This window comes from Marmota monax, unplaced genomic scaffold, assembly GCF_021218885.2.
Source record: "Marmota monax isolate L192 unplaced genomic scaffold, Marmota_monax_Labrador192_F-V1.1 WCK01_AAM20220418_F8-fsc00017, whole genome shotgun sequence".
In the NCBI taxonomy this organism is placed as follows: Eukaryota; Metazoa; Chordata; class Mammalia; order Rodentia; family Sciuridae; genus Marmota; species Marmota monax.
Genome location: NW_026695241.1, coordinates 6560955 through 6849312, shown reverse-complemented (window position 1 = coordinate 6849312; position 288358 = coordinate 6560955). Strand labels below are relative to the sequence as shown.

Sequence of the window (288358 nt, the reverse complement as noted above, 5' to 3'; positions counted from 1 at the left end):
GGCACCAGCCAAAGCGTCCTTCCCCGTGGAACCCAATAGGGAGATGAGTATTTTTAGAGGAATTGAAGGAAAAGGATAATGGTAGCTTTAGCTTGAATCTTGAGGCTGTTGCAAGAGAAAATAACAGTGTGGGTAATTTCTCCTTCCTGTTTAAGCACTTCAGTGAAGTGCTTTCCCCTAAATTAAACTGGGAAGTAAGAAAAATCTAGTCCACATGCCAGACACAGACCCACAGGCCCACTTGGCCAGAGCTTTCTAGCACACGGGAGCGCTCTTAGAGGGGAACTGGGGAACTGGGCCAGATGGCAATGTAAGAATTTCCCTCTGATGTGGAAAAAGGGGGGGAAATGAACTTAATCACCGCAAAGACATGCTTAGATTTCCCTCCTCAAACCCCTTATTATTTCTTTTTCTCCTCCTCCTTCTTTTTTATTGTAGAAAAATAGAAATAATATAAAATTTGCCACTTGCAACCATTTTTCAGTATACAGCTCAGTGGTATGAAATAACTCCCCAGAGTCAACGGCCATTTTGTTCTGTTTCTGTGGATGTCACTATTCTAGGATGCGCAGAAGAGGAATCACACAGCACTCGCCCTTTTATGACTGGCTTATGTAACTTAGCCAGCCTTCAAGGTTCATATAGGTTGTAGTTTTGTCCAAATTTCCCTCTTTTTTAAGGCTGAACAATGCTCCATTGTATGTATTATATTTTGTCCATTTATCTGTGGATGGACACGTAGTTGAGCTACACTTTGAGTGTCCCCCAAGGGGTCATTGGGATTAAAAGTCTTGGGCACCAGGGTGGCACTGTTGGGAGGTGGGGCCTAGCGGGAGGTTCTCAGGTCCTTGGCTGTGTGAGGTAATCCCCTGCAACCCCTCTGGTGGTTCTCTGGGGAGGCTGCCATAAAAGGAGAGAGCCAGGTCCTGCCTGTCCTCTTTCCCTCTGTTCATTCCATCAAGTGCCACCAAACACCATCTCACTAGGGGCCAAACCAATGGGGCCCCCTGATCCTGAACTTAGAATCTCTAAAACTATGAGCTCAATAACTTTTCTAAGTAAGTAGGCTGTGGAAGGTATTTCATTAGAGTGACATTATAGTGACAAAAATCTAAAACACGTTGCCTTTACCTTTTTTGGCTCTGGTGAATCACCCTGCTGTGAACATGAAGGTTCAAATATCTGTTCAAGTCTCTGCCTTAAATTGTTTTGGTTAGATATCCACACATGGAATTGATGAAGAATGTGGTAATTCCAGGCTTAGTTATCTGAGGAATTGCCACGCCATTTTCCACAGCAATACCCCATTCTACATTCTCACAGGCAATGCACCATGGCTCAAATTTTTGTCTGTTCTCAGCAACACTTGTTATTTTCTGTTTTTGATAAGGGCCACTTGAATGGGTGTAAAGCAGCACCTCATTGTGGTTTTGATTTGCATTTCCCTGGGTTAGTGGTGTTGAATATCTTTTCATGTGGCTGTTAACCATTTGCAAACCTTCTCCAGGGAGATGTCTATTCAAGTCCTTTGGCTACTTTTAAATTTTCTTATTTTATTTTTAGTTGTAGATGGACACAATACCTTTATTTTGTTTATTTATTTTTTTTTAATGTGGTGCTGGGGATCAAACCCAGTGCCTCATGCATGCTAGGCAAGCGCTCGACCACTGAGCCACAATCCCAGCCCCCTTTGATGGTTTTTTAATTGAGTTGTTTGCTTTTTTTTTTTTTAATAGTTGAATTGTTTGGTATTAATTCCTTATCAGATATGTGATTTGCAAATATTTTCTCTTATTCCCTGAGTTACGCTTTCATTCTATGAATAGTGTCCTTTGATGCACAGAACTTTTAAATTTTGATGTAGTCCAAATTGTCTATTTTTTTCTTTTGTTGCTTATATTTCTGGTGTCATAGCCAAGAAAGTACTGTCAAATGTAATGTCATGAAGATTTCTTTCCATGCCTTCTTATAAGAAATTTATATTTTTAGCTCTTATATTTAGGTCTTTGATCCATTTTGAGTTAATTTTTGTGTAGAGTATAAGATAAGATGGTGGTCCAACTTATTTCTTTTTCATGTGAATATTCAGTTTTCCTAACACCACTTTCTGGAGGAAAATGGAAATCACTTATAACTGTGGATTTAAATTCTCAGCTCTTTTAGTGTTTGCTTCTTGGGACTGAACCCAGGGGTGATTTACCTCTGAGCTATATCCCCAGACCTTTTTATTTTTTGAGATAGGATCTCACTAAGTTTCTGAGGCTGGCCTCAAATTTGTGATCCTTCTGCCTCAGCCTCTCAAGTTGCTGAGATTGCAGACATGGGCCACTGAACCCAGAGCCTGCTTTGTGTTTTGAAGCTCAGTGAATAGTATGTACACATTTAGGACTGCGATGTTTTCTTTATGAATTGATTCTTTTATCATTGTGAATTGCCCCTCATTATGCACGGTTATATTCTTTCACCAGAAGTCCACCTTGTTTGATATTAATATAGCCACTTCAACTTTCTTATCGTTACTGTTTGTATAATATATCTTTTCCCATTCTTTTATTTTTAACCTATTTGTGTCTTTATATTGGATTTCTTGTAGACAAAACTTAATTGGATCTTGCTTTCTTATCCAGTCTGACAATCTCTGACTTTTAATTAAAGTGCCTTTATTTACTACAGTTACTGATATGGTTGGATTTAAGTCTACCATCTGACTATTCTATTTTCTATGTGGTCGCCTGTTATTACCTTTTTTTCCCACTTCTTTTGGATTGAAAATTTGCAGATTACATTTTCTGTGGACTTTCTTTTAACATGTAACCTAAGATCTTTTTTTTTTTTTTTAATACCAGGGATCGAAACCAGGAGCACTTAACTACTGAGCTGCATATCCCAGCTACTTTTATTTGTTATTTTGAGATAGGATCTTGCTAAGTTGTTTAGGGCCTCTCTAAGTTGCTGAGGCTGGCTTTGAACTTGCCATCCTCCTGCCTCAGCCTCTGGTGCTCCTGAGATTATAGGTGAGTGACACCATGCTGGAATACCCTAAGAATCTTACAATAGTATAATTTCTTTTCTCCCCTTGGGTTCTTTATGTAATCACTGTCAAACATTTTATTTCTATGTACATAATAAACTTCACAATACATTATTATTAATTTTTTTAATTGAAATCAAATTCTTATTAAATAAATTTTAAAATTAAAAATACAATTCACACCATATTTACCGCTTCTAGTGTTATACTTTCCTTTATGCAGATCCAAATTTCAATCTGGTATTATTTTCCAAACCCAAAATCTTCTCCTGGACTTTCTGATAGTGGAGGTCTCTTGGATGCAACTCTTATTTTGTTCTTCATTTTTGAAGATTATTTTTATAGGATATATCCATTAGTTTATTTTTAGTTACTATAATGAAATAGTTAAGGTAGGTTAACTCTACAAAGAAAAGAGGTTAGTTCAAAGTTTTGGAGGGAAGAATTCCAACATTATGTGGCCCCATGTGTTTGACCTCTGGTAGGGCCTAAAAGTGATCACATCATGGAAGGAGTGAATATGAGAGGGAGAGATCATATCGCCTAACGGGAAGCCAGAGAGTGATTCAGGGATCAGGACCCCTTTGTAACAACTCTTTTATGCAAGAACTAACTCAAGATCCCATGAGAACTACCTTAGTCCTTCTGAGAGCAGTGTCCCCAGTGACCTAAGGACCTCCTACTTCATCCCACCTCTTAATAGATTCATACTGCCTCCCACCATCACCACCCTAGGGACCGTGAACCCTTGAGTGATGCACCCAAACTCTATCCAGACCACAGCAATATGGATATAATTCAACACTGGTGTCTGTTTCTTTTTTATGTCCAGCACCGTGACAGGGCTTTTTCATTGTCTCTGTGCCTCCATTGGTCCTGATGGGAAGTCTGTGGATATTCTTGTCTTTGCTTCCTGTGTATAATACGTCCATCTTTCTCCACCTGCTTTTAAAAATTTCTTTCTTGTCATTGCTTTTCAGCAATTTGATGGTGATGTACTACGATATACATTGTTTATTTTTATTCTCTTTGGGGCTCATTGAGTCTCTTGGATGTCTATGTGTTTCATAGTTTTCATTAAATTTAGGCAAATGTTGGCCATTGTCTCTTTAAATAAAAGTTCTGTCCTTCCTTTCCTGGGACAATTTTATATAATTTAGAACACTTAATATTGTTCCCCAAGTCATGAAGTCTCTTTCACTCTTTTCCTCTGTGTACTGAAGTCTAGGTAGTTTCTTCCATAGATCACTGACATTTTCTTTCATAACGTCCAATCTTTTGTTAAAGTTATCCAGGAAATTTTTCATTTTGTTTGGTTCCATGGAAATTCCATTTATTTCTTTTTATAGTTCACATTTCTCTCCTTGTTCTAGTCACATTTTTCTTTAAATTCTTGAGTTATTTATAAAAACTATTTTTAAGTTTCTGTTGGGTCATTCTGTGATTGCTCTCATCCTGGGCTTCTTTCCATTGGTCAACTGTTCTCTTGGTCATGGCTCATATTTTCCTACTTCTTTGAATGTCTGGAAATTTGGGGTAGGAATCATAAACATAAATTTTTGTGTGTGTCTGGATTTTATTGTCTTTCTTTAACGAGCCTTGAGATTTATTTTGCAAGCATTAATTTACTTGCAGATCAGCTTAATCTTTTTGAGCCTGTTTTTAAACTTTGCTAGGTTGGATCTAGAGTAGTTGTCATTTCAGAATTCCTTTATCACTACTTTCCTGGCATGCCTGTTTGGAGGTCTCCAAGGAACACCTCAGTGGTTACAGTAAATGCAATTAAGATGGCCCAAAGTTGTCCACATCCTAATCGCCAGAACCTGGGGATATGTTAGGTTGCATGACAAAGGGGGATGGAAATAGTTACTGAAATTAATATTGCTGACAGCTCACCTGTCAAAATAGGGCTTGTGTCCCGGGTTGTCTGGGTGGACCTGGGGGGTCTTTAAGATCAGAAGAGGGAGGCAGAGAAAGCAATGTGAGCAGGATTTGACTGATGTTGCTGACTTTCAAGAAGAAGGAATGAGGCCACGAGTCAAGGAAAGTAGGGATCTAGAAGGTGGGAGAGGCAAAGAAATGGATTATTTTCTAAATCTCTGAAAAAGGAGTGTTGTACTCACGTGAACACCTTGATCTCAGCCCAGGGATGTCTTCTGATCCAGACTACCCTAAGATTTTTTTTTTTAAGCCACTGAGTTTATGGTAACTTATTATAGCAGCCTGAGGACTGATACGGTAGTCAGTGAGATTTCTCACGCTGACCGGGTGGACTTGATTGTCTTCCTGATTGTTGTGAATGCTGAGGAGGCGTTGGTTTGTAGCTCCCTCCTGCTTCCTCCACTTAGTTTTGCTCTCTTTCTCTCAGGGATACGTCCTGTCCGGTGTTTGAATACAACTATATCATATGTTTTTACCAATTGTCCAGTTATTTAAAGAGGAAAGAAAAAAGTAGTACTATTTATTACATTGCTGTTAGAAGAAGCAATGTGTCTAATTTTGCATATTGAGAAACAAATTTACAGAGTATGATTTTTAAAAAATTGTCCTTTAAGACAAAGCTGAAGACTCGTTTCTGCTTACACTGCCCAATTATAGCATTGCCCTCTTTTGGTCTTGGCAGCCACCACTGAAGATAAAAGGGATTCCCCATGTCCCCCCTGGCCTTCCCTTTATGTGTGTCTAAGTAGTCACATCTCTCTTCTTTTAAGGACACAAGCCATCTTGGTTTAGGGGCCACCCTACTGACCTCATTATAACTTTATTGCCTCTTTATAGACCCTATCTTTAAATATAGTTGCATTCTGAGGTAATGCAGGTCCTTTAACATATAAATTTTATAGTGACACAATTCAGCCCTTACGGTGCCCTTCCACAATTGAAGTTACTGTTTCAAAAAAATACTGGGATGCTGGGTGCGGTGGCTCATGCCTGTAATCCAAGCAGCTCAGGAGGCTGAGGCAGGAGGATCACATGTCAAGGCCAGACTCAGCAATTTAGTGAGACCTGTCTCAAAATAAAAAATAGAAAGGGTTGTGGCTGTGGCTTCATGGTTAAGCACCTCTGGGTTCAATCCCCAGTACCAAATAAAAAGAAAAAAGAATATTGGGAATCTTTTCTTCACTTTCTGCAATCTGTGGACTCATTTTTTAATAGCAACAGCAAATATCTAATGAGATAAACTTGATCTGCTGGGCAGAGTGTCAGGATATAATCAGGATACAGTTTTTGCCTTCCAGGGATTTATTTTTGTGGTAAGATTAAATTTTTTAAATATTAAAATCTTAATTGATTTTTTTTTGTCTTGGTGTTTTTCTACCCATTGACTCAGAGACAGATTCCAGTACACCCTGGATTCTCACCGCCTTCTTATCCTCACATGTCTGTCTAAAAGGGGTATGGACCTTGAAGGGAGGCCTCAGAGTCAAGACTGAGTGAAAATCCTATAGTTATCTGACAACAAAATATCAAAACCCATTGAGGATGTCTGTATCAGACAATAGCATTGAAGACCAGTTGCCCATTCCACAACCCAGAAATTAGGTTCAAATGCAAAAAAATCAGGAATCCCCCAAATGAACTAAAATTCCTTTTCTACGTTTTTGGCAGCATGGGAACGCAAGACAAAAATTCAATAGAGAAATATATTTTTGGCACTCTGAAATCCATACCCGTGGTATTGCACAACTGGGGAGTCAGGAAAGTTCTACAAAAAAGAAGCACTGACATTGGCTAGTAGATGCTGAGGGTAAATAAGTGGTGTAGCAGACATTTCCTACAGGAAGTCCAGGCCTCTGAAGCCTGCAGAGGGGGAGTGGCCGCTAACCTTCCTGCACTATTAACTGACCATGTTGGTCAAGGTGATACAAGGTAACTAACAAGGCAGCTGCTGGAATAAATAAACCCCAAATGTCAAGGCTAACCACAGGAGCGGTTTACTTCTTGCCTATTTAACTGTTTGATAGGGGCGATCCAGGCAACCTCCTCCATGAAGACGTTCAGGGACCCAGACGTCTAGGTCTCCCCTGAGCAAGAAGTAAAGGGAATTGTTAAGGGAGGAAGGGTCCTAGTTCATATTCACTGAGTGCTTTCCGAGTACCAGGCTCTGGACTGTGTCGAGCGCCCCCCCCCCCCCCCCCCCCCTTCAATCCTCAAAATACACTGGTGTGAAGAAGCCAGGTGTGGGGGGGCGAGGCTCACACCCAGTTCCAGCCAAACCCAACTAGATTGTTCCTACTCTACTCTGCATCCACCTCTTGATTTCTGCTGATGATTATATTCAGGAGAAGTGCCAGTTAATTCAAAACCACGTACAGCAAAACGAATTTTCTCCTAAGCAATGAAGAGAAAGCAAAGCAAGAGAAATGCTCTAGTGGGCTGCCCAAGATTCCAGTCATGTCAATGGTTTTGCCATATTGCATTAATAGGAGCAGTAAATAAAGAGTTTATGGGGAAAATGGAATATATTCAAATTTATTCATGAAATAACAACAAGGAAATATGGCCACTGACTGATGAAGCACTGGCCAGAGTAGCCTGCAAAACTAGTATGCAGAGTCTCCATTTGCGGCACGTCTAAGAATTCTAATGTTTGAAGCGTCTCATCAGATAAGGGGTGGTGTCAACCAAACACCTCTGTTATTCTTTGTGGTTCTGCTTGAACTTGTTCCGAGCATTTTCACAAGGGTGAAGCACACAGCCAAAGCCCGTGATAATAATCATCATCATCAAAAGCAGCCCGAGTGCTCCGTGCAGACACTGCCCCTAACACGTGCGCTGACTCGTTCGCTTTTGATGCTCACCCAGGAGGATGGTGCTGAGATCATCTGCATTTTTTTAGGTGAGGAATAAGGCCCAGAGAAATGGAGTAACCTCCTATGTGGTCACTTTTATGTGTCAACTTGACTGGCCCAGATGTCCACATATTTTTGGGTAATTCTGTGAGGGTGTTTTTGAATTTTATGCTGGATGCTTCTGTGAGGTCGTTTTTGGATAACAATTACACTTAAATTCATAGAATTTGAGTAAAGCAGATTGTGCCCCATAATGTGGGACAGTCTTATCTAATGAGCTAAATTCTAGAATAAAACAAAAGAACAAACTTCTCCGAAACAATAGGATGGTCTGCCAGTAGACTGCCTTTGTACCTCATTTGCCACAGTGGCTCCTTCTGGTTCCCTAGTAGAGTGCCCTTGAACTTGAATTGTGACTCTTTCTTGGATCTCAAGTCTGCCAACTTTCCAAATCAGACTTTGGACTTGTAAAGCATCTAGAGTTATCTGAGTTCTTCACACACATGCAAGCAAGTGTGTGCATGCACACACACACACACACACACACACACCATTGTCTTTTTTCTCTGGAGGACTCTGATTAATACAGAATGGTATGAGAGTTGGGGGCATGGCCAATGGTTTGGTCATGGAATTGGAAGGAACATAATTAGAAAATTGGTGACAAGAAAGTCTGGGGAAAAGGTATGTGGACAGGCCTCTCTGAACATGAGAAACATGAGCATATTTATGTCCCATATAAATGTCACCAAAGGGTGACCTCAGCAGAGGGGATTTTAACACTCAGGTAGATAGGCTGACCTCTTCTGTGGACACCAGTTAGCCACTTTGCCTAGTCATTGCTGTCATTGTACGATATACTCATAAACAAGGGTGGCCTGGGCTGACCTGATGACCAGCAGCAGAGACCAACACTGGACCCCACATGGCACCAATTCCCCAGGTGATGGGCCATTATTCAGTGGCAGGCTGATTGCAGTCATGTCTTCTCTCATGGAAGGAACAGTCCTATTGTTGCTCTATTAGACATTGGTCTTACCAACTGCCCCACCATCCTGAAGCAGCTGCCTTGAGAGAATAGTGGAATGGCCTTTGGAAGACTCAGTTATAGCACCAGCAGGTGCTTACAGGGTGGGCAGGGTCTCTAGCTGGTCGTCTGTGCCCTGAGTCAACATCCAATATAGAAGGCTATTTCTCCCGTAGCCAGGATTCATGAGTCCAGGAATGAAGAGGTGGACATTATCGCCAGTGTGACTCATTCACAAAATGTTTGCTTCCTGTCCCCAGAGCCTTGTGCACGGCTGGCCTAGGGGTCTTAGTCCCACAGGGAGGAACGCTTCCACCAGGAGGCAGCAGGGATTCCATGGGGCTGAAGGTTAAGGCTACCACCCGGGCACTTTGCACTTCTCAAGCCTCTAAATGAGCAAAGTTGTGCCAGCTGGGGTGATGGATCCTGACTACCAACGGGACACTGGACAGCTGTTCCACGACAGAGGCAAAGACGGTTATGTCTGGAAGTCCTCTGGATTAGACAAAGGAAGGGGAGGGAAGGGAAGAGGATGGGAAAAGGAAAAACAGTAGAATGAATTGGACATGACTTTCCTGTGTTCACATGAACACACAACCTGTGTAGCTCCACACCAGGTACAACCGCAAGAATGGGAAGTTATACTTTGTGTATGTATAATAGGTCAAAATACATTCTATTGTCATGTATAACTAAAAAGAACAAATAAAAAAATTTGTAAAAGGTAGGTATATATGGGATGTGGGAGATTCCTTGGGCGTCTCTTAGTATTCACATGTCCTGTGATTAAAGAAATGGAAAACCATAGCTACCAATCCAGACAGGACAATCAACGGCCTAGACCCTTCAGGAATGAAGCTTTGGGTCCCCCCACCAGATAAAGAACCACCATCAACTGAGTGCAGTGGCACACAAGTAATCCCAGCTGTTCAGGAGGCTGAGGCACGAGGATCACAAGTTCAGTGTCGTTCTGGGCAACCTAGGGAGACCGTCTGAAAAAAGGGCTGGGGATATAGCTCAGTGGTAGAACAGCCCTGGGTTCAATCCCCAGTACCACACAAAAAAGAAAAGAAAAGAGGAAAGAAAGGAGGAAGGAAGGAAGGAAGGAAGGAAGGAAGGAAGGAAGGAAGGAAACTGTAATCATCTGAGGAACTTTGCTGAAATTAAAGGGAATATGAGCTGGGGTGCAGTGGTGCATGCCTGAAATCGCAGCAGCTCTGAAGGCTGAGGCAGGAGGATCTCAAGTACAAAGCCAGCCTCGGCAACTTATCGAGGCTCTAAGCAACTCAGGGATACCTTGTCTCAAATTTTTTATTTATTTATTTTTTACCACATGATCTCATTTATTTATAGAATCTAAAAATATTGAACTCTCTTGAGAAGAGAATGGTGGTTACCAGGGGTTGGGGCCAGCAAGTGGGAGTGGTCAGGGAAATGATTGTCAAGAGACACAAAATTTCAGTTTGATAAGAGGAATAAACCGAAAAGAACTACCGTATAACACGATGACAACAGTTAATAACAGAGTATAATCTACAGTGCCTGAAAATCATGGAGCAGATTTTAAGTGCTCTCACCACAAAAGACTTCTAAGTATATGAGGTCATGCATATGTTAATTAGCTTGATTTAGCAATTCCATGAGGTATACATATGTCATAACAAATAAATATATATAATTTTATCAATTAAGAAGCTTTTAAAAACATTTGAAAATCCCTATTCAGACTAGAAGGGGGGAATTTAGGCACCTCAATTATTTCCCAGGTTTTCCTGAGAGCACTGAGGGTACCCTGTCAGGTAGAGAGAGATCACTGTCCAGAAAAAGGCACTGGATAGGCCCAGAGAGGATCTGGTCACCCACATACACACAATACCTCAGGGACCACAGTACCAGGAGACGGGTGAGCTGACCTCACCAACAGAGCACAAGGAAATGATGAAAGAAATAAATAAAAATTGTATCTTCCCTTGGAGAGCAGGTGTAGTAGACACTGGGTTATATAGAGAATAAAATGTTTCTTGATTTTTCTTTTTTTATCTTTTATTTATTTTTATTTTTTAATTGGTTTTATTTTTTTTACATACACTACAGTGGAATGCATTACAATTCTTATTATACATATAGAGCACAATTTTTTTATATTTTGGTATATAAAAACCAAGAATCAATAAATGGGATAGAATCAAACTAAAAAGTTGTCTTCTCAGCAAAAGAAACAATCTGTGAGGTGAATAGAGAGCCTACATCCTGGGAGCAAATTTTTACCCCTCACACATCAGATAGAGCACTAATCTCTAGGGTATATATAAAGAACTCAAAAAGCTAAGCACCAAAAAAAACAACCCAATCAACAAATGGGCCAAGGACCTGAACAGACACTTCTCAGAAGAGGATATATAATCAATCAACAAATATATGAAAAAATGCTTGTCATCTCAAGCAATTAGAGAAATGCAAATCAAAACTACTCTAAGATATCATCTCACTCCAGTCAGAATGGCAGCTATTATAAGGACAAACAACAATAAATGTTGGCGAGGATGTGGGGAAAAAGGCACACTCATATATTGCTGGTGGAACTGCAAAAGGCACACTCATACATTAGCTGGTGGGTCAGCCAATATGGAAAGCAGTATGGAGATTCCTTGGAAATCTGGGAATGGAACCACCATTTGACCCAGCTATCCCTCTCCTCAGACTATACCCAAAGGACAGCATACTACAGGGACACAGCCACATCAATGTTTATAGCAGCACAATTCACAATAGCTAAACTGTGGAGCCAACCTAGATGCCCTTCAGTGGATGAATGTATAAAAAAATGTGGCATAGGGCTGGGGATGTGGCTCAAGCGGTAGCGCGCTCGCCTGGCATGCGTGCGGCCCAGGTTCGATCCTCAGCACCACATACAAAGATGTTGTGTCCGCCGAGAACTAAAAGATAAATATTAAAAAAATTCTCTCTCTCTCTCTCTCTCTCTCTCTCCCTCCCACTCTTTCTTTAAAAAAAAATGTGGCATATATACACAATGGAATTTTACTCAGCATTAAAAGAGAATAAACTCATGGCATTTGTAGGTAAATGGATGGCGTTGGAGAAGATAATGCTAAGTGAAGTTAGCCAATCCCAAAAAAGCAAATGCTGAATGTTTTCTTTGATATAAGGAGGCTGACTCATAGTGGGGTAGGGAGGGGGGAGCATGGGAGGAATAGATGAATTCTAGATAGGGAAGAAGGGTGGGAGGGAAAGGGAGGGGGCAGAGGATTAGCAAGGATGGTGGAATGTGATGGACATCATTATCCAAAGTACATGTATGAAGACACAAATTAGGTGTCAACATACTTTATATACAGAGATATGAAAAATTGTGGTATATATGTGTAATAAGAATTGTAATGCAAAAAAAAAAAGTACATGTATAATGATATGAATTGCCTTGTCTCAAATTTAAAGATTAAAAGGACTGGGGATGTGGCTCAGTGGATAAGTGTCCCTGGGTTCAATCCCTGGTACCAAAAAAAAAAAAGGGTGGTGGTGGTTGTGGTGGTAGTGGTGGTGAGGAGGGGTATATGAAATGGTAGTATAAGAGGGTATAAGAGGTATAGTATAAGAGGGTAGTTATAAACACGAGTTATGACCATGTGACCAGATACAAAAAATGAGGACTCTAATTGTCATTTTTCCCCATATTTTATTACAAATGTGTGTGTGTATAACTCCTCATCTCCCTTATCATGTAACATAAGATATATTAACTTTATATCATAAAACCTCGGTATTAATAACTTTGCGTCATGGTATTTAAGTTATAGGATATCAAGGAGAAGAACAAAGGTCATTCAAGTACTTTGGCTTCTTTCCTGGGAAAAGGGCTAGTTTGTTTTCAGTTGTACAGTTAGTTGTATCAAGTCAGGTGGGAATTATAACTTCATTATTGTCTTTACTTGGAGATTAGATATGGTTTAAGGAGATGCATGTGGGTACCAGGTTGACCAGGGGTGGGCTTGTGATAGCTCATTTTACATGCCCAACATAACTGGGCCACAGAGCCCAGGTATTTGCTCAACAGATTTTGGATGTTTCTATGTTTCTACAAAGGTATTTTTAGATGAGATTTATGTTTAAATTAGTAGATTTTTTAGAAAAGCAGATTTACCCTCTACAATGTGTATGACTCAATCAATCAGTTAAAAGCCAAAGAGAGCAAAGAATGTCCCCTCCCCCATCCTGAGCAAGAGGAAATTTTGCCAGCCAAAGGCCTTCAGACCTCATCTGCAGCATCAGCTCTTCCTGATTCACCAAAAGACTGCCTTTGAACTTGAATTGCTACTCTTCCCTGGGCCTCCAGCCTGCCAGTCTATCCTATCAAATTTTGACTTGTCAAGCCTCCACAATTTTGTGAACCAATTGTTTAAAACAAATCTCCGCAAAACCTTCCCTAATATGCTTGCCTAAGGTTATCCAGCCACTAAATGGTGGAACTGCTCAAAACCCCTCCCGTTCAGCTTTGCTAGTACAACAGGTAATGTCCATCTGAGGCCAATAGTGATAGCTTTTCCCACTTCTTCCTATCAAGTGACCATACTAGTTAGGGTGAACTGCCTGTGGAGCTAGCTGCTATAATAAACAAACCCCAAAAGTCCAAGGCTAACCACATTGGAAGTTCTACTTCTTGCATATGGAACAGTTTGACAAGGACGGCCCTGGCTGCCAGGCAACTCCCTCCATGTTGTCATTCAGAGATCCAGGATGCTAGAGGCTCTGCCACCTTCAACACAACTGCTGAGATCACCCTGGGACTTGACTCTAGTCCAGCCAGCCAGAAGGGCAAAGAACATGCTAGATCATGCATGGGAAGCTTCCATACTCACTACCCTGGAAAATTTGTTTTTTTCTTTTTCTTTAAGGCAAGCAGCTTACATGGTTTTACTGTGAAATTATCTTGTGTGTATGTATAATGTTTCTAATCTCTCTTTCATTTATGTCAAATTCCTTAAATTAACAAGGTACAAATTGAGAGGCAGGTGTATTTCTTAATGAATTAACCTAATTGATCGGAAGGGTTATTTTACTTGGTATTAACAGAGAAGGTTGGAGAAAAAGTTGGGGCTGAATTGTGAAGGCCATGAATGCCAGGCTACAGCTTGGCCCCTATCCCCTGGAAGGTCTCAGTTCTTCTCTCTTTCGTCTCTGCAGTAACATCTGGGAGTGATGGGGGCACCTGAGCATCCACCCACCACGCAGTGAAATTAGGCTACATGTTTCAGGTCACAGACTCAGGAGCAGCACCAACAGGCCTTGACTGCCACGGTCTGACTTGTAAGTGAATACGCTCTTCTCTGTGTCCTCAGAAAGACACTGAGCTACTCTGCTGACATTGACAGAAACCCGATTCCAAATCTGCAGAGCTAAAGACCAGACCCTGGCACCTGTTGCCTCCAGACAGGTATTGCCACCCCCGTCAGCCCCACTTCCCTGGTGACACTTGCTCTGTGGTGTCTACACAGGTCATGATAATATATACACCTAGCAGACCTCTCTCTACAAGCCGAGAAAGAGATCTTGTCAGAAGACTAGAACTTTCCTTAGGACATCTTCTTTCTGGAAGCACATGGGAAGGGGAAGCAGGGATAAACGACTGGAAGAAAATCCTAGAGACGCTGAGATCTTCACCTTGGAAGGGACCCCAGCAGCAGCTGATTTTCTACAATATAATGGGCTGAAAAAATACATCTCTGTAAGAATAAAGAAAAGCCTAACTGAGTGCAGCTGCCACCCTCACGATAATTAGATTTGGAGGATTATTGCTGAGATGAATGGAAGATATCATATGGTCACTGCTAGAAATATTTGCCATCCCTGTCTAACTACACGACTAGACACTAGAGTTCTTCGCAGACCCACATATGTTTGTTTTTAATTAAAACGTGCTTGAATGAACCGTTAGCTGCACTGAAATAATGAAGAAAAGCAACACAAGACAAACTGGCTAATTGACAACTCCAAACACTCCATTTTATACCCTTCAGTTATGTTAATGGAGATTTCCAATATGTTCTAGCTGAAATAATAATTACACAAACACAGTTACATAATAATCTAAGAGGTAGATAAAAATATAAATAATGACAGCAGCAAAACCCACAAATGGGTCAAAGGATTACATATTTATTCTCTCAGTTCCATTCCAACGAGTATTTATTGAGGGCTTATTGCTTATTAAGAGCCAGGCTCAGCCAGGCACTGTGGCACACGCCTGTAATCCCAGTGACTCGGGAGGCTGAGGCAGGAGAATTGCATATTCAAGGGCAGGCTGAACCACTTAGCAAGACCCCCAGCAACTTAGGGAGACTCTGTCTCTAAATAAAAAGAACTGGGGATGTAGCTCAGGGGTAAAGTACCCCTAGGTTCAATCCCCAGTCAGTACCAAGAGCCAGGTTTTCCTGGGCCTATTATGAGATCATCTTGGTGTTTTCAAATATGTGATTCTGTGTGAGGTTGCATGTCCTAGAGCATGGAGGTGCTATGCAGAGTATGTCACCAACCATGTGATGGAACAAAACAGGAAGTTCTTCAAAGGGAGAGACCATGATTTTAAGTCATTTCAAAAGCGAGTTTATGTGAAGGCAGAGAATCTGGCCAAGACCTTGACAAATTACATTGTATTCATTGCACACAAAACTGGAACAGCTGCCCGAAGGAAGATGTGTCCTGGGATTGTGTACACAGAGCAAGGCCAAAGGGCAGCCATATTCCAAGTAGACTGTAAACAGGGGGGTTGTTGGAAGGCTCTCCAAAGATCATGGCAGAATTTCAGCTGTGAGATAATCAGAATTCTGGCCAAAATTGGGAGTGATGGCAACTGTCAAATGTCTTTGGCTATTTTGTGAAGATTAATCCCTTGGCTGCATAGTCTCCAATGAATGGAGGAGAATAATTCAGAGTCACTGAACATCCCTGCTCTTAACTGGAGGGGCAGGATATCAATGGAGTAAATTAACTCCAATGCATTTAGAGTTTATTTACAACTAAACTGCAAAGCCTCCATCTCATCCATATTCAATCAGAAAAAATTTGTGGCTCATCCAAGACAAGATGGGAGCCAAATTTGGGGCAAGGCAAAGGGTGACATCATCTGAAAGGGCTGGAAATGAAGTGTAAATTTGAATATCATCTGTATATAAGTGATAATTAAAACTGTGAGACTCAATACGTGCCAAGAGAGAAAGTCAATAAAAATGAAGAACAACAGTGTCCCAAGCCACGAGTCACTTCTGAAATGGAGATTTTTTTTTTTTAAGTTGGTGGGGGTGAGATTTCCTTTCCAGATGAATGATCTCAGAAACAGACACAGATCACTTACGTGCAAGATGCCTAGAACCCTCTGCAGACAGCCTCTGAGTCACATGAACGCTGAGCGGAGTAGAGGGCTTTTCTGTGAGATTTGTATTTTCCAAGGAAATAGGAAGTCATTCCATTAGTTTGGGGAAGACGCCTTCCAGCAAATAGATCACTTTAGTAAATAAGGTGTAGGAGTATCAGCAATTCAAATTGACATTTGACTGTCCTTTTCAAGTCTGGTGTTAAATTTGGGCAGAAAACCCAAGTTACATTTGTCGGGCGCTGGATGATTTCACTCCTGCTATGAAGAATCAGGCGGAGCTCTGTTCTGAGCTGCAGAGATGAAGGAAGACGCGGCCTGAATCCTAGCAAATGCAGACCAGCCCGAGCGGAGGTATTCACCAAAAAGCATTTCCCCTAATCACTCCTCTAGAGATCTATGACTTAGGGTTCTTGTTATTTTGGACTAACGGCTCCCTTTTCAGTTCGTAGAGGAGTCCTGAAAACATTAAGTTCCTCAGTAGCTTGGGCTGATCCGGATGTGATCCTAACCAAGCACCCCATGATGGGTTGCTTGAGGGGAATTGTGACTCCCCCTCACCCCCATGGTCATTAGGATGGGACCTGATCGGTTATGGCTGCTGTCTTCAGAAGAGAAAATTAGGACACAGATGCACACAAAGAAGATGGGAAGACATGGGGGAAGGGGTCATCTGCAAGCCAAGGAGAGAGGCCTCAGAAGAAGTCAGCCCTGCTGACACTTGACCATAGACTCCCAGCGACCACAATTGTGAGAAAATAGATTTCTGTTACTTAAGCCACCCAATCTGGTATTTGTTATGGAAGCCTCAGCAAACTCACTCAGTGGGCAAAAGTTAGGCCAGCGCATGTGTTTTCCATGGTTGCTCCTGGTCTGCAATGTCTCCCCTCATTCTAGAAATAGATGCGCCCAATAGAATCACCTCTTGTCATTTTGACCAAGTAAACACACACACACACACACACACACACACACACACACACTCAAGTTCTGGGTTTTTCTCTCCTTGTTTCTAAATTGGAACCCAAAACACTTGGTTCCTAGCATTATCACAGTGGAAGTTGATTCTCAATAAATTAACACACACTTTCTCCTTTCCCTCTTTAATTCCCTCTACAATCATAAAATACTATGGTTCACAAATACTCTTTTTTTTTCCCTCAAAATAGCCTATTATGGTTTGCAGTTAGGCTGGTTTAGTCCCATACTATGTGGCTTTGGGCCAGTTACTTGAACTCACGGTTCCTTATAACTTGCTTCTGTGGGCTGTGAAAATTAAAATGTAGATGACAGTTGTCTAAAGACCTTGGCAGAGGGCCTGGCACAGGGTAGGAGTTCAGTGCAAGTTGCTTTCATCCTGCTAAAGCATGAGCCACTTACACAGAAATGTTTATTGCATTGGATATTATACTCATTTATTTATTTATGTTCCTTCTCATTCTAAAAGGATTTTAGGCAGCTCATAAAAATATTTCTAGAATAAATTAGTCCTGGTAAGGAAGAAATAGTGTGAAGTAGTAGGAACAATCACCAACCACTTTCCCAGAGCAAATTCAAAAGGGAGTTCATTGGGCTTATTCCTCCAGTACCCTGTAGTTGCATGTCCCCAAAATGCAGGAGCCACATTTTTCTGGAGAGATCAAGATGAAGTGAATTTCCAGTGTGTAGCTCCTTCATGATTTAACTTCACCCAAAAGTATATTTAAAGTAACCCTGAGTATGGGTGATATTATGGTTTGGATGTGAGGTGTACCCCAAAAACTCATGTGTGAGACAATGCAAGAATGTTCAGAGGAGAAATGACTGGGTTGTGAGAGTCTAAACCCAATTAGTGAATTAATTCTCTGATGGGATTAACTGAGTAGTGACTGGAGGTGGGTAGGATGTGGCTGGAGAAGGCAGGCATTGGGGCCATGCCTTGAGGTATATGTATTTGTATCGGGTGAGTGGAGTCTCTCTCCACTTCCTGATCATCGTGTGAGCTGCTTCCCTCCACCACACTCTTCCATCATGATGTTCAAGTTCATCTCAAGCCCCGAGGAACGGAGGCTGCTGTCTATGGGACAGACCTCTGAAACCATGAGCCCTCAAATAAGCTTTCCTCCTCTACAATTGTTCTGGTTTTTAACAGCAAAAGAAAAAAAAAAAAAGCTGGCTAAAACAGATGAGCCAACCATCCTTGTTCTGCTTCTTCAACTTCTTTAAAAATGTAAGATGTGCAGAAAAATACAGACTGTGAAAATCAAACCCCCATATCTACCACCCAGAATTAGAAACCATTCACACTCCACTGCATCTTCTTCCAGTATTTTCTTAAAGAAATAAAACACTATAGCTAAGGTCCTGCTGAACCACTAACACAGAGGCACCTCTATTGAGCAGAATGGATCCTTCCAGAATCTTTAAAGGTTCACGTACATAGAGAAGGTAGTGCTGTAGGTTTGTGTGTTTCATGCCATACATGGTGGGTGGCGTCAGGGCAGATCCCATGGTGTGCCAAGCTCTTCGGAGATGGGGACTCACTGTTAACATGGATCTCACTGGTCCCCTGGAGGGCTTAGGATAAACTCTGTCCTCCTGCCAAATTAATACATTGAAGTTCAAATTTCCAGTACCTCAGAATGGGACAGCATTTGGAGACAGGGTCTTTAAAGAGGTAATTGGGTTAAAATGAGGCCACGAGGGTGGGTCCACATAATGGTGTCCTTATAAGAAGGGGAGATACAGGAAAGACAGTGGAATGAATCAGATAGACCTTTTCTATGTTCATATAATGAATATATGACCAGTGTAACTCTGCATCATGCACAACCACAAAAATGGGAAGTGATATTCCCCATATGTTTATATGTCAAAATACATTTTATTGTCGTATATAACTAAAAAGAACAAATTAAAAAATTTTAAAAAAAGAAAGAAGGGGAGATCAGATACTACACTTGATCTTAGCCAAAAGGCCGAGAAGCGATAGAAGGGGAGATCAGAACACAGACATACACAGAGGAAGACCATGTGAAGGAAGAAAGGCCTCAGAAGAAACCAACCCTGCTGACGACACCTCAGCCTTTTAAACTCCAGAGCTGTGAGAAAATAGATTTCAGTCGCACAAGCCACTTGATCTATGGGACTTCAGTATGGCTTCCCTAGCAAAGTAGGCCGGGCAACGAAGGACACGATTTTAGCCATTCTCCTCATGGTGGCCGTTTAGATGGAAACTAAGCACCACTGCATGTCCTTGCATGTAGCTCCTTGTGCCCACCGGTGGAAGCCTCTCTAAGGTAAGTACCTAGAATTGGAATTGTTGTCTTATGGGGGATGCACATTTTCAAATTCACGAGATGCTGCCAAATGGCTCTCTAAAGTGTCTGTATCAATTTACACTCTACTCTCAACGACGGTAAAGGAAAGTTCCAGTCGCCTCACCGCCTAGCCAATACTCGATATTCTCAGACTTGAAGATGTCTGCCAGTATAATTGGCAAAAGTCTTGTTGTTTCAACTGCATTTCCCTAATTATGTGTGAAGTTGAATACTTTTTAATACACACATTGCCCACTCTTATTTTCTGTTCTGTGAATTCTGTTTACATCCTTGTTTTTCCTTTGGGTTGCATATCTTTTTCTACCTGATTTGTGGGAATTCAATCCATTCTAGATAATAATCCTCATTCTGCTAGATAGTTTGTAAATACCTTCTCCCGGGCCACTGCTCATCTTTTAATCTTGTTCATGTGTTATTTTGACAAGAAGTTTTTAATTAGGTATGATCAGATGTACCTCTAATTAAAGTTTGCATTTTTTTGTGTTGTCATAAAGAAAACCTTTTCTTTCCAAATTCATGGAGATGTTTTCTTATCATTTCTTTGCATAGTCTTAGGGTATTTTCCCCCGTATTTAGGTCTTTAGTACATCTTTAATTTATTTCCATGATGGAGATAGGTAAGAATTTTCCTTCTTTTTGTTAAATGGTCCCAACACCATTTACTGAAATATCAAACACTCTAATCATTTTTTTTTTAAATCCAGTAAAGCACCCATAGACTCTCTCTTTTTAAGTAGTATAATTTCCCGATAAATCCTCTATAATGCATTAGGACAAAAAAAATGGTCCCCCTAGGTAAGTAAATAAGCTGACTGAAATGGGTACTTGGGTATGAGCCAAGCAAATGCTAGAGGTCGTCTGCCAAAAACTGGTTTTGATATTGGGAGAGTTGACATTAAGCTGTTCTTCCTGACAGTCACAGGGTAGCAGGGCCAGGTGTCTTTCAAGGCCACTCTGAGCTTGTAATGATCAAACTGTGTCAGTGGCACTTAGGAGAAGATTGGCCTCTTATTGTCCCCGTAAAGGGAACATGCTTCCTGCCCACCAGAGTAGTGGCCCCTGCACAGAAATCTCTGGAATCACACACTGAAGCCAGCTGCAGGGTTTGTCTCTGAGGAGGGGACAGGGATATTGTTGGGAGGCTAATTTTTTTTAGCAAATTCCTTCTTTTGCTGTTCCTCTTTGACTCTATGCCTATGTTACTGATTCAAAATAATAATTTGTGAGCTGGGGCTGTGGCTCAGTGGTACAGCACTTGCCTAGCATGTGTGAGGCACTGGGTTCCATTCTCAGCACCATATAAAAATAAAAAAAATGAATAAAATAAAGGTCCACCAACAACTAAAATATAAATAATAATAATAATTTGTTTTAAAGAAAAAATAAACAAACCCCAAACAATAAACTCCAAATTCCAATATGTCACTAAGATTCAAAAGAAGAATGGGGGTGTAGTGGGGGGAATCCCTATGGCTTTCTGCTTAAAAAAGAAATATAGAAAATGAGAACTTTTGCTGGGGTGTAGTGGTCATTCACAGAGAAATCACAATTCACCTTCATTATTTGAATAATTTAGTCACCAAATGCTTAGTTCAAATTAGGCCTTTCTCAGAAGACCAACATGGGAAACAGATGAAATAAAGTGTCCTGTTGAAAGTAGGGATTCCCAGGGGGCTGCTGTGGGGTCCTCCCAGGACTTTCCCTTGAAACCCTTCCTTTAAAATCAATGCATTTGAAAGTTCGAGATAAGTCATAATTATCTTTGGCACTTTTTCATGTAGTAATAGTAGATCCTCCACTCCAAAATTCACAACTTTATGGATTTGCTCATCCTGCAACCATTTCTCGAGCATCTGTTTTCCAGGCCTTGCAGTGGATACCAAGAAGGAGGAGGTGACTTGGAGATGGTGAGCTCTGGGCACAAGTTTGAAGTGTGGGTAGGAGATCATGGAAAGTCAGGCGGCATGCCAAGGCCAGCAGACTTCAGGAGGAGGCCAACATGGGAAACATGCAGGTGGCTTGGGGGTGCTCCATGTGGTGGGATTCCCAGGGCCCCTGTTGCCTGCAGCCCATGAGGAAGGGCGGGAAGGAGTTAGTTGTCCTTGCCTGGTGGGCCTTCCCGAGTCTGGACTTGGAAGTCCACGGGAAACTGATTGAAGGGTTTAAGCTGTAGATTGGCACAGTCACATTTGTGTTTGGAATGATCCTCGGGTTGGAGGATTGAAGTGGGATAGGATTAAGCAAAAAACACTGTGTAGGAGATCGCCACAGCCATCCAGGGAGGAGGTGATGAGGAACTGGGCTCCAAATTGGGTGGTGGAGATGAAGCAGAGCAGAAGAAGGCAGGATTAACAGGGTCCTGGTGGGAGGAGGAGAAGGGAAGTGTCTAGGGGATTCCTAGAGTTTGGGGTTGAAAATGGATGGGAGTGGATGGGTAGTGCCCTTCAGTCAAGCAAGGAAGAGGGGATTGAGGGTCTGGGGCAACAGAGGACGGCCTGCATCCGGGGAAGGCTTTGTTCCATGTACCCTTAAGACATCAAGGTGGAACTGCCCAGTGGGCAACTAGATATTCAGTCATGGAGCTCAGGAGGGAGGTCCAGGATGGAGGGCAGCTGTGGAGGCCATCCTCGGTAACAGGATAATGGTGGCCAAGAAGGAACTTGAGACCCCTGGGAAAACCTGAACAGTGAGAACAGAAGGGTGCCAAGCAGGCAGCAAAACGGCCCCATGAGGTGGTTTGGTGGAGAAGAAGGAAGAGAGTCATGGAAGCAGGAATCAAAGAAACTAAGGAAAAAGGATTGAGGATGCAAAGAATTCCCAGGATCAAACACTGTGCAGAGAAGGAACCGAAGGATCAGAAGACCTACTGGACATGGCAAGTAGCAGTTCTGTGGGAGACCAACCTTTCACATGACTGAGTCACACTCCCCGGCTGGGTGCTGAGGCGCTCAGTCACAGAAATGTGGCAGAGCTTTCCCCACCCTTCTTGGGTTTGAGGGTCGGTGTCTCGTGCATGGGTGTGTCTTGCTACAGCCCCATGGGTGAAGCTACGCTTACCTGTTCCTTTGTAATATAACCCCTTGCCCTGTTTAGGGTAGAATCTTCCATGGAAGTACCTTGTGTGTGTCCCCTTCTCTTACTGTGCCCTTGGGTGTGGCCCACCCAGGTGTCAGTCAACCTGCTGACAGTGGACATCATGAAGATAATAGACTCAGCCCCCCCTGAAACCTGACCCCTTGCCTCATTTGAATAGCTTCTCCTCAATAAAAGGGGTCAGCGTGTGCTCTCGCTCTCTCTCTTCCTGCGGACCCTCAAGGTCAGAGGAGCCGTCACAGCGACCCCAAAGAAAAAGGTATTTGTGTCTCTTGTGTAGTTATTTTGCGCAGCCCAGTCAGCCCAGTTCAACTGGAGTGACCCCTGAGCCTTTTAGTCGCAAGAACAGAAACCCGGCACAGTTCAGTGGGAATAACAATGAAAAGCATGTCCCTGAGACATGGGCTGGGGGTGACAGGCGAGTGAGCACCTCCATGTGAACCTGCCTTGGGATTCTGGTGGACACACATTGAGAAGTCAAATGACTTTCACACTGATCCATCTTTGGGGACATGAAGGACAACTTGGTAAAGGAAATGGAGTCTGCAAATTTAGCACATGTCTATGCAGACCCAGTTGTTTTTGGTAGAGACAGGCCCTGAAATTGAAGGAAGACCAAAAATGAGTTCTTTATTGATAGAGAGGGAAGTGTCACTGGGCTTTCCCAGAACATAGAACTGTCCCCCAAATAATTCTGAGTCTGTAGTCACCAGACATCCTTCGGCTTCATAATTAATCTTTGCCTGGTGATTATTTTAAAGTCATGCATATTTTTTGAAGTTTGAAAATATGTACAAGATAGAAAAAATAAAATAGTCCAGAGCCAACATTCTCCCCTCTAAACCTCCTCCACCTGAAACCACATCCCAAAGCCAACCGCTCGACCACAGCTGCTTTGGTTTCTACCAGTGGCTACCTCTCAAGTCTCAAATAGTGTGCTGAGACCCCTTTACAATGCTCTTCCTCTGATCTTTCTTCCTTCATTCTCTCACTCAAAACACTCCCTGGAAAACATCTGCCTCAGAGTCTATTTCCCAAGGAGCCATTCCTACAACCACACTTGATTTCATACCCAGAATGGTAACGTACACACACACACACACACACACACACACACACACAAAGGTCAAGTGTATACAGGAGATCCTGGATTTTTGTGGGAGGCTGCTGCTGTTGCATGGGCCGGGGATGGGATGAGGAATGGGGTACAGTTCCAGGGGAGGCAGGAAGGGCTGGAATTGAGGGGACCAAGGGATGGGAGCCCAAGCTGAGCTTAGTCAGGAGGCTGGAGAAGTAGGAATGACAGCCATGACTCTGTATTTGCTTGGGAAGAAGAGCATTCTATTTGTGAATCAGGCTTTTCTTTCTATTGTACAAGTTCCTGGAGACCCTGATGAAGGGGAGGGGAAAGGGAAGGGACCTGGATCTGAACCGAAACAAGGACCACAATGACAACACTTTATGAAATGATCTGATTGGTGAGTGTGTTTGCCACCAGTCACTTAATTTTAAATTCCTATTAGTTGAAACTAGAATCAGTTTATGCAGAACCTATGCTATAGAAAGGGGTTTAGGACGGGAGCTCAATATTTCCAAGGACAAGCCTGGCATTTCTGAGACCAGAATTATTGATATGTCAATTCTTGCCAAGTTAGTTAAATTTAGTTCGGCTTAATTTAGAATGAGAAAAAAGCCCCCAAACAGTAATAAATTAAACAAGATCGTGTGTCTACTGTACACCAAGCCTGGCAATGAGCAGAGGCTGCCTGGTCATTTTGTACTTATCAGGAATCCAGGGTCCATCTGTGTTGCTGGTCCACTAATCTCAATGAGGGACACTTTCATAGTCTTAAATGGCTGCTAGAGTTTCAGCCTTTGCATTCCCCAAAGAGGAAGGAAAACAGGAGAAGGGCACGGCCAGAGTGAGCTACAAGGAAAGTAGGTGGCCACGTGCCCAGCAACCTGGAAATTTCAGGGTTGCTTCCTGCTTGGAGCTTTGCTTCCTAGACATTTCCATTCAGGCAACTCCCCATCAAGTAGCTCAAACTACACGTGTCCGTATATGACCCACCACTGATAAAGGTGAGCAAAACTACATCTAGAGGGACCAATTCCAAAAGAACAAAATTGTAGGAGCTATATTTTGTTTTTCATTCAAAAATGAAACTTGAATCCCACAGGAAAATCTATGACCTTTTAGTTTAGATGACCAACTTGGAGGGGCATGTGACCCACCAACTCAGAGTGTGGGCTGCAGATTTGGTCCCGTCTTGCTGGCTATGTGACTTAGGCACACAACGTACGAGCTCTGACCCTTGGCCTCCACATCTGGAGCACTCCCCTCAGAACAGTCGATGGAAGATTACGGAAGATTAGACAAAACAATCATGTAAAGCCACTGGTACGGTGACCAACATGTGGCAGGCAAAAAGTAAATGTGACCTATCACAATAGTTCTTAACTGTTACTGTTATTTATTATTACGGTTTACGTATCATGATTTGGTGCTGTTTTCAGGTTGCTAAAACCTTACTGCGTGGGCCTTTGTGAGAAGTAGTTCCATGTTGTCAACTTTGGAATTTTTCACTCTGAAAGTATGTCTCACCCCTAGTTTCCTCTTTTCCTTGGCAGACCCAGTTGTGGAGGTCCCAGCAGGCCCAGGAGAGGTCGTGTGTGAATCAAAACCAAGCCACCGTCCTTTTGGTAAATATTTATCCCACACTAGGCAAAGGCCAGCCGTTCCAGTAGAGCAGATATGGTTTCCAGATCCAATCAGCTCAGAGGTCAGTGTAGCAGCCCACCCTACGACCGCTGCCTTGTAACAGTAGACCTGTCACAGTCTGTGGATATGACACTTACACCTTGGAGAGGTGACCAAGGAAAGAACTTGTCCTTTGGGAACTAAATTGTGTTCACCTCAATCTTCCCTTTCTTTCCCATGCCTGGATTTCTTTCTGTTGTCTCGTTTTATCTTTGCTTTCTTTTTCTACACAATTCTTCTTCTTTTTTTTTTAACATATTAAATAAGTAACATATGCTAACGTAGAAAACACAGGAAAGCAGAGAGATGGGAAACAAACAAATAGGTATCCCCTCCATCTTTGGGTGCCTCCTTCCAGAAACCTGCATGCATGACTTTTGTTTCACGGAGATAAGCTACACCAGTGGTTCTTCTCCACAGAGTGATCTTGCCCCAGCATAGGACATTGAGCGACTTCTGCAGACATTTTGGTTTGTCAAAACTGGGGCAGGTGGTGCTACTGGCACCTAGTGGCAGAGACAGTGGATGCTGCCAAGCATCCTACAGTGCACAGGACAGCCCCCATCCAGAAATTCTCTAGCCCCTACATGCATACCCATGTTAATAGCAGCACAATTCACAACAGCCAAACTATGGAGCCAGCCTAGGTGTCCTTCATGGGTGAATGGATAAAGAAAATGTGGTGTATATACACAAGGGAGTTTTACTCAGCCATAAAGAAAAATGAAATTATGGCTTTTGCAGGAAAATGGATGGAACTAGAGACCATTATGTTAAGCAAAATAAGTCAAACTCAGAAGGTCAAGGGTCATGTGTTTACTCTCCTATGTGGAAGCTAGAGAGGAAAAAGGAAAACAAAGGTGGGGGTGGATCTCCTAAAAATTAAAGGGAGTTCATCAGGGGAAAGGGTCTAAGGGATGGGAGGTAGAAAGGGAGGGGGGAAATGCTGGGGAGAGATATTGGCCAAATTATATTGTTATAGTGTGTGCATGTGTGAATATGTAACAACAAATCCCATCAATGTGTACAACTATAATGCACCAGTAAAAAAAAATGAGGGAGGAAAAAGAAAAAAAAAAAAAAGAAACTACTTATCCCCAAATGCTAAAAGAGCCAAAATTAGAAAATTCTGGTCTGAAATTCTGGTCTTCACTAGAGTTCAGCAAACTATACGTCCCATCCCCACGAGGTGTCTGTTTTTTTAAAAGTATAAATAAAGCTATATTGGAACACAGTGACATCCATTCATTTACCTATTGAAACATGGCTGCTCTTGCCATACCAGGCAGTTGAGTAGTGGTAGGAGAGACATTGACCACAAACTGAGTGAGTATTAGCCACATACTCAATTTTGATTTGTTAGTAGCTACATTTTTAAAAATGTTTGGTGAAGCAGGGGACATTAATTTGAATGTGTCCACTATCATAATTTCTACCTTTGCAATCAATATAAAAATTATTGAGCCATTTTATGTTCTCTTGTCTTCCCCATATTGAGTCTTCATTTTTAGCACTTTCAGTGTGGACTAGCCACATTTCAAGTTCTCACGTGCCTAGTGGCTAAGTATTAGACAAGGCAGGTCTACACTATGGTGAACTGCTTTTTTCACTTAATGTAAATAAAAGTCTTTTCACGTCCACTGATACATATTTGTGTATCACTTTTAAATGGCTCAATCTATTTGAAAGATCCCCATTTCCAGATACTTCTATCGTTTCTGAGCTTCATAATTATGAACTGTGCTGGCATAAATATTCTTATACTAAACTTTAGGTCCCACTTTAATGATTTCCTTAGGATAAATTTCCAGATGTGGACCAACAAGCACATAAACATTTTTAAGCCTTTAAACATATATTGTTTAATAAAAATATCTCATCTTCAAGATTATTATGAGGATTAAGTGAGCTAATATACATAAATTAGTACAGCTATATCAAGTAAGATTAATAAAACATCAAACAGCAGCGACTGGCATGTAAAGGCACTCTATAAATGCCATCTATTGTTATTATTAGTACCAATCCTGAATTTGTCTTCAGCAACGTTCTAATTTAGACTCCCATGAACACTGTTGAAGAATGCCTGTTTCTGTGTGTTTCTAATACTACTAGTCTCTCTAATACTCTCTCTAATACTATAGGTCTTATAACTTTTACAAATTTCCTATGAGAAATCGGCTTCTCAATACTGTCAGTTTATTCTGACTGTAGACTGTTAGTTTTCTTCTAGTTAGGATTATTTTTTCTTGGGCAGATGAGTCACAAGTTTGCTCTGTATCCACACATACATAGAGGGGGACCATTTTTCACTGAAATGTTCAGGACAGTTACATCAGTCACCTTTCACTAGGTTATGCCATTATAACAAATGACCCCAAAAGATCAGTGGCTTTCTACACTCAGAACATATTCCCAAGTCATGTTACATGTGAGAACTCAACTCAGGTTGAGTGCCTTTAGGGACATGTCATTCCCTTGGCAGTGGGACAGGAACAAATGAGCAAGAGTGAAGTCTGCAGTCTCTGCTCCTACCACCAGGTCTCTTCTGCTCACATATCATTGGCCAAGTCATGGTGCCAAGCCCAATGTCGATGGGGCAGGGAAGCTTATTCCTCCCAGAAGAGACACTGAAGTCACAGTCCTATGTGGCAAAGAGTAGGAATTGAAATAGGGAGGAAATTATTGGACTAATAATGTGATCTACTCCATCAGTCAAATCCAATTAAGCTAAATGGATTTTGTTCTCTTCCCACCTGAAGTCAGGGTTCCCCTTATATGATCCACTGTGGTACTTATAGGAGCATTATGTCCCCTGACCCCTGGAACAGACGACAGATGCTGGGCTGCTCTAAGGACAAACTGGTCCAGAGAGACTGAGCTTAAAGCAAATATGGATACACCTCACACTCCCTGCTGTGTGCAGATGCAAACTTGCCTGACAACGAGAAGAGCTTTGTGTCCAAAAAAAAAAAAATCATTTTCTTATCAAACAACTAGGTAACAACAAATCCGAGTGCTCTGACAGCCGTCAAACAAACTGGATTCATGAGGGGTGTAATGGCTCCCGTAGAACAAGGGAGAATGGGGTCTATATCTTAGCTACATCACTTGCAAGATCAGTAGATGCTATCACCATCATCATCATCAAAATCATCATCATCACCATCATCATCATCGATAGCAGCAGGAGTAAGTCGCCACTGTTGCCTCTAGATCTTTTAAGGTCTGGCCACCTACCATCCTCTTGAACCCAGCCAATAGCACTCCGGTTTGCCAAAAGGACATTTCGGACAAAAACATGGCACCCTGTACCAAAGAACTGAGCCACAGGCTCCAGTGACCTGAGCGGTGGGAAAATGATTCAATTATTTGAATACTCACACAAATGTACTCCTAAAATCCTAGCACGAGCCAGTTTGGGAATTAATAAATAGATATTTAAGTTACAAGCAATTCTGTCTCTAATCTGAAAGAAACCATTCCAGGAACATGAGCAATGAAAAGGAGCGACGCCGGCTTCCTGAGGTAAGTCACTTCCCATTTGAATCATTTATTTATATAACAAGCCTCTCTGCGCCGATTAAGGGAGCCGCCAGTCACACTCACCACCTGTCTCCGAGGTGGGGCAGCGCTGATCTTTCTCACTTCTTTACGTGGGAGTGCCCAGGCTGGAGTCTCCGTCCTCCTGTCCACATCTCCCCCTTCATGCAGTCTCTGGAAGGACCCCATGCTTGGAGGGAAACACGCCCATCCTGGGTGCACGGCCAAGGGAGGAAAGACAACACGATCCTTTCCATCCCACTGGGCTGCCCAGTCTGCTTGAGCCTTTGGGAACAGTCAGGAATGAAAGTAGAGTATTTTCTTCTTTTTTCCACTTTTAAACTTTCAAAGTCCAGATGAAAATCCCACCTCTGCTGCCAAGCTTTTCCTAACTGTCCCAGTCAAGGGTGGACTTCCTGGTTTTACCACTCACCCACTCCTGCCCTTCACTTCCTGTCTTCACTGCCCTGGACTGTGGTTCACTTCCGGTGGGAGCCAGAACGGCCACTGCTGGTCCAGGTTCTTTCTGATCTGTCTTCTTCTGGGGTTTGCAGTGGTTGGTTTGGGGGTGAGTCTGTGGCCGCAACAGGGCAATTCAACAGGACATTTGCTCTTCATGGTTAAATACACATGATGAGAGAGAAGCTGCTGTCTTCCTGGGGGTTAAGAGCTACAAGGAAACTGTAAGCCTGGAATTTCTCTGGGCCATTTTCAGTGGTCTCCTGCGCAAAGCTGATGCTGAGGGAGGGTGAGCCTTGGTGACGTACAGCAGTTTGAAACCCTAGATCCAGCTCTATCTGCAACTTCTCCTGGTCTTTCAAATTATGGGAACAAATTCATTCTCTTTTTCTGTTTAAGTGAATTCAGGTGTTATTTTTTTTTAATCACCTACAACCTAAAGGACTAATATGCTTACTCAGAACACCTTAAGAAAAAACATATGCTGATGGTAAGAATTCTTTGGATCATAAAACCTGTAGGATCTTTCCAGCTTGCTGCTCAGCTCTTGTCAGTGTATATTGAAGCTGGGTTGCCTCCATGTTTGGGTTCCAACTGGTAAGAAGGGGAAGAACCTGAGGAGGAGCGTGCAGCTTGGTCTGAGGGTGCAGCACTAGAGTTGGCACATCTGTTTGCCCTCATGTGCATGATAGGTGGTTAGTGGCACAGCCACATTAACACACAGAAGCCTGGGATGTGTACATTGTCTGGGCAGCTGTGTGTCCAGATGGTTGATGCACAAATGGTAGTTGAAGTCATACTACATGTTTGTGGATTCAAACAATTGCAATACTGTGTTAAGCAGCTTTCTATCATTGTGACGAAATAATGATGGAAATAATTATTTATTATTGAGATAATCAACTGTAAAGAGGACAGGTTTATTTTGGTTTATGGTTTCAGAGATTTCATTCCATGGTCCCTTGGTCCTGTTGCTTTTGGGCCTGTGATAAGGTAGCACATTGTGTTGGGAACATGTGGCAGAGAAGCTGTTTACTTCGTGGTAAAGTGATGGCCAGGAAGCAGAGAGAGAGAGAGAGAGGGAGGGAGGAGGGTCAGGGGACCCGGTATCTCCTTCAAGGGCACACCCCAAAGTCCTAACTTCTTCCACTAAGCCCTTCCTCCTAAGGGTTCCACCATCTCCCGATAGCACTACAGACTGGTGACCTTCAGCACGATGGTGTTTAGTGGACACTTATCCAAACTATAGCAAGTACCAAACCCAGGTGAAATGCTTTCGAGGGTGGGAGGGAAGTGGTTGGGAACCACCATCTTCATATCCAGCTTTTCTTCCCAACAGCAATTTTAGGCCCGTCTCCAGATAGAGAGGTCTAAGAACCCTTGCTGAGCCTCCACCAGCTCCCAGTTACTGAAGCTCTAAAGAATCACCCTCCACCCCACACCCTACCCTGCTACTCAAAGCAGTTCTGCTTGGGGTGAACCACTTCTGTGGGCCGAGACACTTGACCTCCATGGACCCCCTCTGCCATTAAAACATTTTTTTAAAAATTATATTTTATGACTAAGTTGACATAAACAAACATTATGTAAAGGTTTGTGTTAATTATTATATATTCATTAACTTATAATGAATTAATTATTATATATTCATAATACATAATATTAGGGGTTAATTATTATATACTCATTTTCACTCTTATTTAACTCCCACAGTCCCTTATGGTTAGTGGGCAGTCTGTGCCTAAGGGACAAGGCAGCTCTGCTCCTTTCTCTGAAACCTGAGTGACATGTGTGTTCACTTCATAGCGTCATCTTTGTTTGTTTGTTTGTTTTGTAATCAGAATAAAAACCCATGTAACAGTGATTGGCTTCTTGAAGACTAGCCTGAGTTTAAGGGGACAACTCCAAATACTTGATGCTCCCCTCGATGGCAGCAGAGCAAAATTGGGAGAAGGCCCCCGTGACTCTGCTGCTAGCTGACCAGCTGGGGCAGGAGGAATGGAAGTCACTGCTGTGGTATGAATGTCCCCTGAAAACCATGTGTTGAAGTTAAATTGCCATGTGACAGTGTTAGGAGGTGAGACTTTGAAGAGGTGACTAGGTCATGAGTGTCCTCCTCCATGAACAGATTGGTGCCATTATTGTGGGATTGGGTAAGTTATCACGGCCCTGGGCTCTTATCGAGGGGTAAGTTTGGCCCTCTTTCTCTCCACCCCTTGCCACGTGATGCTCCTGCCACACTACGCTGCAGCCATAAGTCCTCACCAGATGCCCAGATGCAGCCCCTCCACCTTGCACTTCCCCGTCTGCAGCACTGTGAGCTGAATCAAGTGCTATCGCTCCTCATGCGCCAGCCTGTGCTGTTCTGTCACAGCTGCAGAAACTGGACCGAGACAGTGGACTCAAATAGAATTCCAGGGAAAAGATGAGTGTGAAACGAAACTCCCTTTCCAAGATATCAAAGAGAAAGAGCGAGGCTCAAAATGAAATTGTAGACATGTGTTTTCTATGGATTTTCCATTAGATTGTTAATAATAGGATGTAAATCATCTGGTGGAGTCGAATGGACCAATCCCTGGCCCTGGTCCCCACCGGTGCCAGCTGTTTCTGATTAGCTTGGAGCCCACCACTCTGAGGAACAATGAGTGCTTCTCAGGGTCTGTGAGGGACAGGAAATTAGCCACCAGGCATCTTGCCTATTATTCCCACACCTTCCTCAAGCTACAAATCTATCAGATCTGAAAGGGACTCATATAAATTGGACAAAGCAGGAGGACTTCAGGGATGCAGTTTTATTCCACTCTCCCAAAAGATTTGACGACAAGTGTTCTATATCCATGTATTCATTTTAGAACTCAAACAGTCACCGTATGAAGATGTTTGATAGATGGGTGGAAAGTTTGTATCAAAACACCAAATTCTTCCTTTACCAAGGACCTTTTTTTTTTTTTTTAAACATGGGAACATCAGGAAACCATGTTGCAGTTGAACAACCAAACCAAAGGCAGTGGAGTTTGAGATAAATGTTATGAAAATTGCATAAAACATTATATCAAAACCCTTGGCAGTGTCAAAAAGCAAGATTTCTGAATCCAGTGAGTAGCTGAAGAAGAAAATTCAATTTCATTTTTTCACTTTGTCTGCCAATTTTTATAGCACTTCATTTAAAATGGAATCTCTGAAGAATCAATTCAAATTAGCTTTACAGTTTTCCCCAAAGAATCTGCTTTAAAATAAATTGAATTGGAGCATGTGACATAATAAGTGAGCATAAAATTCATGTTAACTAGTCTAAAGGAAAAACTTCTCATAATCAGGAAACAAATAATCTCACATGACTGAGCTAAAAATAGTCTTGAGATTGTCAGTTTCAAAATTGAACAAAAATAAGGGGACTTGTTATAATAATGATATGGCACATTTCCCCCTAATGAAATGGCCTTGAATTTTGTAATAAATTACAGAAAGAGAATCCTTTGGGCAAAAAGGAGATATCAGACATGAGTTGTTTTCATAAATACCTTCATCTGGGACCAAGTGGCTTTGGCTGTCCTTCCATTTGGCTCCTCTGTTGAAGAGCTGGCAAGGGATAAAGGTGATCCACAAGTCTGCTGCCTTGTTTAGAAAATAGTGTTTGTGCCTGTGTCTGTTTTATTTCGATCAGGTAGATCGATTGTAATTATTGGTTTAAGTTCTATTTGTAAAGTTGTTTATACTCTTAAGCTTCTTGAGGACAGTGTGATACTATCTTTAACTCTGTAGCCCTTCGGTGCCCATCCCAGTGCCTGACATACAGTGGGAATACCATAAATGTTTGCAGGAGGACACAAGAACGAATACATCAATGAATCAACTTATTGTTTAAATCAGATCAAACTTCCTTTTTATTCTATTCCCCTCCCAACAGCTAAGTTGGAAAGCATTCAATTTAATTAAGGAGAGGGATGGTTGGGCTGTGATTTTTTTTTTTTTTTGTCTGTCGAAGTCAAGAAACAAGTAACTTGGTTTATCATTAAAGAAGTCTTTTTTTTTTTTTTAAAGACATTTTTATTAAATATTTATTTATTTATTTTTGTTTTCGGCGGACACAACATCTTTGTTTGTATGTGGTGCTGAGGATCGAACCCGGGCCGCACGCATGCCAGGCGAGCGCGCTACCTCTTGAGCCACATCCCCAGCCCCATTAAAGAAGTCTTGATGGAGATTTCTTAAGACCCTGCCTGAAAGTCACTGTAAGTTTATTTTCAAGCTACTCAATGTCTTCAGATTTAGCTACGGTATGAATTATGGGTGATACCCATTTGGGCTTCTTGTGACCCACTATGCTCATCCGATACAGCTTGATAAGGACTGTTTTATTTCAGTCCATCTATTCACTGATCCATCCATCAATTCACCTACCCATCAAGCTGTTAAGGGGATACAGTGATGAAGAAGAATAATAGCTAAACTTTACTGAGCACATTCTATATGCTGAGCACTGTTATAAACTCTATAAAGAGTTTCTAATTTAATAGTCCCCCAAATCCTACAAAAGAAGTAGTATTATAATTCAAAATCTATATCCAAGGCACCTGACACACAGCAAGGCTACCTTGTCCAAGGTTACACCAGGAGGAGGCAGGGGAGTCAAGGTTGGAACCCACAGGGCCTGCTCCACAACCGCCCATCTGCTGTGCTAATTAGCACACAGCCCCAGCCTTCATAGCCCTGACACTCTAGTGGGGACAATGGAATTCAAACAACCAGGATGTGTTGTAATTATGTAATTTTAACCATATCAGTTGCTTTGAAGGAAAAGCATAGGGTGTTATAAGAGTCCTTGGAAGGGACACTGAGCCGAATCTCAGCAGACAGAATCTTCAGTGCTATCCTTGAGTCGGGATTATGGAGGGTGGGCGGGCAGCAAAGGATAAGCAGGAAAGAATGTTCCAAGCAGGACAGCAACATGTGTGGGGTGTAATCTGTGCTGAGGGACAAAAAGTAACCAAGTGGCAACTTTAGTCCCTCCTGTTGATGTGGTTCACACAGGAGCCTGCGCTGGCCTTCCTGATCCCGCCGACTAGCACTTCATTTGCCCAGTTGTGGAAGGTCAACAGTCCACGAGGCAACCTTGTCGGTCCTCCCTGACTCAGTGCCCAAGGTGGCTAACCCATCACCTACTCCTGTCTCCCAATGCCCACCACAAGGAATCAATTGCTCTAAAGATCTAGAAAGTTCACTCCTTTCTTTCCATTCCTTTCCGACCTCAGGGATCCAAACCTCTCCATTTCTGGCCTGGATGCCTGCAGCATGTTCCTATACCCACGCTCTCCCAGAACCTCCTCCAGATCCCCACCTGCCTGCCCTCCACCCTGCACCCAGGCTGGCATTTCTGAAAGGCAAGTCTAGCCACGCCACAGCGACCCCCAGATGGTCTTCCCTGGCTCTAGGGAAACACCAAGCTCCTTGCTGTGGTCTACAAGTCCTCGAGTGGCCTGGCCTCACCTGTAGAGTCAGTGTCTTCCTCCTCCACGGGCCGGGCCTCACTGCACCTCAGCACCAGGCCTGCCTCCCTCTGAGCTCTCCTAAGTGCCCCTCCCCTCCACAGGAGGGCTCAGCACTTTCTCTCCCCTCTCCCGGGAGTGCCTTTCCCTCCTCTTTGCTTAAATAGCTCCTCCTCATCCTGTAGATTCCCAGAGAACCTCAGGAAGTCCAACCTCTGTCCTGCTTGGGAACATGACATCCCCATCGCATTCTCTGTCCAGATTCCTCACTAGTGTGATCTGAAATATGTTCCTCTCAGATTTCTATGTTGAAATATTAACCCTGGGTTCCTCAGAATGTGACTCTATTTGGAGACAGGACCTCTAAAGAGATGATTAAAAAAAATGAGGCCAGCTGGAGGAGTGGGCTCTCAGCTAATCTGATTGGGTGTAACCCTAGTCATGGGTATACACAGAAGAAAGGCCATGTGAGGACACTACAGGAAGATGGCCATCTGCAAGACACAGAGAAAGGCCCTGGAAGAATTCAAAAACCCTGCTGATATCTCTAGTCTTTAGGATTGTGAGAAAAAAATAAATTTCTGTTGTGTAAGCTATATCCTGTCAGTGGCATGTTGTTATAGCAGCCTGGGATGACTCATACACTCCTTCATAGAACTTGTCACTGTTGTTCAATTATCTGATTGCTGTCTCCCTGGTAAGACTATGAGCTCTGGAAGGACAGGAACTGGGTGGGCCTGTGTTTACTCAGCCAGCTGTCCCTGGAGCCTGGCACAAGTGCCTGCATATAGTAGATGCTGAATAAATATGATGCTGAATGACTGCATGGACAGGGAAGACCATTTGATTAAATGAATGAACAAGTACATGAAAGAAGCAGCAATTACATAAGTAGGTTTTACCTCTGAGAAGACTTACTTTAGGCCCAGGTTGTTTCCAGAATAAGGGCACCTTGTATTGGCTAATATGGGTATTAGCATTCATGTATGTAACTTCACTAGATACTGCAAATTCCTGGAATTTCAAGTTTTTAGTCCCTCAGAGAAATACTATTCAATGAAATTTAATCTCATGGATTTTATTTTTAAAGAGGCAAATATATCTCTCTAGAGTTAAAAAAAAAAGATCATTCTTAGACACATAAATCCAACATCATTGCAGTTGGAAGAAAATACACAAGCAAGAGAAATGCCCTCATTTGATTAATGGCATGCTTGATTTCAGCCTGGAGAATGTCCTTGCTGGTTTCCACAGGGGCGATGACACAGTGAGCACTGTGGAAATGCCACACAGGAGGGAGGCTGCCACACACGTGAGGATTTCTGTTGAAGTCTTCAGAGGAATCCTCTTTTCTGAGAAACTCATTATTCACTTAATTATTCATTCTGTTTATTTACTGTATAGTTATTACATATAAATATGGTGCAAATCCCCAGAATCCTCAAACACCAGATGCCAGTTTCCCTTCACAGTCCCAAAAGACATAGCCAAGCCATCACTGTGAGAATTAAAACAACAACAACTAAAACCCAATTAAAATTGTGCCAGCATGTTCATTTTCAAAAGAAAACCTTGCAAATGAATAAGCTTTTAGTCACTCTCCTGACTGCTTCTGCAAAGGAACAAACACACAAACAAACAAAAATACCTTTAAAACAAAAACTAAAACAGCCTTCGTATTTACATCACAACTTCTTCGGACTTTGTGTCAGCACTGAACGGGCATTGCCTAAGTCAGTTTAGCGTCATTTGTCCCATTTTCTAAACCAAGTCATTGAAGAGAATGATGTTTTGCTTTTCAAACTTTGATGTGTCTGGATTAGCCCAAAGATGTGGGGAGGAGCCAGATGGGGACACATCAATGTTGTTGTTTTAGTCAACCTGATCACTGCTGAGATCAAAATACCTGACAAGGAAAATTATAAGAGGAAAAGTTTATTTTGGGGCTCACAGTTCCAGAGGTCTCAGTCCATTGATGGCCAAACCATTGTTCTGGTCCCAATATGAGACATAACATCACGGTAGAAGACTGTGGTGGAGGAAAATGGCGCAAGACATTGCACTAGGAAGCAGAGAGAACTCTACTCATCAAGAACAAAATACATATCTCAAGGCACACCCCCGCCCCAATGGCCCACATCCTCCAGCCACACCCTACCTGCCTACAGTTACCAATTAGTTAACTCTTATTAGGGGATTAAGGCCCTGGTTAGGTTAAAACTCTCCTAACTCAATCATGTCACCTCTAAACTTTCTTGCATTGTCTCTCACATGAGCTTTTGGGGGACACCTGATATCTAAACCATAACAGTTGGGTTCTTGGAGCCTTGGGGTCCAAGGACTCCTCCTCTGGATGAAGCCTGTGTATCTTGACCACTGGAGGATATGACTAGGATCCTGGGGAGGTGAACCTGCCCCCCAACTTTTTGAACAAGGCACTGGCTGAGGGAAAAGAAGGCCCTGACCTGTGGAGATGGTATGGGTGCAGAGAGGACCCCAATGACTGAGGGCAGTGCAGGACTGACCCCTGGGATGGAGAACGCATGTAGGTGAGTGGGAAGGAGGAGTGAGGCCAGGTGTGTGTTAACTGCTTACAGGTCCCCAGTGTGGCTGTGTGTGGCCAGTTCTTATAGAGTCACAGTGTGACTGGAGGTGCATCTAGACCATGATACCCATACCACAGGAGACCTCGGACCTCTGAGATATAGACGATTGATCCCATTACTGAAAATACTCAAAGTCCCTCTGGATGAGCCAGGGGCATTCAGTGCCTCACCAACTCTAGACCCGGAAGGCTGCGTGTTTTATTTCAGCTTCATCGCTGCTGGGATCAAAAGACCTGATAAGAACAATTATAAGAGGAAAAACTTATTTGGGGGCTCATGGCTTCAGAGCTCTCAGTCCATAGATGGCTGACTCCATTGCTCTGAGCCCAGAGTGAAGCAGAACACCATGGAGGGAAAGTGTGGAGGAGAAAAGCAGCCCAGCATGTGGTGTCAAGGAAATAGAGAGACATATTCCCAAGACATATTCCAAAAGCACATCCCCCCAGGGACAGACCCCCTCCAGCCGAACACTACCTGCCTACAGTTACAACCCAGTTAATCCTTAGTAGGGATTAAGGCCTGATTAGGTTAAAGCTCTCACAACCCAGTCATTTCACCCCTAAACTTTCTTGCATTATCTCAACATGAGCTTTTGGGGGACATCTCATATCTAAACCATAACAAGTCTATCCTCAGGGTTGAGGAAGGAAGATGTACCCAGGGCCAACTTTCTGGGTTCAAAATCCCAGGTCTGACACTGATTCCTATTGCCCTATTTCTCCTCCAGCAAATACAGTTTGTGCCTTCCTCTCACTGTCCCCACAGAATCAAATGCAATAATGCACACGAAATGCTGAGAAGGCTGTCAACCAGAGGCAGCCGGACAATAAACACTGGGTTTTATGTCAGTGTTAATAAGTTCCAGTGCATGTGGCCATTTAGAACAACAGCACAGACTAAGCTTTGAGATAACCCTGTTTTTTCTACTTTTTATTTCTAAAGCAACCAATAGAATTATTTGTTACTCTTTGGCAATGAGAATGTTGCTTTTCCTGGCAACCTTAGATTAAAATCCATGGATCACCTCCTATCCCAGAGTGCCTCGTGGCCATTTCTGTTACCTGTTACAAATATTTTCTAGACATGTAGCCTAATTTAGGGACTTTTTGCTGAGAAGGCAAAAACATTTCCTAATCTATTCAGCAACCACAGTGAAAAGCATCAGGCCCATCAAAACACGAAAGGTCTTCATCAATAATATATGGAATAAGAACGCTGTACACTATCACATTATTGCTTTCTTATTAACATAACATTAATAATCTGTTGCTGCCTTAAGAATTCATGGATATGAAAGCCTGGTATATTAAGTTATGGCTCAAACGAGATATGTGAGACAGTGACACCCAGGATGTCATGAAAGAAATGTGGTAGAATTGAAAAAAATCAATTTTAAATTAAAGTAAAATCATTCTGTCTTATGCTTCCATTTTCAAAGCGGCTGCTCTTTTAGATTAGCATTGACATTACTTCATTATCAGAGGTCAAAGTTAAATGTGCATACCCCCCCTTCCCTAATGACAGGCTTTTTAAGTAGAGTTGCTTCTGCGGTGGGCTGGGGAGTGGTAGGGTCAATGGAAAAGCAGGGACCAAGGGGGTGGAAGGTTAAGTGTGGGACTAGGCTCAGTTGCAGCACTACCTGAGCCAGGGAGACTGGACAGCATCTTCCTAAAAGCCACAAAAGCCTAGAACTGGAGGATCCTGTAGGGATTGGCTAATTGACCATTTCTCAAGGTCTGACTGAGGAACATCGGTTCTTTTAAGGATTCTTTCCCTACCCCACGTGCTGAACTATGTCCATCAAATAAGTCTGAGAAACTCTGCACATTCTACCCACATTTTGGAATGACCATAATTGACTTTAGCATTCTGAAGTTTCTGTGAATACCTATATATTTTTTTAAAAATACCATTTATCATCTTTGACCAAGTACCCCCCAGCTTCCCTGACCAAGGCACCCTTTGCTCCTACAACTCCAATTCAAGTGTGAAGGTGCAACAAGCCAAATGTTGGTGTCTCTGCCCCTCTGACTCATAGGCTGAAATCCTAATCCCTAGTGGGATGGTATCAGGAGGTGGAGCCATTGGAAGGTAACTAGGTCATGAGGATGGAGCCCTCAGGAAGTGAATTAGTGCCCTTATAAAAGAGACCACAGAGAGCTCTCTTTCTCTTCTACCATGTGAGGTGAGGACAGAGTAAAAGTTCATCTATGAACTAGGAACTGGGCCCTCCCAAACATGGAATCTGCAGGTGCCTTGATTTTGGATTCCCAAGCCTTCAGACTGTTTGTTTAAACTTTCCCCACCCTGCCACCCCCAGTCTATGGTATTTTTGTTATATAAACTTGAATGAACTAAGACTGACGGGAAATGAGTGATCTTATCTAAGTCGATATCTTCATTGAAATTAATGAGAAGGAAAAATTTGAGGCCCAAGAAATGTGGCTGCCTTGCTAATGTGCACAAGAGGCAGGAACTGAGTAGGAAGTAGGATTCAGGTCTTGTGATTTTTAGCTCCACACCACACCACCCCACAGAGAAATTTCCCTCTAATTTATCAGTGTGCCTGCTGTCCAGGCACTGACACAAAGACAGACCTGGCCTTCAGGAAGCTCATAGACAAGAGTTGGAGATAAACATGAAAGTATGTCAATCACAGCACAAGATGGAGAGAACTCTGAGGAGACTTTTGTGAGAATCCCAAAGACAGTGTGACTGACCTCTAAAGGAATCAGGAGTCGGAGAGGAGATGATATAGGCTTGGGGCTTTGAAGGGTGCTATGGTGTGAATATTCCACATAAATTCATGTGAAATTTAATTGCCCTTTGTAACATTATTAAGAGGTGGAAACTCTAAGATGTGATTAGGCCACGAAGGCTCTGCTCTTAGGAATGGATTAATGTCATTAAGTGGAAGTGGGTTCAATATAAAGGGATGAGTTTGACCCCATAGATTGAGGTATAGACGATTGATCCCATTACTGAAAATACTCAAAGTATTTTCTTCCCATCTCTCTGTCTCCTGTCCTCTTGCCCTCTGCAATGAGATAACTTAGCAGCAAGGTCCTCATCAGATGCCAGCCCTTGATCTTGGACTTCCCAGCTTCTAGATCTATAACAAATAAATTTCTTTTCTTAGGAGTTTTGTTGCAGTAGCACAAGTGGACTAAAATGAAGGGTGACTAAGCAGTATGCTATAGAATATTAGTCTCTGCCTCAATCCTCTTCTGAGGCATCCCCACAATGGCTCTCTTGTATGGAATATTATTTGCATAAATCACCATGCTAGTACTACAGGATTCTCTCAGATGATTAGACCAGGTTGAACATCTGACCCTATAACAGCCAATCTATAGGTTGGCCAGTGCCAACCTGTAGATTGAGGGGTGTCTGGAATGTACTGTTCAACAGAACTTGCTGCAGGGATGGGAATGTTCTGTTGTGCCCAGTTCATTATGGTAGCCAATAATCTCAAGTGGCTGTTGGACTCTTGGATGATGGCCACAGAATATGGCTATTCAGTGTATTTGTCAGCTTTCCATTACTGTGACAATGTACCTGAGAATAACAACTTAAAGGAGGAAAGGTTTATTCTGACTCATGGTTTCAGAGGTTTCCGTCTACAATGGACCAACCCCATTGCTCTGGGAGTGAGGTGATGGCAGGACATGATGGCAGAAGGCATGGTGGAGGAAAACTGCTCAGCTCATGGCATCTGGGAAGGAGAGAAAAAGAGAGAGAGAGGATCCAAGGACATTATATATCCTTCAAGGACACATGCTCTGTGGCCTTCCTCTAACTAGGCCCTCATTTCCTAAAGTTTCCACCACCTTCAAATAATGCCATCAAATTATGAACCCATTGATTCATTAATCACAGATGAGGTCATGATCCAATCACTCCCCAAAGGCCTCACCTCTGAACATTGCTGCACTGGGGACTGAGCCTTTAACATATGAACCTTTGGGGGACATTTCAGATATAAACTATAATAGTGACAAACTGAATTTTAAATTTTATTTTAACCTGTTGAAAATTAAATTTAATCTGGGTGTGGTGGTGCATGATTGTGATCAGCAATTTTGGAGGTTGGAGGGAGGAAGATCCCAAGTTTGAGGTCAGCCTTGGCAACTTGGCAAGACCCTGTCTCAAAAATAAAGTTAAATAAAGGGATGGGGATGTAGCTCAGAGGTAGAGTCCCCTGGATTCACATTAACTTCCTAAAATCAAATTAGTCCCTGGGTAATATCATAACGACCATGCTGGTTTTCCAAGGGTACAACTCAGTGTCAAGCTGAGGCTGAGCCGCCATGACAGCAGGGAGAGCAATGGTGAGTTGATCTTGGGACACAGGTGTGCTCCATTTATGAACAGGTCTTTTCTGACCTGCCACAGACAAACCTAGGAACTGCACCTTACGGCTGCTGTATTGCTCTTTACAGTTTTCTCAGTGCTGTGAGGAATTTCAAGTTCAAAAGAAATATAAAGGGTTTTCTTTTCAATAGATCCAAAGCTATGGGATTTCTTTCCTTGAAATGTATATTGAAAATGTACAATAGATACCTGGGATTTTTTTTTCCTTATTTTTTGAATGTTCTTAAAACGTAATTCAAAAGTGGTACTTTAAACTATATGAAGTCTCTTTTTTTTTGTCAGAAACCAATCCAAATCATATAATAGGTTGTGAATAAACTTCCCTAAACCAAAGGCCTGACCCCAGAAGGGCATCCTTCAATGCTCAGAGGGTCCTATAAAGGTACCATAAAGTGGTGATCTACAAAGTCTTTTTTTCCATTAGTTCAAGCCATAATATTATTTTGAGATGTTATGTACCCCCTTTACATATTTTTTCTTTTGCATATTTATCACTGATAACATTTATAAGTTTAAATAGTGGTGATTGATATAATTTCCACCATAAAGTGGAAATCTTTAAAAAATTTAATTTTAATTTTAGAACAGTTTTGGATTTACAGAAGATTTGTGAAGACAATACAGGGAATTTCTTTGTATCATATACTGAGCTTCCTTTTTTGTTAATATCTTATATTGCTACAGTTGATGAACTATTATCAGTTTATTACTATCAACCAAAGTCCACATTTTATTCAGATTTCCTGGGTTGTTACCTAATGTTCTTTTTTCCTGTTCCAGGATGTCATCCAGGCTATTAGATGACATTTAGTCACCAAGACTCCTTAGCCTCCTCTTGGAGTTTCTCAGGTTTGCTTTGTTTTTGGTGACCTTGACAATATTTCAACAGTACTGCTCAGGTATTTTATAGAATATCCAATCACTTCTTGAGGACATATCTTGGCTGCTTCCAGTTTTTGACAATTAAGAATAAAGCTATTATAAACATTCACATGCACGTTTTTGTGTGGACATAAGTTTTCAAATCAGTTGGGTAAAATATCTAGGTGTTTGATCACCGGATCATGTGGGAAGGCTATGTTTAGCTTTGTAAAAACTTGCCAAGCTGTCTTCCAAAGTGGCTGCACCATTTTGCATGCCCTTCCAGCAATGAATGAGAGCAAGAATCATCCAAATGACACAGAAAGGAGGAGGAGGAGGAGGAGGAATGAGAACAGAGAATGAGACATGATAGATTAATATCGTTGACAATTCAAGATATGTGCCATTGAAGTCTGATAAGGACAATCTCTTCAAGAATGTGGTAGAAGAAGAAGTTGAAAAGATAACGGCCAAAAAGTTTCATGTGTGGTGGAAGACATGAAGGGTCCTGGAAGTTTGGTTTCCATTTGTAGTAAGGGGGGAAATTCTGCTAATATGTTTAGATATAATCCAAGAGGAGGGTCAGATTGAATCCTAAATGACCCAATGATTGTGATTCTATTTATGGATGTGATAGGGAGACAAGGGAGGGAGGGAGGGAGGAAGGAAGGAAGGAAGGAAGGAAGGAAGGAAGGAAGGAAGGAAGGAAGGAAAGAAGGCAGGGAGGAGGGAAGCAGTGGGGGAAGGAGGGAGGGAAGAAGTAGGGAGGGAGGAAGGAAGGGCAGAGAGGGGAGAGGTGGAGGGAGGGGCAGCTTGGTTCCCAAGAACAGTCCAATACCAGCAGCAATAGGGAAAGCTTGGTAAAGAAATTGATTCAAGCACCATCTCTGACACATTTGACCTTAGAAAAGTCATTTAAAATCAAGCCTGCCTTCCTTATTTAAAATAAGAAAGATGTCCAAACCTGACTTCTCCCTTACAATGACTGTTGCTATGACAATACATGTAATATATTTCCAGCCTCTTGGTCAAATTTTTTTTTCTATAAATTCAATATTATTGGAATTGCTCTTTCTGGAGTCACATACTTTAGCCAATTTAGCCCATTTTTCTCTCCTTGGAGTCTCCCCCAACCCCAAGAAACAGTAAACACAAAATAGGGATTATATTTGAATTTCAGCTTGTGTTTTCATATAAATCAATCTGCATTTTCTCTGAGGTTAGAACAGTGTTCTTTATTATTCACATTCCTGAGTCTTTTATCAATGTAATCTAAGAGGAATTTAGATTGGGCACTCCATATTTCATGTGTTAAACTGTAAGGCTACTTTTCAATGCATATGACCAATCTGTTTTAAATTTGTTTTGTAAGAAAGGTCACTTTGTGAGGTGCTACCTCTAAGGCCACTGAATTCCAATCTCTCTGTGTGTGCACGTGTGGTTTTTATTTTTAACTGCCTAATACTGCAAGTTCCAAACAAATCTCTCAAAAGTTACAAGCAAAGAAAAAGGAAAGCAACAAATTGTTTTGATTAATCCTAAATCACAAGTCTGTGAGTACAGTGTGCATGTCAAGTAGAGCTACACCATACTGAATTTGTAGACCTGAGTGTTACCCAGTGAGATGCATACCTATTCAAAGATGCTGCCATTGTTCAGCGCTTTTCTGGAACTCATTCTCTTTGAATAGTGCTTTTAGAGCCTGCAGCACATGTCAATCTTTGTCTTTTGAAGTTCCATTAATCATCCAATGTAATTTTGGTTAGTTTTTGGTGATGCATAAGATGTGAATTAATTTTTAATATCTATACATGGACAAGAAGGAAAGGTCCGTTTTTAGCCAAGTTTGAGTCACCACCCTGACATTGTTTATGCATCCCCATCGCTTGCCCGGAGTCAAGTTCCTTAGACTGAGAGACTGCCTCCTCATTCATAAACAAGAATGGCTAATGTCTATCTCAACAGTTTCAAGATAAGCAGAATGCACAAAATACCCAGCATATTTAGTTCTTCTTGTCCACTGACAAAGTGGCAGCTGTGTAGGAAAGGAACGCTAAGATGAAGGTGCTTCAATATGCTTTTTCAAGTAAGTCTTTAATAGTTGCATTTTATTATTATCAGATATCCATTCTAAGAATGTTATTATTATTATTTTTTTATTTTGGGAAAAAAATCTGCTACCTTAGGGTGACTTGAGGTGAATGGACTGTGGGTATGTGCATTTTCCCTGTGCCACAAATGGTCATGGGATGGTACGGCAAAGGTAGCTGTGAACAGTGAAACTGAAAATATAAATTGATACCACATTACAGGCAGCTTTGAACAGCAGGCTGCAGGTTTAGACATTATCCAATAGAAGAGGTGGCTACTGAGAGCTTTTGAGCAGAGAAAAAGTGATTTTGTCTGTGCTTTGGGAACATCAGTGACACGCTAGACTAAGATTTCTTGACAGCAGGGTCTGCTTCTTACTTCTGTCCATCTTTTACTTGTCTTTCTGTGAATAAATAGAATGAATGACTGCGTGGAAGGGTAGGATGGGGAATAAGAACATGGGCAGAAAGACCAGGATGGAATGGAAAAAGGTTTCATGAAAGTTTTACTGAGACAAGCTCAGAAGGATTCAGTGACAGGAGGGATGTCAGGGCTAAGGAAGATGGGGGAGATCTGAAAAGACACTGAGACAGCTGGCTTCGGTGACAGTGGGGTGGGAATCGGCACAGGGAGGTTGCCATTAACAGAAATAGAAAACACGCAATAGGAAACCAATTTTGAAAATGAGGGGAACAACGCGTCTGATTTTAGTTCAGTGAGGTGGAAAGGTCCAATGGGCAAATGAGAACATGGGTCTGGAGCTGAGCAGGGGTAAAGATCAGAGATAGGATTTGCTGCGAGTCATACAACTGAAATCTCGGCAGTGGATGAAACCACCCTCGGAGGATGTATTGCTCAAGAAGATTGGCCAATCCCAGGACCTTGGGCCTGCTTATGAAATGGTTGTAGGGCAGGAAGCTAGAAAAGACGTTAGGAAAAACCTGGGTACAGTAGTACCACGAGAGACCCTGTCGGGGAGGCCAAAGTGGATTCCAGAGGTGCAGTTATCAGCTCAGGAAGGGATTGTGCAATGAGGTTCGAAAGGGCAGAAGGGTTTTGGCCATCAGTAGCTCACTGGTGACCTCCCTGAGGGCTGTTGTGACAGGGAAGACTGGGACCAGTTGCAGTGAGGTCAAGCAGAGGCACTGTTGGGAGAGGGAAGTCAGCTGTCTCTGCTCCTTCTGAGCCTCCTTAGAAGGTTCTTCTCTGCTACCCCTTAATGTTAATGTCACCTAGGACTCTGCCCTTGGCTCCATGCTCACCACACTGAGGGTTCTCTTGGTTTCAAATAACAGAAAGAAACTCCAGCTGGCTGAGCAGAAAAATTGATTGGAAGGATACAGGGTTACCTCAGAGGACCCCAAAAGTTACGACTCGACCTTGTACACAAGTTTAACCAGAAACCAGGCACCAAGGGCTGCTCTCTTTTCTTCCTTTGCTCCCATCTTGGTGTCTACTTTTTTTCCTTTGTTCTTGTTGCAAAACAGCCGCCTTTGTTTCCCAGGCCGCGTGGTAGAAACACTGCCACTCGCTCCTGAGCCACACTCCCCACTCAGCCTCCAGGGACCCCGCTGGCTCACTCACGCCCACTCTCCAGGTCCTCCAAGGGCACAGACTGAGTGACCAGCTAGAATAGATGCCCACCCTTGGGCCATCAACTGAGGTCAGACCAATAATGTCACATGGCACAGGCAGGATCATGTGAATCGAGGATACAGAGACTGGGATACTGGGAGAACAAGCTTACTGGATGATGATGTGATTTGGGCCTAGGACAAGCGATAAGGAGAGGAAGGGGACAGGAGCAGATTCTCATTCTCCCTCTTTCTTTGTGACTTTGCTCTGAGAGCCTGGATCCTCATAAGGAGCAAATCCAAGAGATGTTCTCCTTCCTGGATGAGGCCTCAGTTATATTGTTTTTCCCTGAGAAAGAAAACAGAATGGCTGCCCAGATATTACCAGCTGCCCCTCTCTTATGACCAGCCCTGGGTATACCTGCTGAATCCCCACTGGCCATGTCCATAACCTCTGTGTGAACCAGAACTGATGGATGCAGGGAGCCACCAGAGCTTCTTTCTGAGGTCTCTGGACTTAGAATTGGATGGATGGATCATGGGTTGATTCCTTTCTAGAATGGTGGGAGGCTGTCAGGAACTATGGCAGGGTCTGGAGGTGTGGGTGAAGTTGGGTCTGGTTATCCTGGAAACCCAGGTGTATCCTCTCATGTTCCTGTTAGATTCCATATGCTAGCCCAGCGTTCTCTAGTAAACTCCCTTATAGTCTAAGCTAGTTTGGGTAGTTTTCTGTCATTGAGACAAAAAGAGGAGTCTTGACTCCAGGGTCAAGGGAGTTGTCCAAGAGCGTTTCCCAACCTGTCTCTTGCCTCCCACAGCCACTGCAGGATGGATCCCTCCCTTTCTCTTGTCATGTGTTCAAAAAAAAAAAAAATGAGGTCCAAAGAGTGCCTACAGTACAAGGTTTTGGAATTCTGGCAATTAATGAAATAATGGCACTTTGCTAGTGTTTTTAACTTTTTCCTATTTTAGAAATCTAAAAGCTTTGTAATTCATGTTGTGAGGTCAGGATCGATTACTCAATTATTAAATTTATAATGAAAATACCTGAATAAAACTCTACCCGAAGTCAAAAAGAGTTTCTTATCAATTGGGACAATTTGTACAAAACATATATGCTACTCAGTGACACCATTGATCCATTTTATTTTTGAAATAACATTTCATTTGTACTGCTTAATGATTTTCAATGTTTCCTCATTTTAGGTAAAGTTTGGTTTATTAATTTTTGAATAAGTCTTTATTTTTTTAAACAAAATTCAGTTTTGGAATAGTTTTTGATTCATAGAAAAACCGAGAAAATGGTACAGAGATCTCATACACCCCTCACCCAGTTTCCCATTATTAATATTTTATATGAGTTTGATACATTTGTCACTACTAATGAACCAATGTCAATACATTAATAGTAGCTGAAGTCCACACTTGATTTGCTTTTACCTAATGTCCTTGTTTCCATTCCAGGACCCCATGCAGAATATCAAACGACCCTTAGCTGTAGGCTTCCTTAGGCATCTCGGGATTATCACAATTTTAAAACTTTATTAAAATTATCTGCAAATAATTGTATAAGAATGAAACTTGTTTAATGTTTTTGTTTTAAAAATCTACATTTTACTTTGCCTTTAATTATTTAATACTTTAAAAATATTAATTATTTTAAAAAATATGAATTGTTTTACAAATATTATTGTAGTGAATTCTAGGAACAAATAAAATATTAGTATTGATACCATTATTTTTGAATCATTTTAATAAATGCTGTATGTCCAGTGGTGCATTTTTTGCTCCAGGATGGCATCCCTGGAGCCCAGGGGGATGGGAGACCGTGGAGACTGTGAGCCCAGCTGGCCAAGGCTCTGGTGCAGGGCAGCATCACCGGAACCAGAAGTGTGTACCAGGGGCAACTGGGCAGCCCAGGTTTTGCTTCTGTGTATCAGGAAGCCCAGGCTCAGGCCACCCAAAGAGCTTCTACAAACACATCTGTGTCCCCAGGACCCCTAGTGCGTGCTGTTCTCCCATGTATGACGTGGACGGGGCCACCTTGTGGAAGCCCACCTGGTTTGTCTTGCACAGCCAGCACCAGTGCAGTGTGGATCTGGACTCTGGGTACGTGAACTTAGAGAAGCCTTACCTCTTTGTTTCTCAGTGCTTGGAACACAGTAGGCAAGTGGGACACTTCGATACTATTGTTCATTCAATCAAAGTGGAATGAATGGAGGCAACTGGCACCATTGGTGGGAAAAGCTGCCCCTTGCCAGACCTGGGGAGCTGATGGGAACCAGGGACCTGCGGTGGTGCATGGCCAAGGGAGTGGAGCATTGCAACCTGCAGTGTGGAGTGTCAAGAGAGGTGGGGGATGGCCGAGTGGCAGGGTCAGCAGCGGCACTTGACTCAGGGCTGCTAGCCACACGGAGGGAGATTGGTACACACCACCACCTCTGGGATTCCAAGCCCAAGTATATTATCAGCATCCAGAAACTATGATTAAGAGTTTAATCACAAGTATGCAGATCACAAAGTCACGAGGGCAAGGTCTGTTTGACCTTTAAATATATTACAATTTACAGCTCTCCCCGGAATTGCCAAAAGTAGATCTCGACGGTTGGGCTTCATTTTGTCCATTCTTCATAGCATATTCGAAGTCTCTAAAGCTGACGAGACCATCTGAGTCTTGATCTACTTCCCTGGAAAATGAAACGCAAAGATATTTACACAGTATTCGCCTCACACCTACGTATCAAGAGTACATTAGAACCTTCCTTTCTTTGTGTGCCTGTATGAGAAAGGAACCTATTTCATCTACATGAAGGCTAAGATTGATGTCTATGTGTTTTTTCTTACATTGATAATACCTAAGGTGGGGATGAAAGAAAAGGTATTTATTAAAACCTACAGAAATAATATATTCGAACTATTTAAAGGAACGAAGCCAAATGTACAGGTTATACAAGAAAAGGAGGAACAACTGCTTTTCTAGTTGTCCTGCACAGACTTTTCTATGATATACAGAAAAAAATACATGCATTATAATAGACAGTGGGACAAACAAATAAGAGATAAGGAAGACATTGGGCACCAACAGGACAGGAACAGAGACGGACATCCCGTAGAGCATGGCCTGCACCTCACGTGACTCAATCAATCTGCTCCAAAGCCGAGACGGGTCCATTAACAGAAGGACACACTGAGCCTTCAGGAGGCTCTCCAGCTTTCTCAGGATCACCCTCCCAGGAAGCAGCAGCACTGGAACTCAAACTTAAAGCCAGGCTCCATCTTCTACGCCCATGGCTTTCCTACATCATCCCGGGGAGAAGTTTCCAGCACAGCTGACCACACCTCCAGGGCTCCAGTCATGGCCAGGGAAACACTGTCAATCCCTGAACACCTCATAAGCGTCTCTGACTCCTATGAAGAGGGACGATGAAGGGCACCTCTGGTTGGTTGACTGAGGGTGTGTGTGGCCTCAGTGGGGTTGGGCCTGCTGACACAGGGGCCTGGCTCCCTGAACCACAGGTGGAGAACAATGCCCACTCCTCATGGTTAAGAACGCAGGTCAGAGGGACAAAATCACAGCATAAGTAACACAGCCAAACTGTTACCAACAGAAGAACTTCGTTACCAAGTGCGTTTGAAAGGATAATTGAGTGGTGGTCGTAGCCCCTTTTGGGGGGTGTTCTGAACTAATGCCTTACATGCCTTCTGTGGTTTAGGCAGATTATATTTTGTTGAAAAAACAAACAGTATCAACCATGACACAGGACATTTTAGAGGAAAGACTGGCCCAAGCCAGAGAGCCACTAATCACTGTAATAGTTTTAAAGCAGACTTTTAAAATATTGAATTCTAAAATAAACTTTCTGAATATTTCATGCCAAAGTCTCTGAAGTCTATAATGGTTCTGGATAGAGTGATGATAATTTTTCATTCTTTTGAAGTAGAGAAAAATCCCCACTTCCCTGCCCCAGGGCAAAACCATGTTGCAGTGTGTAAGTCGAAAATGACTGCAGACTGCAGAGGCCATTATTCTTGTTACTTCTTTGGTGAAATATACATGACGATTTCATGCTGTAAAGCACCAAAAGCACAATGTCAGATCTCTTCTAAGGGATTAGAAATAATCAGTATCACACGTTACTGACTACAGAATATAAATCATCTCTTTTATAAAATTAGATAATTGAAGATTCTTAATATTGCCTAAGCATTTCTTCCCAAGGAATTGGATTAGATAAATGGTCTTCTCTCTTCCCACTCTGACAGTCTGGGGGAACTAGAAATCTCAGAGGGTGAGTAAAGTGAATAACCTAGCAAAGTAACATTTATAATAAACTGCTTCTGATAATATTTTTGTGTATATTTTTATTCACCTATTGAGATGCTAAATGCTAACAGAGAAAGGAATCCTTTTGCTTAATTTTCACAGTAAATAACCTTTGCTGTCATTATATTAACTTCCCCCAATTTTTTTTCCCTGTCTTTGCGGAGACTTCCCATCATAAAATGTTTACAGTATAACCAAGAGGTGCTAAGAGGGGTGAGTCCACTCATTATATTATTCACATAATAAAAGGAGGGGCATCCTATCTATATGTACGAGACAGGGTAAAATAATCGATGCCTCCCGACTCTTCTTCAAATATGAGCAGATCTGGTCATTTTGTGAGAGTAAAGAGGAAATTCAAGATCCAGAGCTGTAATTTTTAAAGCTAAAATATACTTCTTCTTCTTCTTCCTTTTTTTTTTTTTAACAGGCAGAATTATTTGGAAGAAGGAAGATTTCACAGCACCCACACTCAAAGTGCTGTGTGACGAGGAACAGATGTGGCTGGTGGGTAGAGGTGGTGATGTGCTGAGGAGAGGAAGAAAACGCCTTTAGAGAAAAAGGAAAAAGTCTCACCGTTTCTGTCCACAGCATCTGACCCCAGTTCTGAAACCCAACGTACTTTCAGCACTAAAATATTTGACACCGTTCCCCACAACTCATAATGAGTCCTGGAGGGCAAGCACCTTCCTTCCCCACCTCTCAGCACAGAGCAGGCAATGAATGAAAGGATTTGTGGGACAACAAATTTGGGGAAACCCACCTCCCAGGAGGCACTGGGGATTAAAGGGACTACCATAATTACCATCTGGAGACAAAAAGTAGCCAGCAAAATAAAAACAGAAGCAGCCATCTCAGAGTCGCCTCTCCCGGAGTCCCGGAGATGTCAACTATGGCCTCTATGCTCAGGCACATTCTGCAAACGCGGGCTGGGTACAAGAGAGACCAGATGAGAGACTGGAAAATGAGGCTGCCGATGTGGGCGATGGATGGAAGGAAGCCCTCGAAGGCCAGGAACAATGGAGGGCTGCAAGGCCCAAGGACAAGGAACCAGGGCCGAAGGCTGCAGGCCAAACTGCCCTGAGTCCAGGACCGGGCTCTGCCATGGAGTCAAGCGGCTGCTCTTTGACTAGATATATGGATGTGGCCGAGAATACATCCAGGCTTGCACTCCAGGAATGGCTCCTCTAATTAAAACAGATGTACAACAGGAAAATAAACTGATGTTAACAATAACAACTACTTTCTAAAATTGTAGGTCCACTTAAATTAAAAAATTAAAAAAAAAAGACATAAAGGAGATCTGGAATTGATTTTAGGAGTAGAGACCCCAAAGAGCAGATGTACCTCTGTGTAATTTAGTATGAAATTTGGAGAGCCCTGGGAGGAAGGGGGCGGGAAGCGAGATGAGAGGCCAGGAATGAGGATGACCGCCATGCCATCCCCCAGGGCCGCGGTGGTCAAGAGCCTCTGAATAACTGCTGCACCGACTAGGAGCCTCCAGGTCATCTGTGTTGCCTTTATGCCCTCATTGCTCTTTTTATTTTTAAAATACGTTTTTTAGTTGTCAATGGTCCTTTATTTTATTTATTTATCTGTGGTGCAGAGAGTTGAACCCAGTGCCTCACACGTGCTAAGCGAGTGCTCTATGGACAAGGTGAGCCTGGGGGTGTCTGCGTTGAGTCAGGGGCTGAGGATTGAATTAGGAGGTGAGTTTTTTTTTCTGGGTAGGTATAGTATAGGGCAAAAAAATGCGGAGTGGTAGCATTTTCCATCAACTGAATTAATTCACAGAAATAAGGGCTCAGAGCCATAACTCTCAAGAAATTTGTAAGAATCTTAGAAAGTAGAATGGGGAGGGGGGGTCTAGGCAGTGGTACTCTCTGGACTTTGGAGGGCAGGAGGACCTCAGGTAACACTGGGATACGTTGAGCGTTTCAGGCAGGACTGGAGAGTCCATTCCAACGGTTCCCATATCTGTTAAAATATAAACATTTCCTCAGTCATCATTATTAAAAATGGCTATATTTATCTCCATCTGCATGAGCTTTGGTGTTTTTGTCTTTTACAGCCTGATCTGTTGAGCAAGACTACTCTCAGCTTTTGATGATGCTTGTAGGCTTCATCAGCCCAGACTAGGTAGGTTCCTCTCAGACCAGAGGCCACAGGCCTAGCCCTGAAGGAGCCTGGGTCCCATGCTGTGACTCTGCTGAAGCCAGGCCACAGAGTCACCCTTCTGCAGTCTGAGAAGAAATGTGGGTTTCTTTTTTTATATTACAAACATGTAAATAGTGTTTCTCTAAAGTAGTAACTGTTTCTTGGAGGAAATATTTACACTGGCACAGTTTCTAAAATGTTCTGCAAGTACTTATTTCTTGAAAAATAGTTTTTGTTGTAAAATCACTTGAGAGTAATCTATGGCCAAGTCTCCAAAGCCAGATTTCATACTGGAGAACTGGCTTTTACCCAAGTTCCTTTTTTAAAAAAGGAAAGAAAGAAAGAGAGGATGGTTTATAGATTTTATCACACTGGACTAGTCTCTATTAAAGTAAAACAAAGACTCAGAAAGTGACATCTTTAATTGTAAACAAGAATATAAACTTGTATTTACACCAGAATTCAATCTTATAAATCTATATTCATTGGGCAGAAGTTGAAGGCTAGATACTAAACAGAATGAAGAAAGTAAGGGTTATGGGTATTTCTGTCTTAAAATATTCTTTACAATTAAGCATTTTCTTTCATTTTAGTCTGACTTTTCCAAACAAGGGATCTTACTTCATACTGTATAAAGTATCGTTGGCTAAAGCTGGGCTTCTCAGTCTCAGCCCCATTGACATTTTTTAAAAATTTAACCTTTATTTTATTTACTTGTTTTTATGTGGTGCTAAGGATCAAACCCAGTGCCTCGCCCATGCCAGGCAAGTGCTCTACCACTGAGCTACAACCCCAGCCCCTCATTGACATTTTGGACCAAATAGTGTTACAGCAGAGAGGGGGCTGTCCTGGGCATCGGATGGACATGTAGAGCATCCCTGGCCTCTACCCACTAGAGGTCAGTAGCATCCTCTTCTATGCCCCACCCTCAGTTCTGACAGCCAAAAAGGTCTCCAGAATCACCAAATCATCAAATCACCTGAGCACAATCACCCCAGGTTGAGAACCATTGAGCTACAGGAACCATAGTTTGAGGCAATTCCTGGGACTATTCCAGCTAAATCTAGAATTACTAAAATAATTGCTTTCAAGACTTTTTTTAAACAAGTGATTTCAGGGCCAGCAGATGCGTACATTTTCCTCGGATGGATTATACAGATAATTGTCCTAATACTCTGTCTGGCCAAAACTAGGTTTTAAATTGAGCCCAGAGAAGACCCCACTCAAGAAGCAAGCTCTTGCTGGCGATAACAGGGCGAGTGCCAGGCACATCTGTGTCCCAGCAAACGCACTGACAGTCAGTAATTATTGTGAGTCACTGGGATAGTCACATGGGGTTTTTGTATTTGATTCACCTGAAACATGGATGAGCAATTTAATATGGAGGCAAAGATTTAAATGAGAAAAGTTTTTTAGTGGAATTTTTGGAGTGGGGAAAAGGGAGAGAGAATCTTTCTCTTGGTTCTATATGGAATAATTTAAACTAAAGTCAATCTGCCATTATATTAGGGACAAAGCTGTCATATTGACTGAGCAGGAAGAGTAAAAATTACCCTTCAAGCAAGGAGCCCCTGCTGGGGATGAGAGAACCCGCCAATTGAAGATGCAATAATGACAGCTTCCCCCACAGCAGCCTTCTCTTCCGAGGAACCCGCTGCTTCTCTCCACTGGTGAACTCGCCTCTTTGTTGATGAGAGTCCTGCAGGGCTCTACAGCAATTCAGTTGGTAATGTGTTTATTAATTTTACCTTTTTAAAGACATGTGTTAAAAAAAAGCCACTCAGACATACGGAAAGGATTAAAGAGGGATGCAGATGATTTCTGGTCTCTTCCAGGCTCCGCCATGACCGTGGCAGGTGCATTCCTGTTTTTGCACCCTGATCTCCCCTGTGCCCACCTCACACACACTGCACCCATCTTACTCCAGCTATTGATGGGAGCACCTGGCCTCAGCTGCACCTAAACCAAGTACCTTCTGCTCTTTGCCTGGGGCTGCTCTGACACCTGGGTGTGGCATGCACACTTGTGCACAGGTGCACAATCACACATGCAGGGGCACACGCCATCTAACAGTTTGGAAAACAGAGGAATTAAGGCCCCACAGAGCAACCCTTGACCAAGGAGACAATGGTGTTCAGTGGATAACGCCCTCTCCTTGTGTCCCTCAGGAAGGCAACCCTGAGTCTTTCTGGTGGGGCTGAGCTCCATGCTCACAGCAGTGATGAACTTGATAACAGACGCCTGCACTGGTTTCCCCTCATTCTCTGCTTCACAACAACCTGCAGAAGCCCTCATCACGGGTTCTGCTTTCAGGAAGAAGCTAGGCTAAGACACAGTGGAAGGTTTATTTTGAGAGATGAAGTTCACACGGAGCATTTAAATTGCCACCAGCAACAGCGAGTCACATCAGCTTCTCATTCAGGTAAAGGGGATCTCACTACTTGAAATAGATCAGAGTGTTCAACTATTTGCAAATGCTCTTTAGAGCAAATTAAATATTGTCTTAAAGAACAACATTCAAGTCTGATGTTCCAGGCAATTGAAATGCCAGAGTTAACCAGAGAAACACAGCAGCAGGCTTCTCTTTACTAATATACATGTTTTATTTAATAATATTTAGTTTGTCAACAGTAAAGTATTATTAGACTTTCAGTGTTCCTTCAGGGTGAAGACAATATATTCTGGACCATAAGGTCCTTTAGCATCCTTTTGGATGTAGACATAGTTAAGAGCTGGCTGTGAGCAGGTAGCTGACTTTTCTGTTTAGGATGAACCGTTTATTATGAAAGCATGTCCAGACAGGCCAGGAATATGGGATGACAAGAGCCAGGCAAAACTTCAGCCCCATTAGCACCAGGCTGTAACTATCGGGTAATGATGAGTAGACACTATGGTTACTTCCTCAACAGCCACCTTACCTTACCTGCCTTGTGCTGTGTAGCAACCGTGTGATCTGGGTGGGATGGATTCCCATGCCAAGCTCCAGAAATGAGACCAGAGTTAAGTTAATCACTCCCACCCTCCTTACCACAGTGACTGGATCAAGGATTGACTGGCTCATGCCATTAGTACTCGGCGTTCCTCCTCTGGTCACTACTGAGTGATAAAGAGTTGATCCAAGGAGCTGGGTTGTGGCTCAATAGAGCACTTGCCTCGCATGTATGAGGTATTAGGTTCAATTCTCAGCACCACATATAAGTAAATGAATAAAATAAAGGTCATCAACAACTAAAAATAAATATTAAAAAAAGAATTGACCCAAACATAATGAAGTCTAGGGATTCTGTTTGCAAGTTGATAAAGAAGCTATTTCAATATGGTCATCTGGGAAACAAAGGGGAGGGTTGGTCTTTCATCAGCCTTGTCTTACATCAGGCTGAGAGCTCCACCACAGTCCCATATCCAGTGTATAGCGATCCAATAACTGATGAGTATCTTTCAAGTATTAATAACCAGCCTGAAATGGTGCTGTCCACACAGAAGGGAAGAGTCAAAATAGCTGACTGAGCTGAAGTCTAATCAAACCATGCCTGAAGCCTGTTCTGTGTCAAGGCTCTCAGTTACTGACTTGATAAATTCCCTGTGCTATTTAAAAGGCCATATGAAATAGATGGCCTGCTACTTGCTGGTGAAACCATCCTAAAACATTCCTTTCTGAAATCTTCTCTAAACCTTGCAATACCTGGAACTTGGTCAACCGAGAACAGACAACAAATATACAGTAGTCCTACCTTGTTCTTGGGTGGTATGTTCCCAGACTTCCAATACATGCCTAAAAGTATGGATAGTACTGAACAGTACTTTGGGGCAATTAATAAGTAAAATAAGTCACTTTAACACAAGCATTGCAACACTACAAAAAATAGATCTGATAACCTAGAGGGTTACTTAGGGTTACTAAGAGACTAATATGAAAGTAGCATATAGTGTGGATACAGTGAACAACAGAATGATTCACGTGCCATGCAGGTCAGAGCATGGCACGCTACTTAGGGTGCTGTATAATTTATGAAATGAATTCTTTATTTCTGGAATTTCCATTTAATATTTTTGGACTGAGTTTGACTATTGGTAAAAATCGAGGAAAGTGAAACAATGGGTAAGGAGGGCTACTGTAATTCTTCTGAAATGATTCCATTTTGGAAGAAACCTTAAAATTGGATTTCTCTTTAGATGTTATCCCAAGATTCTGGAGTATTCTCCTCAGTTCTGTATTCTAAAGAAGTAACTTGCTTATTGTATCCATTAAACATTTCTGCTTATGGTGCCTTCACCGTGACCCTTAATGTGCTAAAGAGACTAATATGTTTTTTTCCTCCTAGAGACTGACAGAACAGATTCTCCAGTTCAAAAAAAAAAAAGAAAAAAATGGAGTAAAATACAGTCACAGCTGGTAAAAATGGTTAGCCATAAATAATGACTCACTTTTTCCTGTGTGCTAGGTTTTAAGAATGAGAAATCTTATTTAAAGTTGGATGCGTTTTAAAAGGAGGAAAGAGTGTAATTTGAGCGTGCCTAATTATTGACTACTGGTGGACATGTGGGTAAGTGCCATCAACATAAAGCCCAAAGTCTCATTTCCAGCAAACAGTCTGGTATTTTTTCTCTGTCAAGTGTTTTAGCAAAGCTGCTAATAAACAGTGATATGATCTTGTTTCTGTTTGGTTTTCTGGAAGAGGAATCGCAATATAAGAAAATAGCACAGATCAGACAGTTTTAGGGATAAGGAGTAAAAGTCAATGTGAACATCTTTGAACTAGCCATAAAAATCTGTTTCCTGAACTCTAGGGTCACTAGCGCTTACATTCTCCCTCCTTGCCAATCTGTGCAACTACCAGGGGCCTACTCTGAGTACGGCTGGGGGTTGTTGGGGAGAGTGGTCCAGCCAAAACTGCCCAGGAGGGAGCTCCTGTCTCTGTCAGCTCTGGCTGGGCCTTGTGACCTTGGGCAAGTCTCTTAGTTGCTATGAATTTCTAGGTCCTCCCTTGTGAAGCTGAATGGCTGGCCTAGATTGCTAAGATCTGACCTACCTCTAAATTGTGACGACTCTTAAGCTGCCGCTTAATTGTACAACTAGTATCTTTGTATACAGAAAATTTAAAAATGCAACCCAACTTCTGTTAGCCATTTTTAGCCTTTTTAAAAAAGTAATTTGAGTCTTTGACCCTGTGGACAGTTCCAAGGAACCATAAACATATATAAATGCAAATTGGAAGAAAAAAAAGATCCTGCCTTCCACAGTGTGAAATATGAACAAAGATAAAACCATTTCTATTTCAAATAATCACTTTGGCTGAGATATCCAGTATCATCTTGAACTTGATTATGAGATAAAAGAAATGGGACAGAGATGGCAATCATTTAATCTCTTAAGAACAGCTATTCTGAAGAGCTTTTCACTCTATGCTCAATAGATTTCTAGCAGGTTATGATCTGGCTAGAAAGAAAGCATAATGATGAGGAAAATTATGTTTTCAATAACACACGCTTTTACAGTACAAGTCCATCCACAAAGGAGGCAATAAAATGAACTCTGACCACTTTAACAGATGGCGTAATGGCTCAGTGCACAGATGTGGCCTCTCTGAAAGCAACAAGTTCATATCCTTGACTGAAGGTTTAGGAATGAGCTGAACTTTCAAGTGTAATGTAGGGAAGATTACATACTTCCCGACAAGAAGGCTGAGTGTCAGTGGGTTCAGAGGCTTGGAGAGATGGGCTGAGAGAATAAGGCTTAATGAGCTTCATTTTGCTAATGCAACAAATAGAGTTGAAGTTGAAATGCGAACTATAAACATCAAGCCATTTGTAAATGCCCTGCTAATAACACTGTTAGCCACTGTTTGGTAGGAAGCTTGCTTTTTTAAAAGCATCCTGCCTCAGAGTCAGAAAACACCAATTGTCAAATAATGCTTATTTTCTCTGAGATGCATAATGTTTTTGAGTAGAATATATTTTAAGTAATGTGTGATAGAGGAATTTTAGAGTTTTTTGCTTGTTTACTTGTTCTTTTTAAAGGAAATTTGATCAATTAAATTTAAGGTTTATCTGGAAAAATAAATAAACCCCATGATTCAGAATGTTTTTTAAAAATAATAACGATGACAAACAAAATATAAATCCTCAGGAGTTAAAACAGTGTGATTATGACTTAGGAATCAAAGAACAAGAACAGTGTCCAGAAATATGTATACAGGAATTCAGCAAAGATCAAATGAGGCATTTCAAACCAGTGGGGACAAACAGAAGCTGGGATCGATGGCTCTCTGCTTCAGGTGGAGGAGGTTCGGCCCATGGCAGAGGCTGCTCTGTGTTCAACTAAACTCTACTTTCCTCTCTTCCCAGGAATGCAGCTATAGCTCCCAGCATCTCTTACAATTTGTGTAACTGGGGGTTCTGGCAATGGAATGTTTATAGTGATATACAAAGAATACCCATGATTCTATCTAATTAAAAGCATGACATTTTAAAGGAGGGCACAGGACCTAATCGTCATCCTAGCGACGGTGACATGACCAATTTCTGAAAGAGACTCTTATCTGGGGCTAGCAATGACTCACCAGAAATCCAAGTGACTTACTCCATACATCTTCATTATAAAGATTATTTTAAAATTCTGTTAAGTCAGGTTTTCTTTTCATTAAGTGAGAATGCAGGAATTTATAAAAATTAGGATTTTTAATGGTTTGTACTTTAGTTTTAAATAATCCATTTGGGAAAATAGATTTTACATCTTAGGCCATTTCTCACTGATGTGCATCACTGAGCCAATAGAAAATTTGGCTTTAGTTCAGCATAATTATAATAAATTATTTATGTTTCATTTACAACATTGCCCCTAGCATTTAAAACTTCTGGGCCTGTGGACAATAAGCAGCAGCATAAAAAGTGAATAACATTTCATAATGCAACAATTCCCTCAAATTACAAGCAGCACCCTATTAATAAAGTCCACCTATAATCACAACTCCACACCAAATGGGATGACCATTAGGCTTTTAACAAGAGAATTTCAGTCTAAAGAGATGGAGGTTCAGAAGGCTTATACAAGCGTTCAGAAAGTTATTCAGTGAATGTGGACACGGCTGAATTGATCACACCCCAGGAGGATAAAACCAACAGACTCCAAGTGAAATTGCAGAGGGGACATTTGAAGATTAAAATCTGAAAGTGCATCTTTATTTACTGGCTAGAGACAGGACTTGCTTTCTATCTGTGCAATGGTTTTCAAAGCTGGTATGGAGACAGGGCGGGACACAGGAACATTTCTGCGGGAGGTCTCACAGACTGTCTATGACATCTGGGGACCCTAATCTGGACAGGCCTCTCTCCTGCTGGCCGGCACAAAGCCTTTCACCCAAGGAGGGTGACCATGTGCTGAAGCTGGCCCTTTCTGCCACAGCAAGTGGGGAGAGGAGATGAATCCTCAATGTTTCAGGCTGAGAACAGACACTGGCTCACTAGGGGTTTCGATAAACGCGTAAATCGCTGAGGGACATTAGAGATGTTGTGTGTGTGGGGGGGAATTCTCCCTTGCCTTGAGAAGAAACTGCTCTCCCATAAATTGCCACACTAATACTGATTTCAGGGATTCAAATTACTAGCCCGATCCAGCGTGACATTTTCTGCCCATTATCTAGTTTCCCCTGCCTCCAGGCAGGGCCACATCATTGATTACAGAGCATTTCAGCCACTAAAAAAGATCATGCTCATCATTAAAGACATTAAGTGTTGATCTGTGCTGGCTAAGTGACTTAAAAGGTTCTTGCCCTTCTAGTAACAACTCAAAGAGGCTATTTCAGGATATTTATTAAACAAATTAAGTATTTACATTATGCTCAAGCACAGAGGCACAGTCACTGAGTGCCAAAGTGTAAGACAACAAAACCAAGAGAATTTCTGTGGTGGAAACTGCTTTTTCAGTTTCTTGGAAGTGGGAGCAGAGGTACTGTTGGTGAGATGTAAATTAGCACAACCACTATGGAAATCAGTATGGCGGGTCCTCAAAAGACTAGGCTTGGAACCACCAGATGACCCAGCTGTACCACGCCTCAGTATTTCTCCTGAAGAATTAAAGTCGTCTTACTGCAGTGGTTCATGCATGCCCATGTTTATAGCAGCACCATTCACATTAGCCAAACTATGGAACCAGCCTAGGTGTCCACCAACAGATGAATGGATAAAGAAAATGTGGTATATATAACACAATGGAGTTTTGTTCAGTCATAAAGAAAATGAAATCATGGCATTTGTAGAAAAATGGATGGAATTTGAGAACATTAGGTTAAGTGAAATAAGCCAAACTCAGAGATGGGAGAAAAGATACACTCACCATCCCACAATCTTAATATGTTCATATGGCCATATGTTTCCTCTCATATGTGGAAACTAGAGAGCAAAAGGAAAAGAAAGGTAAAGGGATTCCATAAAAATCGAAGGGAGATCAGTAGAATAGAGGAAAGGGACCAGGGGGAGGCAGGAGGGAAAAGAAAGAGGGAACCACTGGGGAATGATGCTGGCCACGTTATATTGTCTTATTGTGTGCATGTATGAATATGTAACAAGTCCCACCATTAGGTACAACTATACCGCACCAATGAAAATATGGAAAAAACCCTTATAAATTAAAAAAAAGTAGGGGCAGAGGCACCTCTAAATGTCTGGGAAAGAGTCTGATTTGGCAAGGCAAGTGTTTTGCCCTCCACACCCATCATGGCATCCTAATGGCCACCTGCCTAATAAAAGTCCCCCTCCTGTCCCAAGACATTTTCCTTCTAGAGTACAGTCTCCTTCTTGTTAAGTGGTGATCAATGACTGAGATACAACTTAGGAAACCTCTTTCAAAGACTGAAGACTAAAGGAAATAGGTACATATTCCCTAGGAATCCCGGAGGGGCCTGATGCACAAAATATTTTCATTGGCCAATGGGACACACCATGGTAAAGGAAACCTGTTTCTTTAACACTGTGACCGTTCATAAAGGTTGGACTATGATTGTTATTTGTGTTCCCCTCATCTGCTTACAAACTTGCAGCGGGCAGGGGCCACCTACTCTGGTCCACTGTGCTCCTCCTAGCACTCGGCCCAGTGTCTGGCACACGGTAATGTTTAGTACTCGCGTGCTGAACAACTAAACAGGTGAAGCGTCTGGAGATGGGAGAAAAGATAGAACTCACCATCCCACAGTCTTAAGCCAACTGCTATGATCGTTTTGGCACTTTTCCTTCAGCATAGAAACATTTGGATCATGCTATTTCTCCCTATTGTTATAGTCTTCATAATTTTCACTTAGTTTCTGTATATAATTTTATCAAATAATTTTATAGTAATTTACTTATGGTTGGGTTTGTTACTGTTCCAATATTATTTACTTGTATAAGTGTGTCAATGAGAATATGAATTAATGATGCTTTTTCTTAGAAATGAATCCTGAATTTATTTATTTATTAATGAGACAATTAAGAGCCCACTGTGGACCAAGCACATGAGATTCTGGAGACGTGGGGTGCACAGAAAAGACAGAGTCCCTTTGAACTTTCAGTACAGCCAAGGAAAGACTTAAATAATTCTACAAGCAAAGCAAAATTACCAGTGTGCTAGGGACCTCGAAGGAATGAGAGAAGGTGCTAAGAGTGGGTGGGATAAAGGGATAAAGGGATGTGAAATGGGTAGAAAATCAGGGAAGTGATCCGCGAGGAGGTGGCACTGAGCTGAAATCTGAAGGCTGAGCAGCAAGCTGGTTAGGGAGGTGCAGGGAGGGGACGAGCTTTCCAGGCAGAAGGAACAGCATGTTGCAAGGGCCTCCTGGCAGGGGGAGCAAGGGACATTCAGGGAGCTCAAAGAAGGCCGATAGATGTGGCCAGAGCCCAGAGTGAGGAAGAGTGTGAGCCAATGAGACGGAGGGTGCGTGTCATGAAACCATTCAGGAATGGAAGTCCATCCTGGAAGTAATCCACAGAAGGATGGGGAAGCCATCAGAGTGCTCTGAGGAGGAGGAGGAGTTACTTAGAAATACATTTTGAAAGTTCGTGCTTGTTGGGGGAGGCAGAATAATGCCCCCTCACTGCCAAAGACATCCATGTGCCAGTTCCCAGGACTTGGGAACATGTTATATTACATACAAAAGAGGAATTAAGATTTCAGATGAGGTTGAGGTTGCTTACCTTAAAAATGATGACCCTGACTATCTGGGTGGTTATCTTCAGGGTTTTTAAAGTGGGAGAAGAAAATGGGGGGTGGGGAGGCGGGGAAGGAAGGGAGAGGTGGGAGCAGGGGAGGGAGAGATCCATCCTCCACTGCTGGCTTTGAAGATGCAGGAAGGGGCCTTGGGCCAGGGAATGCAAGGGGCCTTCCAGAAGCTGGGAAAGGGAAAGCAGAGGATTCTCCCTGGAGCCTCTGAAAGGAACACAGCTCTGCTGACACCTCGATGTCTGCTCAGTGCGTCCTCTTTTGGATTTCTGGCCCCAGAACTATAAGATGAAAAACTTATGTTGTTTTGAGTTACCAAGTTTGTGGTGATTTATTATAGCATCATAGTAAATTAATTCAAGGGGAAAGATCATGAATTTGGTTTCAGCTATTTTAAGTTTTACAAGTCATTGACACAAAAATATGGACATTTGGAAGTGACCACTTACAGTCATTCTCCTCACAAGTTACAGAATCTTTATTTTACTTTTCATGACCGCAGTTTTATCATACATAAAAAGTCAATACATTTAAGGTTGGTTCCAGTTCTAAATCTCAGGGTTTATATGTTTAAATAGGAACAAATACACTTTTTATTTAGATTCCTGTTAGTACTTGGCAATCATTGGGGAAAAAGGGATATTAAAAATAGTAATCCAAATGAAAGGCGCAAAGGGTTTTATTTTTTAAAAAGTGCCTAAAATGTAAAATAATCTGGAAATGCCTTAATAAGAAATGCGTTGAATTTATTTAAAGAAAACTACAAAATTCCACTGAGAAATATAAAAGGATATTTGGAAATGTGGAAGGATGTGCCATATGTGTGTTCCTGGATGGGAAGACGGAATGCTGTAAAGATGCCAAATTCTTCCCAATTAATTTATAGGTTGAATGCAATTTTCATCAAAACCCCAAAGGGAGTTTTTGGAACTTCACAAAAAATGATTCTACCATTCATCTGGAAAATAAACAACCAAGAAGAGCAGAGAGCAATTTGAAAACAAGAAATATCAGGTTTTAGACTATCATAAAATAAGGAGGAAATCGCGAAGGCAAAGATCACAGATGTGAACACATGAAAACTTAAAATCTCTGAATATCATAAAGTTGTAAAAATAAAAGGAAAATAATAAATTAGAAACAGTTGTAATAAAAGAGAAACAGCTAAGTGTTCTACAAAGGAAAAGAAAATGGGCAAATGACATGAATAGATAACTTATGGAAAAGGGACTAGAGGTTAATAAATGTGAAACTATTCAATGTTAGTAGTAATCAGTGAAATAAAACACAAAAACAAGGGACTGTCTTCTTCCCCATTAGATTAGCAAAGATTTGAAAATAAGTACCATTCAGTGATGAGAACATGGTCCAGGGGCATACGCTGCAAGGGGAAGGGTAATTTGTCCATTAGGCAATTGGGAAAGAAGACTCAGGAAGCAAAAAATAATAAAATAAGCTCATCTTCACCAAGATGGTATCCCAACATCCAGGAGCCTCAGTGCAGACAGATATGTTTATTGTAGGGTTATTTATAAAGCAAAAATGACTTTTTTCAATAAAAGTGTGGGAAATAAAACTCTCACTTATTTTAACAATACTAAAAAAAAATTAGAGAGAAGCAAAAGAATAAATACCAAAATATTAATAATGATTATGTTTGGTAGAAATATAGTTAGTTTTTATTTTCATCAGACCTTTCTCAATTTCTGGAACATTCCACAAGGAGCACTTGTTACTTTAGCCAGATCTCCACCCCTGTGCCGCCCCCCCCCCCATGCCTCTTCCCTATCTTGTCAGCTTCCTAGTACAAGTGGTTGGTAGCTGAGGGAAAATTCATATTTGATAGAATCATCCTGGGAGTGATGGCCAACAGAGGAAAAACATTTTGCACTTAGAGGACTTACATAATATGAGTCTATAAGAAAGGAATGAAAGGAAAGACGTTATGGATAGAACTTTTAAAGAAACCACTATATCGCAGAGAAGGAATGTCACCTTGGGCTGTGTGTGCGTGGATTCCTTCAGTGACTGCACGGTCTGACTCTGTGACTGGCTTGACACTCTTTAGTAATTCATACAACCCCATATGGAAGTTCTACTGGAAACAGATCCTGGGGGTAGGGGAAAACACTTTTTCTCCCCACGTGGAATAAAACCACAGGTATAGAACAACTCTGGATTGTGTCTGGTGCTACGGTCTCTGGAGTACTGTTCAGAACAAACACCCCAGACGAGACCTTCTCCTGTCTTTCTTTCCTCTCCCTCATGGTTCTTGGCTCCCACCCTCCCGACCCCTGAAGGGAGCCATGTCTAGGGCTTCAGACCTGCCATCTGCCAGCCCGTGTGGTCTGGTACACTGGGAGACTGCCACTGCTCACCTGCCCTCCATACCTCCAAATTCCATCCCTCTCCCCAAAACCACTGCACATGGTCATTTTCTCCTCTCAAGGTATTTTAGAATTCACCAAGCCCATTGTTTCCATTTTACAAGGAAACAGAGGCTCAGAAGCCTCAGCCTATTTAAAATAGAAAACCAGCTATCTGGGTTCTTGGTACAGTCCTATACCCAACTAATAATAATTATGGACTTTCTGATACCTTGAGGATCTTTGTAAAAAATCCATGTTGGTCCCACTGCACGCAGAAAGAAGAACGGAGCTGTTGAATAGTGCCACCTCAAAGCTGCATATGGTACTAGGAACAAGGCCTTAGGACTCCCTGTTTCTAACTAACTGGTCAATCTTTGGCTTATGTTGGGGTATGGGATAAACTCTGGGGTGAGGGTCACTTTGTTGTGCAGCCAGTCCCAAACTTTTCATAACCATGAAGAATTCCAGGCGGAAGGAGACATGAAGACCTGGACCTGGGATGTAGCAATAATGACATCACACCACAGCTCCACAGAATAGCACAAGAGAACATTCCAGTAATTCAGGAGTGGGAAAAGAAAGAACAAAAACATTTAAAAATATTAGTGCTTCAAATTATGCAGTAAGTGTACATTTGAAAATTTTCCATTACAGTTCTTAATTATGTTTTTCCCCCACAGACATTGGGTTGTGCTTAAGAAAAGAGCTCTTAGCAAAACCTGAATTTGACAGAAGTGCCAATATCATAATTAGAAGAATTTCATTATGAAATCCTTTTTAATTAATACTACACAGCTGTAAATTTGCGTTTTGAGCAATAGTGAGGAGATAAATATTAAAGGATAGTAAATGCTCTTGGAACTTCCTGAAGATTAGAGTTTTGACTGATTTGATGATTTAATTAGAAAAACAAAAATCAAGAAAGAGAGTATAAAGGGGAAAGTAGAACGAGCACATTAGAGACAGAGCTGAGATAATGTGAGAACATAAAGTCTAGAAGAGTTTTAGGAATATAACAATGAGCACTAAAGTGTCCTTAAAAAGAAATCTTTGAAACCTCAGAGCAAAAGATGAAAATTTGTGAAACAAAATAGAAATAACAAAAAATTCTTCTCATGACATAGTTAACACATCATACACATTTTTGACACTCAGAATTATTTATATATTAAAAAAATTTAAAGGGAGCTTTGCAAAATAATTATACATTCTAGATCTTTAATTTCTGAAAACAAAACAAAATCTTTAGAATAAAAAGCCAATAGGAGATCCAAATAATACTGGCCATGTTTCTTTCATATATATATGAAAGAAATATATATATATAGTTGTAGATGGACACAATACCTTTATTTTGCTTATTTAGTTTTTTTATATGGTGCTGGGGATCAAACCCAGTCCTCATGCATGCTAGGGTAAGTGTTCTACCACTGAGCCATAACTCCAGCCCCTGGCATGCTTCTTAAAAGCAAAGTCAAAACAAAAAGGCTTTTTATCTTATATTTTATTTAATAAACTATTAGAGGATCTTGCCATTGTGATAAGGCAGGAAAAATAATTAAGAAAAATTAATACAAAAGGAACATCACTAATTGCTGCAATCCGAGATGTTATAACCCAGAAAACTCAAAGAAATTTACACAGAATTTTAGAAAATAAAAAAATTCAGGAATATTTATCACATAAAATATATTCTAAAAATAACAATTAGCATTTCCTTTGAACAATAACAACCATCAAATTTTTTGTTTCAAAACTAGATTTCAAAATTTATTGAGTATCTATTTGGTGATAAACCTAAGGTAATAAACATGGCAATATCTCAAGTTTCTTTTAAATTTAATACATTTAAAATATTATAGAAGTATACTGTATTATATAGACAATTCTAAAATTCATATCAAAGATTAATTTGGAATAAATAGAATTTGCCTTAGAATATATCAAAATATGTCATAAAGCAACCTGTGTTAAAAGTATGTAGCTGATTTCAGAGCTCTGGGTTCATGGAAGAAAGCAGAAAATTTAGAAGTAGAACATAGGTTATATGAGAATTAAATATATGACAATCTCAGTGTAACAGAAGAATTGCTGAGTGCATTTTCTAACATTATTAAAAATCAGAAACCTAGATCTTACTTGATACAAAAGAAAGATTGTAATAAAGAAAAATTTAATATATGATTTCCCAAATTTAGAAGAGAATGATATATTTACATGGATATTTAGATATAAAATATAGAAGACATTGCAAGTAAATTGCAGATAGGGGAACTAAGGTAAAGTTAAAAAGTGATATACAAATGTTTGTGATAAACATTGTATGTAACTTTTGACATCTAAAATATAGGGAAAGATCTTACAAATATTTAAGTTAAAATTTCCAATGACAGATGGTTGAAAGTTACATAAGAAATATTTTAAAAATACATCCAATTTAAGCAAATGTTGTTTGCCAGGTGAGTGGAGTGAAATAAAACTGCATCATAACACTCTTCACTCACCAAAGGGCCAGTAAAGATGAAGTGAGAAGGACCAGAGTGGGCCAGTCTCCAGGAAACATACTATGATTCAATGACAGTGCTTCAAACTCTTTTGAAGACAGGTAACTAGAAACACACACACACACACACACACACACACACACACACACGAGGCACAGACACACGGAGCAGAAGGAAAGGGAAAACGAGAAGCAAAGAGAGGTGAAACAGGGAAGTAGGCAGTGAGTTTAGGAAGGAAGGAAGGGAGAGATTATATATTTGGCCCATTAGTTCTATTTCTAAAATATATATCTAAAAACTCATTTTAAAAACTTCTGCTCTTCAGGGCTGGGGTTGTGGCTCTGAGGTAGAGCACCCACCTAGCATGTGTGAGGCACTGGGTTTGATTCTCAGCATCACATAAAAATAAAGATATTGTTCACCTCTAGCTAAAAATAAATATTAAAAAAAACCCTTTTGCTCTTCAAAAGACACTGTTAAGATGATGAGGCAAGACCAGAGGAAAATCTCTGCAAGCATAGCATAGACATGATAAAGCAATACTTCAAGAACTGTCCAACTATAATAAAGAAAAGAACATGGTAAAAAATAAGCAAAAGTTCTGAACAAAGTTCTCATTAAAGAAGATATATGGACTAATCAGAACAAATTAAAAAATACATTAAAAAAGGAAGAAGATATATGGGTGAAAAGCACATGAAAAGATAGTGAGCATTATTAGTCAACAGGAAAATACTGACTAAAAACACAATGAGCAACCCTTGCACGTGCGTAAGAATGCTAAATTCACAGAGACACAGTGCTGGGAGGACAGACACATTCAGAATTCTCATTCACTGTGGGTAGAAATAAAAACCGGTATAGGCACTTTGGAAAAGTTTGTTAATTTCTTAAAAAATTAAGCGCACATTTTCCTCTGGTCTTTGCCTTGTCTTTTCATCATCTTAACAGTGTCTTTTGAAGAGCAGAAGTTTTGTTTTTTTTTAGTATTTAGTTTTAGTTATAGGTGGACGTAACATCTTTATTTTATTTTCATGTGATGCTGAGAATCAAACCCAGTGCCTCACGTATGCTCTACCTCTGAGCCACAACCCCAGCCCTGAAGAGCAGAAGTTGTTTTTTTTTTTTTTTTTAAAGAGAGAGAGAATTTTTAAATATTTATTTTCTAGTTTTCGGCGGACACAACATCTTTGTTTGTATGTGGTGCTGAGGATCGAACCCGGGCCGCACGCATGCCAGGCGAGCGCGCTACCGCTTGAGCCACATCCCCAGCCCCAAGAGCAGAAGTTTTTAAAATGAGATTTTAGATATATTAAACCATATGGTGCAATCTATTCTATTCCCAGGTATTTATCCATGGGAAAGAAAATACCCATGCGTTCAGGCTTCACTTAGGTATTCACAGCTACTTCATCTGCAGGACCCAAACTGGAAACAACCCAAATGGCCATCGACATGGAATAGTGAACAAACCATGAGAGTCGATACAATGGAATTCCACTCGGCAATTTAAAAGGAATGAATTGCTGATCCATGTTCTCACATGGATAAGTAATTATGCCGAGTCATGGAAGTCAGAAAAGAGAGAGAGCCCACGTCATGTGATTCCACTTACATAACATCCTAGAAAACGGAAAGGGATTTGTAGTGCCAGGAAGCAGTTTGATGGCACAGGGAGCTGGGCGGGGGCAGGCAGGTGGGAGCAGTTGCAAATCGACACAAAGAAACACTGGGTGGTGATGGATGCGTATGGCTGGTCTCCTAAAGGTCAAGTGCTGGACACTTAGTCCCCAGTGTCCGTATTAAGGTGACAAAACCTTTAAGAAGTGAGCCAAGGGGGAGATAATTAGATCATGACAGCATCATCCTCAAAAGGAATGAGTGCCCATCTCCAGAGAAATGGTTAGGGCATGAGACTGGATCAGTTGTGGAGACAGAGGGCTGTTAGGAAGTGAGGCTTAGCCTCTTCTGCAGTTGGCCAGTTCCTGTTCCCCTTCTCTGCCAAGTTGTGACACAGCCAAGGGGACCTCACCAGATGCCAGCATCATGTTGTTTGGACTTTCCAGTCCCAGACTCATAAGCCAAATACATGACCTTTGTATATGATCCATCATCAGGTATTCTGTTATAGCAGCACAACATGGACCGGGACAGACATCTTCAATATTCTGACTATAGCAATATTTCATGGGTCTATCCATGCAAAAAGTATTAAACTGTATTCTTTAAGGATGTGCATTTACTATACATCATTACATTACAATAAAGATATTAAAAATGTTTAAGTGGAAATTATTTAGACTATCATCTTTTACACTGGCAAAAATGTAGTAGGAAATCCCAATGTCCAACAAAAGAAATATATTTCAGTAAATTACAACTCATCAATTTACTAAAAAGATTTTCCAGACAGGCACAGTGGCACATGCCTGTAATCTCAGTGACTCAAGAGGCTGAGGCAGGAGGATCACAAGTTAGAAGCCAGCCTCAGCAACTTAGCAAGGTCTTAAACAACTTAGTAAGACCCTGTCTATAAATAAAACATAAAAAGGGCTGAGGATGTGGCTCAGTGGTTAAGCACCATCTAGGTTCAATCCCTGGTACAAAAAAATCAAAAAAGATTTTCTGTTAATAAACATACTGTCTGTGAAGACCATGTAGTATAAACTTCCTGCTAGTAAGATATGAACTACACATTCAGGATTATTACAGTTACACAAAAAAACTCTGACTGCACGTAGCTAAAGACTGCCAGAGGCCAGCAGAGACACTCAACAGTTGTCACAGTGAAGTCAGGGACTATGAATGGCCTAAGAATAGAGCTGTTGAAATACATTTTTTTTTTTTAAAGAGAGAGAGAGAGAGAGAGAGAGAGAGAGAGAGAGAGAATTTTTTTAATATTTATTTTTTTTAGTATTTGGCAGACACAACATCTTTGTTTGTATGTGGTGCTGAGGATCGAACCCGGGCCGCACGCATGCCAGGCGAGCATGCTACCGCTTGAGCCACATCCCCAGCCCAACATTTCTTTTTTCAAAAGAAATAGCATGCTCATTTTTTAGCATTTTATTAACATCTTTCTAAAGCTCTTTCCAAAGTATTTGGGAAGTCTTGACACTAAATAGACAAAGAAACTTAAAGAAACTTAAATGCTGAATTCTCCTGCAAAATATTATTTGCCTCCATCTACTCTTCTTTGCTCCCAGCCCCCCTGCTGGCCTTTCCAGCACAGGACACTACCTTATTCGGGTCCTGTTATTCCTCTCATTAAATTTGAGTCTCTACACTGCCATTGAGACAGACTGTATCATATGTTTCCCTCATAAAAATTGTCAGCAGAATCCCACTCTGCCCAAATAATTCAGTTATCTTAACATAATCAGTCTCTTGTAAACTACAGCAATCTCCACTTCCAGCCGTATTTCCTTATTGCAAAACCTAGTCTCTTATTTGCTAGTCTTTAATTCCTATGTATTATATTCCTGGAGTGTAAAAATGTGTGATGGTTAATTTTCTCTGTTAACTGGGCTAGGCTGTGGTGCCTGGTTGTTTGAGCCAATGTGATTTAACACTTAAACCAGTAGACTTTGAGTAAAGCAGATTGACTGCCCTCCATAATGTGGGTGGGCCTCAACCAATCAGTTGAAAGCCTTAAGAACAAAGACTGATGTCACTAGTTAAAAATCAATCTCTCTCTCTTCCTACTGTCTCTACTCCTATTGTCTCTATATCTCTGGAGATACCACAGCATCAAAGAGCCTCAACACTTTTGGACTTATAGGCAAAACCAGGAAACAGGAATATAAACAAATAGTTAAACCCAACTTGGAGGGTATTGTATTAGCTCTTCTGCCATCAATAATGAAAAATTCTATCTAAAAAATAATTTTCAGAGATTGGACATCGGAAAGCAAGGCCTATGGTGTCCAAAAAGAAAACCAAAGGAAGGATGCCCAGATCAAGGAATCGATGCTCAGATCACCTGGCCGTGTGCCACAAGGTGCTGTTTGGATGGAGGCGCAACGAAGGGTAATTTAAGGAGATCGTGGTGGGTGGCCTTGCTGAGCTCAGACAGACGGGAGCTCGGGGCATCGAAGACCTAACTTATTCCATTCCAGGGGTGTTCCCCCTCCCCTTTTAAAAAAAGACTCCCTCCTCTAGCTAATAACATTATTTTTCAGAAATAATCATGTCATAATCAGTAATAGTCCTTATTTTCCTGATTTGCTCTCTGGTTCTAAAGCAAATCAGTGATAATGTAAAAGTGAATATCACTTCATAAAATAGCAACTCACATTTAGTGGAAGAGTTTGGGTGTAAACTAAAATTCACACTTAACAACGAACACCGCGCCTCCCCTTCCCCACTCGGGTTGGCTATTGTGTATTTTAAACATACATCAAGTGGTCACACAGGTGACTAAAACGATTGCCTCCTTGTCTTTACAACCCCTGCACAATCACTGTCCACACTGAACCCACCGTCTGGCTGCATCATGCTGCCGCCCCGCTGGGGGCCATCCACAGTTGACTCCTACCCTTATTTCCTTATTCCAACACCGGCCTGTTGTTTCTTAGTCCTTTCTCCCCAGGCACCACTCTAGGTTCTTATGTATTATTAAAGCTCAAAGTAACCTCAGCAATTATTTAGAGCATAGGCCAATGAAAGTTGTTTTTCTTTCTGCCCCGGGGCAGGAATAGTTTACCATTGATTAATCAGAACTGCAGAGATGTGGTGAAAATGGAAAGAACACAGACCTTTTGTCATTTTTATAATTCTTTAAAACATTGCTTTAGATGATACCCCCTAGTTTTCAGCACCTCTGGTGCACTGCTGCTCACCTGGGCTGGGGACGGCTGGGGGCTGGAATTTCTGGCAGAGCACTGGAGGAAGGGAGCTGTGCAGAAAGGGGCCCAGAACTCCTCTGGCTTCACCTGAGTCTGGCTAAATATGCTACAGACAGGTGGGTGAGAACCCCAAGGCTTGGGGAAAGAACATATAGGCACAGGTCAGCTATTTCAGGACCTCCCACAGGACTTGCACACATGAGGTGCCCCGGTGACACTGGGGAGACATGGTTGAACACCTGCGTATAACAGACACCAGGAAGACCCTCCATCAGAAATAGGGCTGAGTCAGTCACAGAGCAAAGGCTACTCTAGATCATCCCAACACAGTTTAAAAACAAGCCTTGAAAATAACAAGCTAATTTGCAGGCAAAGTAAAAAGCTGAAATCTCAGAACTAGATAAAAGAAGAAATCTCAGAACTACATAAAAGAAGACATCAAAATCCTGATACTTACCAAGCATGGTGGCACATGCCTGTAATTGCAGCTATTTGGGAGGCTGAGGCCAGGAGGATCACAAGATGGAGGCCAGCTTCAGCAACTTAGCAAGACCTTATCTCAAAATTTAAAGAGAAAACCTTTACAGGGCAAGGGGTATAGCTCAGTGGTATAGAGCACTTGCCTAATATGAGTAAGGTCCTGGGTTCAATCCCTAGTATTACCCCCCCCCCCAAAAAAAAAAATCCAAAATCCCGATAGACAACATCCTAACATTTGTAATTGTGGCAAGCACAATTTCTAGGAATGACCCTCGAGATTACATACACCATCGCTAGAATATAGGAAACTGATGAGATATCCTTCCCTGAATGTTATATTTATCCAGGAGGATAATCCAGGGTGTGAGCCTAATAAAACTGCATGAGCAGAGAAGTTTCTTCAGCTTGTAACAAAAGAGGAGGTAAAAGGGATTCAAAGGATAAGGTGGATTTGACACAGTACTGTTGATGTGAAGCTAGAGAAGACTGCAAGAAAGGAAAGGGCATCCAGGAGGACCTGAGGGCAGAACCAGCTGACAGCCAGCAAGAAAATGAAGACCTAAGGCCTACAGCTGCAAGTGAGTGGATTCTGCTAACAACCGGAGCGCCTTGGAAGCAGACTCTTCCCAGGAGTTTCCAAACAAGAGCCCCACCCAGCCAAGCCCTTGATTTTGACCTCCTGAGATCTCATGCAGAAACAAGAAGAAGTCCAGACTTCTGACCTTCAGAGCTGTAAGACAAGACTGGAGGTTGTTTTAAACTGTTAGGTTTGTGGTAATTTGCCATGCAGCAGTAGGAAACTAATCTAGGAATACCCAGAATCCAATTAATAAGATATTACTAAACATGCCAAGAAGTAGGAAAATGTGACCCAGAAGCAGAAAGAAAACCAGTCAATAGAAAGAGAATCATAAATAATTAAGATGATAGAATTAGTAGATAAGGCCTTTTAATTATAAGAATACTCCAAAATTTAAAGAAAAGCATGAACATAAGGGAGAAATAAATAATCTAAAAATAAACCTAGTAGAACTTCTGGGGGTCAGAAGCATAATATGTGAAGTAAGCAGTTCAGGGGACAGTTCAATGTCATACAGAGGATAGCCCAATGTCATATTACACAGTGCAGAGGAAAGCTGGTGAATATAAAGACACAGAAATAGAAACTTTTTTCTCTGAGAAAGACTGTCAGAGAAACAGAGCATAGGTGAACATCAACATTGTGGGGAACATCAAGCAATCTAACCTGCGTGTGATGGGAAGACCAGAGACAGAGAGGAAGGAAAAACATCTGAAGGAATAATGGTCGAAGCCTGTCCAAATTTGAAGAAAACTAAAATCATGAGATCCAAGAAGCTCAAACATTCTAAGTAGATAAACAAAGAATACCACAAAAAGCAACACCATAATCAAATTGCTGAAACCAAGCAATAAAAACAAAATCTCAAAAGCAGCAAGGGAAAAAGACACATGATCCCAGGGGGGGGAAAAAAAAAAATATATATATATATATATATATATATATATATAAATTCCCATTGACTTGTTATCAAAAACAAGAGCCAGTTAGGATCAAAACTTTAAGGTGCTAAAAAAATATCCTTCAAGAAAAAAATAAAATAAAAACATTTCCAGACAAATAGAAACTGAGGAATTTGTCATCAGCAGACATGAATTTTAAGGAAGTTCTTTATTTAGGTTTATGGAAAATAATATGAAATCGGAACTTAGATCTACGCCAAGGAAAGAAAGGTGCTGAGGGAAAGTGTAGGAAATGAGGTCAAAGGAAAGAAAATGACAAACAGGGCAAGAAAGACCAATGAGAGGATGGTAGACTCAACCATGTCAATGTTGCGTTAAGAGTTAAGATGTCACACGCTAATAAAAATGGGGAATGGTTGGAAAGGATAAAGAAGTAGGCCCAATTATATGTTATCAGGAAACCCACTGTAAACATAAAGACACTGTATGTGTGTGTGTGTGTGTATAAATATATAAATTTATGAATATATAACACATAAATGTATATAAATATATTAATTTATAAATATGTAAGTTTATAAATATGTAAATATAAAGACACTGTAAATATAAAGGTAGGTTAATAGTAAAAGAAAACATCACCACCAAGCAGGGATGGCTGTATCAACACTGTCAGGGATATAAAGAAGGATAGAAAGAAGACCCATCAAGAAGACATAATAATCCTAAATGAATATATACTTAAAAAACACAATTTCAAAACATACAAAACAAAAAACTATGGGAGCCCAAAGGAGAAACTGACAAATTCATTATAATCACTGGTTAACACTCCTGTCAGAAGATCAGCAAGAATCAGATGACTAAATTACACCATCCCACTCCTGACACCAAAAGGATATTCATTATCTATTTAAGCACCTGTGGAATACTCACCAAGGTTAATGCTGGAACATTAGAAAAAAAAAAGCACAATAAACTTAAAAGGAATAAAACAACATAATTAAGTTGGAAACTAATAACAACAACAACAACAAGCTAAAGAACTTTCAATGTGGAAATTGAACAACACATTTTTAAATAACCTGTGGGTCAGAGAAGAAAACACAAGAATTAGAAAGTATTTTGAAATGAATGACAATTAACACACAACACAGCAAAATAGGTGGCAAGTGATTAAAGCCGTGCTTAGATTGAAATATGTAGTTTTATTTTTTTTAAAAAAGAGAGAGAGAGAATTTTTTTTAATATTTATTTTTTAGTTTTCGGCGGACACAACATCTTTGTATGTGGTGCTGAGGATCGAACCCAGGCTGCATGCATGCCAGGCAAGCGCGATACCGCTTGAGCCACATCCCCAGCCCCGAAATATTTAGTTTTAAATGCTTGCATTAGAAAAGAAGAAATGAAGAAAAAAGAAAATAAGAGAACACTAAAATCAGTGGTTAAAACATCCACTTTAAGAAGACAGAAAACTAAGTTTACTTTAGTAAGTAAACTAAAATAAGTACAAAGAACAAATATAATGGGAAAATCAATGGAACAGAAAATGGAAAAATAATAGAAAAAATAAATGGAATAAAATATGGTTCTTTAAAAAGATCAATAAAAGCCAGGTGCGGTGAAGCATGCCAGTAGCTGGGGAGGCTGAGACAGGAGGATTGCGAGCTCAAAGCCAGCTTCAGCTACTTTGAGGCTGCTAAGCAACTCAGTGAGACGGTCTCCAAATAAAATACAAAATAGGGCTGGGGATGTGGCTCAGTGGTAATGTGCCCCTGAGTTTAATCCCCAGTACCTTCACCAAAATAAATAAATAAAAAGATTGATATAATCGATAAACCTCAAAACCCAGGCTCAGTAGTGCACACTTGTCATCCCAGCAACTCAGGAGGCTGAAGCAGGAGGAGCACAAATTCAAGGCCAGCCTCAGTGACTTAGAGACCCTGTCTCAAATAAAAACTAAAATGAACTGGGCTGTAGCTCAGTTGTAAAAATGCCCCTGGGTTCAATCTCTGGTGCCAAAACAAGAAAAAAATTGATAAACCTCTACTTAGACTGATTTGGGTAAAAAAACTCACCAATTACCGGGGCCAAGAGTGAAATTAAGGCAGACCCTACAGTCATCACAAATATCATAAGGGAATGTTATACAAAATTTATGCTAATTTTGTGTGGATTCTTTTTCCTTTTGAGGAAGGGTCTCATTATGTTGCTCAGGCTGGTTTCACACTTGTGAGCCTCCTGGCTCAGGCTTCGCAGTAGCTGAGTTTACTGGTGGGTACCACTGCACCCAGTGTATGATGATATTTTTGAACCTAAAGGAAATAAAGACTTTTCTTTTGCATTTCATTTCTTGAAAAATTAGAGACAGAAAATGTGCAATGTGATATAACTAGGACAAAATGCCAAGCTCGCTGAATGGGGCTGGCAGGTACCTGTGGGTTTGCTGTTTTTTCTGTGTGCCTGAAATGTTTTCTAACTAAAATTGAAAATTAATTGAGGAAAAATTATTTCTTAGGATTATTCAATCAGCAACTATTTGATTGGCCATCTACTATGTGATAGGTACTGGTTCAGGGTCCTGGGAACCCAGAAGCTAATAAGATAGACAAGTCTGTCTCAGGAGTACAGTTTGATGGAGTAGATAAATAAGTACACAAATAAACAAGATAATATATATCTATGTATGAATATGTGTGTCTATGTTGTGGCAAGTACTGTGAAAGAAATTCATGAGAACATATTTACTGGGGGAAGGGTTGTAGGTTTGCTTTAGATAGAGAAGCTTGGGAAACGATGCAATGAGCCAGGAATAAAGAGAAGCAGTCACACATGCAAGGGGCAGTGAGTTCTAAGAAAAGGAAACGACACGTGTGGGAGCCCTAACCAACATACAGAGGAGGAGAATGGCTTGAGAAGGGTCAGGTTTAATTTAAATGCAATAGGATGTTCCTGGAGGTCTTCAGCAAGAGAAGACGTCAGGTACTTGGGGCCCTGGGTAGAAGACGGATTGGAAATGGGAAGACGGGGAGCCGGGAAGCTGTCGCAGCTTCAGGTTAGAGGAGGACGGCTTAGAGTGGGACGGTAGCAGCGGAGAGGAAGGGAAGAGGGACAATCTGAGATTTGTCATGTGTGTTACCAGCTGTCATTTTCCTTCTACAAGGACGCCATAGAGGTGGAACGAGCCACCCCCTTCCCCGTGTTCCTGGGCATCCTGATTACTACCTAAAGAGTTAAGTGTGGCAGCCACTTTGTCCCTTGAGTTACTTGCCTCAGGCACTTCATCACAATCAACCACAGAGGAGAGTTTGATTAATCATGATGTCACCACATGACGCAGATTACTAACATTCCATTTTGCATTGGCAAGTGACTCAGCATGGCATTTGGGACACACGATACAGCCGAACCATTCCCAGACTACCGGGGATTGCTGCTGGTACCATCTGTTATATCAGTCAGGATCTAGTCAGGAAATCAGAAACCATAGTAATCATCACACAAGAAATAATTCCACGTAAGCAATGGGCTGGACAGGTACTGGAGGACTAAAAAGGTCAAAGGGGAGTTCAATAGAAAAAAGGAAGTAACTGTTAATACATGAAGCCTCTACCATCCTGAGGCCTGGAGAAAGAAAGGAAAGAGGCAGAGGTCACGAGGACCTAAAAGGCTGCGGGAGAGTCCCCTGAAGCTGGGACCCACACCTCCAGGCGGGGGCTGGAAGCCAAAGCTGGCATCTTCAATGGGAAGCTACAACCAGCCATGGATAACCGAAGAACAGTGACCGGGTGAGCCTCACAGGAACTACAGTGGACAGGAAGGATCAATTGCTCTCCTTCCTGGTTGCCCTGAGAAGCTGCTGGTGAAGGAGAAATATGTTCTCAGAGCCAAGGTCCCAGCCTCACCACCATTACTGTAGCTACTTTCCGAGACATTAACTCTGCCTTGCAGAGCATACCATCTTCAGATGTGTTAAAGAAGTCCAGAATTCAAATAGAGTCACTACTGTGGTTTGGAAGTGGCTTTTCCCTGAAGAGTCACATGCTGGAAGTTGTCACCAAAAGTGATGGTACTGAGAGGTGATGGAAGCTTAGAAGAGATGGGGCCCGGTGGGAAATGATTTGGTCAGAAAGCACCACCCTCAGAGGGGATTAATGCCCACCTTGAAGGAGTGACTGAACTAATTCTCACAAGAGCAGGTGTTATAAAGTGAGGGCATCTCACACACCTGGGCTTTTCTGCAAGTGCTACTTGAGGTTCTCACATGCCATCCCATCATGTGATGCCACCCCACCATGTTATGATACAGGAAGAGGCCCTTGACAGATACGGCCCCTGAGCTTGGACTTTTCAGGCCAAAACAAACACTTTTCCTCACATAGTACCCAGTGTTGGGTACTCTGTTATAGCAATACAAAAAGGATCAAGACAGTTATATAGTAGCTATTTGCATAACAGTATAACAGAGTTTTTAAAATTCAACTTGAGACTTTTATTTGTGATCTCCAGAATGTAATGGGTTTTACTGTATTGCTTTCCACAGTGATTTTTAAAGGCTTGTTTACAATCTTAGCAAATATTTACAATAATGAGTTTATAACAGTAGCCATAAGAGCTAGATCTGTGTTGAATTTCTTTCCTCCATTTTCTTTTCCAATTTCTTCAGGTGACCTCTGTTAGCATCAAACCTGGCATTGATTGAGGTTGTTTCAGGTTCAACTACTATTATCTTGTTCAAAATAAAGTAATTGAAAGTGTTTCTGGTACTAGGAGACATGTTGTAAGATAACTACTCTTTTCAGAGGGATATCTTTGAAGAAAAGCTTCACTTTATATTAAGCCCTATAAGGGAATGCTCCTTAAACACTATGTGGGAAAAAAACCACATTTTATAAATTTTCATTCCATTTAAAATGGATACCTTGTAAAAATTAGTAAAAGTGAATGATTGGAAAAATAAAGTAAAAAAAGATAAAATAAAAGCTGTAGTTTTGTATTATTAGTTCAACAAACAGAAAATTACATTGCAATAAATGTTCCTAGGGTAGGCATGATGTAGAGAAGAACCATCAGTATGAAAATGTACATGTTGTTTGTTCATTGAAAGTATGCATATGGTGGTTAATATAGAGGCTCATAGTATACTTCTTTTTTTTCATTTTGAGGGAAAATGATTCCCCATATTAAACATCTATATTCATACTTCAAAAGAAAACAGTATAGATAAACATTAAGTTTTTAATGTGACAAATTGATTTGTACCTGCTTAACAATTTATCCGACTTAGGTAAGACCGCCAGTAAGATTACTTGTAGAGGATAATGAATATCTAAGCTGTTGTATGCTTTGTTTTAATAATAACATAAATGAAACCAGTCTCACAGAATGAACAGAAGAAGATATTTTAGATCAGAAAGATCAGTTTCTAAAAATTTTTACCAAAAATGAGCATGTGCTACTGTTTTCAAAGTCCTTCAATCTTTCAATAGAAGTAAGTTCCAGCCATGTATCCTGTAAGTTACAGTTAAATTATCTTTTTGATGAAAGAAGTGGATTCTGAATCCATGAATTTTTTTTAAAGAATAGATCCTCTTTTGATGGAAAATAAAATTCAAAATGCTTGATCAAACTTTACAATGTTTGGTGATAGCTCTTCACAGATGTGCAAGAAAAAGATCATCACCTATGTCATTGATGATTGTTAAGTTTTGGAACATGTGTCATAACAATCTGTAGAAACTGTTCTTCCAAGCTTCAACTTTTGCTTTTGCCCTTTGACCTTACCTGCCATTGAAAAACATGTTGTATTTCTTCCTTGCATGGAAGCATAAAGATCATTAAAAACACTGAGGGTATCGGATGAATAAGCAATCCTGCTTGTCCACTTCAGAACATCAACAAGTTGAGAGCAAACTATCTAATTTGCAGAAACATTAAGAGCTGTTCTGTGGTTTAATCATTCTTGAACACTTTGCCTCTTGATTATCATCATACCTCAGCATGCAACAACAGCTGTTTATGATCTGCTTCTATAGGATCATATGACACAAGAGAATAATCTAGAATTTAACACATGAGCCTTTACCTAATTCACAATTTTCAGTACAACACTAAGTCACTGCTTATTTCCACCAACATTTCTTTTCATAGCAGGACTTTCTCCTGAGAGACACAGTACATTGGTTTACATTCTGGTATAAGCTCCTTAATCAGGGTTAACTGTTCCAGAATGTTTTCTGTACCATCGGAACACACTCTCGCACAGCATTTAAACGCCAAACCACATTTGTTGACAACATCATCCTTCATAGTTCAGACTTGGTTATGTTTGTCAGTAACAAAGTTGAAAAAACGAACTCTCCCTTCATAACATCAGCATGTTCAAATTGCACATAAACAGGAATATGATGGAAATGAAAAAGTATGTTACTAGCTTTACCTATCCCATAAGTTAGTTTTCCGTTTCATTAACGTCCTGGAATGTGCCAAGTTACGATGGCACTGGGAAGTGGTATTGGAGATTTTGCTGCAGATTCACCCAACCTTTCCAAGCAAATAGCTCTAATACAATCTTTCATTAATATCTCAGTGACTATTTATGGATTTTAGTTTTGGCAAGCTAAAATACTACTTATTAAGAAGTCTATAAAGTCCTAATGTTTATATGTGAACTATTGAACATCTGCTTCAATCAGTTTTTTAATCCAATATTCTTTCTTTCAAAAAAAAATTATTGTGGTTTTTAACTTAATTTTTCTAAGTAAACAGCCTGTAAGTTTTGATGGTCTCATTGCTTCACAGCCAGTATATCTCCACAAATTACTGAACACTGTTTTCAGCACATCAACATCAACTACAGCTAACAAATGGACTCAGTATGTATGTCAGGGCTCCTCGGTTTTGAGGACACCAGTATGAACTCTTTATTTCTCCAGGATTACTTCTGTCATCACCATTTGGTTCATACACCTGTCATGCTCAGAAAAGATAAATATTTTCCCATTAAAAAAGGCCAAAGAACCTTGTTTTACCTTCAGTAAACTGAAGGTGAAAATTTAAAAAACATTGTATTGCTTTAATTAGCTAATAACATTAAACCATATAATGAAAAATTCTGATTAAAAATTAAAAAATATAAGTGATTACATTTTCACATATTTTTATATACTTTTAGGGTACAGTTGACAAACCTATCATATAATATCATATGTTGCAATAGGGTCCCGTGGAACGTGATTATTTATCACACAGCTTTCGTTACCTATGAGTCACCACTTGAGTTCACCAACACTGAAGAGTATGTATATCCTGTTCAAAGAGATGAGTCTATCTGTGTGAACCTGGTCATCATGCCAATGTCAAATTGCTATAAACATTCCTAATACTCCCAATTTTGATACCTAACTTGTTATGCACCAGTAATAAACAGTTTATGGTCCAACACCCATCTGTGGACTATTTATACTTTGAGGAGCACTGTCATGAGGCATTATAGATACAGAACTAAGGATGTGGGATGAAGGAGGCTGTGTTAATCAGCTTTCCATTACGGTAATAAAATACATGAGATAATCCACTTAAAAAGAGGCAAGGTTTACTCTCACTCATGGATTCAGAGGTTTCAGTCCTTGATCAGTTGACACCACAACACACAGGGCAGGTAGCACATGGTGGAGCAAAGCTGCTGCCTCATGAATGGGGTATGAAGGAGAGAAAGGAAGAGACCAGTGTCTCACCAACCCTTTCACAAAGCCTTCCAAGGGCACACCTTTAATGACCTCAAACCTCCCATTAGGCCCCACCTCTTAAGTTCCACCACCTTCCTCAATAGCACCCGGTTGGGGACTAATAACCTCCAACACATGGGCCTTTGGGAGACGTTGAAGAATCAAACTGAAAAAGGGGTAAGTACAGAAAGGATTCAAGGAAGACCCTTGGGCAATTTTTAGCTTTAGTCAACAAGTAGATGGTGACACCAAGCCATTTAGTAGAAACAGTAGACAGAAATACATTTGGATGTGTTAAATTTGGGGTGCTTATGAGTCAACAAGTAGAGATGATAAGTATGAATGCTTCTGGAACTAAGAGAGTGATCTCATCTGAAGATGTCACTGGAAATTACCAGTATTTAGATATTATTTGTTAGAACTTTAAACAATGAGAACATTTTACATGTGCAATGCAAAAACTTTCAAAGATTGAAAAGTTCAAAACATGTTTGAAATGATGCATGACTCACATGCAAATTCTCTCAGGCACATTTTATTAAAGTTATTCTTTAAAAGGTAGCAATTTTTATTGCAGCTGTTGTTGAAGGCAGCAAGCAACCTAAGAGACGGGGCTGATTGGTAGTGGGGAGTGGAAGGGGCATGTGGAAAGGAAATGGAGGAAATAGGCGGGGGGCAGGCATGATTCAGAGATCTCAAACTTAAGATAGTGTGGTACTGGATCTCTAGTCATGTTTTGTTTAGCTAGCATAGCTAAACAAAGATGCTTTTAGGCTACTTGGGTACTTTCCCATTTGTCCCAAGCCTCACCCTAAATGGGATGAGTCCCTATTCTGGACTAGGCATCATATTAGATTCTCCCTTGTATTGTCTTGGGTACCTAGGCAACACCAGAAGACTAAGAGCAATGATATAATTTTCCTTATGAAATATGCCCACATTTATTTCCCTTTTAGCCATACCCATTTTCTTGGGCATCAGTAAAAATTAAAGTGGTTATAACATCTCTTTTAAAGTTCCTATTTCTGTTGTAAGAAATGTGAACTATACAAATCACCGGGCATTGGGGCCCTGACTTTTGATATGATTTTGACAATTCTTTCTGCTTCTGAACCAATAAGAGGTATCTGTTTAAGTATAGAGCAGCACATAAAGTAACATGATGAAGACTGATATTACTTGATATACTTTCGGGGCAGATGGAGTCTTAACAACATGATTCTTGAACTCTGTGACTATGCAGGCTGACAGAGCCTCAGTATGTAAAGACCAGATGAAGACGACACTTCAGCCTCTCTCTTGGTAGGTATCTTTCCACGTGTCACATAATATCTACCCTAAAATTACATTCTGTGGCTATTAACATAATTATTTCTTGGATGAATGATGGATGAGTAAACAGCTGAACACACTACATGTGGCTTCTCTTTTATCTCAATGAAAAGGGAGCTTTAAATAATACTCCTCTGAATTCATTTTTGAAAATGAGCTTCATGATCTAATATGGCTAGGGTTAGGTGCTGAAGTTCTGAGTACAGAACACGGAGCTAAGAGAAATTTTACTATAAGATATGGAAGGAGAAAGGCCATGTTTAATCAAATACCTCCAAGGAAAAAAAGGAAACTTTTGAAACAGTCTATTTTCAATAATCATGGAGCACACATTGCCTTTTAAGATTTGTTTCTCAGAACAGCAGATATCATTAGGTCTAAAAGAACATGATGTGGCTTAATTATTTTTTTTCCTCTTCTACATTCTCTGCCAAGAACTGTGGAGCAAAATGAAATGACAGTGCAGGAGACAGCTGCTAAGTAATCTCTTTATTGTATTTCAAATAAGATAGCTGCCTCATGTCTGTTGCTAATATACAGCCATAAGAGTTCTGAGCAAAGCGCTTAGGTCTCCCCTCCCCCAGTGGACTCCAATTGTAATAAGACATCATCTGTAATTGGAAATGTGTACCCCTCAAAAAAGTTTGCTGCTTCTTGCTTAAACTTTTAAAGACTTTTTGAGTCTATTGCTTGATTTGGAAACCAGCAGCTGGATGTTCGTACATAATTTGATATTGATGGAGCACCTTCTCCAGGCAAGGCACTGAGAGTAAGAAGAGAAGCAGCCTGGGGCAGAACTCTGAGGGAGAAAACATTTCAGGGAAGGAGTCTTGGAAGGTTGGTTAAGAAAGTAAGAAGGGCAGGGATGTCAAGGGCAAAGAGCATGCTCAGAAAGATGTAGAGGGCTCAACGACAGATACTGCAAAGAAGGACTGAAGTACCCACTGTCTTAGGTGTAAAGAGGTCATTGTTGAGCCGGTCGGAGCAGGTTCTGCAGTTACAGGAGCAGAAGAAATCAGATCACAGTGGATTGAAAGGGATTTGGATATAAGTAGAGAAGTGACTAGAGCTTAGGTGCAGAGCTTTCAACAGAGAAGATAATTGATGCAGTTAGAATCGGCGGAAGCAGAAAGGGGAAGGATTTGTGTGAGACTGGGGGGCAGGGGAGACAGCACATTTGCCACTGTGACAGGAGGGAAGAAGTTAGCTGTCAACCATCGCCTGCATCCTCACCAACACAGTACATCAAACTGCACATCAGCCCCGGAAAACTGTAGAGGGAAGAAGGAAGTGAATGACATTTGTTACGATGGCTTCGATTTTCTTAGAGAAACAGGATGCAAGGTTATTAGTGGAGAGGAACAGGAACGATGGTAGAGCAGGAACATGAAAAAGTGGCGAAGGCTTGGAAGCGTTTCTGAGGGAGAAACTGCCTGAGAGAACACAGTTACCCCTGGTGGCACAGAGGTCCTGCCGGGAACACGTCTGATACGGCTGCAGGCACTCGGCAACCCAAGTGTAAAGCAAAAAGATGGACAGGCTGAGGTGACGGAAATGTCCCAGGCTAGGAAGTTGAGGGCATGGCTAAGAGCATGATGGACTGGACTCCACGCGAGGTGGGAAAAGAAGAGGGAGCACAGAGTCTGGGAACAGCAGAGAGGGGTCAGGGTTCTAGGATCAGCATCAGGCACAGGTGAGGGGACCCAGACCTGGCCCTGGGTGTTTGGGGGATCCTTTGTTTGCACCCTTCTCCACAGAGCAAGGAACCTACAGCACCAGGAGACATGCCCACCCACAGCCTATCCTCCCCACCTTCTAGGTGACATTCCAGGTAACTGGGACCCCAGATTCACCTTCCCATACAGCTCTGTGCCCATTTTTAGTGCCTGTGTAATCTCTCCCAAAGGGCGACTGACTAAAGGGAAGTGTTTAAGCTTGGAGGTGAAGGCTGGGGGGTCTTCATGGCAAGCATGAGCCTCCTCGCTGTGTCAAGCAGGCTGGGGACCAGAGGTCAGCACTCCCCCATGCCACGATGTTCCCCGTGGACCTCCAAGGAATTGACGGATAAATTCTGAAGCAGTTCTGTGTCTTTTAGCTGCTGTTAATGTACATTTGTCATGGTAGGAAGATAAAATTGGTTTTGCTTAATATTAATAGTTTACCTTGATTTATAACTTTTTAGCATATGGACATGTAATGTGAGAGTTTCTATTTTTATTCTTGCCCTAAGCCCTGAAAATGCTGGCATGTGCCCGAGTCAGGTGTCAGCTGGGTAAGAGGACAGAGTAGGGATTATTAGACTTATAATCGGTAGGGCACAGTAAGAATTTCCTGGAAATTCTCAGCCCTAAGCAACACATAGAAATAACAGATAAAAAAGATTTCCTTCCTTCCTTCCTCCCTCCCTCCCTCTCTTTTTCTTTCTATCTGGATAGATAGACAGACAGACAGACAGAAGCCTTGTTCCATTTATCCTCTTCCTGTATATCCATCCAGTCTCTTCTCTGCCTTGTTCTATGTCCATCTAAACCATATCTCCTTTTGGGTTTGGCCAACAGAAGGCATAAGCAAGAGGCAGAAGGGTGGGAGGAGGGAGAAAGCACATTTCTTTCCTGCTCCCTCCCCTGCTCAGTCTTCCTTCTGGTAGTAGATATATTTCCTTTCAGAGCTCAGCCTCTACTAGGTAGCCTCTTCCCCACACTCTAGCTCTCCCTAGACTCCAATAATGTTTTCTCCTTCCTTTCGGGACTGGGAGTGGTGACAGCTTTCTATAGTTCTTCATTTCTGGATTCCTCAAATGATCTTGCTGGATTCTTTATTCCTGCCCAGACTTCTGTAAATAGTCCCTTCGTTACAAATCTTGAATTTAAGTATGAATACTACGTTTTCTGCTGGGGCCCTGAATAATAAAACCAATTTTAAAAACAAGAAAGAAAAGTCTCTGTGAGTAGAAAAGAATATTAAGCCAAGGTTAATAGTGATGCTAAAAAACTCTGTGGTCATTGTGAATTTGGAGTGGGGGGGGACAGGTGAGAAGAGACTTGGGGTCTCAAGCTTCTATATCTAAAGGCAAAAAATACAAATACTGAAAACACCTCAAAAACATCAGGGTTGGGATGGGGTAGGGAGGATATTAGTTCCAATTTTTTTTTTCAGTTGGGTTCAAGGTCCCCAAATACCTGTAATTAGAAATGAAGACACAATGTCTATGTATAATGAATCTGCATTACACATTTCTGGGCATAGAAATTACTTTTCTGCAAGAGGATTCCCAACCTATGCTTAACTTATGGCTTGTTTCAAAGCTAAATAACGGATAGGCCTGGGTTAAGGCAACCCCAAACTCCTCAAAGAGAATCCTTATAGGGCAAATCCATAGAGTAGTTAAGCTCTCAATAAAACAAAATGTACAAGAATATGCAGCATGATTAAAAAGAGTGCAATAAATGGGGCCACTCATAACTGAAGAAATATGTATAATAGAATATGTCTGAAAAAATACTCTAAAATCCTCAGAACCATAATGGAGGGATCACTAGTTATCAAGCAAGATTATAAAGTTGGGAGATTGTGAAATGTGAAAAGGTAGAAATGAAAAGAAACCAACTGAAAATCTTGAAATGAAAAAACAGATGTAATTTTACAGGCTTGACAGAGCTGAAAAGAGATTTAATGAATTAGAAGGCAAAACTGAGAAAATCTCCTAGGATGATGATAGAGAAGGGAGAAGAGGGGGGAAGGAGGAGGGGGACACTGAAGATGTTTTTAAAAAAGCACCAACATTAAACTAAAAGAAGTTTCAGAAGAAAAGAACAGAATAGACTAAGTTGAAAGCAGCACCTATTAATAATAGAAAAATTCAGCAGTTTGGGAATATAAGGTATTTTTACGCATATTTCTTTATAGTTCACCAAAACCCCATAGCAACATGCTACAGAAACATATTAGGGCGTGCAACATCATCCCTACTACCCAATATTGTATCAGAGATCCTGACTCATTAAAAAGAGCTATTTGAACATGAGATTTTTGAGAGCGTGCACTTCCTGGTAATGGTTCAGGGTTTTGCTAAGCGAGCAGCCAGTTAAAGTAATAGAGATGAAAGTCACTAGAATTGAAAAAGTTAAATAACTGAAGATCTAAAGTACTGGGTGGCTTTGATGATGGCAGGGCTTTAAGGGAGGCAATCAGGTATTAGGTGACCAGGAGGTTGGAGAATGGCAGTGCTATCGATGCAGAGGGCAAATCAGTCAGATAGTAGAATGATCAAATATTAGGGTTTCAACAGAGCAAGCAATGATAGTGTCCAAACAGCACTGTGCTAGTGGACAGGGTTCTCTTAAAGGCCTACTGGGAAAAGCCCTCAGGGAAGAGGCAAACTTCAGTTAAAGCAAGAAGGCAGACTCGATGTTCAGCCATCCAGGTATGGATGTAGGAAAGTTTGTTTAATATGGAAAAATGATTCTAGGGATGTCCTCAGAAGGTCTGAAAGAGTGCAGGTTGAGTCACAGCAACTGAGCACAAAGGGAGATAGGATGAGACATCGGGAGAATGGAAGGGGCTTCTGTTTTTAACAGAGATAATGCTGTGAGCCTGGTGGGATTTGCTGGTGTTGAGGACAAATGCCTTTTCGTTATGTCTGTCACAGTCTAGATACTTCCAGGAAAACCCATTATATGTGCTAAGAAATGAAATGCAAGACCTCTCTGGGATTATGACAGGAAGAATGAAAACAAGATATGAGATACTGAGGGAAAAAAGATGCTAGTGGTTCAGCAAACAGTTCAAACGGCCTGGTTCAGTCAAAAGGCAGCAAAGTCTGACCTCCAGATCAGACCCTCTGCAGATTTTCCATGTAACAGTGTCCCTGTACTGTATTGTAGCCCAAACTTACACAAACATAGAAATATTAAAATTTATCAGTATTAGGAATCTAGAGAAATTATGACATGGCATGAAAGCATGTATCTGAAACAAACACCAAGACTTAACTGCAATATTTAGTAGAGGCTGAAAATTTGGAATCCAAAAGTATTTAACGATTATCTTATATTAAAGCTACTTGAAATACTTTATTTTACAATTGCAATGAAGAAACTGTAATGGAGTTAAGTATACTTTGCATAGTTAACCCCAGAGAAAGAGATTTTGGAGATCATTCAACTGCCCTAAAAGCAACAGTCTCCATTGCATCTGCCTTATCATTTCCCCTGGTGCAGCATGTGGAATGTTCAAGAATTAGGAGGCATCCCTTTCAGTAATGACCATTCAGGAACAAATATATGAACAAGCAAGGACTGGCATCTGTTAGCCTATGAATGTGGACTGTTAATCATGTAAGACAAACACAATGTATTCAAGGAAACAGTACTCATTCATCCACATTTTCAAAATGGAAAAGCACTACATTTAATTTGTGGTTCTCTGCATTTTAAATAGGCAATTCAATGAAGCAATAAATGTGATCATAATGAATAGATTTTTCTACACAGGGAACTCTTAATGGCAGTGGCATAACTGAAGACAACCTGGTGAACATAAAAGTAAACAACAAAATTATATAAGGATAATTTGAGTCGGCCAGAAAAATCACATTTTCATTAAAAAAAGAATCACTATTGTTGAGGATACATTTTAGGGGTCCTGATATAAATGCATCATAGTGTAGGCAATAAGACTGCTGTAATTAAATCACCAATATCTAAAATAAGATATAGTCCCCTGTACAGCCCCCAGTCTCCCCGTGAACCAGCCAAGCTTGGTCCTCTGGGCCACGCAGGACCACGGGCCCTCCAGACTCTCACACCTTCTTCCTCACAAAACTGCTCTGTGCTTTTCTCCTTTGATCCAAACTCCCATAACTCTCCTTCCACACCTTTCTGCTGAGGCCATGGGACTTCCCTTTCTGTTCAAACTGTCTCACGTCCTCAGCTTCTCCAGCGAATGCTCTGTTCACCTCATGCCTTGACTGCAGCTTGGTTCTCTGTTGAAAGCATGGCCTCCTCGACATCTTCCCCCAACCCCCTCCCCTCTTCTGGAACATCTCATCCTAATGAGTTTCCCTTCTCTCATGGACTCCCACCTTCTCTCTACTGGCTGCTTCCCATAGAATGACAGTATTCTCAAGTCAGTCTCTCTCTGTAGACAGCCATTCGCATCATGGGCAAGCTCCTGTCGTCTGTCCAGCACGGCTTCCTATTCCTGCCAGAGACCAGGCCCAGTGCACCCTGGGACCTCTGTGTGTTCTGCAGCAGTGGTTCTCAGACTTTTTGACTATTTTTTTCCTTTGCACTCTTAAAAATGGAGAACCTTAATAAGTTTCTGTTAATGTGAGTTGCATCTGTTAATATTTACCATACTAGAAATGAGTTTTAAAACTGAGAAATGTAAAGGCATTAAATCCATTGCATTTTAACATATTTTATGAAATTAAACAAAAAAGGGAGACTGTGATGATTTTTAATTTTTGCATGTCTTTTATAATATATTGCTTAATAAGCTAAAGCCAGATTTACATCTCTGCTTCTGAATTCCCTTTGTAGAGATATGGCTACAGTATTTAAAAAAATAAGGTTTCCCACAGATATGTAAATGAAGAGGGGAGGAAAATTTTAATAGTCTTTTCAGATAATTGTAGATATTCTTTATTAATATTCCTGTACACTATAACTCAAAAAGTGGCATTTTCTTAAAGGCTAGCTGCAATGTAGAATTTGAAGTAATATCAATTAACCTTTCATACTTTATTAAATTAAAATAAATTGATGTACCTTGCACTTTCAATGGATCTTTCACCCAAGCATGATGCATGGTTTTTGTAACATCATACATTGGTCATTGAAAAATATTAACTCACTGACTTAGATCTTCTAAATGTTAACACATTTCATTATATAAAATTTAAAAAATCATATTTGTTAATATCACCATGGAAATTATCACAAAAGTCTTTATTGAGAAACTATCAAGCTCATAGGAGTGGATATGAGCTTCCCAAATTGTAATTTTCACTGGGAAGTTCAAATTTTTTCATTGGCAACAAATACCATCAGTTGTTTTTCTGAAAATGACAGGCTCACTTCATTCATTTTTGAGAAAATGTCAACCAAATACCACAGTCTGAATAATGGTAGTTTGTCTGTCAGTCATTCTTTCCAATAATAAATGGTGTCCCATTAAAACAGTGGCCAGTTCAGGTCTTACTTCATCATGCAGATGCTTTTTCTGGCTTTGGCATGTTAACAGGGATGGTATATGGTACTTTCCAGAATATTAAAATGATGTGCATTTGATGATTGAGACTTAATAAAATTAATAATTGTGTTGCTTCATCAAGCATATTCTTATGTGAAACTGATCTATTTTTTTTTTAACTGTGCAGGCAAGATGGTGAAGAATATGATGATTACTACTACAGCTCGGTGCTACTGTCTTGATTCAGGTAAACTCAGGTGAAATAATTCATGCAACTTGATCTGTCACTTCTTTTACACCATCATTGCAAATGTCAACAGTGGAAAACAAGACAAATAGTGCCCGGGTATTGTAAAAAAAATTTTTCTCAGTACTGAGGACTGAATTCAGGGACACTTTTCCACTGATCTGCATCACAAAGCCCTTTAACATTATTTTTAAAAATAATTTTGCAACAAGATCTCACTAAGTTGCCCAGGCTAACCTCAAATTTGTGATCCTCTTGCCTCGGCCTCCTGAGTAACACTGCACTCAGCATGAAAATACTTTTGATGTCACAGATCCCTCTGATGCCATAGATCACATCTAGAGAAATTCTGGGGAGATGAATGAAACGAGGAAGACCATCACAACCCAGCTTGGGTGCTGTGACAACGCTGCCTAGGACACTGACACTCCCAATCTGAAATCCATCCTGAGCATCTTCTGCATGGCTAACACCCACCTCCCCTCATCCCCCGCCATTCTTCACTTTCAGCTGCCCAGTTGCTTCCTCCCACAACATCCAACACTGGGTTTTGGATGTTGGCTTAAGTTGGCTTAACTTCTGGGTGTTAACACGTGGGCCATAAGGAAGACCTGGTTGAAACTCTATTTTCTGGCTTCATTTTGTTATTCCTTCTGGGACCTGCCTTTGGATATCAGTCCTCTGGCCTCAAGCCCCATGACCAGGAGCAAGGTAAACCCTCCTTGGTGATTTTTCTGGACCACATCTAGGTGAGCCTTTCTCTAGCTCTGAGTCTTGCATTGTGGTTGGACTGCAGGAGGCAGTGAGGTAGTAGGGCCTGCTGGTTTGGTACCAATTGATATTGTTTAGGAACATTCCTAACTTTGAAAGTAAATCAAAATTGTTTTGTCATTTTACATCTTCCAAGATAAGGTGAAAGAGTCTTTTACTCTTGTAGGAAAGCATGAAAACAACTTTTCCTCTGGTCTGTGAGCATAAGATGAAAGAAATACTCAACATATTGAAGTTTTAGAATGTGTGCTCATCCATTTCACCTTCTGAATATGTATCAGGAGTTCATTCAAGTTTGAGACCTTGGTAAATGCATTAATTAGTTGGAGTTAGGCATGCACAGGATAAGTGAAAGTATCATTTTCTGAAAGTAACTTTTAGCAAATAAATTAATTTAGCATCAAATTAATAGGATTCTCAAGTTACCTATTAAGTAACTCATTTTCTCATTACAAAAGAATTGCTTTCGTCTCCTTACATACCCCTTATATTGCTTTTCTGAGCATCTAGAACTGAAGTTTCCACATCAGAACTACAAACTCCTGATACTCTGACCAGCCCAGCTCCAGCTCAGGACTGTTGTGGGAAACATCCTTTGATATGTCCAGATCCAGGGACAGAGTGAGATGTCTTTGTGTCTCTCCTCAGCTCTCTTGCAAGGAAAGCCCCTGGGTGTAACTTCTGAGGGGCTCTGGCAATATGTCTCATGCTGCCCCTGGCAGTGAGGGGAACCGTCCTGGGAAAGCTGGGACTGCACAGGAGGGAATGTGCAGGAGGCACCACAAGTCTGGGCTCTGCTGAAGCTGGGCAAGGGAAGAGGGAAGAGGGAAGAGTCAGGAGCCCCACTTCCAGGGGTGCGTCCCTGGACAAGGAATCTTGAGGGATCCTCTTCCTTCACAAACAGGAATATGCTCGCTTCAGACATGAAGTCCTCCCAGCCATCAAGAGGCAGTTTTTCCTAGTCAGGATCTGGAGTTCTGGAGGCAAACTGCCCAGATTTGAATATTGGTTCCATTACTTACAAGCTGAGTGACCTTGAGCAAAGAATTTAACCTCTCTAATCTTCAGAGTTCTCATCTATAAAACAGAGACAGAAAGCAGACCCATCTCACAGAGTTATTATAAGGCTGTAAAGAAATAATCTAGATTAAGTGCTTAGCACAGTGGCTGGGATGTAGTAAGTCTTAACAAATGACCGCTGTTATTATTATTAGCATGATACTTCTGTAAGTGCAATCTGCACATCTCCTAGGAGAGGAAATGAACCTAGGACTTTTCTACCTTCCCCTACCAATCCTGGGAAGAGGATCATGAGAAAAACTGAAGATTCTCAGACTTCTGGGACACTAATTAAAGAACCTGTCACTAAATATCAGGGATATTTCTGCTTAATTGGGAGGGACCTCTTTAGATATAAACATTTTGATCATTAACCAACTATTACAAAAAGATGCAGTCTTGTTAAGGTGCAAACTCACAAGGATGCCAATGAATGGTCTCCACCACAATTCTGTGCTGGGAGTCCCTTGACAGCCTTAATTCATGACCTTCACCTTCACTCTGCTTAAAAAATTGATCTTTGATGGCTAGACCAAGGACTTTGTCAACTACCCAGGATTGCTCTGCATACAAGCTGTTTAAAATGAAGATCCCAAGGTCAGACAATTAGGCATAACTCGTATTGTTACCACTCTATTGCTCTTTTATTCCTAACTTTTCTTTCAATATCCTTGAGACTCCCAGGACTTTGGCCACAGTGACAGTTTGTGGTGTTATAACAGGATTTTCCACCTAAAGCTAAGCAAAGCAACTCAAAATTCATCCTCTTGGAGTATGAATGGCCTCCTGGTTTTACCTGCTTTCTACCTAGGCTACAGCCCACACTACCACGTGTTCAGGCACTCTGACCCTACTCCTTACTCCTCTGCCTCCTTGTTCCTCTACCACACCCAACCTATGGAACCCAAACCCGAGATCAATCTAGTCATAATTTTTCTACCAGGCTTTGGATTCCATTCCTTCTGTCTCCTTAGGGATTTGGTTCCTTTGATCACATGCCAATATCTTTACTTATACTATTACTTTTCAGAGTCCATGTTCTTTTTATTCTTCAAAATAGTAGTTACACTAGTTCTACTTTCTCACAATCAATTCACTCAACTCAAAGCAATCTGGCTTCTGCCTCCATTATTTTATCCAAAGTGCTTCTGTTAATATCATTAATGGTTTTCACACTGCCAAATCCAAAGAATCTTTTCTAATTCTCACCTTATGTGACCTCCCACTGGCATCTGAATTGCTGACCATTCCTTCCTTTTCTAAACTCTTATCTTGCTTTTGAAATACTAGTGATACCCAGGTTTGCATCCTTGCCTTCTACTCTTCTCACCCTATGGCCCTTTCTGCTGTGACCTCAACAAACCCAAGATGTCAACAACTCATAGGATTCACAAATGATTCCATCAGCTCACCTCATCTGCACACAAGTTAAGAATGGCAGACACTGAATTCAGACAAACTTGCATCCCAGATCCTGTCTCCATACTTAATAGCTGCCTGGCTGTGAGAAAGTTACTAGACTTGAACTTTATCTCTCAGCTATAGGAGAGGGACAATCATATCACTGGTGCCTACCTGTGTTATGGTTTGGATGTGAGGTGTCCCCCAAAGCTCACAAGTGAGACAATGTAAGAAGGTTCAAAGGAGAAATGATTGGGTTACAAGAGCCCTAACCCAATTGGTGAATTAATCCCTTGATAGGGACTAACTGAGTGGTAATTGAAGTGGTAGGGTGTGGCTGGAGAGGTGGAAATTGGGGCGTGGCTTTGGGGTATATATTTGTATCTGGCGAGTGGAGTCAGTCTCTCTCCTCTCTCTCTCTCTGCTTCCTGATCACATGTCAAATGCTTCCCTCCACCACACTCTTCTGCCATGATATTCTGCCTCACCTGGAGCCTGAGGAATGGAGCTGACCTTCTATGGACTAAGACCTCTGAAACCATGAGCCCTCAAATAAACTTTTCCTCCTTTAAAATTGTCATGGTCAGATCCTCTTAGTCACAGCCGCAAAAAACTGACTGAAACAACCTGTACAGTCCTTCTGAGGACTAAATGAAATAAGGCCCATAGAAGCATGTTGTTAGCACCCAATAGTGACAGTTCTTGGTGTTATTACAGGATTCTCCACCTACTGCTAAGCAAAGCAACTCAAAATTATATTAATAAAATCAACTCAATGCCCTTCTGTTCTTCTTTCATTGCTATAATAATCACCATAGCTTCTATCTCTCAAAGATTAATATCTGTTACTATGCTTTACATTAAATATTAGTGAGTCCATCTCACATATGAGGACACTGAGTTAATAACTCTGCCAAAAATGGCAGTTGGGATTCAAACCCTGGTCCTTCCAAAGTTCATGCTGTCTACCACAACATATGATTTCCGTGTCCAATTCCAAGCCCAAACCCAGAACTTTTATTCTTGACTTCTTTCCTCTCTCTCAGCTACATCTAATAATATGCTGAACAACTGACTCTCATGGAAAAAGAAATCCCTGACCTGTAGCATTTGCTGATTCTAAGCTATCAAGGTAATATCCTTGAAATGATGGGCAGAACTGGCTTGAGAGCCTGCACGGACTGTGTCCAGGACACCACTGGATCCAATAAGCACCCGCTCCCCAATCCTATTAACTTGGATCTTGATCATCTGATGGAAAGTCACTTGCCAAAACAACTTAGTCCAAATCAAGCTGTGAAAAAAACAATGTGTTAAAATAATTTGGCTAAAAAGGAATACTGTTCAATGCTAGGCTTCAGGATTTTTCTTTTATTTTCCTACTTTTTTTCCTGGCTAACTTAATTTGGCCAGTTATTCCCTTGGATGTCCAACTACAGGTTATTCATTGCAAGGTTTTAATCTCACCATCCTCCATCACCTTGTCTTATGACCCAGTCTTATCAGGCATCTCTCCTTAAGAGGGCTGGGGTCTCCCCAATCTAGGACTCTACAGGTGGCTCCCTTGGCCTAGATGTCCATCCTTCCACCTAACCATCTCTGTCTGGCTGACTACTCCTGTTCCTCAAGTTTCAGTCTGGGCCACAGGGAATCCTTAAAATAGAGTAAATGGCAAACAGTGGGAGTTAAGTTGGGTAGTGGCAACGTCCACCAATTGGCAAACTGCTTAAATAAATAGTGCCAGTCTTCAAAACATATCTGGCGTGTGATCCTGTATGAAAGAACGCACACGTGCACAGAGAAGGGTCTAAGACGTTCCAATAATGATTTTCTAAATGTGAGGGGATTGTGTGAGGTTTGTTTTGCTTTTGCTTTTCTATAGATTCTATAAGGACTGCCTCTGTAATAAGAAAAACTAATTTTTTTGTAAAATATTTCTATTGTTAATATCTTGATATTCCAGTTATTAAAATCACTTTTAGATAAGGCTGACTGTTTGCTCATTGAGTAGAAAAAGAACATGGAAGATGATGAAAAATTAATATTTAAGAAGATGGAAATCTTCATATGGTACACAAAAATTACCAGAACTGAAGAAAACAAACACTCAAAAGATAAACTTTCAACTAAAATGTTATTTCAGCAAGACTACAGGATTGGTTAAATTGTATTTGGCCAAATTCTATGCTATTGTTAACTACCCCCTTGCGATCTCTTGGGAATCTTTGATTTTTTTTTCTGTCCCTTATCTTAACATATTAGGAAAAGGATCAAGTTCCCTAGAGCACACAGCCCTCCCTTATAGTCAGAGCTCTGCCTAGTTCTTGGATCCCTCCTGCCACAGGTCCCCCTTCTTTGCACCCTCACTGTTTCCCCCACCAGCCATGTGCAATTTGTTCCAATCATGCAAACTCCTCACTCATCAGGGTGTCACATGCTTTCAGTTCTCTGTGCATTTGAACATGGTGCGTTCTCTGAAATGCCCTTAACACACACACATGTGCACTCAGTGTGCACACAGATGCAGTGTGATCAATATAACAGTATTATTGATAAATCACACTGTACAGAATTAATATTGATCCTGTTTACTTTATGGAAGGGACTGTGTTTTCTTTGCCTTAGCTTTATGAGTGCCTCAGACTGTGCTACCCAAAGTGTGCTCTGTACATCAGTAATATCATTCCTTGGAAGTTTGTTAGATGCAAATATTTCAGGCCCCACAACAATATCTACTGAATTAGAAACTCTGAGGATGGGGCCCAGGAAGGATGTGTGAAAAACCCTCCAGGTGATTCTAATGCATCTACAGTTTGACAAACATTGCTGTAGGCATTTGTTAATATTGATAAATGATCTGACAAATGATTAAAAACTTTGGAGACCCCTTAATATTTTCTTAAAAAAATTTAGATCCATTCTAAGCTTTTGCTTTTGCATGGTAAATCTGCACATGTACATTATAAAATAACCAATCTTGTCAAAATGTCCAGTAAATTTTTACTTAAGGAAATATAATTTTACTTAATATGATTTTTTTTCTTCTAAAAAGAGGAAACACAGAATTTCACTCAACCGGGCTTCATTTATTGTTAGTGAGTAGTTCAGTAGCTTCTTAGGACTCCTTAAACTAAATTTGTATTTTAACTCCTAATTTGGGTCAGAGAAACTGGGCCCCAGGAAGTTCAACGTCCCACCTCTTTCCTAGGCCCACAGAACAGTTTATGAGAGGCCTAGGTTCAGCCCAAATTGACTCCAAATTTCAATCTGTGGTTTAGTGACAATGCTTCTCCAACTTTAGTTATATTATGGGAGTTAACTTGGTGTAGAGTGCCGCAGTCTGGCTGGGCACACAATCACGAGCCACCACACAGCTTGTAGATTCAAACAGCAACTCTTTATTCCCGAACTCACACCAGCCGTCTACAATCACGTTCTGGGGAAATCCACGTTCTCTGCCCAAATCCACATCCACTGGGCTTCTGTCTCCCAAAAATACTGTCTGAATCCCGTGAGAACTCAAGGGGAACTCAGGCAGCAGGATACGCCCTATTCCCAGCAGGAATAATCTTAAACCTTAAACCTGGAACCTAAACTGGGAACGCCCTAAACCCGATTATCCTAAACCGGGAACACCCTAATCCGCCCTGGTCCTTGAGCAAGGTCACCTACATTCAATGTCACTGCAAAATGTCCTATTTCCACGAGTCCTTCCACTAAGCAACATGGGGTATGCTGGCAAGGAAATTGTCATACCTACTTGGCTAATGGCTCCCAGCAGTAGAGACCTTGGAAATTTACAGTAAATACTTTATTTTGTGGTCAGACAATTAAACATCCGATCCTTACCTGGAAGACATTCCTGTTGGGCCCGAAGTGAGAAGTCATTCCCTGGCCTTGTAATATACGCAACCTTTCTACATCTCCCTCTGTAGCTGCTGAAATCTTGGCTCACACCCAAGTGCCCCACTTGGGTTTTGTTCAGGAAAGATTTCTTCCAGCTGCTTTATTTGTTCCGTGATTACATGTATGAGCTTCCAGAATGTGCAAGATCACAAGTCAAATGAAAGGCTTCAGTTCCCAGTTCTCATAAAGAAATAAAATTTGAAGCCAAGGAAACAACAAAACTTGGCTAAATGAAGGGCTACATATAAATGAGACAATGGTATTACTACTAAAAGGTCAGCGCATGCTAAATGCTATGGGGAAACAGACACTGGGGCGTAATCATGGCATCTTTGTTCTATATTTATGGTTACACTAGCAAAGGGATTCAGGCTTCCCCTGTTTGAGGCAAAGCAAGCTGATATGAATGAAAAGCACATTCATATTTAATAATAAAAAACCCCAAATCAACAGGGCTCCTTTTTTAAGAATTGGAAGAGTATATCTTAAACTGAGACTTGAGCATCCTGGAGATCAGCCATGGCTCAGGTGGAGATCCCAGGGATCATGATTAAGAAATGCAGACTAAAGGGAGGAGGCCTCGTGGTGGGCAGTATCTTGTGGCAGATGGAAGACTGAAGAACACACAGAGAGCTACAGATCAGAGGGTGCTGTGGTTTGAATGTGAAGTGTCCCCTCTCAAAGCTCCTATGGTAATACAGAAATAGAGACAAAATGATTGGACTGTGACAGATAAAATGATTGGACTATGAGAGATAAAATGTGAAAAACCATCTTCCCCGTAGCCCTTTCCCCTCTCTGCTTCACAGCTACCATGAGCTGAGTGGCTTTCCTCCACTGAGCCTTTCCACCATGATGTTTTGCCTCCCTGTGGGCCCAGACCAATTGACTTGGCTGACCATGAACTACACCTCTGAAACTGTGAGCTCAAGATAGAAGTTTTCCTCCTCTCAGTTGTTCTGGTCACAGCGATGAAAGCTGACTAACACATAGGGCATGAGAGGAAGGTGACCTTTAGTACAAAAATGGAGAGTTTGCCAAAGTATATCATCAAATTCCAAAGGATCTTTGAAAATCTAAGAAGCAAAAATCTGAAGTTAGTCCCATGCACCTTGAAATACATACTGGAACATATTCAATGTGGACAGGAGCCTTTCAACTAAGCTGCAAGATGTAATACACATCTCTCTGTTGTGATACTTTGTAGGATGGGGAACACATTTTGGTGCATCACAAATGGGCCAGCTGTTGCATATAAAGATCAAACATCAGGGACCTTCAGAAGGTCATGCACAAGGAGTGAAGATGTTATATCAGAAGCAACCTGGACCAAGAGCTAATTGATAATTTTAAAAAATCTGTTTAAAAGGGAGACATACACAAAAATTGGGTATTATTGCGGATGCTGTGCTGTGTACTATTCAGATCCCCTGTGGCTGAAAATGTCATCTTCTGGTGCTTTACAGCTGAGACCCTCCTGAAATGTGCTTTCAGCCAAAGGCAGTGACCTTGCTCCTGTCCAAGGTTATGCCTCCTCCTCTGGGGGACAGTCCACATCCAGTGTCTGATCAACACAGGAGAACAAGTATAAACTGTTTTGATCTCCATCTCAGAGTCTGTGTCCCAGGAGCCCACAATAAATTAAATGCTTAATTTAAAACTTAAAATGTAAACCTATTTATTCTCTGATAATTTGTTCCATGCCAAAGCCTTCATATTTGAGAACTGGACTACTGGTCAGTTATGCCTTGTTCTCTGTTTTGCGTCTGCTACACCTAAAGTTCCTATTTTGGTTCCTGAAGTTCCCTAAAGGTATGAAAACATGGTGCATCTCTGGATTTTTTTAATTCCCCTCCCTAGTCTCCTCCCCCCTCCCCCGTACCAGGGATTGAACTCAGGGGCACTCAGCCACTGAGCCACATCCCAGCGCTATTTTGTATTTTATTTAGAGACAGGGTCTCACTGAGTTGCTTAGCACCTTGCCATTGCTGAGGCTGACTTTGAACTCATGAGCCTCCTGCCTCAGCCTCCCTAGCCACTGGGATTATAGGCGTGAGCCACTGCACCCGGCTTCTCTCCCTAGTCTTTAACAATCACCTTACCCATGCTAATGTGACAGATTTTTAAATAGAAATTTTAATTGTAGTGAAATTCTTCATCTAACCCCATAAGTTATATTAGGTACATTCATAGTCCCATGCAGCCACCACTGCCCACCCCCAGCTCTTTTCATCTTGCATAACTGAAATTCTACAATTAAACCATCACTCCTCATTCCCCTCCTCCCTGAGCCCCTGGCAACCACCATTCTATTGTCTGTCTCTATGAATCTGGCTATTCGAGGTACCTTACAGAGTAATCTTTATTAAGCTTTCCCAGAGACTTAAAACTTAATTTTTATAGAAAAAGCAGCTGTCTTTTGGTACTTACATTGCATCTGTGAGCCTAATATTTAATTAAGTTTTATAATTACAATATCAAGTTCATCTGACATAAATAGGGTTGGGAACAAACATAAACAACAAGCAACATAAACACTTTTGGGAGAAAATACAACTCAACTAGTTGGAGCAGAAATGGCATGAATGTACTAAAAAGAAGCCAGTTACAAGTATTCAAGAAGCTGTGGCTGTCCTCCAGACTACATAGCATAGAAACTGGAACTTCCTTGGATCTGGTTAAGCAAGCTTCTTCTATTGTAAAAAAACTTCTGTTACCATTTGGTGATCACTTACTGTGTACCAAGCACTGTGCTAAGCACATAACATGCATAATGTCCATAATTCCATGAGGCAAATATTATCATCATCCTCTTTTTCTTTAAAGGATGAGGTATCACTATGTTGCCTAGCTTGACCCCAAACTTCCAGGCTCACCGGATGTTCCAGCCTCAGCCTCATCAGTAGCTGGACTACAGATGTGAGCCATTGTGCCCAGCCTAGTATCTTCATTTACAAACAGGAAACCTAAGCACAGATAGGTACTTAAGCAAATTATCCAAAGTCACACCACTAAGAAGGACAAGGTTGAGATTTTTAAGTCATTCTAGGGTCACAAAGACTCCAAAGCTTGCTGTTACTTCACCTACCACACTGACTCCTCAAATGAATATTAAATCAAAGGCATAATGAGAATAAAAACACAGAAGTGAATCTTTGTTTTCTATTGGCAACATACAAGATGACAAAATATGTCACAGCTAGGTTTTTACAAAAGACTAATTTAACAAACAAAGGGTGTACTTATATTCTCACAAGAAAAGAGTATTGGTAATATTGTTATTATTTGTTTACACAGAATTATTTAAGCTAATTAAAGACAGAAGAATTAGGCAATATTTGTAAGGAAAGAACTGAAGTCAGACATCTTAATTATGCTCTTGGATTAGTACAAAAAAAGAGAATAAGCTACAAATGAAAAATGGGAACTTTATAGACTTTAATGAAAGCTAAATGTGTTACATCTTGAGATAACTCTTTGAATTGGGGCAGAGAGAAAGAGAGAGAGAGAGAAGCAAATGTAAGTGAGCCAACACATTTAAAATAGAGTCAGACAGCAAGTGACTAAGAGGCTGGGGATGGAGCTCGGTGACACAGCATTTGCCTAGCACGCTTGAATCCCGAGGTTCAATTCCTAGTACCATACATACACACACAAACACACACACACACACACACAATAAATATACATATGTGTGTGTGTGTGTATGACATATATATATGTATGTGTATATATATATATGATATGTCATATATATATGATATATATCTATCATATATATCATGTGACTAATCAAGGGGGTCTCATTACCACAATCTGTAGCAATGACCATATGGAAAAATCAAGGTATAGTTTTATTAGAAATATTCTCCAAAAAAATAAAGCATGAATCTGTGGTTGCCTACTAAAAAGAAATATGAATGACATTTCAAAACAGATAAAACCATTTTTTAAAAGCAGACATTAGGATTGCCAAATCATGAGTAGAATTGAGTTCTGTGGAAAGGCCCAGGGAGCCGCGGGCAGAGAGAAGGCCCTCGTCCCGCAGGCCAGCGTGGTAACTTTCTTCCATGTCCACGACCAAGAGCGCTCATTGCTCCCTCCTTAGCCAGGATGTGGAGAGGTAAAGCTGGCAGCCAAGATTCCCGACAGAGCAGTGTGTGACCAGGAAAGGCTGCCTGCACTGTCCAGCTCTTTCCTGGACCAACAATCCAAGAACCGACATCATCAAACACATGCCTGAGACCCAGGCTCTCTCCAGATATCCCAGGCAGCTCTTCTTTCAAGGAACACTCTGATTCTAGATGCCCACTGCTAGACAGAACGCCTGCCTTGTCTGTCCCACAGACACCTGAGACTTAAATACATGCCCCCAAATTGACATGGTTACAAACCCCACACTGGCTGTCCTCTAGGGCACCATGTCATACTGAATGGAGCCACCACTAGCTCAGACACACAGACCAGAGCCAGAGGAGCCATCCTGAACGCCTCCATGTCACTCCACTGTGCTTCCTGTCACCACAGTCCTGTGGAACAGGTATGAAACTTCATTTGAATGCACCTGCTCTTTCACTACTACCTTCTTTTGGGGCCTAGACTTTTGAAAAATAAGGCCTCTTAAAAGTGACCAGGGGTCTCAGTAGTTTGGGCAGGGGGTCTGACACACAATCTCATTTGCTGAATTCCAACTTCCTATTTAAACACCATGTTCAATTCCTACATCAATCAGGGTAGAATCCCTGGAAAAATCGGGAAGAAAAGGAGGTCTTTCTCTTAATATTTTAGGTGTGAGGAATTTTTCACATAAAGTTTCGAGAAAGAAAAACATAAGGTAGCACCAAGGCGCTGGGGATGTGGCTCAAGCGGTAGCGCGCTCGCCTGGCATGCATGCGGCCCGGGTTCGATCCTCAGCGCACCACATACAAACAAAGATGTTGTGTCCGCCGAAAACTAAAAAATAAATATTAAAAATTCTCTCTCTCTCTCTCTCTCTCTAAAAAAAAAAAAGTAGCACCAAAAATTCTTTTGTAGTTTTTAAAAAATAAATTCTATTCTATATACTCAAGGTGTATAACATAATGTCATGGAATTCACATGCACAGTAAAATGGCTTTACCACAATGAAGCAAATTAACATATCCATCATCTCACTTACCCATTTTTAAATTTTCTAACAAGAACACCTAACAATCTACTCATTTAGCAGACATCCCAAACACGGCACGATTTCACTGCCTGCAGTCCTCGGGTGTTCTTTAGACTTCTAGGCCTGCTCATCCTTCACATCTGCTGCTTTCTACCCTTTGAATACATCTCCCACTTCCCCACATCCTCACCCAATCCCATGAAATTTCTGGTAACCACTGTTTTATTCTCTCTGCATATCTGACATTTTGGATTTTAAAAAGTTTCGGTGTAAATGAAATCAGGTGACTGGCTCACTTCACCTGGTGCCGTGTCCTCCAGGCTCATCCACGTTGTGGCACAGGCTGGGTCTCCCTAGGTCTCAAGGCTGACTCGTGCTCCACAGTGAGCACACACACCACAGCTCACTCACTCATTTGCCCATCAGTGGACATGGAGGCTGTTTCCAGAGGGGAATGGGAGTGTGAGCAATGCTGCAGTGGACACGAGGGTGCTTTATCTTCATGAGGAATGGTCTTGACCTCTGGGTATGTGCCACATTTTTAATTTCTTTAGAAACTGCCACAGTGTTTTCCACAGCAGCACCAACCTACATTCCCACCCACAGTGCACAGCAGTTCCCTTTCCTCCACATTCTCACAACACTTGCTCTTTTGATTTTTTTGCCTAACAGCCATCCTAGTAGGGTGAGGTGGTAACTCACAGTGGTTTTGATTTGTGTTTCCCTGGTAATTAATGATGTCAGGCATATTTTCTTATACCTGTTGGCCATTTTCATGTCCTTTTTGGAGAAATATCTATTCAGGTCCTTTGCCCATTTTAAAATTGGGTGTTTTTCTACTATTGAGTTGTCAGATTTTTATGAGTTTTGGATATTAATCTCTCAGATATCTGGTTTATGAAGGACAGCCAACTTTCAAGACCCTTTTATCAAACCGACAGACTTCCTTCCAGTGGTCTCTCAAACATCAGTGATTCATTCTGGGTAAAAAAATCCTCCTAAATAATTTCTCCCAGCTGAGGTCTGCAAGGATGCCACTTGGACATCCAACATTTCCCTCCTCATCTTCCTGACAGCATCTGAGTTGAAGCAGCAAATACAGGCCTGGCTTTGGAGCTAAAACCTGCCACTTACTAATTGCAGGGTTACAGCCAAGATACCCCATCCTCTGAGTGTTAGTAAAAGAAAAAGATGATGTGGTATTTACCTATGGACTCCTTAAAGTCATCAACAATGGAGATCAACTAAGGGCAAGGTGTTAGTTATCTTGGGCACCTGGAATTCAAAGATACAGGTCATAGCTCTGCTTGTGGGGCTCTGCCAGTCTCGTGGGGCTCACAGACCCAGGCCAAAGACTATAACAACATGGCAAAGTGCGTGCTATAGCTAAGATGCTTGAAGCAGTAAAGGCTGATTAGATGAGAGAGGAAAAAATTGAAACCGGAATGAGATATTATGTAAAAACACAAATCCCTGATGCCTTGCTCACTTAATACATTTTGGTTGTTTTTTAAACTGTCCCACCCCCATTTGGGCTGATAGCAGTTAGTGAGCTGTTCTTTTTCTTGTCTTTCTGAAAGTTCATATTTTATATTGACAACAAAACACCCGATGGTCACCAGTTCTGTTTTTGGAGAAGCTCTTCCTCCGAAGTTGGTCACCTCTGGCCCCTGCTCCTGCTCTTCTCATCATACACGCTAGCTATGCCACTGACGCTCATGGGCTTATCTGGAAACTGGGCAGGTTTCTTAAGTTTTTTAACATCTTCATTAAGAAGATTTCTCAGAGAGGATAAGTTCTGAATTGTGGTCTAAACAGGAAAAGTTGGTAGTCTGGAAGGCAGAGAGAAAATGACATCTTTTGATTCTAACACTTCATGTTTTTTACCACTGTCCCTCATTATCTGATACAAGAGAATAAAGAGGAAGTAGACACTAGAAATAGTAAAGTGGAAACCAGAATTCTGATACCAGACTTCTATTCATGAATACGACGCTAAACGAACGACTCGGATCACAGATGCTTTCAGATCCTGGACAAAACATCTGAGGTGGCGAACAGTGTTTTACACTAGAGACTGTGGAAGTTTTTAAATATGTCTGTAAATTCTTTGATGTCCCTTCAAGAGGAAGCCAAATGGCCATCACCTTAAATCTGGGCCTGGGGCTTCCTCTAGGCCCCCTTCCTCCTGGACCACCTGCTTTGGGAGAAGCCACCTGGCATGTCATGAAGACACTCAGCATTCCTCACAGGAGCGCCAGGTGATTGATAAACAACAAGCACAACTTGCCAGGCCTCTGGGTAAGCCACCTTGGGAACGAATCCGCTAGTCCTGGCCAAGCCTTCCAGTGACCAATGCCCGAGTGCAACCTCATGAGAGGACAGCAACCAGGATCACCCGCTCACCACTCCCAGATCCCCGAGCCCCAATACAGTGAGATACTAAATGCTTATTGTTTTAATCAGCTAAGTGTCAGGGTCATTTTTCCCCAGTAATAGATTACTAAGACACAGGCTGTTTTAGCTTTTTCGCTGCTATGACTAAAGGACCAAACCAGAACAACTGTAATGAAGGGAAAGTTTACTTAGGGGCTCCCGGTTTCAGAGGTCTCAGTCCATAGATAGTTGGCTCCAGTCCTCGGTGCTCCAGATGAGGTAGAACTTCATGGCAAAATAGTGTAGCAGACGGAAGCAGCTCACACGATGATCAGGAAGCACAGAGAAAGAGGTCTCCACTTGCCAAATACAAATATATACCCCAAAGCCGTGCCCCAATGCCCACCTTCTCCAGCCACACCCTACCTGCCTTCAGTTACCACTTAGTGAATCCCTAAGGAGTTTAATTCACTGATCAGGTTAAGGCTCTCATAACCCAATCATTTCTCCTCTAAACCTTTTCTTGTTTCACACATGAGCTTCCAGGGGACACCTCACATCCAAACCACAACAGGCCAACAGGGCATCAATGACAAGGGTTTTGTATTCTAGAGAGCATAATTTTCTTAAAAAAAAAAAACAAAACAAAAAAACAGTTCTCTTAATTTCTTCCTCTGGAGCATAGAAATACAATATGCACAACTGTGGGCTAGACACTACACAGAGAGCCAATGTTTGTTCTACTTTATTCTACCACTTTGCATACCACCTCAAAGAAAGAAACCAGAGCTTTAAATACTAGAATTATATGAGTGAAAATGAGAGATGGGCTGTGACTTTATTTTTAAAGTTTTTTAAATCAGTGCATTATAGTTGTACATAATGGTGGGATCTGTTGTTACATATTAGCATATGCAGATAAGATAACAATATAATATATCCCTCTCCAGCACTGTGACTTCTTGAGAAACAACATGAAACAAGGTCAATGGTAAGGTGATATAATGAAAACAAGCAACTTCCCACAAAATTGTAAAACTTGAACAAAAAAGCAAAGTAGTTCTAGCCCTAATTGTTAGATTAAAAAAGAGTCTTGAATTTTATCAGAACTGGTGGTTTGGGCACTTAAGTATTTTATTGGTTGGGAAACATAATTTCCTATAATCCGCTTGGATTAGTCTTTAAAGGACCACAGTGTTATATCTGCTAACAGAAGAAAGGGACTTTTATTCTCAGTTATAATTTATTACTTTTCTCAAAAGTTAAAAGTCACTTACTCTCATTTTCTATATATCTAATATCTGCCAGAAATCACCATAGGGCCAGAAACCAAAATGACAGAAACATTATTCTATGACCTTAAGGAACTCACAGAGAGTAAACCAGTGCTTTTCATATGAGTATGACTTGTAGGTATATTTTAAAATATGGATACATAGGCCCATTTCTAGGAACTCAAATACCAACTGTTGCTAAACTCATAACTGATTCTGATGCTCAGTCAGTGTGGAGAACCACCAAGGTGGACAATAATAACAATACAACCCATTTACTCTATCCTCAAATATTTCCTAAGCACCTGATCTGTAGTGGAGTGGTAGGTGCTGAGGATACCAGCTGTGCCAAAATATAGGTAAGGTTAGAAAGACCATCAGCCAGTGAGGGGAGAGGCAAGGATGTCCCATCATAGGCAGTGGACGGAGCACCTCCAGGGAGCAGGCAGAGACAGGGCCTGAGGAACAGCCTGGTCATATCTTTTCATGTGGAACTGGACCACGTGGTAGATTTGATTAATAAATGAAAGAATAACAGTACAGACATGGATTCTGGACATTTTAAAAATTATTATTTGAAAGCGACCTAATGACCCTTTAATATACTCCTTTCACTTCACAGCTGAGAAATTCTAGAAATTGACCTCCCCAAAGTCACATAGGAGAAGAGAACAGAACCCAGGTCTTACGAATCCAGTTCTAATGGACTTTTTCCTTGTTTGGCACAAGGTTTGACATCAGGGCTGAAAGATGTCTTCAGGAACCAGGACAAGGCCAAAGTATATTTCTTAATCAATTCTTAAAAGCTAGTGTTGTCAACTACAGGCTGCTATCTCAGGTACCATCAATCTGGGACTTTTTGAAAAGATATAATCAACCAAGAAAAAGTAAGGTAGATGTGAAAAACAGAAAATGTCTCTGAAGCTATTTCAGTTGCTACTGTTGGAAAATGTTTGAATTGAAACTCTGGTAGCATTAAAATAAGCTAGAGAAAATACTAGTTTGGGAATCAATGACCTAGAAATAAATCTCAGAGAGGGATAAGTGAAATTTCAAGAGAGTAGAATCAAAGAACATCAAAATGTTATTTCCAAATGGTTTGTAAAAATAATGTTTTTGGACTACAATGGAGAAATAAGTACATTTTAAATCTACAGGTATTAATGATATCCTGGCATGTTGTTACATAACACTAGTCAGTTGAGGAGTGGATTTCCTTCAAAGGGGTTTATTACTTGAAGTGACTGAGCACCTGGGATACAGTTCCAGCAATGGCATAAACTCTTCTCCCTTTTCAGGGTCTTGGTCATCTGGTGACGACTTCTACCACTGTTCTGAATTCCTCAGAGGTCAACATTTTATATTTCTCTTTCACAAAACTACTCAGACTTCTATTTCTTGACTTCTCTATTCTGCCGGCCACCTCAAAACCTTGATTTTTCCAATGTTTCCATGAAACTGTAGGTTCCTGGCTCTCCTTTGATCATTCTGTGTCTGGGCTCCCTCCTACCCGCAGCCATTGCCCTTCTCTTTCTAACCACCCCTTTACACTAACAGGGCACCATGATTCTCCAACTCACCTAAACATCCCATCCCTGGGACTAACCCGGACAGTTCTCTTAACGTTCCTTCCCAATATTTAATCAGCTCTACAGGACGCCTGAGTCTTTCCGTGTTATCATGCCTAGGATGAGTCCATCTCCATTACCCTAGAAACAAGACCTTACCGTTAGAACTTGGTCAGTTACAATGGCTTCCTGGGGATCAGCTCTTGCCTGGGATGACTCTTCCTTTCACAAACCAAGTGTAACACCTTCCCCAAGAGCTGACGTGAAATTCTTTCTTGAATGATGCCTTCCCCCACCTAATCCCCTTCCACAGTGAATTTTAACTTCCTTGGCTGTCACATCTGGTCCAGTCTCTAGGGAGACCAGAGTAATAAGAGGTCAGCAAAAAGATCTCAGTAAATGTTTGCTAAATGGAAATGAATTATACTGCAGCTCTGCCAGAGTTTAATTTTAATTATATAAAGACTGAGGGAAAACAGAAAGCACATTTTATTTCAACTGTAACAGTTATTACTTTGATTTCTTAAATAGTAATAATAGAAACAGATACGAAAAGCATTGTTGTTTAAAATAGAAAAATCACTGGAACAAAATCCTTTAAACATTCTCGTCAGTTTTCTCTCCTCTAATACTCTAGATAGATCTTATCACTCTGATAAGGGGTCTTTTGGCATTTGAGAAACTAAGGATTGATGACAACAGGAAGACTCAAATATGTGAAGGATGAATTGTGTCCAGAAAACTGTGGGTCAGAGAGATATTTTCCAAATGGGAAATGAATTCTGACAGGAAGCTGCCTGCTGGGAAATGAAGGAAGGCTTTGAAAAGCTAGTAATCATGACCAGATTTTAGCTGTGTTTGACTAATGGAAACACACACTCAGAATCTATAATATGAAAGTGGTTCTGAAAAGAACTTAATTATGCAGAAGAGGAACCCAAAGATCTTTTAAAATTTGAACACCCACATCATAGAATGTGTTAATGTGTCACATATAACAGGTCTGTCTTATTAAATAATGGATACTCAAGAATACCTTGCTGGGCTGAAAATCTCCCCTCTTTTGCACCAAGGTTGGCTCCTGGCTAGGGAAAACCTGCAGGAAGTTGCTATGAGATCACTTCCTTGCCCCAGAATCAGTGCCTACTTGCTGAATCTAGTCCCAGTGCCCCTCACCTGGCATGACTTTTCCCTTCACAAGCAAAGTCTAATACCTGTGAAATGACATGTGCAAATTAATCATTCTTACGTACTTCTATCTAATTTCCTCTGAATTATTTCTTTCTATGTATGTATGAAACATTTTCATTCATTTGCTGAGCATTTACTGAGCATCTTCCATGTGCTAGGCACTGTCTGAAGCTCCAGAGATTCATGATCCCTGTCCAAAAGGAATTCAGAGCCAAACATGGGGGGGCTCACAGACCTGGTGGGGAAAAAAAATGAAAAGTAAAGGACAAGAAATAACCAAAAAGGAAGAAAAAACATAGAATGAAAAAATTTAAGTTTAATCCTAAATTGATCAAACTAATAATCCAAAAATTTATTTAATATTAAATAAAGCCAGCTAAGAAGTTTACCATCTAGGGCTGGGGTTGTGGCTCAGTGGTAGAGCACTTGCCTAGCACATGTAAGACACTGGGTTCGATCCTCAGCACCACATAAAAACAAACAAACAAACAAACAAATAAATAAATAAATAAATAAAAATAAAAGTATTAGAAAAAAAAGTCTGCCAGTCATCTTGATCATAGTCATATTTGGTTTTGTGACATTCTCATGTCAGAGTAAGCAAGCCAACACAGTGGGAAGCAACAGCCCTGGATCTATTAAGGTTCTACGAAAGAGGAACTGTGTGAATGAGACAACTGTCAGCACCTATAGATAAACTGTCCCGACATTTACTTCATAAGAAATGCAACAGCTCATACTTTTATTTCCTAATTTGTTTTGGCAATACTTTTTTCAACGTTAGAAAAGAAATTTGTAATTGTACTTATCATCATAAAACATTTCAGAGAGAATAACAGGGAACCATTACAGAAATGTGGAAAACACACAAGTGGTCAGAAGTGATCTATATGGTCATTTTCCTACAGGAAATATTGTACAATAATGACGATCTTGGAATCAAGCAATATGCTTTAGTAATAAGTTTGTGGGAAACAGAAAAAAAGCGACTGCAGAAGCAAACTTGCTGGACGGCCTGGCTGCTCTCCTCTGGCTAACACCAGAGCCTCCCTGGCCTCCGTGGGCCTCACCCTCGCCCCAGCACCTGCTCCCTTTTCATCGTCTCGCCTACCAGCACGAGGCAGTGAATAACCCGCTACTATTTATTTTCCATGTGTTTGCTTTTCTTCCCAAACAGATCACACACTGTTCCCTGAGGAAAGGAAGTATGCCTTCTATTCCTCCGTATCCCCAGCAACTGGAAAGCACCCTGGCACGTGATAAGTGTTTGTTGATGAGGACGCATATGCTCATGTTTATGTGAGTATTTCTGTGAATATTAATGAATATGGCTGGTTGAAAAGAAAGGACCTAGGATTAAAATTTCTAAATGCTATATATTTTGCCTGATTGGTAAATAATTCTAAAGAACTCAATACAGCCTTGTATTATTTAGACAAGTAAAAACTGAGAAATAAAACTACCCCATTTTAAAAACTGTAAAATTCATTTTTCTATTTTAAGATGTCTTTAAACTTAGATACATAGAGAACAAAAGATCATCAAACCTTTTATTAACCAATAATCTTTATTTGCACCTTCTTCTCCCTTCTGCTAAATTCCAGTTTCTAAAAATTACTCTAATACATCTAATGGAAAATAGCTTAATTTTTTTTAATAACTAATTCTAAATAATGCAAAATTGTCCTAACAAAGAGGATCTACATCTTTATTGAATTCCACTGTATACCCTAACCACCTAGCCTCTTCTAAATGTCCCAGACTCACAGGTCTAAATGTCCTCCTTTTGACACAAGAGTGTGTCAGAGATGGAATAACTGGATAACAAAATCAGACTGGCAAATAAGCAACTATCAGAATGAATGTCGAGGGCAAGGCTGGTGCAGGGAGGGCATGTTTTGATGACTCTTGAACAGCCCCACTATCCATCTGATTTTCTTTAACATTATACAAACAGACACAAGGCTTAAACTACAAATCCTCTGTATTAGTTTCCTAGGACCCACTGGGCCCTGCCCCCATCCGGGGCCTCCAGGATCCCTGTGATGCAGGCAGGAAGGTTCCCACCTGAAGCTCCAGAGATGTGCTCTGCCCGTCAGCAAGATGCCACCCACCCTGTCCTTAGTGACCCCTCTCAGATTGTCAGGCCCTGATCATTGGCTCAGAGGTGTCCACACACAGCATCAGAGACCAGTCCAGGACTTCTGAGCCTGCTGAACAGAGCACACTCTCAGCTCAGGTTGTGAGGGTGTGGGTGTGAGGCCTGTGGTGGTCAGTGTGACAGCCCTGAGGGGAGTCAGCCCCCGATCACAGCTGACACAGCGCAAGGGCAAGGCTCAAAGAAAACCAGAGACGTGGAGTCAGAGGCCACTGGAATTATATTCAAAGCCAGTCCCCACTTTGGATGATTCAATTTTGAGAGTCAACAAATTCCTTTTATCACTTAAGGCAACTGGAGTTACATTCTGTGAGAAAGCAACCGAGTAGTTCAAAATTGATTCATGAAGTTCACCTAAGTCATATCCGGCAGAGTCTTTCTTAAAATCAGGTGTTATTTAGAGACTGACATATGAGCCCTAGGCATCTGAGGGGGAAAATGCCATGAAGAAAAGGAAAATGAACTTTATTTGAATAGAAAGGCTTTCAAAAATGTTCCTCATGCTGTGTTTTTTTCCTAAGTTAGCCTGGCTGTTAGGACACCTGAGTTGTAAAAGAGATGAAGCTTTCAATCATAGGATTTTAGACATATTATCAGAGATAATCAGAAAGCTATTTGGGACAGGGACCTTGCCAGGCACCCTCAAGTGTCACTGTGTGACAACAGTCTCTTCTGCTTTCCCCATCAGACCTTAATTGCTCTCACTAATGGGTTTCCCTTTTCTAAACCCTCCATGTGGCCACGAGGCCTGCAGGATGAAGCTGTCTCTGGGCCTGCTCTGAGCTTCCCTCCCACACCCACAGCGCTGCTGTTCAGGCCTCCTCAGCAATTCCTCAAAGGCACCAAGAAGGTTCCTTCCCTGGGGCCACACACACTATCTTCCATGCCCCCCAGCTCTGGCCTTCCCACCCTGGTCACTTGTTTGTCCCTGACTCGGTCTCCAGGTCTCTGCTGAAATATGGCTTCCTCAGAGAAGTCCCCTTCTTCAGCTCCATCAGGGCCTCTGGTTGTGATTAGTCATGACAACTTTGCTCTTCTAGGACGGCAGGTGGAGAAATTTAAAATGACCTAGTTCTGAGTATAATTCTCTACTTCAGGTCTATTTTCCTAACCAGACTCTAAACCTCTGATGAAGCCAGAAACCAGGTCTACCTTCATCACCAGATCTGGGGTCTGACATTCTGAACAATTCCACGATTCCCAGGCTCTCTCCCCTTGTCTCCTTTTTAAGGTCAGCATCCAGGCCTCACAACAGCAGCTTCTAACCAAATTATTACCTGGCATATATGGAACTCAACCTAAAATTGGGCCTTGATGACAGCCGACACCCTAGCCCTTCCCCAAACTCGCCTCCATCAAGAAAGCTTCCATCACTGCTACCACCATGTTAACAGGTGGCCTTTTCCAAAACCCGTAAGTGTATGAACAGTAAAAGGAAAAAAGTGATTAAAAAAAAAAAAAAAAAAAAAAGCAGGCCTGGCTTGGGGAGCTATCCCAAGGGAACAAAGTCCACCCAGTGCTGTGGCGCCTGCAGGGTGGCTCCACAGCCCAACATCTCTTGCCTGGCCTGGCCTTATTCTTTGATTTCTCCTTAATCTGCAGGCTGAATAATCTATACTTGCTTGACTTAATAAACATTTAATAAGCATTTTTAAAATAATGCACATGTCTCTGAGAGGATTAAGGAACTATCAGTTATGCACATTATTATGAATTACGTAAATCAAGATATTTCCCTACTAACACCTAAGACCAGCTAAACCAAGGAAAGAGTTTTGACAGGCTGGGGAAGAAGAGAAGCTGCTGGTGATTTTGGAGTGGTGCTTCACAAGGACACTTAAGAAAGGGTGAGCTTGGAGCTTAGGAAGGCAGAGGAAAGGCTCCCTGACCCCTTTCCTTCTCTACTTTAACACTAACAGGGGCCACACACAGGCAGTCGGTTATGAGTAAACCACACTAGAGCTTAACCTGGAACCTACATGTCACTTATGACATTCTTGGACATTACATCCCAGATTCTAGAGTCAATCTCCCAAAACACATGGAAACCAATCTACTCCTAACTGGGGACCATGCTTCCTTTGTTTCTGCTGAAGGGAAAGACCTGAGTGAGTTCCTAATAAATGTGCGATAAAGACATGTTTTTTCCACATTTTTATCGGTGCACTGTAGTTGTGCATAATGCTGGGATTTGTTGCTACCTATTCACGCAGGCACACAATACAACGATATCATTTGGTCAACATCACTCCCCAGCACTTCCCCTTTTCCTCCCCTCCTCCCTCCCCAATCCCTTTCCTCTACTTTACTGATCTCCCCTCAATTTTCATGAGACCCCCATGCCCATCAGCCCCTGTGCCTTTCTTTTTCTTTTTCCCCTCTAGCGAGTGTCCACATATGAGAGAAAACATGACCCTTGACCTTCTGAGTTTGGCTTATTTCATTTAACATAATGTTTTCAAGTTCCACCCATTTTCTTGTAAATGACATAATTCCATTTTGCTTATGATGAATAAAACTCCACTGTGTATATAACACATCAAGAAACACCTCTTTCAAGAACTATGTAATGTTTTGAACAGACAACAATAAAAAATTAAAAAAAAAATAAAAAAAAAAAGAATTGTAATACAGGGCTGGGGATGTGGCTCAGGTGGTAGTGCACTCTCCCAGCATGCACAAGGCACTGGGTTCAATCCTCAGAACCACATGAAAATAAAAATAAAGATATTTAATAAAAAAAAAAAAAGAAACACCTCTTTAGCTGACAGATCAACAGTGTGCAATCTGATCAACAAAGCAAAAAATGTGGTCCCTGAAGGGAAATCCTAGCAAGAGTAGAAGGACTAAAAGAAAGGTCTCTTATGATCATCCGCACAGACCCTGACACAGTATGCAAACTAGAGTGACCAAGATTTCAAATTATGCACTATATTTCAACTTTTATTATATACAGGACAGTGTGATTCCTAGAAAAAGTTTGTAAGGTTACAAAAACATTGCTACTAAAAGGAAAGGCATTTTGACTTGCTATCAAACCCCACCAAAGTAAGGCATTTATAAATACACATCAAGATAAAAAAAAAAAAAAACTCCTGTAGTTAATCAGCAATTTTTTTTTTTTTCTGTAAAAGACTCCCCTGTAAACATTGTAACTGGGGTCCCAGGTCTCTAAGCCCGAATGAGATGATACTCATGCGGCTTGTGGTGTCCTGGGGGAGGGTCACCCTGCTATTAAACACTGCGGTTTTGTTCTAAGTGCTCTGAAAGTCACATTAAAACATTTGTTTGTGGGCTGGGGATGTGGCTCAAGCGGTATCGTGCTCGCCTGGCATGCGTGCGGCCCGGGTTCAATCCTCAGCACCACATACAAAGATGTTGTATCTGCCAAGAACTAAAAAAAATAAATATTAAAAATTCTCTCTCTCTTTTTAAAAAAAATTTAAAAAAACACATTTGTTTGTTTATTTTGGTAGCTGAATAAAGACAAATTTGAAAGCTAGGGATAAATACACTTCATAAATACCTTTGAAGGCCATTTCACATTAAGTAACTGATTTCCTTCACAGGGACCAATTATCAATCAGGAGAAAAATGACATTCATACCTTTCCTGAGCATACCAGACACCAACACCATGTGCAAACCCTGCCTGTCTGCTTACAGATACAACTATGTGCATACTAGGTCTCCCTCCACTGTGTGTTAAAGGAACATGACTATGGCTGACAAAATAAAAGCCTCTCTAACATGCTTGTTCCTTCTCCATCATATGTTAGGTTACATCCAGCTTATCCAAAATACTAACCATCAGATAGTGACAATACAATTTGGAAGAAAAAGTTTGGAATATATTTTTAAAGGCCGGGAGTGGGGTGGTGGTGGTGGTAAACAGAAAGATCTCAACAACCACAAACGCAGTCTTCCCTCCTGCCTGGAGGTCAGAGCTTACCCGACCTGTCTGTACTATGTAACTTGTGATCACAACTGTGAGCATTCTGATTTTCACAAGGCTAAGAAATAAAGAAAAAGAAAATTCTACACATTCATATTACACTACTAGAATTAAATGTCTAGAACTGTTTAGAATCCACAGATTCAGCCAGGTACAGTGGCACATGCCTGTAATCCCAGCAGCTCAGAAGGCTGAGGCAGGAGGATTACAAGTTTAAAGCCAGCCTCAGAAACTTAGTGAGGCCCTGAGCAACTTAGTGAGACCATGTCTTAAAATAAAAAATAAAGGCTGGGATGTGGCTTAGTGGTTAAATGCCCCTGGGTTCAATCTCTGGTAGCAAGAAAAAATAAATAAAATCCAAAGTACAAGTTTGTGTTCTGGTTAAGAGACTATGAGAAGCGACTTCATCTCCCTCTGAGTCACTGCTTCCCCAACAGAAATGGGAACACTGATAGCAGCCACCCCAGGGTTATTGTAAAGAATAAATAAAACAAAGCATGGAAAGTGTTGGGTCTTCAGTAGGTGATACAAATATTAGCTAGTATTATTTATGATGAGAGCAAGATAAAAGACATCATGAAGAATCCAGTGTCTTAACTCCCAATGTCAGCTAAACCAAAGCAGCAAGCTACCCTCCTGCAATCTGATTAGGGTTGGAGAGACACCAGAGGCCTTCTTTTGAGATAAGCTGTCATCAAAGAGCTGCAGTCATTCTCAGGAGCCATAAAAAGCACAAAACTCTCTTTGGTTTTACCACCTGAGAAAGGTTTGAAGAAACATTCTCTCTTGACTAGATAAAAATGTGTATTAGTTAGCTTTCTGTCACTGTGACAAAATACCTGAGAAAATCAACTTAAAAAGACGAAAGGTTTATTATGGCTCACGGTTTCATAAGTTTCAGTCCATGGTTGCTTGATCCTGTTATTTTGGGCCTGTGGCAGCAAGAACATTATAGTGAGAGCACATGATGGAGGAGGCTGCTCATCTCATGGCAGTCAGAAAGCAGAGAGGCAGAGAGAGACAGAGGCAGAGGCAGAGGCAGAGGCAGAGAGATAGAGAGAGAGAGAGAGAGAGAGAGAGAGAGAGAGAGAGAAGTAAGTCCAGGGTACCAGGATTCCCTTCAAGGGCTGTCAACCAAGCCTTTAAGACATAGGCCTTTAGGGAACATTTAAGATCCAAACTATAATAAACTAGAAAAGGAAATAAGATAGACTTCATTCTCCATGGACAGTGAAGCTGGTAGAAGACTACAGATAATATTATTCCAATTTCTTAAATTCCTGGGTAACAACCCCTCCACATCATAAATGTAGGTGTCTACAGTCTTTCAGAAATGATGAAAATCCCCTGCATGTAGAATTAGACATCCAGCTAAAATAATTTTTAATTAATCTTAGCTTAGGCAAATACCAGAGAATTTATTTGCAATGATTTCATGATATATCTACTATTCAAATAGATAAAACACTGACCATCTCCAGTATTTCTCCTGTGATAGTATATAAATATACCATTTTTCTGTTTGGGACATTCTTGTTGAATATTGTAGGGTTTTTAAAGGACGATACCATGGGCTCTCTACTAAAATCCACGTAAGAATCTAACAGTTGTTATATGTTTCTTTCATAGCAATTCAGTAATTTTAATTATAAAATTATAAAGAAAGATGACTGCAAAAAATTTATTATCTAATAGTTGATACATACAAAGAAACAGGTGTAACAAACAGGCACATTATGAAGTATGAAAATAAAAACAAGACTTATGAGCCCATTCCCAACTTAAAGACTAGAAAATTACCAATACTACCTGTGTGTTTCCTCCTGACCTTAGTCCTGTAGCTCATCTTCAGAAGTAATTGTTCTCTGTAATTTTGATTTTATTATTCTCTTGCTTTTCAAAGCAGTCTTCTTCCAGCTTTAAATGTATATTGCTTAGTTTAACTAAACACTGAAAAAAATTTTGAGATCTTTTTCTCCAAATAAGATTGTCATGACAGAGTGCAGGTGGGGCTGAGCTAAGAAGGCGCAGCTGTCACTATTCTTCCCTGGTGTATCACATGCCCCAGCCTCATCCTGAGGACCACCAAAGTTCTAAGGCTCCTCCAGCTTCTGCTCTAGAAATCACCAGTTTCTTTTCATTCCCACTCAGTATGAGCACCTAAGTGACTGTTATCTGAAAGGGAGAACATTCTATCTACCCAGGGTGAATCTTGTACACTATTTCAATGGGATGAACCTGAGGCTGATCGCCCATATCGGTGAAGAAGTCCTCCTGCCTGGTGGAGAGTTGGCAATGACCCAGACACTGTCTGAGAATCTACTGCAACCACCTCCCCATTTCCTCTTCATCATCAAGAAATAAAGCAGAGGATCATGACTGCCTGGTTGGCCATATAGTTTGTTTAACATATTTGGTACTAATTCCCATGGACTTCCCTCAAATCCTGTTAAGGACCATGATTTCTTCATCCTTCTTCCAGAAAGTTATGGGGGTCAGCATCCCATATTTATTGAAGAAACTTAAAAAATGTGAAGGATTTCTTGTAAGATGCCAAAGGCCACAGGCTCCCATGTGCAGGCAGAAGGCCCACGACTACTGGATCAGAGATGAAGGGCTTTATTATGGCACAGTAAGCAGCAAGAGCATAAGCATAGTGTGTCAGTCTTATGGGATGATGCAGATGGGCCTGAATAAATGCTCTACACAAAAAGGGGTGCATCACAGAAGAGGAAACCTGAGTTTAGAATACCTGGGTCCTTTTTTAAACATTTTTTTTTAGTTGTAGATGGACACATTATCTTTATTTTTATTTATTTATTTTTTGTGGTGTTGAAGATAGAACCCAGTTTCTCCCACACGCCAGGCGAGTGCTCTACCGCTGAGCCACGACTCCAGCCTGAGTATCTGGATCCTTTTAAGTGCTCAGTGTATCAGTCTGTTTTCTGTCACTATAACATAGTTTCAGAGGCTGAGAGTACAAATAATATGGCACTCTTTCTGGCAAGAGGGCCCAGTTGGCTGTGTCACACCATGGCAGATGGCATAATGGTGAGAGCATATATGAGGGAAGAGATTAAATAGTGAGACAGGAAACTAGAGTGGAGGGGAGGGGCCGGCAATGATCTCACACTAGGTACCCACTCTTAAAAGATCCTGCTACCTTTTAACATCACCACACCGGGGACCAAACTTAACACATGAACCCTTGGGGGACAAATCACATCCAAACTGTAGTGTCGGTAACTAAGCCTATCCACCCAGGACAAATCTTTGTACATTATTTCAATGGGTGGGCCTGAGGCTGATCGTCACATTGGTGAGCAAGTCCTCCTGCCCAGAGGAGGGTTAGCAACAACCCAGACACGGTTGGAGCAGTTGTCTGTGAACCTCCTGCTCTGGAAGGAGCTACCATCTGTCTTCCCAAGGCTGTTTGCTATATAAATGGCCTGGAAGGAAGGCTAGAGGCTGGAAGAAAGGAGAGTCAGTGCTTCACCCACAAGCATGTAGAATCAATAGGGGGTGGAGGAGCATAGTTCTCATTATATTCAAAACTTAAGTAATTTCTAAAAATTATATGACTATTTTAAATTCTAGTTTAAACTTGTAAACAAGAGTCATACACACATACACACACACACAGACACACACTTACATAACCTTTTGGAGGAATGTGTGTCTGCAGACAGCAAGGGTTCCCCAAAATTTGTGCGCTTATTAGTTAACACACGTGACATTTACAGTTCGGGCCTTCAGAGGTTTTGAGAGAATCTTCTGACTCAGTTTTTTCCTCTATTAAGCAAGAACAATATTTTGCTCTGTAATATTAGTTTGAAATTGTTTTAATGATTATAAAATACAAAGATCTGCTGTGAGACAGAACTGGAAAAATCCTGAAAGCTGAAGCCAGTGAGTCTGGCGGGCGGGGCTTCCTGGTGTGAGCAGCGCTCGTCTTCACAGCGGCCCGCTTTACATTATCCTACAATTTGCACCTTTTTCTCCCAAATGGTCAGTTTTCCCATGTTACTAATGTACTGACCTCCCCTGTATATTACCCTGCAATTTATACCTTTTCTTGAAGTCCATCATGTCCCCTACGTCACTAACATGCTGGCCTTTCCTTGATATTATCCTGCAATTTACACCTCTTCCCCCGACTCTGTCAGATTCCCCATGTCACTACTAATGTACAGACAGTTCACAATTTGTACTGCATTTCTTACAATTTGTACTCTTTTTTTTTTCTTTTTTTAAAGCTGCATTGCTGCTATGTGTCTATGGTGAAATACAGAGACTGCAGAAGGGGGGCTCTGGCTTCCATGCAGTCCTATGGACAAGGCTCCTGATTTAGGAAGGTGATAGGAAGTGATTTAATGCCAGGAGATGGGCCCTGAGCTGATGGTTAAGGATGATGAAAAGGGTATTTATTTATTTATTTATTTATTTTTGTGATTCTGAGGATGGAACTCAGGGCCTTGTGCATGCTAGTCAAGCACTCTCCCATTGAACTACACCTCCAGCCCTAAAATCCGTCCCTTTAAAGAAAAGTTTCAAGGGCTTCACAGAATGAGAAAAAGTCCCTAACAAAAGCTTAATTTACATTACCCAAATCTTAAACTGAATTGTGTCATGGAAAAGGTGTTTTTTGTGTATTAATTTAGCATTTTTCTCTTCATTTGTACTGTTGCTATTTGCTGCATTACCTGCTGGTCACCGAGCAGGAAGACTTCCTGCAGAATGCACTCCCTGAGTCGAGTCTTAAATGAGCTCCAGTTGGTGAGACAGAGGGAGGCAGGGTTAAGAGAAATTCCAGGCACAGAGAGCCACAACTGCAAGTACAGAGGTGCAGGCCTAAAACTTAAGTGACTCAGAATGGTTGGGTCACAGTGTGAACAGGAAGGTGGCCACGTACACCCTGAAGGAGTGCCAGGGGCAGGAAGCTGGATGCCGTACTCCATCTGATGTCAAGCCTTTAAGAATTTTAAGGGAGACTAATGTGCTCATATTGAAGTCAGAATAATCTCCTTGATGGTGGTATGAAGGATATATTGGAGTGCCTACATACTATGATCCTGGATGCAGAAAATAAGTTAGGAGAGTAAGCCATAAACTAGTAAGGAGATGAGACTGTCTCCCCAGAGTCCCATGTGGAAGTTTGAACCCTCAGTTCCTCAGAATGTGACTGTACTTGGAGACAAGGTTTTTAACGAGGTAACTAAGCAGAAGTCACTAGGGTGATTCCCCAGTCTAGTATGACTGTGTCCTTACAGGAAGAGGAGAAGATCTCACAGGCACACCCAGAGGGAAGACCCTGTGGAGACACAGGGAGAAGGCAGTTATCAGTAAGCCCATGAGAGAGGCCAACCTTGCCACACCTTGTTCTCAGATTTCCACTCTCCAGGATCAATCTGTTGTTTAAGCCACCCAGTCTGTGGTGCTTTGGGATAGCATCTAATAACAGCATGGATCAATGATGGCGAGGTGGAAAAAACGGAGACAAATGGTGGCGGATTGGACAGAATTGAGATCAAGAAAAGAAGTTGACTTGAAGCTTCTGAAGCTTCTTGATGGGGGTAACTGGTATGTGGGATATCATGAACAAAATAATGTAAGCAAAGAGAAGGAGAGCAGGTCTGAGGTGAAGATAACATAAGACATTTAGAGCACATGGAGTTTCAGGGTTCAGCGGGGGACACCTAGAGAGAGATTCAGAAGGAACTCAAGATGGGGATCTGAAGCTGGGGAACAAGACTGAAGGAAAGGAACAGAACCAGGAGGCCTCCCTGTGGGGACAGCGGCTGAGGATGAAGTCTCCCCGATAGGAGTGCTGGTGAAGGAGAAGAGTAAAGTCGCCGAGGGCCACCACGACAGTGGGACGGAAAGGAAGGGCTAAGGCAGGCCCAGGCCCAGGCCAGCACCGTCACAGAACCAATGGAAAAGAGTGTTCTGAGGAAGGAACGGTCACCAGTGCTGAACCCCAAGGAGAGGTCAAGGACTGAAGAGCTCCGTTGAATCAGACAGGCACAGGTGGGAGTCTCTTGGTGAACTCAGCAGGATGATTCAGTAGAGCTGCTGGAGGGGAAAGCTGCGCTGTGCTGCCTTGGGAAGTGAAGAGACGGGAAGTGAAAACAACATGCAGACTTCTTTTTGAAGAAGCCTGGCTGGATTAGAGGTGCTCCAGGGCTCACGATGGGACTAATCATTGACAGTAGTAGTGGTGCTGGCGCTGGTGGAGGAGCAGGAAATGGTACCACGCAGACTGTGTCGTGGTGGTCACATCCTATGTCACAGGGTACTGGGCCTCTTTGACATGTTACTTCCAACATGGAGCCTAACACCATCCTTACCATAAGTTGTTCCTGCTCCTATTTGGAGTAGCTCGTTAGGAGTAGAGCAATTCCTGCTCAAAGTATTCACATGGGTGGAGGCAGCCCTTGGGGAGAATTCCTGGTGGCCTTCTATGTAGTGTAGAGGCAGTAGGTTCTATTCATTTGCTAGTACAAAGGGCCAACTCTGGATCAGAAAATAAAAGAGTCAAGGTGAAGAGGAACTTCAGCTCCTGGCAGTGCTGCCTCGCCTGGCTAAATGTAGGTAAATTCTGGTCCCTGCTTACACAGCCTCTCTCCCAGCAGGCTCCCTGCCTACGGGAACATGTCTTGTTCAGTGCTGTAACTTAGAACACCCTCACAATGCCAGGCATCTAGCAGGAGCCCAACCAATACTGAATGGCTGTGTAGAGATCAGGTCTTCCTGTCCTGATGCCCAGATCATGCTTACAGGGCAAGAATGAGCCCACTGAGTATCCACAGCTCTCCCTGCATCCTCTCACAAGGCCAGTAGAGGTCAGAGAGGGATGTTTAACTAAGGTGGTCAAAGATAAATTCTAGTGGTAGACGGTTCAAAATATTCTTGAGCAAAGTCAAGGTTACATGTAGAGAAATAGGATAATAGGGCAAGAATATTTTAAAGGGCAGAACGAAATACGGGATTAGTAATTGGTATATGATACTGAAGATAATTCAGAATGAGGTGGCTAAGTGCACATCATCTTACTTCACTAATTCTCAGATACTTTTTCCCTCAATAGTGATGCATTTTATAAGCAGTGTGTCAGTTTAACAAGTAGAATATTTTCTGTCACTAGTGGTACACGGATGGTGCCCCTAGAATCAGAGGTATCTCGAACTCAATGAAATATGGTATTTTAAGTCCATGGAAAAGTGGGGCAGTTGTTCTGATCTTTTGCTTTAATTAAAAGCATTGGGCTTTAGCAATGGGTAAATTAAAACACAAAGCAGAGTAGTGGAAGGCACCTTTCGTGTGCAGTCACTGGCTAACTGCTTTGGAGGCAACCAGCACTGTAACTGATCTCTCTCAGCCTTGAAAACCTGAGCTACAGGAACCCTAAGAAAGCAGAAAGCACTGTTAAACTCTATCATGAGGAATGACACTCAAGTCCCAGAATTCAGTAATGAAAGGCTGGTTATGACCACTTTCGTTGAACTGTTTCTACGTTTGTTGTTCAGTCTGTTCTCCTCTTCTCCAACACCAGGGAATGCTGCTTACTTACTTAAATGGGATGAAAAGAATCAAGGCTCTACTATTTTGAAAGACAGATGCGGGGGGGAGCGGGGGGAGACTCTAGCTTGTGGATGGGACAGACCAAAAGATGGCTCTGAGCAAAGTCTGAGATAGAGATAGGGTTCCCTTTATTAAATGAGGCCTGGAGAAATAGTGGTGTGGGGAGTTTGGGTGGTATGAGGTATATTGCTTTCAGTTTTTACAAGGTCAAATCTAAATCCATGTATTGGAAATAGATTCTATTTTAACTGCTGGATATGGGATGAATTAATTTACTTATTTTTAAATGTATCTACTGGCCTTTAGAAGCTGTTATTTATATAAAGGTACTTTTGAACTTTACAAACAGTTTGGATACTAACCACTATCTAAATATTTAAAATAAGGTATTAGATATGTACAGAGCAACAATTCATACCCAAAATAAAAATGAAATCATCACCAAGTGCCTTCCTAAATGATATTTTTCACCATTTCACAGATTTGTTCTTATATTGTATTAAAATATTTATCTTTAAAATATTAAATCACTTGAATATTTGAATATTTTCTTACTACTTTATATAAAGAGTATGCAACCAATGTCAATAACTTTCAGCAATTACTTCAATTATTATTATAATTCAGTGTCTAAATCTTTTAAAAATTGAGCTAGGAGACAATCATAAATGTGAACATTTATCTTAAACTTCTTTGAGGTCTAAATTTACTTTCCATCTTGGCTTTGCTCATTTTCACCTTGTATCTGATTACTTTACAAGGCATATGTCTCTTTCTTCCTTTAATTGCTTTTTATACTTCCTTTTTCATTTTTAATTGCTTGTTGCTAAGCAATGTGCATAACATTAGAATATACTTTCACTATCTTTGAACATCATCTATTTGGAATTTTTTTCCTCTATTACTTTAACCCTTATTTGAATTGACCTAAACTATATTTTCTGCCTCCTTTTGACCCTTTTACCAAAACATTCCCTATTCTCCTACTCTTTGATCATTATTAAGTACCTATTATATTCAATATTTAGCCCAGAATTTTCTGCTCTCCACTGTTTTTGTTAAAATCTGGTGGGCAAATTCTTACATCATTTAACTATTTTTCTTTTTAGCCTATTTGTCTTCCTTCATTTGTATCTTAAGATATCAGACACCTCTTCTTTTCTGAAATTTAGGTTATTTCCTGTTATTTTTCTTTTATCACTTCTGTTGGTCCAGATGTTGGTTCCTTCCAGTACCATAGCCATGCATTACTCTCTTCCTGACACCTTTTATTATGAATGTATAATATTAACTATGATATAATCCTATAAAAAACACATCCTTTATTTAACTTAAATTTGTTTCAATGAATTACACTTTAACTATTTTTCAAGAAGTTGCAATGCATCTAATTTATTTAGCTATGGTAAGCTACCCCCCCCCCCAAAAAAAAAAAATCCAAGTAATAAGACAAAAAACAAACACCTCCATTACTTACAAACATACACCATCATTTTCTTTTACTTGTCTGAATAAATATTTTTAAGAGCACACTTTGATTTTGCCAAAATTAACTTGAAGGCTAACTCGCACAGCTAAACTCTTGTTCCTGTTTTTATAACTGGAAACAAAAACTTCTAAGAAGTAGGGTGGAAAGGTTGAGGACTCAAGCTTACCTGAGATTCAGCTTGACTCATCCACAAGTGACCTTATAAGGTCCTGTTTTTTCTAATTACAAAAAGGGAACAGTCATGCTGCTTCTCCCGTTACAACATGGGGATGGCACAGAGATACAGAAAAATTTAAGTAAAATTCATTATGTTTAAACTCTCTGGAACAAAGTTTTTCTACCTGAAATGTCAGATATATACATGGGTGCCCTTGATAATATTTTAGACTATCACACATTTTTCGATTTCCATTTATTCTAAATGTTGTGAGTATACCTTTCTTAATATTTGTTGTATGACTCTACTATGGTCCAAACGTCTGTGTGCTCTCCCCTCAATCCACATGTTGACCTAATCTGCCAATGTGATGGTATTAGGAGGAGGGCCTCCAGGAGATGAGATCACAGGGTCAGAGTTCTCATAATGGGATTGGTGTCAACCTAAGAGGCCCAGAGAGCCACCTTGCACTGAGAGGACACAGGAGAAAGGCACCATCTATGAACCAAAAGGTGGGCCCTTACCAGATTCCAGATCCGCTGGCACCTTGAGCCTGGACTCACCAGCATCCAGAACTTTGAGAAATAATTTTCTATTGTTTATGAGATATAGACAATAAAGTCTAATGATGTTTTGTTATAGCAGCATGAATGGGCCACAACAGATTTCTTTCTCTTAAATATTAGACCGTATAGCTAGATGAAAGGGCTTAAATTAATTGAGTATCACATTAATGTGGTATCATATTAAAAAAATTCTATCACTTTCCAAATTGATCCTGAACTGAGAATCTCCTACGAATTTTCTTTCCCCCCCCAAGGTGGTTCATAATTAATTAAAAATAAGAATCAAATAATAAAATGGGGAAAATGTTAATTACGTAATAGAAAATGAATGATAAAAACATACCAGGTATCTTTATGCTTAACTCTGACTTAATGAAAGACATTTAATGTCGCTGACAAGAGTATAAGCTTTGGGGTTAGTCTGCTTGATTCTTTTCTTGGCTCTTTCACTAAAATGAAAACTAGTATTACTTGTGGGGAAAGTAATATTAGACCACAGTGGCTAAGAATGTAAGCTCTGAACCAGCACAGGTAGGTCTGAACTCTCACTCAACGATTTACACAGTTAACTAAACATATCTGAAAAGTTACTGAATTTCTGTATCTCACTCTACCCATCTATAAACTGGGAAAAGAACAGAAGTGACTCACAGGGTAAAGGAGGGACCATTTCAGAACTTCTCTTGCCCTTTCCCCTAGGTATATCCTCTTCTGAGAGCATAACTTCTTAGGGTTCAACTCATGGGTCAGACCCATGGTCCATAAGGTCCACTGCTGGGTGATACCACTCAAAATACAAACATGCATGCCCCCCACTTGGTCTCCACAAGCACCCTATCTACAGTGACTACCTGATTACTTGCTTTAATCAACCTATTTCTTTACTTCTTAGCACTTAGAATAATTGAGGGCATTGTTATTGTTGTTATAATTTACTTGCTTGTTGTGTTTTGCCATTTCACATCATATGTTAAAACAATCTAGTTCACATCACATCATGTCCACTGCCTCGCCTAAGCAAGTTAACAAGTGCCTCAATAAATACTTGTTAAAAAATAATAAAAAGGTGAATATACTTGTGCTCTTTACCAACATCAACATAAAAAAAATCTTAGTCTCTCCAAAATTCACTATCCATTTTTTTTTTAAGTTTTATCTACACTATTTTTAGAGCTGTTTACAATTTTGGTTTACTTCATGACTTGAAACTAACATATTTTGGAAATTCTACTATAAACACTGTCCAAAATTTTAACTTTTCTATTTTACTTTTCTTAAATTTACCTTTATCATGAGTTGAGGTATAAAGTTGGAGATGGGCATTCCCTTGAATATAACAGCTTCAAACCTGAGCTCATATCCAGATCATATCTAGTACTAAATGCAGGCACACATATGCCTAGGGTACACAGCATGGTGGCATTAAGGGATTCAACCACTAGAGCGTCCACCTCTACTTATAATCTTTCCCTAAACTGGTTTGCTCAAGAACATACTTGTGTGGACTGACACTGGTTTTCTGATCCCAGTTTCTCTTCAAGCACCTCTCTTCTACTTTACAACATAAAGACACATTTCTTTCCCAAAATGCATCTTATACTTGTGTTTCTTGGGTGTTTGAAGACTTTCACATGCCAGAGAGACAATGTCAGTGAAGCCTTCACTCAGTGCATAACAAACTCTGCAATGAGAAGCTCAGGCACTCCTGTCTGACTATTTGTTTCTATTAAAGGTGACACATGATGTGAAGGGTATGTAGGGTGTGTGTTGAAATGCCCCGAATTCAAGTGTGTTACAGAATGGTGATGATTTTTTTATGTCGTCATCTTGACTTTACTTCCCCAACCATTGCCGAAGAGTACACTGCCCAGAGAAAGTCTTTCAAGGGCAAGCCAAAGAGACCATCTGTAAGAAACAGCTGTGATGGTTTATTTATCCAGGGAAAAAATCAAGGCAGGTTTCATCTCTCTGTCTATCCATCCAACACCCATCCAACTTAAGATTTACACCCGAGATGATGAAAGATAACAATGTGCTACACAGTGGGCATTCTGGAAATGTTCACTGTTCTCAGGAGTGAGGAAAGGCTGAATATTCTGATTCACCAGCCTTTCAATCCATGGCTCAATTACATATAATGCATGATTTGATGGAGATGGAGGTTACCTTAACAAAATAATAGTCTGTATATCCCAGAATAAAAAGAGCTGATGTTATAACAGAGGAACATTTTATGGTTTCTTGAAAATTTGTTCAGAATCATAAAAGAAACATTTTCATTAACCTTCATCAAAAGATGACTGGGCATATAAATATGTTTACTTTTTATTTAGTCATAAATCCCAAGTCACCTGTCACTTCTAAACCACATCTCTTATTCATTTATTTCTTCCTACCAAGTACTTGTTAGATACAGATAAATTTAATAGGATTATATTGCACATTTTACTATAAATAATGCCATTAACAAAAAATCATTATATAATTATTATTTTTTGAACCTTATATTCATTAATGGTACAATATTTCTCTAATTTTACTGTTAATGTCTACTTGTTATGGTTTGGATGTGAGTGTCCCCCCAAAATTTACATGTGAGACAATGCAAGAAGGTTCAGAGGGATAGTGATTGGGTTGTGAGAGTCTTAACCCATCAGAGAATTAATCCCCTGATGGGATTAAGCCTATTATCTGTGAACTGATTAACTAAGTGGTAACTAAAGGCAGGTGAATGGCTGGAGGAGGGGGGAACTGGGGGCATGACTTTGGGATATATATTTCTATCTGGCAAGTGGAGTCTCTCTCTCTAAGCTTTCTGATCATAATGTGAGCTGCTTTCCTCCTCCATATTCTGCCATGACTTGTAGCCTCACCAGGAGCCCCCGAGGAATGGAGCCAGCTGCCTATGGAGTGAGACCTCTGAAATCATGTGCCCCCAAATAAACTTTTCATCCTCCACAATTGTTCTGGTGGGGTCTTGTATTCAAAGCGGTGAAGAAAGATGACTAAAACAGATTTGGTACCAGGAGCGGAGTTGCTGCTATGACTAACCTGACCACGTGGTTTAGAAGCATTTGGAGCTTTTTGGAATTGGTTGGAGGAATACTGAGATGTGTAGAATTGTAAGCTGGAAATGCTTTAGACTGTTGTAAGAGGAGCATAATGGCCAATTCTGGCAGGAGCTCAGAAGACCAGATGCCAATAGGACCATGGACAGTGAAGACAGGGCTCAAAAGGGTTTAAAGGAAAAGGAGGACACTATTGGTAATTGAACTAGAGCCCATTCCTGTTATGTCCTGGCTGAGAAGTTGCCACCCTTTTGCTTGTGTCCTGAGAATTTCTGTAGCAATGGACTTCTTAATCTGGCAGAAAAAATTTCTAAGCAGCATAGCATTCAAGAAGTGACATGGGTATTGCTGGTGGCTTTTAGCCAAATTTATTGTGATATTCAGGAGCACAAAGCAGAACAGAAAGATCTGAAAAACTTGGACTTGAAAGGCAGGAGTAAAACTGGGGCTATGGAAGTTGAAGTTGTTAAAGCTTTTATGGCCGCTAAAGTAATGCTAAAGACATTGCCCAGAGAGTATAAGAAAGATGGCCTGAGGCCTCTCAGGAATTGGCAAGACCATATCCATTTCAGACTCAAAAAAGTAAAAGTAAAAAATATCTTGAGAAGAGACCAGTGGGGTACCCTTCTTGTACAAGGGGACCTAGAAAGTTTTGTCAACATGCTCAGCTACCCAGGCACTCAGAGGCTGTTGCAGCCATGGTCCATGGAGGCTTGGCTACTGTTCAAGATGGCAGAAGACCTTGGTGTAAACGACATGGTGCTAGTTCTGCAAGATTGAAGAATGCTAAAGTTAGGGGGTCATGGAGACTTCCACCAAGATTTCAAAGGAAGGCATTCGGAGGCCTGGCAAAGTGCAGCAGGGTTGGAGTCCCTGCAGGCAGCCCTACAGAGGGCAACATGTGGAGATGTGAGGAGGAAACCAAGGTTGCAGTGGAGATCCCTGATATTAAGAAATGCCAGTAATGTAGGACATGGTCCTAGGAAAGCTTCGGGAATCAAGCAGAGACAAGCCAACAGAAAGCCTAATCGGACTACAAACAACAAGACCACAGGGGCAGAGCTACACAAGTCCTTTGGACAGAATATCACCATGCCATGTGCCCCAGATGTCGAACATTTGGAGCTACAGGACTTGTTTGCCCAGCTGGATTTCAGTCTTGCTTTGATCCTATCCCTTCCTTCTATGCCCCTATTTTTCTGAATGGAAATGTTTACTTTGTACCATTATATATTGGATACTTTTAAATTGCTTTTGATTTTACAGGAGCTCACAATGTGAGATTGCCTTGCACCTCAGAGAATACTCTGGACTTGAACTTTGAGCAATCTCGGAACTGTTGAGACTATGGGACTCTTGGGAACAGACTAAATGTATTTTGCATTGTCAGATGAGTGTGAGCTTTTGGGGTCAGGGGCAGAATGTTATGGTTTGGATGTGAAGTGTCCCCAGAAAACTCACGTGAGAGAGAGACAATGCAAGAAGGTTCAGAGGAAAAGTGAATGGGTCGTGAGAATCTTAACCCAATCAGTGAATTAATCTCCTGATGGGATTAACTGAGTGGTAACTAAAGGCAGGCGGCGTGTGGCTGGAGGAAGTGGGGAACTGAGGGCACAGTTTTGGAGTACATATTTGTACCTGGCAAGTGGAATATCCCTCTCTCCCTCTTTCCTTCTCTTCCCCCTCCCTCTCTCCTGCCCTGCTTTCTGATCATGATGTGAGCTGGTTCCGTCTGCCACACTCTTCCACCATGACGTCCTGCCTCACCTTGAGGCCTGAGGAATGAAGCCTACTATCTATGAACTGAGACCTCTAAACCGTGAGGCCCCAAATAAACTTTTCCTACTCTATAACTGTGCCAATCAGGTCTTTTAGTTGTAGTGATGATAAAGCTTTAAAATACTACTGCACTCATCACATTCATAAAAGGGGAAAACATGACCATAATAAGTAGAAAGTACTTGATAAAAGTCAACATCTATTTATGATAAAAAGTTTTCTAGCAAAATAGGAGCTCCTTTAATCTAATGAAGGTTATATATCTACCCCCAAATCACAACAAAATGCAGGAGCTGGGGTTGTGGCTGAGCGGTAGAGCAGTCACCTAGCATGTATGAGGAGGCTCTGGGTTTGATCCTAGCACCACATAAAAATAAATAAATAAGATAAAGGTATTGTGTCCAACTACAACCCCCCCCCCCAAAAAAAAAACTATTTAAAAAAATGCAAAACACTACTACAAACATCACACCTGATGTGAGACAGGAAACGAGTCAGGAAAGAAACAGTATGTCTACTAACATAACTTTTATTCAGCACAGTACAGGAAGCCCCAGCCAATGCAATTAGAAAAGAAAATCAATAACAGAAAAGTTGAAAGAGAAGAAATAAAATTATCATTTGAAGATGACATGATTGTATGTCTAGAAAGTTTTTAAAAGAACACCAACTGTCAAAATTAGTAAGATAAACTATTAGAATTAATAAATTGATGTTATGTATTAAATGTGTCCTCTTCCCAAGTTCTATGTTGAAGCCCTACCTACAATAGAATAGTATTTGGAGGGGGACACTTGGGAGGTGATTAGGTTCTGAGGGAGGAGCCCTCATAATGGATTAACGCCCTTGTAAGAAGAGGAAAAGCTCTCTCCCCCACACTCTGTCTCTATCCAGGTGCACACTCCCTACAGCAAGAAGGCAGCCATATGAAGCTAGGAGAAGGGCTCTCATCAGAGCCCGACTGGTATGTCCTCTGATCTTAGACTTCCCGCCCCCAAGAACTGTTATTTAAACCACCTAGTCTACAGTATTTTGTTAGAGCAGCCAGAGCAGACTACAACATTTAGCAGTGCTGCTGTCACCGCATTAAAAACTAAATGTTTGTCTAATTAATTAAGTTGAATGTAAATCATATAACAACATAGAAATGAAATATCTAGGAGTCACCTGACAAAATATGTACAAATATAACAAAGTATGTTCTTGTTTTATAGTAAAGGAAAAAAACAATAAGAAAATTAAAAAAGATGTTAAAAATGATACCTCATTCATGTATGAAAGACTCAGAATATTTGACACTTTCAGTTCTCCTCAACTTAATCTACACTAGAGATTCAATATAAATTTTTCAAACTACCTAGCAAACCTTTTTTTGACAGAAACGGAAAATGCATAAGAAATTCTAATGAACTAAAAATAGCCAAGCTGATTCTGAAGAAATTACACTGAATCCCTTTCTCTCGCCATGCACAAAAGTGAATTCAAAATGGATCAAGGAGCTTGATATCAAATCAGAGACACGCCGTCTGATAGAAGAAAAAGTTGGCTACGATCTACATTCGGTGGGGTCGGGCTCCAAATTCCTCAATAGGACACCCATAGCACAAAAGTTAATAACTAGAATCAACAAATGGGACTTACTCAAACTAAAAAGTTTTTTCTCAGCAAAAGAAACAATAAGAGAGGTAAATAGGGAGCCTACACCCTGGGAACAAATCTTTACTCCTCACACTTCAGATAGAACCCTAATATCCAGAGTATACAAAGAACTCAAAAAATTAGACAATAAGAGAACAAACAACCCAATCAACAAATGGGCCAAGGACCTGAACAGACACTTCTCAGAGGAGGACATACAGTCAATCAACAAGTACATGAAAAAATGCTCACCATCTCTAGCTGTCAGAGAAATGCAAATCAAAACCACCCTAAGATACCATCTCACTCCAGTAAGATTGGCAGCCATTAAGAAGTCAAACAACAACAAGTGCTGGCGAGGATGTGGGGAAAAGGGTACTCTTGTACATTGCTGGTGGGACTGCAAATTGGTGCAGCCAATTTGGAAAGCAGTATGGAGATTTCTTGGAAAGCTGGGAATGGAACCACCATTTGACCCAGCTATTCCCCTTCTTGGTCTATTCCCTAAAGACCTAAAAAGAGCATGCTACAGGGACACTGCTACATCGATGTTCATAGCAGCACAATTCACAATAGCAAGACTGTGGAACCAACCTAGATGCCCTTCAATAGATGAATGGATAAAAAAAAATGTGGCATTTATACACAATGGAGTATTACTCTGCATTAAAAAATGACAAAATCATAGAATTTGCAGGGAAATGGATGGCACTGGAGCAGATTATGCTAAGTGAAGCTAGCCAATCCCTAAAAAACAAATGCCAAATGTCTTCTTTGATATAAGGAGAGTAACTAAGATCAGAGTAGGGACGAAGAGCAGGAGAAGAAGATTAACATTTAACAGGGATGAGAGGTGGGAGGGAAAGGGAGAGAGAAGGGGAATTGCATGGAAATGGAAGGAGACCCTCAGGGTTATACAGTGGAGGGGGTAGAGAGAGAGGAGGGGAGGGGAGGGGAGGGGAGAGGTGGGGAGGGGGGAGGGTGGAGGATGGGAAAGGCAGCGGAGCACAACAGACACTAGTATGGCAATATGTAAATCAATGGATGTGTAACTGATGTGATTCTGCAATCTGTGTATGGGGTGAAGGTGGGAGTTCATAACCCACTTGAATCAAAGTGTGGAATATGATATGTCAAGAAATTTGTAATGTTTTGAACAACCAACAATAAAAAATTAAAAAAAAAAAAGAAATTACAAAGCTCTAGAATTTATACTACTTGCTATCAAGGTCTATTTATTTATTTATTTATTTATTTTTGATATCAAGGGTTATTATAAAGCCATATAATTAAGTGTGACACTGGCACAAGGACAAACAGGCCAACGCAATATAACAGTCCAGGAAAGAGCTGCTGCTGCCGTCTCTGACCTGAAGGCCGTCTGCAGGCAGAGTCCCTCCTCAGGAGTCCTTTAGGGCATTCAGCTGACAAGATGAGGCACTGTGGACAGCAGTCTGCTCTACCAAAATCCATGGATGCAGGTGCTACTCGTATCTTTAAAGCACCTTCACAGCATATCTAGACCAGTTCTTGGTCAGTGTGGCCTGGCCAAGTTGACATAAAATTAACCGTCGTAAGACAAGAAAAGTATGAATGATTACAAAAACCAACAAATTGGATTTCATTAAAATAAGAACTTCTGAAAGAAGTGTTAAGGAAGTGAACAAAAAGCATAGTCTAGAACTTGTACATGAAAATATAAAATCTCTTACAACTCAGGGCTTTAAAACCAATTAAAACACTGGGCAAAAGACTTAACACACTTCATTAAAGAAATATGGCTGGCAAGTTAAGATCAAGAAATAATAGCTGAAGTCACTAGTCATCAGAGAAGTGTGAATTAAAACTGAGATAGCCACCGCACACCTACTAGAGATGACTGGAAACGAAACAAAACAAAAAGACTAAGAGACCACGGACCAGCAATGACGTGCAGCAACTGGCTCACTCGTATTTCACTAGTGAGAATGAAAACATGGTTCGGCCCTTGGGAAAACAGCTCTATGGAAAAGCAGATTTAAAGCACGCTCATCAGGTGCGTGTGCACACACTGACAAGCCAGTGTGGTAATGATGCTTCACAGTTCCATCAGCCATTCCACAAAGTACACATATTTCGCAGCATCAATGTTATATATATAAATATATACAATTTTTGTCAGTGAAGATACATAAATAAAAAATGGTGTGCCAGTTTCTTACAAATTTAAAACACATCTTTACCATAAGACTCAGAAATTCCATTCAACCAGAAAGAAATAAAAACAAACATCCACGCCAAGACCTGCATACAGGTGTTACAGCAGCATTGTTCACAAACATCCCCAGATGGAAGCAGGTGTCTGCCAGCTGAAGAATGAGAGGCGCTTTTACCCACCCAGAACACTACTGGGCAATGACAAGGAACCAGTCACTGCTGTGACACCCCAATGGGCAGGCGGGCAGGTGAATCTCAAGTGCATTATGGTGAGTGGAAGAAGCCTGGTACAGAGGCCAGAATGTCATGTGACCACTTGCACAACATTCTGCAAAGGGGAGTAACACAGACAAAACTCAGATCAGAAGCGCCTGAGGCCAGGAGCAGAGGAAGGAAACTGAAAGGGATATTCTCTGTCCACTGTGTCCCTGGTTACAAAAGCATGTAGCCATCAAAATGCATATAACCCCATATGGAAATTATACCCTGATAAATCTAATTGAAAAATACTGACAGTAAAAGCCAGAAAGATGAAAAATTTCATTAGGATAAAATCTAATGTGGGAATAATAACAATAGAAATATAAATATTTTAATTTGTGAAACTTCAAATTGTTAAGGAACTTGGTCTCATACCTTTCACGTTACTAAAGCGAAATGATGAATGTCAAATCATTGTGGTGTTTAGATTCCACCAGATACATTAAAAAAGGGTGATATGTTAATTTTAAGTGTCTGTGTTTATAATATATTGGAAGTTATATGCTCTGATACCATTTGAACTTATTATCAATGTAAAAATACACATGAAAGTGCATAGTCTTTGACTCTGTCCTGAGAAACACAAAGACCACAGCACCGGAGCACAGCTTCCCAAAGCTTCACCACAGATGGCTTACAGCTGGGGCAAGACGTGCAGCCCCAAGATCTCTTGGGCAGGCAGGCAGGCAGTCTGCCTTCATTCAGAAGCAATCTGTCTGTTCACCTAAATGTGCTTTATAAATACTCCAGGAGGGCTGTAGTTGAAAAAGATCCTGAAGCAGGTCTGCAGAAATTCTGGCACATGTGCACAAATGGAAAGGTTCAAGAAAGCTTACTGCAGTTTTAATCACATGGTGAATAATTGAGAACAACTGAAGTGTCCTTCCACCAGAGACAGGAAAACAAAATGAAATTTTACACGGCAATGAAAATGAATGAACTACAAGAGCTACATGTATCATCACGATGAATCTCAAAGACTTAGTGTTGGATGAAAAAAACCAAGGTGCCAGTTATGTACAAAACATCCCCATGTATATAACACTTGAAAATATGCCATAGAAGATGATGTATTATTTATTAATAAATTCAATGCAAAAATATTAGAACAGGAATAAGATTGATAAATAGCAAAATGTGAACTGTGATTCCAGATGGAGGGGAAGGAATCAAGGAAGAAAAAAACAAGGATTTTAAATTTTATGTGTGATATTTTATTTCTTTAAAATTTTTTAGCAAATATGGCAAATGTTAAAACTGCATAAATTTAGATGGCAAAAGTGCAAGTTATACATTATGTTATTCTCTACACTTTCTGTGTTTAAAATATTTTCAATGGACACCAAAAGACACCATGTATTTAGTGTTCTTGAAAATGTGACAGGAGTTCTGCTTAACTGTACTTTTGATAGTTTATGGCAAATACACAGAGTCCAAAGATTTAGAAAACTTAATCAAGCCTAGAGATTAAATATACCCATCATTAACATTTTAATTAGCTAATTACTGGAACCTAAACATAAGGCCAGCATGAATACTCTCTTTAAGTCCTAAGTAAGCCACAGAAAATTTCATGAGTTCAAATTAGTAAGGATCAAATGTCATTTCTAACATAAATAGTTTGTTTTGTGCAGTCTTTAATAAATTCATTGATTCATTTGACAAGAAGTAAATGACTATGTGCTTTGTGCTAATCTGAACATCCCAAGGTCAAGGCTGCTCTCATCAAGCTTTATAGTCCAGCAAGAGGGACACAATAGGTAAAGAAGGAAAGAGATTTGGAAAGTGCTCTGATTGACATAAGATGTGGTAGCAGAGATGATGGGGGTGGGGGTAGGAGATGAGGGAAGTCACTTCTCAGATAATGTGCTGCTTAAAAAGGGAACTGTATATGTAAAAACCTGAAATAGAAGGTGACAAGTATCTCAGGTGATGAGATGCACATGACCACATGAGCATTATAAACTGCACATAAGCACTCTGAGCCTGTAGAAATACAGGACATTTATCATCATGCAGTGGTTTGAAGTCTGGGAATTCTTTTTTAAAAGTTAAAACTAGAAATAACTTTTTTCCCCCTCTCTCTAAACATTTAAATAAGTATCTTAACCCATCGACACAGAATGATTTCTTATGTGGTATTTAAGTAAAAACAATATAGTACTGAAAACAAAATAACAAGAGTCCTCAGGTATTTACTGAAAGACACTAGTAAGAATCAACCTTTTTCTAACATGTGTCACCCATTTAGAAAAAACGACAGACTGAAAATATATTCTCAGGAACAGGTGTTATGAAACAAAGAAAGCAAATATAGACAGGGATCAAAAAAGCAGGTGACTGTGAACAGTAAAATAATATTGTAGCAAGACATTAAACATCTGCATTATATTTCAGCATTTGTGTTAACACTCAAACTTTTCTTGAAGCTGTAATGTATTTTCTTGGGAATGGATATAGTAAATAGTAGATCCTTTCATTTCAATCAGAAGAAAATAACCTAAGTGCTCTTGTTGAGAGGCGAACTCCTCATTGCCAGCTGTATCCCAGATGGCCACCTAAGAGATTTAAACTTCATACACCCTGTGGGCACCATCCAGTATTCCCAGGTACACAATATGGCCCATACAGGCATGAGAATTGGAAGGAAGGAAATGAAAGAGGAAACACTGGCTAGGGGCTGAACACGTGTGTCCCTCCAAACTTCACATGTTGAAACCTAATCAACAGTGTGTGATGGTGGGATGAGGGGGGCCTTTTGGAAGTGATTAGTGCCCTTAGAAGAGGCTCTAAGATTCTAAGGTGGCCTCATAAAAATTCTCCCCTTCCATCATATGAGGACGCAGCTAGAGGGCAGCATGAATGGACCAGAAAGTAGGCCTTCACCAGACTCCAGATCAACAGTCTCCTTGCTCTTGAACTGTCCAGCCTCCAGAAGTGTGAGGAATTAATTTCTGTGGTGCATTCGCTACCCAGTTGATGGTGTTTTTGATGCAACAGTCCAAATGGACAAAGACCACGTTCTTGTCTTTGTTTACAGACCACAGAGACACGACATCTTCTCTGTTTGCAGTTCTAATTGCTACATTTCAGAAGACAACGAAAGGAAATATAGAAACAATAGTGGAAGTAAATTAATAGTCAAGGACCAGAAACCCCTTCTGTACAAAGAGTGAAAAAGAAATCAGATCCTCTAATCCAGGAACACAAAGGCTGAGAAAAGCCTAGGAGATCAGGGAGGTTTGCACAGGATAATTAGAATAATTTCCAAATCTGAAAATTAAGAGCCATGAAACAACAATGCAGATTGAAAGAGGCTGAACGAAGACTGCTTCTTTTAATGACAGTTTTACAGGATGTATACAGCTCTTATCCATGAGGTCAAACAGGAAAGTAATTCCTTAAAAAACCAAAAGTATTTGATAAAATCATGGTTTCTGAGGGCTGGGTTCGAATCCTGTATTACTATCTGTTGTCGTGCAACCACGGTCAGGTTTTTTAACCTGTCTGGCCCTCAATTTCTCATCTACGAAACGCTGTCATGAGGAGAAAATGAGTAAAGGGCCTAGGACAGCACTTGCCACATACTCAGTGCTATAAAACCCCAGCCACAGCTCCACGTGCAGAAGAGGCAGCACAGCTGGTCTGACTGCCTCCCCGCGCCCACGGCTGGCCTCTGCCTGGCTTCAGAAGGATCACACAGCCGTTATCTGACAGGGTGGATCACTGTGCCTGCGACTGTTTGGGCAAACGATATGGTTCATGTTGGACACGTTTTCCCTCTGGGAGTCTGGAATTTGGGTACATGCTATCTCTGGACACACGTGGACAGAGACTGTCAATTATTTTACATTAGATATAAATATAGTAAGAATGCATCTTAATTAATCCTGAAGTTGAGTTCAGCAAAAAAGTGATTTTCAAAGGCTGGGGATGTGGCTCTCTGGCAGAGCATTTGCCTGACATGTGTGAGGCCCTGGGTTTGATCCCCAGTATGGAAATAAATAAATAAGTAAGATTTTTAGATATTTACACCTTGAATATAATACCTTCATGACAATGGAAAACATTCCTTGTTTTTCTCATAAATAATGAATGAAATAATAAAGTTGAGATTCAATAGCACATTCATTAAATTGCATCACTATCTTATGATACTATGTTTTTATGTCACATGAAAATCAATATTTAGCTTATGGCTTCTAAATGATATTCTATACAAGAACAATAAGTGGTCGTGGCCTTCATATGCTTCAAATGGCAATAGAAGATATATCACAAGTAAAATGCCAAAATTACTGAATTTTAGAAATGCATTGGTAATTTTATACATTTTCTACATTTCTTATAAATAGTCTTCTAATATTTAATAGTCTACCCATATTTGGAAAATATTTTTTTAAAGTTTGGAATAAAAATATTTAATAATTCATATGACTTTCTGTTTTTAGACAATCAGTTACCCACTGAACAAACTAAAAATGCTGGATAAGACTCTCAATACAAAATCACCTTAAAAATTACCAAAGAACTTAAAAGGCAGTGGAGAACTGCCAGGTCAAAACTTGGGGAAGAGAGAATGGTAGAAAATCAGCTCCCCAGGGCCACGTTTGCCCTGGAGACAATGGCCTGTATCCTGCACTCAGCTTTGATTTGGTAGCTTCATGGGGGAACAGGCCAGAAGTCAAGATCCAGAGTTTGCCCAATATGGATCATCTCACAGGATTGACCTGAAACCCAAAGGGTTGCATGAAACTTTCCTGTTACTGAGCAAAGGAGCAAAGAGAGGGAGAGGGAGAGATTATTACCTAAGAGAAAGCGGAGAGAAAGAAAAAGAGAGAGGGAAGGAGGGAGGGAGGAAAGAAGGAAGGATGAATTTCCATCCCTAAGAGGTTATGATTATTGACTGACCCATGCCGCTCATGTAGATGGGTATCCTGGATCTAAGCATAACTGAGTGAATACAGAAAATTCCACCCATGGATCTGTCTCAACATGACCCTGTTCTGACAGTGTTCCTGGGAGTCTGGCCAGAGCAAAAAAGCCACTGCAAGGCGAGTCCTTCATTTAGAATACTTAAGAGTTTGAGATACTATAGTAGAAATTACAGTTTCTAAAACAATAGGAAACAATGCATTTTCAAAAGCAAATGTTTTCTGATTATCTGTTTATAATTCAAAAATCAGAAAATTTTCAAGGTAATATTTTATGTCAAAACAGTTCTTTCATCAAATTTAAAAGAAGAGGTAATTCTCCCTAACTTACTGTCTGAGGCCAGTATAGTCTTGATACAAATTAATTAGTTAATTGAATAAATTTTTTTAAAAAAAACAGAAAATTACAGCTCCATGTTGGTCACACACACAAATATATGCACACACACACACACACACACACACACACCCAAGTAAAATATTAAAATATTGTTAACGGAATCCTACTAGGTATTAAAAAGGTAACATCATAACCCAACTAGGTTTAGACCAAAAATATAAAAGCTTTAACCAGGTCTGATGGCACACACTTGTAATCCCAGCAATTTGGGAGGCTGAGGCAGGAGGACTGCATGTTGGAGGCCAGTCTCAGCGACTAAGCGAGACCCTCAGCAACTTAGTAAGACCCTGTTTTAAAATTTTTAAAATAATAATAATTTTTAAAAAGGACTGGGATATAGCTCGGTGTAAAGTGCCTGTAGGTTTAATTCCTAGTATCAAAGATAAAAAATAAAAGATGAACTGATATTAAAACTATATATAAATACACACATCATTCATATTAACGTGCTAATAATTTCATCTCAATAGATATGGAAAAAGCATCTAATATAATCTAATGCCTATTTTTAAAAATTTGTTATATATGACAACAGAATGCATTATAATTCATATTACACATATAGAGCACAATTTTTCACGTCTGGTTGTACACAAAGTGGAGTTGCACTATTCATGTCTTCATACATGTACTTACGGTAATGATGTCCATCTCCCTCCACTGTCTTTCCTACCCTCATACCGCCTTTCCCCTCCCTCCCCTTTGCTAATGCATATTTTTGATTAAAAAAAATCCACTAATAACTAGGTTAGATGGAAACTTCACTAATTTGACAAAGAAGCTAATTATGAAACAACCTATAACTATGATCAAATAAATGGTAAAATGTTAAAATCCTCCAAGTTGCAAAACAAGACACTATCCCATGGGAAGTGCAAGCCAGAAGTCAAGCAAAAGAAATTAAACATAAGGATAGGAAAGGAAGAAATAAAATGGTTACTGTTTTTCACTGATAACCTTAGCTTTGTAGAAATATTCTTTAAAACATATAGACAAATCAATCAAGGTTTTTAGATATAAGATTAATGAACAAAATTAATTTCATTTCTATATGCTTCTAGAAGTAATTTTAAAAGCATAATTTTCAAAAGCTACCATTTATAGCTTCAACAAAAACTAAAATATGTAGGCACTAATTCCAACAAAAGAAAAGAAAAACCCAGGGGTTGTGGCTCAGCGGTACAGCGCTCGCCTAGCATGTGCGAGGCCCTGGGTTTGATCCTCAGCACCACGTAAAAATAAATAAAATAAAGGTATTGTGTAAAAAAAAAAAAAAAAAAAAAAAAAGGGCTGGGGATGTGGCTCAAGCGGTAGTGCGCTAGCCTGGTATGCGTGCGGCCTTAAAAACATGAGCTCTACTCCAAGGTACCTTGGAACGGAATCCTGCCTCCTCTGTTGACTAGCCATGTGATCTCCAGTGAGTCAACTAACCTGTTAGTGCCTTGGTTTACTATGTGCAATGTCTCACAATGTGGGACCCACCTCACTAGGTCGTAGTAAAGACAACATAAAGTAAGAGAATGGAGCCTGGCCCACAGGAGACACTGCACTGGGAAGACCATCAGGACTATGAAGGGGAGAGCAGAGGTATGATGATACAACAACTTGCAATCTGAAAGGCTTTAAAGAATACCCAATTAAAAGAAAAAAGCAATACCATTAAGAAGATAGCCTTTTAAACAAATTGTGCTGGGAAAACTGGACACCCATAGAAGAATGAAACTGGATTCCTGTCTCTAACCCTACAGAAAAGTCAACTCAAAGTGAATCAAAGACTTGGGAATTAAACCAGAAAGTCTGCAACTGCTAGAAGAAAACAGGCTCAATACTCCAACACACAGGTATCGATTTCCTTAATGAGACTCCTAAAGCTCAAGAAATAAAACCAAAAAACAGTAAGTGGGGTGGCATCAAACTAAAAGCTGCTGCACAGCAAATAAAACAAGAGGATGAAAAGAAATCCTACAGAAGGAAGAAAATCTTTGCCAGCTACACTTCTGACTAATGTCCAGAATATATAAAGAACTAAAAAAACTCAACACTAAAAAACTAATAACCTAATCAATAAATGGGCAAATGAAACAGATATTTCTCAAAAGAAGAAATACAAATGGACAACAAATACATTTTAAAAATGTTCAACATCCTTAACAACGAGGAAAATGCAAATCAAAACTGCAATGAGACTTCATTTCACTCCAGTTAGAATGGCAGTCATCAAGAATACAAACAACTGCCAGGCTTGGTGGTGCACACCTGTAATCCCAGCAGCTCAGGAGGCTGAGGCAGGAGGATCTCAAGTTTAAAGCCAGCCTCAGTAACTTAGCAAGACCTTAAGCAACTCTGCGAGACCCTATCTCTAAGTAAAATATAAAAAGGACTGGGGATGGGCTGGTAGAGCGCTGGCCTCACAAGCATGAGGCACTGGGTTTGATCTCAGCACCACATAAAAATAAATAAATAAAAATAAAGATATTGTATCCATCTACAACTAAAAAAATATAAAAAAATGACTGGGGATGTGGCTCAGTGGTTAAGCGCCCCTGGGTTCAATCCCTGATGCCAGAAAAGAGAGAGGGGGGGTGGGGGAAGAAACAAAGAAAGAAAGAAAAAAGAGGAATACAAATAACAAATGGTGAGAATGTAGGGGAAAGAGTACATTCTGCATTGTTGTGGGACTGCAAATTATACAACCACTTTGAAAATCAGTATGGATTTCTCTAAAGCACGGAGATTCCTTAAAAGAGTAGGAATGGAACCACTATATGGCCCAGCTATTCCACTCGTGGATAATTTATCCAAAAGTACCAAAATCAGCATATTATAGTGATACACACATACCATTGTTTATAGCAGTGCAATTCACAATATCCAAGTTATCAAACCAGCCTAGCTGTCCATCAACAGATAAATGGATAAATTAAAAAATGTGGTTATATTCACAATGGAGTTTAACTCAGCCATAAAGAAGGATGAAATTGTCATCTGCTGGTAAATGGAAGGAAGTGGAGAACATCATGCTAAGTAAAATAAGCCAGACTCAGAAATTTCTGTCAAGGGTCAAACATTTTCTCTCATATGCAGATGATAAAGAGAAAAACAAGGAGTTAAAAAAGAAAAGGAGTATAAGGGAGGCCAATAGATCAGAGGAAGGAGACTGAGAGAGGAGGAGGAGGAGAGGGCGAGGGGAAGCTGTGGGAATGAAATTGACCAAATCATCTATGTCAATGGACAAATATACCACAATGAATCCCACTTTTACATATAATGGACTAATAAAAAAGTGGAGCAGTAGATGAGTAGAGGAAGAAGATCAAGAAGAAGGGAAGAAGGGAGGGAAAGAAGAAATATTGGGGAATGAGATTGATCAAATTATATTACTTGCATATACAAATATGCCACAGTGAATCCCATTACTGCATACAGTTACAATGCACCAATAAAAACCATAAGATAAAATAAATATGTAAGACATGTCAATTCTCCAGAAATTCATTTGTAATTCATTAAAATGTGAACTTAGGTTCTAGACAAGTCTATTCAAGAATTTATATGAATAAGTGGAGAACTGGAAATAACTAAAAGCAAGAAACTGCTAAAAAAGAAAACTAAGGAGGCAGACTTACCTTATTATTAAGATTTTATGAGGACAATGAGAGATTGATACAGGCACAGATAAAATGACAAATGGGACTGAAAACACAGGAACAGAGGCAGCATGCAGAACAGTAGAGAAAAAAGGGCGCTATCAATAAAAAGAGCTGAAAATCTTGTCCATATGGGGAACAAAGTGAAGCTGAGTTCCTGCACACTCTGCCACACTCAAATCAGTCCTAGAAGAATTAAGGATTCAACTCAAAAGGATAACTCTAAATTTTATAAAGAAAATACAGGTAATATTTCTCTTTGAGTAAGACACACTCTAATTATGAAAAGGGTTCATAAATTCAACCAGATTAAATTTTGTTTATGTCTCTAAAAATACTCATGAAAGTAAAAAGACAAGCCATAAGTGGGAAAAGATATTTGTTAACTGAAAAAATCTTTGTATCAATAATGAATATAAAGAATATTTTCAAGTCAATAGGAAATATAATGGGGAAAATCCCAGAATCAATTGTAAATAAAGATGATAGAGAGCTCCATTAAATCAGGGAAAGAGCCCCAAATGAGGCTGCTTAGCCCCTCGACTGTAAAAGAGTAAGAAGTCTGACAATACCAAGAGTGGGGGAGCAACAGTACCTCTCACTGCTGGTAGGAGCGTAAGTGGATATCAATGGTTGGAAATATCATTTGGCATTATAACACAGTACATTGGCACTATCTAATTAAACATTTATGTACCTCACAGCTCAGCATTTTGGCTTCTAAGTAGATATCTATCCAAGGCTGGCATTTGCACATGAGCACTGGTAGTTAAGATACAAGAATATTCATACAGTATCATTAGTTAGGGCAAAACCAAACAAAATTGGAAGAAAATAATAAGAATCCATCAAGAAGAAATAGATAAACTCTGGTAAATCCACACAGATGAATGCTATGTACATATAATTTGAGTGATTTACACATGAAATAAGGATAAATAACTAGGATCACTGGTGAATGAAAAGTGATTCACAAAGGACTACAAACATTTGGGATTCTTTTTCATAAAGTTTTAAAACAAGGAAGGCTATGTATTAACAAAAGACATATATGTGTATATTTATCAAACATTCATATACACACATACATATGTCTATATTTTCAAAGCAGAGGGATTCTGGAAGTGGCTTCTGTGGAGGAAGGCAGGGAGATGGCACGGAGCAGTACGTGAGTATATAGGAGTAAATGGAGGTTTTGGTTCTTGAGTTGAAAGTACTAATTTTATTGTTAAACACACTAACTTAAATAAATAAAATAAATACAGTCATGTGTGGGAAATTATATTTAAAAATTAACTACATACATTTACAAATTTACATCTATTTACAACCTGATTCAAAGTATTGCACCATAGTTTTAATTTATGCAAACTGTTAATGTGCCATTTTGGAATAATTTACCATAACATTTAACTTATTTATACAACCTGTTGGAAAGACTAGCATGTAAATACAGTTGAAAATAAGGAAGAGAAACAGTATACATTATTTCCATAAAGCTAATTTAAGAAAATATGATAAACAGTTCCTTCAGTATTAAGAGATAAAAAAGATTCCATAAACAAAAATCCAAATGCACTGAAATCTATCAGCCCAGGAAATCTAACTGTAGAAATACATACTAACTGTATGAAAATAGAGAATAAAGCTGTGATTCTACAATCCACTGCAGTGAAAAACACACTGTGTCAAGGGCCGAGAGACCTGAATCCTAACCCTTTTCTATTTCTAAGGCATATGATGCCAGATGTGTCATTTAATCTCAATGTGATAAACAAGAGATTATGCCATAGGTTCTTTAAGGCTTTTTTGTTGATGAAAGTCTATGGTCTTATAAGAAACTATTCTTATGAAGAATTAGTAAAATCTTGATATAATGTCCTATTACAAGTATCATCAAATTGAATTTAGTATGAAGTGGCTTTGGATGAAGACCACATCCACAAGTTAAAAGGAAAGAATGAAGCATATTTCTGTCTGTTTTGTCTTGCTATAAAAAATTCCTGAGGCTGGATAACTTATAAAGTAAAAAAGGTTTACTTGGGTCATGATTTTGGTGGCTGGAGGGTATAGAGTCTGGTACTGGCATCCTGGTGAGGCTTCCTGTCTGCGTTGCAACATGGTGGGGTATTGGAAAGGGAAACAGCTGCCTGTTGAAAAGGCCAAACATGTGAGTCCTTGCTACATAACAACCTGCTTTTTCAAGAACTAATTCATGCCTATGAAAACTGACCCACGCTGTGAGACCAGCATATGTGAAGACGGAGCCTCCAGCATACTTACCTTCCACCTTTTTTGTTGTTCTGGGGACTGCACTTAGGGACAGTCTACTGTTGAGCTACATCTTTGGTCTTTTTTTCTTTTCCTTTAAACTTTTCTAATTTGAGACAGGGTCTGACTACATTACTTAGGATCTTACTAAGTTGGGGCAGTCCTCAAACTTCTGACCCTCCTGCCTCAGCCTCCTACATTATGGGGATTACATTTTTTATGTGTCACTGCACTCAGCTTAGGGCCCACCTTTCAAAGCCTCAAACACTCCAACATTACCATACTGGGGAACAAGCTTCCAGCACCACACCTTTGGGGAAAAACCACATCCAAGTCATAACCTGGCATCACCAAGGGACTGGTTAAAATGGACAAGGTGTGTAACGCACAGAATTTCCAAGTGACGAGCAAACACACTGTGTGGTAATTCAGAGGTGTTTTATGGGATAGCCTTCTTATGCAAGGAGACTGAGGCGAAAGTCACAATTTAAATTATCATGTAAAATAATTTAAAAAGTAAGACAAATCTTGCATAAACATTGTTCAAACTGGCTAACCTAGGAATGAAAGATTAGCAATTGTTCCAAGATAATGTAAGTCCTCCAACAGGCAGAAAACGGTCAAGTACATTTCTATCAGCATGTTCAAGTACGGCCAGATTCTCCACAAAATTGTAGACTTTGGATATGTCAAAGGGTCCTACACTTTCTCTTTTTTTCAGATTCTCTGAAAATCTTTAGAAAAACATCTCTTCAGATATATATCAAAAGATATTCCATTCCCCCCAAACCACCAATAGGTAATGACTTATAAATGACAAAGAATTGGCACCTGGAATATATAAAGACCCCTATAAAGCAACTTAAAACAGACAGCACAGTGGTTTTTTTGTGGGGGTTAATAATATAAATAGGAAACTGACATAACAGGAAACTCAAATACTTAGGAGACATCACACTGAATTTTTATTAGTAATCAGGGATATTAAAGTTATAATAGGATGTCACTTCACACTTATCAAATGGCAAAAATGAGAATTTGGTTATAAGCATTGGTGAGGCTGTGGATAGAAAGGAACTGCAGGGAACAGGGCGAGAGCCCGCAACTGGAGCTGCTCGTGAGTGTGGGCTAAGTCCCTGCTACTGTACCCCTGCTACTGTGCCTCTGCAGAATCCCTCCCACAGGTGGATACGGAGACACCTAATAAGAGCAGTCACTGCAGCACCACTTGTGAAAACAATAAACAAGCCAGTCAATAGAAACACACACACATATTATGATATAAAATGCAAAAGTGTTCTGGGGAAACTTTCTATTTTTTTTTCTATTTCCATGCAGAGGGACCGCTTTTGGAATAACATTTCCAGCCCTCCTCTGCCTCACCACTCACCCTAGAGAGGTGGTGTTTAATTGGTGCTCCTCCTCCTTTTCTCTATAAGGTCCTATAAGTCTCACAGGATGGAAGGCCTTTGCTTTTACTCCTGTTCCCTTCACAGGGCTGGAGGGGCAGGTCCACCTGAGGGGAGCCCTGGGTAAATTTCAAAGTCTATGACTGCAAGAGTAAGTCTGCTTAATTTGAGCTGCCTTTTAGCAAGCCCACCCCTTTGATAAATATACCTCTCTAATAAAATTGATATTTCTATCTACTACTCTCTTGCACTTGAGACTGTTTCTTATTTAACTCAGGATGGTAAAAGAGGGTAGTTATTGAGCCCCCTTGAACTTCAACACAATACTACAAATCAGGGAGAATAAATGAAAGATGCATGTATCGATGCAGATAAGTAGTAAAATATAATGATAAAACAAAAAGCAACTTACATTTATATAAGGCTTGAAAATAAGCAAAATAATACTATATATCATTTAAGATATATAATCTGTGTCAAAAAATATAAAGATACACATGATTGATTTTTTAAAATTCAAGACAGTCATTATCTATGAGGCAGAGGAAGGGAAATACAATGAGCCAAAGCTACTCGGGGGGCTTCAACCAGGGTTAGATTGGAATGTTGTTTCTAAACTTGAGACGAACATATATGGATTTTTTCTTGCATCAAATATTTCATACACACACACACACACACACACACACACACACCACATACGCATCTAGGAGAAAATAAGAAGCAGAGCTGAAAAGGCTGTGAGAACTGCCTAAAATGTCCTGCCTGGTCACCTCAGGCTTTGTCAGCACTTTTCCAGAACCCTCTGGAACACAGCCAGGAGGAAGAGGGATTGGCCGTGCCTGGAGATGGATACTAAATGTGGTGCTGGCTTCTACAGCTTCCTTCTGAACAGGAGGAAGATCTACTAAACCACAGACTTGGGGCGAGTTGGAAAGAATAAAGCAAATTAAGCATCCAAGGAGTGGAACTGCTATCAGTAAATCACGGAAAGGTTCTAGAACTTACTTTGCCATAACAAAACATAAATTATTGCCTTTTCCTCTCTTTTTTAATAGGAAAGTATTTTTATTAATTATCTCTGAAGGGAAATTCAATAAGTGCTCTTGATAATGCATTTCAATGACTTAGAAATCACTGGAAAGTTTAATTCAGTGGAAATTTTAAGTCAGTATATTTTGGCTACACATGGTCTGAAGACACTGAGAAAGGAAAGTCTATGTTGCCTCCTGATGCCCTAGTCTAAATCAGACGCTGACTCACAACCACAATGACAGGCCGGAGTCTTCAGATCTGCCTGGCTTCATTTAAAAGAATATATATTTTTTATGAGCATCACCTGGTAAATTCCTTAACTGCCAGGAGAAAACTAGTGCAGGTATGAGCGATGATTCATGCTCCACTCAAAGGCTGATTTCAGGTGGAAGTCTAAACTAATGGCTAACAGAGCTAGTTTGGATTAATCTGCCTTTATATTTGGAAAAAGGTCAAGCGTGGAAGATAGCACATGACCTGTGCTGATCCTGTGGCGCTCGCTGTTAACTGACTGTACTATACACTGGCTGGCTGTTGATCACTTTCCTTCATTTATTGTAGTCACTTTTTTCAGCCATAGGGAATGCTTTTGTATCTTTTAAATTATTGTAGTGTAAAGATAATCAATTCAAGTTATATGGTCAAAAATATGTATTTTTAGGCTTCCATACATTTTATTAAACTGTTAATTTTTAAAACTTCCTTTGTTCCTCTCAAAAGAGAGGGATTTAGATGATAAACACTTCTTGGTCTTATGCATGTGCAGGCCTCGAAATCATTTTTTCATGTTCCATGTGTCCGACGTAGAAGAACAAATTAAGACTGTTAAATTATGAATCCCTGATATTTGGATGAGAGATTTGGCTCTTACTATCTATCATTTCACAGTTTGTAACCTAAGGATAAATAAGGTGGTAGAAAAGGTAGGTGCTGAGTGATTGGAATACAATACAGTCCAGCACAGCTGTCTCATAATGAAAGCCTACCACAGTTTCTGCTGCATTCAACTCTCACAGCCCCTGGGCTTCTTCGGCCCAGTATGTACCAGATAGTATCTGCTGAAGTGAACTGACTGACAATCAGGAATGAGCATGGGAGGTGGTAGAGACTGACCCTGGGATACTGCCACCCACCAGACGACTCTGAACACTGGGAATATCAGAAAACCTATCCCAAGGACTCTAGGCCTTTTTATGGCCCGTCATCTCCCTGTTTACATGGAATATGAACAAAAATACATTACACTAACACAATATGAATACATGATATGGCGTGAGATCCCAATATAGCATAGTGCAATACAGGATACAACTCACATGATCACAGAAACTCACTGGGGCAGCAGCAGGAAGAGCGGGTCACGTCCCCGTCTACCTTTCAAATCTCACTCCGACTTTGCTGCCTCAGCTCACTGCAAGCCAGCCACTACAGTTTTCTTTTAGCTTCTCAATCCTGTCAAGTATTTATGTATGCCAAGCCTTTGCAACTGCTTTTCCTCTTTCTGGGTGGCTCTCCTAGATGGAAAGCAGTTCTTTGTCATTTAGGTCTTACTTCTATTATCACCCCTCAAGGACACCTTGTCCAACTCCCTGACCTAACATCCCCCCACCACCACACTCAGTCATTTGCTGCCACCTATTGCTTTACTTTCCCTGTGGTATTCTATCCCTAACAGAAACAGCCTGCTCAGTTATCTGCCTTCTACAAGGAAACCAGGAGTTCCCTGGGAGCAGGGACCTTGCTTGCTTTGTAGGTGGCTCTATCATCAGCACCACAAAGATGCCGGGCACACTGGTGTTGAACAGTCACTTCCTGAATTGTTGTAATTTGGATCCGAATGTCCTCCGCGTGTTGCAGGTTTGTTCTCAGCACAGCGGTACTCGGGTGGGCCTTCGGGAAGGTGACTGGATCATGAGGGCTCTAACCTCATCTTGGGATTAATCCATCAAATTATGAACCATTACTGGGAGCTGGTGGAAACTGTAGGAGGGGCAGCCTAGTTGGAGGAAGGGGTCAACAGGGGCATTATCTCATCCCTGTCCCTTTCTCTTCCACTTCTCCTCTTCTTCCCTCTGATCCCCTCGTCTGATTCCCAGTTGCCATGAGGTAAGCAGCTCTGCTTCACAACATGCTTCCTGCCATGAAGTTCTGTCTCACCAAAGGCCCAAAGTAATGAGAGCCAAGTGACCATGGACTGAAACCTCAGAAACTGTGGGCCAAAATAAACCTTTCCTCCTCTGAGTTACTTTCCTCAGGTATTTTGTCAGAGCAACAGAAAGCTGATTAACACAGTGGCCCAATTTAAAATTCCTTAATCTCAAGATTTCCAAAAATGTGACAAATGTATTGCCTACTTAATCATATTCAAAATTTTAGATATTGAGTTTACTTTAAAATGTGGGGAGCTATAAACAATAAAATACTGTGATTAGATACAATTATTAATACTTAGATATTAGAAATCTGATAGCACTAAGAACACCTCAAAGTGAAGGTTATTTATGTATTTTAATCTTAGTGATCTGGCCCAATAAAAACTAAAAATAGTCCTTTCACTATTTTTACTCTAGGCACTAGTTTAATTACAGTCTGTTACTAAAGCTATTACATTATTTTTCTATCCAAATTACCTTGTACTTTTCTAGCAGTGATACTAGCTATCTCAACATGTCACGGAGTATTCTTGTAGTATGAGACATAATGAGAAGCGAAACACAATGTGAATACATTACTGAATAAAATGCTTATAAAATGTGATTTCTTCTATCAGCCAGAAAAAGGAAATATTACATATTAGGTCAGTCATTAGGTGTAAAAAGCCCAGCAAACAATGCCACATTTGCGTTACACATGGATCTGGCTCTTGTACACATCTACTAGACTTTGAATAACTTGTGCTTTACTGAATACACGTTTAAAGTAGAAAGCTATCCCTTAAAAAATAAATTCAAGAATCATTCAAACACAGTTTTACTGGCACAGTTTCAGAATCTAACTACAATGAGGTATTTTTCTAAGTTAAATTTAAACCTCTTCATTTTTCAACTGTACCTGTTATAACTAATAGGTTTTAAAATAATGAACAGCCACAGACTATAAAAAACATTCCACTTTTATAAAACCAAAGATCATTCTGTCTGATATGAAGTTTCATTTTTAAAACTTCATGCATTTGAAAAAAATTATATGCTCCTGGAAGAAATGGTCATTTTCCATGAAAGAAAATGTTACTGGAATATAGCTTTTGCACATAAGTGAAATACACACTGTCAAGTAAAGGCTGTTTTGCTATTTGGCAAATACAGACTGTTTCCATATAATGGGTAGGAGAGAAAGGAAGGGGCAATTCTGGGTGTCTGCAAACTGAGAACACAAGAATGCAAGTTTTTTTTTTTTTTTTAACTTAGACTTGTGAAAATATCAGATATTTAAGAAACTCTAAGATACAAAACAGAACTATTTAAAATCATAGGACAAATGCATGGGAATAATCACAATGTATTATAGATCTTTAAGATGACTTCTATGTAAAATGCATTCAAACTCTAGTTAAAGAAGCATCTCCAACAACATTTACTATATGCACACAATGAGGTCAAATTCAAGGGCAGTGGGGCAAAAGGTTTGGCTTCATATAGGATCCTTTGTTGGGGGGCTTCCCCAAACCACCTTTAGGTTTGATAACTTGTTATTTTTTGCTACATCTTTTGTCAAACGCAAAAGGTCAGCTTAGATTCAGGGAGTGGAGAAATAAATCCTACACATTGATGGAAGGACAGTCAAGTCACTGTAAAGAGCAGAGGCATAGGGGTGGGAGGAGTTATTGTGGCCATCTTTGCAATCAACTGACTGCTGCAATCTGCAAATGCATGTGTTTCTTTTCTAGTGAGATGGGACTTGAATAACAAGGTTTGGGGGATTACTGGAGATCTCAACTCAATTAGCTCAGTATATTCGAGAGTTACTATAGTTACTATAAAAAAAATCCTATCCTCACACACGTACATGGGGACTTGCAGTTTCTAAGTGCAGAGCAACAGCCCAAATGGTAGGGGGACTGGTCCCCAGCTCTATCTACCTTTAAGGGAGAAGCACTGTATAGCAACATCAGGTGAGTGGCATGTACTTAGTGTAAAATGACAGGTGCAGAAAACTATTTAAAAGTATGTGACTTTGGGAACATTAACCTCTTTCAGCTCAGCTTTCTTATCTGAAAAACAGGAATTATAGTAATACTGTACAACTCATTAGGTTATCATGAGGATAAGTGAGATAATGACAATGCCTGGCACTCATTACAGCATTAAAAAATGACAGATAACTTTTGCCACTATCATTATCTAGTTTATCATTTGATGAATAGCCCAATAACTCTTTTTTGTCATATCAACTCATGACTACCTGATACACTTTTATCAAGTTTGGTTTCAGTTCAATACAACTGAGATATTTAAAACAGTCTATTGTAACGGCAGGCCTTGTAACTTTTCTACAGCATTTGGGCCTGGGTAATTTACAACCTGAAAAAGCCTCCAGTTTTATGACAACTTCATTATTGCAACTCATTAAAACTAGTATGTCAACTGACCCATCTGGGCTAGAATTGAACATTTGATGGCTATGTTTATTCCCTCCTGAGAAACATAGCCTAGAAGGTTTAAACATTTCTTTACATTGAAAAATTAAAAGAAGAGTATTATGCACGATTTAATAGGAATTTGCAACATGTTAAGAATCCCTTTGAGATGACAGGTTTATTTGTTGTTTGAGGTATAAGAAAACAAAATTAAAGAGTCTAAAATTACAGCAATAAAATTATTTTAGTCCACATAAAATAGCTATGTGGAAATGAGGAAAGGTAAGTCCCAAGTAAGCCTGAGAGTTTAACATTGTAATTATTAACAACACTGGCAACGAAATGTACCTAGTATGTAGTAATCATGTATGTAGTAGGTGCTTAATAACCTCTTGCTAAATAATGTTGAATGAATTTAATGAAACAAAATCATTTCTTTTCTTACTTCTTGCCATCATATCACTGCACAGCCACAAACTTGTTTTATGGAGTTTCACAATTGTGTTTCACAGATATTGTGTTTTTTACAAACTGAAAGTCCGTGGCAAGTTTATAGGTGCCATTTTTCCAACAGCATGTGCTCACTTCATGTCTTTGTGTCACATTTTGTTAATTTTCACAATATTTCAAACTTTTTATCATTACGTCTTTTACAGAGACCTGGAATCAGTGATATTTGGTGTTACTATTGTAATTGTTTGGGGGGCCACCAACTGCATCCATGTACAAGGTGAACTTAAGTGATCAATGCTGTGCATGTTCTGACTGCTCCACTGACCAGCGTTCCCCATCTCTCTCCCTCTCCTGGGACGGCCCTATTCCCTGAGACACAACAACATTGAAATTGGGCCAATTAATAACCCTATGATGGCATCTAAGTGTTCAAGTGAAAGGAAGAGTCACATCACTCATTTTAAATCAAAACCAGAAATGGTTAAGCTTAGGGAGGAAGATGTGTCGAGAGCCAGCACTCGCTGACAGCTAGGCCTTTGGCACCAATGGGACAGGTTGAGAATGTGAAGGGAAAGCTCTGGAAGGAAATTAAAGGTGCTATTCCAGCAAGCATGTGAGTGATCAGAAAGCAAAACAGCGTTCCTGCTGATATGGAGAAAGTTTTAGTGACCTGGACAGAAGATCAGAGTCATAGCATTCCTTTATGCCACAGTCTAATGCTGAGCAAAACTCCAACCACCTTCGATTTTAGGAAGAAGAGAGGAAGTGGCAGAAGAAAAATTCGAAGCTGGCAAAGGTTTAAGGAAAAGACACCATCTCAACATCAGGATGAAGCAGCAGGTGCTGAAGTAGAAACGGCAGCAAATTATGCAGAAGATCTGTTAAGACCACTGATGAAGGTGGCCACGCCAAGCAGCAGGCTTTTAATGCCACTGAAACAGCCTCCTCCTGGGAGAAGATGCCATCGAGAACCTTCATAGTGAGATAGAAGTCGAAGTCTCAAAGGACAGGCAAACTGTCTTGTGATGGGCTAATGTAGCTGGTGATGTTAAGTGGAAGCCAATGCTCAATTACCATTCTGAAAGTCCTTGGGCCCTTAAGAATTACATGCACTGTACTCTGCCTGTGCCTTGCAAATATCAACCCCAGCCCACTGTTGAGCCCTACTGCTCAGGAAAAGAAGCCTTTCCAAATATTACTGCTCACTGACAATGCACCTGGTCACCGACAAGCTCAGATGGAGATGTACAATGACGTTAATATTGCTTCATGTCTGCTAATACAACATCCATCTGTAGCCCATGGATCAAGAAGTAATTTTGATTTTCAAGTCCGATTACTTAAGAAATATACTTCATAAGCCAACCAGCTTCTACAGAGAGTATTTCTTCTGATGAATTTAGACAAAGTAAACTGAAAACGTTCTGGAACGAATTCCCCATTCTAGATGCCATTAAGAACATTCACAATTCCAAGGAGGAGGGCAAAATATCAGCATTATCAGCAGTTCTGAAGAAATTGATTCCAATCCTCATGGATAACTTTGAGGGGCTCAAGACTTCAGTGAAGGAAATAACAGCAGATGTGGTAGAAAGAGCCAAAGAACTAGGGTGAGAAGTGGAGCCCGAGACGTGAGTGGATTGCTACCACCAAACTTTCATGAAAGAGGAGCTGCAGCTTATGAAGGAAAAAAAAAGGTGACTTCTTGAGATGGAATCTACACCTGGCAAAGACGCTGCAAACACTGTTAAATTACAGCAAAGGATTTAGAATACAATGTAAACCTAGTTGATAAAGCAGCAAATTTTGAGAGATTGGCTCCAACTTTGCAAGAAGTTCTACTGTAGTGGTAAAATGCTACCAAACAAAAATCTTTCATGAGAGGAAGAGTCAATCCACACAGTAAATGTCATTGCTGTCTTATTTTAAGAAACTGCCACAGCCACCCAGCCTTCAGCAACCATCACCAGGATCAGGCAGCAGGTGTCCACACAGAGAAGGAAGTCCCTCTACCCGAAAAGCCACAGGACTTGTTGAAGGCTCAGGGGTTTGTTAGCATTTAAAAAATGCAATAAAACTTCAAATTAGAGTTATGTATGTTGTTTTAAAAGACATAATGCTATTGCCCATTTCATAGACTACACTATAGTATAAACATGATTTTTATATTAAAAAATCATATCACTTGTGTTATAATGAAATGATATTTGCTTTATCCCAGTGGTTTGCATGGAACCAGAGTTATCTCCAAGGGATGCCTGTACTACTACTTAGTATAACATGCTTTAAGTAGTAAATAAACAAAAAGAATAGAAACAGGGAATCAAGGTTTAGTGTTTTAAAGCCATGAAGACCTTTAGAAGAGGAAACTGAAGTTCAGGGAGGTTGACAGACTTATGTAAGTCACTTCCCCTGCATCACAGAATCCAAATTTCTAACACCTGACCAACAGCCCTATGCCATCCCACCACCCCATCATGGAGAAGAAAGAGTTATGGAGTGATCTGTATGTAGGCCTCACAAAAGGTTGAGATGAGCAAATGACTCTGAGAAACATGGTCTTTCATCATGTAAGCCATAAATGTTTCCTATTATAATGTTTGAACAGCTCGTGACAATCTAAGATACAAATTTTCTCTGCCATTAACACAATCACATTTTACAGTATTGCAGTAGAGGGTTTTGATATTTTATCAAAAGATTTTATGACCAAATTATCAAAAATCAGAATTTTATGAAAAGATGTACAATTCCACTGAAGTGTTCTTATACATCCACCACCTCAGGGCCATGAGAGTGTAATGGCCATAGATTATGTGGCTCTGTTTTTTACTATGAAAATCTATATGCTGTTGAGATTTTTATTCTATTGAAATTGAGCTGGAAAGGCCCTTAAATCTGCAGACTATAATAGATCTGATTGATAAAGAGACTCAGAGTCCTCTGTCAAGGGCATACTTGGAGGGGTGTAGGGTGGAGAGGTACAGAGGGAAAGGTCAAGACCCCTCTCATATGATGGGGGTACTTATTTGCATTTCCAATCTGGAATCAGACTGTTGGGTCAAAGACAAATTCTATCAGATAATGTAATCCTACCCAAGTTACTTAGGCCTTATGTACATGTTTTCTCATCTGTAAAATGGAAGTAATCACAGTAGCCACCTCAAGAGGGGTTGTTGTGAGGATCCAATGAGTTAATATCAGTACAGCATTTTGAATAGGGGTTGGCATACAGTAAGCACTCAACATGTGTTGGCTATTTTCAACCCTCCCTCTGTTTCACTCAGCTTTTTCACAGCTGTGACTGAAAGACCCGACCAGAACAACTGCAGCGGAGGAAAAGTTCATTTGGGGGCTCACAGTTTCAGACATCTCAATCCATAGACAGCAGGCTCCATTCTTTGGGGCTCAAGGTGAGGCAGAACATCATGGTAGAAGAGTGTGGCAGAGGGAAGCAGGTCACATGATGATCAGGAAGCAGAGAGAGAGTGACGCCATTCACCAGATACAAATATATACCGTGAGAGTGATGCCATTCACCAGATACAAATATATACCCCAAAGCCACGCCCTCAATGCCTCACCTACTCCAGCCATACCCCAACTTGCCTTCAGTTACCACTCAATTAATCCCATCAGTTGATTAATTCTCTGATAGGGTTACGGCTCCCTCAAATCACTTCTTCTTATGGCTCACCCAATCACTTCTTCTCTGAACCTTCTTGCATTGTCTCACAAGTCAGCTTTTTGGGGACATCTTACATCCAAGCCATACCACCCTCACATCATCTCCTCACTCACCATAACAGCCCTCCAGCTGGGCAGGATGTGATGTTACTCTCATCTCTCTACTGTTCATTGTGAGTAAGAGGAAGGGGTCTCTGAAGATTCATACTCATTTGGCTGTCATCAATTATTCCTGAAGTTGGAAATTTTCCTGTTCTCCTGCCACCTGATCTAGAATAAAGTCAAGACATCTTAGTAAAACAATAAACACTGAGTGCTTAATGTGGGCCAGGCCTAGTGTTTAAATGTGCATTTGCATATACAGTGCTCCCAACGATTCTGTGATGTAGGCTCTCAGTCTCTGCAGTTAACAGATGAAGAAAATGGGCATAGAGAGGTTAAATTACTTGTCCCAGATCTATGAGTTAGTACAACTCTTTTTATTTCAATCAGTCTTCTTGAATTAACTGTTCCATATGGGTATGGAGTAGGGATCAATAGTGAACTGTCTGGGAATCTCAACAGCTGGTGGGAAAAAGAGGGCTAAGGGAACTTCCTCAGGTGCAGGTCTGGCCTGGCTGCGTGGGAAGAGCCAACCACATGAACTGCATTGAATTTAGGAAATCACTGAGCACTGGCTAGATCCAGGCTGATGCCAAACTCCTAGGAGACCCAAGCTGGAGGGCAAAACAACGGACTCAGGGAAATGGGGACCCAGGGATGCTCCAGATGCACATTCACACTCGAGCAAGAACAAGCCCAGAGCTTGGGAGAAAGCAGATTCCTGGCCTTCAAGACAGAAAGCTAGAAAGGGAAAGCTAAAATGTGGGACAAGCCCTCATGCTAATCAGGAAAACGCCAGAAGCTGGACATGCGGAGCTGGACAAACACTGTGGATTTAAGAAAGGGCCGAGTTTGGGAAGGTGGTCCCTAGGATCAACACGGATAGAGGCCACTCTTGTCACATTTTAATCCATTCTCTACACTATGACAGGAGAGATCGTGTAGGTCTCAAGTCTGATCATGTCACTTCCCCACTTACAACATGTCAATGGCTTTCCAGTGTCCTCAGGATAAAGGTCAAACTTCTCGGTAAGTCTTCTGAGGCCTTCATGATCTGGCCCCTGCCTACTTCTCAAACTTTATTACTCTGCATTCACCTTCTGACCCCACCAACTCATCTACCCGACAAAAACCAGTGTACTGAAGGGCAGACTAGCTCTACTAAGCTCCCAGTTCTGCCCACTCCCCTGCCCATCTCTGCAGACTCACACTGTCCACACACACGCTCCCTCCACCTGGTGGTGGGTCCACGCTTCTGGTCTCTCACTGGCCTTCATTTCCTCTGAAGCCAGCCTTGGGCCCCTCTAGCCTTCATGAAGCATCCTTCCTGCCCACAGTATTTTGGAATCACCATTCAGGAATAATTATCTTGGATTCTAACCATCTATCTCCCCAACCAGACTGTAAGTTCCTAGAGGACAGGGCAGTGTCTGTCTTCTTTATTTTCACAGACTCCCACTGTCTGCAAGGCAAAAGATGCTAAGAAATGTTTGTTTCCCGAAAAAAGAAAGATATAAACCTGAGACTGAAGCACACAGGGCAAAGGTGCCTCCTAGAGTCACTCACTGCAGGACAAAGAAGACAAGGGCGCACACTGGACACCTTAAGTGAGGTCAAGACCACTCAGAAAACCTGGGTTCTCAGGAAGCTTTGAAAATGTCCACAGAGAGTCAAAGTTTCAGTCACTGATCTGTGTGTACACACACACACACACACACACACACAAGGGTACATACAGAATACCCATGTGAGAGCGTTGCAAGCTTCACTTGGAAGACAAAATTGGACTCATTTTTAACTCAGGGATGATCAGTCATGAAGCATCTGGTAAACCCCACTGAAGAGGAGGGAGAACAAAAGCATTCAGAAAATTAAACTACTTCTCTCTCTTCAAAATTGACATGAGCCTGGGACAGGGAGAAACAAAGAGCCAAACAAAGAAGACTGGAAAGCAGGAAAGTGTGGCCTGGGCAAAGGGCAAGCTGGAAAGGCTCTTCTGCTTTAATCATGCCAAGCTATACCTAGTCCCACGTGATGGCGCAGACGTGGGGGAGACGAATTAATCCAAGACTACTCATTTGTGATAGCTTAAGGCAAACAACTTTTAGCAATACTATGAAGCAAGCTGGCAAAATAAATAGAAACGAAGTCCAAGGAATTTAAACACGAAAATTTTGGGGAAAAAAGAACTTCACAAAGGAAAATAGACAAAATACAAGGCTAACCAAACAAAGGCTAAATCAAATAAATAGGAATTGCCGTGTGCCCTGGAGGACTGCCAAGGAGACTGAACTTCAACAAAGAACGCTCTGCCACCAGTTCGGGAAGCTTCAATTCTAGGAAGGATGAAGGGACGCCGCAGTCCCTGAGTGACAAGGGGAGGATGAGGAAGGAAAGGCAGCAGAGCAGATGCCAATGCGGGCTCCGCAGGCAAGCGCCAGAACCTTCCCCAAGACACGTTCCTGCAGACAACTCCCTCCCTCCCAAGGTGCTGCACACAGTGCTCCTTTAAGATCAAATCCAGGTCACACCTGAGAAGTCTGCATCATCCAGGACTGCCTGGAGCAGCCTTCTCTCCTGAGTTCCAGATATAGAGGCACAGTAAACATCTGCGCTACCATCCTAATACCTCCAGTGTTGAGAAGAAACAAGTGCACGTAGCTCAAGTCTGACAAACCACTGGCATCATGTTGTGAACTCAGAGCCTGTAATAGTCCCTGGGCTTTGGGGCCAGAGCTGAGTCTCACTCCCAGGTTGGAGCACAGTGTTCTTGGCCTTGAGGAGTCAGAGCAATAGTAACCACCACCACCATGACAAGAGTCTCCGTTGACGGAGCACTTAATTTGTGCCAAGCAAGAGCTAAGCCCCTTGTATGAATTATTTCCCCTACCAAAAATCCATTATCTTAATTCTATAACTACTCACACTACAGATGGGGGAAATAAGGCCAGTTGAGAGTTTTCAAAGATCTCACAGCTAATAAGTAATGGAGTACAGATTTAGACCCAGTTATTCCAGAACACACTCCTGAAAACAACAGAGTAGCCCACGGTCCAACAGAAGACAGCAGTAGATGGTCAACACCCATTTATTACTTGTTGCATGTTATACGAACCATGTGAGATAAGACTGGAGTGAGATTATTTCATTAAAAAGTAAGGAAGAACAGCTAGAATTCCCTTTACTTGCACTGTAATAAAGTCTTGAACTTTAACAGTCTTAAAGGAAAAAAAAAGGATCCCCACTGTCATATCTACCATGTCTATCCAGAAAATATTTAGGTTGTTCAAGCCATTAAAGAGACTAACAAAACAACACCAAAGGAGAGTTGACTATATATAGCTCAGGGACTTCTAGGTTTAGGGGGAGTAGTGAGGGTGACATCACCCAGAATGCAGGCTTATTTAGATTCAAACACCAGGGAACCTCAGAATCTCAAGTTCCTTATGGTTTCCTGGCTTCTTCCTCAAATGTCTATATTGCTTTCTTTATTGAAATTTCTGTACATTAAGATGAGCTTTTCTTTTTTCCATGACCTATTTTTCCAATGGGACTGAGAGGGGAAATTACAAATGCATATTTAAAGCCACAAGAATATTTAAATTCTCCCTATTTTTGTCATACATTTTTAGTAGTTTCTATGTGCGATGAAAGATAAAAACTTGTGTGCATGATTAATTGTAATGATGAAAGAATGCTAGGCAGTTGCTTAAGAAACGAGAACAACAAAGGAATAAACTACTGCAGGCATCACCAGGACTGGAATGACACTGCTCTGTGTACTCCATTTCCATGGCAACCAGCAATGGGAAGATGAATGTTTCATAGTCACTCCGCTCTGCAGTACACGTCTATAAATCAAACTTGCATAAAGAGCACACGATTTCTGCTATGGGCTGTACTCAGGGCTGGTTTATTTTCCTGTTACTGAATAATTATAGAAAAGAATCACAAAACAATGAGGTCATTTTTAGTGGGGAAAAAACTCAGAAATTACTGATACACCTGTGGCATATGATGCCATTCATCTGGCAAGAAACAAGAAGCGGGAAGGCAGACAGCAAGCCAAAACCCAGCCTGCCTCTGGTGTGAAGCGCACACCCCAGGCCTGGTGTCCCCTGCCTCCCTTATCTCTGCTCTGACACAATACAGGAGCTACTTAGCTGCCTCAGGAACAAGTCCTGATTCTGATACTTGGGCAGAAACACACTCCATATTTAGTATGAGAGGTTACTGGAGGGGAACAAGTGTACCCTTGTTTTTATTTACATTGAAAACGGCTCATCATGTAGAGGACAGTATGGGAAAATAATGTAGTAGCATGGAAGTGGAAGTCAGGGGACCCGAGTTTGGTCCAGATCTATGGATCTTGGCTAAAGCCATAAAAGTTTGCTCAGCCTCCATTTTCTTAGCTATAAGACAAGACGGTGTATGTGATTCTACAAGTCTCCCACCATCCAATTCCAAGATGCTACAGTCTCTAACTCTCAAAGACCTGATCCATCCATCAGATCCAACTAAAGATGATAGCTGTGCTATTCCTAAAAACAAAATATATATACACAGATATGCATATGTATGTGCATATGGAAGGTATGGCAAAGGTGTGTATGTATGGGGTACACCCATTTATATACACATGTGCATGTGGACACACACATACATGCCTGACAGGTATATTTTAAAATTCTTTACCACTAAAACTCCTGGTTAGTATGTTTAGATATTTCACCATTTCACAGAAGCCTTCTTAAAACTTATTTCAACCTTCCAAACACAAAAGATAATGTAGAAAGTTTAATATAAAGCTATCAGTTTGATTTTTTTTCAATTTTATAGATAATCCAATAATTTTTATAACATAAAGAATATTTAAATTTCAGTAATATGGGCTGCCTACTGGGAAGCACCTGCTTCTTGAAGTTCTGAGTCCTCAGAGACATTCCCAGGCTCTTCTGGAGTTCAACTTGGTATGCCTGAGGCCCAGCAATAGCAATTCTCAATACAAGTTTATAGAAAAAAAAATTGATGGACGAACAAACTCGTATGACACCATTGCCATACCTTCCAGCAACCTTGTATTCCATTCTCCAACCTTAAATGTTTAAGCAGCTCCTGACCAACATATAAACATTCTTAGGATAAACTGGCAAATTTCGGGAAACAAGATATAACTATATGATTATCTCTTTTGTGAATCTTTATAAAATCTTTGTAGAATTTTAACCAGAAATAGATTTCTATTAGTGGACCATGAGACATCATCTGAACCAAGGAGGCCCCCTGCCCCAAAGCCTACATCCTAAGTCCTCGTGGTGTGCTAGGGACTGAAAAAGAACCCAGTCAGCTTCAACCTAGGGAAGCACAGGGTAAACAACACCCCAGAAGCACCTTACACTTACTCTGGGGAAAGTTGTTATCATGACCGTTTTACAAGTTGGGAAAACTGAGATATAAAGAATCTAAGTACCTAAGGGACAGTTATGAATATGTAGGGAAAGTCAAAACCTGGCCTCTCTGACCCCAAAGCCTATGCCCCTGACTACATCTCAGAGTGCCGTCATGCACAGACTATTGCTCCATTTGGATTCTTCAGGGCTAAAATAAGGAGGGGGCCACAAAGGGTTAAATGAAAACCTAATCCTACAAAAGCAATGATTCTGCTGTCACAGAATACACTTACAGTTTAAAAAAAAATTGTAAAGTAATAACAAGTCAAAGTTTTTGAAATCTGAATTTGGCACATAAATAGTAACCAGAAATAGAACTCTACTGCTCTAGCGAACATTATGGTCCACATCTCCCTTCCCTAACAAGCAAGTCTAATCCAGGATGGAGTCAGATGTTACAAAACCACAGAACTTCCCCTGGGAATACTAACATACTTCTATAGGAACATACCATCAATGTACTCTGTTGGCTCTCTGAGGAATTTGGGTTGATTCCTAACTTTAGGAAATGCACTAATTTGTACATATGCTTTTGATTTTAATTTTTCAAAAACTAATAAAAAACATTTATTAAGAAAGACTCCAGGTTCACCTCTTCTCTTTTCAATTAGCTTCGTATCAGAGTTTTTAGCACCACCAACTGGATAAAGAGATCTACTACAAAAATGTGCTTGGCACTCAAATCTGTTTTGTTCACTGAGAGAGGATCATACATTTATCTCACATTTAATTTATGGTAAAGTAATTTATTTCAGTCACTAAATAAAATTAGAAATGCCTTTCTTTGTCAGTCAAATTAATAATAATTCACGCTGCCTTTTTCACATGAGGAGGTATATTTTGGTTAGTAAAAATCATTAGCAAAAATTATATCTATCCACTAGAGCTAATTTGATTTATTCTATCTTAAAACTCATAGTCAAAAAGCAAAGACTGAGAACTACAATTAAAATTAGAAGTTACTACAATAAATGGTATGGAGGACTATGCTTTGTACACCAGTTTTATCAGACCCTGGTTTGACTGGAAATAAAAATGACTGAGGAGATAATTTCACATTTAAAAAAAAAAAAGGTTGAACTTTTTCCTCCAAGATACCTGTCTCAAAGGTGAATACTGTCATCTCATCTGTCATGTGAACGTACACTGCCATTTCTCTTTCCTTCCTGTTTAAGTGAACTCCACCTAGCAATGGGTACCAGTAAGGGAGAACACAGTTGAGCCCTTAGGGTACAAAAGTGATCTCCACTCAATGAATCAATCTGTGAAAGTAAGTAACCTTGAAGAACTAAATCCAATTTTCCCCAGAACCAATTTGTGGATACACACTGTCTATGAAAAGTACATCTAGCCACTTGTTCTCATGACAAATTTGTAACCTGTAGAATGAATGGCACCACTATGGCCAATCTGGTCACTGCAGACCTCTCTACTAGACAATGTTCAAGAAAGAAATGAAAAGATTCCATCCCAACAATCAAATTTGACTCTGATGACAGGGTTCAGTTAAAAGCTTCCTGACAGAGTTTAAAACTACTGTAGTAATTTTGTGATAATAGCAGATTAAACCTCTAATAAATGTATAGTCAATTTCATAATTTTTAAAAGCCTCCGAGTCTGAATATGCAATTGAAAGTCTAGTAGAGACAACAATTTGTAATAGGCACAGATAATTAAGATGGGTAGAAAATCGGTAGTCCTTAACACATGATTTGGACATACAAACTTTGATCAAGTTAACTTCTTCTTCTTACTTATTTGCCTCATTCATTCATTCATGTATTCATCAATGACTCCAACAAAACACAGTTAAATTCCTGTAAGGAATAAATTAGAGTGAGATTTCCACTGTCCCTTCTTCTCTTTGAATGAGAGTCCCCATATACCATCTCCAATACAAAGGTTTCTATCTGAAGACACGAGTGGATTATGAGGAACATTAATAGTAAGACTGGGTTAAGGAAAGCATTTTGTAACTTTTATTTATTTTTGTTTCTAAATATATCCTTTAATAGGATTCTTGAATGATACTTAATACTAAATTTGTTAAGACTATTTTTGAACATGACTAAGAAACTGAAAAACTGTACATATTCAAATTATACAACATGGTGTTTTAATAGAAATATACCTTGTGTAACAATTTCTACTACTGAGTTAATTAACATATTCATCAATTGACAGAATTCATTTGTGTTTGTTTTAGCAAATTTCAAGCATATAATGCAGTGTTATTGGCTATAGTTACCTTGCTATACATTAGATCTCTAGAATTCATTCATCTTATAACAAAAGTTTGTCCTTATGACCAATACCTTTCTCCCCCCACTTCCCTGCCACTGGCAACCACTCTGTTTCTCTGAGTTTTGACTGTTGTAGATTTTACAAGTAACTAATATCATACAGTATTTGTCTTTCTTTGTCTGGCTTGCTTCCCTTAGTATAATGTCCTCCAAGATCCTCCAAATGACAGGACTTCCTTCTTTTTCAAAGTTGAATGATATCCCATCATACTGCATGTGCGCGCTCGTGCGCACGCACACACACACACACACACACACACAATCATTTCTTATCCATTTATTCATTGATGGACACTTGGGTTGCTTCCATGTCTTGGTGACTGTGAATGATGCTGCATTGAACATGGGAGTGCAGACACTTTAACTGCAAGCTCAGTCTGTTCCCCATTATTATTAGGCAGTGTGTTCCTACATCACAAGACAAAACACTGGACCATTGACAGGGATCTGCAACATGATTATTATCAAATAAAATTTTTGGATAATTTGTCAGTCTCCTGTTGACGATAATTCTCCTATGACTGTTTTTCTTTGACCAAAAGATAAAATAACTGAGAATTAACTCCAGTTTGGCTTGAATTTAGCAAGAGGCTTCAGGAAGGTGGAGAGCAGAGTTCAGAGCACTGACCGACTGTAGAATGGGTGAAGAGCGTTTGGGGGAAGAGTTAGGCTGCTGCAGAAGGAAGGCCAGTGGTCGTAAGGAAGCTTCAGGCCTCAGACTGGCAGAGAGCAGGTCCAAGTACCAGAGCCCACGCACCAGCTTAGTCCCTGCCCTCGGGGTCGGAAAAGGGTGAAGGCCTTGGCAAAGAACGGGAGGCTAAGGAGGGGAAAGTGGTATCAGCGTTCCTGGGGCTTAACAGCTAAGAGGAACCAGTGAAACCAGTTCTGATACTGACAGGGTCTGAGTTCCACAGGTGAGAGGAGGGTCAAAGTGAGTGGCAAGCAGGAGAGAAGAGGGAAAAGCAAAGGTTATTAGTATTAGCACCTGTCCTGGGTCTCCAGGGTTGGCTTAGGAACTGGGTGAACCAGAGTCACCAGTAGGTTCAAGGGGTGGGAGGGCAGAAGCAGGGGAAAGAGCAGGAACTCAGGAATCACAGTAAGCCGAGAGGGTTGAGTGACCACTCTGCCTGATTTTTCTCTAGCAGCAGCTTATACGCAAGGAAGGCAGAGGAGCAAAGAGCGTGGGGGGGCGGGGCAAGGTGAAACTGATAAACCAGTGCTGAACTCAGCAACGGATTAAAAGGCCTCGAAGTAGGCGAAAGTATAATCTAACTTAGAACAAAAAATACAAATTTAGTTTAGCATCCTCATTCCAGTTAAAAATATAATAAAACTCCACTCATCAATTTTAAATATTTTTTGCTTCCACAATTTGTCTGGCAAATATTTTGGCACTGTGATATATTCTCTAGGCAAGAAGCATGCCGCGTGCATTCCTGTCCACGCAGCCTGCCCCACAACGCCTGCTACAGCTCCAGGGGCTAAAATGCTGCATCAGCAGCCTCTTGTATATTTTCATAAACAGTTCCTTTTGTTTATGTTGCAGGTAATCAAATGAAATCTCAAGGATAACACTCCAAACCAAAGCCATTCACATGAACAGAGAAAACCTACAGAATTATGCAACCGGTTTATCAGGGTGAATACGTGTGGCTTCCTCGTGTTTATGGCAGGCATGGTAGGGATACGAACATAGGGTTCCTACCCTCAGAACATGTGTATTGTTAAAAGAAGTGAGAAGGGAATAGAGCAGTGATTGGAAGCACAGGGCAAAAAGCCAGCCTACCTGATCTGAATCTTGGTTGCATTCCTAACCCGCTGGTGGCCTGGAGCAAATCCTTTGACTGCTCCAACTTTTTTTCCTCATTTGTGAAATGGGAACAGACAGCCTAACACACAGGCTCCTGTGAGGGTCTATGCTGCATGGCATCTGGTACAGAGTGAAACCTCAGGAAATGGTGGTTACTGCTCATGTCATGGTTATACCATTGACTATGTTAGTGTGGCAAGCACTACGGCAGTCCTAAGAAAGAGGGAAGATATTGTGAGATGGAACAATAAGGAAGGGCTTCACAGAAGTGTTCAATTAAGGAATGGATACCCATTAGATGGGATGGAGCGAGGGAGGAGGAAGAGAGAAAGCAGTGAACCTGGCACAAACAAAAATGTGGAAGAGAAATGAGAGGATGGGTATAGGGCAAGCACACCAAATGGTGGGGTCAAATGTGTGACCTGGGCATGCCAGCAACTTTTGAAAAAGGCTCACCAGTTTCTGTCTACAGCACCTTGTATTTCAGGCAAAGAAATGTAGATGTTCTATGGCAGGCAATGAGCAGCTATTGAAGTCTGGAAGTAACATTAAAATGTAATGATAATTTACCCTCATTATCCTAAATTTAACTAGAAGGGTAGACTAGTGATTTTCAAACTTTAATGTGCATCTGAATCACCCAGAGATCATATAAAAGTAAACACATCTGATTCAGGACCTTTGGAGTGGGGCTGAGATTAGGCATTGACAAGCTCCCTGACGCTGATGCTGCTGGTCTTTGGAGGACTCTGTGTGACAAGGGTGAACCTCTCCGCGGGAGCCTGAGGGAGGAGAGTGGCTGAGTAGGAGGTGGGTAGACAGGATGTCTAGCCTTAAGGCAGCACATCTGTTTGATGACACAGATGTCACAGATGAAAAGGGAGTACTGGAAAATGTTGGGTCCTTATTTTAGGCTCTATATAAGGAGGACAATAACGTTAACGTAGTTCTTAATTCTGAGCCTATTTTCCCAGGCCATTTTTAAATGATGTTATTTTAAATATCTCATAAAATATAAAGATCTTTTAGCAAATACAAATTTCTCTTATTTTATAAATATAGCATACAATATTATTAAGTTTTCCACCCAGAAGTTTGCTATCTACTACAAAGGAAAAAAACACAAGAAATTGATTCCTTTTTCTATAAAGGAAAATGGCATGAATACATTCATGATGTGAGGCTATTAATAACTTCAAGGATGACTGAAAGGGTTAGCAACATTTGGTCATAGAGAGAAACCATGGCAGCAGTTTCTTACGTGACAGTTGAATTAAAAGAAAAATAGCCCTCGTGCTATTACAGCAAGAACAGCATATTCAACCACATATGTAGATGAGGAATTGGATATGGTGGCCATAACACTTGTTATAGTGACATCTCAAAAACTAAACCCAGGGTTGGATGGCTGTCAAACCCAGTAATTTCCTCCTGAGAACAGTCTTTGTCACACTGACAGACCACATCTGTATTCATGCTATGGTGGCTTCTGAATAATATCTGTGGTATACAGAGAAAATAAAGGAGTCTGCCATGCCACCTCCATGATAAATAACCCGCCAGTGAATTTCAGAGCTGGAAGACGCCTGCCAGATCACATAACACAGCACCCTCACTTCCGGGATGAGAAGACTGTATCCAGAGAGGCTCAGTGACTTGTGGAAAACCGGTCAGTGGCAGAGCTGGGACTAGTGCTTGAGTCTCCTGCTTCCCAGCTGGGGACTCAACTGGACTCCGTGACCCTTCCGTGGCACCAGCGTGCCGTTGGGGGAGTGGAGCAAACGAAAACAAAACCAACCATAGTACAACGCCTGTTCGCTACATAAGCCATTCATTTACATGAAACGTAGACAAATGTAGTACAAAACCACCAGGAGCTGCAGGGGCTGCGAGGTGAACCCTCCACTGCTCCTGATCACGCATGCAGGAGACGGTATATGAATACAAACAGATATGTAATTGCATCAACAAAGATATTCATGACAGCTTAGGAGTTTAACGCAAAAGGTAGAGACAATTTTCTTTTTGAAGGATGGAAGGGTAGGGTATAGGATAGGGACAGCTTTCAAGATAAGAAATATCTTAAATTGCTGGGCCTTGAAAGATAAGTAGAATTTGCATTGGGGTAGGTCTAACCTAAGAGGAGACTACAAAATCTGGATATCCTAAATGTGGGAGGGGTTAAATATTCCTTCATATCAAGTAACGGATCCTTGATGAAATGAAGTAAATTAGCTTAACAGCAGAAATCAAAATAACACATTCTATTCGAAAATCTATGTAGTGAAGTGATCACTCTTCTCTACTTGCTTCTTGATCCAGTCCCGTGTCACCAGGTCTAAAGTTCATGCTGGTAAAAGGACTATCCTCAATTGCAAAGGAATAATTTTTGTCCATGGTACAAAATCACTTAAGAACCCTCTGAAAAACTGGCACTTCCTGGAAATAACTAGCACATAATTATTTATATAGCTGGACTTTATTTTTAAATTTTTTTAATGACACCTAATAATTGTACATGCTTATGGAGTATAGTGTGGTATTTCAACATATGTATAAGTACAATGTGTAATGACCAGATCAAGTAATTGGCATATCCATCGCCTCAAACATTTATAATTAAAAAAAAATTTTTTTAGTTGTAGATGGACATAATACCTTTGTTTTATTTATTTATGTGGTGCTAACCAGGGAACCCAGTGCCCCATGCACGCAAGGCAAGTGCTCTACCACTGAGCCACAAGCCCCACCCAAACAATTATAATTTTATAGCTGATTTTTTAAAGAACAGCTTTATTCACTATATTACATGTGAAAGTCCCTAAGGGTCCCACAAAGAGAAAATTATGAGGTCATCTTGAAAAGCTTATACACATTCATAATCCCCATGGGTAAACATAAGAGAATAATCGGAAAGGAGACTCTCTGGCCATAAAATGCTGAACCAAAAGAATTTAAATAAAAATTAAAGCATTACTTTGTACAGAAGACACAAAATTTTATGAAGTGAAAACTAGAAGTGGTAGTGCATGCCGGTAATCCCAGCCACTCGGGAGACCAAAGTAGGAGAATATCAAGTTCAAAGCCAGCCTCAGCAACTTAGTGAAACCCTGTCTCAAAATAAAAAACAAAAAGGGCTGGGGTTGTGGCTCAGTGGCTAAGTTCCTCTAGGTTAAATCCCTAGTACCTAATAATAAATCATAGTAATAAAAACTAGAAGCTCAGGAAGTCTATTTTTCTAGCCATGACACTCCCAAAGTGGATACAGCTGATGACTGCTACATGTGCTATGAAGAATGAGATAAAATATCAAATCTTGTTTTAAATTTTTTTTTAGTTGTCAATGTACCTTTATTTTATTTATATGTGGGGCTGAGAATTGAACCCAGTGCCTCACACATGCTGGCAAACGCTCTACCACTGAGCTACAACCCCAGCCCCCATCTCAAATCTTTTATATTTTCCTATATACAGAAGCATGAAGACCCTTACAGATCAATAATGACATTCATCAAATTAGGTATTCACTATAACAGCTGTGATCTTACTGAGGCCCCATGGCCACACTCAGACTCATTCTGATACACAAAATAACTGGGAAACTTTCTCTTATTAAACATATGCAACAAATTGGTTGCTTACAGAAAGGAATTATGGGAAGCTAAAGAACACAGTGAGGAATGACATTTCAAAAGAGATGTAAATGATTTAGAAAAATAAGTGCTATCCCTTCCTTTAGGCCTGCTGGTTCTGTAAGACTTACATTCAGTGTACAAGAATGCCTATTAGTTCATTTTACCCAGCTCATAACAATCCTTTCCAATAGACTGGCCATAATCTAAATTTTGATAGTATTTATTGCTACAAATTACTTTAGTCAGTTACTTGATACAACTTTTCTGCCAAGAGTATCCGTCACTCCTTTTTACAATTGCATTCTTAAGCCCTTAACCCTCACTAAACTCTGACATTGATTATTTATTACTCAGCAAGTCATCATGCTTCTATTTTCAACTAATATTTAATACTCCAAAAAGGAGAGTTAGATGTTCTTTTATATACTTCGACCTTCCAACATGTAACATGAAGAGGGGAATTCTTACACCAAAAATATCAGGGTATAACTTTAAATGTCCCACATGTGATTGGAGAACACTTTGATGCCTCTGTATTTTCACTGTACATTAGTCTGTGGCAATCTGCCTGTGCACTCAGAATCCTGGCTGCTGGGTCAGGCCATGGGGCCTTCTGCACATCCACATTTCATTTCATGCCTGGGAAGCAGAAGAAGCTTCGCAGTGCTTTTTGCCAACTGACAGGTGGTGGGAATATACAAATATCTGTGCTTACAATAGATGGAGAAAGCCTCTAGGCAAGCAGAAGTCAATATACCCATGCAGAGAAAAACACAGGCCAGACATACACAGGGTGCTGATGGCAAAGTCAAAAAAGAACATTAAGCCAGCTCCCTGATGACAGCTGAGGCTAAACCATAAACTAAAATTTCCCCCAAATAATGCCAAGCGAGGCCGTCAGAGATTAATTCATGAAAATCACATACAGAAAAAGACAATAGATAAGGAAGCCACATGTGGACATTCCTGGTTGCATTTTAAAGTACTCTTTCCTAGTTATAAGAAATAAATTAAGCCATGAAGAAAACCGTGAGAATTTTACTATCACTGGGCATTTAGAATAAGTGACAATGGACCAACAATTACTTATTTATTATAATGCATAAAGCAACATGCCAAGGACAGTGGAGATAAACCCATAAATTCAGAGGACTTGTAGCATTTTATGGAGACAGTCACAAATACTGCATTTGTGTTTATCAAGTAACTGACTAAAGTAATTTGTAGCAATAAATACTGTCAAAATTTAGAAAAAAGAGACAAGGCTGTTCAAAGTAGAAAGGGAAAAAAGGGTTTTATGGAGTAGGACCTTAAAAGAAAGTCCCAATTTGTATAGTTAGGGATTAGGGAGTCTCTGCCAGGCAAGAGAAATGAATGAAATATAAATGCACGTCGCACAATCAAAGGAGTAAGGATTATGCCAAGGGAAAATGGGAATTTGGGACTAAAGAAAGACAAGTCTGAAAAGGAACCAGATGTTGGAACAGGGACAAGGTGTTGCACAGCCAAGATGAAAAGTTCTAACTTAGCTATTAGAATCGATGAAGAGTCTTTGAACAATTTAAAAAAAAAAGCACACAAAGTTTTCAACAAGTTCTATTGGTGTTAAAGAGGAAAGATGTTTCTTGTTTTAATCTGGGTGCTAGAAACAGCCTATTGATAGGACTTCCATAGCACCAACAGTGCATTCAGCTCTTACATCTCTGTACTTTTGCCATTTTTAATGAGTAGAAGAAAAAAAGACCTTCAAGAAAAGAATTCATTAAAAACTCCAGGATAATAATGAAATACAATCATTGGTACTATTTCAGCTATTTTACCCACATGTGTTTATCACGACTACCAGCTATATGAGGAAAGCAAAGCAAAAAGTTTCAAACACTGAAAGGAGTCTCAAATTTTGAAATCCAAATGTTAAATTTTACGATATCTTTAGAGATGAAGTTTACCAATTTTTGGTTTTGATTTTTCCTTTGATTCAAGAAAGTAATTTGGCCCTCACAACCTTTCCTTAAGTAGAAAAATTTGCTCTCATTCATTTGTATGGGCAGTTATAATTAGCATGCCCTAAGAAATGACCCACTAAAAATAAAATCTTAGAGATCATTTTTATGAAGCAAATGCCTCTATAAAATAATAGCTGGAAATAGATATAGAAAGGCTTGGAAGAGACACCATAAAATAACACGATACAGCAAATTAACAAAAGCACATGAAACATTAGCAAATACTGCCCAAAAAGAAAATCGAAGAAAAAATTAAACCGAAACAGGGGCGGGGGCGCCACATTGGGCACAGCACAAAGGATAACAGGCATTGCAGAATCAGAGTAGAAGACATGGTGAGCAAAGCAAGCAATTAAAAATAGAGATTAAAAATTAAAAGGACTTCCAACATAAGCATAAATCAGCATTCCAAAGAAAAAGAAGGTGACTCAAAAAAGTCAGCTCTGATACATTATATAATTTTATTTAAGTACAAAGGTCCAAATAACTATCTTTGAATATGAAAGACAACAGGGAATACATGTCTTAGAACCCTAAGAAAGGATTAACTTCAGCTAAGCAATAGCAATGGCACGAGGTGTGGAAGTAGCTTTGAATTCATTTAACTGTAGAAGTAAGATGACAACAAAGGAAGAGACGATCGCAGAACAGAAGGTGAATGTTATGAATCCCAACAATATATGTGTTTATATATAAAAATCACATTACTCTTATTTATGATAAAATCACTAAAGTAAACATCACCCAAACAGTTAAAAAATAATAAGTGCTTGCAACACTTTTAGAAGGAATGGATATGCCAGTGTTGCTATCACGTTATAAAGTGAAATGACTCTTTGAAGCCTTATATCCAAGTCTCCCCCACTTTTTCTTTTTGGATGTAAAGTCATTTATTATATTATTTTTATTAAGAGTATTATGGTTATACATGCATCGAATTTGATTTCTGATCACAATCCCCCCAATTCCTCCTCACTTTTCCCTCTCATCCTCCCTTCCATCCTCCCTTCTTCTTTCTCTCCTAGACTTCCTTTTGCTCATTTATTTATATTTGATTGGTTTTTTTTACTTATATACAGGTGAAACTCCCTGTGGTTTAGTTTTTTAAAAACTCATTCTGCCTTGCCTGCCCTTTCCCATTCCTCTATTCTGCCTCCCCATCTCCCTCCTCTACATCACTGATCTTCCCTTTATCTTTATCTTAGCTTATCCTTCCCTCCTGTTTCCTTTAATTTTCTCCAGCTTCCACAAATGAAGAAAACATTCCATCTTTGAGATTCTGAGTTGGGCTTATTTCACTTAGCATGATATTCTCCATTTCCATCATTTACCAGCAAATGCAATAGTCTCACTCTTTTTTATAGCTGAGTAGAACTCAACTACACACACATACACACACACACACACACACACAATTTCTTAATCCATTTATCTATTGATGGACACCCAGGTTGACTCCATAATTTAGCTAGTATGAATAGTGCTGCTATAAACATTGAGGTAGCTATATCTTTATAATATGCCAATTCTAGATTTTTTTTGGGGGGTGGGAAGTTATGCTCCATGTATGTTTGATATGTTAAATATATTCTTCTGTCATATGTAAATAAAAAGAATAAAAAAAAATTTAAAAAAGACATATATCACTGATTAATCAATTTTAGATATTTTAGGAAAATAACAAGGAGTAGGGTAGCTGGGTAATACAGTGATTCCATCTCTAGTTTTTTGAGGAATCTCCATAATGCTTTCCATTTATTGATCTTTTTTTAGTGTTAAGGTTTTTGAGTTCTCTATATATATTGTGGATATTAATCCCCTATCAGGAGTAGCTGGCAAAGATTTTCTTCCACTCTCTTAATCATTTCTTTTGCTTTGCAGAAGTTTTTTAATTTGATGGCATCCCACTTACTGATTCTTGGCTTTTATTTCTTGCACTCTTGGGGTATTCTTAAGGAAATTAGTGCCAGCACCTATATGATGATTTACCCTATGTTTTCTTATAGCAGTTGCAAGGTTTCTGGTATAATTCCAAAGCCTTTGATCCATTTTGAGTTTTGTGCAGGGGGAAAGATGGAGTCCCCCCACCCTTTTTTTCTGGAGTCTAGTTTCATTTTTCTACATAAAAGCTATCCAGTTGTCCAAGCACCATTTGTTAAAAGGCTGTCTTTTCTCCAAAATATATTTATGTTACTTTGTCAAGTATCAGAAGGTTATAGGTATGGGAATTTTTCTCTGTGTCTTCTGTTCCACTAGTTTTCATGTCTGTTTTGATGCCAACACCATGCTGTTTTTGTTACTATAGCTCTGTAGAATAATTACAAATCAGTTATACTTCCTGTTTCACTTTTCTACTCTTTTGGTTTTCTTATTCTTCCAAATGACTTTAAGAATTATTTTTTTCTAATTCTGTGAAGAATGTTATTGGTATTTTGATGTTGCTTGCATTGAACCTGCATATTGCTTTTGGTAGTATGGCCATTTTGACAATATTAATTCTGCCTAGCCAAGAACATGGGATGTCTTTCCATCTAAGGTCTTCTCAATTTCTTTCTTCAAGTGTTCTATAATTTTCATTGTAGAGCTATTTTACCTCCTTGGTTAGATTAATTACCAAGTTTTTCAATTTTAAAAAAAATGGCATTACTGCAAATGGAATGGTTTTCCTGATTTATTCCTCGGATGAATTATTGTTGGAGTATAGGAAAGCTATTAATTTATGGGTGTTGATCTTGTATCCTGCTACATTGCTGAACTCATTTATAAACTCTAGAAACTCTAGAAGTCTTCTGGTGGAATTTTTGGGGGCTTTTAGATAGGTTTATGTCATTGGGAAACAGAGGTAGTTTGACTTCTTCTTTTCCTATTTGTATCCCTCTGATTTCCTCTTCTTGCCTGATCACTCTGGCTAATGTTCCAAGAACTATATTGAATAGAAGTGGTAAAAAGAGTAAACAGCCTTGTCTTGTTCCTGATTTTAGAGGAAATGCTTTTAGTTTTTCTCCATTCAGTATGATGTTGGCTTTGGGTTTGTCATAAAAAGCCTGTACAATGTTGAAGCAAGTTCCTTCCATCCCTAGCTTCTTTTTTGTAACATAAATGGGTGCTGAGTTTGATCAAAAGCCTTTTCTGTATCTATTGAGATAATCATGTAATTCTTGTCCTTCATTCTGTTTAAGTGGTGAGTTACATTATGTTGAATCAAACTTGCATCCTTGGAATGAAGAGCCCACTTGATCATGGTATATTATCTTTTGATGTCTTTTTAAAATGTGTTTTGCTAATTTTTATTAAGGATTTTCATCAGGGATATTGGCATATAATTTTCTTTCCTTGATACATCTTTGTCTGGTTTTGGTACCAGGGTTATACTGGCTTCACAAAATTTATTTGGGAATTTCCCTCTCTTTCAATTTCATGGAATACTTTGAGAAAGACTAGTGTTAGTTCTTTTTAATGATCTTCTAGAAATCAGCTGAGAATCCATCTGATCATTGGCTTTTCTTTTTTGGAAGGCTTTTAACTGATGTTTCAATTTCATTACTTGACATTGGTCTGTTTAGATTTTCTATATCTTCCTGATTCATTGAGCAGGTCATATATGTCTAGAAATTTGTCAATGTCTTTAGATTTTTCAGTGTAGTAAAGTAAAATTTTTAAAATAGGATCTGATAATCCGCTGGATTTCAGAAGGTTCTGTGGTAATATCTCCTTTTTCACCTCTTGTTGATTTTTCTCTTTCTTTTGGTTAGTTTAGCTAAAAATTTATTAATCTTTTCAAAGAGCCAATTCTTCAGTGCATAATCCTGTGTATTATTTTCTTATTCTCAATTTCATTGATTTTGACTCTGATGTTAATTATTTCCTGTCTTCTGCTGGCTTTTGGATTAGTTTAGACTTCTTTTTCTAAGGCCTTGAGGTGGAGCATAAGCTTATTTATTTGCAATCTCTCTATTTTCCAAGTTTCTCTCTTCAGTTATTTGTTTTGATGTTTATTTGCTTGTTTGGTTGATTGGTTTTATTGTTGTGGTTTGGTTTGGTCTACTAAATTAAAATGCAATATGGGCAAGTACTCTTGAAAAAGACCAATCTTGATCTTTAGCAATTTCTTTGAAGAGAACATGGCAGTCACTGACTCAAATGGTATGAAGATTTATTTCTCTAGTCACTCAAACCACAGAGAACTCTGATCTAGTAAAAATTTTCACTCTTCTTCTTCTTTTTGTTTTTTTTTCTTATGGTGCTTTTCAGATATCAAGCTTTTATTCTGGGTAATTATGGGCCTGGGGGGTGAGCTCCATCAAAAGCTACTCTGGCTTCTCAAAAAGTAAGTCTAGCTTTAGACACATTATAAAGTTTTGCATCATAATAGCCTCAGCAGCTGATTTTTATTTTCTTATTCTGGAAAACTGTACACATCACTGAAACAGGGCAGGGGAGTGTATATATGTATATTAGACATCTGTTTCTGTGGCCTGCTTTAATTTACACAAAGGGGAACTATTTCTCTCTCCTTTTTGAATTCCCAACTTCATTTAATACTTTTTATATTCATCATTTATTCTGGTTGAGGGATTATGATAGCAATATAATTTTCAAATATAACTGAGAGTTTAAATAGAGCATGTTCAATCAACTAAAATGCTTTATTTTGCTGGTATATAGTGATCTCTGCAAAATGTCTTGAGCACACAACTCTCAGAAGTAGTACAAGATTTGTAAAGTATATGTAGTTATAGATTATATGTACATGTGCTACTATATTAATACATTATGTGTAGCTCAAAATATAGATTTCTCAAGAATTTTAAAGATGTCTTTTATTTAGTAATGACAAATAACTTTTTGCTGTCACTAGGAATTATTAATGATATTTAACAAGAATAATGTGATTTAAGCTAATTTATTATTTCAGAACATATTGGTTAATCCTTTGTGATTGAGCAATTTAAAGTTCAATTTGTTTTGATACATGATTTTAACACGTGTTAAAGATACCTCATAAAATTATGTAGATCTAAATGAGAAAAAGTCATCGGGGCCCTAACAGCCTCAGTTTTTAATTCTATCCTCTGATAAGGCAAAGGTTTAGAGGTTTTCAATTTTTAATTATTACTATTTTGTTATTGCTAACTGAAATTTAGCTAATATATTTCCTGATATCAATCTGATATCAGTTTGTTGCTCTTGAAAACTTATTAACCTTTTGAATTCTTATATTTAAAAAAAAATTATGTCCTAAAGCCATTGATATTTTGCAAGTTTTTTTTTAAAGCCAGTTAGGATATTCCATTTCCATATCTAATATGTAGATATTCCATCTACATATTAGCAAACATGTAGATGTGAAGAGTTATAATAGGTGACACATTATTTTAAAAAATAAAATCACATTTACAAACATCTACTTTCAGAAAATGCTCTCCTTGTAACAGGTTTCTTCCAGAAGCAGTTATTTTCTCACTTATTGTCAAAACACTGCTTCTACCTTGAAGGGCTATATTTAAGTATATTTTTCAAAAAATCTCTGCAAGATAGCATCTACTAAAACCATTTAGCACATCAAGGTCACCTAGTTTGGACAACTTGTCTTTCTGAAAAAGGAAAATGGGTAACAAATTTTAGTCTCTCTTATTAAAAACAACCTCTGTGTGGGAGAAATATATTGGTATTCATTACCCATTTCATTACAAGTGTATAAAAAGGTACTAGGATACTTTAAAGAACTTATTTGCACACAACCAACTAAGTAATATCATCCTATGGTACTGTGTATGCATCTGGCTTTAATGTCTTTGTTCTTCAGTAGCTCATTCAATAGCTTGTTTGTGAGTACTGCAGCCAATACATTTCATATATGTCACTGTTAATGATAATGAGTGCAAATCCTTATTCAAATAACCTGCTTCATTATTTCTACTGAGTAAGGCTGGCTTCTGGACAGATTCCATTAAATTGCTTTCATCCCAAATGGGAATATCTGCCAGATGTCTCCCAGTATCCATTCTCTCTCCCTCTTCCTCAGTATCAGAACCTGTGAACTGGCCTATAACTTTCCAGAGCAAACCTCACATTTTCCAAGGCCCTCCTCCTTTCTCCCTTACAGATACAGCCTTGAATCTACATTGTAAGTCCTGGGATGTAAGTAGGAACAATATATAGCCTTAGAAGAAGGGGCAGATCTCCTGCCTCCTTTCCTTCTAACTACCTAGAATTCAGATTTGATGGCTGCAACTTAAGCAACCATCTTGAAGCAAGGAGAAGCCAGGCATTATTAGGGCAGCCAGAGCAACAAGAAGGGGGACCCAGGTCCTTCATATCTATGTTGTTGTCACTCAGGCTTGAGTTGCCTATATTTATGTGTGAGAGAAATATATTTACATCTCTTTGAGCTTCTAGTATTTAGGGTTTTCTGTCTCTCATTTGTATGTTGAACCCTTATTAATACACCTGGTGATGGCCTGATGAAGCACTCATGCTAGGTGTTGGAGCACAGACAGTTCTGCCATCTCCTCACATCCACAGGTTTTCCTCATTAACATAACCTTCAATCTGCAGTTTCCTAACAGGAACTGCTTTTGAGCCACTCGTCCATTTAGTCAGAATTAGTTTTGAAGAACTACATAATAGAATATTTAAATTGACTTTACCAAGTTAGTGTAAACTATAACCTCTGTCAGCAGATTAGAAAGCAAATCAATGAGGAGGCCATCACTACGCACTTCCAGCTTTTCTTCCAGACAAGTCAAGAACCATGCATAATCTGCATTTGACAAATACAGACCATAGGAGACCACTAATGTCCCTGATAAACAGAAATAAAGTTTTGGTATTTTGCTTGACACATAAATATATGGAGTTCTGCTTCCTTCCTGCTCCTTTCCTGCCACTACCAACGATGTTTTCAAGCATCTGCCAGGTGAGCAGCACTCCACCCACCTTAAGGCCATCCTCAGGCTGTGGATGGACCCATACCTAAATACAGGCTTCCTTCCTGCATCACAACATGGTGCTATGACATGGAAATGTCCCAAAGTGAAAAATGTGCACAAGTAAAAGTTTTCCATAAAAACTGAAAACTCATGAAGCAAATGGTAAATCAAAGGGTGGATGGATGTAAAGATTTGGTGCTTTACCTGAATACTTCAAGAACAGTCCTTTCAGGTAATTTGGGAGCCACAAGCCTGAAGGCTCTTTGGAAATCTTCCAAAGTTAAAAATCCACGATCTATTTGAAAACAAAATATATCATGTTCAATTACTTTTATAAACCCTGTGAACTATTATTTCATACTTAATATTTATGTGAAACTTTATTTTAATATGTTATTGGGAGAAAAGCAGTACATTAACATTTGAATTTACAGGTAAGATAATCTAAGGTTGAGCTGGGGTTGTGGCTCAGTGGTAGAGCGCTCGCCTAGCATGTGTGAGGCCATGGGTTCGATCCTCAGCACCACATAAAAAATAAATAAATAAAATAAAGATATTGTGCCCAGCTAAAAAAATTAATATTTTTTTTTCTTAAAAAAAGATAATCTAAGGTTGTCTCAATTGAAGAATTTGCAAATCTAGCAATATTCTCCCCTTCAGCGCAGTCCCAGTGATCTCGCATCACTTCCAGTCCTGCCATTTTGCTGATTCTCCAAGTCCAGGGGAAAGGACCAGATGCAGACATGACTACAATAATGAAATTGGGCTTTGAGTCATTGTGAATTGTCAAAACTATTCAGTCTTCAAATTTTATTTTATTTTAGTTTTGTGGGGAAACTCATAATAGCATGGGAGACACTTTAATCCATAAGTCCTCTCCTCCTGGGTGAGATATGTGGGGCTGGGGGGTCTGTGGCCACCCTTCTCAGCCAAGCCCAGTGTGGGAAGACAACTCTTCCAATTGTGTGAGTCAAAGCAGGAGCTGAAGGAGACAGCTGCAGGGTCTCCCACACTCCCCAGCTGGCTGTGACCTATATCCCTACACAGCCAACCCTTTGCTGCCAACTGCACAATATAGGTACAATCTGTGAGTACACATTACAGTATCCAAGCACAATTACATAACCACAAACATTATTTCATCCTTAGAATGTGCCAAGAACTTAAGATTGCGGTGGAAAAAAAATTCACACCAACACCTTAGGTAATAGCTAAAGACTACAGTAAAATAATCTTCCAAGTACACTGTACATTTGGTTTACTGAGTACATATTCTCATTCACAATTTCTTAGCAGAAACTTTTTATCAAAACACTTCAAACACTCTGAAGACACTTACAGTGCATGTCAAAAGCTGTGAAGATGTGTCTTATCTCATTGTGATATAGTTGAACTTCCTTCTTTTTCCTTATGATATTTAAAAACTCCTCAAGCGATACACCTAAAAGTTGGGGAAAACAATTTGCCAAAGATGACTGTCTTCCTCTTTAGAAAAAATAAAACAGACGTGAACAGTAATAAATATCATAATCAAACTTGACCTTAATTTTGGAGAATGGTATTTACTCCTAAACAAAGTCAAAGAGACATTTTGCTACATGCTAAGTAAATCCAGCCCTGGCAATCAACGGTGAAAATGATAGATACCCTTGGGGTCCACCGTGCCATTGCAAGGGACAAAGGAATGGTGACCTTGAAAAAGTTTAACACTCTTTTCTCTAAAAGATCTAAAGGACAGGCAAGAAACTACTCATTAAACGATGTCTCATAATTTTTCTTTCCTTATGCTTCTTTGATCCCTTTTTTCATAGCCAGATGTCATTTCGGCAGGTTTTTTTCCAACTGGGAGATCAGGTCAGAGAAGTAGTTTCTCAAAAGTCAATACCAATTGCATACCACAGATAAAGGTGGAGAGAATATTACATAAACAATAGAGCTGGCACCATCCCCAGCCGTGGATACACCCCACAATGTGTTCAGCAGCCTGGGGCTCAGCTTCCTGCGACTCTCATAATAAAAGAGCCCAGCATGATGATATGAGATTGGATACTGTGCTTACAATGTCTATTAAAATGAATTCTAATGTGATCTTTGTAGTAGGTTTAAGAAGCAGAGCCAAGAATTTAAACATTTTAGTGAACTGCGTTCTAAATATATAAAAAGAGCAGTTCATTTTTATAATGCAGGATTTCCATTAAAAAAGTTATCACTCTGTTTTAAAAATAGCCCTAAATCATACTATAACCACAAGTAACCTTTTCCTTTGGGTGGGGTAACTAATATTGTGCCATATGTCATTTTTAAGACAGTTCCTATAGCTCAAAACATGTTGAAATAATTTTCTTAATTTCTTATGCTTTTCTTATTTGTAAAGATTTATAAACTTTAAAAAAATCAATCAAGCTTGATGTTTTTAAATTATTCTGATTGTTTTACAACTTTAAAATTTTTTTTTAGTTGTCGATGCACCTTTATTTATTTATATGCAGTGCTAAGAATCGAACCCAGTGCCTCACACATGCTAGGCAAATACTTTACCACTGACCTACACCCCAGCCCTTTTTAAAAAATATTTTATTTTTTAGTTGTAGTTGGACACAACACCTTTATTTCACTTGTTTATTTTTGTATGTGGTGCTGAGGATGGAACTCAGGGTCTAGCACGTGCAAGGCGAGCGTTCTACTGCTGAGCCACAACCCCAGCCCCTAGCCCTCTTTGACAACTTTTTAAGATCCACTATGTGCCAGGCACTGTATTAAGCTCTGGAAGTAGAGGGGAGAAGAAAACAGACATGGCCCCAGTTTCAAGGGTAATACTATTTAATGGGGAGACCACCATTATTCAGGTTCAACTGCAAACACATAATTGCAGATTGCAGTAACCAGGGAGAAACAGGAGGTTGTCAAGAGAGTCCCGGGAATCCTCTTGTAGCACAGATTCTGGTCGAGGAGAAAACTCTCAAGGGGAAGAAACATTTAAGCTAAGATCATGAAATGATACCAGCTAGCTAAAGGAGGAGAAGAAGAGCAATTCAAGCAGTGGAAACAACATGTGCAAAGGTGGCGGGCTGGCCAGGTGGGGAAATGAGAAGATGCCGCCTGCCTGGACCACGGTGAGCAAGAGAGAGTAATGCAAGATGAGGTGGGTGAGAGAGGCAGGGCAGGGACTCCCACAGGCCCTGTGGGCAGCAGCAGATAATTTGGATTTTATTTAGGCTGCAGTAGAAAGTCAGTCAAAGATTTAAATTAAGAAGTGATATGATCTCATTAATATTTTCAAAAGATCTTTCAGGGTATTGTCTTGGGAAAAAGGATTGGGGAAGAAGCAAAAATATAAAAAAGGGAGACCAGTTAGGAGACTACTGGCAAGAGATGTGGTTGTGGGGTGCTGGTGGGCACAAGGAGAAGGTGTCCACAATGTTCTAGAATAGAAATGACACGACTTGATAATGAGTCGGATGTGGCAGGTGAGAAAGAAGATGTCAAGAATAACCTGCAGCTTCTGGACTGACTGCTAGGTAGTTTGAGAAGTCATTTAAAGAGATAAAAAGACGAGGGAAGATAGGCTTTGGGGTGAGATGAGGAGCTGTGTTAGGATGTGTGAAGTGCTCAGTGCTTTGGAGCCAAAGAGGAGGAAAACGTGGAGGCGGCAGCTGGCTTTCCTCTAGGCAACAAGGCACATGCCCCGGCACCTAGAGGAGCGTCTGGCAGGTATTCCTACGTATAATCATCCCTTGGTATCTGTCGGGGACTGGTTCCAGAACCCCTCAAGGATACCACAATCCAAGGATGCTCAAGTCCTTCATATAAAATGGCAGAGTATTTGCATATATCCTCTGTACATCCTCCCATATACTTTAAGTCATCTCTAGATTACTTGTAATACCTAATACAATGGAAGCTCTGTATAAATAGTTGTTACCGTGTTGTTTAGGGAATAATGGCAGGAAAAAAGTCTGCATATGTTTGATATAGATGCAATTTTTAAAAAATCTTTTCCATCTGTGGTTGAGTGAAGCTTGGCACCTGCGGATGCAGAAGGCTGACAGTACTGCATTGAATCAGCATATGCAACATTTTCCCCCCCAGTAGCTGCTTAGAGATTGATGCTGCTCCATTCCATCTAATCACTCCTGTGACCAGAGAACATACCTCAGAATGCTAGCTGAGGTTAAAACTGAAGTCAGGTCATGCATGTTCCCTTAAGTTCATATCTATAACTTTAGTTTCATAAACTCCAAAAACTAATTATTTAAATAGCATCCAGAGTTGTTGAAACTCATGGAAACTTTATCCACTGATGATGGCATGTTCAATGAGATACATCACAAACTTACCCTTTATACCTCTCCAAAGAGGCTTTTAGCACCCAGTAACTTTGCACATGTAAACACACTATCTGGAAAGTCCCTTCTCCTTTATTTCTCCTAGTGAATTTTTACATCTCCTTCTACATGAAATTCAAGCGCTGCCTCCTCTTAGAAGTCTTCTCTGATTCCTCTTGACTGGGTCCCTTTGCTGTGAATGACAGTCCAGTGTTCACACACAATTGTCAAATTAATTAGAATCTATGGTAATTCTTTGGAGACAGGTCTGCTTCCTGGGAATGCAGTATGCATTGCTCACAATTTCAGCCCCAAGTTTAGCATGGTGTCTAGACTTCATACACAGGCATTCATCACGCATTTGCTAAAAAAGCAATGTGATGAATAAGAACGAATGAGTATGAGCGACCATGAAGATGTTTTCTAGATGATTTCTAGTTTGGGGCAAAAAGTTAAAATGCCTGTTTTAAGTCATCTTATAACTCAGTAAACTAGTGCCTCAAAGTAGGTCACTTTTTATTCACATAGCCAGCAAAATTGGCAGTCATTTTAGAACTCCTGTCTTTATTGGTGCATATTAATTATACAGAATGGCAGGTTTCATTGTGGCATATTCATACGTACATAAAAACATCCTTTGATAAATTTCACTAACACATTCCCCCCTTTCCTTCCTCCCTCCCCTAATCTTCCTCTGCCCTAATGTGCTCCCTTCAACCTGCCTGGTGTACTTTTCTCCCCTCTTGCTGTCTCATGACAGAAAACAAGTGACACTTTTCTGACTTATTTTACTCAAAATTACAATCTCCAGATCCATTAGAGTTTTCCTGCAAATGACATAACCTCATTCTTTATGGCTGAGTAAAACTCCATTGTGTATACACACCATATTTTCTTTATCCACACATCTGCTGATGGGCATTTAGGCTGATCCCATAACTTGGCTATTGTGAATTGTGTTGCCATAAACATGGGTATGCAGGTGTCTCTCAAGTAAGCTGACTTTAATTCTTTTGGATGAGTACCAAAGAGTGGTATAGATGAATCATATGGCTGTTCTATTTTTAGCTTTTTAAGGAACCTCCATACCGATTTCCATAATGGCTGTACTCATTTACATTCCCACCAGCAGTGTGTGAGAGTTCCTTTTCCCTGCATCCTTGCCATCATTTACTGCTATTTGCATTCTTGATGATTGCCATTCTAACTGGAAAAACTTCTATTTTAATACATAGTGACCTAGTGAAAAAAAAACCAAAATTCAGAGAGAAAGGCAATGCATGCATAATATCTCTCCTTTATTCATTATTGCATTTGACTTAGAGAAAGGATGGGGGGAGCTCGATTCCATGGTTCAATGTGTGATTCACATGAAAAACAGAACCATATGAGTGGTGCTATCTTTTAAATTACATGTTCAGATGACACATCAGTATTGGAGCTATAAAGCATTCAAGTCTTTATTCCCCAATCTCATAGAATAAAAATCAAATGTTCTTCGGTTTTTACTAGGAGAAAATGTATGTGGATTTAAATTCTGTTTATTACCACTTAAAAAGAGAAACACAAATAACTGTGTGTATAATCGTTCTTTCATGCTATTTTCTCACAGAGCCATATAACTTCTTTTTTCAAGTCAATATCTAGGGGTCAAAGGCATCGATTACATATTACACTGTGTAAACACACCCCTCTCCACATGCCCTCATGTAATCTTCCAAGACAAAACACATCCAAATGCAAGCCCCTTTTCTAAAAAGATGGAGAAGTTTTTATTCAGCTTGGCTCTGCTGTTGTAATAATACGATTGCTTTCCAAAGCTAATATTTAATAATTTACTATTCCTACAGCTTTGTAACGCAAACACATTAATGTAAGTTTTATGTATCTTGCTGCTTTTTAAATGGCCTAGAAATAGAATTGCTACAACTAGCTCCACCTGCTGTCAAAATAGTCAAACCTGAAATTACCATTTCACAAAGACTTTCAATAATTCTACTGACATCAGATTTCATACCCAATGAGAAATGCATTATCTGTGTCCCCCCCAGAGTGAAAGAATATGTTCAGGAAATTCTAATTTCAAACACAATCTTGCATCTTCTATGTACACTATTCCTCTAATAAGTTATCTAAAACACATTTTACAATAGTTACACATTAGAATCTCAACATCATCAGAAAACACATAGATCTAGGTGTTTACCTGCATTTATTAATGTCTATGGAAGGTGTTGTGAAATTGCCTGGGTATTTGGACTCTATAAGTGGTTTGCAGACTGTTGTTTTTTTTTTTTTGTTTGTTTGTTTGTTTTAATGCTTCTTAGGAAAGTCCTTCTTTATAAACCAGGACAGTCCAATGTATAGAGGACGTGAAGGCAAGGCTATTCCATTTGAAGAGAGGTGGGCTCACTGCACTTCTCTGTTCAACTGTTTCCCCAGGAGTATCCTAACAGGACCCAGGACTGAGGACCACAGCTTAAAGACTGCTAAGAATGTATCAGCCAGCTTTCCGTCACTGTGAAAAATACCTAACATAAACAAAAGAGAAAAAGATTGTATTTTGGCTTACAGTTTTAGTTCCTGGTTACATGGCCCTGTGGCTTTTGGCCTGTGGCAGCAGGGTACATGATGGTGGCAGTATGTGGTAGAGGAAACTCATCACCTGTTTTGCAGGGAAGCAAAACAGACAGACAAGACAGAATCCCAACAGACGGACAAGACAGAATCTCAACGTCCCCTTTAAAGGCACACCCACGATGGCCCAACTTCCTCCCACAAGACCACACCCCCTAAAAGTTCCTCTACTTCCCCAAAGCACCACAGGCTGGGCTCCAATTCTGTAGCACATAGGCCTTCAGGGAATAGCTAAGATCCAAATCCTAAGAGGACCTGACTCCACAAGCCTGTGCATTTCCCATACAAATAGAAAACATCTTCCATTTTATAAATTATCCTTAGCAAAATGACTCTTTTCATGTTCTATAATGAAAACATACATGCATTTTAAAGTTTTACTTTCCATACTACTACTAAATATATGTGATATAGATATGCCATATAGAGAGCCTGGGACTGTTACTTTTTTCTACTTCTTTTTTTTTTTGTTTTTAAGCCATTTCCTGGGAGGGTAATCATCTTTCATCACAGGAGCAGATATATTCATAAAGTCCAATCATACTATATATTATTTTTCCTTGAAAATTCCATTTTATATATATATATATATATATAAATATATTGTGGTTCACAGTTCTAAGTTTCAGTGCACAACAAGACATCCTCTTGAAAATGAAGTAGTCTAGAGTCTGGCCAGCACGGTGAGCTCAAATTAGAAACTGTAATAAACCCAGGAGAGTGAAGGAGAAAACAACAAAAACGCCAGGTTATCTGGACTGTAAGCCTTGTCCCATATTTAACAGCAAAGGGGGATTTGTGTTCACTGGGCTATATATTAATTTTCCCAAGGACTGAGAATGTCTAAAAAAAAAAAAGGGGGGGTGGGGTAAAAGAACAAAGTGGCCTTTTAAAATGCATAATGCTGGCCTTCTCTAATTTGAGAAATAAAATACAGATTATGTCTTTTGGAGGCTATGATGGGGGGAAAGGGCTGTAATGTGTTTACACAGAAAGACTGTAAGGACAGAGAGTGAAAGTGACATTGACAATGATGAGTTGTCACAATAAGATGGATAAGTAAATTCAGAAGACTAATATTTTCTTCTAGTTGCCTGCAGAAAAGTAGGGGAATAAAGGGAAAGAATCTACCTTAATGGAAAAAATCAAGTTTTACTCTATCATTGAGAGGAAAATGAGTGACAGGTGACAGCTGAATAGAGATATCAGAACCAATAAAACCTTATTTCTATCAAACATGGACAGGAATCATTACCCTTTTTATTATATACATCTCCTGCTCACAATACTTCAAGGTTTCTAGGTGTTAATAGAGCAAAGCCCTGATACCTCACTCTGGAATTTGAAACCTCGTCCTTCCTTCTTGGCAAATTGCCCTAAACCCCTTCCCAATTCTCGGTCCCATCAGGTCAGCGGATTTGGCTGAACATAATTTATAGTTATCTGCTCTTCTCCCTGATGTTGCAGGAGGTAACGATATTCCAAGGAGGGAACTATACTTAGGGGCAGATGCTTTATTAACAGCATCACAGCCAGGTGCACTGGTGCACACCTGAAATCCCAGCGACTCAGGAGGATGAAGCAGGAGGATTGTGAGTTCAAAGCCAGATTCAGCAACAGCGAGGCACTAAGCAACTCAGTGAGACCCTGTCTCTAAATAAAATACCAAATAGGGCTGGGGATGTGGCTCAGTGGTCGAGTGCTCCTGAATTCAATCCCTGGTACCCCCCCCCCCCAAAATAGCATCACAGCCACAGATTTAGGTACGCAACTCTAAGAGGAGACAAAGGGTGGGTGCTGTAGGAGGCGAGAGAGATGTGGAAGGAAGAGACGCCAGACACCAAGTGAGAGCATGGTTGGGTAAGAGGGTCTAAGAGAGAAAGAGGGTCTAAGAGAGGGTCTAAGTGCAGAAAGGGCCCTTAGGACAGAGTATTCACCTGCCTGATCCATGGCCAGTCGGGGACTGTGAGTGATAATGACTCAGGACAGTCTCTACCACCTCCAGTGCTTTTATGGCAGTGGAGTGGGTGAGGCATCTGAATCCCTGCTGAGTTCCCCCTGCAGGGCAGAGAGGCCACAGGAGCTAGCAGAAGGAGGAATGGGGCTGGTGTCTCTCTTTCTTTTACAATGTTCTCTTCTTGGCTTTGCCATTTTTCCAAATCCTGCCTATCCCCAGTGTCCAGCCCTAGGCCCACATCTGTCTAGGAAGGAGCATCGCCCTCCTCCTCCAAAGTCTTTTTTTTTTTTTTAAGCACATAGCATTTATTTTATTTTGAGAGAGAGAGAGAATTTTTTTAATATTTATTTTTCAGTCTTCAGCAGACATAACATCTTTGTTTGTATGTGGTGCTGAGGATCGAACCCGGGCCAGGCAAGTGCGCTACCGCTTGAGCCACATCCCCAGCCCTCCTCCAAAGTCTTACCAGTTTTCTTGCCAACAGTATTCAAATAAATCTGCCCATTAAAGAACTGAAAATACTTTTTCACCTTCTCTATCAAGCCATGTTTTTAAATGGTCCATAAGTTAGTGTCTGTGTTTCCTAATTCCTGTCTTTGTGATGAAATGCACTAGCCATTCTCTAAATGAAGAACTAAATAAATAAATTTATGTGTGAATTTCTCTGGGTGAAACCACAAATTGACCCTATGATTACAGTTTCAGAATATAATAACCTTAATTTGTATGAGTTTCCTGATTATAGAGAAGAACTAAGATGCTAACTGAAATCTGAAAACCTTCACCCTTGCTATACCTTGGCCTTTCCTCTGAAAGTAGAAGCCAAAAAACCCAAAACATATTCAACTACAGGTGTTTTAAAATAGACTCTAAAATATCAGCAAATGGAAATTTAAATTTAGGAAAATAACATGTTTAATAGTCAACTAACAAGTCAGACAAGACAGTAATAAATAAAAGCATACAAGATGATGACCATTAACCTATTCATTCACAAATTATTTTTCAATTGAACTTTCACTGGGTAGCATGGCTGAGTTAAACAGTCCATAATTACCATTATGATGAATCGATCTCTTTGATTTTTCCATCATTCAAAGTTGAAGGCTAAAATTAAGTTCCTGGAAATCTTTTGCTTTTCTAAGTATGAAAGTAAAATATGTGATTATTTTAAAAGAGCAATAATACAAGGAAACAGGAAAGAATTTTGCTCAATCTGATCATCTAGTGAAAGCAAAATTCTGAGGTATTTTGTCCTAGTTTTTCCTAGGGCATATTTTAGATCGATCGGAAATAATAACTCAGACAGCTGTGTGACAATTCAGGGGGACAATGCTCACTCAGTTCTTTCTTACAGCATTTAGCATAGAGAAAGAGATGCATAAATCTTAGCTGTTCTTATCCATATGAAATGCCTACCATTTATCCATAACAGAGCCAGATCTGCATACTTGTAGCACCTGGTCTTTGCCCTTCACAGAACTGTTCTGATGGGTTTTGGTCTTAAACATGGATCTACATGGAAGCCCTACAAAACTATTATATTTATTGAACCATTTGGGAAATTGGTATCAATTCATCATTCTCTCCCCATAAGATGTCATGAAGAACTGTCACAGGTCAGGGAAGACTACATCTCTCCAGAAAAAAGAGCTAATTGTATGAACTCTGACTACTGTACTTGCTTGCATTTCCCCGCGTGTTCTGGATGCTAGGTAGCTTAGAACCAAATCTGAACTCAGCTGCCAGCAACTATATAGAAACTGGTGACTGTCCATTTGTGTAATGTCCCCACTCCTGACTTCAACTCACCGGCTAATTAATTAAGTTCCTTAGGGGAATGAACTCTGGCCTCAATTCTGTCACAGTTACGAATATGACCCATGACATTATTAAAAATCAGGGGAAGGGCCTATCAATAGGTCAGGAAGGTAAAGCTGGAGGTCAAATGGCTCTGGTCGGCTGCTTACTAACTAGCTGTGCCACTCTAGGCAAATTATTCAACCTTTTTATGCTCCAGAATTTAAAAAAAACTTATCAAATGTAGATAATCATCAAAGTATAGAGTGTATTAAATATAATCTCCACTGCAATGCTCATCGCAAATCTGCACATGGGTAGGAAAAGACAGCTATAATTCATATCTAAAAACAACACGTTTTATGACAGTTGAAAGAATTTTGTAAACAAAGAGTCTGCCATACATATATTCTTTTATCATTCTTCTATTTGCTTTTATTATTCCTCTCTGGAGCCCCATTTCCTCACTTTCAACAGGGGACACATCTGTCCCCTTTTGGATGGATTATTTTTTTATTCCATTAACATAATTCCTTGTTCCTGGCTACCCTAAACAGTTTTTGCTGACACTCACATGGTTGTTGGGCTACAGGTAATTAAAAAATGAGTAGCACTTCTTCGGCTACTGCTGGCTACCCTAAGAATCTCAGCATGTACTGTTTCCTTGGTCTCTTCTAGATGTACTTTTGTGTGTGTGTGTGTGGTGCTGGGGATTGAACCCAGGGCTTTGCAAATATTAGGCAAGTACTCTACCAACTGAGCTATATCCCTGCCCCTTCTTTCTCTATACTTAATAGAAGTTATGAACAAGGATTGTAATAAAACTCTCTGAAAGAAGTAGCAATACTGTATACTGAAAACACTCTCAACAGCGATCTGTTGCTTCCTTAAATAAGTGGATGGATTATTTTTTTATTCCGTTAATATATTTCCTTGTTCCTGGCTACCCTAAACAGTTTTTTCTGACACTCACTTGAAGGCCAAGACCAACATTTCACTTTTTCTCAAATTAAAAAATGAGTAGCACTTTTTCGGCTACTGCTGGCTACCCTAAGAATCTCTCAGCATGTACTTTTCTTACACACATTCTACTCATATTTCTAATAGCTCTGACTTAATTTTTAACTCTTAATTTTCAGAAGAAACCTGTATAGAGATGATGTACTTCTGAGAGGACAAGCACCTGAGAAGCAGGACCTGGGTACTGAGGTACTGTCCTAAACCCAGAGTAAAGTATGTGCATCTTCAGGACACTGCCCTGGCCTAAGAGCAGCTCAGTCAAGGTCAGCCCAGGACATGGGTCTGCACCTCACCCATGCACCATGCAGCCCTGCCCAGACACCTGGCCTGACCTTGTCTTGAGGTAAGATCAGCTGTGGAGAGCAGTAGAATTCCCAAGTCACAGATACCAGAAGAACCTTGGAAAACTGATTACCAAAATGATTAGCTTCCAGGAGGCCAAGACCAACATTTCACTTTTTATCCAAAATCAAAACATTAAGGAGAAAGAAAATATTTGAAGAAACATAACCTGTGCATGAACCCTCTTCTTCCAGAGAAACATGATGTAAATGTAACTCATGTCACTCATAGGGAAGAGATGTAGTCCATGTCTGAAATTGGTTCAGGATTGAAGGGTCCTAATAGAAAAAAATTCATGTTAACAGCAGAGGTCAGTGACAATTCACTGCTGGATGGCTATTTAACTGTTTGCTTGAATGTTTGTGGTCTTGGGCTCCCCATTAAGTCAACATGAATTAAAGCTAGTTGGAAAGTTAATGCCCTGGTCATAAAGCTGTTCCTTTAACCTGGAAGTGAAGCTTTAAGAAAGTTAATCAAGATTGAAATGGAAAAGTCTGGAAGGTTATATATATATATAAGGCAGGTCCTTTCACAGTGTTTCTAGAACAAGGCACTAAGCATAAACATTTGATCTCATTCCTCCAAACTAATCCTTCTTCTGATAGTTCCCCTTAATTTCTCAGATGACTAATTTACTTTGTAACCTTTTGAAATCTATTTTAAAATTAATTATTAGCAAAAGATGCTGAAAAAGGAAGCATCATAATGATCTAATTGAGAAATGGATGTGAGAGTTGTTCTTTGATACTAAATGCAAGAAAATGTGGGCAGGAGCAGGTCCCTGAGCATGTCTTCAAAGTCAGAAAGCCCTCAGCCACAGGAAGATTATTGCTGGTGCAAAAAAAAAAAAAAAAAAAAAAACCAGATGAAGCAATCCTTTGGCCATGATGAACCTGAGAAAATGTTCCATAATAACGCAGTATTCGTTATACGTAAGAGAACCCGGGCATGGGAGAAATCACATGAACATACCAAACGTGGAGAGGTGTCTTGACTGGGAACTCATCAAAAGGAAGCTGGATGAGTGCAGTGAATGTCTGAAATAGTTCTGCAGGACAGCTAAATAAAAGCTGAGAACTCATAAAGGAGAGGAGACTTTGTGAATTTCATGAACATCAGCTGTCTTCAGCTACTAGTCAAACCTTTCTCCAATATAAGAAAAAAGAAATGCAGGGGAATTTTGTTAAAAAAAAAGAAATATCAGCGGCATACCTGGAACACTCAGTCACCAAGAATCAGCCCTTACATCAGAACACTCATGCATAGGAGAAGCTTTTGGAAAACAACAAAGATGAGAAAACTTCTGCCAAATTTGAACCTTCAGAGTTCATCCCAGAGCAAAACTGGGTGAACACAATATGTGTGGGAAAACGTGTTCACGAAGTCATGTCTTACTAAACTTAAGAGTATATATGTGATGAGGAGATCTGTGAATAGACTGAATGGGGGGAGAGTTCTGAAGGGAATCAACCTTTACATCAGAGACTCACACGGGTAAACAATGGAGGAACTCTTTCTTCCAGGACTCACTCCTTTCTGCACAGCAGAGAACTAAGGAAAGGAAAGTAAACCTTCATATTAACTCTTCCAGAGTTAAGGAAAAAAGATCTTCAGTGTTGAATGAAATTAATTCAAAATCAGAAAGAAAATCTTTGAGAATAATGATAAGGTGGGTGCCTTCAACAACACATCAGAGAAGTCACCAACAGAGAAATACCACATAACAAGCAGGGGAAGGGCTCCTAAAAATCGAAACCCTATCAACATGAAGAATGTGGGAAATTCTTCTGCTTAAGTCAGAACTCCTTGTAGACTGGAAATACTCACATACAAACACCATGGAAAAAATGTAGAAAATAATTCACAAAGATGTTAAAACTAACTGAACATCAAAGAAACAGTATTTTGAATATTTGAAGGTATCAAAATTTTCAGTAAATTCAAAGTTTAGAGAAATTAGGGATTATGTCCAAAACATGTTCTTCTAGTAATAATATTATAAAAATCATATCATATAGGATCTCTAAACTTGTATACAAACATAATAAATGTCCAATTTAAATATCATTAAGATATCTTACCATCTGATAAGATATCTTATTGATATTTATAATATCTTATTGATATTACATGAAGTAATATTTAACCAGATTAAAAATATCTTGCTGGTGCTGGGGTTGTGGCTCAGTGGCAGAGTGCTTGCCTAGCATGTGCGAGACACTGGGTTTGATCCTCAGCACCATAAAAATAAATAAATTAAATAAAAGTACAGTGTCCAACTACAACTAAAAAAATTTTTTTTTTAAATATATCATGCCACCATGTTTTGTGCAATAGAAAAGTGACTTTGACATAGTAAGTGAAACGGTCATTTAGTAAAGAAACAAGGCTGACATTAAGTTTTCAATGATATCTCCATCAGCAAATATAATCTATGCAACTAATATTTACATAAAATTTGCCAAAATAAGATTTCCAATTGTTAACAACACAAGTCTAAGTGAAAGAAACTATAACTTGTAGTACTCATTATATACAAAAACAAAAAAAGTATTATGTGCAGAAAACATCATCACTGCTTTTTACATTTAATATTTTAAATGTAAAATTTCACAATATGCAAAAGCAGAGATAATAACTGTAACAAATACCCAGAGAAACAGCACCCAGACTTAATAAATGTTTAGAAGAGAGACAACAGAAAATGTGAATCAAAGGTTTTGAAGCACTGTCGGTATTATTTTTCCTTTTGTATTTGGTAGAATTCCCCAGTAAAGTCATTTGGTCCTAGAGTCTTCTTTGTGGGAAGGGTTTTAACTACAAATTAAATTTCTTTTTATAGAGATAGAACTACTCAGGTTACCTATTTCTCCTTGAGTGAGCTCTAGTCATTTTTAATCTTTCAAGAAATCTGGTCATTTCATCTAAGTTGTCAAATTGTTGACATACAGTTGTTCATAATGCCATTTCCTTTAAATAACTGTGGAACTCATAATATCATCTCTCATTCCGGATATAGATAACCTGTGCCTCAGAAATTATTAGTGTTATGACTTTCCAAGTCCTATTTTTAAGGCATCCCATAACATTTGAAAAATGTTGACTTTTCATTTTAAGTCAAAGAACTTTCTAATTTTTGCCTTTTGACTTTTTTTGACATGAGTTATTTAGAAATATGCTATTCACCAAATATCCACATTTATATTTAATGGATCAGCTTATGATCAATCTTATGACTGTGTGGACTTAAAGAGAATGTGTTCTCGGGGCTGGAGCTGTACATAGCTTAGTGGTAGAGTACTTGCCTAGCATGTGTGAGGCACTGGGTTTGATCCTCAGCATCACATAAAAATAAATAAATAAAGGAATTGTGTCCATGTACAACTAAAAAAATTTTTTTAAAAAGAGAATGTGTTCTTTGATGTTGAAAGGGAAACTTGTCAGTCTTGTTCAAGTCTTCTATGGACTTAATGATTTTATGTCTAACTGCATTATTATTGATAGAAATGTTGCTATCTCCTGCCATTGTTATGGATTTGTCCAATTTTTCTTCTCAGTTTTTGTTTCATGTATTCTGAATTTTCATTATTAGAGATATAAAGGTTTAGAACTGTTTAATCCTCTTGATGAATTGACACTTTATCATTATGAAATGACTCTCCCTACCCCTGGTACTATTCCCTTTCCTGAAGTCAACTTCATCTGATATTAACATACCTACTTGAGCTTTCCTTTGATTAGAGTTAGTACAACATATATTTTTTCATCTTTTTATTTTTGACCTTTATGTACCTTTATATTTAAAGTAGGCTTCTTGCAGGCAACACAGGGTCAGGTCCTACTTTTTTTGTCCAACTTGACAGTATCTGCCTTTTAATTTAGCTGTTGAAACCATTTCCATATAATAAAAATAGTATATGTGGTTAGGTATTATTCTATTATATTGCTATTTGTCTATTTCTATCTACTCTTAGTTCCTATCTTATTTTTAATATATCAGTTATTTAATTAGGTTCTTGGTAAGAAGTTTAGAACACAAATTTTTAAGGATAAACCCACAATGGATCACATGTGGCCCTGGAACTGAGGAATGGCTTAGATTTGGGGTAAAATTTGAGAGTCCACAACTTTCTGCGCTGCTCTATAATCTTGTCTTTTGCTTGTCTGTGTTGAAGATTGCACCTTCCTGGTATCTGGGCATCCACACTTCTTCTTGAAGTAAGCGTCAGTGAGGTGTTTGGGATTTTCACGTTGCTGATATCAATCTTTGAAGAGGTGGCAATAACAAATTTCTGGTGTGTTCTCCACAGAGGAACTTGATTGAGGGAAAGAAGTCCCATCACAAATAGCAAGCCACTACTCAGGTGCTTCAGGAAAACCACTCTGGCCTCTGTGGCACCCAGTGAGGATGATCAAGATGGTCCAGGAGTGGTGCTGGCTCCCAGTCTCCCACATGCTGACTGGGGGTTTCTTGTGGTGGCTCAACAGCTTACGTGGCACATCTTCAGTCAGGTAGTATCTAGGCATTTTGGGAAGCTTAACCACCCTGGAACCACGGTTCTTGTCACCACTGACTGGTAGCAAGAACCTTCTCCTTTTCAGCCTTGGACTTAGCAGCTGAGTACTTCCTCTCGTACGTGGGCTTTCAGGAATACACAGCAGACCTGGAGTATGTGCCAATTCCTCCCAGGACTGGGTTTCGGCTGCAGAGGAGCTTCCCTTTCTTGGGTTTCTCGTCTGTAGGTTCTCCCTTTTTAACCTTGCCAACAGCATCAGCCTTCTGGGCTCCATATTTTTTCTCCTTAGTGTCTGGCTTCTCAACCTTTTCACATACCATCTTACAAGATGGGAAAGAGCCCTTCTCTTGAATAAAATATTTTATTTCCTTTTCTGTCTTAAACTCTGCTGTATTCTCTTAGTGGCTACTTTATTAGGAGCCACATCTTCAAAATGTAACTATTCTCAAGTGATATCAACACCACTCAGGTATACAATAAACATCTGTATTCCATTTTCTCCCCCTATAGCTTAATTGAGGTAAAATTGAAGTACAGTAAAATTCACATATTTGAAGTATGCAGTTTGATCAGTTTTGACTTGTGTGTAACCAATACAATCAATGTAAAAAGGATTTCCATTACTTTTTTTAATTTGAAATCATGCAAACTGTTTCCTGCATGATTTATTACATTAGAAATCAATCACCTTAAGATATATAGAACCCCACCCCCACATAAACTATTTCAAGATTAAATGGCACATTTATAAATATTTTAGAGGTCAAGGAAGAAAATAAATAAAAAGTGCTTTGAACTAAGTGATAACAAAAACTTAAAATATCAGGATCTCTGGGATGAAACAGTACTCAGATGCACATTTATAACTTAAAGTACTTGTATCAGAAAAAAGCTAGAATAACAAATTATTTTCAAATTGTGTGGGCAGGAAAAAAATAAGAGTCGGAGCAGAAATATATGAAATAAAGAAATAATTCAATTAAAATTTGATAAAAATAAACAAGTCTAATCAAGAAAAAAGCAAGAACACAAAAATTAATATCAATGGAAAGGGAGCTAACAAAATAACCATACCAATGCTAAAATTACATTAAGGTAATATTACAATTGTATGCCAACATATGTGATAGCTTACATATCTATATTAGAGAAGGATCTGTGTGCTGCTGAGAAGCAAGCGTATTTAGTCACTGATGGATGAAATATTCTATATATGTTTGTTAAGTCTAAATTATCAATTGTATTTTTTAAAAACTTTTTTTAGTTGTAATTGGACATAATACCTTTATTTATCTATTTATTTTTATGTGGTGCTGAGGATCAAACCCAGTGCCTCACACGTGCTAGGCAAATGCTCTACTGCTGAGCCACAACCCCAGCCCCATCAATTGTATTTTTTACTTCCATAGCTTCTTTATTTAGTTTTTGTTTGGAGGATTTATCCAGTGGTGACAGAGGCATGTTAAAGTTACCCAGTATTATTGTGTTGTACCCACATTTTCAACATTATTTATTTGTCCACTGGTATTTGTGATATTATCATCATTAATTTAAACATTATGAACTCCATAATTCATGATTATTTTTGCTTTAATTGGTCAATTATCTTCTGAAGATATTTAAATAGTAAAAAGTACTTTGTATTTAACCACGTAGTTACTATATCTGGTACTCTTCATTCCTTGGGGTAGATCCAGAATTCCATCTGGTACTGCTTTCTTCTGCCTACATGATTTCCTTTAATATCTCTTGTAAAGTAAATCTCCTCTTGATAAATTCAGCATATAAAGCTTAAAGTCTTAATTATTTTTTAAAGCAGTGCTGGGACACTGAATTGCACCAAGTCCTGAAAGTCTTGATTTTACTTTCATTTTTGAAAGATATTTTGTTTGGCATAGAATTCTAGGTTCTTTTATTTTTTAACCTCTATTGTCTCCTGACTTAAATAATTTCCTATAAAAAGTCTGCTGTCAACTTTATCTTTGTTCCTCTTTATATAAAGTGTCTCCCTCACCCATTTTTTTTTTTTTTAACTTTATCATTGGTTGTAAGTTATTTCATTTTTATGTGACTGGGTATAGTTTTTTTTCCCCCAAGTTTCTTGTGCTTGGGTTTCACTGAATCTGAAGTTTATAGCTTTACTTACTTTAGAAAAACCTTCCTTTTACTTAACTATGTTTTTCTGCCCCTACCTCTCTCTCTCCTTTCCTCTGGGAGTTCCAATTGCACTTATATTTGTGCAATTTGGCTCCCTGAAGTCATTCCGCTCACTGCTATTTATTTTTTAAGTCTTTTCTTTCCTCTTTGTGTTTCATGTTAGTTTCTATTGTTTTCAAGTTCATAGTTTTCATCTCTTAAAGTTTGATTAGGAGCTTTTTTAATGTTTTCCATCTCTCAATCCTTCTTCTGACTGAATTAAAGGTAGACAGGCACTCTCTCTGTACTACCTCTATAACTCTTCCTAACATTTATTACAAAGACTTTTAAAAAGAAAGAAAATGCCAAGCAGTCAAACACACACAGGAGCCAGCTTAAGGGGCACTCACTGGTCAAATCTGTGAGAACTGAGCATTAAAATAATTAAATACAGTAATGAGTTATAAATTATTAAAAACATAGAAATCAATTAGTCTACATTGATAGCAGAGAGACAGATAAAGAAGGAAATTTCTTGATAGTAGAATGTCAAGGGCTGATAGAAGGAGGCTTTGGGAGTAGAAAAATCATTATTTTCCAACTATTATGGCAAAACTAGATTGGACAAGAATAATAAATGGATATCAAATCTAGGGAGAAATTCTGACAAGAAGAATATTTGCATTGACTTAAAAGTGCCTTTCCACAGACTACCAATTAATTGCAATGGAAGACAATAAAAAATAAATGACACAATGGAGAAATTAAACAACATCTTGACTGGTGATAAAATGAATGTCATCTTTGAGACACAAATGGATACTATATGCCTTCAAATGAGTACCCAGAAGAAAAGCAATTCATCTAAACAGTATTCTGGCCAGGAAGTCAAGATCCCAGTCTAATCACAAAGTATATCAACTGAACAAAATGAGGAATGTTCTTTAAAAATAAAAACAAAAAGGTAAGGGGCATACTGTGTTCTAAAAAAAAAAAATCTATGTTACAAGAAAAGCAAAAAAGGGAAAACAAAAAGACTGCAGAGACATTTCAAATTAAAGAAGGCTAAAGAGATATAAAACCAAAAACTAATTCCTAGAGTAAAGGGGGAATAATGTAACTAGAACAACTGACAACAATGGAATATAGATGGTAAATTAGATTAAAATGGAGCATTGATATAAACTTATGAAGTAGATAAGTATGCAGGATTATGCACACTATGGGCTGTAGTTGAGGATGAAGGTGGGGAAAACACTAACAGTAAGTGAATCTGGGTAGAGTGCATAGCTATACTCTATTACGTTTATTTTGCAACTCTGTGTAAGCTTTATTTCCACATGCAGGTCATTACTGAAAAGCCATTCCAGAACATCCTGGATCCTATCCCCTTCACATAAATGGTTTCTCTCTCTTATCTCTCTTGTTCTTCTTCGCTAAATCATTCTGTTAAGCTTAAAAACATGTTCTTACATTTAAAAAAACCAAACAAACAAAAAAGCAAATAAGGGCTGGGGTTATGGCTCAGTGGTAGAATGCTTGCCTAGTATGTGTGAGGCACTGGGTTTGATCCTCAGCATCACATAAAAATAAATGAATAAAATAAAGGTATGATGTCCATCTACAATTAAAAATATTAAAAAAAAAACAAATAAAATATCTACAGCCATTCCAGAATTACTGAAAAACTTATCTATTTGTTGTCACTTTTTTTCACTCTCCATTTATCCTCAACCCACTCTAGCCTGGCCTCCAGCCGTCACCACACGTTGAAATTCCTCTTGCTGATGTAACCAACACTTCCAGGTTACCACCTCCAACAGATACCCTTCAGTTCTTAAGCTACTTGACCTTTCAGTAGCATTTGGTAATGGTGACCATAGTCTCTCCACTAGAACAGCCACTTCCCTAGGTTTTGATCAAATACCGCTGATTTTCTTTCCACCCACTGCCATTCCTAAGTCACCTAGTCTCTTCCTCATCCTCTGAGTACTATTAGTTACAGTTCCTAAGGTTCTCAGTCCTCCCTCCCTCCCTCCCTCTCCCCCTCCCTCCCCCCCCCCTCTAGGGTGGTCTCATCCATTCCATAATTTAAAAACTATCTACATGCTGATGACTACCAAATTTATTTCTTTAATCCACAGTTGGACTTCTAGTCTCCCCCCACCCCAAACACTCTCCCCCAGTCTTCCCATTCAGAGTCACCTCCATTCACCCAGTTGCTCAAAAAACATTATGAGTGACATTTTTGTCTTTATGCTTTTCAATGGCTTAATGTTTCCTACTGTAAACACATTTTAGTTTTAAACTAATTAATCAAATATAAAAACCCAAAACTTTCTTTTGAGTGATAGAAATAAAATAAAGATGTGCTTAACCAACACACAGTACCTGGTTTTTTTCTTGTTTTTAATTTTAGTTTTGTGAGTCACTAAATAAAGGTACTAAAACTAAAATTAACATTTATATTACCAGAAGTACTGGAATTTTTTGAAGACATCACAGAATCCGCTTCTATCTAGAAGAAAGGAGAAAATAATAACATGTAAGTTATCAAGTGTTTTAACAGAACAAGTTCTTAATCTTGGGGTAAGGGATTTATTTGATAAGAAACCATCTTTACTGAACCCAGCAGACAAGTCGCTCAGCAGCTATAATCGTTATTTTACTTTGCTGTCAACGTCTATAAGCTAAAGATTTTATCGGACCTCAAAACTTTATAACATTGACCAATATGTGTAAAGCACATAAAGTCAATTTGGCTGTACCATATAGATCGCAAGCTGTAAGGCAACCTTTCTGCTTAAGACAAAAACAAGAAATTGTTACAATGGGCTCCATGGCTTTATTTTTATTTTTCCTGATTATAAAAGTAATCCCTGGTTGATATAGAAAATGAAAATTTTTTTAATTATGAAGAAGAAAAAAAATTTTTTTAATTCTTCAATGAAAACTACTTTTAGCATTTTGGTCTAGCCTAGATTTTTTTTTCTTAATCCCTATGTGATTTAAAACATTTGAGAACACACTGTGTAAAGTTTGAGAACCTGATTTCACCAGATATTAAAATGAAGCTTTTCCCCACATTGTTACAAGGGCTTTATAAACTTTTGGGGACTAGAACCCTGAGAGCATCTAACATACTTTCCTCTCCTTCAGTCTGGAATTCACCAGTCTTAGAGTCCCTGCGTTTTCCTGGCTTCTCTCGGCCCTCCCAAATGGCTCCCACTCCATATTCTTCATGGAATCTCCTGCCTACCCTTACCTGTTGACATCCTCAGTGTTCTCTCCTCAGACCACTGCTCCTCAAACAAGATTTCTGCAAAATCGTCCTTGGTAATTCCATTCACCCTTGTGTTTTGAGCTACTTGTTATACACAAAGGAATCCAAAATCTATCTCTAGCCTTTACTTCTCCACCCAATTTCAGTTCCTACATCTAAGAGAGGTAGCAAAATCTGAGATATTTTCACCATCATAACTTCCACAGTCACACAGCATCTGATGAGTGAATGCAGCTGAAACTCCCACAGTCACCTGAAACTCGGCATGCCCTATAATGAACCAGCTCCCTGTGGACCTGCTCCATCTGAATTTTCTTACTTGGTGGCATCACAGTCCCTCTGGTCTTGATGATCACACCACTGTTTTACCACCACCATGTCCAGTCAAACACCAGGGCAAAATTCATCCCAACATCCCCAAAGTACTCCTACACCCTTCTCATCACAATAGCCTAGCTCCTCTAGTCAAAACGACACCCTGGCTCCTACTATAACTGCCTTTAGTTAGGCCCACCTTCTTTGTCACCTTCTCTTCCTGTTCTTAAATCTCTTCTCTATCTTGAAACCTATCAGAGTTTTATCTGCCTGTCTACACTCCACTGTAAACCACTTCAAGGTAGGGACTGTGTTTAACTCATCTTTACCTTCCTAGCCACTAGCAAGTGTTCCTTTTGTTAAACAGGTACACTTAATTTCATCCTGTAAACAACGGCAGAGTATATTCATTATTTACTATATAAGTGTTTTGTTTATTAAATATTATTGTATGTTATGGTTTTTTAAAATAACTTTTTCAAAATATACCTTTTTCCCGGGAGGGGTAGCACATGCCTATAAGCTCAGCTATTGGGGAAGCTGAGGTAAAGGACGTCCATTTCCAGGCCAACCTGGGCAATTTAGTGAGACCTTGTTTCAAAATACACAGAAGGCTAGGGGTATAACTCAGTGATAGGGTTCGCCTGTGTCCAATCCCCAGCACCACACACAAAAATATACTTTCTATTATAGGAATTTTACATATTATCTCATTTAATTTCCTGAACTAAAGTCAGTAAATATTTCATATGTTCAAAGTAATATCCAAAAATTAAACCCCAATTCTCAATCTAGTATAAAATTTAAAATTATTAAATTTCATGTAATGCCACCTATTTAATAAAAGTTCATTGTACAAATGTCTGGTAAATATATAGGTGATTTGATATGTTAGTACTTTACTGTTTGGTTTCCTGTAGTCAGCTAAATATTTCACTTGCCTAAAAAATAAAATCCAAAAGCTCAATTCAGAAGTAAAAATCTGTTCAATTTCATGGAGTATATATACAGTCTATTACCAAATCACTGTACCTGTCATCACATTCCTCATGAATTCTAAAGTTGAAATGAAAGAAGTAAATATTCTTGAGGGTGATAAAGGCAAAATGAGACAAGATAGCTTTCTAGTTGAATATAATGCTTTAAAGGCTGAGTCTTTTCAGCTGATCTGCTTTGAATTCCAGCTGAGATGACTGCAGGTTAGCAGGAGAGCTGCAATTTCAGAGAGCCAGCCCTGATGAGCTCAGTAACTGGCCTTTCAGGAACTAAGCATCTCCGAATAAGCACTCTGGGTTGCTCATGCAACCTGTCTGGGTCAATAGGACACATTTACTATGTTGTGAAGCATTTCAACACTCTGAAGGGTGCAGAAGTGGGACTTCACAGGTCCCTGGCTGCACTAGGCTTGCAATCTGACACAGTAGTAGAGACCATGCATGCAGAACTGACTGCTGAGTTGTTTGGTCTAACAAGAGAATAAGGAAGGGCATTCCAGGCAGAGCTCTAAGTGGTCCTTTTGCAGTTTTATTTCTTGAATCTGGATAGCATCTTGACCCCGATGCTTAACAAGAAAGCATTCATCTCTAGAATGCAGGTAACAGGCAAGCAGAACAGCACAAAGACTGTGTGAACAGGAAACCTGTTCTGAAGTAGAAGGTTCATTGAGACTCAGCTCAATTCTCATTATTGGTGAATTGGTGCAATCTTTTCTGAAGAGCAATATCAAACAAAATTGCAAATGTACATATTGCAGAACCTAGCAGCTCTACTGCTAAGAATTACACATTCACAAGGACATAAATCTATGAGTTTGTGTGTTTATATAGATATAAATGGATGCTTAATGCAACAATGTTTGTAGGAATGAAAAATAATGAAAACAAAAAAAAATGACCAAAGAGAGATCATTACACAATTATTATTTTGGTATCAGGGATTGAACTCAGGGAACTCAACCACTGAGCCACATCTCCAGCTCTATATTGTATTTTATTTAGAGACAGGGTCTCACTGAGTTGCTTAGCACCTCGCTTTTGCTGAGGATGGCTTTGAACTTGAAATCCTTCTGCCTCAGCCTCCCTAGCTGCTGGGATGACAGGTGTGCGCCACCGCACTTGGCTATACAACTAATTTTTAAAATGAGGCAGTGGTGTGTGCTTTCAGGTTGCTGTAAAAACATTAAAATAAAATAGGCATAGTATGTACCTAATGTTTTCAATGGAAGACTATGCATATAGTTCGTCATTTTGAAATTTTTGAAAAAAAATTTGAAACGATACATAAGAACCTGGTTAATAATGGTAAACCCTGAGAAGTTGAGACCCTCTAGTTGAAAGAGATTTTCTTTTTACTATGTGAATGTATAACTTTTATAATTTAAACAAAGCAAAAAAAGTTTTAATTTAATGTGAATAGACACTGCAGATAACCTCCTAGATGAATTCCTTCTGTTACCAACATCCTTCTCCCAGTCTTCCCTGTTGACATCTCACTAGCATCTCATATTTAATATAACTATTAGCAGCTTGGTGGAGATATATGTTTCGTGGGCTCCAATGAGACATCTCTAATTCATTCTTGAATTGGGCCCTTAAAAGGAAAGAGGAAAATTCAGCACTGGAGACACCTCTGAAACAGCTTATAAATCACCCATGCACTTTGTAAGATCCCAAGAAAACCCCTGGGCAATTTTCTTAGGATCCATTCATATTGCATCTCCCGCATCCCCCAAGTACACAAAGAAACTTTACCTTGGAGGGCTTGTACCCAAACAGCATTACAAAAGCAACCTTAAAGTCCTCTCTGCTTAGGTAGCCTTTGTTATCTTCATCGCATGCTTTAAATACCTAAAGAATATTAAATGGTTTCAGTTAGTAAAACAAACTGTTCCCTTATTTTCATTATTATCAAATTTGAACCTCTAAAATCTAAAACTTAGCCCAGCAGAGCTTAGAAATAGAGTGGTATTATCCCAACTTTAAATCTCAAGAAATCTGCCAGAAGTGCCAAGGTCTTAACCGCTGGGCTGACGCAAATTAGTTTTCACCTTTAGGATAAATTCTACCCACAATTCCGTCCTGGAAATTAGGAAAGCGAGGCAACGAGGCTGGGGGGCTGGCTTTGAACTGGGAGAAATGCAAATTTGAAACTACGTAGCGGGGTACCGGGGTGGAGAAAGAACTTGGAAGCAGCCAAAACCAGGAGCAGGCAGCTCTGGGCTTTTCATTAATCACGACTGTTCTAAGGGTCGTCCAGGTCTCGTCTAAACAACCCGGCTGAGCCAGACGCCAGCACAGAGACTGAAATGCCCGGAGCCAAGCTGAAGTCCAAAACTTAAGAGTCACGTTCCGGACACCTACTTCCACAAACTTCTTGTGTTCCGCGGGGCTGGCTTCCCACGTCCGCCGCCGGACCCCAGCCTCGGAGAAAAACATAGCGACAGATACAACCAGTTCCTGACCACCTAGTCCAGAACCTCTCCCGCCAGAATCCGGCTCGCAGCCTCCCTCGGCCACGCCCACCGCGGCTCTGGAACTACGCCGTGCAACTCCAACGTCTCCTCCCATTGGACGGCCTCCGAGGCACTGGCGTTGATATCGCAATGCTATAGGCACAGGCTGTGTTTAACAACGTTTCCTTGGACCAGCCAGGGGCGGGGAGGCTCCCAGGCCCGCCCCCCAGCGCTTAGCTCCGCCCCTGCTTAGTTCCCTTAACTCTCTGCAAGCGATGGGAGAACCCAGCGCGCCTAGAAGCTTTACCTACGAGCTCAAGTTCATGATTTCTTTCATTCTTTGCCAACTTTGCGATAAATTCCTTTTGATTATGTTGGTCCATGGCTTTGCTAGATTTCATAGAAGACACAAAGAGTATGAACAAAGCCTAGAAGTCGAGCCAAATCCAGGATTCACGTTTAAGTCAGCAAGTCATTGGGTTGAGCACGCAGGATAGTCAGTAAGTTTGTTTTGTCCTTCGAATAACTCCAGCATCTAGCACTGTGTCTGGAACAAAGGAGATCTTCAATAAACGAAAGAAGCCGTTAGCACATTTACACAGACTTATTCCATTCAACCCTCTGAAAGTGATGCCTGGTGTGAGGGAGACCCAAGGAGTAAATAGCATAAACAGCCTCAAGTCCAAATTACATAGCAAACATCCTTATAAAAGACGAACGTCGGGAGAGTTCCGTTTCCCAGATGGGTTCATCTCTGATCCCTCTATTTTGTCAAATCGATAAATTAAAAAGAACGTTCGCATGCCTGTTTGAAAGAAGCAGGCATTCGAGGTTCTGAGTCTGATGTGGACTTGTTTAACTTTTTATTTTACAGCAGGCTTTTTTAAAGACTGAGCCCCAGCCGAGCCCGCTCTTCCCGGGACACGGGTTTTCCATTTGGCAGCTGCTTTTAATCTCAGCTCATCTTTCTCTCTCTCTCTCTCTCTCTCTCTCTCTCTCTCTCTCTCTCTCTCCTCTCTCTCTCTCTCTCTCCGCCTTTCAAAACACACCGCTGACCCCTGGGAACCTGAAGCTATGTGAACCCCTATAAACGGGTTGACCACCTTTCTGTTTCATCCCTCTTTTAAGTCACCAGTAGGTGAGCTGGGAGGGAGAGGAGGTCAGGTCTCCCATCAGCCCCCTTTGAGGAATAAACCTGTCAGTCCCTTCGGATATGGGGGTCTTTAGGACCCAGGGGCAAGATCCCCGGAAGGGGAAGCGGCTGGGCCGTGAGGCGCGCGCCGCGGCGAAATGCGTTTGAACTGCGCGCAGGCGCAGACGTCGCGCGGGGGCCGGGCCGAGGCGGCGGCGGAGGCGGTGTGGCCAGGTACGTGTTCTGCGGCCGCGGGTTGCGCGCGGTGTCTAGTCCTGCGTCCCTCGACTGCCCGGCTCGCTGTGCGGAGGAGCTGGAGTCCGGAGAACCCGGCGCGTGGCGGCCGGGCTGGAGGCTGACCGCGAGGGAAGCGGCGCCGCCGGAGGACTCCGGTCGGGGTCCTCTGCCCGCGACCCCGGCTTCCTGCAGTAATAGCGCCTCTTAGCGGGCGCTCAGCCAGCGCTGCAGAGAACGACTCCTGCCCGCAGGGTGGGTGCGAGGCCCCCTCTCGCTTCTGCCGCCCTCTGCCCTTGCGGGGTGTGGTCCCCGACAGTTGTAGCGAACGCAGGTTGAGCGCGCCCCACTTGCGGGCGTGTACCTGAGCTTTCTTGGCTCGTTTCCCCCAAAGGGGGACGGTCACAGTCCACGCCTACCTCCTTCAAACAGGTCCTACAATACCATACGGAATTGTAGCCAACGTAATATTTTTAAAAAGGTAAATCGAGCCAAGTTACTCCCCTTATTAAAGTTCAGTTAGTAGAAAAAGATATAGTGTCTTTAACATGCCTTCTTCCCCCACTCCTTTCATCCCGGACCATTACCTTTCTTGCATAAATCCTTCTTCTGATCCTGCAATTCTATGACCCTGTTCTCACCTTCCAGCCTTTGCCGGTTGGGTTCCCTCTCCCCGGAATGCTCTTCACTTCATGTTTTAGCTGTCTGGGTCCGTTTTATCCTCCGGGTCCCACTCATTAATTTCTTCAGAGATTGTTCCTAAGTAAGGTCATCCCTGTAAAATGTGAAGAGTGTGTGAAATCACCTTAGCTAATTGAATTTTTATGTTGTTAATCTCTCTTCCACTCTAGAAGCAGACTCTCCCAGGACAGAAACTGTATATTGTTAATTTCTTATTCCCAGTGCTCAGTACACAGTAGCTGTTCAATACGCGTGTATTAAGTCAATGAATTGGGGTAGGTAAGCATGATGCTTATTTCACAGCTGAGGAAAACCAGGCTCAGCCGTTATCCAATCTGCCCGCTGCACATGAACCACATAGTTTAAGAATTCAAAAGAAAGTAGATCTTACATTCTGAGTAATTTTTCCTGAGATGGCTCTTGTTTTTAATAGTCACACAACTGTAGCCACTGAAGTAGTTCTTTGAAAGTGAGTTGTGATACCTTAGATACTCCTAGCTAGCAATCCTTTAGAATCTAGAACTCTAGGGGATCCTACCTTTAAAAAAACAATAAGTAAATAAAAACAAGTTAACTAATATGTCTAAGCCGCTTTAAGTAGAAGTTAAACAGCAGATCATTCTGGATGTCTGTCTTAGAGAACCTGGCAATCAGACCGAGTTAACTGTAACAATACATTTCTAACAATTTTAGTTGTCTCATTTGCTTAACCTTGCAGATTAGAAATAGTTCATGAAAATATCTACACTGAGTCTTCACAACCCCCTAGAAGATAATAAAATAGTAGAAATTAACAGAAAACTTTTAGAAAGCAGATATGAGGGCTCAAGAGACCTAGACAGAGTCTAGGGTGTCACTTATTACAGGAACCAGTGGCCCCATCCACCTCTGCGGTTCCAAATGCTTTGACTGTAAAATGGTGTCCATGCAGGTGAGGGTAATAGTCACCCTGTGTCTGGAAGGAGTGTCTCCATACACTCTTCATAAAAGTTCCTTAAAATGTATCATTTACAGAAGAAACCTTGTCTGACTTGACTAGTAATTAATTGAAAAAGTCAGGTGAGAAATTGTGAAAAATGATAGGCACTTTAAAAAAATTTTTTTTTTTTTTTTTGCTTTGAAGTATGAATGTGTATTCATTTGAAAATCTTTTTTTAGGAAAGGGGGTTGACTCCAACCCCCTTTCCTAGGGGATCTAAACAAGGTCTGGATTCTAAGACAAGGGTGGAGGAGGAGATGGTGACTAGGATTTTTGCTATTGTCAACTTCCTGTAGCAGATTCTGGTAACAGTTACGTGGCTTAACCTCTGAGAGGTGTCATAAGTGCTGCTTGTTGCAGAAGCTCATCTGATAGGGAATTTGAGAGCAGCGAAGTCATTTTGCCAATGGCGTGGTGAATGGGAAATGATATTTCTGCCTTTCTGTTCCAGAAGCATGTCTCAGGAAGGCAGTTACGGGAGGTGGACCATATCCAGTAGTGATGAAAGTGAGGATGAGAAGCCCAAAACGGACAAGCCATCAACATCCTCTCTCTCCCATGCTGGGCAGGGAACAGCCAGTGAGCCACGGTTCAACTGTTCCGAAGCTCGAAAAGCTGCTCACAGGAGGCAGACATCACCTGTGCAATACAGCAGTGCAGATTTGGCTCCACCTCCCAAAAAGCAGAAAAGTGGTTCCCAAGAAGAGCTAGGCTGGTGTCTCTCCAGCAGTGATGATGAACTGCAACCAGAAACTCAGAAGAAGCAGGCGGAGAATGTGGAGGTCAAAGAGGAAAAAGACCTCTCCTCTCCCAAAGATAGTGCTGCCCAGAGAACTGGAAACCATGGCCTTCCTGCCAGCCACAGGCACAAAAGAGAGGAAGACGAGTATGAGACCTCAGGGGAAGGCCAAGACATTTGGGACATGCTTGACAAAGGGAATCCCTTCCAGTTCTACCTCACTAGAGTCTCAGGAATTAAGCCCAAGTACAACTCCAAAGCCCTCCACATCAAGGGTAAGAATGCGGACATCAGGAGCTGTGGATTTGGCCTTGACAGGTTTCTCAGTGAACCAAGGAGGCAGCCTGGAATGATCTCCAGGAACCCTCCTTTGTGGTCCTAACTACTCTAGGGAAAAAAATTTTTTGACAAGTTTTTGGCTGTAGGCTGGGGATTCAGGGAAATTGAAGCAAATGCATGATGTGACCAGCACGGTATATTTATACAGCAGATGTATGCAATAAGCATAATTCCCCTTCATTCAGGTTAACTTTTTTCTGGTTCATACTCAAGAATAGATTATGTTCACTGTCAATAATTTTTTTATTTGTCAAATATATAATTGCATATTCAATTTCTTCTGGGTGATGTATAAATGCTGGTGGGTTTAATTCCATACTGTAGTAAATTGGATTCTACAGGTTTTCATTTTCAGAATCTTTTATCTGGGTACTTTGAAGAGATAAGATAGTTGTCAGTGTTTTTATCTTGTTTGAGAGAGAGCAACACAGGAAATGGGGAACTCTGCAAAGCTTGGGTTCCATAATAAAAATGAAAAAGACTGACTGTGAGCACCAAGATCTTATGTGGGTGGGTGACACCATGAGAGGAACTCTGCCTTCATTGTAACCCCACAGTAACTTTATGAGTAGGTGGTCCAGAGTAGATGGTCCAGCAGCAACGATGAACTATAACTGAACAGGTGATGGATCTGCAGTTTAGAAAAACTAAGAGAACTGTCTGAGATCACAGAGCTGGTAATGGTAAGACTGTGGTTTAAATCCAGGCATGCAGGACCCAAGTCCCTGCTAATTGATACACCATGCTGACACATGCCATCACTGGAGGTTGTCTAGAAGGTCTCATGGAAGAGAGGACATCAGTGGCCTGGCCCTTGAAAGATACATAGGGTTTGGGGAAAAAGGGGCTAGGCATACAGCTCATGGATAGAGTGCTCACCCATCCTACATATGGCTCCAGGTTCGCTCCTCAGCACCAACAGTTTAGAAGGTGGAGGGGGGCAAGGATGTATCACAGGTTCTTTTAATTGTGCAGCTCTCCCAATAAGCTAGGAACTTCCTTAATCCATTAAGTCCAAAGTTTTCAATTCTGTGTAGGATGATGGAACATAATGGGTTAAGAATATTTTCATGTTCTTTCAAAGTCTTTGTATCCCAGCAGGTAGCTCGATGTCTAGAAGACAGAAGTCACTAAGTGAATGTCAGATAAGTAAATGAGCCCACTGTTAGTCCTCAGAGGCCACCTAAGGGGTGAGAGCAAGCTGGAGCATGATGTCCCGGATCGAACCTGGACTCTGCCTTTTCCTAACTGTGTGGTCCTGGGCAGCCTCCTACGGAGACTGCTCTTCCACAGAACAGGATTATCAGACCCTCCCTCAAAATGACTGGGAGGAAGGAGTTAATACACCAAAAATACCAAAAATGGTACCTGGCGTCTAGGAAGCCCTGTGCAGGTGCAGTTGTTAGGATCGAAGACAGTAATGATCCTAGTGTAGTTCATGAGCTAAAGTAAAGCTTGAGTGAGTGCCGCGTGGAGTCTCATAGAGTGACCAGAGCACCGCAGATATGAGTTTAGAATGCTGAGAACCAAGAGCTCTCAGGCTTCAGAGGGAGGCAGTGGGGACTCGGATGACTACTGGAAGGAGGTGGACTCAGAAATCCTGGAAAGGACAGGTATGAGTGACTTCAAAAAATGGCCATTCATCTGGTACTTAAGTTGTAGATTTTAGTTTTGTATATATATAATATGTTTATATATATACATATTAAATAGCATAGGGAAATTTTTCTTGGATTTTTACAAAACATTAAAACCTAGCTTTATAATAACTTTTCACTTAACTGTTTTCTGAACCAAATCTTGGTCAGTGACTTAAATAATTGTTATAACTAGAGGATTTTTATCTGAATACAAATCGTATTTATGTTTTTGTCTTTATAGATATTTTGTCTCCTCTATTTGGCACACTTGTTTCTTCAGCTCAGGTGAGTCTGTGGGTAAAAAAAAGTCAAATAACTTTATAAGAAAATATGAGAGGTGGGGACACATGTCAGTCCCATCCAGATCCCTAAGATAGTAAGTTCCTTGAAGCTGGCCTCCCATAGCATAGTTTTAGAATGCATGGCCATGGACATAGAGTACATCATGTGACTGTCACTCTCAGTAAATCATCTGACTCTTGATCAGGCCACAAATTCACTTTGGACTGTCCAGCTTTAAAGACTTCTCTTCTGGACACTGATGATCACATGGGACTCATGCAGCCTTCTAGGAAGGTGTGGGTGGAGCCAGTGCAAGTTTGATTTGATTTGGAAAAAGCAAAATTCCCTGCATCTACCAAAAAGAAGTGAATAGAAATTAGGAGTTCGCTATATGTTCCATGGCTCCTGCCTGCCTGAGCTGGTCCCTTTGTGTGATAAATCATAACAGGACGAGTGCTCTGTGGCCTTTGTTTTTGGTTTGGCCCTGAGAGTCCTGGTCTCTGTGGAATGTGGGGTGTACTTGCAGGCACTCAGCTAGACTGCCCAGGCACAAGAAGATCATGTCGTCAAGATGGGACTTATAAGCCTAGTGCATGTGCAGTCCCAGGTGCCTGTGTACCAGGCTATCCAGTAAGTCAGGCTGAAGGGACATGTCTTTTTCCAATAGTTCTGGGCTCCTTGTCTTGAGCATCTGTCTTTTTAGTGTAATCATCTAGGGAGGAAAAGAATACATTTATAAGCCCCCTTATTTAAATTAATCTCAGGACTACTAGAACTAACATAAGAACACCCTCTTGAGAAGTATAAACACTGCCAAGACGTGCAGAGGTAATTTCCATAGAACCTATTTTCTTGTGTGTTTGGATCCATTTATGTGGGGTTCTTCAGCCACATATTCCTTTAAGACAGAAATTAGGTTTATTCATGAGTATTGTACCGTAACTGTAGATTTATAAAAAAATATATGTAATACATTATTATTTTAGAGTTTCTTTCAATTTTATAACCAAACAGTTCTTATGAACTGCTTGGTTGAATCACCTATGGCTTAGTTGCTTTTCTTTTTTCTTTGTCTAGTTCAACTACTGTTTTGATGTAGTCTGGCTCGTAAAGCAGTATCCGCCAGAGTTCAGGTGAGTTAAAGGGTCATGGCACACAGTAAACTACAATGCTGTGAAACACGAGAGTTGCATTGCTCAGGCAAAAGCTGCCTTTTTTTAAGTATTTCTTTTGAGTCATTGAAATCATATAGACATGAAATTATTTGGGGAGAACAGCATTAAAATCTTTTTAATCATACACATTCTTTTTGCCAATCTTAGTGCTTTTCTCTGTGTTCTATCCAGAATGGAAAAGGACAAATTCTACCTCAGAAAACAAAACTTCGTGTCCAGTGTTAATATGAAGGAAATGGTCATCTCCATCTTAACCAGTACATATGCCAACATATGGCCAGCTACATGTTACTTAGCACGTCCATACCAACATTTTTTGAGCATCTTTCTGTAGTTCTGGAATTGGGAGGTCATAGCCCTCTCTTATCCAAGCTGTGGAAGTGACGGATTTCCAGATCCGCCATCAGCAGTGCATCAGCAGTTGAGACCAAATAAATATAGCTTAGCACAGTGGCATGCCATGCATTCCTGTGTCTAATACATTTATGTGGCAGAATCTCATAAGGGCAAGTAGGGTGGAGGAATACATACACAAAAAATGATTGTCAGGGCCCTCAAACTCATGGGTGCATTTAAGACATTGGATCATGGATACATTTGTTGGTATAGAGGGTGAAATGCTGATGTGTCACAGGCAGCTTTGATACTCAAGGGCTTGGATTTGATCTATAATCTAGAGGATAAGTCTTAGCTAATCAACTGAAGAAGTCCAGATGATAGGTATCTGTGGTCTGCATTGGAGCCTTGTGGTTTTCCCTGGACTTACCCACCTACTTTTCTGTCTGTCTGTCCCACTATGCTGGTGTATGGCTTCAGTCTTCAGAGTCACCTTGTGGTCCAGGATGCCAGCCAGGGCTCCAGCTCAATTGTTTTTGTTCCAGGTAGCAGGAGGGAGAAGGAAGAAAGGGTCTCTAGTTCATTGAGCAGGGCCCAGCTACAGGACAATAACCATCTCTAACGAGGCTGCACTGTGACTTTTGGCTGGCATAACATCTTGCCTGGCATAACACTAGGGTTTTGCTAGGAAGGAGGGAGGAGAAAAGTAGGCTGCCCCAGGCTCTTCCAGGCAGTGTGTCCCTGGGTGCTGCACAGGTGATTTTAGTTCCCCTCCCTTTGCTTCTCAAAAACTGATGTCAAATGTTACCCCTCGCAGCGTTGGCAGAGTGTAGGTTGTAATCCCTTTAGCACCTCTATGGGTTGAATTGTTCCCCAAAAAGATCTCTTGGTGTCCTAAGCCTTAGTACCTCAGATGGTGACTGTATTTGCAGGTAGTCTTCATTGGAGCTCATTAACCAAATTAAAATGATGTCATAAGAGTGACCACTAAATCAGTGACTGGTGTCCTTATGAAAAGGGGAAATTTGGACATAGAGACGACTGTGACGGCAAAAGAATGCCAGAGGTTCCAGAAGCCAGGGGAAAGTATGGAGCAGATTCTCCCTCACAGACCTCAGGAGGAACCAGCCCTGCAGACTCCTGCTCGAGAACTATGGAACAGCAGGTCTCAGGTGGTTAGGTACCCAGTTTGTGGAAGTCTGTTAGGAGTGTAGGCTGTAATCCCTTTAGCACCTCTATGGGTTGAATTGAGTGGCCCCTGAACTCTCAGAAACTAAGGCAGGGATGAAGGAGTCCTCCCTTCCCTCCACCCTCTTAATGCTGAAGCTGTCAAGAGTATGGTAAGGATGAGGAATGACCTAAATGGCAGGTTCAGGTAACATCCAGAATTTGTATGTAGAATTTTCAGATGGTAAGAGTTATTACCTACCATTATTCACATGCTGCCTTTTCATGGTAGTTTGTAGAACCAAGAAACCTGAAGGAATTAATGACGCCTTCAACTTGTCTCAGCAGTGTTTACTGTTTTTAAGATGATACCATGTTTTGTTTCCAGGCTGTAGATGGTGTGAGTATTTCAAATGTTATTCTCTCTTTCTAGTTACACTGCTTTCCCACAGTTTCCCTACTTGGTAAGCAATGAGGAACACCTAGTGCTGTTTTACCTGTGCTGGCAGAAGGAGGCTAGTGTGGGTGTGCGGGCGTCAGGCTCTCGTATGAAAGCACATTTCCTGGGATATTTCTTTCCAGTTGAGCATTGTCCTTTCGAGTATGCAGAGAATCTTTCTGCCCCATAATTGATTAATGTGGAAGTAGTGGCAGTGTATCTTGCTCAATTGCTTGTTGGAAAAAAAAAATCCAGTTTTTGTTGTGTTGGGAAAGCTCATAAAGATATATTGATTTCTAAGGATAAGCTTGCTTTGAATTAACTGGAGAAGATCAAGAATCCCTTAAAAGCATTTCTAATCTATTCCTGAAGAGTGCTTTTATGTAGTCTTTGGAATTGGAAAATTCTCAATGTACTTTGAACTCTGGTGCACTGAAACTTCACTGCCTGTTCACAAGTCTGCATTGTGCTGAGGGCTTGTTCCTGTTCACTGTTGTATCCTGGGTCTTGCATTGTATATGTAACACATAGTAGGAGCTTGGTAAGTGTTACAGGGCAGAGGCAGCACAGAGGCCTCCCTCATCACCCCAGTTCTTGGGATCAGGCCAGAAAAATTTCAGACATATTACTCAGTAAAGGCATAAGTTTATTAACAGGGCTAGGAAAGGGGAAAGGGGTCACCCTCTAGAGAGGGGGGGTTCTCAGGAGAGGGACAGTGGTCCCTCCTGCCCTCCAGTTTCATTAGGGGTTCCAGGGAAGTTTCCAGTGTCCCGTCCAGGTCTGTCTTGACTGTGACTGGCAACATAGGAACCACATGGACCACCTCCAAGAAAGAACACTGTAGTGCTCACAGAGTGGGAGATTCTAAGGACATTGAGTCTCCCATTCTTGCCTCAATTCCTTTCCCCTTAATCTGTTTTATTACTCTTTGAAAAGCCTTCAGGAGGCTTTCTTTTTGAGGGTCTTGATGTTTTCGTCGCCAGGGTGATGGGAGTGGTGGTGGCTTGGGTGATGAGGGAGGATCCAGGCCTCCTGGTAGGGTTTGACCTGATGTTGATACAGAGTCTTTCTTAAGAGGATGCAGCTATGGCTGGGGAGGTTTGAACTTACCAAGTCTCCCAGGTACTTATGTATCAGGCAAGGCTCCCTGCAGTTTCCAGCCCTTGGTTATCTTTCCCTGCTCCCCCATTCATGGCTGACTAGCCATCTGCAGTAAGTATAGGTACAGAGTGAAATGGATGTGTTGCTTTGTCCAAAGAGAAGGGGGGAAAGCATCAGACAATAACTGTCATTTTTAATCTACTTAATTTAAAATATTAACACAGAGCTACTCGTTTGCACTAAAGAAGATAATTATTCAAGGACTTTGTTGCGTCACAGCAGGCTTCAGGATCAGGCCATGTGACGCCCTGACAAGGGTAACGAGCCTTGACTGACCACTGCCCAGTGTTAACCCCTGTCCTCAGTCTCCACTGAGGCCATGAGCAGGTGCCAGGAGGTAAGGAAGCTGCATTCCTTAATGAGGCAAGAACCCTGCCACAATGCCCTATAAACCCTGTGGTCTCTTCAGGAAGAAGCCGATCCTGCTTGTGCATGGTGATAAACGGGAAGCCAAGGCTCACCTACATGCCCAGGCAAAACCTTATGAAAACGTTTCCTTCTGCCAGGTAAGCTGCCTTTTGCCACTGGATATCACGCTCAGTCCAAGAGTCAGAAGGGATTTTAGGCCTTTAGTTCCTCCTCCTGCTTAGTGCCAACAGCCTCTCTCCAGCGACACCAGCAGATTCTAGTCTGGCCTTGGCTTGTCTTGAGATAGTCCAGCTCATTCACCTGCTGGTGATTCATGGTTGTGAGGGAATGTATCCTATTTCTCTTAGTTCTCTCAGTTTTGAGCAGTCACTCAGCTGTGGTCTGTGTACCATAGGTCCAGCTCTGACTGACCCCAACCTGCCCGTACTCCTGGTTGCACTCAGTTTGTCATCATGCCTCCCAAAACCTGGCTTCCAGCACTGAACAAGTCCTCTGGATGCAGTTCAGTGCCTGCAAGTGTCTTTGTGTGAATTCAGCAGAAAACTGTGTTCCTCTGACACCTTATCTGACTTCTCTCAGCTGCCATTGGCAATTTAACTATTGTCTTCAGTTCTTTTTCACATGAGACATACCTAAGATCTACACTGGAAAGTCCCATAGACTAAGAGACTGTTAGGAGACTTTGGTGAGTTCTGTGTGCATCCTGTCCAAGTCCAATGAGGGAATACTGAATGGTCTCATAACAGGTATGCACTTGCTTTGCTGGGACCAAAGCAAAGTAGAAAAGAAGGCAAAAAAGCTCCCGTAATCTTGTCCTGATAGACTGGTTGGGTGCAGTGTGCAGGTGAGTCTCACACTTTTGTTAAGACCCACTGCTTTCCCCACATCCCAACAGACCTCTTATTTCAAGTGTCATTCTGAGCAAGAAACAGATGAAGTGGGAAGAAAGGAATTCAGAAGAATCTTTTACATTTAAGATTTCTTTCCTGTAGAAAGGGTGTTGTAAGTAGCTGCTGTTCCTTCTAGCAGGATTGTGAGACCATTCCTGAGAAAACATGGTGAAGGCGCCTTCAGACCTCTCTTGTCATCAGCTTGACGAAACTGGCTCCAGATTCCTGCTCTGGGGCACAGTGCATGCTACCTGACATCTTTTGCCATTTTCTGTCTGGGGTCTTTTCTTCCCTACTTAAACACAATATAAGAATTTTAGCTCTCATTGTATCACTCTTCCAACTATAAATGATATCTGTATTTTTAAAATATTTAAATAGTATGAGAGGTTGTGGCTCAGCGGTACAGTGCTCGCCTAGTGCGTGCAAGGCACTGGGTTCAATCCTTAGCACCACATAAAAATAAATAAATAATAAATAAAGGTATTGTGTCCAACTACAACTAAGAAAAAAATTAAAAAAAAAAAAACAAAAACGGGGCTGGGGTTGTGGCTCAGTGGTAGAGTGCTTGCCTATCATGTGTGGGGCACTGGGTTCAGTCCTCAGCACCACATAAAGATAAACAAAATAAAGGCATTGTGTTCATCTACAAATGAAAAAAAAATAGCATGAGAGGGCTGGGATTTTTGGCTCAGAGGCAGACTGCTCACCTAGCATTATGAGGCACTGGGTTCGATCCTCAGCACCACAAGAAAATAAAGTGAAGATATTGTATCCATCTATAACTAAAAAGGAAATATTTTAAAAAAATAGTATGAGAGCTTAGTATCCATTTTAAACAAACCTCACAGCATTTTCCCTAATTTAGCCCTCTTCGCTTTATGTAGTTGTGGTTTTAGAATGTGCCTTTTTCCATCCCACAAATGTCATGTTTGTGGCTCATCTTTGTGCATGTGATATGCCTCTGCTCAGGAGTTGCCTAAAATTCCATTGTTCTGCTTCTGTTTCCAGCAACAAAGAAGTTGTTAAAGTGCAGTAGGGTAGCTCCCATCACACTAAATAGTAATAAATTTTAAAAAGTAGACAGAATTAATTTTTTTAAAAAAATAGAATTAAATTTTTTTAAAAAGTAGACAGAAATAAATTGGCATAGGAATCTTGAAAACTGGCATAGGAATCTTGAAAACCAATGATTAAATGGGAATAGAAAGTGTTTTTCAAATACTAACCACCCACACTAGAAGGTTTAGGAGAGACCATTCTGTCTGATGGCATACATACTCATGCTGGACACTAGAGGGCATAACAAGACCCTTCTTCCAAAACTTGCACCAAGAAAGCTGCACAAAAGTTTTCCCAGCTCAAAAGTTGGAGATAGGGCTGGGATTGTAGCTTAGTGGTAGAGCGCTTGCCTAGTATGTGTGAGGAACTGAGTTCAATTTTCAGCACTGCATATAAATAAATTAAATAAAGGTCAGTCAACACTAAAAAATATTTTTTTAAAAAGTTGGAGATAGAGCAGGATATAGCCATTTGAGCCATACCCTGTTTGTAAGATGAATTCTGATTTTGTCCAGCATTGTCATTGAAGCCAAGGCACATTAGTCAAGGAGTCAGTGGGTGCTGGCACTTCTACAATTTTGCAAATGTGGGGCCTAAGGCCAGAGGTTGAGGCCTTGGGGTGGTCAGGAGTCATACTGCTGGGTTTTGTCTAAGATCTCTATCTGCAGGCCTTTATTTCTCACCATTCTGGAAGCCAAAAATCTGAGATCCAGATGCACACCAACCCAGGTCCTGGTGAGGGCCCTCTTCCTGCCTTGTAGATGGCCACCTTCTCCTGGTCTTCTCACATGGCACAGGGAAGTGGGGAGGCCACTCAAGTGCTCTGGTGTTTCTTCTTATGAGGATGCTCATACATTGGATCTGTTCCCACCTTAGAACTTCATTTAACTGTAATTCCCTCCATAAAATTCCTCTCTCCGAATACAGTCATCTTGGGGTTTGGACTTCAACATAAGAATTTGGAACGGGGGCACCTAATATTCACTCCATAATGTTGTGTCTTGCTAGTCTTGACTCTTAAACCTAACTGTGTCAGCCTAATTTCTTCATGGTTAAAATGGATTGCTAATGCCATTCACCGTAGAGTTTAAAGGATTTGATACATTAGCCCAAAAAAGCATCCATCAAACATTATCTCTTTGAAAAGATAAACAAAATAAAGGCATTGTGTTCTCTTGTGCCTAAAAGCTTATAACTTATAACAAAACTAAAGTCAAGAGCCAGATCTCTTGACCATTGTTCTTTCCGAGCTAAGTATGTTTACAAAGTGATAATGTTCCTTCTAATTTTATAACTTTAAGGATATGTAGTACAGTTCCCAACTCTCTCACCCTGTCCAGAGCATGTAAATGCATGCAGGTCTGTGAGTGTCCCCAAAACAGGAGCTGTGTTGTACCTACGTGTGTATCCCATTGCTGCCCCAGCAGACAGTTCCACCCTTCCATCATGCAGTGAGGAGGGAGGCAGGGTGAGGGAAAGGTGGTGGTAGGGATTGCCACCGTGGTGCAGTGCTTACTGCATTCAGGGCCCCTTTCCTAAGCATTTTATATTTCCTCATTTGCTCCTTACAGCTTTCTAAATCTTGTAACAGTACCCTGTTTAGAAGAGGAGAAAGCTGAGACAAAAAAAATCATAAAGTGTTTTCCAAAGTTATGCAAAATTCGGAAGACAAGATTTGAGCCCGAGTACTGCATTGCTGATCGCCAAGCTGTTTCCATAGTTGTTTGTTTTGATTCTTTCTTGGTCTCTGCCTTCTGGCATATTATGCTTAACCAAGGTCTTCTTGTACCAGATGTTAGATAAAATGTTTTACTTCTCTACATACCTTCCATTTATTTGTAAAGATGTCATTTTGTAACAAAAATTGATGTAATAATATCTTTATTTTCAGCTCTTTCAATATTTTCAGTATAAGAGATTTTCTTTTAACATTTTTTTGTGGCCAACACTTTCAGTGTTTCTTGTAAATGTGCTCTGAAAACTTTGTGTATATTGGTTTCTTCTATAACAAACCAAAGATCTAATTTTAAACTACTTAGAATCATTTGTTTTATTAGTTTTTTGACAACTAAAGAAATTAGGCTTCTTACTCCTAATTACTGTAATTAAAAATGCAGTATATATTGAATCATTCTGAGCAGAAAAAAGTAATTTTTTTAAATGAGCCTTCCTGGATTATATAAAAGCTATCTTGTTGAATGTTTTTTCATATATTTTTTTGACCATTCATATTTCTTATTCTGTGATTAGTGCCTGTCAGTTCTTTTGCCTGTTTATTTATTTATTTTATTTTTGGGGGGTTTTTTTTGGTGTTAAGTTTTTTGAGTTCTTTGTATAACCTGGAGATTAATTAATGCTCTATCTGAGGTACAAGTGGTAAAGATTTTCTCCCATTCTATAGGCTTTCTGTTCACATTCTTCATTGTTTCCTTTGCAGTGAAGAAGCTTTTTAGTTTTATACCATCCCACTTATTAATTCTTGATTGTACTTATTACGCTTTGGGAGTCTTGTTGAAGGAGTCAGTTCCTAAGCTGCCTCAATAAATGATGTAGGGTTGGGCCTACTTTTTCTTCTAGTAAGAACTGGGTCTCTGGACTAATGCCTAGGTCCTTGATCCACTTCAAGTTAAGTTTGTGCAGGGTGAGAGATAAGGGTTCAGTTTTATTCTACTGCATTTGGATTTCCAGTTTTCCCAGCACCATTTGTTAAAGAGGCTATCTTTTCTCCAGTGTATGTTTATGGAGCCTTTGTCTAGTATAAAGTAATTTTTATTTATGTTAGTCTCTGTGTCTTCTATTCTGTACCATTGGTCTTCATGTCTGTTTTTGTGTCAATGCCATGCAATTTTAATTTGCTTTTCTCTAGCAATTAGCAATTAGAGAAATGCAAATTAAATTACACTGAAATTCCATCTCGCTCCAGTCAGAATGGCAAGTATAAAGAACACAAGTAACAATAAATATTGGCGAATGTTATGGTTGGGATGTGAGGTGTCCCCCAAAAGCTCATGTGTGAGTTAATGCAAGAAGGTTTAGAGGAGAAATGATTGGGTCGCAAGAGTCTTAATTCAATCAGTGAATTAATCACCTGATGGGGTTAATTGAGTGATAACTGAAGGCAGGTGAGGTGTGGCTGGAGGAGGTAGGGCATTGGGGGCGTGGCTTTGGGGAATATATAGGTATCTGGCAAGTGGAGATCTCTCTGCTTTCTGATCATGACGTGAGCTGCTCCCCTCTGCCACACTCTTCCACCATGACGTTCCCTCACCTGGAGAATAATAAATGAAGCCAGCCTTTTATGAACTAAGACCTCTGAAACTGGGAGTCCACAGATAAACCTTTTCTCCTCTACAATTGTTCTGGTTGGGTTTTTTTAGTCACAGTGGCAAAAGAGCTGACTAAAACAGCGAGGATGTAGAGACAAAGTACTCTCATACATTGTTGGTGGGATTGCAAATTGGTGCAACCACTATGAAAAGCAGTATGGAGATTCCTTAGAAAACTTGAAATGGAACCACCATTTGATCCAGTTATCCCAGTCCTCAGTCTTATACCCAAAGAACTTAAAATCAGCATACTACAGTGATACACCTACATCAATATTTATAGCAGCTCAGTTCACAAAGTTGGATATTGCCAAGCTATGGAACCAATCTAGGTGCCCCACAACAAATGAATGGATAAAGACAATGTGGTGTATATACACAGTGGAATATTACTCAGCCTTAAAGAAGAATTAAATTATGGCATTTGCTGGTAAATGAATGGAACTGGAGATATGCTAAGTGAAATAAACCAATCCCCCAAAACCAAAGGCCAAATGTTCTCTCTGATATGTGAATGCTAACCTACAACAAAGTGGGCAGAATAGAAATCTATTGGATTAGACAAAGGAAAATGAAGTGAAGGGATGGGGATGGGAATAAGAAGGACAGTAGAATTAATTGGACATAACTTTCCCAACCTTGTATTTGTCAACCAGGGTAACTCCACATCATGTACAACCACAAGAATAAAATCCTAATTAAAATATGTTATACTCCATGTATGTATAATATGCCAGAATACATTCTACTGTCATGTGTAACTAAAAAGAACAAATTTTTTTTTTAAAAAAAGCTGTCTTTTAATTTAGAGGGCAGTAAAAGAAATTTTTTTAAAGTTGGTTTGATCCTTTTCTAATTTATTTTCTAATAGATAGGATTATTATTACTTGATCCTTTTTAAAAAGAATAACTCAATTTTTTTTCATCCTAGGCAAAGTTGGATATTGCATTTGGAACACACCACACGTAAGCAACTCTCATGAAATGGGGAAGGATGTGATTTTAATAGATAAAGGGATACGCTTGCAAAAAGTGCCCTTACAAGGACTAATGTGGGATGTTGGATCAGTAATGGATTAAGTGATGTTGTCTTCTAAAGCTTTAACTGTTGTACTGAGATTCTGGCTCTCAGCATGAAATTTTAAATCTGTGACTCTCGCCTTCCATTGAGGACTCCTGGTAGACCTAGCTTGAAGGAGTGGATTGTGGTTGGGTGGACTGTGTGTGCAGGTCATGTGCCTATAGATTCCCCTGCTTTTAAAAAGTTCTGTGATTGGTAAGAATGAATAGTATTGAATAGCATTTCATTGGTCAACTCCATTCTATGATTGAAAGAAAAACTACTTTACCAAAAGTTATCAACTTGAAAAGCCTATCCTGGCACAAGACAGATATTTTAGAATAATTTTCTTCAATATAATAAATAGGAAAAAATTTTTTTCCTATCCTGTTTGACACATTGCACGTAATTATCACTTTAACTCCATTTATCTTGCATGAGTTGTATAACTCTTGCTGAGTCCTCTTACAAAGCAATTGATTGTACAAAGAGAGAATAAGACACAACTATCACTAATTTAATGTCCTTATAAATCACATTTTCCTGTAAAGATTTGTAAGAAACCTCGTCTTTCTTCTAGACTGGTGGTGAGTAGCCAGCTGCTCCAGGCATGTTTCTTCAGGGCAGAAAGGAGTCCGTGAGAGGGGAGGTGTGTTTGGAATCTGGCTGCAGCTATTGTTGTCTTGTCAAGATGGTCTGAATGGTGGCATGATGGTCATCTTCTCCTTGTGTGCTGACAGCTTTTATTTTTGCCAGTCTGTCTTGAGAAGGGACTGCAGTGGAAGAGAAGCCAGGTGTTGGCCTCGGGATCTGGTTTCAGATGCCCTGGGGTGTTGCAGCCCCACCCACACACCGTTCAGAGGACAGGCTTGAGGACTGAGAGTGAACTCACGTGTAAAATATTCTTTTAATATCCCTGAGTTTATAGGACACTAATTTCAGCAGAGGAAACAAAATACCATCAAGGAGAGGCAGTAATGGGTTGTCCCCCACCTTGAGCTGAAACCTCAGCATAAGTACTTAACTGATTCCAGAATACATGGGGTTAGCCTGTCACTCATGGATTCTGGCCATGATTTGCTAGACCACCAGCACTAGGTTTCTGTGCCGACAGTGTGGCCTGTGCTGTGGGATGAGCGTTAGGAGTGAATAGTCAACCCCTGCACTGCTGTTGTCAGATACAGGGTCACTCCCAGGAGGGATCAAGCAGGTAGGCTCCCAGAATCTGGCACAGCCACGCTGAACTGCACACACATGGTGGTGTGGGGAGAAGGAGAGCTGCTTTATTTAATGCTCTTCGGCAATATTTGGACCTTTTGATTTTATAGATCAGGAAACTTAGACCCAGAATAGGTGAGCTGATTTTCTTGTGCCAGTGATGCAAACAGGAATAGAATACATTATTTATTTTAACTTCAGTTTTTAATTTGTTCTTGTTTGCTCACTATTGCAGTTGACATCATGGTTTCCCTTGGTCCATTCAACACACACACACACACACACACACACACACATACTCTCTCTCTCTCTCTCTCACTCACTCACTCACTCACTCACTCACTCCCATTCCCATACACAATTTGCCACATTAAACCTGAAGAAAGTGTTTGGTTTTTGTTTTTTGGCTGTGTCAAGGATTGAACCTTGGCCATGCTAGGCCAGCACTCTACCACTGAACTACACCCCAGCCCCGAGAGTTCTTAATTCAGGATTTAAAATGCTTAAGGAAGTAACTATAATAGAACCTTCCCAACTAGGTAGGATCTGCAGTTTGCGTTTTGTTGAAATCCAGTATCTTAGAAGACTGAGTTCATGTCTTGAAATCACTCTTAGCTGCTTTTTGTTTTAAGAATGGTGTGCTAAATCCCATTATGTTCTTGGGTCACAGACCTGGAGGATAGTTTTTGTCCTTACAGCTTTTCATCTTTGGTAAACGAAGCAGAACACACATTCGAGTTAGAAAAAGAGAAAATCCTTTCTCTCGTGGGGATAAGGTGTAAGCTACCTCACCTCCCTGACAGGAGGGGCCAGCGACAGTGAGGATGGAAGGCAGTCTCTGAGATGGTGCACACCTGAGCAGGCCTGCATTGCCCAGGTGCAGGTGCAGAGCACTCAGAAGTAATCAAGATGCAGCCCATCTCCCCAAAGTTCAGTCTCCTGAGGCATTAAACCTGCTCCATCCTGTGCCTGCAGGCTGCTATGTGATCCTGTGGCCTCTCTCAACATTTTAAAATGGTAAAGCTCTTTGGCTCCCCCCAGAGCTGGGACCACAGTTACCCTGGCCCTAAGATCAGATGTGGGGAGGGGGAGAGAAAGCCAAGGCTGCTGAATGGCAAATGCACCTTCTAAGCAGGAGCCAGTCTCAGTCACAGGATGGGTGGAACATGTCCTTTCCCACTGACCCGTGGCCAGGCTCTCTCCCACTGTCATATACCCTGTTAAAGTTGAGCACACTGAAGGGGTCACTAGCTTGTGATCCCAATGAGCTCTCCCACTGTCTCACTTTGTGACTTAGATGATCTCCGTTACCCCTCCCAACTACAGATTCTGCAGTACTAAAATAAGAGTGGTTCCCCTGCCCTGCCTCGTGTGCTGACCCGGCTGGAGTGTCTGGAACGGTGCCTGATGAGCATTCGTTTCTTCCCCTGGAGGGACTGGCCTCACATTTGGGAAGTCTCCCTTTTGCCATTCTCATTGCTGAGAGACAGTATGGCTAGTCCACCTCTTCAAGGATGACTGTGTTCTTCACCCTTTCCTACCTCTCTTTAACTGGGACCTTAGTGGCACATGTCCTTTTATCTATGAAAAGATTGGTATGGTTCCCCTGAAATTAATTCATAATCCTATTTTGATAGAATTCCCTGACATTAGTGCATGATTTTTCTGATAATTGATGCCTTGATTAATGGAAATATTTGTAAAATCTACATCATGGTTCCATAACTGGCTTATCCTTAATTACAGTCAGCTGCTAATGTAGCAAACTGTGCATGTAAATTTGCCCAGATTTCAGGGAGCACATTTCATAACTGGAAAGAAGATGTCTCAGCAGCTGTCATTTCTCCTGCTCTGCATTAATTCACTATTTGCTGGGTTGGGTTAATTTCTCATCTTGGCAGGAGCTGAAGATCACATTCTCTTTTCTCCTGTTCTGTCCTCTCTTATCTTTTGATGCTGACCTCATCCTGCCAATAGTATCCATGTGGCTGTTTATTGGCCAGAACTGGTGGTTCAGGGTTTTTTTTTGTTGTTGTTGTTGTTTGTGGGGTTTTTTTGCCAAATATAGGAACAGAGTTCATATTTGAGCCTCGGTGGAAATGAGAAATTAAGTCAAGACAGAGGTGCAGCCTTGAGAAGTGACACTAGTGAAAGAGAGAAAAAACTTAAATTACAGAAATAATTAGAAAATGATGGAAAGATGAAAATCACCCAATATTGAATTATAGAATGAAGCAGGACCCTGAAGGAGCCATGGGGATGAATACACCAGAGTGTTTGACACTGAGCAGAGTGCAGTTTGTCCCGAGGAGGTAGGGAGGGTCCTTCAGGTTACACATGAGAGACAGGCTCAGGAACACTGAATGGTTTCCTCGGGCTTCTTAACGAGAAAGGTTGTAGCTCAAGTCTTCAGGTTTCAAATGGAAAGCTCTTGTTTAGATCCTCTTTCCTCTCTCACTGGAAGTACATAAGAGAAATGTTTGATGACCTAGAAAGTCCCTCTGGAAAAAAAGAGAACCCAACTAGATCTGATGTGAGTTAACAGAGGAAAAGGAAAATTTACCTGAAGTCCATATGCATAAGGTGACAGGTTTGGCACCTGTTGGATTAAAAAAAAAAAAAAATCAGTCTAATGGGGATGAAGCTTCTTGCAAATTTTTAAAAAATTGCAACTCATTGAATAGGGTTTACATTTTGGTGTACTGCACACAGCCAGGCCTATGTGTTAAACCAAAAGTTTCTTAAACCAATACTTTATTTAAATATATGCAGTATGTTATGAGTTATTCTACTTTAGTTGTTTAAAGCATGCTCGACACGCCACAGCAAGATTTATGTCCATTCTTTGAAAAACACTGGGCAAGAATTTTCCTGTTGTCCATAATAATAATGTAATTTTGAACAGATGATGAGGGACTAGGGGTGGGTGAAGGGCCAGGACTGGCTTTGTAGACAGTGGGGGAAGTCCATTTACCATGAACATTGAAGCATTTTTGGAAGACGACTTTCTGTCATTTGAGCAGATTTTCATAATGGTGATGTGTAGAAGGGAATACTATAAGTGTTATAATATTATAAGTTTGGGTAATATGAGTTTGAGAATTCCTCTAGCTATTGACTACATTTGCGTTAGAAGGTATTACATATTTTTAAAGTTTTGCTAATGCTTTGCCTTTTGATTCCTTCTGTCTTTGAAGGAAGATGATGCTACTGCTGTACGAAGAAGGCCTCCGGGTTGTCATACACACCTCCAACCTCATCCATGAAGACTGGCACCAGAAAACCCAAGGGTTTGTAGGGGCCTGTTCACTCCCTGGCTATTTGTGCTGAGAAAAATCAAAAGCTAGAATATTCACTTCATTCTCTTTTTCAGCTCTTTTAATTGCACAAATATGCAGAAAAAGTTGCAAGAGTTTTGTTTTTTTGCAGTGCTGGGGATCAAGTCCATGGCCTCTTGCATGCTAGCAAATGCTCCACCAATGAGCAACAGCCCCAGTCCCTACAGTGTTCTTCACTACCCACCCTTCGACTCACTCTCTGTGCATAATCATCCAAAACTTTCTCTAAATATATATTTGTATATTTATACACAACAGATTTTCTCCCAGTTTTTACAGAAGTCAGATCATATACATGCTCTACAGCATCTGCAATGCATCTGGGGCTGGTAAGGAGCTGCAGAGCTGAAGGCCTGGGCCCAGTATTGCCCTGTAAGACTTACCAGGTAGCTTTCTTGGTTTCTGCTCATCCTGGTACCCATCTGGACTCTTGCTGGTCACTGGCCAAAAAAGATATAAAGGAAAACTTGGGGTGGGGCAGGAATATGTTAATAGCATGCTAAAAGTTTCCCCACACCTGAATCACTTTATTGTCCCATGAAACAAACAATTGTCTTTTTAGAGCCTTTAGTATGGATGTGAATTTGCAAAAAAAAAAAAAAAAAAAAAAAAAAAAAAACTGAAAATTTTCATGAATTTTGTATTACTCATCCATTGTTCTTAGAGTACATGTAGATTTGGGTTTTGATCACTTTTTTAAAAAGGGGTTTGCTTTTAAGAGGGATTTTAGGTAGTTGCTCAAAGCAACTTTGGCTCTTCTCTCTGCCCTGGTAAGCTCTTCACTGTGAATAGCTTGAGGTTCCCTCTTTGATTTCAGCTGTTGTGCACATCTCTGCCTTCCCTCAGAGGAGCTGGTTAACAGCCTGCTCTGTTGGAAGACACCCAGGCATCTGTCTCGCGCCGTCATCCTCCCCTGCCCTGTATCATTACACAGCCTCAGCTGGAACTCCTAGTTCAGATCTTCCCACCTCTGCCTGAGCTTTCCCAAGCACTTCTATGCTGGGATAGAGAACCTTCCAGCTTCCACCCATTAGGCCTGTTTCAACCCAAGTGTGCCGTACAGGATAATTCTAGTTTTCCAGTGACCCTCTTAAAACCGGCCTCTGAGAGGACAGCATTGTGCAGGGTCCAGTATCACAGGATTCCTTGATCCACCGCATTTACAGGCAGCTCTGCCTTTGCTGTCCTGAACACTTCTAAGCTGCCAGATAGAGTTTGAGGGCTCATATGTAGTCCCATCAGGAAAGGAAACGAGATTTAGTATAGCTAATTCTTAGGGAAACTGTGATTAATGAAACTAAAGGGGTTTTCAAGTTGGCTCCCAGCCTTAGGCAGCTCCATGAAGCCCGCCAGGGCCTCAGCTCATTCTAGAATCCTGAGCTGGAGCTTATGGGCCATGGTATTTCCTTAGGTAGTTGCAATGAGGGAAAGATTAAGGGTAAGGGTGGTTGTGCCCTTTTTTCCCCCTTTATTAAAGACATTTTCTTAATTTTTTAAAAAAATGTGTGGACTAGGTAGTAGCTTCACATGGTTCAGAAGTCCACGTACTAAGAACATGAAATTCCAGCTTGCCCCCACCAGCCACCAGCCACCATGGTGTGGGCACTGCTATCTCATTCTTAGACTGTGTTAGGCTCTCTCAACTTTGCAGTTTCTTGTTGTGGGGTTGTGGTGGTTTTTAAGAAACTTTTGAAAGCAATTTTTTTGTGCATAAGATCTTTGTGATTGGTCTGCTGCAATCTGGCAGGTCTTCTGCTGTGCAGGTATTCATCCATCTTCCTCAGCTGCCACTGGTCCACTTTTTCTGTTCTCATTTTATAAAGTGTGAAGAATGTCTCATCTCTCAGCATCCTACTTTAGAAGGTCATTTCCTGCTGTGGTCCTCATCTGGAGCACTCCTGTGAGTGAGCCTCTCACCCATGGGCTCCAAGGTGCTCTCTCAAGGAAATGTACACATCCATCTACCCCAGCCGGTCACTTTACACACCAGGAGGCAAAGGCCTGAAGCTCACCAGCCTCCTTTAAGGCAGCAGGGTGAAAGAGGAATTGGGCAATTTCCCTTTTGGCTTGGAGGGTAGAACTGTAGGGAAGTAGCCACCGAAGGAGGAAAGGCAGTAGCAGCTGATGCTCTGAGTGCTTCTGTACATCAGTACCATTCATTCATTCATCGCCTTGTGGCCAACTTTGCAATCGCCTTGGGAGACAAGCGCTTAATCCAGTCCTCAAACACAAGAGGTCTGAAGCCATACTTTTGTCATTTACCACACGTGGAAAGGCTTATAGAAAGACTGGGTGTAGGTTTGCGGGTGTGATATAGAATTTTTGCAGGCACATTGTTTCCCTTTTCAGAAAAAGAATTGATGAAAGAGAAGGTATCTTTAATATTTCATCACTGAATTAAGTATTTGTAAATTTGAGGTTAATATAATAGTAGATGTGGTATATACTCATTCTAAACACCAGAAAATATGGGCTATAAGGATAGATCTCAAACTGCTTCACATGGTTCCATTATCCATTATGAAAGTGGCATATTCATTACAAAAATGAGTGTTTACTGAAAATAGATTTGCACATACATTTTTGTATAGACAACTTTTGATTCTTATTTCCCATTTGGCTAAAGGGCTATGTTGATGTGTCCATGATATGGACTTCTTGCTGGGATTACCACAGATGGTGACTTTCTGTAACTATTAGGAGTAGAACTCTGAACTATTGTCATCAAGTCTTAGAAAGCAACACAGAGGTATACCCCAGTCAGAAGGGAAATTGGAAGGCATGGTCAGGGCATAAGAGGGAGTCAGAAGAATGTGGGCTGGGAGAAGTAGATAGAGGCCAGGTCTTAGTGGGTCTTAATTAAGTTCATGCCAGGGCATTCACATCTGGCTATGATGGTAAGCCATGGAGTGGTGTGATCAGATTTGTTTCATATTCTCTAAGGGTCATTCCACTTGCTATGTGAAGATAGCGTGAGAATTCACCTCTTCCTTAGGGTGAATTGTGAAACCAGTATAGAGTTATCACTGTGATCACTTGTGCTCCTGACTGGTAAGGCTTGTTTTATCTATTTGTTTGTCTGTTTATTTTTCCATTTCAGAATATGGTTGAGCCCCCTATACCCACGAATTGGCCAGCAAACCCACAGATCTGGAGAATCAATAACGCATTTTAAAGCTGATCTCATCAGTTACTTGAAGGCTTACAATGCCCCTCCTCTTCAGGAGTGGATTAACACCATCCAGGAGCACGATCTCTCTGAAACAAAGTAAGGGTCCTCTTACCTATTTGGGGTGCTTCTACTATGTTCATGCCTTGCAAGTCACTCAAGTCTGGAGGTCAGGGGCCTCGGAAAGGGGTGGAGTGGTGTCAGGCTGTGCTGCGTGATGTGATGCAGGAAGAGGGCAGGCTCCCTCACCCTGCACCCCGGGGCTCTGAGACATTGGCAAGGCAGTGCAGTTTGTCAGGCTTTCTCCTGGGCACACTTCAAATTAGTCAGTTTTTTGCCCAGTGCTCTGTACATGGTAAGTACCAACATTATCTGGTTTGTTTCAAAATAAGTTTTAAGCATCAGTTACTACTGTTAAGAGGCAGCACAAGAAAATGGGTTGGCTTCTAGAACATTGCATAATTGCAGTCGTTTTCATGGTTCTGTGATCTCTAGGTAGCAAGGTATATCTCTGTTCTGTAACTTGCTTTTTTTTTTTTTTAGTGTTTACCTTATTGGTTCAACCCCCGGACGCTTTCAAGGAAGTCAGAAGGATAACTGGGGACATTTTAGGCTTAGGAAGGTAATAGAACTTTTACTGTTTTTAAAACTTTAATGTATTTTCTTTCATATATAAATGGTGTATTTTCATGGCAGCTTCACAATATTTCCATAACAATTTTGGGAGAGTAGCAGGCACTCAATACATTGTCTAATTTTAGTTTTCAGTAATTACCTTTAATTTAATCTTTATGCCTCTTTTATAGATGTCAGTTGTTCTAAATGGCACCAGCATACGGACTTTTTCTTAGTTTTTACACATCTTACAGGAAAGACAGAGGCTTCCCATTTATACAACTATTATAACTTTTGATTGTTCAGCATATCAAGGATTTTTAATATGCAGGTTTAACAAAAATAGCAATGTTGAGGAAGGGCTATAACTTAGCTATAATGTATTTCATTTACCAAATCTGTGCCCTTAAGGAGACTATGAATAAAAATGTCATTTGCTGCTGGTGTGAATAGGAACAAAGAAAAGTCTTTAACAGGATGAAACAACAAGCAAGTTGAAGATTCATTTTTTTTTTTTTTTTTTTAGCTTTCTTTAATAACCTTAATCAGTTCCCTAAAGTGGCTTTCTTAAAAGCCTCATCTCTTATTCTATAAATTATACCTAGCCCTAAAATCCCTTATCCAAATACTTGGCACCAGAAGGGTTTGGGCTTTGAGATTATTTTTAGATTTTGGAATATTTGCATGAGATATTTGGGGGATAGGACCCAAGTCTAAACACAAAGTTCATTTGTTTCATATATACCTTATATGCATAGCCTAAAGTTAATCTTATACAGTATTTTTAGTTTATTTTTCCTGAAATGAGACTAGAGCTTAAAGTAAGCAAGATCTGAAAGTCAGCATCTTTATGGCTTGACCTAGGCAGATAGTTGAGTCCACTGGCTCTGGGCACACCAGTAGGGGGGAGAAACCCCCACCTGAGTTCAAATCCTAACCTATTACATACAAACCAGGTGACCTTGACTTGTTCTTCAGCCTGCCTGTCTTGTCACCTATATAATGGCCATAGCAATGGCACTTCCCTCTTGGAATTAGGCAAGGATTAATGGCATAGTGAGTGTGAAACAGGGCCAGGCACATGTAGGTACCCTTTAAGGACGTGTAGGTGTGCGTTAATGGTTTAGACAGGCTAGGTGAGAGCATTTATCATGTGTGACCACAGTCACAGAAAGTTGAATAGCATCTGAATTTTCAGACCACTTTTCCCACACGGTAGCTCATGGTGCATCACAGCTCTCTCCAGGGAAGGCAGGCAGGTGACTGGTGCCTGTTTGCTGAAGTGTGTGTGTCAGAGCACAGGCTTGTTCAGGTCATTGGGGGGAGCCCTAAGTAGAAACTGGGTCTTATAGTTGGTGCAGTTCTGTTTCCTATTTCATGTTGCCACAAGGTGGAAGTTGAAAACTTGGGTCTTTGTGTTGTTTGTAAATATTGGTGTCCAAGCTATATTAAGGAAAATAACACATATAAAATTAAACAAAACTTCGGTCAGATTGAGCTCTACTCGGGCAACAACTGTGGCTTTTTTTCCTTTTATTCTCCAGGCTCCAGGTAGACACTTGGTACATGTTGAGTGGATGAAATTTCCAAATATTTTCCTAATTATTTCTACTACTTTGCATCAGTATCAAAGCAGAAAACTCAGATCACTCTGTGGTGCCGAAGGTGGTATTATCTATATGTAAATATATTCTTTTTCATTTTTATATCATCACAGCTACCTGGAGCCTGAGTATTAAATGGGAATGTTAAGCTCCTTTCAGGTGAAAGAAGCCAAAATGTGTAATTGTCTTGTGTATCTTGTTTGGGTGTGTTAGACAATTAGGATTTCAAGGCAAAAATCTAATTTCATGTGTAGGTTCGTGGTGTATCTTGACATTTCTACTAAAATGGGTCTTTTTAAAATTCTTTAAACCTGGTTTACTTTTATCAAAATCAAAGAATTTTGGAAAGGAAAACTTCATGACCCCGGTAATTAGGCATTCCAAGGGCAGAAATCCATGTTTTTAGTGTAGGGCATTTCTGTTAATGTTATTTGAGTGACTCGCATTCATTTTATTCTGTCATAGCTTCTGAGAGAACACACCTCGTCAATCCCAAAAGCCGAGTGCTGGCCTATAGTGGGTCAGTTTTCCAGCATTGGCTCACTGGGGGCTGATGAATCCAAATGGCTGTGTTCTGAGTTTAAAGAGAGCTTGCTGGGCCCCGGGCAGGACAGTAAAATTCCAGGAAAAAGCACCATTCCTCTTCATTTGGTGAGTTCTCCTCCTCCTTGAGTTAAATTGTTTCTCTTCTCCAGTCTAGGAGAAAAAGTCAGTCCTCCTCTTAATACAGAGATGCTTTTTATTCTGTGATTTTGGGGTAGAAAGAGCAGTACATTTGCATTATTACTGGTAATCGAGTGGCCCCAGTATCTGCCAGTGCTGGGCATTTGCTGGTTTGTTCAGGAGCCCGTTTCAGTCGCAGTCTAGCCTGCAATTTTTCCATTCTTTCAGGTTATCACAAAAAGGAAAAAATATTTGGTATGATATTACTAGCAGAATTATAGGGTCTGTGAATTATTCAGAGACCTGCAAATTAATGATTGGTTTTACATTCAAGTCAACAATAATTTGGCATTTCAGAAGAAAAAATATTCAAATCAGAGTTTAATGTTTTTCATCAAATATTTATGCTTCCTGTATGTTAGTTACTAGTGCAGGTTTTGTTTTGTTTTTTCAGTAAGGTGAAACCTTTTTTCAAGTTTAAAGCAGTATTTTCTAAATTCTTGAACTAAATATTTTTAATTAAGATTTTCATTTTCTTTAGAACTGGTCATCATTCCTTTTTATCAGCATGGTACATGCCAAGTTTTATTGTTTTTCTCTTTTTTCCTTGTGTTTAGATCTATCCTTCTGTGGAAAATGTTCGGACCAGCTTAGAAGGATACCCTGGTAATTCTTAGGGTAATTCTTTGTTGTGGGTTTTCTGTATATTCCATCAATAAGAATTTTTACCAGAATTAGTTAGAAATTTGCTAGCAACTATTGGTTAGAAACATGGAGATGGTTTTCTCTTAACTGGAGAAGGATCATGAAGATAGGTAATGTTGAGCTCTGCAGTGTTCCAAAGATGGTACTGCCAAACTGAGCAATGGAGGAATTATTTAATGCTCACTGTGTGCAGTTGTTTTTCTCCTCATTTTTACCAATAAGGTGTCCAGCAGTTGGGTGGTCCAGATAAGACTCCGCTTCCTCTAGAGCATCTCTCACATTCCTTTACGTCCTCTCTCCACAACCTCTCTGCCCTGTCTTAATATTACCTTAGGTGTAACTTGGTTCTATATGTCTGTTCTTTCAAGGACTTTCTCTGCAAATACCTTGTATTATCTTGTGAACATATACCAACCTGCTGTCTTGTTTCCCTTAAACTAATACTGGGTGCTAAACTTTTACGTGGAATTCACAGCATCCTAACAGTGCAATTGAGAGATATTAACTAAAACCCAGAGAGTACGAGCCTCTGGTAAAAGCAGAGTCTGGCTGGCATTCACTAATGGCTAAAAGCTGAATGCATAGAATTAAGACTAATTCAGTCCACTTATTGCTTATCAAACTAGATGTAGCTTTGCCAGAAAAATCTCTATTAAAAGTTCAGCGTGTATTAGCCTGTTCTTTGCTTTTTAATGGCAAAACTAAAATTATTTTACTGTGACTCTGGGACATGGTGGTAGTTTTTCTTTTGTCATCTTTCTGTGCCTCTAATAGGCTAGATCTATTCATAGTCACTTTTAACGGGGAAGAGCATGGTATTTTCAATTTTATAATATTTTATAAGTTGTTCTAAAACAGAATATGATTTTAGTTATTTGCAGTAGGAGCCTGGACAAATCTTATGGGATGTCATAGTTGTTTAAAACCCTCTCTGGAGCTGGGGTTGTGGCTCAATGGTAGAATGCTTGCCTAGCATGTGTGAGTTACTGGGCTGGATTCTCAGCACCATATATAAAAAAATAAAATGAAGTCCATTGACAACTAAAAATTTATTTTTTTAAAAAACCCTCTGGAAGTAGCTTATTTTTGAGAAGTCCAACATGCATTCAGAAAATCACTGATGAACCTAAGTTTTCTTCCTTTCAAAGATGAACAAAAATTGGTTTCTAATTGTGTTTCCACTTGCAATTGTGTCTTTATTCTCTTTTCAAGAATAAGACTTTTGGGATCCCTTTTTTTTAACCCAAACTAGTTATTGAATGTTTTAATTTATTTTCCAGTTCTTCTATTCTTTAAGAATCTGTTCAGTTAGTACAAAGCCTGTTTGAAAATAGCCATGCATAAAGGCAGAGTAAACAGGCACATATGTTGTCATCAGAGGCTACCTCCTCAAGTGTCCTGGTCTTGGGCAGAAGCAACTGATGTCTGACCTGATAAAGACAGTGGCATGAGTCAGGATTCTTTCCATGTCTTTTCTAACACTTCAGATCTGTTATTCACTTGACACCACTGAGTGATTAATGCCTTTTTCTTTTCAGATTGTAAACATTTACTGTTTAAATGTTTTTTATTACTAAGAAAGGAAACCCCATAAGACAGTGTACCTAAGGCAAGTATAGACATTTTCTTTCACAGAATTATTCCATAATATGAAATAATGGAAGCAGTTGTTTTTTATATATCTTCTCACTGTTTATTATAGATTTTCTTCTTTTTTATTTTTTTATTAGTTGTTGATGGACATTTATTTATTTTTATGTGGTGCGGAGAATCAAACCCAGTGCTTCATATATGCTAGGCAAGTGCTATAACACTGAGCCACAACCCCAGCCCAATATAGATTTTCTTAATGGGGAAGCTTCACAGTATATTTCATGACATTTATTTGTTTAATTTTTCTCTTTGAAAAGCTGGAGGTTCTCTTCCCTATAGCATCCAGACAGCTGAAAAACAGAATTGGCTACATTCCTACTTCCAGTAAGTGATTGGTTCAGAGTGCTGCTATTACTTCTTTAGAAATAAGAAAGCTATTTATGTCAGTCTATGTTTTAAAAAAGAATCTTATATAATGTAGCTATATTTTTTCATCTACATATGTTAGTGATAGAAATAATTTAAAATAGGGTCTTAAAATTTTTTGGAATAGGTTTTTAATACCAAAGAGTAAAATTTATCTCTGTGAGGTTTCTATTTTAAATATTGGTATGCAAAGAAAAAGATAAATAAAAGATCATGTTGGGTAGTTTATGATTTTTATAAGCAGTACTTTAGTTCACTTTTCCAAAATATAAAATGTAATTATTCTTCCTGTGCCATCAAATTATGTGTGGCCAAGCTTGCTGAGGCCAAAACCCTGTGCCACTGTTGCCTGGGATATAGAACAGTATTTGATGTGTCACGGGAGTTCAGTCAATAGTTGATGAGTGGAAAGGGAAAGATATGCCCTTGTCCTCCTGTGGCTATAGCACTTGCTCACCTGCATGTTCTAAACCTGTCCATTCCACACTTGCTTCAATGGGGATTTATCGTTGGACAGTCAGAAATGAAGGCAGGTTTACATTTCAGCAGCTTTCAGCTGAGATTCAGGATGTCATCTCGGAACCTTTTTTAGTACTTTTCTGGAGAGATTGTCCTTACAGAAGACATTTCTGTGTGTTGAGCTCCTTTCAGTATCAGATTACTAAATTCGTTTTGAGTGAAGAAAGCAGTGGACCCGCCTAGTCCTGATTCTTGGAGACCACCTGTTACCTTGAAGGAACATCCTCTCCTACTCATAGTAAGAATCGTTGCTTCATGAGAAGGGCCATTTATTCCCATGGAAAATTAGTTTCCCTTGCTTTTCATACATTTTGACAGACTTCGTTTTGCCCACTTTGTGTTTTTCATTCGACAGTCTTTTATGAAGTTCTGGTTTAGTAGTGCACAAGGGGACTGTGACTCCTGCCGTTAGATTGTGGTCCAGCCAGGGAACATGCACACATGCAGCAGAAACACAGCAGAGGTGACATACATGCATGGGTGTATATGTGTGTGTTCATCGCAAAAAAAAAAAAAAGATGGAAGATGGTAAATTTTCCTTTTCTACATACCTTCTTTTTAAAATGAGCATACATCAGACTTTTATCTGAATAGAATTTAATAAACTATCACAAGTTCCAGAACTGTATACTTGGTATTTTCAGATTATAGGATTTTACTTTTCATGCAGTTTCCTAATGTTAGAATTATGATGATTTGTATTATTTCTAACCAGTGATTTGTGTCTCCTGTCACTAGCACGTGGTCAGCCGACACATCTGGCCGCAGCAATGCCATGCCGCATATTAAGACATACATGAGGCCCTCTCCAGACTTCAGTAGAATTGCTTGGTTCCTTGTCACAAGGTAAATGCCATTCTATTCTTGCTGGGAAGAATTTTTACAATGTGTTTGTAATGCCTGCTCTGAGTATTGAAGGGATTTCTAAAAAATGATCGATGAATTGATCATCATTAGTTCTCAGCCTGTTGGATCACATGAATCTTATTTAAAGGAGGCCCATGACTAATCCCTTGTAGAGTATGTGATCATGGCCTGATTGCTTGTAATTCTAGATGCTTATAAAATTTGCATAAACTTTATCTTTACTTCTGTTCTTTTTTTATTGGTGCATTATGTTTATACATAATGGTGGGATTTGTTGTTATATATTCACACATGCACATAATGAAGCAGTAATATTTGGCCAATGTCACTCCCCTGCCTTGACCCCTCCCTCTCGTTCTCCCACTCCCTGGTCCCTTAACTCTATTCTACTGATATTCCTTTGATTTTCATGAGATTTTCCTTCCTCCACCTTACTTTTCCTTTTTCCTCTCTAGTTTCCACATATAAGAAAAGATATATGACCCTTGACCTTCTGAATTTGGCCTATTTCACTTAATATAATGGTCTCTATTTCCATTTTTCTACAGATGACATAATTTCACTTCTTTATGACTGAATGAAACTATTGTGTATATATACCACTTCTTCTTTATTTATTCATCTATTGTTGGACACCTAGCCTGGTTTTGTAGTTTGGTTATTGTGAATTGTACTGCTACAAACATAGAAATCCATGTATCACTATAGTAAGATGATTTTCATTTTTAAGGATAAATACCAAGGAATGGTATAGCTGGGTCATATGGTGGTTCCATGCCTAGTCTTTTGAAGAATCTCCATAATAATTTCTGTAGTGGTTGTACTAATTCACAATCCTATCAGCAGTGTAAACATGTGAACAAACTTTTAAACAAAAGCGTCACTTAGAAACAAAACTAGTTTGCTAGTTTATGGAAATTGGTAACAATTTCTAATGACCCAGAGAGCATGGTTGATTTAGGCCCCATGCAAGAGAAGCCTTCCTGAAGGCATTTGAAGCATCATAGCATAATGGAAAAACTTAATTTTATTGAGTACTAAAAATAAGTACTCAAGATGCTGCAGTCATTTAGTAGCTCTGTGAACTTGGCAAATTTATTTAATCTGAGTCTGTTTTCTAGTCTTTAAAAAGGGGGAATTGATGGCTGCCTTTGGGTTACTGTGAAGTTAATGAGATGCTAGAGCTCAGTGCCCAGAATGTGACAGGCCCTCTGTCAATGGCAGCTGTGGATTATGTGTGTTTAATCCCCCACATCTGTGATAGTGACAGGTGGGCAGGGGAATTGGGACACTTTTCTGTGGATCTTTAAAAACAGAGACTTTGCTTCTAAAGAGAGAGGTTTCCTGGATGTGAAGACCTACACTATCTGTTCCCTAGGTAGGGAACAATAGGAGGTGCCAGGGAAGCCAAGGCATAGGGTACATGTGGCTACCCTTTGGTCAAGAGATGTCAGCCCTGGTTGTACTGAAGAATGCAAGGGGTTTGTTAACCCTGCCACCCAATTTTACTTCAAATAAGAACAGTTGGTCAAGTTATTACACATATTCTGAAATTAATGTACGAGAAATTCTTAATGACACCTAACCTTCCATAAAGTTAACCAACAAGAACATGAGGGACCTGGATATTCTAAGAAACCACATATCATTGTCAGCTCATCTATTTGTAATTGTCCTTTAAACCAAGTCTCTAAGTTGCAAGTTAAAAGAAAACTGGCTTTTGATACTGGTTCTGCCATATGGTCTATATGTGGCCGTCACCAACTGTATACTCTTGGTGATAAACTAATAGAACTAGGTGAAGTAATCTGCCCACTACGAATTATAAAATGCTGATTGGAAACAGTTTTCCAAGTAGTAGATCGTCATACACCCCATGACTCTGTTGTTTTATGTTTAGTACCTTAAATGATGTGATATTTTCCTTCATTTATGTGACAGAATTTTCTAAAAGTTTGGGTCATGGGGCATAGCCCATTATATTACTGAGGCTCTTACTGAAATTAGGCTGCTTGCATTAATATTGAATTTGAAGACTGCACTTCGAACTTTGGCTAAAATCCTCTTATTAACTTAGCTACCTTCATCAAAGTGCAGTATGAGCAATATAGAGAAATACCAAATATTTGTTAGAAACTGATCTTGTTGAGCATCCTTATTTTTCTGGTTGGGAATACTGGAGCTCAGAGAGGTTAGATTAAATTAAACATATAGGAGTGACTAGAAGTGGTCTTCTTCTTCTCCTTCTCCTCCTCCTCTTCCTTCCTCTCCTCCTCCATCTTCTTCCCCTCCCTCTCCTCCATCCTCTTCTTCCTCTCCCTTTTCTTTTCCTCCTTCCTATGCCTCTCCTCCTCCTTCTTTCTCTTCTCTTTCTCTCTCTCTGCACCCCCCGCCTTTTTTTTTTTTTTTTTTTTTTTTTGCTATTGGATAGAGTTTATTCAAGATGTAAATGGATATCTCTGTGTTCTATGTAAGAGTTCTCACTGTTGGTCTCTGAGGTTTGCTAAAGATGGAAGTCCTAATGCTATGATCCTAAGGATAGGGAAGAGAGGCTATTTGGAAGTCCAGTTGTAAGATGAAAATGGAAAGGATGGATCTAGGAAAAGTAGGGATGATTACTCTTAGGCTTCTGTATTATTCAGGATTCTCCAGAGAAACAGAAACATACATAGCCTGTTGGATTTATTTTAAGGAATTGGCTCATGTTATTGTGGAGGCTGGCAAATACAAAATCCATAGGGCGAGCTGGAAGCTTAGAGGTATTGTAAGACTTGATATAGCAATCTTGAATCTCTTTCTACTGTATTGGAAAAGTTGAACTTAATGTCTGTTTGGAGGTTGATTCTCCTCAACATGGAATAAAGAGGTAGATGCACTTCACAGAAATTTCATTTGTTTAATTGATCCTGTTTCAAGGACATTAATGGAAATTGAGATTAAAGTAGCCATATGAAAAATCCTTATCCATAGGCAAAGTTTTAGTATTCTGGTTCAGTGGCAGTTTGTCCTTGGCCCTGGGGACACAAAGATCGAGGAGGCATGTTGTGACAGTGTACCCTTGTTGTTTGACTATGTGAGGACCATGGTAGAAGCGCCATTAGAGATCATTCCTGGTTGAGGAGGAGGCCGTCAGTGAGAGCTATTTCAAGTGGGCCTGGAAGGGGGCCCCAGAAGAGGCCAGGAGGACTGGCTAGGAATCCAGGCAGGGACAGAATCCACAGAGATGGGAAAGGATAGGAGGCTTTTAGGGAACACCTGAGTGATTCAATGAAGCTGGATAAAAGAAAAAGTTCAGATAGTTTTAGAATTGGTTTTCCAAAACCAGGGTCCTGTGCATTCTTACAGTTAAGTCACAAAGCATCTACTGTCGATTTATCACTTAATAATTATCTGTCTTATACTGTGTGAACACCTGCTTTAATATTGACTGGCTCTTACTAAATTAATTATAACTATTTGAAGTTGACCAAGCACCCTTCTGAAATGCCGATTTTCCTCATTATTCTATGTTCAGAATCCCCCACGTACCAGACTCCAAAATCCAGATGATCAGTTTGGCCTTTGGGCCCTAGCCACACCGTTTCCACCTTTACTATCCAGTAATTTCCAGGATGAACTTCCAGAGCAGCCAGGCCGCCCCTTGACCCCAGAATCATCCCAACAGGAGCCTGTGTAGTTCCCTCTCCTGTCCCCGTCATTGTTTCTCTGCTCTTCAGTTTCATTGTTTCTCTGCCCATCTTCCAAGGCATGCTCTGCTCTCCTTTCTTCCTGGAGGCTCTGCCAACATTGCTGGCCTCTCCTTCTCCAGGTCCCTAGGGTGCTTTTAGCCCTTCACAAGCCCGGGAAGGCATCGCCTCTGCCTCCTCCTGCCTGTGATCTCATAGAGCAGGCGCAGCGGAGCTTTGGTGTTGTGAGACAGCACCGGGTGAGGTGACTGCGTCACCATCAAGCAGCATCTTGCCTTGACCAATTTTTCACCCTCTCTGAGCCTCAGACTCCTCATCTACACAGAAGCTGTGAGAGCAAGAGAGGCCAAGCCTGGTTACTTGACCCTGGGCTTGTGAAAGTTCAATGTGATAAACTCACTGATGAAGAAGAATAGGGAAAGAACCTCAGGACAAGTGACCAGGTTACTAGTGATAATCTGATACGACCACTCCATGTTGACTTCTCAGCCCACACATTGCTGCTTCCAACAAGTTCCTCTCTTCCAGGCAGAACTGTCACGTGAATGTGTCCCCAAAGGTTCATTTGTTAGAGATTTAATCCCAATGTCATAGCTTTGAGAGGCAGGACCTTTAAGAGGTGACTAGGCCACCCTCCTGAATGGATTAATGCCATTATTGCAGGAGTGGATAGTTGTCATGGGAGTGGGTTTCTAATGGAGGATGAGCTCGGGCCACTTCCTTCCTCTTCCACTCTCTCCCCCTCCCCCCTCAGACCCCTGCTCTCAGCACAAGGTGTACTAAGGCCTGTCTCTTCTGTGCGCTGCGCTGCTCACTGCAGAGCTCAGCCCAAGCTGCGCCTCTGCGCCTCTCCCCTCTTCTTCCCACAAGAGCTAATTCTGTTTTCATAAAAGCCCAGGTTACCACACACAGTCACCAAGGACTGTCCAGTTCCCTCGTCATGACGATGCCTTTGCTGCTGCGTCTCAGGCTCACCCTCACAGAGTCCTGCCCTCACAGGCTCCTCCAGCCTCCACCAGCCAATAATGAGCTCATTGGATGAGGGATCAAGTCGTCCTCTTATTACTTCTTCATAGTCAACATGGATTTCTTGAATGCTGGTGACATAATGGGCAGAGAATACATGGGTGATAAAACAGTCTGCATTTCTTCAAGAAATCTAACTAGCTCTGGATACAGGTTCTATAAGAGATGCTGTGAATCAAAATTTAATGGGACAGGCCCCTGTTGCCCTAAGGGTGCCAGTACAGTCCTACAAAGCTCAAGACACCGTATATTCTCACTGCACCATATTTGAGGAATGAAAGATGCGCACAGTGAGATTCACTCCACAGCAGATGGTCAGGTGCCCTCCCTGTGTGGGCACTGTCTACAGCACTGAAGCCGAGGGCAAGGAACCCACTCTACCAGGGCTTTGGCTTCAGGCAGAGCAAGGAAGGGTGCAAACAGCATACACACCAATGTGAAAACTCCAGGTTAGGACAGAACCAGGTGGGCAGTGTGTTGCAGCATATCTGTAGGGGTCAGAGAAGATGGCCTCAGGAGCTGATGTTTAGGCTGAGGCTGAGTGACAAGAAGGAACCAGCCCTGCACAGCAAAAACACCTGGGCATAAGGACCAGCTGGGAAAGCCCTGGTTGGTGAGTGTGGAGTTTGGGATACCCCTTGTGCAGGTTTGCTGATGCCAGCTAGGTCACAGAGGGCTTAAAGTGGAGTGATATCATCTGATTAATGTCCTGAAAGCTAGGTCAACCTGTTAGATGGAGAGTAGATCTTGGCGGGGAAAATTCTGGACACATCCAGGCCCATTGGGAAGCCTGAACATATTCATGTTCCCGGAGAAGAGCTGGTGGATGGAGGCTGTGTTAGGAGGTTGTGTTGGTGGGGTGGGGAGGGGGTTTACAATCTGCATGGTTTAGCCTCTTGCCATTTGTGAATCATGGAGCCTCACCAAGCTCATTTCCTTAAATATGAAGGCAGGATATGAAAGCACACCAGGACTTACTGAGGGTTTGAGATCAGTTCTCCAGAGCACTTAGCTCCAGGCAGAGGTCAATGTTCAAAAATTGGCACTTGTCCTTACTTAAGGCACACTCTTAACTATAAGGAAATGGTACTTAGAATAAATCAAGTATCTCATCATAATCTCATAAAGTAGCACCTGCCCTAACAATGGTGGGGTAGTAACACTTCACGGTGGCCCCTCAACCTTCAAATTCACACAGTGGCAACAAGAATCATGGTAACTTCAGAAACCCTTGTCACACCCTTGAGCCAGTCCCCTGGTTCTTTTCAGACCCTCAGTCACCTGGGAGAGCTCCATCAAAATATCAGGCCCTTGCCATGCTTAGGGGGAAAATGCCATTTCTGCTTTGCAGAATATAAAGAAAGGAGCCATCAACACAGAGCAGCCTGATGCACATGATTCTGATGCTTCACCTGTGTGCCCTCCTTGAGCATCGGGAGGTACTGTGAGGTCACATCCTTTCCTCAGTCAAGGAATAAGGCTGCAAATTGGGGCAGCTCCACTGTTACTTAGCACATGTAGTGCCCACAGCCCAGGAATAGAGGATCAAACAGGAGCTTCCTGCCCCACTGGAACCGCTTTGAATGAGAGATTTAGCAACACGTCAGTCACCTGTGTTAGTTGACTGTCTGCAGTCGCAGTGCTTCCCTACCTGTTCTGCACAGGTAGACTCACCTGGTGAAGGCTTAACTTTCAGTCTCCTAGTTGTCACCTTGAGCCTGGCTTCCTCAGAGACTCCCAGCTTCCTGAGCCCAGGGGCTTCCACGACACCCTGGACTTTCTGCATCCTCAGGGTTCCTTCCCCTCCCTGGTGGCTGCTTGTGTAACTATCTGGCTTCCCTCTGGACTGAGGCCACACCCGAGTCTGTCTTGTTAGCGCATTCCAGCACCTGGCAGAGCGCCTGGCACGTAGGAGGCACTGGGTACAAATTTGTTAACGAGGAGGCTAATGAAGGCTGGGCTGAGGTGGGAACTGAGAAAATGCTGCATAGACATTGTGTGCAATGGAATAGGAGTGAGGCCTCAAACAATTCCTAAGCTGAGGGTGTGGCTGGCAGACAGCTGGGGTTGGTCGTGGACACCAGTATAGATGTCAGGAAATGGAACTGGTTTCAGGAGGATGGTGGTGAATTTAATTGCTGGCCTGGGCATATGGCAGAGTAGTAGAACACTTGCCTAGTGTCTATAAGGCTCTGGATTTGGTCTCCAGTACCAAAAAAAAAAAAAAAGTGTGATTACAGGTTTTTTTGTTTGTTTGTTTTTTGGTTTTTTGTTTGCTTTTGTTTTTTGGTATTTTCAGTTGTAGATGGACATGATACCTTTAGTGTTTTTTTCTTTATTTTTTTTTGTGGTGCTGAGGATTGAACCTAGTGCCTCCCACATGCTAGGCAAGCGCTCTGCCACTGAACCCCAGCCCTAGCCCACAGATTAATTTATTTTAAAGTGCAGTTGTTGGTTGGAGATGTACCCAAAGGTCTGTTGTGTATGTAGTAGATTTTGGAGTTCTTCCCAGTGCTTACACAGCCTTCGTGACTTTCCTGGAAGATAGTAAAGTTGTTGATTCCTGGGCATCAAGCAACATTCAGGAAATACATAACAAGTGGGCTTTTCACATTTACCCATGAATTGAAACCAAGTTGTTCACCCTGGGTTGAGAAGGCAACTTACTACCATTAAAAGATCTTCCTTCTACCAAAAAAAAATTTTTGTTGTTAAACGTTATTTAAGTTATACATTCTATTTAACCATTTATTCAAAATGCATCTGTTGAGCTCCTACTATGTACCACATGTTTCCAGAAGCTGGGAATAAAATAATAAAACACAATGCTTGGCCTGATTCTGGTGGTGGGAATTACACAAAAATAAACCAAATTTATTTACTTATGTCAAGTAGTGATAAGTTCTATGGATAAAAACAAAGCAGAAAGATAATTTAGATGTACAGTCCTTTATTCAAATTCCCCGGGACCAGATGTCTTTCGATCTTTGGAGTTTAGGAAGTTAGCGTGGTATGCAGCATTACTGGTGCTGTCTGCACTAGGACTTCATGGTAAACATTCCAGAAACAGCCTTATGCTGTTTTTGCTACCTAATGAATTAAGATCAAATTTTGCTGTCAAATGAAATGAATCTTAACAGATGACTTCAAAGTCATTTTAAGTTGCCTTTAAATGTTCAGAGACAACACCAGAGTTGTCACTATCATTAGAAAGCATAGAAGAGCTAAACAGGGTACCCAGAAGCCCAGGTCCCCAGCTCCAGCACCCATACCCTCAAGCACCATGGAGTGTAGTGAGGATTGTGGTAGGGCATGGGGCTGCATTAAATAGGAGAGTCAGGGAAGGCCTCACTGACCTGGAGACACTGAAGTGGAGGCCTCAAAGAAGAGACAGCACCATGAGAGTAGACACACTGCTGAGGGAAGAGGTCAGACGCTGGCGTTTGCTTTGAGAAACAGCAGAATGAGTGCTGGTGAGTGAGTGGGGCAGGAGAGGTGACTTCAGAGCCTTCACTGGTGGCCAGGCTTCACCTGCTTTGGGGCCAAGTTGCCACTGGCTTCTCCTAGGGTTCCTGAGGCTTTATTAGTTGGGGGTCTATGGAGAACACTGATTGGAATAATTGAGTGCTTTTTAAAGTACTTGTTTAGTGAGACATTCTAGAATAAGGTAGGGTTTTAATATAGTCAGTTTATCTTTTACTCAATTAGTGTTTCTCTCAACAGGGCAGTGCTGGCGTTTTGTTCAAAGTAATTCTTGGTTGTGCAAGATTGTCTCATGTATTCTAGTGTGCTTAATAACCACCTGGCCCCTACAAACTAAACATACCACATCCGGGTGGAAGTAAAAAAAAAAAAAAATAGCCTCATCTACCTCTAAACATCTCTAGATTGTTTGCCCCGATGGATAATATTGGCATCTTCGAGGATAAGTGCAGAACTTTTAGGCAACTGACTTTCGCAGACTGCTGTCTTTCACATAATGTGCCTGCCTACTTCTAGTCCAAATGAAGCGAGAGGCCTAGCAAAGCTAACAGAGTGGCAGGCAGATTATATTTTAAGAATTGGGCTTTAGTCAAAGCTAAACTAAATAATCAAAAACCATGTAAGTTTAACTTATTTTCTAACTTTTCTACTTCGATTTGTGTTACTAATCCATGTTTAATGTTCTTGTTTGGGATGAATAACTTCTTTCAAACAAAATTAAAACAAATTATCCAGCAGGGGTGTGTAATAAACAAAACAGATAAGCAATATGAATTTTGACTTTTAACATAATAAATATACTTTTCTAAATCTAAAGAAGTGTTGTCCCTCAAGATCACCTTTTGACACTAGGAATCCAACCAGAAATACTGCCATTACTTAAATTGTTTGGACTAGAATCTCCTTCAAAGTGAATTTATATGACATGTTAACGAATAGGTGTCATTTCTTTGATTTTGGCCTTGGATTCTTTTTTTTTTTTTTTTTTTTTGCTGCTTTGTAGTAAGTGACCACAGACTAAGGGGCTTCAAATGATGCTGTGCTTTCTGTGGGTCAAGAGCCTAGTGAGCTGGTCCCCTTAGGATCTCACCAGGCTGAAATCAGAATGTCGACCAGGTCTGAGCTCATCCATGCTTGCTGGTTATTGGCAGAATTCAGTTGCGTGTAGCTGGAAGGCTGAGGTTCCTGCTTTCTCATTGACTATCAACAGGCTGTCCCAGCGAGGAAGCTGCCCACAGAGCCACTCAGCATTGCTGTTTGCATCTTGAAAACCAGCAAGAGAATCAGGAAGGAAGGACACTGGCCCACCCAGGATTACTTCCATTTTGATTAGCTTAAAGTCACCTGATGGTTAATCTAACAGTGCACATGAAATCTCATTCTAATAACAAATCTTGCTTACACTCAAGGAACAGGGTGATAGAGGGCTGGGGCCCTATAGGGAGCTTGGGGACCATCTTCCAATGCTTCCACCCATAGGCCTTATTTGGTGTTCATAACCCAGATTGATTCATCCTCTTGTTCTCCCAACTTTGCCTTGAAATAATTTCTTATTGTTTCCAGAATGGAGGTTTATTTTCCATAGATAAGTAAAACTAGCCTTGAATATGCTCAAAAGAGTGGGCATCTGGCTCCCAAGGCAGTTGAACTTGGAGTGCAGCACTATTCTTTGTGTGGAGCCAAAGGGAGGCAGCTTTTTTGACGTGAGGAGTAGCCCTGTAGCAGGACCACACTGAAGAACTGTATTCTCTTGGGTGTGTGGAGTTGTTAATAGTATTATAAAAGTTAGAGTTCCAAAAGATCGGCTTTCCTAATCCGGAAAGATCCATCAACTCAGAGGTGCACTTTGTAAGTCTCCTGTGCTGTGTGCACATATACCACCTGTTACTTCTCTACACATCCTCCTAATGCATGCTGGCTTCTGATCACACAGAATTTGTTTTATCCAGTTCATGGTTCACTAGTATGAAACATCTGGATTCTGAATTTCAGAGTTTATAATCTTATACAAAAATTTTTTTTTCATTTCTCATTTCTTTCTTTTACATACAAGTAAAGCATAATTTTTATTCTCATTATGTGTCATGATTGCAGTTCTGACTGAAAGCATGCTTTGTAGATCCTGGGTCATGTTTTAGTGTATAGTTGCCATAGTTACAACACCACTGAGAATCATAGATCTGCACTGAAATCATTTTTAATGAAGTTTCTGTTTTATTGGACCATCTGCATTAAAAGTTTTATTTTTTCTACTTTAAGAGAAAATGAGCTTTATCATATCTCGTTTCCAGCAAAGCACTCATCCTGACTTTGGGTGATAATTCACTTAATGTTTTGTGTTTCTGCCAGATAAATAAAGTGCCTAGCACAGTGCTTCGTCTATAGAGACTTAGCAAATTTCTAATGGATGAGTTAGAATCCCCTTAACTGCAGTTCATGTTTAAACTGCTTCTAAGATTTTAAGTTTGTTTTTCTTTTTATACTATCTGGAACAATTATGCTTCTCCTGCAGGGTCACCTTAAGTGTCCCCCTTTGAATAAAACTTCAGGTCAACAGACAGAATTCCTGATTTTTTTCCTTTGTGTTCCTTTTACATCTTTGTTGGCCCTTTCATTCTCTTTGCTCGAGAACAGCTGCCTGGTCCTTTTCATCTTCATATCATGGGAAATGTGGTACTGCAGGTTTCATCATTGTACAGACCCTTGGAGTGCTGACGTGAATCTTTATGGCACAGCGTGGTCAATCTACATTGGTCTCCGGACACAGGAGTCGTGGTGAACACAGAAACATGAGGCTGCTGTCACTTAATACAACATATTGCTTTCCAGTAACCTTTTTTTTTTTTTTTTTTTTTAAATAGGAGTACATTCTAAAAAGTGTAATATAGTAAAAACACAAGCCAGTATACATGATCATTAGTTACATTACCATTACCAGCTGTCATGTGCTATAATTAATTGCACATGCTGTGCTGTGACGCAGCTGGTGGTGGAGACATGCTTACACCAGCACCACCACAAGTACGAGTGGTACCTTGTGCCAGCTTTGCCACAGCCACAGCATCACTAGCTAGTGAGATTTGTTCAGCTCCAGTATAATCCTCAAGGTCTACCATCTATATGTGGCCCATTGTTGACTGAAATATTATCATACAGTGCCTCACTGTATTTGAATGAGAGCCCTTTAAATGTTTTTCTTTGAGGTAACAGATGTAAAAGTATTAAGAGGTATATAAAGGAAGTTTCTTTCCACTGCTGTGCCCAGCCTCCATAGTCTTCAACTTGAAACCATAATTACCAGTTCTTGGGTTTGATAGAGTTTAACTCAAGAGCATTTTCAAGCTCAGGCTCCTTAAATGGTGATAGGATCTGGCCAGCTAGCATATTGTTGAGGAAATAACCTGAGACAGATCCAAGTCCCAATATGGATTGCTACTTACTAGTTTTGCCACTTAAATTTCAGAAAACTCAATTATCATATGAACTTTTATATGATTTATGGAATGCTCTAAGGTGGAAGATGGAAAGTGTATGTTACCTATTAAATTGTATGATGTAGTTAATAGTTAATTGCTTAGTGTTTAGTGGCTCAGAGTCATTAGGCCTGTTGTAATTTACAAAAGCAACTCATATAGCCTTTATCTTTTTTTGCATATATAACACATTGATGTTAACATTGATGATATGTAACTTAAATTTGTAGATACAGCCTTTTCTAAACTCAGTATGAGGTTAATTTGAAAGTTGGTGAAAATTATTATATTAGGACAAGTATATTCAACCAGATGTCTGTGTTCAAAGGAACTTCAAACTAGCAGTTCAGCTTGAGCTTTGTAGCATGTTAAATTGGTTGGTGAGTTTCTCTTTTGTCTGGCTGCTTGCTTTTATGGCAAGTTATTTATTATTTTAATAAGATTTTCCTTCATCTGTTTGATCCTGCATGAGATCACCCTATGTTTGATGAGCAGCCTGTTGTGGAAATCAGTGAGACACGGTGACAAATACAGTTGGACAACCAGGCAGGAAGATGAGCTTTCAGAAGAACGTTGGCTCAGGAGATGGCGCCTAGGTGTAATTGGCAAACTCTGTGACAACAGTTACGGAAGCTGTGCATTGTGGGAGGCAGGAAGCAAGGCAGATGCTGACACAGTTGCCTAGCAACTGACAGGCCGTGTGGCAGTCAGGGATGAGCAGAAATGTTGGTGCTGCCACTTTGGGGAGAAAACGAGACAAGTGCTTGACTATAAAATTGCTGTGGCTTTTTGAAGAAACATAAAAGACATTCTCCCCTCCTCTGCTTCTCAGTATTGCTGTGCAGTTCTTCTCTAATGTCTATGCCTTTGATTCCGAAGCAGTCTTTTTTTTTTTCCTCCTTTGTCTGAGTTTTTTAGTGAAAATCAAGTTGGATCACACACAAAAATACTTGTAGATGTAATTGGGTAGACTGGGTTGCCTGGCACTGCAGCACCAAGATAGTGAGATTCGTTGTTATGCCTCATGGACTTTGTTACAAATAATGGTTATTTGTATTAGAGCCGGCAGATGACTTCCTTTGTGTGTTAGAAATGATTCAAAGACATTCATCACCCTCACTTTCTTGCATTCTGGTACAAACAAATCAAAAAACAGAGAGTGCCCTGTTCCATGCCCATGAGCAAGTTCATCTCCAAGCCTGAGACTCCTGACCTAGGCCCGGTAGGCCCCTTTGTACTCTGGCACAGGTGAGCCTGGCTCGGGATGAGGTTCTATTTGGGAGTCCCCCACCAGGGCCCAGCCACAAGAGAAAACTCCTTAATCTTGGTAATGCTTATGTAGTGCTTACCATGTGCTGGCTAAGTCCTTTTTTATACTAACTCATTTAATCTTCTCAATTAGGACCTAGGGATTAGGCTTATCCCCATTTTAGGGATGTGAAAACTGAAGCATAGGGAGCTTAAATGATGGGCAAGTGGGCAGAGCAGAGATTCAGATCCAGATAGTCTGATGTGACTATTTCTTGCCGGGGCTTTGGTTATGGATGGCAAACAAGACAGCCTTAGTCCTTGCCCTCAAGGAACTTACATTCTGGTTGGCATAACCCCATTGTCCCTCTGCTTTGGGAGTAGCACTGCAAACTAATCCCCTGGGGAGAGCATGTGGCTCACATTCCCTGCAGCCCCACCTCCTGGAGCAGCAACTGCCAGTCTTCACTCCAACCCAGCAGCCAGGCCGGGCCTCCTGGTCCTCTCCTGCCCTCCACCCAGAATGCCCTGCCTACCCTCCCTTTCACCATGACATGTAAGATTTCAGATTCTGCCTTTTTTTTTAAAATTTTTATTGTTGGTTGTTCAAAACATTACATAGTTCTTGATATATCATATTTCACACTTTGATTCAAGTGGGTTATGAACTCCCATTTTTACCCCGTATACAGATTGCAGAATCTCATTGGTTACACATCCATTGATTTACCTATTGCCATACTAGTGTCTGTTGTATTCTGCTGCCTTTCCTATCCTCTACTATCCCTCCTCCCCTCCCCTCCCCTCCCCTCCCCTCCCCTCCCCTCCCCTCTTCTCTCTCTATCCCATCTACTGTAATTCATTTCTCCCCCTTGTTTTTTTTTTTCCCCTTTCCCCTCACTTCCTCTTGTATGTAATTTTGTAAAACCCTGAGGGTCTCCTTCCATTTCCATGCAATTTCCCTTCTCTCTCCCTTTCCCTCCCACCTCTCATCCCTGTTTAATGTTAATCTTCTCATGCTCTTCGTCCCTACTCTGTTCTTAGTTACTCTCCTTATATCAAAGAAGACATTTGGCATTTGTTTTTTAGGGATTGGCTAGCTTCACTTAGCATAATCTGCTCTAATGCCATCCATTTCCCTGCAAATTCTATGATTTTGTCATTTTTTAATTCAGAGTAATACTCCATTGTGTATAAATGCCACATTTTTTTTATCCATTCATCTATTGAAGGGCATCTAGGTTGGTTCCACAGTCTTGCTATTGTGAATTGTGCTGCTATGAACATCGATGTAGCAGTGTCCCTGTAGTATGCTCTTTTTAGGTCTTTAGGGAATAGACCGAGAAGGGGAATAGCTGGGTCAAATGGTGGTTCCATTCCCAGCTTTCCAAGAAATCTCCATACTGCTTTCCAAATTGGCTGCACCAATTTGCAGTCCCACCAGCAATGTACAAGTGTACCCTTTTCCCCACATCCTCGCCAGCACTTGTTGTTGTTTGACTTCCTAATGGCTGCCAATCTTACTGGAGTGAGATGGTATCTTAGGGTGGTTTTGATTTGCATTTCTCTGACTGCTAGAGATGGTGAGCATTTTTTCATGCACTTGTTGATTGATTGTATGTCTTCCTCTGAGAAGTGTCTGTTCAGGTCCTTGGCCCATTTGTTGATTGGGTTATTTGTTTTCTTATTGTTTAATTTTTTGAGTTCTTTGTATACTCTGGATATTAGGGCTCTATCTGAAGTGTGAGGAGTAAAGATTTGTTCCCAGGATGTAGGCTCCCTATTTACCTCTCTTATTGTTTCTTTTGCTGAGAAAAAAACTTTTTAGTTTGAGTAAGTCCCATTTGTTGATTCTAGTTATTAACTCTTTTGCTATGGGTGTCCTATTGAGGAATTTGGAGCCCGACCCCACAGTATGTAGATCGTAACCAACTTTTTCTTCTATCAGACTGTGTCTCTGATTTGATATCAAGCTCCTTGATCCATTTTGAGTTAACTTTTGTGCATGGCGAGAGAAAGGGATTCAGTTTCATTTTGTTGCATATGGATTTCCAGTTTTCCCAGCACCATTTATTGAAGATGCTATCCTTCCTCCATTGCATGCTTTTAGCCCCTTTATCAAATATAAGATAGTTGTAATATTGTGGATTGGTTTCTGTGTCCTCTATTTTGTACCATTGGTCCACCCGCCTGTTTTGGTACCAGTACCATGCTGTTTTTGTTACTACTGCAGTTTCTGCCATTGCTGTCATCTGGGGCCCTGCAGAACAGCTTAGGTGCTTGTAGCTGCCTTTGCATCATCTGACACTGATCTCAGCTTGTGTCCCCTACCTCTCTCATTTTATTCAGCAAATGCTTATTGAGTCACTGTTCTGTACCAGGCTTTGCTGGGGGTGCCTAAAGCTTCAGTGCTCTTAAAATGCTTCTTCATTATGGCCATCCAATTCCCAGTTGCTAGTCAATATCTGGTCAGCTGACAAAAGTTTGTTAAGTATCCGACTCCTCTGGATCCTGCCCATCCAGGCTGTTCACACGAAACCCAGCCACTTCGTGTAGCAATAAGTGGATGCCACCTAGAACCTGAGTCATTTGTCTCTTTCTGTTGTTCCACATTGTTTTTAAGTCTTCTGTGGTCATTCAGGTTTTATTCATCTGTTCAGTCATTCGCAGATACACATTTCATTCCCACTCAGAATATGTGCTAGGCCTGCAGGCCATGCAGTAGTCTGCTGACTGCAGAGAGCCTGATCAGTGTGTAGTTGGGTTTCAGTGTGTGTAGATAGAGGAGTTTACACTGTAGCAGTTAAGGACATCCAAGGCAGTTCCTATAATAAGCTGCAGGGAAGTCAAAGAAGAGAGATCACTTCTGCCTAGAGTAACTAGATGAAGCTTCAGGAATTAGTACCTTTGGTGCTCAACAGAGCAGCGTTTGATAGGTGCTGCAGTTTGGAGAAGTGTGCCCCAGAGGTCTGCGTGGTAAAGGTTTGGTCCCCAGGTGGCCTATTGGAAGGTAGTGAATCAGGGGACCCAGTCCATTCCTCTTTCCTGCTCTGCTCTCTGGCCTTCAGATGAGCAGTTTTGTGCTACCTCGCCCTTTGTATCATGTGCTGCCTCACCACACATCCAAGGTAATGGGAAAACTGGTGATGGACTGGAACCTCCAAAACTGAGTCAAAATAAACTGTTTCCCTTTCATTGTCTCAGGTACTTTGTTATAGTGATGAAAAGCTGACAAACACAACAAGCCTGGCTGAGTACTTTATGTAGAAAAAATCACAACCTTGAAGTTCCCAAGACAAGGAAAGCTGGGGAGGTGAAGGGGCCACAGAGTTGGCACAGAGCGTTGTGTAGAGAGGGCTGGGAGAGAAGCCAGGGGTCGAGTGTGGTAGACTGCAGGCAGACGGGGTCGAGTGTGGTAGACTGCAGTTAGGGATCACTGGAGGTTTTTGGACAAGAGAACAAAGTGCTCAACAGTATTTTATTAAAATTACCAATAAGGTCTGTTATTAGGTCTTTATCATTGGTTTATTTTATTTTCATGATAATGCTGTCCTGTGCTTTCTGAAATCTAAGTAGTGCAGGTATCATTACCTATTTTATGAAAATAGAAATGGGCACAGAGGTCAGGCTGAATCCAGATCTTCTATTTCCTCTAAATCATACTCTTTAAGGAATTAGTTTGTGGGTTAGATTAGAGGGAAGAGTGCCGCAGTCGAGAGAACATGGAGGCAGGAAGGAAACCCTCCTGAGACATTGAGGCAAACCTCCAAGCGTGAATCTGTGGGACCTGGATGTGGCAGCCATGGGGAAAGGTGGGAGGGCACTCACATGCAGATACCAAGGCGGGGACCCGCCAAGCATGGTCACAGGCTGGGCAGGGAGTGAGGAGGGGCTACCTGAAGGGCTGTGGGCTCTGTTTTCCAGGCGCTGCCACACTAGGCTTTGTTAGCTTTCCTACCTGGAAAGGTGTTGGTGAAAATCTTGAAAAGCCTCCAAAATTGCAGGACTGTCTCCCAGCAGGCTGCACCACTGTGGAACTCAGGAAGACAAAGCCAAGGCTCTCCACAGCCTCAGGGGCTTTGGGAGAGAAGTTTTCTTCAAAAATTATTTCAGGGTCTCTAAGGAAAAATGATCAAGTACTGGCCATGCATCAGCCCTATCAGGCTTCCCTGGCTGAGGGAACAGCCCACATCTGCAGCCCCCACTCCTATTTACAGACGATTGCCGCCCCTCTCCAGGCCTCTTTCCCTCTCTGCTCATCCAGGGCTTGGGTTCAATCCATGGAGTGAACACTGTGTTCCTTGCAGCCCTGCAAGTTCTAAAAATTCCTTTCTGAGTCCATCACAACAGGCAGGGGGAGAGGAGGGTAGATATCTCCTTGGTTCATCCAGAGACAATGGCTTTTTGTTTGTTTTAAATGTTTCTTTTGAACAAAGAGGTCTCCAGGTTTAAAAAAAAAAAAAAAAAAAAAAAAATTAAACCATGGTAAAAGATCTCCCAATGCCCGTTCTAGCATTTCATAGTTCTGTTCAGAGTATTAGTGCTTTCCAAGCCTTACTTTTGCATTATGCTTTATAATTTTCTAAGCACTTCCTTGATTGTTCCTTCATTCCCCTTTATAACCCAGCACAGTGAGCAGATGGTGCCAAATCCATATCGTAGGTGGAGAAATTGGTTCTCAAAGTATGGAATGGCAAGGTAACAGAGCTAGCCAAAACCAAACCCAAATTGAAGTCAGTGGCTCTTTTCAAGTTCTTATATTTATTTTCTTTCCATCATAAGAAACACACCAAATAATGGAACATTTCAGTAGAAAATAAAATAGCAGCATTTGATTATCACATTAGTCACTATTAAATATACACTCAAATTATTTGATGTAATGTTCTAATACCAGTTCTGACCTGAAATTTGAAAAGCAATTTTGATCCTGCTGGACAGTAATTTTTGTCATTTGGATCCTCACTGCTGATGTGATGGCTTCTAAAGTCCTGATAGTTGCATTTATGGGGTCAAGGATGATGGATCCATTTAAAGACAAAACTGACAGGTAGGCTGCACTGTGCCATGGAATGCCAGAGGCTCCGCTGAGGACTCAGCGTGGATGTGAAAGACTTTGCTTGGGAGCCAGGAGTTGCCTGTGACAGGAACAAAGTGAGGTTGCAAATAGATTTTTCAGAATCCATTTGGGGATTTGTCAGAATTTTTACTTACAAACCCACGCCCAAGTGCTCAACTCCTGCAGTGCTCTGCTCTTGCTTATCTGTTTGAAAACATGGATCATAACCATTTTCATTTTTTTTTCCTGCTGATGATGTTTCTTTGCTAATACTGAGTATCTATAAGACTCCCACACTCAAAACAGCTGATGTGGTACATCACAAGATTGTTCAATATCTGCAGAATTGGTTTCATTTTATTACATTAAACCAATTACATTCTTGTTACTTTATCACCTGTAATAAAAATTGAGGAAGTGGGGTAGAACTATATTTTGTAAAGGAAGTTTTTTCAATTTCCTTTAAAGTAAAATGGGAGTTCACTGCGTTTCTGCTTTGTGGGCCCATGCATGCTAGGATTTAAAAATCAGTGATGTGATAGGTAGGGTGAATAATTTTTAGACTCCTCTATACCAAAACTCTGTAGGATTAACTTGACTCGGTTGGGTAGACTTGCCTTCCAGAGAATTTCATCACTTGATGAGTCAGACCAGAGAAAAGGACCAGAGTCACCTTCCATGTATTTAGCAAAATATTGATGACGTTGATGATAACTGACATTTATTAAGCACCACTGATGTGCCAAGGACCTTTACACAGTGGTATGATTCCCCCCTCAACTTTACAAGGCAACTTTATTACCATGCTTCACTGAGGTGAGCAAGGTTAGCACTAATTGTGATCAAAATGCACGTGAATTCAAGTCCTGCTCTTACCCACCATCCTACTTTGCCTGTATTTTGTGCTAAATTGTCAATAATTAGTCCTTTTCTCTAAATTCTGGTTTAAAAATCTTAAGTTCTCTAACTATAGTAAACAAAGTAGCATTAGCAAATTGTGTCTTCTTTCCCTGTGGGTTAGGTCCTTTTCTTTGAATTAATTAGATGTTTCTTGCTTGCCTAACATCTGTAGGATTCAGTGTTGGGAGCTAGAATAACTGCAGACAGCTTCCTTTAAGAGTTGGGGTCCGTGGGAGAGGAAAGAGCTCAGACATCTACAGGAGTGGGTATAGTGGAAGGCAAGATGGACAAAGAAATTATGTTTGCAAAAATTGGGGGCAACGATAGATAGGTCTGGAGGTACTCAGTGAATCAGTTCAGTAAAAAAGAGAAGTGTCACGAAAAGGCATAGTGGGAAATGAAGTTTAAAGCATTGATTCAGACAGCAATGGAGGGTACTAGATGCCAGGTTATGACATTTACTTTATGCCTAAGTAGAAAGGACACATTGATGCTCTCTGAGAACCATTGGAGGAGGTATGGAATGAGACATCTGAGATGGGCAGTCCATCTGGATCTGCATTCTAGAGTAAAAAGGACCCAAACTAGAGGCCCTTATTGGAAACAGAGGATGTTACAAGGGTAGAATAGAAAAATTGGAGCCTGGCATGGTGGTGAATCTGTAATCCCAACTACTTGGTAAGCTGAGGCAATGATCACAAGTTCAAGGCCAGCCTCAGCAACGTATCAAGATCCTGTCACAAAAATAAAAAGACTGGTGTGGTAGCTCAGTGGTAGAGCACTTCCCCGCCACATGCAAGGCTCTGGGTTCTATCCCTAGCACCACAAAGAAAATACCAATAGTAAAGTAGATTGGTAACTGGCTATACATGGTTGCCTATGGAGCAGATAAGCCCCAAATGCCTGAGATTTTTAAGCCTTATCAAATGAAACTGAAGAGATGGGAATTTAGGAAAAGACTGGTTTTCAGAGGGGAAGCCTTGCTGATCCTGTTTTTTGATGTATTGAGCTTGGGGTGACAGTAATATCCAGAGAAATCCAGTTTATTTGGAGATGCCAGTTTGGAAATTTGATAAGTCTAAATAGCAGATGTCAGGAATTATTCTTATCAAGGTGATGGTTACAGTTGGTAAGTGGAAAAGCCCCAAGGAAGAGGAAAGGGTAAGTTTAATGGACTTTGGCCATTCTAATAGGTATGTAGATGTATCTTGTTTAATTTGTAATTCTCTAATGACCGTGATGTGAAGGATCTTTGACATTTTTGTCATCTGTGTGTCTTCTTTGGTGAGGTGCCTGATCAGGTCTTTTGCCCATTTTTTAGTCAGGTTGTTTGATTTCTTATTGAGTTTTGAGAGTCCTTTGTATATCGTAGACACCGGTCCTTTTTCAGATCTGTTTTGCAAAAATTTTTTGCAGTTTATGTCTTGTCTTTTCATTCTCTTAACAGATTTATTCATGGAAAAGTTTTTAGCTAGGAATGGTAGTGCACGCCTGTAAACCCAGTAACTTAGGAAGCTGAGGCAGGAGGATGACCAGTTTGAGGCCAGCCTCATCAATTTAGTGAGGCCCTAAGCAACTTAGCAAAAGCTTGTGTCAAAATGAAAAAATAAAAGGGGTTTGGGCAGTGGCTCAGTAGTTAAGCACCTCTGGGTTTAGTCCCCAGTAACCCCCGCCCACATACCTGTGTGAAAAAAGAAAAAATTTTAATGACCTTCAGCTTACCAGTGTTTTCTTCTTTGGATCATGCTTTTAGTGTTGTATCTAAAAAGTCCCACATCTTCTATTATCTCCCTATCTTTGTTTTGTAGGCATGTCTTAAAAATCTAATCTGGTGATCTCTATTTTTATAAGTGACTTTAATATATTTGCATTCGGTGTCAGCACTAATGTTTTTCATTTTCTGTGATTTTACCTTGTACTTTTTAGTTTCCATGTTTTTCTTTCTCTGCTCCTTCTTTTTCTGACTTTTGATCCTGACCATTTCTTTTTCTTCTGTTAATTTGAAAGGTATAATCAATTTCTTATCTTAAACCTAAAATTGTTATTGCTTAAGAATGAAAAGTTAATCAGTGTTTTCTTCCTTCCTAGAGAGCCAAAAAACATGGAGATCTAATCCTAATTACCCTTCTCTACAGTTTTTATTTTCCACTTTTTTTTCCATCGTATTTTTAGATTTTCAAAATTAATCATTTTTATTATTATTTTTATTCAGTTCTTATTTACGTTTACCCACAGTTGACTTAATTTGTTCCCCTTTCTTCCTGGTGGCTCTGTCCCATCAAGTTTGTGGGATTTCCTGAATGTTCTCCTTTATAGCTATCTTGTAGAGAGGCCTTCTGTTGGCACTAAGCCAATAAGTTCCCTTTACTTGCCCTCATTTTTGAATGATAATTCAACTGGATTTGAAAAAGCTCTTCTCTGAAGAGCTTTTCTAATTGGCTTGTCAGCTTGGTCAGTGCTACCAAGAGAGGTCACTGGATAGTTGTCGTTCCTTTGTGGGAAACCTGTCTTTTCCCTCTGGCAGCTTTTGAGATTGTCTTTGTCTTGGTGTCCTGCAGTATAACTACAATAGATAAGTACATATATATTTATTTTTATTTAGTCTTATCAGGATTTATTATGTTTCAATCATTTCTTAGCACATTGACTCTCAGCCTTTTTTGAACTTCTCTTTTATAATTCTAATTATGTGCTCATTAGCACCTCTCTCTAGAGTGTGTGATTTTTCTTACACCCTTTGCCTCCTGAGTTGCCTTCTCCCTCATTTCTTCAGATCTTCCTTCTAGTTCATTAGTCTTGTGCTCAGATATGATTGTTATTTTATTCATTAATAGAGTTTTTTATTTTAGTCACTGTATTTTTCACTGTTAACGTGCCATGTGTTTCATGTTTTAGAGCCTAGACCAGAATCCAGCTGCCTGAATTCTTGCTCTATCATTTACTACCCATGAAGCCTTAGGCAAATTACTTAGCTTCAATTTTCTTACCTGTTATATACAGATACTAATAGTATAAATATCCAGTAGTTTAGAATGAGGATTGATAGAGTTAATGCCTGGCAGGTGGTAGGTACTGTATACTAGCTGCAATTGTTATCAAATTTGCTTTTTTCTTGCTTCATGTTTTCTTTTATATTCAAAGTACTTAAATATACTTCTTTTTCAGTTACCATCTAATTGACCAATCATCTGAAGTTCTTAGAATCTAATCCTATTTTCTATTGTCTTTTGTTCATGAAAAATTTGGATTATTTTTTCTTGTGTTTTGAAATCTGCTCTTATAGGTGTCTCTTCATTGTGGATTTAGCTATGAGAATTCTCTGCAACCTGAGGGGACCTCTGTACCTCCAGATTTTGTTTCTGGCCATCACTTCAAGAGTCTAGAAACAGGGTCTCTGTTAATATTTACCTTAAAAATAAATAAATATCTTGACATAAGGTGGGACCAATTACTGACATTCTGGTACTGAGAGACTAGATAGAGAAGAAAAGAAGTGACCAGAGAGAGTGAAAATACAGAGAAATCCAAAGCATATCAGAAGTTAAAAATACTCTATTTCCATTAAGCCAGGAATGGGGGACAGTTATAGTGGATGTTGCATCTGCTACTAAGAGATTGAATAAGATGGGGCCAAGGAAGTTTCCATTGGATGTGGCATTGTGGAACTTGACAGTGACTTTGAGTGATTTCATGATAATGGTATGGGAAAAAGTCTTATTGAACTCATATAATAAATTGAATACTAAATAAGATTCTTTGATGTATTATAGTGGCAGTTGTAGCCCATGCAATAAGACAAGAAAAATAAAAGGCAAAGGTTGTAAAGAAAGAAGCAAAACTATATTTGCAGATTACATGAGTGCATTTGCAGAATCCTGCCGCAGTCTGGCTGGGCACAATCAGGAGCCACTTGTCAAAAGAAACTAACTTTATTTTTAGAACCACACACGCCAAACAAAACAGCCTCTCAGGAAAAACCCTCAGAGCCTCAACTGCCACCACCGGCTTTCCACAAGCCTCTCTCTCCCACACAAGCTTCTCTCCACCTCCCACAATCCTCCTGCTCTTGAGGCCGATTGGCTGGGTCACGTGGGCGGAGCCAAAAAAGTCCCCCAATGAGCAGCTCCGTGGTCTGAAAGGGCAGGGAAACAGCCCAATGAGCATCACCGCAGAGGAGCCAATCAGCTAGATGTTGCTGGGGCCGAGGAGCCAATCAGCTAGATGTTGCTGGGGCCGCTGTGAGCCAATCATCAGCCAGCAGCTGGAAGTTTGCTGGGGCCCCTTTGGCTGTGGCTCTCAACATCATCCTAATCAATTTAATAGCATCAAATAACTAGAAATAATAATTTTAACAAAAGGTATATAAGATGTCTATACTGGAAACTGCACATAAAGCACTGTTAAAAGAAATACAAAGATAAAATATTTATGGATTAGAATATTCAATATTGTTAAAATGTCAGTTACTTCCAAAATTATTGACATATTTCATTACAGTCTCAATCAAAATCTCATTGGGCATTTTTATTAAAAAATCAAGCTGATTATAAAATATATTTGCAAATGCAAAGTATTTACACTAGCCAAGATAACTTGGGAGAAGAACATGTTCATTCCAAAATTTACATAAATATGCAAAGACCAAGACAGTTTTTAAGAGCAAGACTTACACTACATGATTTTAGGATTTATTGTAAAAACACAGTAATCCTGTGGTAGCAACATAGTAAATTCATCAGTAGAACAGAAAAGAGTGCAGAAATAGACAAGCATAATCAAAGATTTTTGACATAGGCACCAATCTAATCAAGAAGTGGTGCTAAACAGTTGGCTATGTGTGTTGAAAATAACTATGGGCATGAAGAAAATAAGTAACTGTGGTCCTCTCTTGGGCCATAAATAAAATTAATTTCAGACGTATGCTAGATCTAAATTTAAAAAAGCAACTATAAGCTCTAGATCAAGAATATGCTCATGACCTCAAAACAGGCAAAGATGTAGTTGACAGGACACAGAATACATTGGCAATAAAAACAAAAACAAAAGAAAGAAAGAGGGCTGGGGGTGTGGCTCAAGCGGTAGCGCGCTCGCCTGGCCTGCGTGCGGCCCGGGTTCGATCCTCAGAACCACATTCAAATAAAGATGTGTCCGCCGAAAACTAAAAAATAAACATTAAAATTCTCATTCTCTCTCTCTCTCTCTCTCTCTCTCTCTCTCTCTCTCTCAGAAAGAAAGAGAAATGTTGATACATTTTTGAACTTAAAAAATATTTTTGAAATTCAGCTCATCAAATGACACCATTTTGGGATAGATGGGAAGGCCTCTCTAAATAAAACCTCATGATTAGAAGTTACACAAAATTACAACTTAGGCAACTCCCCTATTCTCCCTGCAGAAAAGGAAGAAAGCAACCAAGAAAATGAGACTTTGCAGGTTTTCATTAACAGAGTTAACTGGGAAACATTGACAACATGATTGCAAATTATTCCCATTGTGTATGAGGCAGAAGAATGGCTACCCGAAGACATCTTAATGTTAAATTGTGTGGCAGAGAGGAGTCCCGGTGTCAGGTGTGATTCCGTTTCCTAATCAACAGGCCTTAAATGGGGTAGTTGTGTTATTAACAAAGGTGCTTCTCAGTGGAAGAGGGATAAGTCAGGACAGATGGAAGTGTGGAGAGGACGTGGCCTGCCTCTTTGGCCTTGAAGATGGAGAAACAGAGATGCAAGCAGCCTCCACACTGGGAAAGTCAAGGAAATTAGCTCTTCCCTAGAGCTTCCAGAAGGAATAGGGCCCTGCTAGGACCTTGATTTTTAGCCCAGCCAGACCTATTTTGAATTTTTGAATTTCAGAATTATAGGATAATAAATTTTTGTTGTTTTAAGCCACTAAATATGACAATTTATTAAAGCAACAATAAACTAATGCAGACATATAAATAACAATTAAAAATGGGTAATTCACAGAATTAAGAAACCTAGGTGTCTCAGAGATTAAAAATACTGAATACCACCAGTAATCAGAGAAATCAAATTAAATGAGATATTTTGTCTATTACATGGGGGGAAAAAATCACAAGCTATTATCCACTCAGAATTCTTAGAGTGTCCAAGGAAAATGTATTTTTATATACTTTAAATCATAGTCTAAATAGAAAAAAATGCCTTAGAGGGAAATTAGATAGTATCTATCAAAATTAAAGCTTACAGGCCTGTGTATCCCCATACACAACATGAATCTTTTCCAATGAGATTATTTTTTCATAGCACTTGTGAAATTTTATTTCAGTCTGTAAAAAGAAACAGAGCCCAAGAACACTAGAAAATGCACAGCAAATCCAGAAAGAAGAGACCCTATTTTGCCTGTGTGTGTGTGTGTGTGAGTATGTCCGAACACAGAGGCGTACTGTCCTGGGGTTGGGGGAAGGAGCGACAGCAGCATTGGCTAAAGTCCCTTATTCCCCCTTTTCCCCTCCTTGCCTCAGCTGCCAGTTCTGATCTCCAACGTCCACTGTAACACTCTGCATTGGATCTGTCAGTGAAAGTGCCTGGCCCCCACCGGCCCACCATAAGTGTAGCCAAAACCTCAGCCTAAGTCACTAAGTCACCTCTGTATTCTTTGTGCCACTGCTGCTTAGACTGTTAAGTAATTAATGATGAAAAGAAACATTTATCAGCACACATATTACCATGACAGCAGTCATGAGTCATCACGAATACCCATCCATCTTCTGACAAAAGCTTAAGCATGAACCCAAACCAGCCACTCCAAAGTGCTCTAGCCACCGATGATGACCAAGGCAGCCACTGTCATTACCAAAGTTTAAGTGCCTCAGGGTTTGGCCCAGAGATGATCTTTGGTGTGCCCTTCTTTTCCTGTGCAGCTGTTCCCCAGTGCATTACCATGACGTTCAGAGGAGCGGTCCTCAGTGGGCAGTTCCACTGGAAGTCAGGGCCTTTCTCTTTGGGGCTAAAGAGAAGTCCCAGGTAGCTCTGAACACGAGGTCTCGTCTTGTAGACTCTTGACTGGGAAGGGGTTTTAGCCTTCATTCTAGAGACAGGAACCTAAAGCCCAGGAAGAAGAGTAGTGGCTTAGGAGTTAGAGTTAGGAATTATATATTATTCTTACACTCCCCTAAGATTTCCTCTAAAATTGTCTGTTATATATTATTAAATCTGTTCATAAATTTTTCAACTTTGGTATAATACTTTTATATTGTGGACTTAGATCAAACCTGTAATTAGAAGCCAATCCTGAAAAGCTGTGGCAGATTGATCCAGCAACATCCATGTGCCTCCTAGGCAGGGGGCCTACAAACTGTCTAATTGAATAAGTGACCATTAGCTTAACTGAGGTGACTTGCTGTCGTCTTCAGTTCGGCCTGCTGTACCAAGTGCCACAGGCCAGATAACTTTAGACAAAGATCTGTTTCTCATAGTTCTAGAGGCTGAAGCCCAGTATCAGGGTGCCAGCATGTTGGTTCAAGTGAGGTGGTTCTTCCTGATTGCAGATGGCTGTCTTCTCGTATCCTCACATCGTAGGATGAGGGCAAGGCACTCTGGAGTCACTTCTGTATGGCCACTAATACCTCTCAGAGGCCCCATCTCCTAATGCCATCACGTTGGGGGTTAGGATTTCCGTATACAAAAGCAGATGCTTAGTCCATAACACTTGAAAAGGGGGTCAACCTGGCTAAGCTAATCACATTTCCCAGAATTCCCTTCCTTGTATTTTGCAATTTAGGGTAGGCCCCAAGAAATTCCTGTAGAATATTTGGGGGGTAAACAGGAGACAGCTGTCGTTTTGACAGCACGTGTCAGATGTGCTCCAGCTCACCGTGTTGGCGTGAGGCAGCAGCAGAGCCCACACCCTTCCTGGTTCTCCTTCAGCTTCTCTAGCTCCTGGGCCTTGCCATGTATGTACATTTAACTCTGTGACAAAGGGCCTGGTTTCTGCAAGACACTGTCACCCCAATCCAGAGGTGACAACCACTGACATGGGTTTCTGTCCTCGGGCTTCAACTTGCCCTCGTGGTCCTAGCTTGCTGCTGCTACTTGTCTTCCTCTGGCTTCCTCCTGCCCTGTAGACTTCTAGCCCCAGCCTCAGAGCCAAGGTCACAGTCTGAGAACTGTTCAGCCAGCTCCCACATTTGTGTGATGTCACATGCCTGTCAAACACATATTGTACATAGAGACACGCACACCTCTTTAAAATCTCTGCTCAAGCCCTGAGTGACGTACTCCTGGCCCCCGGAAGCCCTCTATCATTCATTGTGAATTAATTAGTAGCTTGGGCAGAGATTCCCATGGCCTGTAGAACTGGTTCATCCAGAGTCCTTTTCTCCTAGAACTCCCCATCTTATAGGGTAGTTCCAAACCTTGAATAATCCAAAGTAAGTGGATACCCCACCCTCTTTAGTGACCAAGCATTACTGACATCTAGCAACAACAAAACGCTCTGCAGCACTGAGGGGAGAAGGCAGCTCAGTCCTGAGGGAGACAGAGAAAGATGGCAGACTGAGGGCAGAGGGAGCATGGGTCGCCAAGGCAGACCGTGGACAGTGGATTCTGAATGAAGAACAGAAGCTGGAACTTGCATGGGATTTCTGGAGCAGTAGAACTTTGCAAGAGCTCCATGGTGTCACTGTGCTCTGTGAAGGACATCGGTGTTTACTGCACAGGTAGATTCCTGTCCATGCTGCCCAAGGAGCAGGTGGGTTGGAGTTTGGATATACACGCCCATCTTCCTGGCTGCCCAGGTGCCCATGACTCAAAACACTCAGAATGCAAAAAATTATTAGAGGTGATAGTTCAAGAAATGTTGATTTTTCACCTAGACCACCTACAAGTGGCTTTCAGTCTTTCACTTTTTGAGGTTCCAGATTCTTGGAATTCTGTTAGAAGCCAACACAAAAGGAGAGGTTGGAAGAAAACCAGTGTGCCCTCATGGTCTCCATTGACCTGTACTGTGGACAAAGCCCTCAAGTCTTGGAGAGGTGCCTTCCAGAGGTTCCTCATTCTCAGGGTGTCATGTTGCTGACAGTCTAGAGTAATCCTGAAGGCAGAATCCAGAGAGTGAGGAAATCTGGCAGAGCAGGACTCCTACCTTGTACTCACTGTACAGTTTTGCCATTAGGCTTTTGTCATGGTCCAGGTCACCTTTGTTAATAACAGATGAGAGACCCAAAAGCAGGTCTTCTGAACTTTGTTTTTAGCTTTTGTTTGTTTCTTTTTGAGGAAGGGTCTCACTGTGTTACCCAGGCCTCCTGAGTGGCTGGGATTGCAGGTGCACACCACTGCCCAGTTCTTAGACTTTTAAAGAAAACATCTTTCGTAAAGTCATAATCCCACTTGGTCATAAGCATCCCACTTTCTGTCCCTTTGGACATCCCATAGACAGTGACATTCACAATTGAGCATCCTTATGCATCAAAGATAAGTTTCCTATCCTTGTTGTGGTCCAGTTAAGAAGACAGAAATATTTTGTAAATGTGCAAGATTCTGTGGACAGTGGATTCTGAATTTTATTTATTTTATTTTATTAAGTGAGCTTAATGGTTTCAAGGGTTGTCCTTAGCTCTAATGTCCTCATCCCTCCCTCTCTGTTCCACTACATCCCTTAGATCATTCTTCTCCCATGACTTGATATCTCCTATTCCAGCATATCACCAGAAAGGTGGTCAGTGCTCTAGTGAATGACTCTCAAAATGCCCAGTTATCCACAAAGCCTTGCTTTAAAGGTTCTGAGTAGCTGAGGTTTTAGTGTTCATTTTGAAAGTGATAGTGAGTTCAGATGAGCCTAATTGGAAAAAAAAAAAAAAAAAAAAAGATATTTTGTAGGTTTATGTTAGTTAAGAGCAGATGAGATCTCTCTATCACATTTGCAGGAAAGAAATCTAACACAGTGCCTCAGAGCTTCATTGTCTCCATTCCAGAGCATACTGATGTGTACTTTGTTTTATTTTCCCTTTTTTTTTTTTTAAGTTGTGCATATTTAGGGGTTCAGTGTGATAATTCACGTATATAATGTGTTCTAATGAACAGATTAGTAAGTAGTGCTTTCATCTCTTTAAACCTTTGCCATTTCTTTGTATTAGGAACCTTCAAATCCTCTCTCCTAGTTCTTTATAAAATACAGAATAATTTTTTACAAACTGTACTTGCTCTGCTGTGCCGCAAAATGCTAGGACTTGTTTTGGTGGCCAGTATCCAGACTCCCTCTCTCCTTCCAAGCCCCTCCCTCTCTCCTTCCAAGCCCCTCCCTCTCTCCTTCCAAGCCCCTCCCTCTCTCCTTCCAAGTCCCTCCCTCTCTCCTTCCAAGCCCCTCCCTCTCTCCTTCCAAGCCCCTCCCTCTCTCCTTCCAAGCCCCTCCCTCTCTCCTTCCAAGCCCCTCCCTCCTAGTGACTGTGGTTCCGCTTTCCACTTCTATAGTTGATCTTAGCCGAGAGGCCAGGAAGCCATTCTACTGCCTGCTCCTCAGAAGTTGGCACTTTTAGTGTCCACATCAGTGAGAACTGACGTACCTCTTGGCACCTTCTGCATGATCAGTTCCGGGTCTCCCCCTTCCTGCTGCACTATGATTTTTTAGCCAGATCTACAACTCTTTGTCCCTATAAAGCATCATTCTAATGCACCTTTTCTTTTTGGATATGAGTACAATTAAATCTAGTGCCCTCAGAGCTGCTTTCTTTAGAACGAACATAGAAATTAGCACTACCTGGCCAAAAAAATAAAAAGGAGGGGCAGAGAAAGCAAGCGTGAAGCCTAAGATGCTTCTGTTTAAAGTAACGTTAACATGTTTTTTTTCTTAAATTCTTTTTCTGTACAACAAAAGGCGAAGTCCTGGCTACACCAAAGTTACGAAAAGGAAAAGGATTTGAAGGAAAAAAAAGAAATAGGAAAAGTAATTATTTTAATAGTTACCCTCAACAGAAAATGCAGATGAACATAAAATTGTCCCCAATTAGCAGTTAGATAAATCTAGAGGATTATAGCAGGATTTAAATCCCCTTCCAAGAACGCCACAGCTCCGCTAGAAACTGAATCAGCATGATTGCAGCTGTTTTTCTGTGAGTCTGACCTGCACAGAGATGCTTCACTGAGCCAGGCCTCTCTGTGTCCTTGTCTCTGCAGCGCCAACCTGTCCAAGGCCGCTTGGGGAGCACTGGAGAAGAACGGCGCTCAGCTGATGATCCGATCCTACGAGCTTGGGGTGCTCTTCCTCCCGTCAGCATTTGTGAGTTCCCTCTCCCAGCTGTCTCAAGGGTCACTTGGGAAGTGAGATGGATTTTTTGAGTTCTCTTCTTTAGTCATGGTGACCTGTCGAGGGTCAGCAGATAGAGGATCGAGATTCTATACCAGAACCTCTGCTCTCAACAGCTGTTCTGTGTGATAAACTTACAAAACACTTAGACAGATGCAGTGGGTTACCTGGTTAGAGGTCAACAGGTGAAGTTAATAGCAGTGTTTAAATAAGTTCTGTGAAATATGACATGAAGATTCATCTTAAGGGGTAAATGACAAATCACCAAAGGAAGGGCCCAGCCAAGCACAAGCATTTTAGTTGGGGATGATGGGAGGGTACAGCTGGGAAGAAGGAGGGGTTGGGAGGCGGGCAGGGCACCATTATTCCTGGAAGGATATTGGCAGGAGGGGAGCTGGGAGACAGACTGGTGTCATGCCACGTGCGCCCCTGAAAGGCACCACATGAGAAACTGTGTCTCAAAATGTCCAGCCCAGCTGGCTTACTTCCCAGCTTTGAACTGACTCGTGGTTTCCACAGCCAAACACCAGTGAAGTGGCAAGCTTCTATGTGATGACCAGGTTGTACAAGCCATAAGTGTCTTTATCACATTTGGCCCAGAGAGGAGTCCTCCACCTCCGAGGGGCACACAGGCCCCAGGAACTCCCAACTTCCCTCCCCAGGCTCATTTGGTGGAACACAGTCAGAATCGCCCATGCAGTAAAGGCTAATGCCTCTCTCTTCCTCCCTCCCTCCCTCCCTTTTTCTCTCTCTCTCTCCCTGCCCTTCCCCCTCCCCCTCCTCCTCCTGCCTCCCTCCCCCTCCCCCCTCCCCCCTCCCTTTTTTAAAACCACTTGCTGTAATTGACTTTATAATAAACATACATGACATAGCTCCATTGTGAACCACTTTTACTGGACCAGGTTTAGCTAAGCAGGTGCTGGGTGCTTATTCTTACATTTCAGTCTGGTCCCACGTCATTCATGGGAATCCACTCTTAAGGCATGCAGGGCCCCCTCCTTCCTGGCCCACCCACACAGTGCTGCCGTCTTTCCCTGCACCATGCTCTAGGGAATAGCTGTTCTCCCCCTTTCTCTCCCTGTCCCTTGCCAGTCTTTACCCATGCTTCTCTATCCAGAGGGCTTACTACAAAACTATCACTGGCCTCTTTGGAGGGTGGTGTCATGAGGTTTCAGAATATTTTGTTTCCTGCAAAGCAGAACAATGCAGATTCATATGCCACTTACAACCAGAGCTCAGCTTCCACAGGCCCATAAGGTAGGTGATTACCCTACTTTCTAGGCGAGAATATTATGTCCAGAAGGTTCCACAGGTAAAGTGGGACCAGCCCTGAGACCTCAGTCTTCTCATAATCCCTCGGTGATCATCCAACTTTATACTAGTTTCAGAGGAAATGGTGAACTCACAGTCTAGGATAACAGTATTGAGTAACCTGAGGTGATTATAGTGATTGTGGCTTCAAACTCAGGCTGGAGTCAGCCCCTAGTAGTTCCTTAAGAAACAAGAAAATTCCATGTCACTCTTGTTTGGCTTCTGTCAGCTTTTGAAAGTCCTAATCTGTTGTAACGGTTCTCACCTCCTCCCTGATCATGAAAATGGTAATATAGATTTGTGTTCCCCTTGCACATCTTCTAGGCCCTTCTCAGCTGCTAATCTTTACCTAAGATATTCTTTCTTTGCACCTTAGAGAAGGGAAATAGAGGGGAAATGAGAATAATAATGAGAACCCCCAAACTGTCTTCATACTGGGCTCTTATTTGTGTACTTTTGGAATAAGAAAGCCCTGCAATAGCAGCTTCTAGGTAAAATAGAGAGTCTGCTATTTAAAAAGACCATCAGCCAAGAATATAACAAATGGATTCTGCTTCTGTGCTCTACCAACAGATTCAGAGCCTGATGCCAACCAGGGTAACTGTGTAAGTAACACACTAAGATGGTGACAGCTTCCCCCACCGCGTGCTGGCTGGTCTCAGCACACGCCAGCTGTCTCCCTAATCCTGGAGAGGACCTGCACACTGCACTGACTGGTCCCCAGACATTTTCCCATTTGATTGGGTCGTCTATGTCATTTAATGAATCATGAATGACTGGGGCAAGGCCCAGAAGCAATTTCACCTCGCCCATCCAGTTAGGTCATGGTCAGTAGGTAACTTGTCTGTGAGTGGTAAGACAACAGGTGTCCCAGGTGTGAGCCAAGTGCTCCTGTGACACAAGGGAGGCATCAAGCCTGAATGAGCAGATCCCAGAGACCAAAGGTCTTATTCTTTCAGTTCTGATTTACAAAAAAACAACTTAAGCCCCCAAAAGGAGGGAAGAGATGCTGGAGGAAGTCATGGAGTCAGAGGAGCTGTGAACAGCCAAGACCTGGAGGGGGGCCAGCTGGCTTTGGGGACCTAGCAGTAGACCTGTCTGGCTGCTGCTGTCAGCGTGGCCCCACAGCATCTCAGGAACTGGCTGTTCTGCACTTCCAGTGACCTCGCAAGCCTAGGTCTTCCTTCCATGTCTCAGGGCTCTCCTGATGTGTCCCCCAATAGTGGGCTTGTTTCCAGACGAGGAAGATTATCAGCTAAGATGCCATCCTGGAAGGTAGGCTTCCAGGGCTTTCCCCTGAAGGTGAGCTGATCTTTCTCATCAGCGTGTAAACGGTGGTGTTGGGTTGAGATATAGGAGATGTCCTTAAGCTGTGTCACTCACTGGTGTCTGACACTTCTGGGAAAGTGGTAGACCTCTGCGGGGCCTTCACAGAATAATATCTATGGTGATGACTTTGGGGACAACCCAAAGGGCTGTGCCAAGGCTGTACGAGCCCTGGAACAGGACGCTTGCCCTGGGAGGGTGGGCATGCAGTGGACCTGCTCACTGGTTTCCCCTCAGAGCTGAACATTCCAGCAGCCTGGGGTTGATCCCCGTGACCCTAGCTCAGCTCTGCAAGTACCCTGTGCCTCCTCAGGATAGACTCCAGGGACAGAATGAGGAACAAGCTGGAGTCTTTATTCTTAGTAAACTCCAGGGTAATTTGAAGAATCAGAGGAGTTTTACGTTGTGTATGAAAACCATGATGGGGGTGCTCAAAGTAAAGGGCTCTGAAGAGAGGGAGCATGGAAACTGCCAGAAGGCCCAGGAAAGTCTTCTGTAAGAAGATGGCCCTTGAGAAATGAGTGCATGCTCAACCCATTAGGCAAAGAGGCTCTGTGAAGGAAGTGGCAGCACCTGTACCTGGAGCAGCCTGAGGAGGGGGCATGGGTGGGAGAGGTTGGAATCCCAATCTGAAGGAGATTGGCAACCAGGACTCAGGGGTTGGACTTTGTCTCACTTGGATGGTGGAAAACCATCAGCTACTCAGTCTGATCATTAATTCTTAAGTTACAGTGAGTATTATTCAGATATTACTTGAGGACATGGGCATTGCAGATACCATCAAAATTTTCTTAAGCCACATGAAATCTGCCACCTTTCACCCACTGCCCTTCTTATATGGAAATCCTCCTTAGCAGCTCTCTCACCCCGTATCTGCTGGAATCACCGAGGCTTGTCGCTCTCCCTCCTTCAGGCTGCTCGGTGCTCCATCACCCCTGACCATCCCACAGCCTCTGTATCCAGGGCATGTCAACTTCTATTTCAGGAACCTCCAGCTCACTTCCTAGGCACCTGCAAGCTGCTCTTCTCACTGCTGCCAGAGGTTGTCTGTCAACCACAAATCCAGTCCTTTTGTCCCCTGCTTCAGTTCTTGAGGCAAAGTCCAGGTTTCTGGCATGACCTTCGTTTCCCTTGGGACTCTGACATCTGGCTGCTCTGGCCTCAGCCCTCACCCCTTATTCCTGGCACTTGACATTCCTGCCATGCACGATTTGGGGCTCTCTGGGAGCCAGGCCTGGCCCTGTCGCCAGCCCTGATCTTTATGAGGAACAGCACCTTACGCCCCGGCCTCCACCCGCTGCAGCTGTCTGCACTCCAGGCCTCACTCCTGCATCCCGTGCCCCACTGTGTCAGGGTCATTGATGTGTATCCCCTTGACCAGATGGCAGCCTGCTTTCTCTTGCAAACAGTTCTTAGTTGACGTTCCTGGAGTTCGTGCTGCCCTGTTCTGAGCAACTTGAGCAGAAGAAATCTGCCAAAGAGTGTCTGTGGAAACTGTGAACAGTGGGTATCGTATGTAGTAAGGGCTTCAACACAGCCACAGACTGCTGGGAGGAGAGCGCAGTGCGGAGAGCGCACTGCAGCCGCTCTCACCCTCTCCCCACCCAGCCGTCTATTGCAGTGCAGCTGCCAGTCCCCATTGGTTAGATAAACGTCTTGAAGATTTCTGTATTGATCATAACCTTAAGATGTTCACTGACAAGAATGCAATTTGTTGCAAAATAATGGGGGTGCGTTGTTGTTTTTTGAAGCTTTCCCTCTTTGGTACTAGAAAGACGTCATCCTCTTTTTTCCTCCCTCCCTCCTCCTTCACGGTACTTGGAATATAACCCAGTGCCTCGAACATGCTAGGCAAGCACTCTACCACTGAGCTATACCCCAACCCTTTTTCTTTTATGTGGTACTGAGGATCGAACCCAGTGCCTCACACATACTAGGCAAGTGCTCTACCACTGAGCCACAACTGCAGCCCGCAATCTTTTTTCTTTTAAAATAGGGTCTCACTAAGTTGCTGAGACTGGCCTGGAACTTGGCAACCCTCCTGTACCAGCCCCCCAACTTGCTGGGATTACTCCTGCACCAGCCCCCCAACTTGCTGGGTGTGCACCACCGCGCCTGGCTGGCACATGCCTTTTATGCTTTTAGTTACATGCTTCCAAAGAGACTTGGAGCTCTGCAGTCACCCTCCTGCCTGGGCCTCGTCTCTGGAGATCAGCCTCTCTTTGTGCCTCCCAAACAGAGCTCCATGTCCACACCACCCACATTTCTGAATTATCAGTACCCAGAGTGCTCTTTTGTCCTTCATCAGTTTGCCACCTCGATCACTGTGACCTGAGGCCAGTGTTGCAAATAGGAAAGACACAGTGTCAAACAGCAGAGGCAATCACCTTCAGGGACCCTGGCGATGCCCTACTTTCCTGCAGCTGTGATAAGGACCTATAACTCAGCAGCCAAATGGCAATGCTCCTTACGACTGAAAAAACTCCCATTTTTTTCCTGCTTCTTTTAAATGAACGAATCCATAAAGGCATCCTCTCAAGATTGACCTCACTTGCAGTTAGAGCATCAGTAGCTATCCCTTAAGACTCAGAGAATATGTCAGGTACGTTTGACCTTGTACGTCCAGCACTTAGAGAAGCTTGGTTCGCAGTAAGTTCCTAATTAGAGCTTGTCAATATAAGTCAAAGACCTAATTCTTCTGAGGTCTAATTTCAATTTATCAGTTCTATAGTGTTTTCTGAATTGACTCTGTACTTTAGAGGTGTATTTAATTTTTAAATTAGACTAACACTTTGGGCCTGAAAATCTCGATTATAGGAAAGATCCATTGATGTCAAAGATCAGCGACAGAGTTCCAGACCCATAGGTGTCTGTGTGTGTTGGGAGGTGCCCGCATTCCTCCTAGAACACTGCTCCCTTTGGTGTGTGTCAAGCGTACGCTTTGTCAGGCCCTGGACCTGTGCCTGCCTCACATGATGTGACCGGAGCTCCGTTCTTACAGCTGTGGCTCTGGCTTCCAAGGTCTCCCAGGAGTCCACAGCTGGGAAGCGTCGTTTCACGTGAGGCTTCTTGGTAGCCTCCTACATTCCCCCCAGCTAACAAAACCAGCTTCTTCCCTATCCATTCTCTTGCCACATCCTGTCCCATCCACCTGTCGAGAATTCCTCCTGTTTCCTCACTGCTACTGTCTGCTTCAGGGCCAAGTTTCTGTCCTCAGGTCCAGGTCTGTCCCCAGATGCAGGTGGATTCCTTTGCCCTTCAATCTTGTGTGGCTCCCCTTGGCCCACAGATGGCGTCCAGATTCCAGACATCATGGTCCACTGACCACTGGTACAGCATGCTTCTTCTCCATCCCTGTCCCCCTTGCTCTCCGACACCAGTCTTGTAGGCATGGAACAGCACCCCTTAGTAACTGATCCTGGGCGCCCGCTCTTTGCCTCAGCTGGAGATGCTGAAATAACCTGGAAAGAAACAGAATACAGATGAACACGTGGAGAGGCCCCAGGAACCAAGCAAAGGACTCCCTTGGGTAAATCAGAGTCTCCGATCTCACTTCGGCGATGCCCTTGACTGCTCCTCCTTCTCCGCCCCTCAGAGCCAGCAGGTGTGCCCTCCTCAGGGAGCTCGCCCCCGCCCTGAGCCAGGAGTGCCCACGTGAGCCGGGCTGGCTCCTGCCGCTCAGGAGGGCGCGGCCTGTCCTTCCTGTGACTAGCTTCCCTGCCAGTTGGTCCATCCTGGGTAGTGTGCTCCTTTTGGAACGTTCAGCTGGGTCACCGCCTTACCCAGGGAAGTCCTGAGGCCCTGTGCGGGGTAGCTGACAGGACAAACCGTCTGTGACTGCGGTCTGAGCAGGCCGCTCCTCTTCATGAGAGAGCAGTCCCAGCAGTGAGGAGCACTTGCACCCCTCTGCTGAAGGGGGCAGCCACAGTCCCTCACTTGTGACGTGTGTGCACCCCTCACCTGGCGGTTTATGACCATGATCTCCACGGCCTTGTCAGTATCCCGGCCTGGGAGGGCGTTTTGTAAACTGCCATATGATGCGGCTGTGATAGCTCAATAGTGACAATTAGAGACAGCTCCACACTGCTTGACAACCAGACTGAAGGGAAAAGTGGTACCTTTTTTTTTTTCCCACATAATACCCTAGAATTTGGATCATAAATGGCATTCAGGAGGAAAGCATATCAGCTCCTGTCAGACGAGGATGGTTCAAACCCCCTTCTGAGGTCAGGCGCCACTGACAGAGGTCTGGGTCCAGGCCGCGCAGAATCAGCATTGCCCTGACCCAGTGGAAAACATCAAGCTAGGAGCCAAGAAGAGGGGAGTCGTTTTATTTTTTAAACCCAAGACTCCAAGAACGTATTAAATAATCACTAAATTGGCATTAGCCTCTGATACCAGGATTTCCAGGGGATGGCTCATTCTAAAGCGCCCTGCATGACATGGACCCTTGGACTTCCAAGGGGTTCTTTCCTTGTCATGGTGCCCGGTGGTGGGTATGAGACCATCTCTTTGCTTAGTCAGAGGAACACAGGACCAAGCCTGAGAAGGACAGGGTTCCACATCTGGCCTTGCCACTGTTGCTGGCTGTGTGACCTTGATTAACTGTTCAACCTCTTTCCTTCTCTGAGAAATAGGACCATTTGCATTATTACTAAACACACCTTGAATATACATAGGATTCTGTTGGTTTATTTTCTGGAATACTTACCATGTGCTAGTCATTGTTCTAAATAATTTATACATCTTCACAGTAGCATTGTAAATCAGATGCTATTGTCTTCATTTAATAAACAAGGAAACCAAGGCCCAGAAAGGTTAAGTAACTTGCCTAGAGGCACACAGCAAATAACTGATCTTCAAAGTAAGAGATTGTAGTTTCCTGAGATCCAGAAAATGTCAAAGGTATGCCCTGCCAGTGGGAACAACTGAAAGGAGGAAAGGAGCAGGCTGTGGTGGTCTTTGGATTAGCAGGACTCAAATCCTCCAGTAGCCCTTGGTCTCCTGGCCCCTTCCTCTTTTGCTCCACCCTCACAGTCCCTGATCTGGGGTTTGGGGGTTTTGGTTTGGTTTGGTTTTTCTTCCAGTCTCTTTCAGATTTGTTCCTTTCTGCCTCCACCGTCCACTCTCATCCCGTCACCTGTGTAGCCGTCGCCATCCTCTGTTTCCTGTTCACGTTGCAGTAACTTGCTGTCCCCTCTCTTGGATCCCTCGTGCAGTCGTCCTCCCTGACCCCGGGAGCAGGGCACCTTTCCAGAGCCTTTGCAGTTCCTCTCCTGTTGCCGTGGAGGCCGCGCGCTTCCCAGGGCCCCGCGGCGCCTGTGTAGTGGATGATCAGCTCAAATGTGAGCACGGAGGCTGGCGGGGGAGGCTTGTCCAGTGCTGGGGCCACAGCTTTGGGTTCTGACATCCTCCACTGATGGACTTGAGACCCCCCAGCAGTCGGGCTATGCCTGGCCAAGCAGCTCCCAGAGCCAGGTCTTCCCCAGCTTGGCTACCTGCCCATGCCGAGTCACTCCAGCCAGGGAGTGAGCCCGTGTGACAGGGCAGACCACAGATGTCTCCACTGCCGGTCATTCAAAACACTGTCCGGTCTGGCCCCCAGTTCCCTCCGTGTGACCTTCCCCCATACACACCCCACTCAGCACCCAGAGGCTCGCTGTGCTCTGCCCTTGATCATGCTGCTCCGTCCCCAGGTTCCTTTGCCACCTGCCTCTCACCAGTATGGCTGTCTTTCAAAGTGCAGCTAAAATATTCTTCTCTACAAAGCCTTCCCGTCTCCTGCCACTGAAGATAGGCTGTCCCTTCGGTGCCAGTGTCGGTGCCGGGCGAGCTTCACCTGCGGCCTTACTTGCGACTTGACTTGGCATCTTCAGCAGCGCTACTTCCGCACTTTACCACAGTCCTCACCACGCAGAGCTCTCCCTCGAGCTCGTGTTTGCTCCCTCACAGAAGCCCATAAAGCAGGCAGGGAAGGCTCTTCATTCCTGGGTCTGCAGCTCAGGATTTCTTGTGCACCTACTGTGCCCCGGGATGTGCCTGGGCACTAGAGTTAGAAGCAGTAACACAGTGACCACCAGAAGCTTTGCTCTCTGGGTTTCACAAGAACAGTGCCCCACTGTCCCTCCCACCAGCCATCTGAGTTCCTAGAGCACGCCATGCTCTTGGTCACCTCTGGGCCTGGGAGGTGCTGTTCCTCCCTGGAACATTTTCCTTTCCACTCCCGCTTCCAAACCCTGCTCCTCTTTTAGGGTTTGACCACAGTGCCACCTTTTTTAGGGAGGCTTTCACTGACCACCCCCTCCCCCCAAATCTACAACAGCCATGCTGGTCTCTGAAGGTGCTCTCTGGCTGTTCTTGGTGGCACTTACCACGGTTGTAGGTATACTTTTCACAGATGTATTTGTCTAATGTCTCCTCCCAGTTGTGCAGTCGATGAGGCAAGAGATGGTGACTCTTGTACACGCGGGGCCTGGCACATGCCTGGCCCTGGGAGGCTTTGTCAGCCCCTTGACCTCTGTATCCTAGTCTGGAGGGATGCCGACAGGGTCTCCAAGGCAAGGTCCAAGCCAAGCCGAAAGGAACTTGAGTTTACAAATCAGGAACTGGCCATTCTAGTCACTGAAGTTCCAAGTTCCCCCTGGGACAAAAGATTATGGTTCATATGGGGTCATGTGCGACCCAGAGAAGGGGGACTCTGGGGAGCACAGAGGAGCAGACCAAGAAGCACAGCTTATGGGCTGTCTCATGGCACCCCAGGATCTTCTAGGGTGGGGATTTAGCATGATAATCAGCGTGGATGGGACTCTGCTCTCTGCCCTGCACATGTGCTCTCTATTCCTGTTTAAACTGGATGAGGTTAGAGTCGGCATCTATCCTGTTGGGCCTGTGTTTGTTGGGGTAAGCACATAAACCCACACAGAGGGTTGATGAAGCAGCAGTTACAAAATCACAAGAAATAGGTGTGATGACCTTAGGCTCTTGGGGCTCCTTCATCCTTCTGTTTGTTGAATGAATGAACAAACTCATGAATGAAAGCATCCGCCATTCACACAGCTTAGCAAGTGCCAAAGCAAAGGCTGAAACCCACATTGTCTGAAGCCGAGGTCAGCGTGACGCTTTTTGTGTCCTCACTGTGTCTAGGACCAGTCTCCCCTTACTAAGTTACATGATCACAGGGACTGAGAACCTGGTCCTTATTCTTTTTATGGTGAGCGCTGTTGAGTATGTGGGTATTTAGGCTATGAAGGGCAACCTGTGTTTGGACGCTGGAAGGTGGGAATGAGAGACAGGCAAACTAGGGAGCAGAGTTCCAGGGTGATCCAGGAGGGCCCAGAAGATGCCCAGGTGGAGACTCACAGCCTCTGGGACAGGATTCCTCTGTGTTTCTCCTTTGCTAGCAAAGCAATAAACCTTTTTCCTTTTTCTCAAAATTCTGTCCTCCTTATTGTATTGGCACTGGGGACAAGGACTGAGCTTCAGTAACAAATTTGGCACCCCAGATGGGACCCAAGAGCAGCCCCAGCTCCAACTTTCTTGGACAGGCCTGGCTCTCCGAGGAACCCCATCTATGCTGAGGTTGCCAGGTGCTGGAGAACTCGCTGGAGAGTTAGGAGATCAGGGAGTTTGCCTCCAGTTGAACCAGAGAAGCTGTTCCTGCAAGTACAGGGAGGGACTAAGGCTGTCCCAGCAGCTGCCAAAGCTCTTTTTGCTTGGGGAGCTCCCCCTTTCTCTCCCTGAATGATACAGTTTGCCCCATTGTGATCCACTTTGAGCAAAAGGAAACTGAACTCAGGAAGGTGGCAACACCCTTGGCCATCTGCATGATCCCTACCCTTTGTATGCCTTGTCCAGTCACCTGCCATCTGCCATTGTGGACCTCTGGACTGCTCTGGTACTGAATGCCCTTAGCTGTCACGCCACCTCCCCATCCAAGGTAGAAAACAAGGACTTTGGGCCACTTCCCCCAACTCTGCCCTCTTTCAGCAGGAAGCAGCTTGGAGATGTTGTCGCCCATTTTCCCACAGAAATGGAGTATGGAAATTAACAGTGCAGAAACTAACAGGGGTCCACTTTATGCTTTGAATACAGCCCTCGCTTCTCTGCCACTGCAACTGATTTTTAAAATAGACATGTTTCTATCTCTTCCTCTCTCTCTGCTCCTCCGAAGAAATGAAGGAATCCAGACTTCAGGGATAGCACCAGAAGATTTCACAAATGACTGTCTCCCAAATTCACAAGGGAATTACGACTCCAACAGAGAACACATGGAATGTAGCCTTTGAATCACCTCTTTAAAAGCCCCCTGTTTCTGCTGATGGGCAGAATCACAGCCTCTGGGACAGGAGTTCCCTGTGTTTCTCCTTTGCTAGCCAAGCAGTAAGCCTTCTTTTTAAAAAAAGCCCGTGTGTGGGGCCCAGAGGACAGCACTGATGTCTTAGTCAGTGAGAGAAGGACAGGGTGTGCGCATACCAGCCTGCAGAGAGCCTCCACCTCCACCTGACTGACACCTAAGACTGATACCTTGTTCCGCAGTTCTTGGAATAAACTTTCCATTGTGATAGGTCGTGAAGAATTTCCATTTTTCTATTCCTATCCTATTAACTTGAGCACTTCCATTATACATGAAAACAACTTTTACTTCTTCTTTCTCAGGACAGGCTGCCTGTTACTATAGCAATATTGAAAACATTTGAGGTATTTTTATACAATGAGTTCTAAAACTCCCTGCCAACTGTACATGGTGTTTAGTAGAAATGGGCTATAATATCCAAAATTGTTTCTCTTGTTTCTCTGTATCCTTTGTTAAACTCTTGCAAGCTTTTAATTTAATTCTTAAAATGTTAAATCTTATTTTCAGGGAAGAAAATAATTGGGAGGAGTTGTTAAATATATTTGCCTATCAAACATTGAAAATAGCTCTGAAGTCATTTGAATTTTGTTGTAAATGTCATAAAGATATGATTGCTTCTTGGGATCTTCCAGGTTCTTTATTTGTTTCAGTTTGGTTTTAGTTTTCTTGTTTTCTTTTGGGAAATGGCGTACAATCATAGATTCCCTCCATGTGTTTGCAGGGCCTGGACAGCTTCAAAGTGAAACAGAAATTCTTCTCTGGCAGCCGGGAGTCAACAGACCTTTTTCCAGTGCCCTATGATCTGCCCCCAGAACCGTATGGAAGTAAAGGTGAGACAGCTGAGGGGAACTGTGGGCAGGTGTATCATAGTAGAAACAGAGCCAGGGAGACACCACCGGTCCCTCAATGAAACCTGGCTCGTGGAACCCTCTGGAAGCTTAGGTTTACAGAGGCCCCTTTACTGCCCTGTGATCATTGGAGCCACAGTTCTCAAACTGTTTGAACCCCTTTGTATTCTCATGAGTTTTGAGATTCACGGAAATCATTTATTTATATGGGAATTTTGTATCTATTTGTGTTTACTGTATTAGGAATTTAAACAGGAACCTACAAATATTTATTCATTAGTTTTAAAATAATAAGCATATTTGTGTGATCATTTCCAAAATTAAAAGACAAAATCAGCAAGCAAAATGGCATAGTTTAGTGGCTTTGCAGCCTCTTTGTGTTACAGCTAGAAGCAAGCTCCATTTCCACAGCTGCTCTGGGCTGTTGTGCAGTCATGTCATCGGCCTCTGCACATTTGTGGGCTCATGACAGCAAGAACCACATGCTGGCTTCATGCATCATGAAGATAATTTCTTACTTCAGAACCTCCCACCCCTCAAAGGGAGGTCCCCAGGCCACACTTGAAAACTGCTGCACCAGTCTGTGACTTTCCTGAGGGCAGTGACCAAGTGTGTTTCACAATAGAAAGGCCATTGGCATATCCACAGCAGGCTCAGAAGTCCTCAGCCAGCCAGCAGGCTTGGTGCACCTTCTGTGTCTGCCCTGGGTGGATCCAGCCTCACAGGCTGTCCGGCCACTTCTGTTGGTCCTGAAAACGTCTGTGCTTAACACAGTGTCCAACCCAGAGCTAGTAGCCAATAAACAGTAGTCACCTTTAGTATGTTCTTACTGTAATATCTAGTTCTGTGCCCGGCACATGGGAGAAGTGATTTGGTGTGACTCCCCACTTTCCCGTGGGGAGCAGTGATTTTTTTTTAATGTCTAAGGCTTGCCTGTGTCAGTCCCCTCCCCTTCTGGATTTTTCTATTCTTCAGGTTCCTTTTCCGTAGTTTTTTTAACCCAAGGTCTCCTGAATAAACATAAGTAAGGTGACGGCTTAAAGGATTCTGACTTGGGCCTTGCTCCCCAACCCAAACCCTGTCTGGACTCCCCCACTTCCTTTAGTCCTGATCTCCAAAGGGAGAGGAAAGCGAGTATGGAAGCCATAGAAAGTCTAAAAAAACGCCCTCACAATCCTTCCCCTCCAACAGAAAAAGCATTCCCCAGAACCCAGAAGCTGACCACAGGATGATAAATCTCTGATTTGCCCAGCAGGCAGAATGCTTTGCAATGTGTCACTGTCTTTTTTATTTCTTGGGCATTTTCTTTAAAGATACATACAATAGAAAGTGGAGCATTTTATTTTATGTCAGTGCTGTTTTATCTCTTACACTGTGTTAGTAGCTTGTAGAATAATACCAGGAATTCAGACACCACCACTTCAAAAACAGCCTACATTCAAGGAGCCATATAGACTAAAGAACGGCATTTTACCAAGATGTAGGAAAGTGAGTGGTTAAGAGCATTTCAAAAGCACTTCACTTTAAAAAGTGATTTTCAAACTGTTATGACACATACAGGGTCTTGTTCGGGTCTTTTTAAAATCAAAACATGATTCAAAAAGCTTAGCAAAGACATCTACTGCTGCACAGTCCCGCCAGATATCTTGAAACCAAGAAAATGATCAAATGAAGTAAAGCAGAACCTAAGACCCAGCTACTGAGGTCCCTTGCTTTCTGCAGGAGCTTCTATTCATTTGTTCTCTCATGGGTGCATAGTGAGCACCTACTGTGTGCCAACAGTCTGGGATGAATCAGTGAACCAGATAGGCATGAGGTCTCACCCTTATCATCTCCTGAAGTTATATGTAACTTCAAACCCATTTTGCCAATGGGACTTAGTATTTTATTGAGATAACTTCTTATGAAGCAAAATCACCAGTTTTTTAAATTAATACAAATTGGTTCCATATGTCCCATGTGCTGTGACCCTGAGCCTGAGGAGAAAGTGAAACAGATCAGTCCCCCACCTCTCCTGAGCTCCATTCCGTGGGGCACTGCTTTGTGTTCTTTCACTGATACTCTGCATTATCGTATATGTTACTGAGAAAGTAAAATGAGGACAGCCTACCCGAACCTAAACAATAAGTGCATGTCCCACTTAAGAAGTAACTGAGCATACAAAGCTTCAAAGGTGTTAGTTACATTCTGTTTGTGAATAGGTTATTGTATTTTCATTGTTTGTTATTTATTTATTTATTGTACTTGGAATTGAACCCAGGGCGCTTTACCATGGAGCTCCATACCTAGCCCTTTTTATTTTTTGAGACAGGGTCTTGCTAAATTGCTAAGGCTAGTCTCAAACTTGTGATCTTCCTTCATGAGTCTCCCTAGTCCCCAGGATTACAGGCATGTGCCACCATGCCCAGCATTATTTGTTTTTAGAATATACCTGGCATATATATATGTGTGTGTGTATGTGTATAAATATATTAAAATAATAAGTGTATATAATTTTTTCTTTTACTTTTGTAATGTTTTTAATGCATGATAGTTATACATAATAGTGGAATTCATTTCTTTCACATTTTTTACAAAAATGCAGATATACAGAAAAGTTGCAAGAGTACAAACATTTTGTCACATTTGCATTCTTTCTCATACTTTACATTTTTCTGATCCATTTGAGTGTTGCAGACATGATAGCCCTTTTTCCCTAAATACTTCAGTGTGTATTCCTAAAAATAAAGTCATTTTCTTACATGACCACTTTACATTTATCAAGATTGGAAAGGTCCGTGGCATCTAGCAGCTCTGAACAAATATTACATGCACATGCATGAATATGCATGTAATATTTGCATATTAGGTTACAAGCCCATTTGTTCTCTTAAGGAACAATTTGAAAGGATTACTTAAAAGGGGCCTTTTCTAAGCCAGTGATTGTTAGTACTGATAGTGTAAAAGAGACGAGGGTCACAGCCACCCTCTTCTCCCCATAGCCATGTGTCTAGCTTTCCCTCCAGGTTTTGGGGGGGACCTGTCAGTGAGTGTGGAAATTGTTGCCCACAGGGGCAGACACATTGAAAAACCAGAACTGCAAGAAATATGCCAGATGGTGGTCTCTGGGTCCTTGCCTGGTCCTCACTGACTAATTGAGGGGGAATGGAGTAAATACAGAGATCTTGACATCACTGGCTGGTTAGTAAATGTCTGCATCTGAGATCCTGTATTACTGTGAAGAATCCCTCCAATAGCTGCTCATCTAGCAAGAAACAGGGTGTCTGCTACCTTGGGAGTGAAGCAAAGTTGATACTACCCCACTGAGCAATATATAGAAGAGGGGTATAGAGTAGGAGTCCAGGCCCAGAAGATGCTGTTTGCAGTAGAGAGAGCCTAGGCTGGGGTAAAGACGGGGGAGTCAAGCCCAAGTCCATGGCCAAGTCGCTCAAACTTTAATGAAATAAATATGTCAAATGGAAAAGGCTGCCTTTCTCTAACAAGCTTGGTAAAGTTAACAAAAAAGGGATTGGTTTCATGCTTTCAAACCATCTCAAGGCCAAAGATAAGCAATAATGTTCTGATAATTTGTTGCCATCTTCAGAATTCTTGCCTGCGCATCCTGCTGGGTGCTGCTATGTGCACAATTGCTCTAAGATTATTCAACAGGAACAGCAAGGCTGCTGCAAGGAGAGGCTGGCAGAACCACTGTTTCCAGGCTGTTTCTGAGAAGGGAAAGGGTCCCTATCAGGAGAGTTTGCAGAGCCAAGATGCTGCTTTAACGTGGCATCCTTCTTAGACCTGCAGTGAGCTCTCCAGCCCTGAAAAGTTCTTCTGTTAGTAATACTTGTCGAGACAATGAGACGGGATTTATTTTTAATCCTTGTGATGTATTTAGATCTTACCCATATTCTTATGGTTCTTTTGAATGGTTTAGCTCTCACAGGAACTATGTGTGGTAAAGATGATACTCTGAAGTGTTTTCAGTTTCTAAAATATCTGTTAAAAGGGAGAAAGAACAGTTCGCATTTATTGAGTACCTTCAACATGACTGAAATTTTATATATGCTCTCTTCGCACTAATCTCTGGTGGTTGCTAATGTATTTGCCATTTCAGGGGAGAAACCTGAGGCCAAAACCCAGATGCCTTCACTAAGGGCTGAGAGGAAGGGAGGTGGGATTTGAACCTGGGTCCTGGGTGTTCCTTCTAGTGTTCATAACCACACCTGTTGCTTTTTCTCACATTGGTCTGCAGTCAGTCTTTCAGAAGTCTTCATGTCTCATTGATTATTAACATTTAATAAGAAAGCAAAAGCATTTCACAGTCAGGACTCTGGTCCTCTGGGGCCTGCTGAGAGCAGCAGAGTGGCCTGGGCTGCGCCAGCTCTTGCTTCCTGCAGCACCCTAAGGAGGAGAGGCGCAGCTGCCTGAGGCGGCCCCTGCTGTGTGCCAGACACCACGTCTTACTTGCTATCTGGAATCATCTCATTTGTCTCATGACAGCACCGTGGTGTGGGTACAGATAAGGAAACTGGGGTTCAGACTGGCAAAGTAACTTGCTTGTGTGGCAAGGCGAGGTGGCAGGCCTGGATTCATCCTTGGGTGCTGCTCACCTCCCTTCCCATGCTCAGCTGACCCTGTGCCTTAACATGAACCTTTACGAAAACCACTGTCTGAACAGGGTATCCTCCAGTTGATTCAAAGACATTCTTCACAGTTTGGAGACCTGAGCACACAGTGATTTTACCCTATCAGGTGAGTGAGTTTTCTGTGATCCTGTTCAAATAAATATTCTATAATGTTTTGGTATTTTTTCCCAGATCGGCCATGGATTTGGAACATTCCTTATATCAAAGCACCAGATACACACGGGAACATGTGGGTGCCCTCCTGAGAATCTTAAAGCACTGTGAAATTGAGCATAAGATGTTGAGCCCCAAACCTTGGATATTCTTGTTCGTACTGAATGTTCATTTCCCTTAAAATCTGACTTGCATCCCTGCAAAACTCATGAAGGTTGCTCTTGTGAACTTGGATGTTGGTTATACTTTTAATGTTTATTGTCAGCATTCTCACTTAAAAAAAAGTTTTATTTTCTTATTTCACTTTTATATGTTTTGGAAAGAAAGCTATTAAACTTCACATGTTAAAAATATGTATGTATGCAGATATGAAATTACCCCCCCTACTGAAGAGGATTTTCATTATGGCGTCAGCTCTCAAAAGTTGTGGCTTGACTGTGTTTTGTGATTCCACCCTCTCTCCATCTCCAAAGGTATCTTCAGCCAGCCTGGCTTTCCAGAGAAAGCAAGCCGTCCATCACAGCCCCCTGTCTAATCCAGATACCCACTCTGCAGCTCTCCATGGGTTTCAGCCTTAGCTCCCCAAGCTTCTCATTGCCAGCGCCCTGCCTGCTGCCTCCCTGCTTACAGACAGGTCACACTGGCGACCACCTGCCATTTGCTTACCCTTTCCCAAGCTAGAAGGGTATCTCTTCCATCCCCAGAAATTTCCAAAGACAGCTCATAGGATCATACAGAAGCACATAGGTATCTTATTTAGAAGAAATACTACAAGGGGACTGACATTGGTGCCGTCCGTTTACATGAAGGAAGCTGAGGCTGTGTCCGCTGGTCATACGGCTGGCTGGGGTCAGAACTGTGTCCTGCTTCTTGTGTGTCGGGCTCTCCTGAGGCGATTTGGACTGTTTTATCCTGTTCAAGGCTGACTCTGCGCTGGTCACCAGCCTCTTCATCGCATAGTTTAGGGAAAAGTTCAATATTAGTTTTGGGGGGAAAAAAAAAAAAGTCTAAATAGTCTTTCAAACTCTTTCTCAGAGGCCTAGGACTTTCCAAAGCTACCTTGAAAACTTGGGGTTGTGTGTGCTGAGCTAAAGCAGGAGGGTAGGAAGACGGGCCTTTGAGGGCCCTTCTCTCACAGAGAACTTCTGGTTTACAAACTGGAATTCTATAAAGGATATTATCTGGCACTTTTTTCTGCTAAAAAAATAAAAGAAAGCTATTGAATTCCTTAAGCAGTTCATTTTACGGGTAAGAAGACTAAGGCTTGTCTGAACCTACCCTCTGTGTACTACAACATTCAAACCCTACACCAGATGAGCACGCTGGGCATGGAGGAAATGGGGAGAGTCTGTGCTAGCAGCAGAAGCCAGCATAGTGGAGGGCAGGCCCCGAGCTGGTACCCACCCGTCAGAACTGTGGCAAAGAACCTGAGGTTTGCTGGCTTCATCCTCGAGGCGGGGCCAGAAACTTGGGTGACTTCACTACCAGGGTCCAGGCAGTGCCAGTCTGCTGGGGAGCTGGATGCAGCCAGTCAGAATGGTGGCACGTCCACAGCTGGCCTTCGTGGCCTTGTGGTCCACATAACAGTACAGGGAGGCAGACGGGCAGTCTGGGCCAGAGCGCAGAGCTGGAGTCAGGTGGGACTCCTAGCCCTACCACTCACCAACCTGTTGCCTGGGCCAGGCCAACTCACATTTCTGTGCTTCAGCCCTCGGCTGTAAGACCAAGGTTTGCACCCCCCATGGAGGGTTACTTGAGTCTTCCAGGAGATTGTGCAAAGTGCTGGCGCAGGACCAGAAGGGGCGAGGGGCAGCCCTGCCTCCGCTGTCATTCATTTCTCAGGACAGTCCTCGTCCCTAACATTCCTGTCTCTACTTATCACAGATTGGTCTCCTGACCACCCTCCAGGGGGACTCTGGATACTACCTGGACAGGTCATATAGATGGGGCTGGGTGGCGAACTTCAAGGGCCATGCAGGATCAAAGAGTCTACTCTTGGTGGGTGTCCAGCAGTCCTGTGGCCCTACCCATGAGCAGGGACTCGGGAGAGGCCAAGGCTGGGCTGGGCTGGGCTGGGCTGAGCCGAGCCGGACCAGCCAGGTAGGGCCAGCACCACATGTTTTCTGGGCACAGTTGTAGCACACTTGGGAAGTAATTCCCTGAGAATAGTCCCAAACATGTGGAACACAGAAGGTCATCAGTCCAACCCTCAGTTTAACGGGACTGGCTAAACTACCTACAGTGCAGGGGAAAGTGCCGCTGAACCAGGCTGCTAATGCTTTCGGGGAAATCGCACCTCTGGTCTCAGGCTGTGTCTCAGCAACTCCTTCACCCCACCTGAGGACACCCTCCCTTCCCCTGTCTGCATGAAGCAGCATGGCCCCTTCTGTGCCTTTCCCTGCATCTGTGTGACGTGCCAAGGCAGGAGGTGCCTGGCTGAGCAAGGAGTTTTCCACATGGGGACTAAAGAAAGGAGGGCTTTGTGTCATGAAAAGGTGTATCTTCTTCAGCCTTCCCTGACATTCTTTTGTGAAGATAGACATATAGTCTAAAGTGTAGAGATGTCCACAGCAAATGACAAATTCCAACAGCAGGCTCAATGCTTGAGCACTGCAAAGACCCAAACACTGAACGAGAGAATGGCCAAGCATGACACCTGGCAATCTACAGGAACTCACATGCCATTTTGGCAGGAGGATTTCATGTCCCCTGTTTCCCAGGAGTCCTCATGGGAAGGGAAGCCTGGTCACCACCAGCTGCTTGGAGTGAGTGAGATGTGAGATAGGGTTTTCAAGTTATTTGTCAACATACTCCTGGGCAAAACTGCCTGTTTTTAACTGTAGTGTGATATAAAGCAGCCTTGAATTGCCCTGGTCTGGGCTGATTTTTTCATATAACAGTATTTTTTACTATTGCCCAAATTCTCCTTATACTTCAGTTCCTATATGTAAGTGCTTTAAACTCACATCACCATTGTTGGCCCCGCATGACAGATGAGAAAACCAAGGTTCAAGGGAGTTAAATAACAAAAGGTCCCACCTTAAGCAGTGAAACCAAAGCTGCTGCCTCAGTGATGCTCATAGTCCTGCACCTCACCACCTGCAGAAGGAGCTTCATTTCTCTGGAATCTGGTAGAATTTATATGATTTTCCTCAATAACAATCATTCAAGTAACATGACTTTTCAAATGACTATAGTTTACATATTAGACTCAGTATGCTTAAAATTAAAATCTTGAATTTTAGTCTTTTTCCATGTGAAATTAAAAGTTTATTTTCTAGGGAAACTACTATTACTTGATCCTTTTGTTTTTTTTTTTTTTAAGTTTTGGGACATTTGACATTCTGTCATTAGAATTACAATTGTAACCCTTCCTGAAGAATTAAGGAAGAATCCTTGGGAAGGCTTGCTTCAGATTGATGAGTGCCTCAAAATAAAGATTTGGTTAGGCATTCTTTATTTACATTTATAAAGCTTAGCAATTATACTGATGGATTAGTGATATTAATTATGACAATGTATGACAAAAAATCTGCACAGGAACTCAGTGACAGGAACAAAATAACTAGAGTGTAGAGTTAAATCTAAAATCCTACTGATTATATGCTAACCACATGTTCTGCATAGGTCAGATCCCATCATGATAAAACCTTTGGAAATTTTCCAAATTTAATAGCCCATTTTTGTCAAGAAATAACCAGGACTAAAGAGTACCACAAGCTGCCCCATCTCCCATTACATTTCTCTCCACTAGTAACTTATGTGGCTGTTGTCATATAAAAGGACTCATACCAAAAAAAGATGAAACAGACCAGAACAGGGGCTAGGTGCAGCCATTTGCTCCTGGGAAATGCCAGCCATGGTGTGACCAGGACCCAGTAGGGAGGCAGCTGATTGATAACTCTTGGGCCCAGTCAGTGCCCACGGGTCCCTGAGCATTAACATTCACCAGCAGCAAATACTGAGCTGTTTGTGCCAGGAACTGTGCCACATGTTTACCCAATCTTCATAATAACCCTATCAAGGAGGCACTGTTACCCCATTTACAGATAGGAAACTAAGGAGATTATTTGTCCACAGTGGTACCGCTGACAAGGACAGAGGGCATAGCTCCAGAGCTGGGCTTTACTGCTGTGATGTCCAGGCAGCAAATGTGGCGATGTTCCCAGCCGCAGCCCAGGAGCAGACTTCATGTACATGAAATGTGACTGGATGTAAGACCAGGTAAGCTTTCATCACTGTCACAGCCATTCACTGTTAGCATGACGGAATCAACTAGCAGCACATACAGTCAAAATGTCCCATCAGTACACAGGACCAAGTGGCTGAATTATTCATGCCAGATCTTGCTGGCAAAGTAGGCACCTTTTGAGGTAGAGGAGAGCGGGCTGAAAACTTGGCACTCGTTTGTATGCTTTATTAAATTTGTTGACGTAAGCCTATCATTTGTATTGACTTGCTAGATCAAAAGTACAGAATGGGGGCTGGGGATGTGGCTCAAATGGTAGCGCGCTGGCCTGGCATGCGCGGGGCGCTGGGTTCGCTCCTCAGCACCACATAAAAATAAAATAAAGATGTTGTGTCCACCGAAAACTAAAAAATAAATATTAAAAAATTCTCTCTCTCAAAAAAAAAAAAAAGAAC

The 288358-nt window shown here is 40.9% G+C and overlaps 2 protein-coding genes and 2 pseudogenes across 7 annotated transcripts; 1 reads left to right on the top strand and 3 right to left on the bottom strand.

Moving 5' to 3' along the window:
* Positions 1-19030: 19030 nt before the first annotated feature.
* LOC124090496 (U2 spliceosomal RNA) lies at positions 19031-19204 on the bottom strand (annotated as a pseudogene).
* A 28328-nt stretch (positions 19205-47532) lies between these two features.
* Positions 47533-205321, bottom strand: Efcab11 (EF-hand calcium binding domain 11). Of its 4 annotated transcripts, none has more exons than XM_046440683.2 (7): positions 205139-205321; positions 204530-204625; positions 200654-200699; positions 180787-180888; positions 179652-179742; positions 157324-157479; positions 48886-49090 (listed from the first exon to the last, which is right to left on the bottom strand). In XM_046440683.2, exons 1-6 carry the CDS (start codon positions 205211-205213, stop codon positions 157371-157373), a joined length of 519 nt encoding a protein of 172 aa, XP_046296639.1. In that variant the 5' UTR covers positions 205214-205321; the 3' UTR covers positions 48886-49090; positions 157324-157370. The 4 variants fall into 4 exon arrangements, with proteins under 4 accessions (XP_046296634.1, XP_046296639.1, XP_046296638.1 ...); XM_046440682.2 differs by lacking the exon at positions 157324-157479 and adding an exon at positions 145819-145928; XM_046440678.2 differs by lacking the exon at positions 157324-157479 and having other exon boundaries at positions 47533-49090; positions 205139-205319.
* On the bottom strand, positions 193736-197020 carry LOC131424007 (large ribosomal subunit protein eL6-like; annotated as a pseudogene).
* Positions 205322-206495: 1174 nt separating the features above from the next.
* Tdp1 (tyrosyl-DNA phosphodiesterase 1) lies at positions 206496-284067 on the top strand. Of its 3 annotated transcripts, none has more exons than XM_046440674.1 (16): positions 206496-206596; positions 208708-209270; positions 211216-211259; positions 212334-212389; positions 215944-216040; positions 222113-222147; positions 226657-226749; positions 229898-230065; positions 230510-230588; positions 232651-232836; positions 233466-233514; positions 235464-235530; positions 236830-236937; positions 266966-267068; positions 278807-278915; positions 283733-284067. In XM_046440674.1, exons 2-16 carry the CDS (start codon positions 208712-208714, stop codon positions 283804-283806), a joined length of 1827 nt encoding a protein of 608 aa, XP_046296630.1. In that variant the 5' UTR covers positions 206496-206596; positions 208708-208711; the 3' UTR covers positions 283807-284067. The 3 variants fall into 3 exon arrangements, with proteins under 3 accessions (XP_046296630.1, XP_046296632.1, XP_046296631.1); XM_046440676.2 differs by lacking the exon at positions 206496-206596 and adding an exon at positions 206667-206851; XM_046440675.2 differs by lacking the exon at positions 206496-206596 and adding an exon at positions 206864-207077.
* The last annotated feature ends 4291 nt before the right edge of the window (positions 284068-288358 follow it).

Excerpts from the sequence above, each read along its gene's own strand:
- Efcab11 (XM_046440678.2), bottom strand. The coding sequence starts at position 205,213 with ATGTTTTTCTCCGAGGCTGGGGTCCGGCGGCGGACGTGGGAAGCCAGC. Across the intron at positions 204,626-205,138 it reads AACACAAGAAGTTTGTGGAA|GTATTTAAAGCATGCGATGA; the intron begins GTAGGTGTCCGG and ends AATATTCTTTAG. Across the intron at positions 180,889-200,653 it reads AAAAAATTCCAGTACTTCTG|GTGTATCGCTTGAGGAGTTT; the intron begins GTAATATAAATG and ends CCCAACTTTTAG.
- Tdp1 (XM_046440674.1), top strand. The coding sequence starts at position 208,712 with ATGTCTCAGGAAGGCAGTTACGGGAGGTGGACCATATCCAGTAGTGAT. Across the intron at positions 211,260-212,333 it reads CACTTGTTTCTTCAGCTCAG|TTCAACTACTGTTTTGATGT; the intron begins GTGAGTCTGTGG and ends TTCTTTGTCTAG. Across the intron at positions 230,066-230,509 it reads CACGATCTCTCTGAAACAAA|TGTTTACCTTATTGGTTCAA; the intron begins GTAAGGGTCCTC and ends TTTTTTTTTTAG.